Genomic DNA, 286,780 nt, shown 5'->3' with positions numbered 1-286,780 from the left:
CTTTTGTCTGTGTAGATGGCCTTAATAACAGGAAAAGAGCATCTTAAGAGTGTTGTTATCTTTCCAGAAATGAAGGAAGGAAACCCAAACCCAAACCCAACAAAGTTTCTAAAACTGTGGTCTTTAGAGAGGAACCTAACCCTGTGTGCAGTTTCTTCTTATTGGGAAACATGGGCATGCGGGTGTAAAGGCCACAGAGTCTCTTCTGCTTCTTGTGCAGTGCTGCTGAAACACTCAGTGACCGTGTTTTCCTCCTAGCCCAAGCAACATTCTGCACGTCACCAAGCCAGAGCCTGGTGAGGCGGAGAGCCTGCCAAAACCTCCCAGTGATTCCTGGCACTTTCTGGGATGGGCCTACCATTCATGCATTGACTTGAGTAGCCAAATGACTAGAGGGTGGCCATAGGGATGGAACCTCTCCTTCTTCTGACCTAGACAATTTTTCTTTTGCTGCAAAAATGGGAAGCTGAAATTTTCAGACTGCTGAGAGACAGAGCTGCAGGTGGCTCCTGTGTGCCCAAGCAGGCATTTTCATCCCAATACATTTGTGCAGGCATCTTAATGTGTCCTGTTGAAGCGGAGATTGTAAATGTTTGTTTCCCTACCTGGGTATTAACTGATGGATTTCCTTTCTTTTCTTCCAATTACCATTGTTTTCAAGAACAGCACAAAAAGCCAGATGAGTTTTGTTCTAGGGCACGTGCGCTTAAAGGACCAAAAAGCACTGCAGAGATGCCTTTCATGTACTAACCCTTGAAATTAGTTAGTATAGCAAAGTCCCTCTTCCAAAAAGCCTCTGAAGCTGGCATGAATCCTCAGAGATGCAAAAGTCCTTTTGCTGATGTAGTTCCCACTAACTAGGTCAGACAATGAAATCAGCTGCCAAGGCAAGATCTGAGGGATGGTGGAAAAGCTGTGGCTGCATCGGGGTTTGGGTTTTTTGGTTGGTAAAGGAAAGTCATCTCTGGGTCTGTGCCAGGGCAGAAACTGCAACCAAAGAACAGAGGTTAAACAAAGGGATCTGGGAGAGCCTTAGAGATGTGAAAGCAGGAGGTGGAGCCTGGTGTCTCCTTTTTCTCCAGGCTACACACCTGATAGCCACAGTAGGGACTCCACAGCTGCGGCAGCCCAAGCTCCTCTCAGCTTTGCTGCGTGACTTCCTGAGCTGCTGCCTGCAGACAGACGAGGAGCGGCGCTGGTCTGCCAAGGAGCTCCTGCAGGTAAAATGTGAAGGGGCTGCAGGTGAAACAGGCTCTGAGGGATGGGCTCCTCTTCCACTCAAGTCCAAGGCAGCAGATGAGCCCCCTTCCTCCTCACCTCCACTCTTGCTGCTCTTCAAATGAAAATGGTGAGGAATCCTAGACTGGGCTGTGCTGGCAGGGCCTTGTAAAGGTCCTGTGGTGCAAGTGTCCTGCAATGAGCAGGGACATCTTTAAAGAGATCAGGTTGCTCAGAGCCCTTTGCCACCGGAGCCAGAATGGTTGCGGGGATGGGGCTCCTACAAGCTCTTGGGGCAAGCTGTGCCAGGGTGGCACCATGCTCCAAGTAAACAAGTTCTCCCTTAGACCTACTCTGATTAGATGCCCTTTGTGTTTAAAAATATTTGTCCACATCCTATTGTAACTGGCCCTGTTAAAAAAGATGTCCCCCACTTTCTTCAAAGCCACTGTGACGTCTTGGAAAGTGGCAGTAAAGTCTCCCCGGGGCCTGTCCTTCACAAAACTGAATAACTCCAGCTCCCTCTGCATTTCCTGTGAGGAGAGGTGCTCTGTCCTCTGTCTGTTTCTGTTGCCCATTTTTGTGATTCGGTGGGGTGTTCAGTTTTATCTAAAGGCAAAAGAATTGAAGTAGAGCAATGCGGGGTACAGAGACATGAAATGGTGGTGGAGGAACCCAAGGAAGCCAGTCCCAGCCTAGGAGTCAGAGATTTGGCTGTGGGCAGGAGGGGCTGTGGGGGGCTCACTGTGAGCCTCTGAGGGGCCCTGGTTTGTGCCCCCTAGCCCACCCTTAGAGGTTTCTGCCACGCAAACAGGGACAGCTGGGAGGGACTTGTCCCAGCCCCATCTGCTGCCTGGCACACTCAAGCAGACGGGAACTGCGCCAGGGTTACTGCCAGGTTGTGTGGCAGAGAGGGAACTGCAGGGCCCAGTGCCACTGGGCTGGCCCTGCTGGGAAGGAAGGTGCCATCCAGCACACGAGGGGCAGGGCATGGAAAGGTAGACACTGCTTTCTGTCCCTGTGGGAATCAGCACAGTGCCTGTCTTTCAAAGGCAGGGGCCTATCTGAGTCACTGGAGTTTCCTGAAAGGAAGAAAACCCAGGGACAGAAAGCGCCATTTCTAGAGCACTGGCAGGGCCAAAATCCCAGCATGATGAAGACATCACAATAAACAGATGAGTGGGATTCTGGGCCAGGTTTGCCTGTGATGGCAAGGTCTTGCACATTGGGGATGACTGGGGAGCAGATGGTCCCATTGCTCCTCTTTCTGGGTCTTTCCAGGAACTTGATGTATCCTGATTGAGTCCCTGAAACAATGAGCTTGGAAAGTAATGGTTCACTGTTTTTTGTTGTATTTTTTTTTCCGGTGGACAGCATCCATTTGTAACTTCAGCCAAGCCAACATTTATCCTGGCACAACTCATCAACTCAGTGAAGAAGACGAATAATCCTAACCCTAAACCCTAACCCTAACCCCTAATCCTAACCTTAAATGCTAACCCAAACCCAAACCCTAACTCTATCCGTATCTCTAACCCTTACTCTAACCCCAACCCTAAGCCTAAGCCCAAACCTAAGCCTAAACCTAAGCCTAAGCCTAAACCTAAACCTAAACCCAAACCTAAGCCTAAACCTAAGCCTAAGCCTAAACCTAAGCCTAAGCCTAAGCCTAAGCCTAACTCTAACCCTAAGCCTGGGAGACTAGAACATAGCAATCATGTCAAGATGTTATCTCTGTTACCAATTTAGAGTAGGATTGTAGAGTAGGGTTGCTGAACAGATTTGTAGCATAGAATTATTGATTAGAGTTGTAATTAATAAAGTTTCTGAAACATCAACTCATTTGGAAGATTCTCCTCCTTCTGACCCCTTCAGAAAATTCAACATTTCCTTCTGAATTACCAATTGTTTTTTATTGGTGCTAAGTCACACATATGGCTTCTTTTGTATGGTTTCATAAGTGAGGAGGGCTCTTCTTCATTCATCTCTCCAGACCACACTGCCTTTGGAATATGAGCCACTGGCTGGTTATGGCACAGCTGTGGTATTTCTAGTTGAGGCAGAAAGGGCAATGGCATTTGAAGGAAAAACCAAAGGAAGAATGAGGCAGCCCAAACATCTTGTGCAGATGCAGGCCTTCAGCTGTGACTGCAGAGCATTGGGGTTCCTGCCACTTGGATTTGGATCCCTAAATGCAATAATCTCTTTGGCTGGAGGAAAGCCTTGCTCAAGTGAGAAAGCAGAAAGATCCGAGAGGGTGCTTGGGAAGGTCTCCTGTGGTGCAGAGCTGTCAGCACCTGTGAGGTGAGAGCGGGCCCGACCTTGCCCAGGCTGGAGCCCCAGCGGAGCCCCGGCAGAGGCCGGAGCAGCCTGAGCCCCAGCAGAGGCAGGCTGGAAGGAGGCCCTTGGAGCTGCAAGAGGCAGCAGCCGGGCCCTGGGTGCCTCTTGCTGGGAGCGGGCGAATCCTCCGCTCTCAGAGCCCAGGTGGCAGCTGGCTGCTGCTGAGGGGAAGCGCATCCGTGCTGGCCACAGCCTGGCCTGGAGGCATTGGCCATCTGGAGTGTGCCCAGGAGCAGGGAAAGGCCAAGGGCAGCCGCGGGCCGCTGGGTTGGCTGAGGATTCCTCCTCTTCTGCCGACTCCCCTGCAACTCCTGGCAAAGGCCAGCAGTGTGTGCAGCACTCTGGGCACCGTGGGAGGGAGCCGGGCTGCTCGGCAGGCTGGAGCACAGGGCAGCTCCTTCAGGCCCGGCACTTGTGCCAGGGGAAGCCAGGCCAGCGTGAGGCAGGGACAGCTTGGCAGGGCACATCTGCAGGAGCCAGTGCCTCACGCAGCTCTGGAAGGAAGCGCCTGCAATCCTGCAGTTCTGCACTGAGCCTGAGCAAAGGTGTGAGATGCAGCATGTTTGGCAGAAATATTCAGGCCCACCAGGCCAGCCTGCTTTGTGCTCTCTGGCGCGCAGCAAGCGCTGTGCAATGCAGCTCTGAGCTGCTGGGAGAGAGGCAGTCGGGGATGTGCCTGAGGTGAGTCAAGGGGTTAGCTGAAAATGTAATGAGGATAATTGAAAAGTGCAGATGAGTTGAGGGGCCAGCTGGGAATAGAATTGGGATAGTAGAAGATTGCATATTTTAGTTAAGATCTTCAAATGAGGTAAGAAGCTAAGTTAGTAATACAGCTAGCAGAAATCACGTACCTTAGTTAAAGAGTACCAAATATATTAGGAACATAAAGCTAGGAGTGACAGGGATAGAGGAAGCAATTGTGAAGAAGCAGAAACCATAGAAATAACTTGCCTTAAGAATAATTGAACAGTCAGGAGAGGCTTGGACCGTGAGCAGCAGTTCCAAAGGTCTTGCCAGCTGGCCATGGGAGAAGAGTTCACCATGAGGAAGACAGCTTTCTTCCTCCCATAAAACCACTCCCTCATTTCAAAATCCCACCGACCCAGTTAAGGGAGTACAATTGCACAGCTGTAGTAGATAGTCAGCTGATAAAAATGCGAAACAGGCAGGTAATAATTATGTATTTTGGGTCCTTAGAAACCTGTTGTAAAACCTTTTCTGTAGAAAGAGAGAGCAGGAGTCTGCAACTCCTTGCACATGTCTTTGGAAACTAGTTCACATGTGACCAGGGCTGCAATAAATACCCTCTTTTCTACTATAATTAGTTGAAGAGTCGTCTGTCTGTGCTTCAAGGGTTATGCTGGAGTAGTAAACTGATTTGGAAGGGAGCAGAAGAGTTTCAGCAGGCAATTTTTGGAAGAGATGGAAGCCTCTTGTGACTGAAGGGAAAGCCATTTGGAATGGAGTAATGATCCCAAAGTCCATATTGTCCCAAATTGGTCCCAAAGTCTAATTGTATCTTTGTGTCTGAATTTAAATCAGAATGATTATAGATAGCTTCATGCAATTTGTCTACAAATTTATCAAAGTCTTCATTCTTCTTTGACAAATCTGTGTAAAAGACATGGTGTGTAACTTATCTGGAAGTGCAAGGAATAGCATTATATGCTAGTTGTTGGCTCATCTGTAAGATTTGATCAATGCTCTTAGCCTGGGCAGTGACAGTAGCCCAGGGCCCCTTGCCAAGTAACTGTTGTGCTGTCAAACCATACAGAGGATCACCTTGCACTCTAGGTCTTGCTGCTTCTTGAGCACACTTTTCCTCCCAGCTTTTATGAAACATCTCCTGCTGATAGGGTGGTCTTATAAGTCTTTTTAGGGTACGCATATCAGCTGGAATTAATGTGTTAGATGGAAAAAAATACTGCAGAAGTGACTGTACAAGTTGGGATTTTCAACTAAATTGTGAAATTGCAGCTCTCAATTTTTCTAAAATCTTCCAATTGAAAGGTTCTCAAACTCTACTTGCAGCATTACTTACTACAGGAAAAGCTTCTACATCATTGGAGAGAAAAGTCCCTTCTACAATAGCTTCTGGAATAACTTTTTTCTACTGGAGTTTCTGAGCTGCTTCTATTTCAGGGTCACATTCCAACTCTAATTCCACATTCTTTACAGTGTGAGAGGGAGGATTTTGTTTAACCGGCTCAAATGCTGGCTCAGAGACAGAATGGAGGAGTTTTTGCTAGACAATGGCCATATTCAGCTAATGCACAATCCAGCCTGCTTGTACTAATGGACAATGAACACCTTCACAAAGAATTATTTATGGACATATTCAGAAATGAGCTTGGTGTATCCTTGAAAAAGATACAAGAAGAAGAGTCATCAGGACTCAGCAAGTTTGTCAGCAGGCTTGGGAAAGTGAGCCGTGGGTGGGCCAGACAACCCCAGCAAGATGCGTAAAAAATTAGATGATCCAATCAGCATTCTATTTTAGATGTGTGAACAGCTTGGATTAACCAATCATGTATTAGCTAGAGACACGTGGGCAGTAAAGATTTATTATAAATAGAGTCTTTTTAGGAATAATAAATTTAGCTTCACTGGATCATATTGGTTATGTTGTGATGTCCCTGAACCTCCGCACCACGCACTTAAGGGTGGGTTGGTGTTGCCCATGAAATGTACACATCTGGGGAAGTGCCCTTGGAAGAGAGGGGCTTGATTCCCAAGGAAACTGCTTCCCCAGGAGCCCCCAGTGAGACAGGTGCAAGTGTCTCCATTTGACTCCCTTTGTTTCCTTCAGTCCTTGAGGCCCCTTGCACTTTGCAGAGGGGCATGCAAAGGGAGAAGGCTGTGAAGAAATATGAATGATGTTCTCTTGATGCAGAGTGTGATTTTATACACTCTCTCCTATGGTGCAGATGCTCTTCATTTCTACTCTGTTGATTATTCTTATCAATACATATTTTAATTTGCTCTGGCATTCTTCCCATAGAAAAGTTTTCCTTATGTATTTGATTTATGTCTGCAAATGTTGATACGTAACTGAATTTAGCCCATTTCTCCTCCCACTTTAATTTCAGAAAATGTCAGAATTACAGATGTATGTACTAAAGTATCCAAGATTTCTGTGCAACAGAAAGATGAGTAAACAGTAGTAGAGCCCAATCTACATTACCTTTAGCAGTTACCAAAGCCAGTAGATATTTACAAAAGTGTGCCTTCTTTCAGCAATATTACAGATAGATGGTTATATACAAATTATAATATTATAATATTGGCTTTACACAAATATTAAAATGGGTTCTATATGTGTGATATTAATTAAACTTAGAGAGCTCCCAAGGCCTTGAACATACTTGAGACTGATTTTGCAATAAACTATCTTTTAAACTCTGTTTGGAAAGCAGAAGGTAGGAACATCAGTCATCTGTTGTGTTTGACTTTATTGTTACTTGAGATTGTAGTAAATACTGAGCATGAGCTGGGATGAGATTGTAATTGCTCATCTTTCCAAAGATAGATATGGATACTATTAACATGTGCCCTGTTTATTGTTCCTAACTGACTAATTTACTGCAGTAGTTTTATAGTGCATTTTTATTGTTGTAATATCTAAATGTAGTGGGAGAATATATATTTGACTCGGGGTAGTTTGGCTTTTGTTTTTCGAATAATAAAACCACTCTCTTCAGCCTGGTGAAGAAGAAATCTGCTTCTGTCCTTGTGTACAGCTATGGGTTTGTTCACACAGCTTCTCCTTCCCTTTTCTGCCTAGGCTTTCTCACCTGCAGTTTTCAGTAGAAAAGCAACAAACCTTTGAAAGGCTAAACCTCAACATAACTGTGACCCTCAATCAATACTTCCTTCTTCCAATTTCTTAAGATCTGTTTGTCCTGGGCACTCAGTATGGCCTTTTCCCTCAAAGTTCTTTGGCTGTCTTGAATGCTTACAGCGTAAAAGGTAATCCCTGATCTATTTTCAACTCCCTGCTCAGATGCAGACTGCTGGAAGGGAGCTAGGACTGGTACTGGAGACCTGGCAGCTTGCCCAGGAAGCAAAATTTTTGAAATAATGGTAATGTGGAGAAGCATGCAAGTCCAGGTGGTGAACTCAAATATGCAAGTACTTGCAGTTTCCTGACTGGACTTTACAGTTCAAGGGTATGGTCTCTTCTTATTTCTGTCCCTTAATGCTCAATCCTTGCCACATTTCTTCAACTTCTTTTGCATTGTCATCTTCCGTGTTTTCTTCCTCTCTTCTTCTCTCTGTGACTTTCTATGCAGGATGGATAACCTGTCATACACTGTCAGCTTGCTCAGTGACCGAGTAGTGATATGATGGTGTAGAAATTGTAGGCGCACAGTAGGCAAACGTGTCATGCTTCTGTGTGCCCTCTGCCGGCAGACCTGCTTCCCAAACCTTCAGTCAGACTTGGAAAAAAGGCTTGTCACCACTACTTTGTTGTGGTTTATGCATTTATGAAGAAACACTTCCATCTCAGCCCGCTTAAGCCACTGCAGAGCAGGAGTTGTTGCTTTGGTAGCAGATGTGCTGTCAGGGTCCTTACAGCTCCACAAGATGTGCCTCTCCTAGAACAGATTTTTGCATTTTTGTACAATAAAAACTATGTTTTAAATCCCACCAGTGCAAGTCATGCACTCCTGTAGATGTGTTTTCAGGCAGAGATATTTATATATATGCCTAGTGAATGGCCTCCTGGGCAGCAGGAACAAATGAGGAAGGAAACTGGGCTGATAAAACATGCTTCTGCTTCAACAAAAACCCCCCAGTCTTCCCTTTCCAGAGAAGGCTATAAACCTTTTCTTGATTGGTCTAAAGGGGATAAACAAGTCCCTCCATGTCCTGATCTTTTACTAGTCTCAAATTATTTAGAAAAGGTTTTTTTTGTTTTTTTTTTTGGTGAGGCGGTGGCGGTGTTCAGGTCTGCACTTCAGACCTGTTCTCCCAGCAGCCAGGGACCTACAGCTGCTGTGGGTGGGGCAGGTACTCAGGTAATTACCAACAGGTGCTTGGTAATTGCTAACAGCAGTTGAGCTGAGAAGTTGGCTTGTGCCTGGCTGAGAGCTTGAGGACTGAGGTGAGAGAAGGGATAGGGAGTGGAGTGGAAAATATTAGTTACACAAGCCAATCTGAGGTGTAGGTGGGATTTAACTGGATTAGGTACTGCATTTCATGGTCTTAAGCACAATTTATGAAGAATTGAACATTTAACTATGAGATAGGACTATGTAGTTGTTATTCTAGATGCTGCATTTACTAATATGTAATGTAGTTTCTTTGTATTTTGCTCAGAAGCTGTCTCAAAATCATTGAAGTCCAACTAAAGTCTTCATAAACACAAGTTAATAGCTTACTTTTTGTTAAAAACAGAAGCTGAAAGGGCCAATGGCTCTTGCATTCAGTAATTCACACATTTTAAAAGAAGTGGCTCTCTCCTCTTCCTGTGGCTAGCTTGTCTCTTCAGGCTAGAAAACATTTCTGGGAGCATTTCCTTGCTGCTCCTATATCTCTATGCCCTTGGAATCTGATGCTAATACTGTATTTTTCTAAAATTAGAAAATTTTAAATTTCTGTAGGCCCTTTCATTTTGTAATTTGCACCTGTCACTCGGGGCGGGGGGAGGGGGGAAAGTCTGATAAGTTTTTTTTCTTGTAGGCCTGTCAAATTGCAGCCCATTGCATTTAGCTGCAAAATCCTAGGTCATGCTAACAGGATGCCTGAAATGGACACTGGTAGAGGGTAAAAAAAATTGCCTGATACAGATGCTATCAACTATTTTTAGTTCCTGACAGTCCAGTATTTCCCTTACCTAAGGGATACCTGTTAATATTTCTTTCTCTTTTTCTTGAAGCTCTCAGTTCTGTGATGACAGAAACAAAAATACAAAGTAAGGGTGTGCAGAGTAGATGGACTTTATGAGAATTATGGGGCAATTTGACTATACACTGATCGGTATGATTGCCTCCTTCTGTGAGATTGTAGTGATGTTGTAATATATGTTGGGAAATAATTCATGCTATAAAAGCATGTATTTCATAAAGATTGCAAAATCCAAACAAGTGTCTGACCACAAGCAGCCTGAGAGGCAGGCGTCTATTCAAATTCTGAAATTCCTGAAGGTGGCCAGATAACGATCGGCACTTTAGCCCAAGAATAGACACACCCAGTGAGATGATCACCATTATCCCAAGAATTGTCATGTCATGTCAATCGGAAGACGCCTGAGAGTGATCATTGCCCTGTTGATAACATCGATCAAGATAGTCAAAGTCGCCAGAAAGATACGTGTGAATACATGACTTCCCTGAATCTGATCAGTGCTGGCTATCAACAAGGAAATGGTGATTGTCCAGCTCTGCACAGTGAAAGAACCAACTATGAATATGCAGAGTTACAAAAGAAACTGGGACTTCTTTGCTCAGGCATAATAAACTGTATAAAGCATCCCTGCAAGAAGCGGCTCTCGTGAATGGTGGAGGGTCCGATGCAATAGAGGGGGGATCCAGGTTTACCCCGCACCAACCCTGGGCTCGACACTGTCTCTTTGGCTGTGGTGGTTCTGAAGACTATGTTTTAATAGCAGAAAAAGATAAAGAAATCTTTTCAGATTTTTTATAATTTGGCTTTTGATTGATCATTCATAACAGTTCCATATAGATGATTCCACATTTGGTGTCTTGGTGCATAAATCAAGAGCACAATCAGTTCATGATAAGCACCAGTACAAGCTGGAATTCCCAGAGCAGCCAACTGAAAGAATCTGAAAAGAAGAAATGCAGGAAATGCCTTGATAAACCTTGCCTGGAAGATGGGTGATTTTTTTTCAGTAATCTATAATCCATTCCCTTGGCCTTTGGCTTTCTTAACAAGGCCACTTGCATCCCAGATTCCCCATGAAGTGCGAAGCCTGAGCTTTTGGAAGTGGCTGAAAGATTCCCTGTTTCTCTGCAGGGACATTCAACTGGAACAGGAGCCGGAGCGCTGTCTGGGGAAGCCTTCTCGGAGCTGGAATTTGTGCTGTGTTGGGAGAGGAGGAGGAGGGGGAGAGGGCTGGTGCTGTGTGGCAGGAGCAGGAGGTTTGGGCCGCAGGACATTCCGTCTGCGCCGCTGCCCTGCAATGGGCAGCCGTGCCTGGGCTCTGGGCCTGGCCCCACGTGTGCTGAGCTCCCTGGCCTGGGCTCAGGTTCCCGCTGGGCCTGGGCAGAGCCTGGGCTCAAACTGGGGGCAGCAGCAGTGCAATTCACCTCTGGGCATCTGCGTTTCCTGCTACTGGGAAGGAGCAATGAAGCGAGTTTAGAAGTTCTGGTTTCTGCTTCTCCTCGTTGATTTTTTAATTTAACTTTACACTGCGGAGGCGAATTCTGTGACAGCCTCTGTCAGCTTATTCTATTTCAACAGTGCCAGCAGCAGGGCTCTGTTGGAGCACTGTAAATGTGGCCTGTGAAGCTTTAATTCCCCTCATCTTAGTGTTCAGGGGCTGGTGAGCATTCCAGTATCTGCTGATCTTTATGTCTGTGACAAAAATACTGACTTCACTGTCATGAAAGCACCGTGGGTAGCACCAACTGAAAGAGGCACTTGCATTTTTATGGATAAAATTCAGGTTGCAAGCAGAAGAGGGCCAAGAGCAGCCATGATCTGCAATTCTCAAGGCAGAGGCACCAGCAGCCTCCTCCTGTCACCTCAGGGTGAGTCAAACAGAGCTGGAAACAGTGCTGGAACCCAATCCTTTCTTGCTCTGAGGTCTGGCTCAGGGCAGCACAGGCGGGCCCTGAGCAGTCAGGGCTGTGTGTGGGTGCTGGTTGCTGTGCTCCAGAATTGAGCTGGAACAAGCCCTTGGGAGCCGAGGCAGGAGCAGGCGGGAAGGGGCCGGCGCTGCTGCTGCTCCTGGCCGGGAGCCCCGGCTGGGCCGGGCCGGCGCCCCCTGCGCTGCGGCTGCTGCTGCTGCCAGAGCCGGGCAGGAATCGGGGACAGGGAACGGACACGGGGGGACAGCAAAGGCCTAGCGGCTGCAGGGATGGTGGTGCTGGGGCCAGCGCCAGCACAGAGCTTCAGCCCGCAATTAACCCCAAGGGAAACCCCATTTCAGCCTTTCTGCACTCATGGCTGTGAAAGGACTGAAATGAAAGGAGAACAATCAGGGCCCGACACCTTCTCCTTTGGGAGGAGCCCCGCGTCTGGGGGGGCCATGAGGGACTGTGAGGGGCTGTGAGGGGCCGTGAGGGGCCGCGAGGGGCCAAGGTGAACTGTGAGGGGTTGTGAGGGGCCATGAGGGGCTCTGAGGGGCCATGGGGAACTGTGAGGGGCTTTGAGGGGCTGTGAGGGGCCATGGGGAACTGTGAAGGGGTTGTGAGGGGCCATGAGGGGCTGTGAGGTGTCACTCTTGAGTCGAGAATGTCACAGGAACAGGTAGGAGGCAGTTGTGTAGAGAGAGTGAAAGAAGGTTTTTATAGAGAAACAGAAAGACGAAGTAGAACAACACCACCTGCAGATTGTTTATAGTTAACAAGTTATCACATCCCTACCATACCCTAAAAATTCTCACATGCTGCTGTGAGAAACACTTGCTGTTTCTCTCTCTCTCTTCCAGGGCATCCACAGTGAGAGGCTGTGAGGGATCTTGGGGAATTGTGAGGGGCCATGAGCTGTGGGAGGCTGTGAGGGGCCATGAGGGGCCATGGGGAGCTGTGAGGGAGCCATGAGGGGCTGTGAGGGGGCATGAGGGGCCATAAGGGTCTGTGAGGGGCTGTGGGAGGCCAGGCCCCTCATGGAACCAAGGATCCATTGAGACACTGCGGAACCAAGGAGATCATTGTTGACAGTACAGAGCCTCATGGAACCAAGGGGCCATTGTGGCCCAGCAAGACCTTGTGGAACCAAAGGCACCATGGTGACACTATGGAACCTCATGGTACCACAGATCCATTGTTACACAGCAGCCACAGCAGGGCCCCAGAACCAAGGAGATCATTGTGACACTGCACAACCTCATGGAATCAAGGCATCCATGTTACACTACTGAACCTCATGGAGCAAAGGGTCCATTGTGACACTGGGGAACCAAGGAGACTGTTCTTGGCAGTAGGAAAGCTCATGGAACCAAAAGTCCATTGTGACATTGTGGGGTGTCATCGAACCATGGAGACCATTAGGATACTTCAGGACCACTGGAACCGAGGGGCCATTGTGACACTGCAGGGCCTTGTATAACCAAGGGGTCCTTGTAGCATGGCAGGGCCTTATGGACTCAAGGGGATCAAAGTGACACTGTGGGGCTCCATAAGGGGCTTTGGAGCTCCATAAGGGGCTGTGGAGCTCCATAAGGGGCTGTGGGGGCTCCATGAGACCACGGGGCCATTCTGACCATGGAACCAAGGATACCATTGTTACACTACAGAACAAAGGAGGCCAGTGTGAACCAGCAGGGGAACCCACTGGGACTATTGTGACACTTCAAGGGCATTGTGGAACAGCAGGGCCTTGTGGAAGCGATGAGACCATTGTGACATCCCAGGGCCTCGTGGGAGCAGGGGGCCATTGGGACACTGTGGGACCCCATGGAAGCAAGGGGCCAGTGTAACACATCCAGGCCTGGTGGAACCAAGGGGCCACTGTGATCCTGGGGAACTCAATAGAACCAAGGGACCATTTGGAGACTCTGTGACCTCATGGAAGCAAGGGGCCATTGTGGCATTGTGCAGTCCCATGGCAAGAAGGAAACCATTTGGACACTGCAAGGCCACTTGGAAAGCAAGGGGCCATTGTGCCACTGCAGAGGCAAGGAGATCATTGTTATATCACTGGGCCTCATGGAAAGCAAGATCTGTGGTGATCCTACAGGGCCTCGTGGAACCAAGGGGCAATTCTGATGTTGCAGGACCCCAAGGATCCAAGAACATGGAACAGGTCTGGGTGGCTGGGCCTCCTGGGGGCTGCTTGACTGGTCCAGCTGGCCTTGGCATGTTGAGAGTTGCTTCTTATCAACCCCTGAAACCCTGGAATTCTGTGCATTCCTTTCTGTGGGAAAGAACTGTCCTTCTCCAGGGGTTCAACGCTGAAATTGGGATTCCACCTCCAAATTTGATTATATCCAAGGATTATTCCCATATGAAACCTGCCAGGACAGACTTCTCTGGCTGGCTTTGGCCGCTTGGGGGCCACTCCTCATCTGCCTTCAAAACACTGGAGGCCCGTTCTTTTCTTCCCATTGAAAAAAACACATTCAAGTCAAGCCATCCCTGGCCAAAATTGAGAATCCACCTCCAAAATTCCTTATACAGTTTTCCAATAGTACCTCCCAGACAAAAGCTGCCAGGGCTGTCTAGATTCTCTTGGCTGCCCTGGTGGCCCTGATGTTGCTGCAGGGCCTGAGTGCTCACGGGGCTGGGCGCAGCCCTGGGGGTGGCAGTGCCGGGGCTGCAGCAGGGACAGGCCATGGGCACTGCTGGGGCAGCGCTGACGCCTCAGGCCAGGGCCTGGGGGCTCCAGGCTCCTTGCCCAGGCTTTCTCAAGGACACGGCCAGGCCAATGCTCAGCACAGAAAACCCCGTGAGCAGCCCAAGGCTGGCCGTGGGCAGGCTGGGGGCAAACAGCATGGCTGGGGCTCTGCAGGGGCCCTGGGGGAGATGGGAAGGAGCAGCAGAGCAGGGGCTGATCCATCCCCAGTGTGCTGGACAGCCCAGGACAGCGTCCCAGAGCATCCTCATGGAGCTGCCAACAACATCCCCCCTCTGCAGCCCTGGCCTCTCCCCCAGCTCACACAGGTGCCCCATCCTTGCAGGCACAGACACGGCAGCACTGGCTCAGCAGCCCCTGTTTGCATTGCGCACAGCAGCGGGAGCACCCCCATGCTGTCGCTGTGGGGACATGAACCTGAGGGAGCACAAATGCCATCAGCCCCTGGGGCCAGCAAGGGCTGGGGGACACCAGGGAAACCACTCAGCTTTGTCCTGGCCTCTGCAGTCAGCCAGAAAGTTTGTTCCCATCAGCTGGGAGTTTCCTGTCCCACTGCAGACGCTGTTGCTCAGAGCCAGGGCTGCCTGGCAGCCACCCCCAAACTGCCCTGAGCATTTCCTTGGCTTCACCTTTGCTTTCTTTCCTCTTCCTGCTGCAAATTTCTTCCTATTGCCCACCCCTCTTCCCTCCCCTGCAAACAGCTCATCCCTGTTTGCCCTTTTCTCTCTGGCCCCACTCCCCATTGCAGTTCCTGACTTGGCCCCATGGGAACATCCCTTGGGGAGCAGAATCATCCTACAAGTGCTGCAGGAATTGTCTGCAGGCTCCTGCAGTGCCTGGTGCTGCTCCCTTGCCAGAGGCACCCCAGGCCAGAGAGGCACATCTGGGCTGCTGTGTCTGGCTCTGGGGCTCCCTGTTCTGGGCAGTGAGGAGGAGTGCAGAGGCTCTGCAGGACTGACAGGATGGGCTTTGGGGCTGGCAGGAGAAGCTGAGGGACCTGGGCTGCTGCAGCTTCTCAAGAGGGGGCCCAGGGCTCATCCTGCAACTGCTCCAAGGGTGGTTCCAGAGAATCCCAGAATCAGCAAGGGTGGAATAGGCCATGGAGAACATGAAAACCACCCTGTGCCCTGATACCGCCTTGTCTCCCCTGAGCCTCCTCTTCTCCAGGATTAACAACCTCAGCTTCCTCAGCAACTCCTCACAGCACTTGTGCTCCTGATCCCTCCCCAGCCTTGTTGCCCTTCTCTGGACACGCTCCAGCCCCTCCATGTCCTTCCTGAATTGGGGGCACCAGAACTGCAAACAGCACTTGAGGTGCTTCCCAAGCAGTGCTGAGCACAGGGGAAGAATCCCTGCCCTGCTCCTGCTGGCCACACCATTCCTGATCCAGGCCAGGAGCCATTGGCCTTCTTGGCCACCTGGGCACACTGTTGGCTCCTGTCCAGCCTGCTGTCCATCAGTCCCTGCAGGTCCCTTTATGCCTGGCTGCTATCCGGCCCCTCTCGCACCTTGTGGAGGAAGGGAAGGGAAGGGAAGGGAAGGGAAGGGAAGGGAAGGGAAGGGAAGGGAAGGGAAGGGAAGGGAAGGGAAGGGAAGGGTCCAGATCCAATCCTTCCTGAAATGTGGGGTTTGCTGGCACTGCCAGTGCCTTGACCTGAAAATTTCCCTATTCTGGCACAGCCCAAGTGCAGCAATTTGCTGGCACAGAAATCCAAAACCTGGCAACTTCCTGCTACTGGGTCTGGCACCTCCCATATCTTGTGTTTGCTGCCCCAGTACCCAGATTTGGAAATTTCCTGGTGCCCGCACAGCCCAAGTCCAGTGATTTGCTTGCACAGAAATCTAAAATTTGGAAATTTCAAGGTTCTGACTCCAGCACCATCGAGATCTAGTGTTTGCTGAGACCGCCAGTGCCCAGATTTGGAAATTTCCCGATGCCTTCACAACCCAGGTCTAGCAATTTGGTTTTAGCTAGCTTAGGAAGAGAAGTTCCTCGGACTGTGACTTTCCTTTTTCTTGGAACTGTTTAAACCTGCTCTGGACTGAAAACCCAGACAAACACCGGCAGCTCACACCTGTGGCCCCCTGAGCTCTGGGACGCTGCATTCCAGAACCAGAGGGACTTAGAAGAGACCGAGTGAGTCAACTACAACCCACAAAAAGGACTTTCTGAATTTTCCATCTCTTCAGCACTATCCGAGGTTTTATTTAATATTATTCATTTTTCATGCTTGTGAATACTTTACTTGTTTAATAAACTGGGGTTTTTTTCACTTTTCTCCAGGGAAGTCTTTTCCTGAACTAGTAGGGGTAGGGGCTGCTTGAACTTCCTTTCTAGATGGATTCCTTTTGGAGATTTCCTCCCAAAATTTGCCCTAAGCCAGCACAAACTGTCACAATGAAAATTGCACTAGTGGCATAATTTCCTGGTGGCAAATCTTGTGACAGAAGCTTGACGTTGTTCTCCAGGAGAGATTCTTGGGAAGAGCAGACAGGAGAAGATTCCTGGAAAACTGAAACAGCTTTCCAGAAGTGAAATGAAAATGGAAGAAACAATCCAAGATGTTTTCCTCTATTTATTTCTATGCTCCCCTTTTCCATGTTGCATCCCAGTAATTCCAGATGTACCTCACCTCTAAGATCAGTGACTTAGGGATTTTTAGGCGTTCTAAAATACCATGAGCCACACACAGTTTTCCTTCTCCTGTTTTTACTGGAAAGCAACACTGGACATGTAAGTGCAGTGCTTGGGTCAGGTAGGAATCCTACCCCAAGGGAAGGTGCCCCAACAGTGTTTGACCCTTAGCAAGGACAATGCACAGCAGCAGGCGAGGGGATCGCTGTGCCAGTGCGCAGGAGTCAGGGCTCTGCATCCGGGCTCAAGGCTGCAAAGTTGCCGTGTTTGGGCAGACGGAGGGGCTGTCCCCAGGGCGCGCGGGGCTCGAACGTGGGGCTCGTGGGGCGAGCGGGGAACGGACACGGGGACGAACGGCCCCGGTGCCTCAGTTGCAGCAGCGGCAGCAGCGGCAGCAGCAGCAGCAACAGCGTCGGCAGCAAAAAGAGCACAGACCCTAAACACTGCTTCTCATTCTCATTCTCATTCTCATTCTCATTCTCATTCTCATTCTCACTCTCATTCTCATTCTTCTCTCTCTCTCCCGCTGTCGGGCACCCTTGTCTCGGGGTCCCTTGCCCGGCGTCCCTCTCCTCTCCCCGCCTCCCTCTCCTCTGCCGGGCCGGGCCATGCCCCCAGCCCGCCCCCGGCCCCGGGCGGGGCTGCCCCGTGCCCGGCCCCGGCCGTCCCGCCGCGGTCTCGCCTGCTCCCGGCTCTGGCCGTACTGGCGGTGGCGCTGCTGGGCGGGCATCAGTGCCTGGTGCGGGGGCGGCATCGCCGCCCTTCAGCTCCGCCTGGCCCGAGCCCGGCCCCGGATCCGTGGCAGGCTCCAGTCCCGACCGCGGCCCCGGTCCCGGCTCCTCCCGGGGCCCGCGGAGGACACACGCAGGGCGGCCGCTCCCGCCGCCTCCGCTGCGGCTTCCCCGGCCCGAGCTCCGCCGCTCGGCAGCGCGGCCTCCGGCCCCAAGCCGCCGGGGCCCGGGGCGGGTGGGGATGCCGGGCCCGGGGCGGGTGAGGGGCGCTCGGGGGTCGTTGATGGCCCCGAGCCGAGCGCTGACAGCCGCGTCCCGCCCGCAGGGAAGGCGCAGGAGGCCCTGCAGGAGCGGTACCGGCTGGGATCGCTGCTGGGACGCGGCGGCTTTGGCAGCGTCTTCGCGGCCACGCGGCTCTCGGACGGCGCTCCGGTGAGCGGCGGGGCCGGCGGCGGGCGCGGGAGGAGGGGGCGGAGGAGGAGGAGAAGGTCGGGGCGCGGCGGGACGGGTGGCGAGCTCAGCCCACTGCTCTCCCTCGCTCGCAGGTGGCCATCAAATGCGTGCCGCGGGATCGCGTCCGGCACTGGGGCGAGCTGGTGAGTGAGCGGGACCAGCGGCAGAAGCCGGGCCGTGCCAGGCGGCGAGGAGCCGAGGCCCCGGCAGGGTGGGAGCCGCCGTGAGCCCTGCGGGGAGAGCGGGCGTGGGCTGAGCGGGGCGTGCAGAGCATCCCGGGCTGCCTGAGGGCTGCCAGAGCCCCGGCACGGCCTCAGCCCTACTGACGGCACCGCGCTCCTCACGCAGCCCGACGGCACCAGCGCCCCGCTGGAGATCGTGCTGCTGGCCAAGGTGTCCCGTGGCTGTGGCGGTGTCATTCAGCTCCTGGAGTGGCCTGAGCTCCCCGACAGCTTCCTGCTGGTGCTGGAGCGTCCGGAGCGGTGCCAGGAACTCTCGGGTTTCCTGGCGGAGCGGGGGTTCCTGCCCGAGGAGGAGGCGCGGGGGCTGTTCCGCCAGGTGCTGGAGGCCGTGCGGCACTGCACCAGCTGCGGGGTCCTGCACCGGGACATCAAGCCCGAGAACATTCTGCTCGACCTGGCCAGTGGGCAGCTGAAACTGATCGACTTTGGCTGTGGCGCCTTCCTCCAAGACACAGCCTACACCCAGTTTACAGGTGAGCCCTCGCAGGGGGTGCTCCTGGGCATCTCGTGGCCCAGCCTGGGTGCAGCACTGGGGCTTCCCCCTATTGCAGCCGTGATGGGATTGATGCTGGAGCCAAGTTGATTTGGGTGGGGTGCGAGGGGGGCCAGCTCCCAGCCCTGCTGACAGCCTTCAGCACCCACTGTGGCCTGGGCTGGGGCTGGAGCTGGGGCAGCCAGCCCGACACAAACCCCCATGGGGGTAGCAGAGAGGGGGGTCTGACCCCATGCCCTGGATGGTTTGGTATGCAGGCGAGGAAGGGCTTGGACAGCTCCACTCCCCTTGGTTGTCTTGGCTTATTAACATTTTTGGGGGCCATGCATGTGGGGAGGAGAGTGGGTTTTCTCCACTACTGGGTGGGTTTTTCCTTTGTGTGTCATGGTTGGGCCTTCCTAGGGTCTCTTCTGCCCTCTTCCAGGACCAGTGGCTTCTTTTCCAGCCCCGAGTTTGTGCACAAGTCCTAGGTGCTGGCGAGAGGGCAGCGCTCACCCCGTGTGCCTCTGGGGCAGCCCCCACATGCCCAGGGATGCTGGGGCCAGGCTCTGGGAGCAGCAGCATCCCCCTGCTGATCTCTTTCTGTGTTCCACAGGAACCCTGTCCTATAGCCCACCAGAGTGGATCCAGCACCAACGCTACCATGGCGAGGCAGCCACAATCTGGTCCCTGGGCCTCCTGCTGTGTCACCTGGTCGTGGGGAAACACCTGTTCAGGAGGGGCCAGGAGATCATCTGGGGGCGGATCTTGTTCCCACGATGGCTCTCTCAAGGTGGATCCTCATCTCTGGGCACGGGGGCAATACCAGTGCTGGGAGACAGGAGCAGGCTCATGGGCATCCCGCTCTGGCAGCTGCTGAGGAGGTGGCACATGTCCTGCTCTCCTGCTGTCCTCCAAACAGAGCATCCATGGGGAAGTTTAGGCCCAGCTCTGAGCACACCCAGCATGGTCTGGGCATGGGAACGGGAGGGCAACTTCTCCAACTGACTGGTGATTTCTGGTTTCTCTCTCCAGAGTTCCAGGATATCATTAAGAGGTGTTTGTCCATGCAGCCCTCGGAGAGGCCATCCTTAGAAGATCTTTTCTGTCATCCTTGGGTGAAGGGTGTTCCTCTGCCCTAGAAGATGGGAGAGATCCGTGTGCACAGTTGGATCCAGGGGCCTGGCAGGTACCAGCTCCATGCATCTCTTGGCAATCAGTGGCAAAGCAAACCAGGCTGGTTTTGTCCTGCCTGTAGCTTTGAGCAGGGGTCAGCAGAAGGGAATATGCAGCTCTTGGGCTGGAGCTCAGCTGCAGACCTGGTGTGGCAAGCACTGGTGGCCACCATCCCCCCTGGTTTTGTTTGTCCTGTTCATGGATGGCTGGGGCCCCGGGCAGAGCCCTGACAGCCTGGTCTGGCCTCAGGGAAGGAGAAGGAGCCCCTGGAGAAGCTGTTCCAGGTGGGGCTGCTGCTGGAGACACCAAGGACAACCTCAAGGATGACAATCTCTTCCTTGGCCTGGCCAGCTGAAGATGATGGACTTGGATTCTGGCACCTTCTTCAAAGCCAGGCTCCAGGCCCAATTTGCAGGTGAATCCACAGGCAGGGGGATGCTCCCTGATCTGGGCATGTCATGGCTGGGCACCAAAGGTTCCCCCTGTGCAGGGGCAAATGCAATGAATTCTTCAGTCAGCTGCCCAGCTGCTTTTTGGCTCTGGGCAGCTGCTGAGGGCTGGATGTGCCGTGGCTGGCTGCAGGCTGGGCACATGTGCTGCCCTCCTGCTCTGCTGCCAAAGGCAGCAGGGATGGGCAGCTCTGGGCACAGCTCTGGGCACAGCCAGCATGGCCTGGGCACCGCAGGCCTTGGCACAAGGGCACAGGAGCCCTCAGCTGACGGGCGGTTTCTGCTTTCTCTCCTTGCAGCCAGGCTCTGCGGATGCTTAGGCTGCTCTGGGCTCTGCCAGGGCTCTGCTGGGCTCAGCCCTGGGCCCAGCTGGGCTGGCTCTGCCCTGACATTGCTGTCACAGCTCTGCATCAGACGAGCCCGTTGCGAGCACAGTGCCTGAGCTTTCTGCTTTGGCAGGTGAGTGAGACTCTGCTGCAGGCCCAGAGATTGCAGCTGGGGACACACATCCAACTGGCAAGGACCCAAACTCTCCACAGTCCCAGCTGAACATCTGGATCTGTGCAGGGTGTTTTGTGTGTCCCGTTCTTCCTTCTTGATTGGCTGGAATTGTGCAATTGCATTTTCTTCCTCCTCTAGAAGTGCCACAAGTGGGCCAAAGCTGGCAAGTGGGCCGTGCTCCTGAGGCAGTGCAGTCTGGAGCTGGTGGATGGAGAATTGCGCTTCTGCACTGCAAAACCAGAGCAAAAAGCCCTAAGTGGGACTTTGTGTCTTTTAAGAAATCCCTGACAGTTTCAAAAGGAATGTGCAGCTCATTCGCAGGGTGAGAAGGAAGGTCATCTTGTAAAGGATTTGGGGTTTGACAGAGTTTCCATTCCCAGTCCTGCTTGGAGCTGGAGTGGCACAAAGCAATTTCTTCTTGCTTCGAGCACAATTTAAAATACTAATGTTGGAAACAAAGCCCAAAATCCTTTAAGAGGCTTTTGAGGTCAAAAAGATGGATCCATGCCATCAGCACATTTACAATGGAAATAACTGAGTTGTCTTTTTAAAAAGATCATTTACCTCTTAATGCAAAGAATGTAACTTTGCATTTATGTTTGGTTTTTTTCAGTAAATGTATGTAATGTTTTTTCACTAATACTTGGATTTTATTCTTATCTTTTACAAATTTTCAATTATTTTTCCTTTTTCCTTTTTTTTCCTTTAAATAGAAAACATGTCCTCTCAAAAGAATGTCCTATTCTCCTGGTTCCCATGTGGAGCAGCTCCCTCCCTGCTGGCTGAGCTGCTCAGGCAGAGCCCGGCAGCTCCTGACCCTGCAGGGCTGAGGCTTTTCCCCGTTGCTGGGCACAGACTGATGGAGCAGCACTGCTGAACACGGGCACACAGAGGGACCAGCAGCAGCTGCCTTTGGCCACCTGAGGCTCCAAGGTCCAAACTCTGAGCAGCCAGGGCTGGAAGAGACTGGCAGGATCTGATCCCTGACTCTGGGCTGGGGTTGCACAAATGACCCCACAGCAACAGCAGCAGCAGCAGCAGCAGCAGCAGCAGCAGCAGCAGCAGCAGATGGAGCTGACTTTGAGCACAGCCCCTGCCCCTCTTCCCTCCCATGTGCAGCAGTGTCACAGCAGCCTGAGGCACCTGGGAGCCCCCAGTGCCAGCAGGGACTGGAGATGGCAGCCCTGGGCTCCTGGAGGCTGTGCAGGGAACGGAGCTGGGCACTCCCTGTCCATGGGGAGCTTCCAGATGGAAAAGGCTGCTGTGCCCAGGCAGCTCCAAGGGCACAGAAAGGAGGCTCTGGAGCACTGGATCTGTGCCAGTGCCACAGTCCTGGGCAGCAGCCAGCGAGCCCTGGGGGAACAGAGGGCACAGCAAGAAGGACAGAACCAGGCAAGGGCAGAGACTGGAGTGAGCCAGGCCTGGGAGCACGAACAGCTGCTCCATTGCACTCTTGGAGAAAACTCTTGGCTGGTTCAAAGCGCTGAAAGGCGTGAAGGGCAGAGAGGAGGCCCCACCAAACAATGCTCCTGTTTGCACAGCCTCCCCTCTCCGTGTCCCAGAAAGAATTGCATGGACTGTGTTCTTCTCTCTGAGGCGTCTCGTTCAGCATGAGCAGCTCAGCACCAGGAGCTGAAGGAGCTGAAGCCTCAGGCCACAGGAGCTGGGCAAGAGAGAACTTTTGGAGGAAAGTAATGCTGCTAAAATAGCCCCAGCTGGATGCAGTGGATAGAATCATGGAATCACAGAATCCTTTCTGTTGGAAAAGCCCTCTGAGCTCACCCAGTGCAGCCGGGCACCCAGCAGTGCCAAGCCGAGCCCTAAACCACATCCCTGAAGTGCGAAGGCCTGGACACCAGCCCTGAGTGAGGCCTGGACAGCATGCCCTGAGCCAAAGGTGGCCTCTGGATGAACCTTCCAAGCAAAGGTTGTCTTTGTATCTGCTCCCTGATGAAATATGCATGGTCATTAGCCCTGTAATACATGCAGCCACTCCTTAGTGAGACATGTATTGACCTTTGTGTATTTAGAAGCCAGACAAGGCCATGAAATCTGACATCTGGCCTTGTTTGGGGCTGTATGGTCAAAGTCAGCTCCCTTGGTTCCTCCTTGAGCCCTGGTCAGGCTTTGGGAGGGACCCAAGAGGAGCATGAAAGCAGATGTTTCCACACTAGCAGTGCTGTCAGTTTGTTTGTTCAGCACTGTCAGAGCTGGGCCCTCTCCCAGCGGGGTTGGAGCCTCACCTGGGGCTGGAGGCACCTGCAGGCATTCCCAGTGCCCAGGAGTGGCTCTGCAGCCTTTGGCTGTGACAGCTTCCCCAGCTGCTGTGTGGGTCTGGGGGATGGTAAAGGCTGAGGGTAAATGCTGCTGGATCTTTCTTAATCACTGCTGCAATCTTTGGTGGGAATGGTTGGGTGCATTGCTGAGCTGCTCCTTTTGTGATTCTTTGCTGCTCTGAACTGCAGGAAATGACACTGCTTTTTTCAGTTGGAGTCTGTGTCTTTGGTGCTGACCCTGCCCACTGGTAAAACAAAACTGGCACAGTCTGGCCAGATCCCAACAAAATGTCACTTGTTCAATGTAAATGTGAGGAATCAGTCCCATCAGAAATCCCCAGATGGGAAGCCATTCCCTGGAGTTCCCTGGCTCTGGAGTGGGCTGAGGTTGGAGCCCTGTGTGAGCAGTGAGATCGTTGGGTAAAAGAAGCTGAACCCCTGATGGCTTCAAATGCATCCAGAAATTGCATATGGGAAAGGAAAAGAACTTGTGGGTTTGGGCAGACAAAGATGAATTTGTTGAGAGTACATAGGAAACAGCACCTTCAGAAGGAACAATGATTGTTGGAATGCTCCCACATGGAGCAACAGAAGAAGGTTTTAATCTTCAGCTGATATGCATTTGTACAAGTGAAATATTGATATAATAAATATCTAGATACATATTTATAGTATAATAAGACCTATATATAAATAAATTCATATATATTAATATATTCACATATATATATGTCTATATTTATGTTTCTATATCAATATGTACATATATAATAATAATAATGTGAAATAGTGCTGACAATGCTAATTTGGTAGCTTTGGCTACTCAGGGATATAACACTAAATACCCTACAGAACAGGACTGGCCATGACCCTAATGTCAGTGGTCAACTTCGTGAGATTGTATACAAGGAAAAAGGAAGGAAGGGAGGAAATTGGCTATTTTTACAGGGTGTGCTGATACTGTGATGCAGAGTGCTTTGTCTGTTCCTGTGAAAAATACTGTGATTTTGCCTGCAGGGTTTTTCATGTACCAGACTATGCACAAGCTGCAGGATTCCTTGAACGGGTGAAGGGGTTGTTAAAAGAGCAGTTGGAAAAATGAGGAGATGGGAACCTTTGTCCATGGAGGACCCATTTCCCAGATGTGCTCCAAGCCCTTCACAATGGCCCACTGGGGAAATGGAAACCCCCTGGCTGTGCCCGGCTGCCCCCAATTTGCAAATCCAGCCATGGGCAGTGAGACTTGGGCTGCCTGGGAAATTGTTCTGGCTGTGATGGCCCCTGGCAGGGCCAGCCCAGAGGCTGCAGGGCTGGGCCTTTATGCATTGCAATTCATTAGGATAAATTCAAAGCAAATGAGAGCTGTCAATACTGAAACAGGAATTCAGATTCCTCCAGGACACTTTGCTTTAGTAACTGCTCCCTTGGACCTTGGCCTTGCAAAGTGGTCATGTCATGGCAGGAGGTATTGATGCAGAATATCAAGGAGAAATTACAGTAATTCTGTAAACAATAATGAACAAGATTGGATTATTCAACCCCATGACAGGGTAGCACAATTATTGATCTTGCAATTTTAAGAACGATTGTGAAAAAAGGAGATCAAGCTCCAGTCACCACCGTTTTTGGAGATAAAGGGTTTGGATCCAGCAGCCCTAATAATGGAGCCAGAGTGTGGGTCCGGAGGCCAAGTGGCCTTCCCGAGGCAACTGAATGAGCAGCTCGTAGGAAAGACAACTCTGAGTCCTGAAACCTGGGCAGGAACAATGGGAATGTGTCCCTGCAGCCAAGGATTGTGTGTGAGAACAAGTAGATCTGCCAGGATATTGTTTTACACATCCTGCCAGACCAGACCTTCCTGTTTGCCCCAAGGGCCCCTTTGGGAAAATGCTCTGATCCACAGGGCTCCATGTGAAGGCTGCTGTGACACTGAGGGACTTGCACAGGAATTCCACCCAGGAACTTGGTTCCCCTCAGAGACTGGGACCCGGCCCCTTCCAGCCACAGGGGAAAGGGTCCCCCAAGCCCCAAGCCTTGTTAGCCACAGACAGCTGTGGTAAAGCTGAACAGCAAAGGGCCTGGGGGCATTATTCTGGAATTAAAAAGGTGCCAGCTCCATGGGCAACAGAATTCTTGTTCCTAACTCCTATGAGATTGAGAAAAAAGAATGAGGAACGGTGTCACTAAAGTACTACTGATGTCTGTAAGGTGTACCTTGATAGTCAGCCAGAATCTTTGTCTGACACAAACACCTCTGGTGTTTCACCAATGGATTGGTCATCAAAATGTAATGATGGCTTATGATGGATTGCTGAGCTTCTTTTGTAATTCTTTGCTAATGATGATGTGCTTTGCTGAGCTTATCCTTTTGTAATTCTTTGCAGCTGTGCATGATATAAATGACACAATTCCTTCAGTTGGTGTCTGTGTCTTTGGTAGTGAGCCTGCCCACTGGTGAAACAGGGCCCCCTCTTGCCTAGGTGTTCCCTGGGAAGGCAAAAGCCCTCCTTCCAAAATTCCCCCCTTCCTCCCTGTTCCCCTCTTCATACCCTGAGCATGATGTGCTCTGGTCTGGGGTATGCCCGGGTCAGTTGGGGTCCCCTGTCCTGGCTGTGTCCTCTGCCCAGCTTCCCCGCAGCCCCAGCCCCTCCCCAGCGTGGCTGGACGAGGGGCAGGACAGGCCTTGGCTGTGCTGCAGCTCAGCAAGAGCAAAACCATCTCTGCATGCTCAGCCCTGTGCTCAGCACCTGGACTAGCAGTGTCTCAGTGCCAGGGGCTGTGCCCTTAGTCCCTGCCAGGGGTTTCCATGGCAACTGCCAGGCCAGGTGACCCAGGTGTCCCCCCAGTGCCCATTGCCATGGAAACAGTGCCCAGCCCTGCCCCTTTCTGTCCGGCTGACCTGGCCTTTGGCCCTGGCCGTGCCGTTGGCTGCTGGTTCCTGGTGCCTGAGCGGCCAGCGCGGCACAGGGCATGTGGCCATGGCACAGCCCCCAGCAAGGGATCCCCTCTGGCTCTGGGCACTGACACCAGCCCTGAGCAAGGGGCCAGGACAGCTTTCCATGGCCACCAACCATCACAAGGGGGCTGGGCATTGGTTGCCATGGCACCAAACCAAGGAACGGGTCCCTGTGGCCATTGCCATGGCACCTGGTGGCACCAGTGAGTGTCACTGCAATTGTACCTGGAACAGCCCTGGCACCGCTTTGTCCCAGGGTTGCCATGGCAGCCGAGGGCAGCAACAGCTCTGCAGGCAAGTGGCCATGGAACCTGGCTGCAGAAATGGCTCCTTGGGCTGGTTTCCAAGGAAACCTGAACTGATGGGGGTTGCCATGGCACCCAAACCCAGCAGTGGGGTCCTTGCAGTGTCCATGGCAATAGTCCCTTGCAATGGCACCACTGCATGTTGGGATGATGATCCACCCTCACAGCTAGCCCAGGGCAGGTCTGGAGTGCTCCTGGTGGCAGCTTGGGCTTGGCACACACTTGAGGAGGATGTCTGTTTGCAGTGGGGAAACTCAGGAGTTTTAGATTGCTTCAAAAATCAAAGAAGGAAAATCCCTCTTTGGCTGTGTGCAGCCACTTCTTCAAGCAAAGCAGGTCCCAAGTGAGTGAGGAGAGACACGATGGGCTTGGGGAATGTGGAGCAAGGTTGTCTACACTGGCTCAGACCTCAAGGCACAGCTTCTCTGAGCAGGCCAGGGCTCCTTAGGAGAGTCCCTGGATCAATATCAGTCACTGAATGCTGCAATCACCTCTTGTGTAATAGGAACAGCAATAAAAGACACCCTTTAAAATAGGACTACATATTTCCTGGAAGGTCTTGGAACTATTTCTCCATAACTGTCAAAGGAAAACCTCCTAATGAACTACACTGGAGCAGAGGGAAATCAAGGCAGAGTCAGGGTTTGTCAGGACTTGCTTGATCCTCATGAGCCTCACTGTGCATTTGGAGCTGAGCCCTTGAACATCAGGACCTGGGAGGAGATTGCACAAACCTTGCCAGGAGTCAAAGGCAGAGGAAACACCCAGAGTGTCTCCAGGCATTCATGGCTCCCATGAGGTCCCTCTCCAACACAGGCTCCTCATGGACTCCTTGGAGGAGAGAATTGGTGGCCAGGATGACACAGAAACCTCTCAGACACTCAGAGTGGGAAGGAAAATCCAAAGTACCTTCAACACATTGAAGTGTCTCAAAGCATTAATTGAGGCCACTGGGATGTGGGCTAGGGGAGGATGCTGAGGGCAGGACAAGGGGCTGACAGTGCCCAGCCTGGCTGGGGCTGTGCCAGGAGGCCCCAGGGCCTCAGGACAAGGTGTCTACTCACAGCCCTTGGTGGCACAGACCCTGCTGCTGTGGCCCAGGGCAGCAAGACTTGGCTTCTCTTTTTCCCCAGCTGTTGTCACTTCCTCCAGTTCTCTGCTGTGCCTGGGGCCTGGGGACACTTTCTCAGTCGTGTCCCTGACAGGGATGTCTTCAAAGTACAAGAAACTTCAGTGTTTCAATGGAATTGAGTTCTTGAGGGTTCTTGAGGGTTCTGTGACATCACAGAGCTGGTGGTGACATCACAGAGCTGGCTGTGACATCACAGACCAGAGTGTGAGGCCATAGAGCAGAGTGTGCCATCATAGAGGGTGGCTCTGAGGCATCAGAGAGTGGGTTGTGACATCACCTGGTGGCTGTGTAACATCATAGAGGAGGCTATGACATCACAGAACAGATTGTGACATCACAGGGTGACTTTGTGACATCAGTCTTCTGTGATGTCACAGCATTGCTGTATGAAATCACAGGGTGACATAGAGTTGGCCCTGTGACATCACAGGGTCAGTGTGACATCACAGGAGCAGTGTGACATCACAGGGGCAGTGTGACGTCACAGAGATGGCTGTGTGATATCAAAGGGGCAGTGTGACATCACAGGGGCATTGTGACATCAAAGGGCAGTGTGACATCCCAAGGGCAGTGTGACATCACAGAGGCAGCTGTGTGACATCACAGGGGCTGTGTGACATCACAGGGGCTGTGTGAGGTCACAGGGGAGGTCACTCTGCCCCGGCCCCCCTCACAGTTCTCCCCAGAGCAGTCCAACCCTGCTTGTGCACAGCGGGGTCCCCTGTCCCCCCAGGTCCCCCTGCCCCTGGCCCCGCAGCATCCCCCAGAGGATGTTCCACGAGATCGACCCCAGAGCCTGACACGGGGATGGGGGGACAGGGCCCTGGGGGTGGCACAGGGGGACAGGGACCCCCCGGCAGCGTCCCCGTGTCCCCCAGGGCCAGAGCCTGGGACAGGGCTCCTTCACCCTGCTACCAACAAGGGCTTGAGAGCGCTGAAAGAATCCCCAGCAAGGGATCAACAAAAACCAGATTTAATATTACGGGACAGCAGCACAAAGTTCCTTGGCAAGAGTCACTCTGCTCCTGACTGGACACTTCAGGCACACCAGGGAAACAAAGCAACAACAAAACCAAACAGAATCCAGGAATCAAACCAGAAATTAACTGAGAAATGTCCCTGCGTGTGTGTGTGACACAAGTGAGGGTAAGGATAAAAGGAATATGGCCTAAAGGCTTAACAGGCCTCACACTTAACAGGACTTAAATTACACCTTAAATGTGACCAATACCTTAAACAACAAAGTTTAGCAAAACAACAGTACTTAACACTTTTTAACCTTACTTATAACTATGACTTCGCAATTTAACAGAGGAATAACACTTAACAATATTTAACTTAACCAATAACTTAAATAAAATGTGGCAATTTAGAAAAAGAACAACTCTTAGCAGCATTTAATTTAGCTTAGACCTTGTGACTTAACCTTACTTACTGATATCTGGATATCTGACTGACTCAGCTATCCAAGGCACTCAAACTCCTCAGAGAGCAGCATTTCTGCCACATTTCCCCAGCACAGGCACTCCTGTGTGCACACAGACACAAGGAGTCAGTGCAAGACACCTGTGAGCAATTCCCCTGAGGGCAGGCAATGCTCTCTGTGGATCCTTTGGCATCTCCCCAGCGGGTGAAGAGCTGAGCCTGGAGGAGTGGGGGGATTGGCCCAGGCTCCGTCGTGGTTGGGGATCCCCGAGTGCAGAGAACGGGAGAGTTCCCGGCTGGGAGAGGCCCCACTCAGAGGGAGTCATGGCCCAGGAGAGCTCCAAGGGCTCCTTTTGGAGCGCTGTTTGTAGGGCTCCAAGAGAGGGGCTTCAGTCCCAGCAATGGCTCATCCTGGCCGCACTTGGCACCAACAGCTTTCTTTGGCAGTGTGAGAACAGGGATGTTGTGCCACTGAGGGAACAAAAACAGTTCCCAGGGCTGCTGCTAAAGGAACCAGGAGCTGGTTGGGCAGCAGCAGTGCCTGGAGCAGACAGTGTTTGTGATGAGCTGCAGAGGAGCTGAGCCCAGGGGCTGTTGGCCAAGGCCGAGGCCCAAGGAGCATTTCTCAGCTGGCAGGGCAGCCTGAGAAGGGGAGGGGGGAATGCAGCAGCACAGGGCCATGGAATCAAGGGAGCATTGTCACACTGGGGCCCTGTGAGACCAAGGGACCACTGTGACACTGTAGGGCCTCATGGAATCATGGGGAGCACTGTGACATTGCTGGGCCTCATGGAACCAAGGGGACTGTACTGACACTGTGTGGCTCCATGGAGTGTAGAGATCATTGTGACACTGTGTGGCCCCATCAAACCAAGGGTCCATTGTGACACTGCGGGGCCTCATGGCACCATGGAGACCATTGTGACACTTTGGGGTGTCATGGGATCAAGGGGCCATTGTGACACTGCGAGACTCCATGGAGTCAAAGGTCCATTATGACATTGCAGGGCCTCATGAAACCATGGGGAGACCATTAAGACACTTTCACAGCCTCATGGAACCAGGGAGCCATTGTGACACTGAGGGGACTCATGGAATCATGGAGACCATTGTGATACTGCAGGGCCTTATGAAACCTAGGGACCATTGTTACACTGCTGGACCCCTTGGAAACAAGTCACCATTATGGCACTGTGGGGCCCCATAAAAGCAAGGGAACACAGAACAGCTCTGGCTGGTTTGGCCTCCCAGGGACCATCTGACTGGTCCAGCTGACCTTGGCATGTTGAGGGTCTCTTCTCTTCTGCTGCTGAAACACTGGGGCTCCATGTTTTCCTTCCTATGGAAATGATCTCTCCTCCTCCAAGCACCCATGACCAGAATTGGGATTTCACCTCCGAATTTCCTTATATCCAGTGATTGTTCCAATAGGAATATTGCCAGAAGTCTTGCAGTGGTTTCACAAGGGTCACTTCCCATCTCTCCTCAAACCACTGGGGAAGGCTCCATGCTTTCCTTCCCATGGAAAAGAACTGTCCTGCTTCTCCAGGTGCCTATGGCCAAGACTGGGCTTCCACCTCCAAAATTCCCATAATCCAAAGACTGCTCCCAGACAAAATCTGCCATTCCTGACAAGTCTGGCTGGCCTTGGCCTAGTCAGTCTCTCACCTGCTTTTCAAACATTAGGCTTTGTGCTTTCCTTCCTATGGAAAAGAACTGTCCTGCACCTCTAGGTACCCATGGCCAGAATTGGGATTTCACCTCCAACATTCCCTATTCTGATAGACTGGAGGAGACTGTTGGCTTGAAACATTTCATGTGTAGGGGAGGAAGGGGCAGGTCCAGCCTCGCCCTGCCCTGTGACCCCAGTACCCCCAGAGCCTCTATGCCAGCCCAGCAGTGTCTGCCAGTCCCTGGCACAGCACAGGCAATGCTCCACAGCCACCTCTGCAGCCCCAGCCCAGCTCCTGAGGGACCAAATGAGCCCAAGTCCCACCAGGGGGAAGGGCCCAGGAAGATCAAGGGGAATTTAAGGCTGACCACAAGTCAAGCACACATCTTGACCCTACCTCCTCTTGGAATTTCCATCTTACCAGTACTGGAATCCAGGAGCTGGTACCTGTGTATGTGCTTCTCTGGATCTTTTTTGCCTTTCTCTCTTTCTGTGTCTTCTTCTGTTTCTGTGCTCCTGCAAATGTTGAGTAACTTAAAATTGAACAGGCTTAGAGTTTGTGAAGTTGAATGGGCCAAGTCAATGCTTTCAGAAGTGTTTTTTGTTGACTGATTATCTGTCGTAGTTTGACAGGAGAAGAATTTTAAAAAGTAATACAAAACTTTTTGTGTAACTGACAATCTGTTAAACCACTAAGATACTGAACACGCCTCTGTTAAACACAAATGTAAAAGACAAAAAATCCCAGGAACCTCCTCTTTCTTTTCCAGTCAACAAAGAAGCAGCAAGCCCTGGCCCTGGCCCCCATCTCAACCAAACCAAACCAAACCAAACCAAACCAAACCAAACCAAACCAAGCAACCCTGCTGTGGGCTGAGCCCCTTCCCCCCTCCCCAGGCTGCCCCCCTCCATTGGCCCCATTCTGACCAAACCAAACCCCAGCAACTACCAAACAGGAAAACAAAAGAGGCTACAAAACCCTAACCAGAACAAAGCTAGTCACACAGCATTAAAATCTTACCATCAAGTCCCCTCCCCCCAACACAACTAACACCAAAACCATTACAACCTACAACCCATACAAAATAACCATACAACTAAAAACTTAAACACAAAAACCACAAAAAGCAGCCAGAAAACCAGTCCTAATACAATCCAACCACAACTTCCACTGCAAGTTACCAGCAGATCAGGTGTAAACCCTTTCAAAACTTCAATCCTCTCTCAAGTAAAAGAAAAAAACAAAATACAAACATTTAAAAGAAACCATTACACCATCAAAGTCAGCAAAGAACAAATTAAATACCCAATAAAAAAGAAGAAAAAATACCTTAATCTTAAAACTAAAATCCTCTTATAAACTATAATTTTAAAAACTCCTTTTCTTTGTAACACATAAAACTTAAAAAAATTATTCCAAATAATATCAAACAAAAACCTCCATATTAAAATGAACAAATGATAAGATAACTGTGATTTCATAAAAAGTTCGGGCTGAAAAAAAAAGTAATCCAGTACCCCCAAGAGAAGATCACTATTCCCAGAGATAAAAATAATTTAATAAGGAAATAATAAAAACTTTTACCTTTGAAGAACTCATCTTTAAAACAATACCCCATAAGTTTTCATGGCCCATCAACAAGCTGTAAAAAAGCTTGTAGCAATAAAAACAACTACACAATAACAAAGTTACCCAGACAACTGTTATCCATGACAAAAATAAGAACAACAAAAAAATCTTTTTTTTCCTCTTGTAAAAAATCTCCATAACCTTAACAAGCTGAAAAAAGACTATTCTGGAAATAGCAAGCTAACTAGAAATTTTAAGGTTTTTTTCTTTACATTGTCAGTAAAAAGAAAAAGTTGTAAAGAAAAAAAAAGGACTCTACAATGTTTATTTTAATACTTACCACTTTTTTTCTTTTAGTTACTTTTAATAAAATTTTCTTTATACCCTTTTAAAATTTTAGACCTACTTTACTGTTCTCCTAAATCTATCTCTCAACAAAATAAATTCATAAATTATTAACTAACACTAAAATCCACCCTCATAAATATATTAATTAAAAAATGTCAAAATTAGAAAAATCCTAAATTAAAAAACCAAAACCCCTACAATGTCATATTAAACATTTTGCCAAAGTTTCTCTGACTTTCTAAAGATGCCAAAAATGACTGTTTGATTGTTTTGAGCTCCTGAGAATCTCTTGGTGGTATTTCTCCAGTACATCCAAGTCAGAGTACACAAATAATTGTAATTCCTTTTAAATGTCTCCTTGAGAGAGTTGTTTGGGGAATGGGGATCAGGGCTGGTCTGTCCTGCTTGGCACAGCCCAGGCAGGGCTTTCCCAGCCACGTTCCACACTCCATTTCCCAGCTGGAGCCCCTGGTACCTCTGAGCTGTGCTGTCCCAGCCCCAGGGATGCTCTCCTTGTCTGCCCATTCCCCCACGGTCTCTGGGCAGAGATGGCCTCAGTGGGGGCTGCTGACATCCTCAGCACCTTGGAGGCTGCTGCTGAATTTTCCTGCTCCAGAGGCTTGTTCAGCCTTGAGCTCTTCAGTTCAGGAATTCAGTCTCCCAGGGCTCATTAACATTCAGAACGCCTTAACAAGCCAAGCCTCAGGGAATAATTTAGGTGTTCAAATAATTTGTGGTTAATCAGGCAGATTTCAAAGTGTATTCAAACTGATTAGATTCTATTTAAAAAGACAGTGAAAAAAGATATTTTAGGTCTTGTTTCATTTTTCTCCTGTTCATAAATAATTATGTGCAATTTCCAGTTGACACTGACTCCAGGTACCTCCTCATGCAGTTTGAATAGAGATGAAAATCAATACCCTTCATGGCTGACAATCAATCAGACTCTGTCCCTACCCCCACCCCACCATTTTCCCCATCCAAGCCCTGGCACTCAGAGCAGCCTTGTGCAAATCTGAGCTCCCTCCAGCCCAGGATGCACCTGCAGCTTTCAGCTCCTTGGCTCCAACTCCCACCTGCTTTCCTTGGAGAAGGAGCTGCCCGAGACACAGAGGGATGTTCATTTCTTGTCAGCCAACAAAGCCAGGGGAAGGCACAGCTCCATCAATGCAAGAGTCATTCTTCTGCTGGATGATAAATCCACTTTGCACAGCAGACAGTCTCAGAGCAATGGAAAACACCTTCTGTGCCCAGCACAGATCCAAAGGTCCCCCCAAACCCTCCCTGCCCCGATTCTGCCCAGATTTACTCTTTGCACACACGAGTCACACGCTGAAGTCAGGGGCCCTCTACATTCCCAGATGGAGGAAAAGAGAGAAAGGGGATGAAGAGCTCTCCTGTGCAGAGCCAAGGTCCTCTCAGTTGAAAGGCACTTGAATGACCAGAGAGCATCTAGAGGAAGAAACCTGGGAGCAGTGGGAAGGAGAAAGATCCAGCTGGTCTAGTAAAGATATATACTCAGATATGGCCATTTAAGCAGGAGAGCTGAAAACATCTGAAGGCAAAGGGAGATGATAAACAGAATATTGGTGATGCAAGTAGAAGGGAAGATCAGCATTTCTTTTCCTGCCATCAGTAAACTTCGAGGAAGTTGCTGTTCCTGGTGGGAAAACTTTGTCATGTCTTAAAAGTACTCAATGACGCAGATAATAAAAATGTGCTTCCATATTATAAAATAAATAGGGATTAACACCTGTGCCCCTTTTCAGGCAGGCATCAGTTGTGTGCCCATGAACAGGCAGTGCCACTTCTGCCCTGATGTTCCCAGCTGGGATTGGAACTCTCAGAGAGCACCTGAGGGAGAGCAGAGCACCTTGCAAGCTGCAGGTCCCTGACAGCCCCGCAGGGCTCCTGTCCCATCAACATCTGCTCTGCTCCAGTCTGAAACAGGGCCCAGCATGGTGCTGGGATCATCAGAGAGCTGAGGTGTGTGCTGGAATTCAATGCCCTCCCCATCCCTCAGCAGTCCTGCATTTCCCTGCTGCAGCCTTGGTCTCCAGCACAGCCATGGAAGCTCTTTGGGCTCTGGACTGTTGCTGCAGCCCCCAAGGGCAGCTGAGCTCTGCCTTTGGCACAGTCAGGTCTGGCCAGCGCAGGCCATGCTCAGCAATTGCTTGTGTGTGCCTGGCCTTGCTGTCAGCCCCAGCAGCGTCTGGGCCTGTGCTGGCCCAGCCATGGTGGCCCAGCCCCTGTGCAGGCCCAGGCCAGGCCAGGAGCATTGTGACTGGGAATGGTTCCTGTGCCGTGGTGCCCACAGCAGCCTTGGGGCTCTGTGCCCCATGGCCTCCCTGCTGGGCAGCCTCTGCCAGCTCCTGCAAAGCCCGTGGCACCTGTGGGGCTGCACAGACAGCCCTGCCCCGGGCTCTGCCAGCCTCTGGGCCAGCAGAGAGGCCGGCCAGGGCTGGCCATGGCCGGGAACAGGCCCTGACCCCACAGGAGGATGGAGCTGGGCCACAGCCAAAGTCAGCCCAGGCCAAAGCTGGGCTCAGCAGCCATGGCTGCCAAGGGCTGGGCACAGAGGCTGGCACTGACAAATGTCCTGGGCCCCCTCCCTGCTCTGTCCATGCCACCCAGGGCACAGAACAACCTCCTCTCTGGGCCACTTGCCTGTTTGCAATGCCTTGCACAGGCGCTGGCCCTGCCCCACAAGACCTGGCCTGAGTCCTGCCCCTGCACGCTCAGCCAGGCTGAGATGGACACTGATGGTTTCTGGGCCAGGCTCTCTGAGCCCATCCCAGCTCCCTGCAAGCTCTGCCAGCTGCCCTGAGCTCTGGGCAGCACCAAGGGCCTCTCCCCAGCCCAGCCCAGCCAGCTCTGGCCCCACAGCTCTGCTCAGGCAAATGATCCAGTGCTGAGGAACAGTGAGACCACGGCCAGGTGAGGGAGGCAGGTGGAAAAGACTTTGTGCCGTCCCTGCTCAGAGGGGATCCTCAGCACAGCCCTCAAGATCTACACGTAGGAGAAAACAATGAACACAAAACAACAAAATGCTAAACAAACACTAACAGCACGAAATCCCAGTTCCCTGAGGTAGGATTTGGAACAGGAGAGCTTGAGGATTGGGGGAATTTCACAGAAGAACTGGCCCAGGGCGTTGCCATGGCACAGGGGCAGGGAAAATGTATTGGCCGTGTGCAGCAGTGAATAGACAAAGCCACTGGCCCAGACAGCTGCTGCCATGTGGGCACAAGCTCTGCTGCCAAGGAGGGTCCCGTAGTGCAGCGGTTTGCAGATGGACACATAGCGGTCATAGCACATGATAGTCAGGAGGGAAAACTCTGCTCCAGTAAAGAACAGAAAGAAAAAGAGCTGAGCAGAACATCCTGTGTAGGAGATGTTCCTGGTGTCCCAGAGGGAATTGTGCATGGCTTTGGGGACAGTGGAGAAGATGGAGACCAGGTCAGCGAGGGCCAGGTTGAGCAGGAAGAAGAACATGGGTGTGTGCAGGTGGTGGCCGCAGGCTACGGCGCTGATGATGAGGCCGTTGCCCAGGAGGGCAGCCAGGGAGATGCCCAGCAAGAGGCAGAAGTGCAGGAGCTGCAGCTGCCGCGTGTCTTCCAATGCCAGCTGGAGGAAGTGCCTGATGGAGCTGCTGTTGGACATTCCTTAACTGTGGGCATAGTGAACTGTTGAAAGAAGACTTTGACAAGCTTGGAAGATTTCCTTGAGTCCATCCTATGCTCTTTGTTTAGGAATCCTCTCAAAATACTTATCTTGTTTTGAAGGAACTTTTCTTAATTTCTTTATTTTTGATTTTGGATTTCTGCTCTTTCTGAGTTACTGCTTTATCTTCAGCATTGCTCTCAGGCTGAACACTGGGGAGCCCAGAGGGAAAACAGGCTTGCTGTGCCCCAGTGCAGTCAGACCTGCTGGTCCCACAGAGGTGCCTTTTGTTCATTTAACCTCTCTCTATTTCAGCATGATCACACTTAAATCTTTCTTGAAAAATACAGTGGACTTTTGGAATTCTCCAGTTTAAAAATAATTTTTTCCAAACCCTTCTCTCTTTCCCTATGCAGCTTAACAGGATGGGATACCAAGGGTTGGTCTGGCTCTCTGCTGCCTGGAGTTGTGCCTACTGGGAGCTGTTTCTCTCTCTCCAAGCCATGTCCCTGCCTGTGCTGCCAGGGCCCAGCCCAGCCCTTGGGGCTCAGCTCTGCCCTGCAGACACCTCCCAGCACAGGGCACTGCCCAGGGGCATCTCCCTGGCAGCAGGGCCTTAAGGGCAGGCCAGACAAACAGAGATGCTGCAAGTCAAGGTGCTGCTGCTGCTGTCTGTAGGGAGAGGAGGCTGAGGAGGACCTGTCTGAGGGAGATCTGAGGCCCATCTGCTGATGCCCAGGGTGACAGTGCAGGAGTCTCAGTGACACAGCCAAAGCTGACAGCCCCTTTCCCTTCCCTTCAGGAGAAAGCTGAGAGGAGCCCTGGCCAGGCAGCACCATCTCCACAGCAGGAGGAATCTGCCCTGATGGGGGTGGCTCCTTCCACCTCCAATTTCTCCCCTGCAGCGTCCATGGGGAGCTGCCAGGCAGGCTGGGAGCTGCCCCTGGCAGGTGGCACATGCCCTGGGCTGGCCAAGAGCCATGAGGGCTGCAGGAGCTGCTCTGCAGGACAACCCTGGCTGCACATGCAGTGCATGTTCATGTCCCAGTCATGCTGTGCTATGGCTGCTTTTCAAGTCTGCTTTGAGCCAAATAAATAGGAGCGATAATATCAGGAAGGGGAAATCCTGAGCTGGCCCTGTTGTGCCTTCTCCTCCTGCTGCCTTTGCTGATCCAAGTCTTGGCCAGCCCCCTGGCCTGTTGGCTCAAGGTGCTGATCTCCTGGAAAACCTTTTTGTTCCAACGGGCTTCCAGCACAGCCAGAGCTCTGAGCCAGGTCCTGGCAGGGCCATGTGCAGGCAGGACCTGGGGGCTGCACTGTTTGTTCCATCCCTTACCTGCTTGACTACCTGAGCAGAGTTAAGGACAGTGCAAATCTGGAGAAGATCTGGGTATTTCTGAGAGCTGAAAAGTTCTGGATGTGTCCCAGGCATGTCTGGAATCACTCTGTGTCCAGTGGTTTCCTCCTGTGTTAAACACCTGTCTACAGACAAGGCCAAACTCCCTCTTCCCGACTGAGCTGTGCCAGGAGTTACTGACCTCCTGTGCCAGGCTCTGGAGCTGCTCTCATCATGCCCAGATTTCCCTCTGGGAATGTTTGCCTGGCTTGAAACCACTGGCCTGAGCCAGCCTGGCTGAAGAGACCTGGGAGGTGGCCACAGACCCATTTGGTGAGCAGCAGACCATTGCCTCTTCCCAGGCTCAGCATCCAGCAGAGGATCTGACACCAGCCCCAGGCACACACGCACAGAGCAGATCGTGTCCCTGCAGCCCAGCGAGCTGTGACACCTCTGGGAATTTACTGGAAAGCCCTACCACCTCTCTAAGGCTCTCAGGAACAACCATGAGGGAAGGAAATAAAAAATAAGCCCTCAGAAAAACAGAAAATGCTGTGTGAAGTACCTGAAATGCCCCCAACAGTTTAACTAGAGCATGGAGTAAGCTGAGAAAATGTATGAACAAATGAATCAAACAAGTGAGCACACAGCAGACAAGTTGGCATATAGGTGTCTACTGAGAAAGCTTAAGCACAGCAAGGGGAGAAAAAGCAAACTCAAACCAAGGCATAATATCCCTCACATTTTGGAGCAGAGCTCTCAGACCATGTATCATCCAAACCACTCCAAATTACCATCTGCCAGAATGTCCTTCAAAGAAAAAAGGTCCACAAGTTTGCAAAGCAGCAGTTTAATGTTGTCCTATCAGATGAGAGGCTCTCTCCAAAGAAGATTTTTGCACTTGAGTAAGAAACACTACACAAAAGTGTGACTCTCGTGGCCACTGCTACACTGTCAGGTACCATGAGACAATGAATTTTTGGAGTCCTGGCCATGTCATGGCAGGTACATCTGGAAAGAAGCTCTTTAGCAGCCCCTGTCATTTCATAAGTTACCTGCAAATGTTTCCAGATCCTCTGCATGATCTTCTCTGTATGCAGAAAGAGTCTACATAAAGAACCTGAGCAAACCACTCTGGTATTGTTTCAGAGACAAAGATACACCAGAATATGAAGAGCAGGTTTTGTTTCTCGTGTATCTTCCTGTCATCCCTAAATCAGGCTCTGTTTCAGACTAGAAGCTGGATCCTTCCCTGGTATAAACCTGGGTACCTGCTCCTGTCCACGAGGCCCATCACTCCACACACGCTGAGGGCCAACGGCATTGCATATGAGATTGCCAAGTAAATGCAGGTCTGTGCATGCACCATGTGTTAGACTAGGCCATAAATAATTTATGATGCTGGAGAAGGTGACTGTATTTTTAGGTGTAGAAATATGCAGATAAAACAGTCCTGACCTTCAATTTTCACTCTGCACTTCTGATCATGAATTTGAGTCCATCCAATGCATTTCTAAAGCCTCTGCACCTCTGAATGAGCAACACATCCCCTGCAAAGCCCCAAAACCCATAAATCAAAAAAGGGGCACCAGGAAAACCCATGGAGCCCACAGGATACCTCCTGCAGCCAGCACTACACAGGATGCCCCAGCATAAGGAAGAGCAGGCTCCTTCCCCTGAACCTCAAATATTCTGCAGGTCAGTCTCCTCTGGATTCTGGCTGCTGACCCTTATTCCTGACCCCACATCTAATCAACACGCCTTTGATGTCAGAGGCACGTGTTCATGGGGCCCAAATCTCTCTCTAAAGACCACAGGAGCTGCTCAAATCAGCCCCTTGCCATCCTGAGGCAGCCCAGGAGCAAGGATGAGGAAGGACAAAGGTGCTTACTGGGGTGCTTGTAACTGTACCCTCTGTTACATCTTCCCCCAGAGAGAGCTGTCAGTGGGACAGAAGGAGAATTATTCCTTCCTTGGACTTTGTAGAAACAGGGAGCCCAGGGAAACCAAGAAACAATCATAGATTTGACACCACATTACTTCTGGATGTGTCCAATGAGCAAGATAAGGACACACTGAGGAGAAGGGGAAACAGATGTTGCAAGGGCAAGGAAGCAGACAAGACAGTTTTGTGGTGTGTCACAACACAGCTTTTGGTCTCTGCTATCAGAAATAAACCAAGGGAGGTGGAGAGAGGCACAGAGCCCAGGTGAGGGCAGGTCTCACCTGGACAGGGCAGCTCCCAGGACAAAGGCAGTGTGTTCCTTCAGCGAGGCCTCGCTGCTGTTCAGCCCCTCGATCACCAGCCGGAGCCCACCCATGGACAGGAAATCCTTGGCATTGTCCACCTGGGAGAGAGCAGCTTCCATCAGCACAAAGCCCCAGCCCCTGGAGAACACCTCCCTTCACGCCCACAGCATCCCTTCCCTCCTGCTCTGACCAGCAGGGAGTTTTACAAGGGATTAAAAATTCTGAGGGAATGGCTGTGGCTGAGCATAGCACAGCCCTGCCCATGAGCAGAGATGTCACAGCTGCCCAGGCACAGTGTCCTTGTGTGAGGACATTGTCACACTCAGAAGGCATCACTGGAAACTCAAATACTTTGATTATAGCTATCAAAACTGCTCTTGACATGTATTTGGCAATTCAGGTGGTGTCAAAAACTCGATATATCTGCTGATGTCAAAAAACTCCAGCTCTTTGCTCTCCCCTGAGCAAGGCTTTACTAGGGATCCAGGGAATTGCATGTTTTGCAAATGAAGTTAATTAATTGATGCTGTAATTGTAGCACCAGGAGTCAGGGATGTTTAGGAGCCTGTCAGCACCAACAGGGTGCAAAGGGGGCATGGGAGCGAGTAGCATGGGCAGTTCTGGGAGTTCTCCATGAGTTCCATCAACAACTTCCCATGGACAAGGAAGGAAAAAGCCAGTCCCAGCTTGGAGGGGTCATCCAGGAGCTTCCCCAGGGAGCAGCCCCACAATGACTTTTCTAAGCAAACAATAATGGATTAACTGCCAGTAGGGAAAACTTTGCACATTAGTGGGAATTCATCAGCCTCTGGCTCTAAGTGGATCAGGGGCTAGCCAGGCACAGTCCCAGCGGGCATCTGCTCTTGGAGAGGAGATCAGAAAAGGCTCTGAGTGCTCACAGACAAAATTTAGAGAAACAGCACAAACTACTTCAAGTACAAAATTCAGTCCAAAGTCAAATCAATGCATTTTGGTATTCAATGAATTTTTTTTTCAGTTTAAAAGAGGATCTGATGAATGCTCAGAACTGCCTGCACAGAAAAATCAGTTTCTGCCTGCACAGAAAAATCAGGTTTAGAAATTCAACATATCTCTCTGAAAGACAGGGACACAACAGCAATCGTTGGCTGATGGAAACAGAATATAAAAATGAGTTATCAGCAGGGCAAGCCGACCCCCTGATGAGGTGGAACAGGACCACAAGCCATGCAGGGCATGTGGGACCCTCTTCTAGTCAATGACTTCATGCTCAGTGTTATATGTATCTCAACCATGTACCTTCATCAAAATTGGCCCTAAGTCAGATATTTCAGGTACCCAGGAGAAGAAGAAGCTTTGTGTCCTACAGGTCTGTTGTTACCAACCAAAGCAGGACCTGGGGAGCTCCAGCTCATCTCTGCTCCCCAGTGGGACAATACCCACCTGTCCCTCTGCAAGGCTGCTCTCTGCAGGTCTGCTGGGGCTGATTGAGGATTTGCAGCAGCTTTTGTATCCTTTCAGATGCTGTTCTTTTAACTGTCCCTATAAACCAGGCCTGCCAGAGCTCTCACTTTTCTGCAGACCCATCTTTATCTACAACGAAATCTATGCAGCAACCCAATTTCATCTGCCAGTGGGTCCTTTTATTACTCAGCCTCTGTAAAAACTGGTTTAGTGCTGGAATCAGACATTGACTTCTGCATGAGAGGGAATATATGGACAGGCAGGAATTTGCATCCAGCAGCTGGAGTGGTAAAACCATCCCCTGCTGTAACCTCAGCAGCACCAGAGTCCTTTGTGCTGCCCCAGCGTCAGTGAGACACCACAACAGCAGAATGTAAATTGTGCTGTTGTGCTTATTCTGAAGATGTGCTTATCTTTTTTAACCAGAGTCTGTTGTGAGAGCTCCAGTTCTAAAACTAACAAAATCCCCAGACTTAACAACTTGAAGGTATTAACCTCTCTGGGGAGCAGTGTATGCTGCAAGGCAGCAGCTTCTACCTCACTTCAGTCCACTGAAATCAGAACAGAAGAAAAACCAAAGATCAAAAGAGCTCTTGAGTAAAGTACACAGGCAAAGCAGGCGATGGGAGGGATGGGAGAAGAGCAAATATGACAGCAGTTATTCAGGGAGCAGGTTTGAATTGGAGGAGAAAGAAAATAGGGAGGGAAGGTGAGAGAGAAAATGTTAGAAAAGAAGAGCGAGGGAAAGCAGCATGTCAACTGCACACGATGGAGAGGAAATTAGCAGAGAGAGATGGTGTAGCATGTCAGAGCAGAGGAGAGGGGAAGATAAGCAGAGTAAATAATTGAGAGAAAGAGCCTGCAATGCCTGAGAACGGGCCTTGGCTCCACACACTGCTGTGCAAGCACCGTGAATGCTGTTTATGAGTTACGCTCTGCCCTCTTCACATTTGCATTTGGGTTTTATGCGTTACAGATAACCCAGCAAGCCAAACCTTCCTACTCCTTCTCCAAGACGGGCTCCCGAACATGCCAAGCTGAATCGTGGCTGAGGAGAAGCAAACTAGAGCTGGCAACCAAAAGCTGAGCAAAGTCAGAGCCCTTGGGCTGACTCTTCAAAGGCAGGAGAGAGCATCTCCCCGGGCTGGGCACCAGCCATGGCTCCCATGGCACGCTCCGAGGCACAAGCTGCCCCGCACCCACTGCTCCAGGGTGACCATGGCAAAAAGCAGGGAGCAGCCTTTGCTTGCACGCCCTCCAGGGCATGGCATTTTCCACTCCACAGGGCATCCCGTGTCCCGGAGACAGCAGCAGGATGGCCGGGAGCTGGACAGTTCTGAAAAGCCACGGCACGGCATGGTACTGCTCTGATGGAGGCTGGGGAAGGTGGGACTTGCAAAGTGGCCCTACACAAGTCCTTGGCCACCCACATCTGCAAGGATCCCCTGCTCCCACAGCAGGGCTGTGACTCACTGCAGAGGAGTCCTGGCAGTTCAGCCCTTCCAGGGTTATGCAGCATCAGCGTCCTTTGGCTGCTGTTCAGTAATTACATTAAGCCACTGCTGCTAAAGTCAGTCCCAAGCAGAGATAATGCTCTGGACGCATTCAACTGACTGGAAGAAGAAAGAGGAGGAAAAGCCATGCTGGCTTAGAGACAAGTCATATTTCTTCTCAGCTTCCTGCCTGACGAGAAGGTGCTGCCCAGCCATCTGCCCCGACAGCGCGGGCACAGAGCAGCGCTGTGATCGGCGCACAAAGGAGCCCCTGTGCTCCTGCCAGCCTCCTGCCATTCCCCCTCTCTGACCCCTTTGATGCTGCATGTGTTTCCCTTTGATGCTCCAGTCCCTGCTCCTCTGCCATTCTGAAATTGTTTGCCCCATCCTGTGCTGCAGGGATTTTCTGCTGGAATAGTCCAGATTGCTATGCTGGAATTCAAGGCATGCCAGGGCATTTGGGGGTTGCTTTTTAGCACAATGGCCTGATGCTCTGGCACCCTTAATCAGGCAAGATTAGCCCTGAGTACAAATATGAAGCTCTTTGGGTGCCCATTGTTCACAGTTATTCTCTGAGTCACACAGATGCTGTCAGTGACACAAAAGCAGGGAGAACAAACAGCAAGGAAGCCTCTGCATGCCCACAATGACAATTCAGAGTGGAAATTCAAGACAAAGAGCCCTGGAAATAACACTTGTATCAGCTGGCACATGGACTCTCTCTCTCACAGCAGCAACACTTCAGCTGCCTGCCTCCAAATACCACATTTGGTTCAACAAGTGCTGTTCCAGTGAAAGGGCTTGCACTGGCACCTCCCAAGAGTTGTCCTATTCACCCTCTGAAATGACAAAGTGCCATTGGAAACTCTCCCAGTGCACTCCAGACTCTCCCCAGTCACTGGGGAGGGAGAAGCCAAGTCCCTTCCCACACGGCAGAGCAGAGGCTGGATGCCCAGACACCCTCCCAGGGGTGGCACCAAGGCAGGCACCAAGCCCAGGGGAGCAGAGCTCTGTGCCTGCAGCTGCATCCAAGGGGAGGTAGGAATGTGTGAGCTGAAAGCAGAGCAAGAGAGATCAGAGAGAGGGGGGAAAAGTGTGAGCACAAACCCCAGGAAGCGAGATGCCAGGAAATATGTTCACCCTCACACAGAGCTAATTAGCACAGCGAGGCTCTGCTTGCCACTGCTTACTCACACCAAGACAAAATAGGGGGTTTGGGGTGGCTGTCACCTTTCCTGGTACAAAGACGTTCTCTGTGAACTGATATAAAGGCACCTACCATCAACCACGGCAGCTTTCCATGGAAGCAGAGAGAAAATAATTATTTTCTGAGCAACCACCACTCTACTTACCCAAAAATGGCAGCTAAAACCCCATTTTGTAACATTAAGGAGATAAAAAAGGAAAAAGAGAGGATAAGAAAACCAGCCTGAGAACAGACAACAAATCAGGCAACCACCAGGATACTGCTGGCTCCTGGCCCAAGCGATGATTAATTCCAACCTGGATATAAAATAAGCCTGCACTAGTCCTCTGCTGTCTGTTATTGTCCCAGGATTATGGTAATTAAGCAATTTGTATTACCTGATACTGATAAGAAAAATAAAGCCCCGTTTATGACACCGTATCCCCTGGATTTTACAAGGTAGTTACTGAGGCATTCTTGTTACCTGGTGAACATAATATTCGAGATCATAAAGCGCCGCGACTTTCTCATCCAGCGTGGAGGCAGAGCTGTTGAATTTGCTGATTAATTTAAGCATAATTTCATAATCTGTTTCTATCTTCATGTTCAGCTTTTCAAACTCCTCCTTCAGCTGCTCTATGGGCCGGAACTTCTTCCTCACCTCTTCCTCTCGGGCCTTGGAAACAAAAGGAGGAAAAACCAGATGTGAGATAACAAGATAGGAGATGAAGAGAGACAAGACAGACACAGAAAGGAATGCCAGCCCCAAAATTCACAAAGGGAACCTGGCTGTCTGTGCCAATGGATTTATTGCTCTACATCAGAAGTGCAGGGGCAGGTTCCTTCTGAGAAGCCCAGGAACCCAGTTAGCTGTGATATACCCACAATATGAGAGAACAGTAGAGCTCTGTGCACCACTTCTACATCTCTACAGCATTTGTGCACTATTTCTACATCCCATTTCCATCCAATTCAACATCAAGCCCACAGGCAGCAGTACTGCTGTTCTCTGCTTGCCTGCAAGTGGATCTTCTCAAAACCTGGCTGCAAAAAGCCCTGAGGCACCTCCCTGATCTTACAGCTGAACCTCTCTGGAACTGGACATGAGGCTGGAGAGCTCCAGAGGTCCCATCCAGCCCAAAGTGCCCAGTGACTCCAACGAGTTCTCAGACACAGACAAAGATGCTTTTGCCTTTCCAAGTGTTGAGCAAATTCCTGGAAGGGTCTATCTCCTAGGGAGAGGTGTGAGGACAGAAGCTGTCAGAAAGGGAGGCAGAAGGAGCAGTGATAAGCTGGGGGCAGCTGACGTGCTGTGCCATGGGGCTTGGCCAGCACACAGCCTGTCCTGAGCTCATCTCCCTCGCAGTAACAGCACCCCAAGGGCTGCCCTGAACAGACATGCTGGAGCTGGGCTGCCCCAAGGACAGGAGAAAGGCAGAAAGCCCCTTTTGGAAGGCATTTGTCACAAATGCCAAGATGTGTTTGTATGCGGAGTGAGCCTCAGCTGGAGGGTTTGCACTGTCCTGCTCCCCATGAGGGATCAGAGAGGGCTGGAGGAAAACCAAGTGAGCAATGGAGGTGAAAGCTGTGTCAATGGAATGGTAAATTACCAGAGGTACCACACCCAACCCATCCCTCCCCGAGCTGCCTCTGCCGGAGCACAGAGGGGCTCAGTGTAACTCCATTTCCTCTGACACTGAGCCTTCAGGGATGGATTTGCTCTCTGCAGGAGTGACTGCAAATGGAATACTTTAGGTTCATTAGGTGTAGCTGCTTTTAGCCTAGTTGCTGGGACAAAAGCTATTCTAACAGGGGGTTTTAAAAGATGGCTTATTTTCACCTAATAGAGTATCACTAATTTTTGCATTTCAATGATCCTCATTTCCAGCAGCCCTTTTCAGCAGCCCTGCAATCAATCAGCAATGCTACTATGGAAATAATCTCCAGCAAATGAAATCATGCCGTGCTGCCACATAAGGGAAGAAAAAGCCTTTCTGTGACACCAGAACTTTAGAGCCTTGACTCCTCTTTCAGTTTTTGTTTGAGTGAGCCAAGACCAAGGCAGCAGGAGGAGCGAGGGTTAAAGAAATACTGCTGAGGGGGAGAAGGGAAAGAGGCTCTGATGTACCTGATGAGTCACACATCTTCCCACCTATTTACTTCAGGTAGTGGGTTGTTTTGTAACTAAATGGACAACTTGGAGGTTGTGTAAGGAAATGTCAGCCCCTGCTTCCCCATGGCCACTTGGGTTTTGCTATCCAGAGCACAAGGTTGGAAATCCAAAGCAAGGAGAGTAAAGGGAAATACCCTCTGTAAATACCATCAGCTGCAATCCAGTTCCCTTTGGGGTCTGCAGACATTTTTGTGAATTGAGCTGCAGTGAAACAGATAAATTACATTGTTCAGAGCAGCTGTGGCTGCCCCTGGATCCCTGGAAATGTCGAAGGCCAGCTTGAATGGGGCTTGGAGCAACCTGAGATAGTGGAAGGTGTCCCTGCCCATGGCAGGGGTGGGACTGGATCACCTTTAAGGTCGTATCCAACCCAAACCACTCACAGAATCTTCGAGTCATACAGAAAAGTCAGGGAACAATATCACTAACAGGTTAATAAAGGTATTTTAGGTCCATATTCACTACAAAATTAGTTTGCATAGTGTTTTCCAAGCAATCATTTTAACCATTGTGTTTCAGCAGAGTGTAACAGGGTGTTTTCAGATCCCTGCAATGTGCATTGCTTTAGAAATGGGAAACTCACCTTCCTTTCTGCCTTCTCACTTTCCTTCATTTTAGCCAAGGCCTTTTTAAGCTCCTCAGATGTGAATGAATTTGCATTGAGATCAACCTTGCCCAGCCTTGCAGAAGAAACAAAACAAACAAGAACATGTAATGAGTGAAAAACAGCCTCAATTCTATTTTCACTGTGACATTCTAGCAATGGCTAAGGGCAGGAGGAAAGGAATGAAAAAACCTACCATACTCAAGAAAAGATTAGTCTGAGTGCTGGATTCTGTGTCAGGCTCACAGACACCACCCCCTGACAATAAAGGGCTCTGCTGACCCAAATTCTCAGATCCCACCACAATAAAAACAGCTGATGAATTGATAACTCAGAATTTCGTGTTGCCATTGAGGAACCACCCCAGCGCCACTATATAAATGCAGAGGGCCTACAAGCTTCAACTTGCAGATTTCAGCTTATGAACATTGTACAGAGAATCACAGGAGACCTCAGCACCTTTCCAGTGAGGGAAGGGACTACAGAGAAGTGGGAGAGGACACTTGGTCAGGAACTTTAGTGACAGGACAAGGAGGAATGGGATCAAACTGCAAGAGATGGAAGAGATTTGATGATGGGAAGAAGTTCTTTACTCTCAGGGTGATTGCCCCCGACACAGGGACCAGTGCAGAGAGGCTGTGGATGCCCCATCCGCAGCAACATCCAAGGCCAGGTGTGACAGGGGCTGCAGCAACCTGCTGTGCTAGGAGCTTGCTCAGCTTGGAACCAGATCATCTTTAGGGTCCCTTCCAAGCCAAACCATTCAAGGATTTGATCAATCTGACATCCCCATCTCCCACTGAGCAGCGCCCCTGAAACTTCAGTGACATCACAGCTCCCAGAGGGTTCCAGGTGGAACGTCCAGGACCTGGAAACGAGCACAGCTGACACTTCACCGGTTGCCAAGGGTCAGTTGCTGCCCGCCCTGCGCTCTGACCCTCAGCGCTGAGGTGCTGCTGCTGCCTGGGCTTTTCCTGCAGCCAGATCTGGAGCGCTAATCCCAGCAGGACATGCTCTGCTGTGCCCGTGGAGGTACAGTGCCATTCCAGGAAGGGGGCACCCGGCTTGGGCAGGCTGCAGCCATGTGGGAATGGATGGTGTGGGACAGAAAGCCCATTGGGAGATTGTGCTGCCCCTTGCAGAATGACAGAGACACTGTGAAGGAAATGGAAGTGGACCAGGGGCTGGATAAGGAAGAAATGATGGAGGTGGACTCCTCCTCTACTTCCATGTCCAACCTGGTTGAGGACATGGAAGTAGAGGAGGACGACAACATCAACAAGATGGAGGTGGATGAGGAGGATAACATCAAGGACATGGAAGTAGATGAGGAGGATGAAAACGAGCCCATGGTCCTTGGATGAAGATGCAGCCCCACAGGTAAGACAGGCAGATGCTTCCCACGCCCTGCCCACACACACACTGGGTCCCCTGATGCCAGGCTGGGGCTGGGCTGGATGGCCCCGCTCAGGGACACGGTGCCCGCAGGGGGCCTGGATTGTGCTGCCACAAGCACCAGCCCCGGCCTGCCCTGCGCTTGCCTGGGGCCACGCCAGCCCTGCCAGCCCCGGCCCAGCCCCTGGGGCCCAGCTCCCAGCCCTGCTGGGCCCTGTGCTGCCAGCTGAGTCCAGCTCTGCTGCTTCCTTTCTTCCAGGACTCATGCACATGATGGCACAGATCTGATGCCTTTGTAAATACGATCGAAGTTTAGAAGTTCCTTGTAAATATGTTTACTACGTTGGAAGTTTTTTGTGAATACATTTTGAAGATTGTTAGCCCATCAGATCCCATGTCAATATGTTCTGTATGTTTTTGTGGTTGTTGTTATAACAATTGTTATAATGACACATGTTCTGTAAATCCTAGGTTTGCCGATCTTCGGCAAATAAATACTGTTTCTTCTTAAAACCTGACTTCTCTTGGCCATTCCTTTGAGCACAGGCAGCCTTTGCACACTTGTAGGTTCCACTTGTTCCGCCTTCCCGGGGCTGGAGGTCCCTGGGGGTGTTGGAAAAGAAATGAAATTTAGCAAAATGTGTAATTATAGTTTAGTTATGAGTTGTGTGTGAATTGGTTTGTTAAAAGCAGTTTTGCAGTTTTGTAGCCGTTGATAGTGTGTGTGTTGGGTTTGTGCGTAACCTAGCAGGTAGTCTTAGGAATTTAAAAAATAATTAAACTAGTGCAGGAAATTAAGAATGCTAACCTGTCTGGAGGCAGCATACAATGCTCTTAGAATAAGATAAGCAGAAGATTTATGATCTTGCTTGTGAACTAAGGAATGTATTACAAGGGGACCGTGACTAGGCAAGGGGAACTGTTTCTTGGAGACTTTGTTATGAATCGCATGTATAAGAGGGAAGCACCCATACGTGAAATCGGGGGCTCGGGTTTTTTTTGGGACGTGAGTCCCCCCAGCTCCCCGGGCCCTTAATAAAGCACCCACAAAACTTATTCAAGTTTTGTGTCATTTATCAATCGGGCAACAGTTTTTATGGCAACCGCGGCAGGACTCCGAGGGCAGCCGGGGCGGTTCCGCGTCTCGATCCACTCCAAGCCGGCACCGAGCATTTCTCGGGGAGTCATCGGTCATGTCCGACCCCCGCGCCTGTTGGACAAACTGCATCAAGGTAAGCCCAAAGATGCTTTATATTGGAAAAAGGTGATAATTGGATTTGGATTTGGTGGTTGGTAAAAAAGCCTAGGCTCCGGCCATAAGACGTCTAAGGACGCAGGACCGGAACTCGCCTCCTGTTGTTTTTTTTTTTGGGGAAGGACGGCGAGAAGGTATATTGGTTTAAGGTGTATTGGTTTACTGGGACTAAAGGTGGAATTAAAGGTTGTAATATGATGTCTTGTAAAACTTTTAAAACCTTACTGCAAGCCAATGGTAAAATACCTGGAAATACGCCATTAGGTTGTATATTGAAACGGTGGAAAAGTGAGGGGTATTATCAAGAATTGGATAAAAGTAAAATGATAGATTATTGTAATCATTGGTGGCCTGAATATGAGATTGGGCAAGCAGGATGGCCGGTGACTGGTACACTGGAATTGGGGATAATGGAATCTTTGATGCAATTTTTAAGGAGAAATGAGAAATGGGATGAAATACCATATTTGGATTTGTTTTTCGTTTTGTACTGGAAAGATGAATGGCAAAAGGAGTGTGGTATTTTGGTTTTAGAAGTGAATGATGAGAGGGAGTGCGTGGGATGTAAAGAAAGAAAGGAGCGTAATTTGTATCCTTCAGTTGAGGAAGATTTGTCTTATTGTATAGCACGCCCGAGGGCTCTGGTTGCTCCTAATCTGCCCCCTGCTCCCCCTGCGGATATAACTATAAAAATGGGATCTAGTGAGAGTGATAGTGATGGTGATGATGGTGAAAAGAATGAGAGTGTTAAAAGAACTCCGTTAGCAGGGTGGACTCGCAAGGGGAGGAAGGGGCAGAAGGGGCCACAGTTAATTGCGCCGTTAAGGGAAGCTGTGGGACCACAGGGAGAAAGGATACTTATAAAGGTGCCTTTCTCCCCCGGGGATTTGGTAATATGGAAGCAATCAGCGGGGAGTTATCGGGAGGATCCTGAAAGGGTGGCAAGGGTGGTTAAAATGGTAATAAAGACTCAGAATCCGGACTGGAATGACTTACAGGTATTATTAGATACTATAATGGATTCCACGGAAAAGGAAATGGTTATTAGAGCCACTAGAGAAAAGGCTCGTGAGGAAATTCGGTTGAGACAACTAAATGAAACAGTTGATGAATTGGTACCTAGTGAGGAACCAAGGTGGGACCCAAACTCTACGGAAGGAATAAGGGCTGTAAAACGATATCAGGAATTGTTGGTGGAAGGAATTAGGACAGGAATACCTAAGACTATGAATTGGTCCAAGTTGTATTCGGTCAAGCAGGACAAGAATGAGTCTCCGTCTGCCTTTTTAGAACGATTAAAAGACATGGCTTGGAAGTTTACTAATTTACATGTAGAGGATCAATCAGGAAAACTTCAGTGGGCATTGTTGTTTATGGGGCAATCACAAGAGGATATTAGGAAAAAGTTACAAAAGCTGGAAGGAGAGGACACTTGGAGTTTGGATAAAATGTTGGAGGTAGCGTGGAAGGTGTACAACAACAGGGAAAAAGAAACTGCAAAAAGACAACAAGCTAGTATTCTGGCTGTAATGCAACAGACAGGGGCAGGAGGAAGACCCATTAGGGGTCGAGTTCGGGGAGGAGCTAGTCACGAACAGAGGGGGCTGGCAAGAGGTCAGGGAGGATTTGGGTTTGCACCTAACATGGGGAGGTTGGATCCAAACCAGTGTGTGTTTTGCCGACAATTGGGACACTGGAAAAATGAATGCCCGGTTAGAGGAGGTATGGGCATGGGAAACATAGGATTAAGGACAGGTCCAATGGGGAATGCTCCTGTGGGAGGATTCACGGGAGGACCAACAGAAGTCGCTCAAGCACTAGTTTTGGGAAACTATCAGAATCAAAGCTGACTAGAAAAGGATCTTAAGGTAGTTTTAGAGATAGATGGAAAGGATCAAGAATTTATGGTAGACACTGGAGCAACATATTCTGTACTTAATAGACGATTGGGACCTTTGAGTGACACAACAGTACAGGTGGTGGGGCAACAGGGAAGCTAGAGGAACAACCATTTTTAAAACCTTTAAATCTTAGGTTTGGGGGGAAAGAATTAGATCACCAATTTTTGTATATGCCAAATTGCCCCACACCCCTTCTTGGCAGAGACCTGTTGTCCCGACTTAATGTGAAAATAATATTTGAGGGAGGAAGGGTGAAATTGGAAATACCTGAGGAACAAATAGCAGGCATTTTTGTGATCAAGGAAGTGGATGCCTCTCCTATTCCAGAAGAAATTGAGCAGGCTGTAATACCCTGGGTATGGGAGTCAGGGGTCCCCGGAAAATCTAAAGCTGCACAGCCAGTAAAGGTGGAACTAAAGGAAGGGGCCCAACCAGTGAGGGTAAAGCAATACCCCTTGAAGCTTGAGGCAAGGAGGGGAGTAGCCCTGTTAATTAAACAATTTTTGGCTCAAGGAATATTACAGGAATGTGAATCGGAGTATAATACTCCAATTTTTCCAGTAAAGAAACCTAATGGTAAGTACCGTTTGGTACAGGACTTAAGGGCTATTAATGAAATAGTGAAAGACATACATCCAGTTGTTGCTAATCCTTATACCTTGTTAACATCTGTATCGGAGGAGTTTAAATGGTTCTCAGTGATTGACCTTCAAGATGCCTTCTTCTGCATCCCACTGGCAGTAGAGAGTAGGAAATAATTTGCCTTCGAGTGGGAGAGTCCTGATTTTGGGAGAAAGAAGCAGCTTACGTGGACGAGACTCCCACAGGGATTTAAATGCTACCCTACTATTTTTGGAAATCAACTGGCCAAGGAGCTGGAGGAATGGAAGATAACCCAGATAACAATATCCCCATCCTTGTATGTAGTCCTGCAGTAGGTGGACGACGTTTTTCTGGCTACTAAGGAAAGGGAAATGTGTGTGGAATTAACAATTAAATGACTCAACATGCTGGGCCAAGCAGGGTATCGGGTTTCTAAGGAAAAAGCTCAATTGGTCAAAAATAGCGTTAGTTATCTCGGTTGTGAGATCACACAAGGGCAGAGACGTTTGGGAGTAAACCGAATAGAGGCAATATGTGCTATTCCTTTGCCTTGTAACCATCAGGAATTGAGATCTTTTCTAGGAATGGTGGGATGGTGTCGACTGTGGATCATGAATTTCGGTCTCCTAGCCAAGCCACTGTATGAGGCCTTGAAGCAGCATCGACTGGAGTGGACGACACAGCAAAAGAAGGCCTTCCAGGAATTGAAGCAGGCACTAAAGGAGGCCCCAGCCCTAGGACTCCCTGACCTGACCAAGGAATTCCAGTTGTACGTGAATGAGAGGCAAAAACTGGCATTGAGGGTCCTCACCCAGAAGGTGGGATCCTGGAAGAGGCCAGTGGGATACTTCTCTAAACAACTGGATTCGGTAAGTTCCGGGTGGCCCTCAGGTTTACGAGCCGTGGCGGCAACAATAATTCTTATTCAAGAGGCCTGGAAATTGACTTTGGGGGCAAAAATGAAAGTGTTTGTTCCCCATATGGTCATGGCCGTTTTGGAGCCAAAGGGGGGTCACTGGCTATCATCCAGTCGAATGTTGCAATACCAGGCCATCCTGAGAGAACAGGATGATATTGAAATAAGGACTACTAATCATGTTAATCCAGCAGAATTTTTAGGCAGTGATCAGGAGGCTGGGGGACTGGTGCACGATTGCATAGAGGTAATTGAACAAGTATATGCCAGCAGACCCGACCTAAAGGATGAACCATTGGAAGACCCTGAATGGGAACTATACACTGATGGATCCAGTTTTGTCGAGAATGGGACTCGCTATGCCGGGTATGCAGTGGTAACATTGGATCAGGTAATAGAGGCAAAGGCTTTGTTACCTGGAACTTCAGCCCAGAAGGCAGAGGTGATTGGACTCACCAGAGCCCTGTATTTGAGCAAGGACAAAAGGGTTAATATCTGGACGGATTCTAAATATGCCTTTGGTGTGGTTCATGTACATGGGGCGTTATGGAAGGAAAGGGGGCTTTTGAATTCACAGGGAACTAACATCAAGCACCGGGAAGAAGTGCTACAGCTACTGGATGCAGTACATAGTCCCAAAGCAGTTGCAGTTATGCATGTTAGAGGACATCAGACTGCGGAAGGAGACGTTTACAGAGGAAACCGATTTGCTGATGCTACAGCACGGCAAGTGGCATGGGAAATATGGATTCAAATGGCATTGGTACCAGTAAGAACGAATCCGGCTACCCCATACCTGAATCAGGAGCCCAAATATTCAATAGAAGATGGAAAACTAATAAACTTGCTAGGGGCACAGAGGAATCAACTTGGGTGGTATGTTACACCAATGGGACAAATAGTGGTACCAACCCGCATAATGAAATTTATTTTGGAATCAGAACATAACAAATGTCATTGGGGGGCAGAAGTATTGGTAAAATTTTTGAAGAATGAGATAATCTCTAATCAGATGTTAACAATGGCAAAAAGAGTTAATGCAATGTGCCCGGTATGTTTGAAAAATAATCCAGTAGTTAGGAGACAAATACAAATGGGAAAGCTGCAAGTCGGGTCACAACCGGGAGATTACTGGCAGGTTGATTTTTCTGAATTGCCTAGGGCACAGGGATACAGATATTTGTTAGTGTACGTATGTACGTTCTCAGGGTGGCCGGAAGCTTTTCCATGTAGAACTAATCAGGCTAAGGAGGTGGTAAAAACCTTGTTAAAAGAAATAATACCAAGATTTGGAGTACCTTTAGGATTGTCATCAGATAGGGGTCCGCATTTTATAGCCAGGGTAGTGCAGGAATTAGCACGACTGTTAGATATAACCTGGAATTTGCATACCCCCTGGGGACCTCAGTCTAGCGGGCAGGTGGAAAGCATGAATCAAACCCTGAAAGGACAAATCAAAAAGATTTGCCAGGAAGCTAAACTGCACTGGCCTCAAGCTTTGCCTTTGGCCCTACTCAGGATTTGAATTAAGCCAAGGGAAAAGGTAGGCGTAAGTCCATATGAGATACTATATGGCAAACCATATCATGCAACTGTATTAAAAGGGGAGGTACATGTGAGTGGGGACCAGGCAATTGCAGAGTATGTTATGCCACTTAATAAGATCTTAAATTCTTTAAGAAATACCTTACAGCTGAATAGACTGCTCACGCTGGAGAATTCTGTCCACGACATCCAGCCTGGGGACCAGGTGTACGTCAAGAAGTGGATCACGGATCCGCTATGGGAATCATGGAGCGGACCCCACCAGGTGATGATGATGACCTACACGGCGGTGAAGGTCCAGGGGATGGATGCTTGGATCCATTACACCAGGGTAAAGAAGGCACCGTTCCAATGGGACACCCAGATGGTGTCTCCAACCCGGATGATCTTCCGCGCAAAGCCGCCTTCTTAATTATATTACTGCTAGTGATCATGAGACTATTACCTGTTCAAGGGTCTACTCTAGTACAGGTTGAAGAAACAAAGGTTACAGTCATGGAAGGGATGGATGTTCAATCAACTTGTGTTATATTTGACAGCCAGAGAGTTGAGGCCGATGAAGTTATTGCAATATGGCAACGGGGGGCTGAAAGAAGCCGAGGCAAGATGGGAGTCGGTTGGGATCAGGATAAACAACAAGGAAACACAGTACTGAATCTTACTAAGGTAACCACAAACGATACGGGAGAATATGCATGTTTGATCAAGATACGGGATAGTGTTGATTAAAAAAGAGTGAGTATGAGGGTTTTGCCAGGGACAGGGGATCGTGCTGAAAACATAAAGGTTGATCCAGTATCAATGAAAGCGAACATGTGGGATGGGCCACCCCTTAGAATAAATTGTTCCTTCCTAGTAAGATCAAGATATCAAAGGAACCTACGGGTCAAATGGTGGAAGCAAAATAGGGAACTGACCTGGGACAGAATAGAGGATGGGACCAGTTGGTGGGAGAAGGAAGGCAAAGGTTGTGGGTGGTTGAACGTCACTAATCCCAGAATAGGAAATGCATGGTGGAGGCATGACAGAATGATGTTATCCTTACAGAGACACGGTAGAAGGAGTAGACGGGAGGCTAATGATACAATAGAACGGAATACTGAGCAGGAAAACTTAGTGGTAGGATTAATTAGAGATTTTGGGATCATGCAGAACGTGACTAAAATAACAGCTTGCCTACCATTACCACAGGCTGCAGGTGAACCAATTCCCTGGGGAATAATACCGGTAACCAAAATGCCTGAAACATTCAAGAATGTTTCATGGTCCTGCCAGTCAGTTCCCAAACCAGTAGATGTATGGAGGGATTTGTGTATGACCTTTCGGGCTATGACTAGAGAGGAATGTGAAAAACCCAATCATTGTGGTTGGATTCAAAATACCAGGAGGTGTTTGATTGCAACCCCAATAGATGAGCCATGCAATACAGTACGAATAAGAACGAAATCCCACCGAAATGAGATGAGTTGTCAGAATGTCACACAGAATTTTGACACCTGGAATAGTTGGAAGACATTATGGGGACCTAGTGTTTTGGAACACTATAATTACCTTGGGGAAGTACAATGGTGCATCCAATGATCAGGAGTAAAGAATCAGTCACATTATAGGGCCCTTATCACATCTACATCTTCCCGAGAGTTCAGACGGCAGAAAGAGGATTGGAATTGTACTGAGGTTTTTACATGTGATACACCAGAAGACCGAATTGGATTGGTACCGGTGAAAATGGCATTAAAGTGGGGATGCGAGTGTAGGGGATATGATCATACGGTTAGCAGAGAGTCCATGGAGGGACCTATAGATTGCAGATATACTACTGTGCATAGCCTGGAAATCTAGTCTGGGTGTTGGGACATGGACAGTGGACCACACATTTACCTCTAGATGGAACAGTAACACAAATCACCTTAGGGGTTCCCACATTGTGTCCATACTGGAAACAGAATAGATTGATCCAAAGGAAAGGACTCAGAAAGAGGGAAGAATCCCTAGAGGAGCAGTGGCGTGAACCTGGCTCAGGAGTACACTTTGGATGGATACTAGAGTCATTATTCCCTCTGGTAGCAACATATTGAAATAGGGAGATGCTCAACAACTTGTTAGGACAGAAAGGTTGGCAGCAGCTACTAAGAAGGGTTTTAAAGATCTAAATTTGCAATTGCAAGCTACATCAAGAATGACCCTACAAAACAGAATGGCACTGGACTTGCTACTGTTAAAAGAACATGGAGTTTGTGGTTACCTGAGTAGGAGAATAGATCATTGCTGTGTACACATTCCAAATGTTACACTTGAAGTTGAGAAAGATATTTCTCAACTGGCAGAAGTGGAAACAAAAACCAAGGAAATTGAAAAGGAAGCACAGCATAACTGGATAGGAGCAGTATTTGATTCTTTGGGGCTTCACCTGTCTGGCTGGATTACGTCTGCTATACAGTATACACTAATGTTTCTAGTATTTTTAGTGACTGTATGGATTGTATATAGATGCCGCTTAGGTGTGATCAAAAAGGAAAAGAAACGATCTCTCCGGTTGCTGAAGGCGATGACCAGCGGGCGGCAGAATGAAGAACACTCCCCACCTCGTTATGAAGATGTTACTGTCAATACTGTTGATTGAGCATCCTTGCAGCAGGACTGAAGGATGCTCAAAAGGGGGGAAATGTTGGAAAAGAAATGAAATTTAGCAAAATGTGTAATTATAGTTTAGTTATGAGTTGTGTGTGAATTGGTTTGTTAAAAGCAGTTTTGCAGTTTTGTAGCCGTTGATGGTGTGTGTGTTGGGTTTGTGCGTAACCTAGCAGGTAGTCTTAGGAATTTAATAAATAATTAAACTAGTGCAGGAAAGTAAGAATGCTAACCTGTCTGGAGGCAGCATACAATGCTCTTAGAATAAGATAAGCAGAAGATTTATGATCTTGCTTGTGAACTAAGGAATGTATTACAAGGGGACCGTGACTAGGCAAGGGGAACTGTTTCTTGGAGACTTTGTTATGAATCGCATGTATAAGAGGGAAGCACCCATACGTGAAATCGGGGGTTCGGGTTTTTTTTGGGACGTGAGCCCCCCAGCTCCCCGGGCCCTTAATAAAGCACCCACAAAACTTATTCGAGTTTTGTGTCTTTTTTCAATCAGGTAACAGGGGTGCTGGCACGGCGACCCCGGCGCTGGGGGTCCCTGTGCACAGGGGCTCCCACTGACACCACTCCTGGCACTGGGCACTGCTGCTCTTCCTGGCCTGGGGCACAGGGCTGCCCCCAAGAGCTCAGCTCTCACCAGCTCTCACACAGGGGGCTCTCCCAGCACGGGCCCCTGCAGCCATGCCACCAAAGCAGGCAGCAAACCTTCAGCCACCCTTCCTGCTGATGCCACAGGCACTCCTGGGCCCAGAGCTGCCAGAAGGCCACAGCCATGCAAAATCCACCTGCACGCTCTCAAGACCACCACAGCCTTGGCAACTGGGCCACCTGCATCTGGGCTGCTGCAGGGACTGATCTTTAAGCCTTGCAGCCTCCAAAGGCTTTGGGCTCTGCTTATCAGCCTGCTCTGCACTGCCCTGAGCCCGCTTTGTTCCAGAGACAAAAACCAAGCCAGGGCATCCTCACCCTGCCCGCATTCCTGCTGCTCCCAGCGGCCACTGGCCCCTGGGCCCCACTCAGGTTACAGCTGCAGGGACAGGGCAGCCTGTGCTGGGCAGGGGGAATGGAGCTTTGGGCCCAGGGGCCGCTGCTGCTGCTGCTGCTGCTGGGGGCCATGGGCCAGACAGGGCCCCGAGCTCAGCCCCTGCCCGGGCTGCTGCCTCCAAAGCCCCACACTCCCCAAGCATCCCCATCACATCTGCCAGGGGGAAATCCCACGGGCTTCAGGAAAGAAATTCCCCCTAGTGACAAAACCAAGGGGTCCAAGGGGAAAGTCAGCACCAGCTGATGTTTACAGCACCTTGACAGTGGTGGCTGCAGGGTAGGTGAGATCTCCAGTTCCTTTGGCAGTGCCTGCTCTGCACGTGAGTCTGTGGGGCTGCTCCCACTGGGACACAGCACTGGGCTCAGGCCAGCCCTGAGCCCCTCACAGCTGATCCCAAGGAGCAGGCTCACAAAGCAGTTTCAGACCACTGCCTGCAGATATTTCAAAGGACTACATGTCATTCAAAAACCCAAACTGCCGATTTTTTTTTGGTGTCGTGGCATGAGAAGCCATGAAGGTGCGTCTAAATGTGCACTCAGGGCATTTCCACTGCCATCCCAAATGGATCACAAAGGACAGGCCTGTGCTTTCAGCACTGATGAGTTCCTCACCCAGCAAAGAAATCTCAGGAAGATGCAGGAACAAAGTTCACCAGAGAACCAGGCCCCTAATAATAGGCATGCATCCAGTTGCCGACCCAAACCAATGCCTTACGTTTTCCTACATTTTCCGTCTTCTTTCATCTCTCGTGTCACTTTCCCCATTTTCTCTGACTGGGAACTTGGTTTCCCTGTCCTGTCTGCAGGTCCAGCCACATGTCTGACCCTGCAGGAACAGCCTGACCCACAGGGAAGTGGAAGAGGACTCTTGGTCAGGAACTGTTGAGACAGGATAAGGGGGAATGGGATCAAACTGCAAGAGGCGGAAGAGATTTGATGATGGGAAGAAGTTCTTTACTCTCAGGGTGCTTGTCCCTGACACAGGGACCAGTGCAGAGAGGCTGTGGATGCCCCATCCGCAGCAACATCCAAGGCCAGGTGTGACAGGGGCTGCAGCAACCTGCTGTGCTAGGAGCTTGCTCAGCTTGGAACCAGATCATCTTGAGGGTCCCTTCCAAGCCAAACCATTCAAGGATTTGATCATTCTGCCATCCCCATCTCCCACTGCACAGCAGCCCTGAAAATTCAGTGACATCACAGCTCCCAGAGGGTTCCAGGAATGTCCAGGACCTGGAAACGAGCACAGCAGACACCTCACCGGCTGCCAAGGGTCAGTTGCCACTCGCTCTGCGCTCTGACCCTCAGCGCTGAGGTGCTGCTGCTGCCTGGGCTTTTCCTGCAGCCAGATCTGGAGCGCTAATCCCAGCAGGACATGCTCTGCTGTGCCCGTGGAGGTACAGTGCCAAGTCAGGCAGGGGGCACCCGGCTTGGGCAGGCTGCAGCCATGTGGGAATGGATGGTGTGGGACAAGAAGCCCACTGGGAGATTGTGTTGCCCCTTGCAGAATGACAGAGACACTGTGAAGGAAATGGAAGTGGACCAGGGGCTGGATAAGGAAGAAATGATGGAGGTGGACTCCTCCTCTACTTCCATGTCCAACCTGGTTGAGGACATGGAAGTAGAGGAGGATGACAACATCGACAAGATGGAGGTGGATGAGGAGGATAACATCAAGGACATGGAAGTAGATGAGGAGGATGAAAACGAGCCCATGGTCCTTGGATGAAGATGCAGCCCCACAGGTAAGACAGGCAGATGCTTCCCACATCCTGCCCACACACACACTGGGTCCCCTGACGGCAGGCTGGGGCTGGGCTGGATGGCCCCGCTCAGGGACACGGTGCCCGCAGGGGGCCTGGATTGTGCTGCCACAAGCACCAGCCCCGGCCTGCCCTGCGCTTGCCTGGGGCCACGCCAGCCCTGCCAGCCCCGGCCCAGCCCCTGGGGCCCAGCTCCCAGCCCTGCTGGGCCCAGTGCTGCCAGCTGAGTCCAGCTCTGCTGCTTCCTTTCTTCCAAGGCTCATGCACATGATGGCACAGATCCGATGCATATGTAAATACGTTTGAAAGTTTTAAAGTTCCTTGTAAATATGTTCACTACGTTCTGAGTTTCCTGTAAATATGTTCACTACGTTCGAAGTTTTCTGTAAATACGTTTTGAAGATTGTTAGTCCTTCGGATCCCATGTCAATATGTTCTGTACATTGTTGTTCTTGTTGTTATAACAATTGTTATAACGACGCATGTTCTGTAAATCCTAGATTTGCCAATCTTCGGCAAATAAATACTGTTTCTTTTTAAAACCTGACTTCTCTTGGCCATTCCTTTGAGCACAGGCAGCCTTTGCACAATTGTGGGTTCCACTTGTTCCACGTTCCTGCGGCTGGAGGTCCCTGGGGATGCTGGCATGGCCACCCCGGGGCTGGGGGTCCCTGTGCACAGGGGTTCCCACTGACACCACTCCTGGCACTGGGCACTGCTGCTCTTCCTGGCCTGGGGCACAGCGCTGTCCCCAAGAGCTCAGCTCTCACCAGCTCTCACACAGGGGGCTCTCACAGCATTGGCCTCTGCAGCCAGGCCACCAAAGCAGGCAGCAAACCTTCAGCCACCCTTCCTGCTGACGCCACAGGCACTCCTGGGCCCAGAGCCGCCAGCAGGCCACAGCCATGCAAAATCCACCTGCACGCTCTCAAGGCCCCCACAGCCTTGGCAACTGGGCCACCTGCATCTGGGCTGCTGCAGGGGCTGATCTTTAAGCCTTGCAGCCTCCAAAGGCCCTGGGCTCTGCTTATCAGCCTGCCCTGCACTGCCCTGAGCCCGCTTTGTTCCAGAACCAAAAGCCAAGGAAGGGCATCTTCACCCTGCCCGCATTACTGCTGCTTCCAGCGGCCACTGGCCCCAGGGCCCCACTTGGGTGACAGCTGCAGGGACAGGGCAGCCTGTGCTGGGCAGGGGCCACGGGGTTTTGGGCCCTGGGGCTGCTGCTGCTGCTGCTGCTGCTGGGGGCCATGGGCCAGACAGGGCCCCGAGCTCAGCCCCTGCCTGGGCAGCTGCCCCCAAAGCCCCACACTCCCCAAGCATCCCCATCACAGCTGCCAGGAGGAAATACCACAGGCTTCAGGAAAGAAATTCCCCATAGTGACTAAACCAAGGGGTCCAAGGGGAATGTCAGCACCATCTTAGGTTTACAGCTCCTTTACAATGGTGGCTGCAGGGCAGGTGAGATCTCCAGGGCCTCTGGCAGTGCCTGCTCTGCACATGAGTCTGGGGGGCTGCTCCCACTGGGACACAGCACCGGGCTCAGGCCAGCCCTGAGCCTCTCACTGATGATCCCAAGGAGCAGGCTCACAAAGCAGTTTCAGACCACTGCCTGCAGATATTTCAAAGGACTACATGTCATTCTAGGAAGCCACCTTGCACATTTAGTTTTGGTGTCGTGGCATGAGAAGCCCTGAAGGTGCCTCTGAATGTGCACTCAGGGCACTTCCACTGCCGTCCCAAAGGGATCACAAAGGACAGGCCTCAGCTTTCAGCACTGCTTAGCTCCTCATTAGCAATGATATCTCAGGAGGACGCAGGGTTTTGCAGGCCCAGGGGCCTCTTACTGGAACTATAATACCTCATGACAAAAATGATGAATTAAAGTCAGGCATCCCTTTGAATGCAATGTTTTATCAGTTTTATCAGGGCTTGCTGATTGCAGCGTCGGCACCCTATGGCAGCATGAGGGATGAGGGCTGGCTCAGCTGCTGAAGGCCAGGGGACATTTTTAACACCTGCATCCAGAGCAACCAGAGCAGTGAGCTGGGGGATGGCAGCCTGCACTTCAGGATCCTTGGTTAATTTTTTAGTCCTGTGAGTGGGCCACCCTTTACATCAGGGGAAGCTCTGCGTAACAAATTATCCAAAGTTGAGAGGGACATATATGTTCCAGTTAGGGAGGTTCTCCTTTCATGGGGCAAGAGTTTTATTAAGGGAACTTGGAAGTCATTTGTTCATTGGCTTTTAAAGGAGTTCCCAGATATTGCTGTTGATTCAATTCGTCATGTAGCTTTTTGGGACTAAGTTCGGGAAAGGCTCTTTCTTTTGAAAACTCAGGGAGGGATAAGAGTCGCAAAATTTTACCTAATTTTTCACATGATTTATACAGTTTTCTCAAGGGTTCAATGTTCTAATACTCAAATCATATTTTGAGTTCTGACCCTGGCATTCCTGAACCCACTGATACCAAGATAAGGGTGAGAGACAGGAACTGCTGTAAAGCACAGACAAGCCACCTGCTGTCTGACGTCTCCCCTCCTTCTCTACCCCCTGCCCAGGTCACACAGGCCTGGATTTTACCCTAACCCATTCTCAAGTACCTCTCCTCACTGGATCCCCCTCAGATAGCCCATAAAATGGAGTCCCTCCTCTGGAAGGGGTCGTCAATGTCAAACTCCCTCCCACCCCCAGCTCTCTCATCGTGTCATGCCCCTGTGTTGGGTCCCAGCTCTGTGTCAGGTACCACCCCTGCATTGGGATCCAGCGCTTCCTTGCCTACTCCCGCTGGCCTACCCCCTCCAACTCAGCCCCTTGTGGATCCCACACTGTTGGAGCTGGAAGTGTGAGGGGCCGTTACCGGAAGGCCGCCATCTTGGCTACCAAAGGCCCACAACACCGGGCCTGGCCAGTCACACCAAGGCCCCGCTCCTCTGCCAAAGAACAAGTTCCCTCTTCTGGAGAGGAGAGGGAAGGTTCATCTGACGTTCAGCATGAGCCTGAGGATTCTTGGCAGAGGATGCGGAAGCTGGCGGCTGAAGAGGGGGACTGGCAATTGGTAGCTAACATACAAGCAGCACCGGTGCAGTACCAGAGTGGGGCTAACCCCCAATGGGAAGCTGTCACACACGGGGAGATGAAACACCTTTGTAAAGAAGCGAAAGACCATGGGAGGGGGTCACTGTATTTTTATAATTTGTTAAATGCCACCTTCACTGCACATGTTATGGTGCCTCACGATTTGCTCCATTTTATGCACATCCTACTTTCTCCCACTGAAATTATTCTGTGGGAAGGAATGGGGAAAAAACTAACAGAACAACTATTAAAAGACTATGCTAGGGAAGACAGGTGGGCACACCTAACACTAGTCCATCTAGCCAGTGAGGAAGATTTCACTAAACCTCATTCAATAGACCTTCCCAGAGCTCTGTTAGAAGAGATATAAGTGCTGCAAACACAGCTCTCAAGCAGACAGCCAATGGAACAACACTTACTCTAGATTTCACAGACATTCTGCAGGGACCTGGGCAATCCTTTCTAAAATTTATTGACCACCTTCCACAAGCAATAGAGAAGCAAGGTGAACATCCAAAAGCCAGGAAGGTACTTCTTACTAAACTTGCTGAAACAAATGCTAATAACACCTGTAAAGACATTTTACCTTCTCTACCCCTTAACCCAAAGCCTACCACTGCACAAATGGTCGAGGCATGCACACTTAGGGCATCCTTACACTGTGATGCCAGCCTAGCTAAGGCTACCAGTCAGGCTATAGTTGAGGTGCTAGTACCCTCCCAAGTTATTCGCTGACATACACATGAAAAAGGACCTGGCTTTAAGTGTAGGGAGATGGGGCATTTTCAACAAAATTTATAAATAAAGGCTATTACCAGGGACCTTCTAGCTGTCACAGCTACTGTCCTCACTGCCCCCCTCGTCTACATGCTTTCAAACACCAGCAAAACCGGTGGCCTGCGGGAAACCCCACACAGACACAGAAAGGCCCTGTGCAATGACACCAAACGCGTGGCCGTTCCACCCCACTCTCCCCAACATCGTGGAGAACCAGCACAGCAACCTCCTCAGATCCAGCGGGACAGCTCGATCACTGCGGAAAACTCAGCAGAAGACAGCTCTGCCCTGGAACCCAAAGGCAGCTGGTAAGAGCCTTTTCAATTCCAATCCTCGATATTTATGCTCACCATATTCCAACAGGCATATACAGGCCTGAAGAACAGGCCAGAGACATTTTGATTTTAACCAACACCAGGGAAGAGATGGAGACACTCCCTCTACTACCTGAGGTATTTGCCTTGATGTCTTTGCAGGAGATAACTGTCCAGGCTCTATGCTTAGACCCTCCCCTTTTCATTCCAAAAGGAACAGTTACAGTCAGAGCCATCCTCCTACGGGACATGATCACCACACCAGCTGATCCAATTGTGATGTGGGCACAGACAACAGGCAGAAACAGACCCATTCTAAAGTGTGCTTTATCATGTAATGGGAGAAAGAGGTGTCTTTCAGGACTATTAGGTACAAGAGCTGATGTCACCGTAATTTCCTGCTCTGATAGGCTAAAACAATGGCTCCTGGTTCCAGCTGCTGGGGTAATTATTAGCTACCAGGGAGTCACTACCAGCTTCTGGAGTCACAGTAACATCTGCAGGGAAGGTCCTGAGGGCACAGTTTCTACAGTAAGATCTTTTGTCTCCCGGGCACCAATAACAATTTGAGAAAAAGAGACCTCTTGTCCCAAAGGGGGACAAGGCTAGAGATCCTATCAACACCTCAGGATTTCTAGACAGGGCCACTGAGCTGCGTGCCACCCTTCAGTCAACCTGGAAGACCAACGACCCCATATGGGTGGATAAGTGGCCCCTCCCAGGCAGAAAGTTAAAGGCCCTGCAGTCCCTCTTGCAGGAGCAGCTGTCTGTGGGCCACATTGTACCATCTACTAGCCCCTGCAATGCGCCTGTCATTATCATATGAAAGCCTGGCAAGGACAAGAGGCGGCTCCTGCAGGACCTCAGGAAAATCAATGAGGTCATCGAGGACAGTGGTTCCCTCCAGTCCAGCCTGCCCTCAGCCTCCATGTTACCTTGAGATTGCCGATGGTGCACCATGCTGTAGTTGTGGGTAGCAGTTTTTGTAGTCCTCCTATTTTTCGGATATCTTGTTCGACATTTAGGCTGTGATTGATGGAGCCTGAGCATAGGAAGAGCATTGCTTTGAAGATTGCATGGGTAAGATCTGAAGGAAGGCTAGTTCAGGGAGGTTTAATCCAATTGTACCTATGATTACACTGTTATTGGCAGATGGTTGATATAGATCTTAATGACTACTTTTTTGACACCCCCATGCAGCCCAATGACACCCTCGTGGGTTGCCTTTTCCATCACTAAATCGACAAGCACCTTTACAGACGTACCAATGGACTGTATTGCCTAAACAACTGAAGAGTAGACCAAATATTTGTCAATTGCTTGATGTCCAAATTCTCTCGCCCTAATGGTAATCGCTTTTCATTATATGGACCATTAAATGAACATCCTAATGCTATCATTTTTCATTACATGGACGACACAGTCGTTTGTGCAGGAGCTCAAATCATTTTGGATGTTGCAGTACAAGATGTCATCACTGCGGTACAGGAGAAAGGTTTTAAGATTGCAACAGGTAAAGTTTGAAGGACAGCCCCTTCGAAGTGTCTTGGCCTAAAAACTACAGAGAGAACCATCACACCACAAGCACTGCACATCAAGGACAACCCAAAGACTCTGCCAGAACCCCAAATGCTCTGTGGAAGCATCAGTTGGGTACATTCACTGCTGGGAATCACCACAGAAGACCTCACGCCGCTGCTCCTGCTCCTTAAAGGCAGTGAAGGACTCGATTCCAGTGATCACTGACACCGGAGGCTTAAGCAACTGTACATAAGGCGTCCTGGGTGATTCAAACTAAACAGGCACACAGATACCACCCTAATTTTCCTTTCTCCCTGGCAATCTTTGGTCTAAGTCCAAAATTCCATGCATTATTCTTTCAGGGGCACTCAACTATCTCAGATCCCCTCAAAGAAATTGAATGCGTTTTCAGAGAACACCAACCTAGTAAAATGATAACAACCAAACAGAAAGTTATTGCACAACTAATCAGGAAAGCTAGAGAGCATCTGTGCTCCCTTGCAGGTACAGACCTTGTGAATATATACTTACTTCTCACTCAAGAGCACCTCAATTGCCTACTTCAAACATCTGAACCACTGCAATACGCCTTAGATCATTTTTACACAGGCTAGGATCAGCCAAAAATTCTACCACCAAAATATTCCTGCCCTGCTCAGGATGTTCAAATACACCCAAGACCCGTCAAGATCCCTTGTAGCCACCTGCCCCAATTGTCAGGAACATGGCCTTGCTTCTGTCAGAGCTGGAGTCAATCCAAGAGGACTAGAGAGTCTCCACATCTGGCAATCACACATCACACACTAGGCCCCTTTTGGCAGACTAAAGTACATCCACGTCTCAATCGACACCTTTTACAGTGCGATTTTCATCTCTGCCCATGCTGGTGAAAAATCAGAAGATGCTACAAAACATTACTTTTTAGTTTTTTTCCACCTTCGCAGTTCTACAGGAAATTAAGTTTGATAGTGCTCTTGCTTATACCTTGCACTGATTCCAACAAGTTTCTGACCACTGGGGTATAAAACATATCACTGGCATACCACACTCTACCACTGGAAAGTCCACAGCGGAGAGGGCCCACTGATCAATCAAAAGGATCCTTGATCAACTGAGAGGGGTAATCCAGATATTATCTTCCATTGAGAGACTGGCCAAGGCCTTTTACGTATTCAACTTTTTGGACAACCCATTTATGGAGACAACTCCCCCAGTCATCAGGCAGTTTACTAATTCAACTGCAGCCCAATTCCAACATCAGCCACCTGTGTTGAGCAAAGAACCTGAATCTAAACAAATTATGGGCCCTTTTCCATTAATTACTTGGGAAAGAAAAGATGCCCTTGTCTCTACAGCAACATTCCTAAGATGGATCCCAGCAAAATACATAAAAACTCTTTCTGGGAACTGTGAGGCAAACACCAGAGCCACCATCAGAAGAACAGAATGAAAGCCTAAGAGAGACAGCAGCAGGCTGGAAAAGAAGAAGGAGAAGGACAGAAGATCTCCTAAGCAGCATTGACCACACACACCAAGACCAAGATAGCTCAGACACCACTTACCAGGATATATGTCTTAACATTTGTAAAAATTATATTTTAGCATTGCTCTATGATTGTTGTAATAAGCTGTGTTCACACCCTTGCCTTACAGAAGAGAAAGTTTACTGGGAACACAACTTACGTTTCACTTTCAACTCGCTTTATCTGTTTACTTTTAGGCCATCAAAGCCTCCAGATAACAAATTATCAAAGTCAGAGGATGCTGCCATTGGTTGCTGCTGCAGCAGGAATCTGGATGCTCTTCACTGAGCCGCATGCTTTCAGCTGGTTGCTTGCACAGACAAGCCACAATTTCTTGTCCATAACCATGCCTGTCAGGAATTTGAAGGCATGTGTTTTTTCTACCTGTTGTCACATAGGGAGTCAGTATACCAGGGCATCCAGCTGCTAAAAAATCAAGGAAACAAGATCCAGATGGAAGGCAACGATGACTGGTTAACTGGACTTTCCAAACACAGGGGTTTGCGAGGATGGCTTTCATCTTTAGTTAAGACCGTTTTGTGGGCTTTGTATTTTGTATTCATTGTGTTGGTTATTTTATCCTTTTTTGCTAAATATCTCCAAAAGTCTATGGCAGAAGCCTTCTTTATAGATAACAAAACGGGGGAGATGTGAGGGCCCAGGGGCCTTCCACTGGAACTGTAATACCTCAGGGCAAAGTGACCAACGTAAAAAAAGTCACCGCTCTGAATGCAATGTTGTCGCCCATGGGCATTTGAAGGCTCATGTTGATGCAGCACATTTTGATGGCATCACCCAGTTCAACTGCTGCACTTTTCTTATATGTACTGGCTCGGAATGTTCCAACTCTCTTGTATCAATTTGGTCCTGGCTTACTGTAATGATCCTGCGCTGTTCACCCCCATATTGTGTGCCCAGCCCCATTTTGTCTCCATTCCTGGACCCTCTTCAGCGCAATCCACACTTTTTGGATTTCCACACAACGATCCCTCTCTTGCCTCATCCATCAGCCATCCAAGCAAGCCAGCTCCCACCTCTGCTAGTGCAGGTCCCTCACAGAGGTTTCTGTGGGCAGGCTGCAACACAGGAACTGAGTGCACCAGGGAACGGCCCTCTAATAAAAGGCATGAATTCCACAGCCCATGCAACAAAAAGCCTTGCATGTCTTTTCTTTTTCCTTATTCTCTCAGTTCTCAAGTCACATTCCGCATTTTTCCTGTCTCAGAACTTGGCTTCTCTCTCTCCTGTCTGCAGGTCCAGCCACAGGTATGACCCTGCAGGAACAGCCTGACCCAAAGGGAAGTGGAGGAGCACAATTCGTCAGGAACTTTAGAGAAAGGATAAGGAAAAATGGGATCAAACTGCAAGAGGTGGAAGATATTTGATGATGGGAAGAAGTTCTTTACTCTCAGGGTGCTTGACTCTGACACAGGGACCAGTGCAGAGAGGCTGTGGATGCCCCATTCCCAGCCACATCCAAGGCCAGGTGGGACAGGGGCCACATCCACCTGGTGTGCTGGGAGGTTGATAAGCTTGGAACCACATCATCTTGAGGGTCCCTTCCAAGCCAAACCATTCAAGGATTTGATCATTCTGCCATCCCCATCTCCCACGGCGGAGTGGCCCTGAAACTTCAGTGACATCACAGCTCCCAGAGGGTTCCAGGTGGAACGTCCAGGACCTGGAAACGAGCACAGCAGACACTTCAGCGGCTGCCAAGGGTCAGTTGCTGCTCACCCTGCACTCTGACCCTCAGCACAGAGCTGCTGCTGCTGCCTGGGCTTTCCCTGCCGCCTGCTCTGGAGCGCCAATCCCAGCAGGATGTGCTCTGATGTGCCAATGAAGGTACAGTGCAATTCCAGGCAGGGGGCACCTGGCCTGGGCAGGCTGCAGCCATGTGGGAATGGATGGTGTGGGACAGGAAGCCCACTGGGAGATTGTGCTGCCCCTTACAGACTGACAGAGACACTGTGGAGGACATGGAAGTGGACCTGGGCCTGGATGAGGAAGAGATGATGGAGGTGGACTCCTCCTCTACTTCCATGTCCTCCACTGTTGAAGACATGGAAGTAGACGAGGAGGACAACATTGAAGAGATGGAGGTGGATGAGGAGGACAACATCGAGGATATGGAAGTTGATGAGAAAGACGAGGAGGAGCCCATGGTCCTTGGATGAAGATGCAGCCCCACAGGTAAGACAGGCAGATGCTTCCCACGCCCTGCCCACACACACACTGGGTCCCCTGACGCCAGGCTGGGGCTGGGCTGGATGGCCCCGCTCAGGGACACGGTGCCCGCAGGGGGCCTGGATTGTGCTGCCACAAGCACCAGCCCCGGCCTGCCCTGCACTTGCCTGGGGCCACGCCAGCCCTGCCAGCCCCGGCCCAGCCCCTGGGGCCCAGCTCCCAGCCCTGCTGGGCCCAGTGCTGCCAGCTGAGTCCAGCTCTGCTGCTTCCTTTCTTCCAGGACTCATGCACATGATGGCGCAGATCTGATACCTTTGTAAATACGTTTGAAAGTTGTGAAGTTCCTGTAAATATGTTGACTACATTAGAAGTTTCCTGTAAATACGTTTTGAAGATTGTTAGCCCCTCGGATCCCATGTAAATATGTTCTGTATATTGTTGTTGTTGTTGTTATAACAATTGTATAATGACACATGTTATGTAAATCCTAGATTTGCCAATCTTTGGCAAATAAATACTGTTTCATTTTAAAACCTGACTTCTCTTGGCCATTCCTTTGGGAACAGGCAGCCTTTGCACAATTGTGAGTTCCACTTGTTCCACGTTCCTGGGGCTGGAGGTCCCTGGGGGTGCTGGCACGGCCACCCTGGGGCTGGGGGTCCCTGTGCACAGGGGCTCCCACTGACACCACTCCTGGCACTGGGCACTGCTGCTCTTCCTGGCCTGGGGCACAGCACTGTCCCCAAGAGCTCAGCTCTCACCAGCTCTCACACAGGGGGCTCTCACAGCATTGGCCTCTGCAGCCAGGCCACCAAAGCAGGCAGCAAACCTTCAGCCACCCTTCCTGCTGACGCCACAGGCACTCCTGGGCCCAGAGCCGCCAGCAGGCCACAGCCATGCAAAATCCACCTGCACGCTCTCAAGGCCCCCACAGCCTTGGCAACTGGGCCAGCTACATCTGGGCTGCTGCAGGGGCTGATCTTTAAGCCTTGCAGCCTCCAAAGGCCCTGGGCTCTGCTTCCCAGCCTGCTCTGCACTGCCCTGTGCCTGCATTGTTCCAGAGACAAAAGCCAGGCTAGGGCATCCTCACCCTGCCCGCATTCCTGCTGCTGCCAGCAGCCAGTGGCCCCTGGGCCCCGCTCGGGTGACAGCTGCAGGGCAGCCTGTGCTGGGCAGGGGGCACGGGGCTTTGGGCCCTGGGGCTGCTGCTGCTGCTGCTGCTTCTGGGGGCCATGGGCCCAACAGGGCCCCGAGCTCAGCTCCTGCCCGGGCAGCATTCCCCCAAAGCCCCACACTCCCCAAGCATCCCCATCACAGCTGCCAGGGGCAAATCCCACGGGCTTCAGGAAAAAATACCCCATAGTGACTAAACCAAGGGGTCCAAGGGGAAAGTCAGCACCAGCTGATGCTTACAGCACCTTGACAATGGTGGATGCAGGGCAGATGAGATCTCCAGGGCCTCTGGCAATGCCTGCTCTGCACGTGAGGCTGTGGGGCTGCTCCCACTGGGACACAGCACCGGGCTCAGGCCAGCCCTCAGCCCCTCACTGATGATCCCAAGGAGCAAGCTCACAAAGCAGTTTCAGACCACTGCCTGCAGATATTTCAAAGGACTACATGCCATTCTAGGAAGTCACCTTGCACATTTAGTTTTGGTGTCATGGCATGAGAAGCCCTGAAGGTGCCTCTGAATGTGCACTCAGGGCACTTCCACTGCCATCCCAAAGGGATCACAAAGGACAGGCCTCAGCTTTCAGCACTGCTGAGCTCCTCACCCAGCAATGAAATCTCAGGAAGAGGCAGGAATTATGTGCTTGTCCTGGTTTAGGACAAATTAGGGGAAATCTCCAAAAGCGTGTCCCCCCAAAAAAATAAACCTCCAACCACCCCTCCCCCCAATACCGGGTTCGGGAAGGAATTTCTTGGAGGAGCAAAGTGGAAAACAAAACCTGTTTATTGACAAGTAACAAAAGAGCACTCCCCAACACAAGAAAAGGAGAGAAACCAGTCAGTGTTGTGGAGGGCGCCGAGCTTCTCTCGCAGACTCCGGGGATCCCGGACGTCCCAGGTCAGGTCCGGAGCCGGTCCAGTATCTTCAGGGTAGGTTAAGAAAGAGAGGATGAAAGAGAAGGAAAAAAAACAGCGCAGAAAGCAGAAAGCAGCAAAGGGAAAAAAGGCAGCTATCAGCTAGGGCTAAGGCAGTAGCAAGCAAGCAAAGCGGCAAGCCAAGCAAGCAGGCCAGCCAGCAAGCAAGCAGCAAGCAAAGCCAAACAGCCGAAAGCAAATGTGCCCCAGTCCCCCTCACTCCTCCCTCCCCGCCCCACCGCGGCAAGACGGCCGGGGGGTGGGGGGGAGAGAGAGAGAGAGAGAGAGAGAGAAAAAACACAGCTGCCAGACCAATACACGATACTGGGATAAAGGCTGTCACCCCATGACACTCCACCCCTTATCCCATATCGTGAACATACAATAAAAAACTTTCATTTTACTTACTCACACCTTTGACACTTACGCATTCCTCTCATCTTACTTGCTCAGACCTTTGACACTTACAGTTTCCTTCCGTCTCACATTCAACAAACAATGACATTCATATATGAGTCTCACCCCACAATCGGGTCTCCCTGAGGTACACACCATGTTGTTCCATCTTTCTGCATTATCCACCATGTATAACCTGGTCCTTGAGGAAAAACAATCCCACGGATGGCTTTGTCTGTACTCGAGGCAGGGTTGATCCATACTGTCTTTCCCAACAAACCTCTGACATGGGCCACTGGGGCTTTATCCCCATCTACTATATTAAGGAGCTCAGACTGAGCAGGACCCGCTCGGTTGGTGGAACCTCGAGTGTTAACTAACCAGGTAGCCTTTGCCAAATGCTGCTCCCAGTTTTTTAAAGACCCCCCACCCAATGCTTTTAAGGTGGTTTTTAACAATCCATTATACCTTTCCACTTTCCCTGCAGCAGGTGCATGATAGGGGATATGGTATACCCACTCGATGCCATGTTCCAGTATGTCCGGTACAGCCGCACTCAGTGGTGGAGTCACTTCATTCAAGGCACGATAGTCCACAGTCAATCTCCATTCTCCGTCAGATTTTCGCACGGGCCAGATAGGGCTGTTAAAGGGTGAGTGGGTTTTACTGACCACCCCTTGGCTCTCCAGCTCTCGGATCATCTTGTGGATGGGGATCACGACATCTCGATTCGTCCGGTATTGCCTGCGGTGCACTGTTGAGGTGGCAATTGGTACTCGCTGCTCCTCTACCTTCAAGAGTCCTACTGCAGATGGGTTCTCTGATAGTCCAGACAAGGTATTCAATTGTTTAATACCCTCTATCTCCACTGCAGCTATTCCAAAAGCCCACCTGAATCCCTTAGGATCTTTGTAATAGCCATTCCGGAGGAAGTCTATGCCCAAAATACACGGAGCCTCTGGACCAGTCACAATCGGATGTTCCTGCCACTCCTTCCCAGTCAAGCTCACCTCAGCTTCCAATAAAGTCAACTGTTGTGATCCCCCCGTCACTCCAGCAATGGAAACAGGTTCTGTCCCCACGTGTTCCGATGGCATTAAGGTACACTGTGATCCAGTGTCAACCAATGCTTCATAGTCTTGTGGCTCTGATGTGCCAGGCCATCTGATCCACACCTTCCAAAAAACCTGGTTTTCCCGTGCCTCTTCCTGGCTAGAGGCAGGGCCCCTCTAAGCCAGACTGTCCTTCTTTCCTTGGGCGTATGCCTTAGAAGTTCCTTCAAGGGGATCGGACATGTCATCGTCATACTCAACATCTCAGCTACGAGCAACCAGAGCTGCTCTCTTTTTGGTGATACTTCCTCTTTTCTTCAAATCACGCACCCGTTGTGCCAAAGCAGCGGTGGGTTTTCCATCCCATCTCCTCATGTCTTCTCCAGACTCACGCAGAAAGACCCATAACTCAGCCCATGGGGTGTACCTTCTCTCCCCATCAAAGGAGCGCCAGCGTTGGATACCAGGGCCTCTAATTTGCACAGCTGAGATTTGAATAAGGTCCTCCTTAATCTCTTCCCGGAGTTTCTTATGATTCTCCTCTATTTTGTCCTCTAGTTTCTGCAGTCGGGTTTCCACTGCTGCAATTCTGGCATGAGTTGGTCCATGCACAGCATCTGCATACACTCGAAGCTTCTTCGCCATATTGAGCACAATCTCATATGTATCATCCCGCTTCATTATTGCTAGGACAGAAGCGTATTCAGGTGGCCCAAGTCGCACAAGTTTCCTCCACATTACGGGTGTGCATGGTACCAGGTCCGGATTCCTAGTTGTTATATCATCTGAGAAAATGAGCTCTGCCACCGCCATCTCTCTCAGGCGTTGGATCCCCTGTTCTATGGTCTTCCACCGTGTCTGCTGTATATAGAGATCATCTGCACATAAGTATCTTTGTGCTACACTATCCAGGACCCGTTCCCAGAGGCTGTGAGGGCTAGCCCTGCTCATCATACCTTGATCGATGACAGGATCATGTGACAGGGATCCCAAATGCCTCGCTTCAATACCATCCAAAATCGTAACCTCCCCTGCAGCATCCCAAAGGCGGACTAACCAACTAATTATAGATTCGTCAGGTTGTCGTCTGTAATCCTTTCTTAGGCCTCTGAGGTCCTTCAGAGAAAAGGAGTCAATATTAGCTCCAGAATCTGTGCCCTTTGATGTGGCCTCTGATTTTGGTGAGGGTCCTTCTCCTGCATCATCATCATCATCTTCCACCTTTCGATCGGTCTTGCCTTTACACTTTCCACCTCTTGTATTAGCTGCGACAGCCATGGGTTGAGGCCTATTGTCTGATTCAGCTGCTAGCCTGGAGCCTGGGATGTTAGCTGCAGCCTGGGTCACTGGGATAGTAACTAACTTATCTCCCTGTTCCCTTTCTGCTATCTGCTGCTCCACAGTATCTAGCAGAGTACGGTAAACAAGCGCCAAGACCCAGCTCGCTGCAGTAATCCTTTCCTCCTTAGTATTACCATGGCACTTCTCCCTCAAATACTTTGCCACCTCGACTGGGTTCTGAATTTGATCAGATGGAAAGTCCCAGTCTATAGGATCAGAAAATTCCTTTAAAGTCTGGCCCATATCCTCCCATTTCCCACTCCAGTCAAGATTTTTCCTGCTTTGTTTTACTCCTGAATCAGGAGTCTCTCTAACCCCTCTAGAAATCTCGGCTTTCATTTTATATACACTCCAGACAGTATAGAAAAGGCTTAATAAATTAAATGCCAGAAAGATGGTTTCTTTTAAACTCAGGGGAAATTCAATATTTTCTAATAGAGATGTCAACAATTTGGAGGAGAAGAAGGAAGACAAAAGCTGAGAAGCCCCTTCCCCTTCTTCTCCCCAAACAAACTGAGTACACAGCCATGACAGCAATCCATACATTCCTGAAACAAAGTCTTTCATAAACCTCCGACAAATCAGCAAACATACGACCAGCCCAATGACTATTCTGGTTAGTGCCCCCCGCTTACAAAGGTTACTTATTAGGGACAACACCAGAGCTATTTCTGGGTAAGGAAATAACCCTAGGGACCACAAAGGTATTAAAGCTTCAAAAACCCCAAGGGACCAGAAATACCGGCAAGCTTTCACCCCAAATGACATTATGAATTACCAATATGCCCACAAAACAACCAAAACCAAAATATTATTTTTATAGGTTTTTTTCCACTGTCTTTGGCCTCTGTTTCCTGGCCAACGCACCAAAAAGATTGTCCTGGTTTAGGACAAATTAGGGGAAATCTCCAAAAGGGAGCCCCCCCAAAAGACAAACCTCCAACCACCCCTCCCCCAATACCGGGTTCGGGAAGGAATTTCTCGGAGGAGCAAAGTGGAAAAGAAAACCTCTTTATTGACAAGTAACAAAAGAACACTCCCCAACACAAGAAAAGAAAAGAAACCAGTCAGTGTTGTGGAGGGCTCTGAGCTTCTCTCGCTGACTCCGGAGATCCCGCCGGACGTCCCAGGTCAGGTCCGGAGCCGGTCCAGTATCTTCAGGGGCGGGTAAGAAAGAGAGGACGAAAGAAAAGAAAAAAAACAGCGCAGAAAGCAGCAAAGGGGAAAAAAACAAGGCAGCTATCAGCTAGGGCTAAGGCAGAAGCAAGCAAGCAAGCAGGCAAGCAAGCAGGCCAGCAAGCCAAAAGCGAAAGTGCCTCAGCCCCACTCACTCCTCCCTCCCCGCCCCGCCAGGCAAGACTGCTGGGGGGGGGGAGGGACGACCAGGCAGTGCCACTTGTGCCCTGAGGTGCCCAGCTAGGATTGGATCTCTCCGAAAGCACCTGAGGGAGAGCAGAGCACCTTGCAAGCTGCAGGTCCCTGACAGCCCCGCAGGGCTCCTGTCCCATCAACATCTGCTCTGCTCCAGTCTGAAACAGGGCCCAGCATGGTGCTGGGATCATCAGAGAGCTGAGGTGTGTGCTGGAATTCAATGCCCTCCCCATCCTGCAGCAGCCCTGCATTTCCCTCCTGCAGCCTTGGTCTCCAGCACAGCCATGGAGGCTCTTTGGGCTCTGGACTGTTGCTGCAGCCCCCAAGGGCAGCTGAGCTCTGCCTTTGGCACAGTCAGGTCTGGTCAGCACAGGCCATGCTCAGCAATGTCTTGTGTGAGCCTGGCCTTGCTGTCAGCCCCAGCAGCGGCTGGGCCTGTGCTGGCCCAGCCATGGCGGCCCAGCCCCTGTGCAGGCCCAGCCCAGGCCAGGAGCATTGCGGCTGGGAACGGCCCCTGTGCCGTGGTGCCCACAGCAGCCTTGGGGCTCTGTGCCCCATGGCCTCCCTGCTGGGCAGCCTCTGCCAGCTCCTGCAGAGCCCCTGGCACCTGTGGGACTGCACAGACAGCCCTGCGCTGGGCTCTGCCGGCCTCTGGGCCAGCAGAGAGGCAGCCAGGGCTGGCCATGACTGGGAACAGGCCCTGACCCTGCAGGAGGATGGAGCTGGGCCACAGCCAAACTCAGCCCAGGCAGAAGCTGGGCTCAGCAGCCAGGGCTGCAAAGGCCTGGGCACAGAGGCTGGTGCTGACAAATGTTCTGGACCCCCTCCCTCCTCCATCCCTGCCATCAAGGGCACAGAGCAGCCTCCTCTCTGGGCCACTTGCCTGTTTGCAATGCCTTGCACAGGCTCTGGCCCTACCTCACAAGGCCTGGCCTGAGTTCTGCCCCTGCACGCTCAGTCAGGCTGAGATGGACACTGATGGTTTCTAGGCCAGGCTGTCTGAGCCCAGCCCAGCTCCCTGCAAGCTCTGCCAGCTGCCCTGAGCTCTGGGCAGCACCAAGGGCCTCTCCCCAGCCCAGCCCAGCTGGCTCTGGCCCCACAGCTCTGCTCAAGCCAGGCTGCTCTGGGCACTGCCCCACGGCCTCAGCCCCTGGCAAGGGCACAGCAGCAGCCACAGGACTCGGCTCCAGCCATGAGGGAAGGTGCTTGGCCAAGGCCAAAGGAGGCTCCCTGGCTGCCCTGCTCCCCTCGGCCTGAGGTGCTGAGAGCTCTGCAGCCCCTGCTGCCATCCCATCTACCCAGGGCAGCACAAGAGCCCTGGCCTTGGGGACCTCAAGAGCTGCTCTTGCTCCAGGCCCAGGGCCCATGCCAAAGCTGGGGCAGCCACAAAGCTGTGCCCATTTCTGTTCATTGCTGCTCTGATGGAGATGGATCCTCAGCCACTTGGAGGGTGCTGATGAATTTTACTACTCCAGAGGCCTCTTCTTTCTTGAGCTACTCAGTTGAGGAATTCAGTGAAAAAGGCTATTAAACATTTGTTTAAAACATTTCAACAAGAAAACCCCGTGGGAAATATTGAAGTTTTCAATTGTTCTGTGGTTAATTAGTCAGATTTCAGAGGTGTATTTAAAGTGAATATGGTATATTGAAAACTAAACAGAGAGAACTGGTTTTGTCCAGTTTTCTTTTCTTGTTTATAGATTGGTATCTTGTTTATAGATTGGTATCCAGTTGATATGGATCCCCAGCACCTCTTGACTTCAGGAATTAAGTAAGAAAAGCTCATAATCATTTGTTCAAAACACCCAAAACAAGAAAATCCCATGGGAATAATCTAAGTTTTCAGATCTTCTGTGGTTAATTAGACAGATTTCAGAAGGCTATTCAAAGTGAATATACCATATTGAAAACAATGCAGAGAGAACTCTTTTGTCCTGTTTTATTTTCTTCTTTAAAGATTGATATCAGCAATCCCCAGTTGATATTGATCCCCAGCACCTCCTAATGCAGTTTGAGCAGATATGAAAATCAAGACCCTTCATGGCTGACAGTCAATCACACTTTGTTCCTACCCCAACACCACCATTTCTCTCATCCAACCCCTGGCAGTCAGAGCAGCTGAGGAATGGGGTCACATCCAGGGGTGTCCCCAGGGCTCAGGATTGGGGCCAGGTCAGCGAAATCTCTTTATTGCTGATCTGGATGAGGCCATTGAGGGTACCCTCAGTCAGTTCCCAGGTGAGCCCAAGCTGGGTGGGAGTGTGGCTGTGCTGGGGGGGCAGGAAGCTCTGCAGAGGGATCTGGACAGGCTGGAGCCATGGGCCCAGGACAATGGGATGAGGTTCACCAAGGCCAAGGTCTGAGTCCTGCCCTCGGCTCACAACAGCCTCCAAATCCCTGGCTGTGCCCTGCCCCTGATCCCCAGAGCCTGTCCTGTTTCCTTCATCCCTGCATTGCCAAGAACTTTCTGGGACAAGGGAGCTCTGCTCTGGCTATGGAGGGAAGTGCAAGTGCAGCCACTGGAGTGGGAAACACAACTCATCGGGTTTGTGTCCTTTGGGGGTCAGGAACTGGTGAGACTCAGAGGCACAGAAATTTTCCCTTCATGGCCAACAGACCACAGTTGAACAGGAAACAATTTATTAACAATTATGAAGGGCAGACTTTGGCTTATTTAGGATGCAGATTTGGGGAGTAATGAATCAGGCACTGATTTCTTTTTAAGGAAAATATCCCTTACAAACAAAGGGGTCCAGGAAGGATGGACACATTTCAAGAAAGTAATCTTAAGGGGGAAGGAGCAGCCTGTCCCAGTGTGGCAAAAGATGAGCTAGTGAGGAAAATGACTGGCCTGGCTGGCCGTGGAGATTTTGTGGGAACTCAAGGGTAACAAGAGGTGCATCAACTTTGGACAGAAGGTCAAGCAGCTTAGGAAATGTTTAAGGATGTTGTAAAGTCGTGCAGAAAAAAAGTCAAGAGGTGAAAACTCAATTAGAGTTTAACCTGACCACTTCTGTGAAAAAAAATAGACAATGTTTCCACAATTAAATTAATAGCAAAACATGGGATAAGGAGAACCTCTACTCTTTATTGGATGCAGTGGGGAATATAGTAACTAAAGATAAGGAGAAGGCAGAGCTACTTAACATCTTGTTTCTCTCAATTTTCAATATTAGGACAGGCTGTCCTCAGGACAAGTGCTCTCCTGAGCTGGTAGATGGGCACAGGGAGCAGAACAGCCCCCCTGGAATCCAGGAGGAAGCAGCTGGTGACCTGTTGAGCCACTCAGATGCTCACAGGTGAATGGGATTGGATGGGATCCATCTCAGGGGGATGAGGGAGCTGGTGGATGAGCTCCCCAAGCTGCTCTCCATCATTTACCATCAGTGCTGGCTCAGCAGGGAGGTCCCAGAGCACTAGAGGTGCCAGTGTGAGCCCATCCTCAAGAAGGGCTGGAAGGAGGAGCTGGGGAACTCCAGGCCGGTCAGCCTGACCTGGGTGCTCAGCAAAGTTATGGAACAGATCACCTTGAGTGCCATCCCAGGGCACCCACAGGATGGCTGAGGGGTCAGAGCCAGCCAGCGTGGATTTCAATGTCTGCATGGAATGGTCTGGATAACGGGATTGTCTCCAACATCAGCAAATCTGCAGATGACACCAAACTGGGTGTGAGTGTGGATCTGATGGAGGATGGAGGTAGGAAGGCTCTGCACAGGGCCCTGGACAGGCTGGATCCAGGACCCAAATCCAACAAGGTGAGGTTTAACAAGTCCAAGTGCCGGGTCCTGCACTTTGGCCACAACAACCCCTGCAGCAATACAGCCTGGGGACAGAGCGGCTGGAGAGCAGCCAGGCAGAAAGGGACCTGCAGGGACTGATGGACAGCAGGCTGGGCATGAGACAGCAGTGTGCCCAGGTGGGCAAGAAGGCCAATGGCTCCTGGCCTGGCTCAGGAATGGTGTGGCCAGCAGGAGCAGGGCAGGGATTCTTCCCCTGTGCTCAGCACTGCTTGGGCAGCACCTCGAGTGCTGTGTCCAGTTCTGGGTCCCCTGAAGAGGGCAATTAGAAGAAATTTGTATCAGGAAGAGTAAAGAAAGCAAAGGTGAAGCAGAGGAAATGCTGAGGGCAGTTTGGGGGTGGCTGCTAGGCAGCCCTGGCTCTGAGCAACAGCGTCTGCAGTGGGACAGGAAACTCCCAGCTGATGGGAACAAACTTTCTGGCTGACTGCAGAGGCCAGGACAAAGCTGAGTGGTTTCCCTGGTGTTCCCCAGCCCTTGCTGGCCCCAGGGGCTGATGGCATTTGTGCTCCCTCAGGTTCATGTGCCCACACCAACAGCATGGGGGTGCTCCCGCTGCTGTGTGCAATGCAAACAGGGGCTGCTGAGCCAGTGCTGCTGTGTCTGTGCCTGCAAGGATGGGGCACCTGTGTGAGCTGGGGAGAGGCCAGGGCTGCAGAGGGGGGATGTTGTTGGCAGCTCCATGTGGACGCTCTGGGACGCTGCCCTGAGCTGTGCAGCGCACTGGGGATGGATCAGCCCCTGCTCTGCTGCTCCTTCCCATCTCCCCCAGGGCCCTTGCAGAGCCCCAGCTGTTGCTGCCCTCTGCTGCCAAGGCAACCCTCAGGACAAAGCGGTGCCAGGGCTGTTCCAGGTACAATTGCAGTGACACTTGTTGGTGCCACCAGGTGCCATGGCAATGGCCATGGGGCCCGGTCCTTGGTTTGGTGCCATGGCAACCAATGCCCAGCCCCGTTGTGATGGTTAGTGGCCATAGAAAGCTGCCCTGGCCCCTTGCTCAGGGCTGGTGTCAGTGCCCAAAGCCAGAGGGGATCCCTTGCTGGGGGCTGTGCCATGGCCACATGCCCTGTGCCGCGCTGGCCGCTCAGGCACCAGGAACCAGCAGGCAACAGCACTGCCAGGGCCAAAGGCCAGGTCAGCCAGACAGAAAGGGGCAGGACTGGGCACTGTTTCCATGGCAATGGGCACTGGGGGCACACCTGGGTCACCTGGCCTGGCAGTTGCCATGGAAACCCCTGGCAGGGACTGAGGGCACAGCCCTGGCACTGAGACACTGCTGGGCCGGGTGCTGAGCACAGGGCTGAGCACGCAGAGATGGTTTTGTTCTTGCTGAGCTGCAGCACAGCCAAGGCCTGTCCTGCCCCTCGTCCAGCCACGCTGGGGAGGGGCTGCGGCTGTGGGGGAGCTGGGCAGGGGACACAGCCAGGACAGGGGACCCCAACTGACCCGGGCATAGCCCAGACCAGAGCACATCATGCTCAGTGTATGAAGGGGGGAACAGGGAGAAAGGGGGGAATTTTGGAGGGAGGGCTTTTGCCTTCCCAGAGAACACCTAGGCAAGAGGGCGCCCTGTTTCACCAGTGGGCAGGGTCACTACCAAAGACACAGACACCAACTGAAGGAATTGTGTCATTTATATCATGCACAGCTGCAAAGATTTACAAAAGGATAAGCTCAGCAAAGCACATCATCATTAGCAGAGAATTACAAAAGAAGTTCAGCAATCCATCAAAACCCATCATTACATTTTGATGACCAATCCCTTGGTGAAACACTAGAGGTGTTTGTGGCAGACAAAGATTCTGGCTGACTATCAAGGTACACCTTACAGACATCAGTAGTACTTTAGTGACACCGTTCTTCATTCTTTTTTCTCAATCATTCAAATTAGGAACAAGAATTCTGTTGCCCATGGAGCTGGCACCTTTTTAATTCCAGAATAATGCCCCAGGGCCCTTTGCTGTTCAGCTTTCCCATGCTGTCTGTGGCTAACAAGGCTTGGGGGGCCCTTTCCCCTCTGGCTGGAAGGGGCCGGGTCCCAGTCCCTGAGGGGCACCCAGGCTCCTGGATGGAATTCCTGTGCAAGTCCCTCAGTGTCATAGCAGCCTTCACATGGAGCCCCGTGGATCAGAGCATTTTCCACAGGGGCCCTTGGGGCAAACAGGGAGATCTGGTCTGGCAGGATGTGTAAAAAATATCCTGTCAGATCTACTTGTTCTCACACACAATCCTTGGCTGCAGGGACACATTCCCATTGTTCCTGCCCAGGTTTCAGGACTCAGAGTTGTCTTTCCTAGGAGCTGCTCCTTCAGCTGCCTCGGGAGGGCCATTTGGCCTCCGACCCACACTCTGGCTCCATTATTAGGGCTGCTGGATCCAAACCCTTTATCTCCACAAATGGTGGTGACTGGAGCTGGATCTCCTTTTTTATCAATTGCTCTTAGAGTTGCAATATCAATAATTGTGCTACCCTGTCACAGGGTTGAATAATCCAATCTTGTTCATTATTGTTTACAGAATTACTGTAATTTCTCCTGGATATTCTGCATCAATTCCTCCTGCCATGACAGGAACACTTTGCAAGGCCAAGCTCCAAGGGAGCAGTTACCAAAGCAAAGTGTCCTGGAGGAATCTGAATTCCTGTTTCAGTATTGACAGCTCTCATTTGCTTTGAATTTCTCCTAATGAACTCCAATGCATGAAGGCCCAGCCCTGCAGCCTCTGGGCCGGCCCTGCCAGGGGCCATCACAGCCAGAACAATTTCCCAGGCAGCCCAAGTCTCACTGCCCATGGCTGGATTTGCAAATTGGGGGCAGCCGTGCACAGCCAGGGGGTTTCCATTTCCCCCGTGGGCCATTGTGAAGGGCATGGAGCACATCTGGGAGATGGGTTCTCCATGGGCAAAGGTTCCCATCTCCTCATCTTTCCAACTGCTCTTTTAACAACCCCTTCACCCTTTCAACCAATCCTGCAGCTTGTGCATACTCTGGTACATGAAAAACCCTGCAGACAAAATCGCTGTATTTTTCACAGGAACAGACAAAGCACTCTGCATCACAGTATCAGCACACCCTGTAAAAATAGCCAATTTCCTCCCTTCCTCCTTTTTCCATTGTATACAATCTCACAAAGTTGACCACTGACATTAGGGTCCTGGCCAATCCTGTTCTGTAGGGTATTTCGTGTTACATCCCTGAGCAGCCAAATATACCAAATTAGTATTGTCAGCACTATTTCACATTATTATTATATGTACATATTTATATATAAATACAGATATAGACATGTAGATATAGACATATATACATTAAAAGCTATAAATATAAACATGAAGGTCTTATTATACTATAAATATGTATATAGTTATTTGTTATATTGATATTTCACTTGCACAAGGGCATCTGAGCTCAAGATGAAAACCTTCTTCTGTTGCTCCTTGTGGGAGCATTCCAACAATCATTGTTCCTTCTGAAGGTGCTGTTTCCTATGTACTCTCAACAAATTCATCTTTGTCTGCCCAAATCCACAAGGTCTTTTCCTTTTCCATATACAATTTTTGGATGCATTTGAAGCCATCCAGGGGTGCAGCTTCTTTTACCCGACTGCCCCACTGCTCCCACGGGGCTCCGACCTCAGCCCACTCCAGAGCCAGGGAACTCCAGGGAAGGGAGTTCCCAGCTGGGAATTTCTGATGGCACTGATTCCTCACATTTACACTGAACAAGTGACATTTTGTTGGGATCTGGCCAGACTGTGCCAGTTTTGTTTTACCAGTGGGCAGGGGCAGCACCAAAGGCACAGACTCCAACTGAAGGAATCAGTGTCATTTCCTGCAGTTCAGAGCAGCAAACAATCACAAAAGGAGCAGCTCAGCAATGCACCCAACCATCCCCAACAAAGATTGCCTGCAGAGATTAACAAAGATCCAGCAGCATTTACCCTCAGCCTTTACCATCCCCCAGACCCACACAGCAGCTGGGGAAGCTGTCACAGCCAAGGGCTGCAGAGCCACTCCTGGGCACTGGGAATTCCTGCAGGTGCCTCCAGCCCCAGGTGAGGCTCCAACCCCGCTGGGAGAGGGCCCAGCTCTGACAGTGCTGAAGGAACAAACTGACAGCACTGCTAGTGTGGCAACATCTGCTTTCATCCACCTCTTGGGTCCCTCCCAAAGCCTGGCCAGGGCTCAAGGAGGAACCAAGGGAGCTGACTTTGACCATACAGCCCCAAACAAGGCCAGATGTCAGATTTCATGGCCTTGTCTGGCTTCTAAATACACAAAGGTCAAGACATGTTTGTTGGAGAGTTTTTCAAGAATGACTTAAAGAAAAGGCCATGAGACATACAATTGAGAGAAAAGTATAGGGGAAAAGTAAAAGCAGTTTCTAACAGCTCTCAGCCTTCTGATTTGTATAAACAATTAGACTCTCTCAGGCATCATTCTATAAACAATGGAGTTCTCAGATTGTCTTCCCATAACAAGTAGAACACCGTCTCTGGGAAGGCCTGCCATCCTGAGAACAGATGTAAACGTTTTGGGAACACTGGTTTCTGTTTTAGTTTTTGGTTTCTGTTTTGGTTTCTGTTTTTAATAAACAATTGTAGGTATTCTAAAACAAAGGGAGTGGTTAGAAATTTCTCTGTTAGCCTATCATGACATTGGATTACAGAATATGCATGAAGTTCGTTAACTTTGTTATTTAAGGTGATTGATTGATCAATAAAATCGGAGTTCGATGCATTAAAGGATGGTCGTCTCCCCCTCATCTCCAACACGTTTCACTAACGAGTGACTGCATCTATCTCACTGCTAATGACCATGCATATTTCATCAGGGAGCAGATACAAAGATAACCTTTGCTTGGAAGGTTCATCCAGAGGCCACCTTTGGCTCAGGGCATGCTGTCCAGGCCTCACTCAGGGCTGGTGTCCAGGCCTTGGCACTGCAGGGACGTGGTTTAGTGCTGGGCTTCGCACTGCTGGGTGAGCGGCTGCACTGGCTGAGCTCAGAGGGATTTTCCAACAGAAAGGATTCTGTGATTCCATGATTATATCCACTGCATCCAGCTGGGGCTATTTTAGCAGCATTACTTTGCTCCAAAAGTTCCCTCTTGCCCAGCTCCTGTGGCCTGAGGCTTCAGCTCCTTCAGCTCCTGGTGCTGACCTGCTCATGCTGAACGAGACACCTCGGAGAGAAGAACACAGTCCATGCAATTCCTTCTGGGACACGGAGAGGGGAGGCTGTGCAAACAGGAGCATTGTTTGGTGGGGCCTCCTCTCTGCCCTTCACGCCTTTCAGCGCTTTGAACCAGCCAAGAGCTTTCTCCAAGAGTGCAATGGAGCAGCTGTTCCTGCTCCCGGGCCTGGCTCTCTCCAGTCTCTGCCCTTGCCTGGTTCTGTCCCTCGTGCTGTGCCCTCTGTTCCCCCAGGGCTCAGTGGCTGCTGCTCAGGACTGTGGCACTGGCACAGATCCAGTGCTCCAGAGCCTCCTTTCTGTGCCCTTGGAGCTGCCTGGGCACAGCAGCCTTTTCCATCTGGAAGCTCCTTATGGACAGGGAGTGCCCAGCTCCGTTCCCTGCAAAGCCTCCAGGAGTCCCGGGCTGCCATCTCCAGTCCCTGCTGGCACTGGGGGCTCCCAGGTGCCTCAGGCTGCTGTGACACCGCTGCACACGGGAGGGAAGAAGGGCAGGGGCTGTGCTCAAAATCAGGTCCATCTGCTGCTGCTGCTGCTGCTGCTGCTGCTGCTGCTGCTGCTGCTGCTGCTGCTGCTGCTGCTGCTGCTGCTGTGGGGTCATTTGTGCAGCCCTGGCCCAGAGTCAGGGATCAGATCCTGCCAGTCTCTTCCAGCCCTGGCTGCTCAGAGTTTGGGCCTTGGAGCCTCAGGTGGCCAAAGGCAGCTGCTGCTGGTCCCTCTGTGTGCCCGTGTTCAGCAGTGCTGCTCCATCAGTCTGTGCCCAGCAACGGGGAAAAGCCTCAGCCCTGCAGGGCCAGGAGCTGCCGGGCTCTGCCTGAGCAGCTCAGCCAGCAGGAAGGGAGCTGCTCCACACAGGAACCAGGAGCAAAGGATGTTCCTTTTGTAGGACATGTTTTCTATTGAAAGGAAAAAAAAGGACAAAGGGAAAAATAGGTAAATGGTAAAAGATAAGAGTAAAATCCAAGTGTTAGTGAAAAAAACATAATGTTAGTGAAAAAAAACAAAATATAAAGGCAAAGTTAAATTCTGTGCATTAAGAGGTAAATGATCTTTTTAAAAAGATAACTCAGTTATTTACATTGTAAATGTGCTGATGGCATGCATCCATCTTACTGACCTCAGCAGCCTTTTAAAAGATTTTGGGCTTTGTTTCCAACATTGGTATTTGAAATTGTGGTTGAAGCACAAGGAAATTGCTTTGTGCCCTTCCAGCTCCAAGCAGGACTGGGAGTGGAAACTCTGTCAAACCCCAAATCCTTTAGAAGATCACCTTCCTTCTCACCCTGCAAATGAGCTGCACATTCCTGTTGTAACTGCCAGGAGTTTCTTAGAGACAAGAAGTCCCACTGACAGCTTTTTGCTCTGGTTTGGCAGTGCAGAAGGGCAATTCTCCATCCACCAGCTCCAGACTCCACTGCCTCAGGAGCACGGCCCACTCGCCAGCTTTGGCCCACTTGTGGCACTTCTAGAGGAGGAAGAACGTGCAATTGCATAATTCCAGCCAATAAAGAAGGAAGAATGGGACAGACAAAAGAGATCCAGGCATTCAGCTGGGACTGTGGAGAGTTTGGGTCCTTGCCAGTTGGATGTGTGTCCCCAGCTGCAATCTCTGGGCCTGCAGCAGAGTCTCACTCACCTGCCAAAGCAGAAAGCTCAGGTGCTGTGCTCGCAACGGGCTCGTCTGATGCAGAGCTGCCAGAGCAATGTGAGGGCAGAACCAGCCCAGCTGGGCCCAGGGCTGAGCCCAGCAGAGCCCTGGCAGAGCCCAGAGCAGCCTCAGCACCCGCAGAGCCCGGCTGCAAGGAGAGAAAGCAAAAAGTGCCCGTCAGCTGAGAGCTCCTGTGCCCTTGTGCCAAGGCCTGCGGTGCCCAGGCCATGCTGGCTGTGCCCAGAGCTGTGCCCAGAGCTGCCCATTCCTGCTGCCTTTGGCAGCAGAGAAGGAGGGCAGCACATGTGCCCAGCCTGCAGCCAGCCACGGCACATGCAGCCCTCAGCAGCTGCCCAGAGCCAAAAAGCAGCTGGGCAGCTGACTGAAGAATTCATTACATCTGCCCCAGCAAAGGGGGAACCTTTGGTGCCCAGCCAGGCCATGCCATGCCCAGATCAGGGAGCATCCCCCTGCCTGTGGACTCACCTGCGAATTGGGCCTGGAGCCTGGCTTTGAAGAAGGTGCCAGAATCCAAGTCCATCATCTTCAGCTGGCCAGGCTGGGAAGAGATTGTCATCCTTGAGGTTGTCCTTGGTGTCTCCAGCAGCAGCCCCACCTGGAACAGCTTCTCCAGAGGCTCCTTCTCCTGCCCTGGGGCCAGACCAGGCTGTCAGGGCTCTGCCCAGGGCCCCAGCCATCCATGAACAGGACAAACAAAACCAGGGGGATGGTGGTCACCAGTGCTTGCCACACCAGGTCTGCAGCTCAGCTGCAGCCCAAGAGCTGCATATTCCCTTCTGCTGACCCCTGCTCAAAGCTACAGGCAGGACAAAACCAGCCTGGTTTGCTTTGCCACTGATTGCCAAGAGATGCGTGGAGCTGGTACCTGCCAGGCCCCTGGATCCAAATGTGCACGTGGATCTCTCCCATCTTCTAGGGCAGAGGAACACCCTTCACCCAAGGATGACAGAAAAGATCTTCTAAGGATGGCCTCTCTGAGGGCTGCATGGACAAACACCTCTTAATGATATCCTGGCAGTCTGGGGAGAGAAACCAGAAATCATCAGTCAATTGGAGAAGTTGCCCCCCTGTTCCGATGCCCAGGCCATGCTGGGTGTGCCCAGAGCTGGGCCTAAACTTCCCCATGGATGTTCTGTTTTGAGGACAGCAGGAGAGCAGGACATGTGCCACCTCCTCAGCAGCTGCCAGAGCGGGATGCCCATGAGCCTGCTCCTGTCTCCCAGCAATGGTACTGCCCCCGTGCCCAGAGATGAGGATCCACCTTGAGAGAGCCATTGTGGGAACAAGATCCACCCCCAGATGATCTCCTGGCCCCTCCTGAACGGGTGCTTCCCCATGACCAGGTGGCACAGCAGGAGGCCCAGGGACCAGATCGTGGCTGCCTCGCCGTGGTAGCGTTGGTGCTGGATCCACTCTGGTGGGCTATAGGACAGGGTTCCTGTGGAACACAGACAGAGATCAGCAGGGGGATGCTGCTGCTCCCAGAGCCTGGCCCCAGCATCCCTGGCCATGTGGGGGCTGCCCCAGAGGCACATGGAGTGAGCGCTGCCCTCTCACCAGCACCTGGGACTTGTGCACAAACTCGGGGCTGGAAAAGAAGCCACCGGTGCTGGAAGAGGGCAGCACAATCCCTGGGAAGGCCAAACCATGACACACAAAGAAGAAACCCACCCAGTAGTGGAGAAAACTCACTCTCCTCCCCACCTCCATGGCCCCCAAAAATGTTAATAAGCCAAGGCAAACAAGGAGAGCAGAGCAGTCCAGCCCTTCCTCACCTGCACACCAAACCATCCGGGGCACGCGGTCAGGCCTCCCTCTCTGCTACCCCCATGGGGGTTTGTGTTGGGCTGGCTGCCCCAGCTCCAGCCCCAGCCCAGGCCACAGTGGGTGCTGAAGGCTGTCAGCAGGGCTGGGAGCTGGCCGCCCTCACACCCCACCCAGAACAACTCGGCTCCAGCATCAATCCTATCCCGGCTGCAATAGGGGGAAGCCCCAGTGCTGCACCCAGGCTGGGCCACAAGATGCCCAGGAGCATCCCCTGCGAGGGCTCACCTGCAAACTGGGTGTAGGCTGTGTCTTGGAGGAAGGCGCCACAGCCAAAGTCGATCAGTTTCAGCTGCCCGCTGGCCAGGTCGAGCAGGACATTCTCGGGCTTGATGTCCCGGTGCAGGACCCCGCAGCTGGTGCAGTGCCGCACGGCCTCCAGCACCTGGCGGAACAGCCCCCGCGCCTCCTCCTCGGGCAGGAACCCCCGCTCCGCCAGGAAACCCGAGAGTTCCTGGCACCGCTCCGGACGCTCCAGCACCAGCAGGAAGCTGTCGGGGAGCTCAAGCCACTCCAGGAGCTGAATAACACCACCACAGCCACGGGACACCTTGGCCAGCAGCACGATCTCCAGCGGGGCGCTGGTGCCGTCGGGCTGCGGGAGGAGCGCGGTGCCGTCAGTGGGGCCGAGGCCGTGCCGGGGCTCTGGGAGCTCTCAGCCAGCCCGGGATGCTCTGCACGCCCCGCTCAGCCCACGCCCGCTCTCCCCGCAGGGCTCCCAGCGGCTCCCACCCTGCCGGGCCCCGGCTCCTCGCCGCCTGGCACGGCCCGGCTGCTGCCGCTGGCCCCGCTCACTCACCAGCTCGCCCAGTGCCGGATGCGATCCCGCGGCACGCGTTTGATGGCCACCTGCGAGCGAGGGAGAGCAGCGGGCTGAGCTCGCCGCCCGTCCCGCCGCGCCCCGACCTTCTCCTCCTCCTCCCTCCTCCTCCGCCCCCTCCTCCCGCGCCCGCCGCCGACCCCGCCGCTCACCGGGGCGCCGTCCGAGAGCCGCGTGGCCGCGAAGACGCTGCCGAAGCCGCCGCGCCCCAGCAGCGATCCCAGCCGGTACCGCTCCTGCAGGGCCTCCTGCGCCTCACCTGCGGGCGGGACGCGGCTGTCAGCGCTCGGCTCGGGGCCAGCAACGACCCCCGAGCGCCCCTCACCCGCCCCGGGCCCGGCATCCCCACCCGCCCCGGGCCGCGGCGGCTTGGGGCCGGAGGCCGCGCTGCCGAGCGGCGGAGCTCGGGCCGGGGAAGCCGCAGCGGAGGTGGCGGGAGCGGCCGCGCCGCGTGTGTCCTCCGTGGGCCCCGGGAGGAGCCGGGGCCGGGGCCGGGGCCGGGGCCGGGGCCGGGGCCGGGACGGGACCCTGCGTCGGGTCCGGAGCCGGGCTCGGGCCAGGCGGAGCCGAAGGGCGGCGATGCCGCCCCCGCACCAGGCACTGATGCCCGCCCAGCAGCGCCACCGCCAGTACGGCCAGAGCCAGGCGGAGGCGAGACCGCGGCGGGACGGCCGGGGCCGGGCTCGGGGCAGCCCCGCCCGGGGCCGGGGGCATGGCCCGGCCCGGCAGGGGAGAGGGAGGCGGGGAGAGGAGAGGGACGCCGGGCAAGGGACCCCGAGAGAAGGGTGCCCGACAGCGGGAAAGGGAGAGAAAGAGAAAGAAAAAGAGAAATGGAAAGAGTGTTGAAAACTATCTGTTTGCTGCTGCTGCTGTCGCCGCTGCTGCTGCCGCTGCTGCTGCCGCTGCTGCAACTGAGGCACCGGGGCCGTTTGTCCCCGTGTCCGTTCCCCGCTCGCCCCACGAGCCCCACGTTCGAGCCCCGCGCGCCCCGGGGACAGCCCCTCCGTCTGCCCAAACACGGGAACTTTGCAGCCTTGAGCCCGGATGCAGAGCCCTGACTCCTGCGCACTGGCACAGCGATCCCCTCGCCTGCTGCTGTGCATTGTCCTTGCTGAGGGTCAAACACTTTCGGGGCACCTTCCCTTGGGGTAGGATTCCTACCTGAGCCCAGCACTGCACTTACATGTCCAGTGTTGCTTTCCAGTAAAAACAGGAGAAGGAAAACTGTGTGTGGCTCATGGTATTTTAGAACGCCTAAAAAATCCCTAAGTCACTGATCTTAGATGTGAGGTACATCTGGAATTACTGGGATGCAGCATGGAAAAGGGGAGCATAGAAATAAATAGAGGAAAACATCTTGGATTGTTTCTTCCATTTTCATTTCCCTTCTGGAAAGCTGTTTCAGTTTTCCAGGAATCTTCTCCTGTCTGCTCTTCCCAAGAATTTCTCATGGAGAACAAGGTCAAGCTTCTGTCACAAGATTTGCCACCAGGAAATTATGCCACTGGTGAAGTTTTCATTGTGACTGTTTGTGCTGGCTTAGGGCAAATTTTGGGAGGAAACCTCCAAAAGGAATCCATCTAGAAAGGAAGTTCAAGCAGCCCCTCCCCCTACTAGTTCAGGAAAAGACTTCCCTGGAGAAAAGTGAAAAAAACCCCAGTTTATTAAACAAGTAAAGTATTCACAAGCATGAAAAATGAATAATATTAAATAAAACCTCGGACAGTGCTGAAGAGATGGAAAATTCAGAAAGTCCTTGTTGTGGGTTGTAGTTGGCTCACTCGGTCTCTTCTAAGTCCCTCTGGTTCTGGAATGCAGCGTCCCAGAGCTCAGGGGGCCACAGGTGTGAGCTGCCGCTGTTTGTCTGGGTTTTCAGTCCAGAGCAGGTTTAAACAGTTCCAAGAAAAAGGAAAGTCACAGTCCGAGGAACTTCTCTTCCTAAGCTAGCTAAAACCAAATTGCTGGACCTAGGCTGTGAAGGCATTGGGAAATTTCCAAATCTGGGCACTGGCGGTCTCAGCAAACACTAGATCTGGATGGTGCTGGAGTCAGAACCTTGAAATTTCCAAATTTTAGATTTCTGTGCCAGCAAATCACTGGACTTGGGCTGTGCGGGCACCAGGAAATTTCCAAATCTGGGTACTGGGGCAGCAAACACAAGACATGGGAGGTGCCAGACCCAGTAGCAGAAAGTTGCCGGGTTTTGGATTTCTGTGCCAGCAAATTGCTGCACTTGGGCTGTGCCAGAATAGGGAAATTTTCAGGTCAAGGCACTGGCAGTGCCAGCAAACCCCACATTTCAGGAAGGATTGGATCTGGACCCTTCCCTTCCCTTCCCTTCCCTTCCCTTCCCTTCCCTTCCCTTCCCTTCCCTTCCCTTCCCTTCCCTTCCCTTCCCTTCCACAAGGTGCCAGAGTGGCTGGAGAGCAGCCAGGCAGAAAGGGACCTGCAGGGACTGATGGACAGCAGGCTGGACATGAGCCAGCAGTGTGCCCAGGTGGCCAAGAAGGCCAATGGCTCCTGGCCTGGCTCAGGAATGGTGTGGCCAGCAGGAGCAGGGCAGGGATTGTTCCCCTGTGCTCAGCACTGCTTGGGCAGCACCTTGAGTGCTGTGTTCAGTTCTGGAGCCCCCAGTTAAGAAGGACATAGAGGGGCTGGAGCGTGTCCAGAGAAGGACAACAAGGCTGAGGATGGGTCTGGAGCACAAGAGCTTTGAGGAGTTGCTGAAGGAGCTGAGGTTGTTTATCCTGCAGAAGAGGAGGCTCAAGGGAGACAGGGCAGTGTCAGGGCACAGGGTGGACTTGATGATCTCCAAGGTCTTTTCCACCCTTGCTGATTCTGGGATTCTCTGGAACCACCCTTGGAGCAGTTGCAGGATGAGCCCTGGGCCTCCTCTTCAGAAGCTCCAGCAGCCCAGGCCCCTCAGCTTCTCCTGCCAGCCCCAAAGCCCATCCTGTCAGTCCTGCAGAGCCTCTGCAGCTCCTCCTCACTGCCCAGAACACGGAGTCCCAGAGCCAGACACAGCAGCCCAGATGTGCCCCCCTGGCCTGGGGTGCCTCTGGCAAGGGAGCAGCATGAGGCACTGCAGGAGCCTGCAGACAATTCCTGCAGCACTTGTAGGACGATCCTGCTGCCCAAGGGACGTTCCCATGGTGCCAAGTCAGGAACTGCAATGGAGAGTGGGGCCAGAGAGGAAAGGGCAAACAGGGATGGGCTGTTTGCAGGGGAGGGGACAGGGCTGGGCAATAGGAAGAAACTTGCGGCAGGAAGAGTGAAAAAAGCAAAGCTGAAGTCAAGGAAATGCTGAAGGCATTTTGGGGGTGGCTGCTAGGCAGCCCTGGCTCTGAGCAACAGCGTCTGCACTGGGACAGGGAACTCTCAGCAGATGGGAACAAACTCTCTGCCTGACTGCAGAAGCCAAGAAAAAACTGAGTGGTTTCCCCGGTGTCCCCCAGCCCTTGCTGGCCCATGGGGCTGATGGCATTTGTGCTCCCTCAGGTTCATGTCCCCACACCAACAGCATGGGGGTGCTCCCGCCTGCTGTGTGCAATGCAAACAGGGGCTGCTGAGCCAGTGCTGCCGTGTCTGTGCCTGCAAGGATGGGGCACCTGTGTGAGCTGAGGGAGAGGCCAGGGCTGCAGAGGGGGGATGTTGTTGGCAGCTCCATGAGGACGCTCTGGGACGCTGCCCTGAGCTGTGCAGCGCACTGGGGATGGATCAGCCCCTGCTCTGCTGCTCCTTCCCGTCTGCCCCAGGGCCCTTGCAGAGCCCCAGCCATGCTGTTTGCCCCCAGCCTGCCCACGGCCAGCCTGAGGCTGCTCACGGGGGTTTCTGTGCAGAGCATTGGCCTGGGCGTGTTCTTGAGAGAGCCTGGGCAAGGAGCCTGGAGCCCCCAGGCCCTGGGCTGAGGCGTCAGTGCCGCCCCAGCAGTGCCCATGGCCTGTCCCTGCTGCAGCCCCGGCACTGCCACCCCCAGGGCTGTGCCCGGCCCCAAGAGCACTCAGGCCCTACAGCAACACCAGGGCCACCAGGGCAGCGGGGCAGGGCCACGGCAGCAGCACTGGCAACACCAAGTGCGGCTGCTGCTGCTGGGCACAGCTGCTGGGCCAGCACTGATCTGCCCCCAGCTCTGCACACAGACATTGCTGCTGCACCTCCAGAGAAGGCAACAAAAGGGCATCTCTGCAGAAAACTTGGCTGGGAGATCCTTTAGTTCCTTTAAAGCCACCAAGACTGCAGCCCCTCCTTGACACAGTCTGTGGCCACAGGAACTCTTGAGATACACAAAATGTGAAATGGAATGAACTGTGGCTTTTCTTTTGGAAAATATGGAAAAACTACAATCAAGGGAAAAAAAACCACCAGCAAGAAAACCAACAAGAGCTATCTAAGATGACTTTTATTACAAGTGATTTGCAAAAACTGTCATCTAATTTAGTCTTTCTGAATGCATCCAGCCATCAGTCTCCACACGGCAGCCTTGAGCTCCTGGTTCCTCAGGCTGTAGATGAGGGGGTTCAGGGCTGGAGTCACTACCGAGTACAGAACTGACAGGGTCAGATTCAGGGATGGAGAGGACATGGAGGGGGGCTTTAGATAGGAAAATATACCAGTGCTGATAAACAGGGAGACCACAACCAGGTGAGGGAGACAGGTGGAAAAGGCTTTGTGCCGTCCCTGCTCAGAGGGGATCCTCAGCACAGCCCTCAAGATCTGCACATAGGAGAAAACAACGAACACAAAACAACCAAAAGCTAAGGAGGCAGTGAAAACAGAAACTCCAAGTTCCCTGATGTAGGGTTTTGAGCAGGAGAGCTTGAGGATCTGGGGGATTTCACAGAAGAACTGGCCCAGGGCATTGCCATGGCACAGGGGCAGGGAAAATGTATTGGCCGTGTGCATGAGAGCAGTTAGAAAGGCACTGGCCCAGGCAGCTGCTGCCATGTGGGCACAAGCTCTGCTGCCCAGGAGGGTCCCGTAGTGCAGAGGTTTGCAGATGGACATGTAGCGGTCATAGCACATGATGGTCAGGAGAGAAAACTCTGCTATGATAAAGAAGAGAAAGAAAAAGAGCTGAGCAGCACATCCTGTGTAGGAGATGTCCCTGGTGTCCCAGAGGGAATTGTGCATGGCTTTGGGGACAGTGGTGCAGATGAAGCCCAGGTCAGTGAGGGCCAGGTTGAGCAGGAAGAAGAACATGGGCGTGTGCAGGTGGTGGCTGCAGGCTACGGTGCTGATGATGAGGCCGTTGCCCAGGAGGGCAGCCAGGGAGATGCCCAGCAAGAGGCAGAAGTGCAGGAGCTGCAGCTGCCGCGTGTCTGCCAATGCCAGCAGGAGGAAGTGCCTGATGGAGCTGCTGTTGGACATTTGCTGATCCTTGGCATGTGGACCTGTTCATGGAGAAAAAGACAGTGTAGAGATAGAGGAGACACCCGTAAGCAAAATCAAAGCAATTTCCCATACGCTGTCCCCTGTAAGTGACACAGACCTCCTTTTGTGTTCAAGTGTTCTGCAGTTTTCTTTTTAAGCTCCCTCCATGTCTGTCTTGGTATTCTTGGATATCATAAGCCCTCAGCATTTTTGCTGCCCCCCGGGAGAATAGAGTGATTTCTCTGAGACAAAGTGATGAGTGGAGACTAAGGGGAGGTGTTCTTTCATTCTGATCTGTTCAGATTTTGTCAGGGGTTTAAACTTTAGCAGGTGGAGGGTGATCAACTTCCCATGTTTATTCCCAAAAATGCCTTAGGTACTGCTGAGAGCAGATGGATCCACCACAGCCCAGCTCCACATTTGTGGCCAAGGGCTCTCTTTGCTCATTTCACCAACCCACCAGCATTTTCAGTGTAACAACACCGCTGCCTTTCCCCACCAATCTTATATCTCAGAGATACTCCAGGACAGGTTTGCGCCCTGGATTGAAGCTCCCAGCTTGGACTGAAATCTCAGGGACACTTCCAAGTGTCCTTATGATGGTATTGGATGAAGGGAGATGCAGCTCCTTCCCTGGCTGCACTGACAGCATTGCCCAGAGCCGGGCACTGGGGACAGCGTCACCCTGAGCCAGCGGTGCCCCCTGCCAGAGCCCCCAGGGCCGGGCAGCTGCTCCCAGCCCTGTGCTCTGCGGAGGGAACTGGGCCCGGGGCTGCAGAGCTGCCCCACGGCTCTGCTGCAGTTCTGCCTGCACAGGAGGGGCTGCACACCTTGGAGCCCCGGCCCTGAGGGCAAAGGCTTGGCTGGGGCACAGGAGGGAGGGGGCTTGTTCAGAGGGAGGGGCTGCACTGGAGGGGATCCTGTGGGCATCTCTAAACTCTCCCTGCCACAGCATTGCTGGGTTTTGTTTTCTTTCATTCCCTGATCTTCTCTCTGCTTCCTGCAGATTTCCCTGCTGCAGGTGTTTCCCTGTGCCTGATCTCTCTGTGCCAGCACTCACAGACCCCAAAAAATCTCTGTGCACTCTCCTTGGTCCTACAGAACCCTGCCTGTTTGCAGGGCACTGGATGGGGCAGGTTCTGTTTGCAGCTTGGAGAAAGGACAGCTCAGACTGAGCCTGATGGGTCATGCAAAGGTGATGCTGGTGCTGTCCATGGGCAGAGGAGTGGCTGAAAGTACATTAGGAATCTCCTGTGAACCTATTGATCACTAAAAGTAACAGTTCAGATTTCTCAGGTACTTGTCAAAATTCATAATCATCCTTTAATATTTATACCCCCTCCCCGTCATCTTCCAATAGTAGGAAACTGAATACAGTCTTAGGAATTTTCCTCATTTTTATCAAAATCCTTGTCTTGGAAATATTCTGTGACTGATCAGAACCCCTCAGTACATCAGAGCTTCATGAGCATTTCACCTCCCCTGCACCAGAAATACCCAGAGTTGTACTCACAGAGTCTATAGGCATTGGAATGGTCCAGCAGCAGGAGATGGCTCCAGGAGCTGCAGCTGCATTGTCCTGCAGCCAGAGGTTCCTGTGCCAAGGGCTGGCAGTGATTCTGCCCCAGGCACTTCTCAGCACCTTCCCAGCCATGACTGATTGAAGCTCTCTGTGCCTCTGTGCTGTGCCTGGGCTGGCTGCAGGCAGTGCCCCAGCCCTGCTGGGCTGGCAGAAGAGCTGCTCATCAGGAGAAATGTGCTTTTGAAGCTCTTCTTGGTTACCAGGAGCTGCATCTGTACCAGGAGCCCAGCTCAGCTCAGCAGCACAGATACAGGACTAGGACTGTAATGAGCCTCTGGGGCTTTGTGCTCAGGCCCTGAACATCAGTCCCTGAGAAGGAGCTGAAGAAACCTCTCCAGAACTCCAAGTCAGAATCCAACTCCAAAGTTTCTTGGACTTGTAATGGGTCCCACTGAGGGACACGACTGAAAAAGTGTCCCCAGACCCCAGGCAGAGCAGAGAACTGGAGGCAGTGATGACAGGTGGGGACAAAGAGAAGCCAAGTCTTGGTGCCCTGGGGCACAGCAGGGTCTGTACCACCAAGGGCTGTGAGGAGACACCTTGTCCTGAGGCCCTGGGGCCTCCTGGCGCAGCCCCAGCCAGGCTGGGCACTGTCAGCCCCTTGTCCTGCCCTCAGCATCCTCCCCTAGCCCACATCCCAGTGGCCTCAAGGATCTGCTGGAAGGAGTCCCTGGGGAGCCTTGCTCAGGAATGGGGACTCCTGAATGCTCCCTGCAGGGATTGCAGGTTTTTCAAAGGACTTTGGGTTTGGCTTTTGCCTTGGAGTCTCTGAGAGCTTTGTGCAATGATGGCCTCCAATTATCTGCTGTAATTAGTCCCTGGAGAGGCTTTGTCAGTAACAACACTCAGTGGGGCTCATTAATGCTTCAAGGTACTTCAGTTCTTTTAAGGTACTTGGTGTTTCTGTTTTGATACAGACTCTGTGAGAGGTTTGTGCAATCATGACCCCAATTATCTACTTTAACAAGTCCCTTGGGAGCTTTGTACTGACACTCAGTGGGGCTCATTAATACTTTGAGATACTCAAGGTTTTTAAGGTACTTTGGAATTTCCTTTCCATGCTGAGTCTCTGAGAGGTTTTTGTGCCATTCTGGCCTTCAATTCTGTCCTCCAAGGAGTCCATGAGGAGCCTGTGTTGGGGATGGACCTCAGTGGGAGCCATGAATGCCTTGAGACACTTTGCGGTTTTCTTCTGACTTTGACTCCTGGAAAGGTTTGTGCAATCTCCTCTCAGGCCCTAAGGTTCAAGGGCTCAGCTCCAAATGCACAGTGAGGCGCATGAGGATCAAGCAAATCCTGACAAACCATGGCTCTGCCTTGATTTCCCTCTGCTCTCATGGAGCTCATCAGGAAGCTGTCTGTAGTGGGTTTTGTTCACTAATTTGAGATTTCTTGGAGAATACAGCAATGATTGTGATGGGTTCAGTGTTGGCTATATACCAGTACACTCACTAGATTATACGTACTTATTTCCTGCTGTGAGGTAGGATTAGGAGAAAGGCAAAGTAGCCTCAAAACTTTAAAAGGGTATAAAGAAAAGTTTATTACCAGTAACTAGAAGAAAGAGTAATATGAATGCAAAAAAACCTTTTGGAACACTTCTCCTCTCCCTGCAAGCTTTTCTTTCTTACTGACAATGAAAGAGACAAAACCTAAAATTTTCAGTCACTTTGCCACCTCTAGAATAGTTTTTCTTCAATTCACGTAGGGAAAGGAGTCTCTCTTCCACGCTATGGAAGCTTTACAAGAAAACATATTTCTCGTGGCTCTCAATTCCCATGAACATCAGCCTCCCAGAAAATCTGCAATCATGAAGTCCTTCCCATTTTTTCACATCTTTTGCCACATCTGTGTTTATGGGCATGTTAGTTTATGGGGTATTAGTTTAAAGATGAGCTGCTTAGGAACAAAGGTTCTCTTCATCTATTTCTGAAATCATCTTCATATCTACAAACAGAGGTCTTCTCTTCATGAGGCACAGGGTCTCATCACTAGTCTCTCTTTCTCTGTTCAAATTTCTCATGGGATCATAGCTACTTCAAGGTTTGCTTACTTTAGCATGGAGGTTTTTGCTGAACAAGTCATCTTCCCATGCTTTTCAATGCCTTATAGGGAAAAAGAGAGTCTGATGTATCAATTACATCCTTCTCCATTGCTTTACAAGAGGATTTCAGCTCCAAGATCAAGACATCTCCTCATCCCTCCTATCTGGGACTCAGCTTCCCCTTAACTGACCTCCATGTCTTTGTGCTGCTCATGTATGTATCTGCACTTTGTCCTTTTCTCTCCCTCGAGGGAGGATGGAAGCACTGAAAGAGTTCATATCTCACCCAGGGCCTGCAGATGGTTCTGTGACCCCAGCCAGGCTCGATGCTTGTGGCCGGAGCTGTTTTATGATGGAGGTTTCTGCAGCAGCTGCACTGGGGCTGTGTCAGGATGGGCCGCGCTGGGGCAGGGCCAGGATCTCAGCAGCCAGGCCAGAACTCAGCAGCAGCAGCATGGCCGGGGCTGATGGCTTCTCCTCCCCCTGCCTGGGGCTTGCGGCTGAACCCCAACGGTGGCAGAATCTTGGCCGAGCCGGCCCGGCCCGGGGCTGCTCCGGGGCCCGGTGGATCATGGCTCAGCCTGGGCTGGCGGCGGGGCAGGGCTCAGCAGAGCCCAGATGGTCACAACTGCAGCCATGGCCCGGCCGGGCCTCGGCCCCGCGGCCTCCCCTGCCCTGCCCGGCAGCCGATGGGGCCTGGCGGGGTCCCTGGGAATGGGCCCGGCCCCACGGCAGGAGCCGCCCAGCCCGGCCTGGCTGAGATGGGGGCCGGGTCGGCCTTGTTACCTCTTTGCCAGCCAGAAGGGAAAGAGACCCTCTGTCCTGGTTTGAAAAGCAAGTGAGTTTTTTGGGATGCTGTAGTTAAACCAATAGGTGCCCAGATTTGAATATTGGCACGTGGTGTGGCCACTGAGGACATGGATACGCCTCTGAGAATACAGGGGGTTAAAAGCAGAGAACTGCCAAGAAAACTTTCTTTTGGTTCTGGTGGGTGAAAGAAACCTATGTTGTTAGCTTTTTCTGCTATTTGAAATATTCCTGATTGTTGGATCCAAATTATTCCTAATTGCTGTAAGTTTCTTGTTCACTGCATGTATTATTTTGCTATGATGTTTCATCATACTTATAAAAAAAGACATGCATCTCATTCTTAAAAAACAAAAAAGAAGAGGAATGAACGCCTTATGAACATTCAAGTAATGCAATATGTACATGAGAAATTTGGACAACTAATCATTTTGAATAATGCAATATTTACATGAGAAATTTGGAAAAAAGATCATCACATCTAAATCCCAATAGGCTCTATCACAGTGAAGCCTAATTAATTCATTAACTTCAGGAGAAGATGTGCCTGTGTTTTATCATCAGCAGTTCAAAGCAGTCACCTGGTCATTCCATCAGATACTGATCAGTTCTGAAAAAATGAGGCCCAGTGAAAGGAGAAATAACCCCATCACCTTGCAGCCTTTGTGGCCAGAGCAGGAGCAGAAGGAGCACTGCCAAGACATGGCTGTGGCTGGAAACTGACAGAGGCAATTTGCCAACAAAAGCCTCATGGCATCCTCATGGTACAGTGCTCCTACGAACCTTCTGCAGTTATTCCCTGTTCCAGTGCCCAGGAGGACATTCAGTGATGTCAAAGATCAGCATTTCCAGCTCACAGACTTTCTCATCCTTCTCAACTCATTGGAAACAATGGTCATTTCTTTTCATTTCCCTAAGAGACATTGGACATTTTTCTTTTGTTTTCTCATGCTGCAAAACCCTGTGTCAATGACTTGATAGAATTTGGTAAGTTTTGTTGATTGTAATTGGTCATTTATCTATCTTATCCCATATCTAATAGATAACCAGGGACAACTGTGATGAGATAATACCCTCACAAGAGTGAGCTGTTTCAACATCAGAACATAGGAGCCTTTTTTAAATGAACGAAAAGGGGGAGATGTCATAGACCAGTAGAATAATGATAAAAGAAAGGCCTTTTGAAATCAGGCCTTCTTCTGCCATATTAATAGCTGGCCTGTCATCTCTTCTGAGTGCAGCTAAGCAGTTACAAGTTCCCATGTGAAGCTATTTGGAGAATGAGACTTTGTGAACAATCTATTCTGAGGGTGAAAAACTGCAAAAATGCACCTGCAACAACAAGGGATTAGTCCCATGAGACTCGGTGAAGAGAACAGGTAAACAATACAATAGAGAGATTTGATGCACAAGTAAAATCTAATTTATTAACCAATAACAGAAGAACTGCTAAGAAATCTATGAACTAACTAATGTTGCACACGAGGTCTGTCAAACTGTGTAAAACGAATTTTGTGAATAAAGAGTAAAGAGTTCTCCAGCTCAGCTGGGTCTTCTGGGATTGCAGCTCCCCCCTTCTTTAGGGCTTTGCTTTCGCACTTCTTAGGGCTTTGGTTTCGCTCTTCTCTGGAGCTTTGGGTTCCTTCTTCTTTAGGGCTTTGGTTTCCTTCTTTTCTGGCGCTCTGGTTTCCTTCTCTGGGATTTTGGTTTCCTTCCTCTCTGGGAATTTGGTTTCCTTCTTTTCTGGGATTTTGCTTTCCTTCTTCTCTGGGATTCTGCTTTCCTTCCTCTCTGATGCTTTCGCATGGGCTTCTTTCTTCTCCCGGGTCTTGGTTTTCCCCTTCGCTGGTTTTGGAGCTTGCTTCCCAACAGAGACACTCTTCTTTTCCTTCTTCTGCCTCTCTTCCTCCTTCCCCCTGTCTTCCTCCTCTAAGGCTTTTGCCTCCTCCTCGACCTTTTGAGCTGGCTCCTTCAGCTCCCTTCTGCAGACAAAACAGAAAACATGGCTGCGAGTCCCACCAGAAACTTGGGCTCCCTAGTCCTGGCTGGCCCTGCACTTCATTCCTTGACCCTGAGGCCATTTCCATGAATTCTCCTCAACCCACAGAGGTTGGGAACATCCCAAGTGAGGGCATGGGTGGAAGGGGACCTCCAGGACCAGCCAAACCTGAGATTTGCCATCATAAGGTGTTGACTGTGCCAGCTCCCTCTGAAGGCACAGCCAGACCCCTCCAGCCCCTGCCAAAGGCTGATCCAGCAGCTCTCTGCACTGGTGCCTGGAAACGCCCTTTGTCTCTTGGCATCCCAGGTTAAAGCAGAGCACAGATTGCTGACATCTGCTTAGCTCTCCTACAGTTCTTACTCAGCTCATTCAGCTCCCTTCTCCCTGGGCATAGCTGAAGCATGATTTTAAAGAGTTCAGATTTCAGCTGAGGGTTAGAAGCAATTCCCATTGATCAGGATGTAGGTTAGATAGGCAGACCATAGGTTAATGATTATGAGATGCTTAAGCTGGAGCTGATTGTGCTATTGTATACCATTAGGAGCTTCTTTCTAGAAGGAAGTGGAGGAAGTGAACTGTTATAAGAACATCTTGAAACCAGTAGAACAATGGTTAGCACCTGGGCTTGATGTCAATCAATCACTAAGTTGGGGACCTTGGATAGTGCCAGAGGGTCACAGAGATCTGATGAAGATATTCCTGACTTCATCCCTTAAGACCACTGACCCAATTCGAGACCATTGACCCAATTCAAGGGAAGAATTGCACAGGAGTGAAGGACCAATGACCTCATTTGAATACAGAGCAGGGATGGGAGGTGCTGGGGTTGTGCAGATGTATTGTATGTAAGATCTTGGGAAATAGGGAGAGGGCAAAGAACCTTGGACAGCGTGGTCATGCCTTTTAGGGACGGCTCTGGTGCCGCCCGCCGGTGTTATTAAACATCCCACAATCTAACTTTAATTAGTTAGAGTCTCTGTCCGTGATCTTCGGTTTTAACGACTCCTAGCCTGCTCCTTCATGAGAACAATCCTATCAGTCAGAAAGCAAAGGCTGCAGGAACTCCTCTCCTGCAAGACAGGCTCTTGTCAGGCAGATTTCCTGCTGGAACCCAGCTGGGACCAAGCAAACCAGTGCTGGCTGCCATGGAAACCATTGGAAGTAGCCTCATCCATCTCCTCCCCATGAAACCAACTTCAGTCTGGCCTGAAGAAGTCCTGATGCACAGGCTTGCTTTAAGCAGCCTCCACTCCCAGCTCCACACTTGTGCCTGTGTGTCCTGAGCTGGGCTGCCTTGCTGGAGCTGAGCTTCTCCTGTGCTTGCCTACGGCTGCAGCTGCAGGGGAGCCCAAAGGACAGGAGCTTTTCTGGCTGCTGTGCCACCATAAGGAGAACCCTGGCAAATCAGCAGTGCAAGGACTTCATCTGTGGCAGGAGCAGGACCTAAAGCAAGGTTTGCTCTATGCCCCATGCCTGCCCATACCACAATCCCACTGTTCTGGTGAAGAAGGCAGATGATGAAGAAGATGCCACTCAACACCATGGACTTCAAGACACCTCTAGAGGTGGTGCCAAGGCAAGCCCAGAGCCCAGCTCTCTGCAGACAGCAGCTAAGCCAGCAGGGCTCAGAACTCAAATAGAGAAGAAGATGTTCTGTCTCAACAGAAGAAGGTCCTTCCTCTCTTGGCAGCCAGGGAGCTCAGAGTGGCCATCCCTGTGTTGCTGCTGGCCTTTGCTCTGCAGCTCCTCTGAGCTCAGAGGCCTTGGAGCAGGGAAGCCCTGCAGGGACAATAACCCATGGCAGAGCAGGAACCCACGGAAGGCTGACTCACCTGTCCCTGAGAGGGGCCTGTGAGCCACAGTTGATCTCCTGGGGGCTCAGGGAGGAGCTGACACGTGAGGCCGCCCTGGGCACCAGCACCTCGGAGGTGGAGCCTCCCTCCATGTGGCACAGCTCCGGGACATTGCAGGTGATGTTTAGGTTGCCAGAGAAGGTGGAGGAGACCTGCTGGCTCTCTCCTGGCTGCAGCACACCTGGCAGTGGCAGGATACTGAAAGCCTGGACGGAAGACAGGAGAGATTGAGGTGTTGAGCATGGAAATGGAAGCAGAAGAGCATCTTGGAGCAAACTGCTGCTGTAGCCAGAGGGGCTTATTCCCCAAACACTGCCAGAATCACCCTCACCTCATCCTGCATCCATGCCACTGACCAGTGCAGGGACCATGGGGAAAATCTTCTCCCATACTCACAGCTCAATGCATTAATTAGTACATGACATGAAAGTGAACTGGGATGGCTCCTGGCAGTAGAAATTCTCTCTGATGCCCAACTTGCCTTTAAAAAGTTTCAAAACTTCCTGCTTTTAGAAAAGGAGGAGACTCAGAGTGAGAGCTCTTGGAGCTGAGGGAAGGAGTCCAGCCCAGCTCATCTGACTCCTGAGGCTCTTCCCCTCTCTCTCTGATTTAAATGCTTCTTTCTAAAGGTGCTACAGCAAAAGCTCCTGCAAAAATTTCCTATGGAGCACCTGAGGAGTTCCAGGGGGAGCAGTGCCCTCCACAGGTGCCGCACAGCGTCCTTGGACAGCCCTGCAACGTGTCCTGCACGGCCTCTCCAACAAGCAGCTGCTCCGGCAGCACTTTGTGATGGGCCTGCAGGGATGGGAGGCCCCTCTGTGGCCAATGCTGAGGGCCCCCAGTGGCACTGGCAGCTCCAGCCCTGCTTGCCACACTGACAATGGGCACGGGAGACAGATTCCCTCTTGCCTTCTCTGCTCCCAGGGCAGTGTGTGCCACGTCCAGGGAGCACCTGAATCCCTCCAAGCCTCGAGGCAGGTGAGGGTGCTCAGCAGTTGGTGCTGGCACCCAAAAAACAAGCCACTTTCTATGCTGGGAGGAAGAGACAGCCCCTCTGCAAAGTCTCCCTTTGTCAGACAGCTCCAGGGCCAGCAGTGCAATAGCAGCTCTGGGTGAAAGCAGAGCCCTGCAAACAGGGAGTCTGGCTGCCTTGGGAAGAGGCTCCATGGAGATCAGGATCACCCCAGCTTGCTCTGGGAGGGAAGCTGGAGGTGTTACCATGATGATGCAGAGAAAAGCCTCATCTTACATTGGGAAGGAAACAAGGCAAAAAATCCCACACTCAGCACAGGCCTGTAGGATCTGAGTCAGCTTCTGCAAGGAAAACTCTCCTATTTCTCCCTCCCCCTCAGCCCATGTCCAGCCACTGGCCCTGCTGCCCAGCCCACTGTCAGGGCACAGCACAGCAGGGCAGCAAAAAGGGAGCTCAGCATGAGCAGGACTTGGTGCTGGCAGGCTGGGGAGGCAAAGCAAGCAGTAGGTGCACAAGAAAATCTACCTCTGCTCCTGAAGATTGGCTAAAATCCTGCACTTCTTTCAGGGCTCTGGCTGCCTCCTCCTTTCCAGTCCTGAAGTGCCTCCATCGAGTTGCTGCACAATCCAGACTGGTTCTCCTCTCCTTCGGGGGCTGGGGTTTGAATTTAGGTGGATGGAGCTCATCTCTGGAAAATAAATAACTATGAACAGGGACCTGCAGTGGGAGGGAGGGAGGGACACCTGCACGAGCAGCTCCTGGCCAGGATGCAGCCCCTGGCTGAGTGCTGGCACGTTGAACTGAGAAATGGTTTGATCCAGCCCTTCCCAATCCAGGCTGGGGCAGGTCTGTTCTAAAGGCAGCCCAGGGATGGCACTGAGGTGCTGCAGCAGCTGTACCTGCTTGCATTGAGCAACTACAGAGGACAGGCATTAACACCTGGTGGGGATGCAAAAAGCACAGTGGGAGAGGAAAAGACAGAGAAGGCAGCAAAAAGGTGAGATTTGAGACACCGAGGGGCAGACCCAGCCAGTGCCCAGCCAGCACAGCCCCCCTAGTGCCCAAGGCCAGAAACTCTGCAGCTCCACCTGGGATTTATCAGGAATGTTCCCCTGACACCGCTGGGGGATTGGTTGACATTTTCCAACACTCCGAGGTGACTCAGGTCGCATTCCCCATCCATCCATCCTTCCATCCATACATACACAGGCTGTGGTGCTGGGATCCTGCCAAGCTCTGCCAGCCTTGGGCTTGGGGAGATTTCTGCCAGCCGTCCTGAGCTCCGTAATTGTGCTCTCTGTTCCAGGAAGCAAGCAAGAAAGATTTTAAAAAACCCAAAACAAACCACAACAGAGAAACCTAAAAAACCTTCAACAGCTCAACCCTGCTCAAGTTTTTTCTTTAGGGACAGCTACCACTCTCCAGCTGAAATGCTGGGCTTTTGGGGAAAAAGAAAATTACATGTTCACCTCCAAATCAAAAAGGATTAAGGTAAGAGAACCTTTCAAACAGAAAATTATTGGCCCAAAGCTTTAATCTTTGCAAAAAATCTCTAGGTAAGACCAGCCGGACAGTTAAACAACTGGTTCTTCTGGTGGGGAGAAACCCTCCTCTTTAAGAGAAGCAGCCTGATAGTTGAAAGCAACTGTTTGGTCAAACTTCAGGCTCCCTGGCACAGCCTGCATTGCCTTTCCTTCCTGTTCACTGATTTACAGGCAGTGCCACAATGGCCCAAGTTCAGATGTTTGGTGCCATCCAAGGAATTTGGCATTGCCATTTCCATATGTTTTAATCGAAGTTTCAATCCTTTCAACCAGTCTTCAAATGCCAGCTTTCCTTTCTTTTACAGAAAGCTCAAGGTTCCTAGAAGACTTTTGACATCCTCTTTTGTGCTCAGAGAGATGACATTTTCAAACAGATGTTTCCAAAGTTAACAGCATTTGAAAGAATAATGAACTCAAATGCCCCTGGATTCCAGCTTAGCCCAACTCCATTCTGTGTCAGACACTGAGATTCCCACCTCTAAGGCAGGAGCTGTTTGTGCCCCCATCCCTCCTGTCCTTCTCCCCAGCAGCCTGTGCCTGTTTTCCCCGGCACAATCCCTGTCCCTGTGCACCCTGCCAGGAGCAGCTGCACACAGGCTCACATCTCCCCTTGCCCTCACCAGGGGGTTTCTCTCCTCCCCGAACACGCCGATGAGAACGTTGGTGCGATGAGTGCCCAGGGCCTGCACTGCCACCACAACTGGGATCTCTGCTGTGCTCTGGGGCTGCACAATCCCACAGGGCTTGGGGCTGGAGTAGAGCACAGCAGAGTCCTCCTTGCGTTTCTGGAAGGGACACAATGAAACGCAGATTCAGAGGGACCTCTCAAGAAACTTTAGGCTCTTTAACATCCACCACAACAGACACTTACACACACCTTTAAAACTCCCCAGGACAAAGGTCAAAGGCACAAACAAGATGCAAGAATTGTAGGTTTACCGCTCCCAGGGCATCCTGCAAGGAGGCTGCCAGCACAGGCACTGGTGTCTGTGGGTGCAGCAGCTTTTCACAACCCTCTAAGATCTCCCACAGGAAAACGCCCTGAGGACTGGAACATCAACTGTTTCCTCAGGAGCTTAAACTGCCTCCTAAAGTTTACAGTATGGTAGGATCCTGTTCTCAGCAGATCTTTAGGACTGATTAGAAACCAGCAAGGTCTTATCCAAACCCTTTTTTCCCTTAATAATCTCCTCAGGATTATTTGACAGGAGGAGGTGGATGTGATGCCAAACCTGGGGAATAAGCCCGTAGCAGCCAGGAAGGTGGCTGGGATTCCTAATGAAGATCTTCCTCTCATAGGGCACCTTCAGGTGGCACTCATCAGACAGCAGCACTTGGGGGGACACTTGGAGCTCAGGAACGAGACATCTGGGCAAAGAGATGACCCCAGAACAATCAGAGATACTGAGAGAATGGAGAATGCCTACCCCCAAAGATTGTGAAATGGAGCAGAACACATTGGTCACTGTCAAATGCACATTGAAGAGCCCTACAGGGATAAATTGCCTTCTACCTCTTCCCACTCCAACATGTCTTGCCAAGGAGGGGCAAACCCTGAGAGGCAGCACCCAGAGGCTGCCAAGTGCCCCAGGCAGAGCACTTTGCCCCACAGCTGCCTCAGCCCCTCCTTTACCCAAGAAGGCTTGCAAGGACTCCTGGAAGAGTCCCAGTGACCCACGAGCTCTGGGGGAGCCTTCCCAACAAGGATCAGTGCTCCCTAAGGCTCAAGGAACACACAGCTCCAGGGTCTCAGTAAAAATGACTCCCTTCTCTGCCATGGTGCTGTTGCCCTGCCTGAGAACTCAGCTCTTTGCCCCAGCCCTGGAGGGCACGAGACAGCAGCTGCCCCACAGAGGGGCTGATCAGCCCCTGCCAGGCCCTGCAGCTCCCTGGCTCCTTCACTGCACAGCTCCAGGCACTGCCTGGCCCCAGCTCCACCTGCTGTACACAATGGCAGCCCAGGCACTGCCTGGATGGCTCTGCCTGGCACAGGGAACAGCACCAGGGAGCTGCATCCCTCTGGGCATCACACTGACACCCACAGCAGCACAGCAGCATGGAATTCTGCTGCAGCAACGACGACTTTTGCTCTCAACTCTGACAACATTAAAGCTCAAAATGGGAAGCAGAGGGAAGGACAAAAACTGGAGCTGACCTGCCACATCAAGGGCTGCTTTCCCCTTGTCAGACCTTGCCCTCCCCACTCTTGCTGGGAGCCACTTCCCCCCTGCCATGTGCCCTCATGGACAGAGCCAGAGCCTGACTCTCAGCAGCTGCTTGGTGTGGCCCAAACCAGTGCACGGTGCTCACAACCAGCACAACCCCACCTCTTGCAGCCTGAAGGAGAGGAGGCCCTTGGGAAATTTGTTCCACCTCAAGCACCAAAAACAAGGCCAATCAATGATATCATTCCTGGTGCCTTTAGAAGAGGGCCCAGGACCATGCTGAGCTGTGAGCAAACGTGCTTTTCACCATGGGCTGCGGCCCAAGCACTGCTGTTCTCGTGTCCAGCTGGCACAACATGAGGGCATTCAGCAGCACTTCTCCTTGGCAGCTGCAGCCAGCACAGCCTGGGCAAGGCAGTGCCTGCGGGAGGCCAGGCAAGGGCTGGTACCTGGCTGTGATGATCAGGGCTGCCACTCCCTTGCCAATACCCTCCAGGTCCACCAGCAATCTCCGGTAGAACTCCATCACCGTGTTGGAGCACAGGGTCACCTGGTGGAAGAGAAGAACAGTCAATTCTTCCTTCCAAAAGCTCATTACCCACGGGTGATATCCTCCAGTTCCTGAGGGAGGATTTGCCGTTCATTCTTCTGCTGCTCCATATGTAGAGCACAGTCTCAGAGTAACAAAAGCCTTCTGGCAATACCAGATTTGTTAAACACACCTTGCTATCAGGGCACAGGTCAGCTACATTAAAACATTAGACTACAGCTCCATGCACCACTGCATTCAAATTAAGGGGCCAATTGCTCATCTGACTACAAAGACATCCATGCAGAGGAAATCTGACTTGACCACAATGAGTTCAGCTTTACACCAGGAGGCTGAGGGCAAAGTGTGGCCCAGCAGGTGCTGGGCAGTTCATGGCTGCCCTGGGACCCCGAGCCCAGGCTGGCTCTAAGAACTCCAGCCCCAAGCCAGGAGTGGGGAACTGTGCTGGGGTGGGCATTGACCAGAGGCAGAATCCTCAGAACTGCCCCAGGGTGGGCATTCACCACAGGCAGAACCCTCAGAGCCTCTTGCTCAACACCGCAAGAGACAAGCCACCAACGGGACCAGGCAGAGAAGAAAGGAGAAGGATCTCTGTCTTGAAGTTCCACAAGGAAGGGTTTATTCCAAGCAAAAGGATCAGAGCCAAAAGAGCCCTGGACACTCCGGTGCAAGGAATTTTGTACAGACACAAAGCAGGGGGTGGATACAAACAGCAAACCAAAAGAGAATCCTCAGCAGAGCACTGAGGGGATTACATCAAGTGTCTGGGGCCACTTTGGATAGGAGGGTGGGGAGGATGGCTCACATGGGCCAATGGGGCCTCCAGGAATAGGGGAATTCCAAAGGGGTGTTGCAGACAGGGATTGGCTCCAGGTTAAATTGGCAAAGAAGGTTGGGGAACAAAAGGGGCTGGGTTTGACAGGCAGGGAAAGAGCTGGAACAAGGGGCAGGGAATGGCATGAGGGACAGCTTTGTGGGAGGGTAAAACCCAGGGGTAAACCAACTCAGGGAGAACACGGGGTACAACAGAACAAACCACTTAACAAGGAATCAATACAATAAATTTGAACCGCTACACATGGCTGCAGATTTTTTGTCTCCACTGGAGCTTCCTGCAGTGAACACAAATCATTCTGCTCCCCAGGAGGAGGGAAAAGAAACCAAGAAGAAAAGCTAACTGCTTTATACAATGACATCTCTCTAACAGCCACCTTCTGCCCTCATCCTTGCTCTGCCCCATTGCAATCAAATCAATCGCTCTCAAAAACACAAGAATGGCTTCAGGCCTTGGCCATAAGGTCTGTGAGCTCAGCATATGATTTTGGAAAGCAAACAGTGCTCCCTGAGGAACATCCCGAGTAAGCCAGCTAGCAGAGGCCCCCAGCAGTGCAGATCTCTCAGTGCAGGATGCTCCAAGCTGGCACCAGAGCTAAAGCCCTCCCACCCTGCAGTGCAGCTCCAGCCCTGGTGCTGCGGTGTCAGTGGCTGGGCTCTTGCCGTACCTCGATGTCCTGGTGTCCCTGGGGGAGGATGGTGCCTTGGCTGGGATTCATGGTGAACTCCCTGGGCTCCACATGGAAATGGATTCCCTTGCTCCAGGCCGGGTCGGTGTCCCTGCGGATCTGATCCACGCTGTCCACAGCCGGCTGCGTGCCATCGTCCGACATGCGGAGCTGGAACGCCAGGGGCACCGCGGAGCTGTTGGTGAGGCGGCAGCGCTGCGTGTAGGGAAAGCCTGGGCAAGGACACAAATATCCATTCAGGCACCCAGCAGGGCATGATCCTGGGGGCAAGATCCTGGCAGGATCAAAGTGGGATTGGAGCTGAGCTCTTTATTATCTGAACTACAGCTCACCTAGAAGCTGCATGAGGAATTAATCGTCACTTAGTTCCCTTTGACACAGATTCCAGACTGCAGCCTTGAAAATGCCCACTCCTAGCCCTGCTGAACACTGCAAGCTTCTCTCTTTGGGATGGGGACGAGCTCCCTCACCTGCCCCAAACCAGCACCAGTTCTCTCTCAGTGATGAGTGCGCACCCAGACCCAGCATTTACTCTGAGAATTCAAGCTGTCCAATTCCCTGCTCAGCCTGCCAACACTCCCACCTTTTTCAAGACATATAAAGAGTGAGTTGTCAGTGAGAAGAAGCTACAGCAAAAGAAAATGAGGATGGAATCAGGAACTAGAACGTGATGCAAAGCACCCTAATGCAGGTTCTCTCTGCAGGACCCTTAAGGCATCTCTTGCTTTGGGCCAAACAGCTGAGCACATGACAGCTCAGAGCCCACTCAACTGGGGACACAGCCAAGCCTTGCTTTGAGATTAGCAATTAGGAACCAGGTCCCACCTCAGCCCACAAACAGGGTCATCACAGCCATGCTGCTCACTGAGAGTGCTGCCTGCAAGAGTTTACCCCACCTTGGCTCTGAGATTTGCTTTCCATCCTGCAAAGCCAGAGATACAGCCACTCATAGTGGGGATGTCCTGCAGAGCGCGCAGAGCAGCCACAGCCTGCTCTGCACTGCACATCTGTCTGGGCAAGCCAGCTCAGTGGGGAGGAGACTTCTCCCCAGGCCTGCTCACCAAGAGTCACTGGGACAGAGATGGGGAGAAAAAACAACTGCAGCTGCAGCCCAGAGCTTCTCTGTGCCCATCCAAGTGACCACTGCCAGCTCCAGCAGGGACTCCAGCAGGGAGGCAAGAGAGGCACAAAAAGGACAAACCCAGATGTCAAAACCTCCAATGAGACTGAGGCCAGCACATGCAGACAACAGTCAACAGTTACAAAGAAGCAGAGATAAAACAGCTGCCTTCAGCCGGAGAGCCCTTAGGAATGAAATTGGATTCAGCAGGATCTGAATCTCCTGCTTCAGACCCATATTTCCATCTCTTGCCTTTCGTGTTTCATTCCTTCCAAAGGCAACTTGACAAGCGCCTCCGTGGTGATGCAGGCTGGGGAAGAAGCAGCTCAAAAAAGACAATGAGTTTCCTTCAGAAGTTCATGAACTTCATTGTTCTGGGTTTTGGCTTGGCCGTGAATGTTGCCCTTGGTCTGGGAAGGGGGATAGGGGTTCTGGGGGATTCTGGGGGGTTTTGGCCCTGGGCTGGGCTTTTCTCTTGGGGGTTGTTGGGAGTTGTGGCATGATGCCGTGGGCGGCTGTGCAGTGGGAGCTGAGGCTGGACAGGGAGCGGAGCTTCCCTTCCTCCCGCTCCGGGGTCGCAGCTCGGCCGCTGCTGCTGCGGGAGGTTTGTGCTTGGCCCGGGGCTGCCCTGGCTGCAGCTCAGCGCTGGCACCGACCCTGCCTGCCTGCTCCGCTGCTGCTGCTGCTGCTGGGCACTGCCCAAATCCCCCTGCCCTCTGGGGCTTTCCAAAAGGAGCATTTCCTCCTTCCCTTCCCTTCCCTTCCCGCACCGGCTGGGGGGGGATCACTGCCCTGCCAGAGCCCACAGCTCCTCCTGCTGTGACCACAACTCCACCAAAGGGGAAAAACAGGACTTGGCATCTGGGAGATGTCTGTTCTTGTCTTGTCTGTGCTCTCCTGAGATAGTCTAGCAAAGAACTGTTATTCCTTTTCCCACAGTTTTGCCTGGGAGCCCTGTCATTTCAAAGGGATAATCATTTGGGGGGAGGGGCTCATCTTTCCATTGCAGCAAGATTCCCACCTTCCTTGGCAGACATCTGTCTTTTAAAGCAGCACAGAGACACCAGAAAATACTGCCTTTCTATTCCTTGCTTCCATTGGATCTCACAATGGCAAAATGCCCCCTGAGGCAGCAGCAGCAGCAGCAGCCCTGCAGTTCACAGCCTGAAGAGGCTGCTGGGGCAGAGCTGGAGTGAGGGATGCTTTTCTGTTGGAAGGCACAGAGCCCTGAGGCTGTGTCCCAGCCCAGGGAACACTCACCAAAGGAGATGTCCCCGAAGTCGAGCTCAGCCAGGTCGAAGTGTAAACTCGGTGCAGTGACGCTGCCCCTGGAGGCCGAGGACAGAGCAGGCAATGGCCCAGTTAAAGGCACAAGACTCTGTGCTTTGATGCTCAGGGACAGCTCATGGGAAATGTGCTTCTGCCCAGCAGCTGCTGGGCTTTGTGCCCTTCTACAGCCCCAGTGAGGAAACAAAAGTTCCTGGCCCTGGTGCTTTGTTGCTGGTCAATCTGTCACTTCAAATGTGTTCTGGGGACTTTGTTGATGAATGCATCACACACAAAAACAAAGAGAACATCTGCCAAGCTGAACTTTGTTCATGTCAGTAGTAACAGCTGATGAACTCACTTCAGGTTCTGCTCATTAAGGACCTCTTGCTGTAATTATGGGCTGACCTGTTCCCATTGCCACTGGTGAGAACATCACTGCTGGCTGATGGAGAAGCCTTGGGCCAGCAATGTTCATGTGCTGGACGTGAGACTTTGGAGGGAGGGGAGGAAAGACAAGGCCCCAGCAGCCCCAGAGCCAGATCAGTGCTCGTGCTCCTGCATCTGCCCCGGGGCTGATGCCAGCACGGCTGCAGCTCTGCTGGGGCTGGGGGGATCAGGGCCTGCTGGGGGCAAGGCACAGCATTCTGTTCTTAGTCTTTGGCCAGAAATTTCACCACAATAGAGAAGCTGCAAGTTAGGGGAATCCCTGGCCACGCTTCAGCACTACCTTCCATTCCATTCCCTTCCCACTCCTGCCCCATGTTACATGCTCCTGCCTTCAGGTGGCAGGATGGGAATAACATTCCAGGGACAACTTCAGGGCATGCCTGAGAAAGAAGGTGTCTTCTTCTTTTCAAATTATCAGGAGAAGAGGATCCAGCCAAGTTCAGGACTCAGCTGTCAGCACTGAAAAACTGAGTGCAAATCAGCCCCCGCATCTCTTCAATCCCTGGGCAGTACCCACCAGACTCCTCCGTTCCTGCTGTAGCAGTCATCTCTCACACACACCTGGCTCCCTAAGACCCAAAGACACAAGCTCTACAAGTCTACAGCTAAACGTAACTCCTCTGAATTTCAGCCAACACCACTAAATTGTTCCCTGAGCCCACAGCTAGAAGAGCTGTGAAGGAGACATCCCTGACACTGTAAGAAGCAAAGGAAAATCACTGCCAAGTGATAGGCCTGGAAAGCTAAATTTTGGGCTTTTCTCTGTTAATTGTGAGCTGCTCCTTAAGACACTTCTCATCCTGTTAGATCCATCCTCTCAATGAATCACTGCTGCACCTGACAGGCAGAAAAGATAAGGTATGGAGGGGTTTTAAAAAGGTTGTTTTCTTCTGCTTTTATAACTAGGTCCATTGACATGTTTGTTTTCTTGTATGGCATCTAAAGACAGGTCCATGTCTCCCAATGGCACCTTGCAACCCCCAGACACTGCTCTTGCTTTGAGCAGTGTGTTTGCTCAGATGATTTCCAGAGGCCCCCTCCAGGACCACTGCAAAGCCACGTGCCTGTGGCCTCCCAGAGAATGGCTCTGTTTGGCTGACAGTGCTGAGGAAGCATTTCCGAAGCTGCTTGTGCTCAGCAGGGTGCAAGCCAGCTCCCAACATGTTCCAGCAGCCTCCAGGGAATCTGGGACAGAGAAAGCTCCAAGGCCACTGAAAGCAAGAGCAGATGCCATCCATCCTGCTCACTTCCAGCCAGGCTGCAGGGCAGCAGATTCGACGCTTGGCTCATTCTGTAGCTCTTTCCCAACTCCGCTCTCACCCAAAGGTGTTTGCACAGCGACAGATGAGCTGCCTCACCTCTGGGTGCTCAGCTGGTACCGAGCTGCCCGGGCACCAACATTGCGCACCAGCCGAGTCTGCTGGGCGCTGACCTTGACTGGACACTTGGAGAAGTCCAGCTGGGCAGGGAAGTCCAGCACAGCTCGGGCACCAATGGCCCGAATTGGCACAACGGTCCTTTCCCTTGCAGTGAGGCACACCAGCTCGTGGCAATAATCCTGCAGGAAAAGAAACTGGCTCAGCACAGGACATTTAGTGCCATCCCCACGGCAGAAGAAAAACCATTTCCTATACCCCTTCAAGGGCATCCATTTACCTATTGCACCCTCAAATGAACACGAAGTTCTACTACTATGTCACATTTTAAAGGCACCAGTGCACTTTGCAAAATCTGTCTCAGTGGCATTCAGCTCTTGTGTCACTTGGTTCATACAGATAACAGCCCTAGGCCACCATCATTTCTACTCTAAACTTTAATGATGTTAAAGAATTCCTAAGCCCCTTCTAAGCAACATGGAGCTGGGGAACACAGGACATTGCTCTTTAGGCTTCTATATTCCCACTGTCTGAGAATAGGACAAAGTGTTCAACTGACTCTAAGCAGCAAAAGGAAGAGGAGAAAACAGCTGCACCCAAAGACATCCTGCACCTCTGGCCTGGTGCAGAAACATCAGTTGGCTCACAACTCCCCTCTAACTTTGCCTGTCCAACCAAGTCAGGAGAAGAACAGTGCTAAGAGGTAGCAGGATGCTGTTGGAAAGGGCCTCTCTTTGTTTCCCTGCCAGGCTTCCTCCCTTCCATGCCATGCCCTCCACCATTCTGTATGAACAAGCCTCCAGATCAGAACATGAACCCTCCAGATCCCAGCACTGAGATCAGACTTGCCAGGGCCTCAGCACTGCCGTTCAAACCTCCCCACAAAAGCACCTTTGGCACAGAATGGGTGCCAGCTGACAGAGCAAGCACAGCGACAGGCATGAAGACAGAGCCCCAGCAGTGTCACTGCCACGGGCTCTGGGCTCACAGCTCTGCCTGCAGCTTGTACCTGCCCTACACCAGCTCCTTCAGGCAGGTGTTCAAGTCCCCTGCAGCTCAGCAATCTCCTGCTGACCAAGGGCACCCAGAGCCCAGTGTGCCTGTGCCAGGCCGGGCTCACAGGCACAGCACATCCTCTGCCCTGGCCCTGCAGCTGTGCCATGCTCACTTGTGCTCTGGGACAGCACAGCTGCAAGGCTGCACAACAGAGGGAGTGAAAAAGCACCGGCTTTGCTCCAGCCCAGGGGCAGGCAGGGAAGCTGTTGGCAGTCCAGGAAGGAGGAAAGCTCTCTGACCTCTTTGTTCCTCTGGTGTTTTCCATCAGAATGAAACCCCTTCCACTGCACCTAGAGATGGCCCAACCTCTATCACCAGCCCTCTGTCATTTTCATCCTGTTTCCTGTGCATCTTCCCTTGGCAATGCTCAGCAATGTGCACGGAGGGGAAGCAGAGCCTCTCAGGCCTGGCTGCAGTGCCTGCCAGCAGTGCCAAGGTGTGACTGGCTGCAGGCTGCCTGCCCACGCCTGGAGCCCAGCTCACAGCATGCAATGGGCTGGAGCCAGAGTGCAGGGAAAACAATGGCTGTGGAGATCATTGTGTGCTGTGGCTCCTCCAGCCTCACCTTGTTCTTGCTGGGGGTGAAGCGGATGCGCACAGGGGCAGAGGCGCCCGGCGGCACGGCACGGTACGCATCGCTGGAGCTCACCAGCTGGAAGTAAGGTGAGCTCTCCATGGAGACCTTCACCACGTGAAGAAACTGCAGCAAAGACATGAAATTTGATTTTGCCACTTGTGGAAACAGGACGAGAGGAGACCTGTCCATGCCCTGCTAACATCCCTCCCTTGCCCCTTTTCCAAAGCACTTTCAGCTGAGCAGGCACAGGCACATCATTCACAAGACTGAACTTGAATCCCTTCTCTCTGGCTCCCGCATTTTGGCCAGGGGCAGTAGGGCAGTGCCTGCTGGGAAGGAAGGGCCGAGCAGGTCAGCACCAGCAGGATGGAGACACAGCATCTGAACCAAGTCACCTGCGTATTCAACAAGGCCAAAAAACCTGCTGGCTTCTGCCTGCACACAGCCATGAAGTTGTCATGTTCCAGAGGGGGAATGTGCTACCTAAAAGCAAACCAGCACATTACTGTGGGGCAAGGAAGAAATTCCCTTCCAGCAGATCAGGTTTGGGTAGGGACCTTCTGGGGATACAGTCAGGCAGGCAGAGCAGCAAGACAGGAGACCAAACACTGGGGTCTTACTGGGAATAAAAGCAAACCTGAAAAGCAAAAGAAGGAATGAACACAGCAAGACAATCCCTAAAACAAGGAGATGGCAAAGAGAACTTAAATGGGCAGTAAAGCAGCAAGGAAGAATCATAAAACCATGAGAGCAACCAGCTTGCCAAAAGTAACAGAAACACAGACAGGCGGTGTCTATTGACCATGGGGCTTCAGAGGCATTTTCTGCCTGGAGAAACAGGACCAGCGCTGACTGACAGTGTGGTTCCAGTATGCAAAGCCAATCTTGGCTCTCCAGGGCTTCCTGCTGCCTGTGAAGGCAAGCTGGGCTGCTGGGCATTCCTGCCTGCAGCCAGGAGGCCAGGTTCTGCCCTCTGGGGTACCCATGCACAGCACACATGCATTTTCTAACACACTGATATCATAACCCCTGAGCACCAAAATGCTCTCCAAAAGTCTAAACCAGATGATTTGGACTCCCTCCTGTCTCCTCCCACCAGCCCACTCTTGGCACAAGCCTCACTTGAGAAAATGTTTCCCTGACTGAAATTCAAATGGTCTCAAGTTTTCCTCTTTACAGTGGAACACAACTGACAGTTTTCAACTTTTCCCCTCTCAGCTCTCTTGGGAAACTGCAAAACAATCCCAATTTCTTCAGCTGAAGGTGGAAACCTCCAGGAGCACATGGCTTTGGATGTGCTGTGCTTCTGCAAAGGGAAAGCAGAGCACCGTGTTGCTTTTGGAAAAGCTGAGCAGAGCTGGATGAAGCTGAGCAGGAGCCTCAAGTGGCACCTAAAGGCCTCTCACTGCTTCTGCTCCATCACTCTGATTGCAGGGCTCTTGCAGAACACGGTTCCTGCAGGGCCAATGCCATTAATGAGAAGTGATTCCAGCATAAAGTGCAGGAGGCTCAGCCCCTGAGCTTTGCCTGTGAGCTGCATAAAGGGAGCCAAACTGGTTGAGAGAGGCAGAGATTCCTACCAGGAGCCAAGATTAACCAAGGACACACAGGGTGTGCTATAGACACAAGGCCAAGCATGAGAGCAGGTAAGAACTGTACAGCCCTCAACATTCCTGTCAATCCAGAGCTTTCGAGAGAAGGAAACTCCTTTGGGATAGACACCATCAACGCCTGGCCAAAATCTGGGCACAATTCCCAGCACAGGAAGATTTCCACCATCTTGCAGAACAAGGTGCTGAGACATTTTCTTCTGCATGTGCTGCAGCAGATAACTTGCTTTGCTCTACACTGAGGGAATGACAGCACTCTCCTCTTCCAGCACAGTGTTAAAGCTTCACGTGCCAGCACTTACCTTGTCCTTATTCATGAGAGACAGCACCATTTCAGAGACCTCCCGAGCGACGAAGTTCTGAAATACCAGCTCTGGTGGGGAAACCCCAAACCAGCTCTGTTTTGGGGCAGCTGACGGCAGCTGGAGAGGAGAGAGAGCAGGGAGAGCTTCAGCTGCTGGGAGGAAGGTTCATGCAGGAGAATCTTCCACTGATCCCCAGTGAAGTACAGACTCTGGGGGAGCACGTCTGCCCAGCCCACACTGGGCAAACAGTGGCTCACCCACCTCTGCTCTGAGCTGATCCACAGCTGCTGGGCCACACAGAGCAGGCTCAAGCCAAGCTGCTCTTCTGGCATGGATTTCTCCAGGTTTCTTTCTCCAGAATGCCAGGCAGCACTTTCCTAAAACACAGCCCTGTGCCCATGTGGTCACAGAGCTCTGGGGCACTGACTGAGCACTCAAGGAGTAAGTAAAACCCATGAATTTACAGGAGACTCCATAGGAAAGAATTTGGGATGTCTTTTACTCTGAGACAGGGAAACCGAGGCCCACACAACTGCAAATATCTTTTTTGCTCTACAACTTAGACATCTGTAAGAAGAGCACAGGACCAGAGGTGGTGTGAGAGATGAGGTGACACTTGGCTGAAGCCAAAAGGTTATTAGGCAAAAGAATGGAATTTGTTGGTTCTGTGTGTTATTTGTGGTTTGCATTTGTTCAGGTTGGTTTGTTGAGTGTCACAGTGAGAGGGACAGGGTTGAAGACCTGACCAAAAAAAAGGAGGACGAGAAGGGAGGGCACAGAAAAGTTGGTGCTCAGTAGAGAATGGAAGCACCTGAGTAGCCATCCAATGGCAAAGGGCACAGGGACTGCCCCAGCCGGGTACAAAGGGGATACAAAGATTGCCATTTTCTCAGAGGGTGTGTGTGTGCGCTTGGCTCTCAGGGAGGGAGACATCCCCAGCTCAGCTGAATCGTTACTAAAAAACACTTTTCTTTTGCTGTGATGATTTTTTTCCTTTTCATTGTATTTAAAAGTTAGTGTGTTCCAAAGAGAGGAAAAGGCAAAAATAAAAAGACAAATGAGCTGAAAATAAAAAGACAAGTGAGGTGAATGCTGAATGAGGATAAGTTTCAGTTATTTTCTCAGCAACTTGGGTAAAAGTAGAGTTGGTATCTCCTTTTTCAGTGGCCTTTAAATGGGTGCTTTCTTGTCACTACTGCGATCCAATTTCATGCCATTCTAGAGGCACGTCTGGAATGACACAACAACAGCAAATGCTTCTGGAGCAGAGACATTGCTTGGAGAAAACTCTGCCCTGCTTTGTCTGCCTTCTCCAGCCACACTGCTGTCACTGCAGAGACACAAGCAGGTCTCCTCTGTGACTTCACAGCAGACACATTCCGCTGAAGGGAGTGGCTGCAGCACACTGTCCCTTAGCTGTGCCCCTCCCTGAGGTGTTCCCAAGGCTCCTCTCCAGGACAATCCTTTACCTGGATTGTGTCTCTTGCTGCCAATTTCCTGCTCAACAGCCCACCTCAGTCACCTACCCGTTTGGACTGTGCTTTATACCGAGCTAGTCCTGCCAGAAAGGCAGCTTTAAACACACCTCTGAGTAGGCACTGATCCAGATAAAGCACATCCATTCCCCTCTGCCCAGGGCCAGTCCCCTGTACATCTGGCAGCCTGCAAAATCTAACACCCCGTCAGGGTCCAACACATTGTTCCAGCCCAAAGCAGTAATGCAATTTGTTGTGTTCAATCTGAAGTAATTCCTGCACATCCTTGGCCTTCAAAGGCCAACGCTGCCACTCTGCAGGGAATCCTGTGACCCCGAGCATTTGATGGTGACCACACCAAAGCAAGAGGTGGCTCCTTCAGCAGGAGAATGGCAAAGGGCAATTTTTTGCCTTTGTGTCCCCAGCCTTCCTCCCATTGTTTTAGCAATGGCAGCTGCACTCCAGCACACCCCAGCAGCTTCAGCAGAGGGTATTTGTGTTGGCTTAGTGCAGATCAGGACTCCCAATCCACCACTCCCAGCACCTTGCAATGACAGCAGGACCTGGACACTGAGGTATTTTGCTGGAGGCAAGCCTGTCACAAACACACACCCTCTTCAAACTTCATGTGAAACAGAAAGGAAAAGAGCAGGAAAAGGCTACCTTTGGGCGAGTCTCACTCCTGTCTAGAAATGGGCCAATTCTGGGCAGAATACTCCCCCCAGTGCTGGCCTCCTTCTTCCTGCTGAGAAACTTCTCCCTCTGGAACTTAGAGGGAAGCAGCTGAAAGGCAAAAGTAAACCAGCTAGAGCCTCAGAGTTGTGCTTGTTCAGAAAGGCTTTTCGTGAACAAGTGGCACTGCTGAATAACTTGTGATCACAGCCACTAGGACAGCCCTGGGAGCCCTGGGAATTTCCTGCTCGAATACTTAGCATCAGTGAATTAATAATAAAGAGTGGAACACACATACTCCAGCCATATGGCTCTGTCCCATTGGCTTCTCCATGATTGCATGGGACATGGTTGGGGATTTCTGCTCTTTGGGCATTTGTTTCCTCTTATGTTTCGTTGGATTGAGGCAGTGACCTTTCCAGAGAATGGGGAGGAGCTCTCAGAACTGCCTGAACTCCATCCCTGCACAACGCTCAGAACTCACAGCAAGGAGATATCGCTGCTGGATGAGTCCAAGAGATGCAAGAAAGGAACACTGTACCAAGAGTGAGGTGCACAGGAATGTTTCTTGGTTTTAGTTCTCCCTGTTAATTGTTTTCTCTGTTTGGGCTGACAGAGCCCTCCACAGAAGAAAACAGAGTCATCTCCTTGACAGAGCCTCAGCAGTGGGGCATCTTCAGCCAAGTGAGCTTTGTGGCCCTGGCTCCAGCGCTGCCTGCAGGGCTGCATCTGTGCCCACACAGGAGCTGGGAGAGAACAGCTGCTTTGGAAGCTCTTCCAGCTGGGACCAGCCGTGGCTCTCAAGACTTTGGGCAGAGTTTGAGCTTCCCCCCTCTCCATGCCCAGGTGCCCAAGGGCAGGATGGTCAGAGCAGCACAGGTGAGTGCCCAGCCTGACAGAAGGAATTCCTGTGGCAAAGGGAAAGGGACAGAACACATGCTCAGGCCTTCAGCTGTACATTGGTTTCACTCGGCTCTGCTGGCACAGCCAGGCAAGACACAGCTGAAGCATCCCACAGTGTTCCCTATTGCACCAGGACAGCCCCAGCAACAGCAGCACAGCACAAAGGGCTGGGCAGGGGCTCTGCAGCTTCACAGCACTGCTGGACAACAGGGGCAGGGAGAGCAGGGACACCAGGGCAGTGCCAGCCTTAACACAGCCACAGTGGGTACTCACAGTATTAGGCTTCAGCCCTTCCCTGGACAAAAGACGAGGTGTTGGTGTCTTCTTTGGCAATCCAGACGCCATTTCCAAGGGACGATGTCGCAGGTCAGCGACAATGCCTCAACAAAACTGGAAGGAGCAACAATGGAACTCTGAAAATCCACAACCCAATTCATGGCAGATTCAAGGCATATTCTGCTGCTAAAAATGTTACATTACTTGAAAGTAGCTAAGTGCTTGTTTGGTGTAAGTAGCTAGTATAGTTAGGCCGTTAGTTGAACTTTATTTGAACTATATGGCTACCTTGTGCAATTCAAAGTTAGATCATACTGAAACCTGGTGCTAAAAATCTGAACATTATTAACAGTTTGAACAGACAAAGCTGTAGCTTAAATATTACTCAAAAATAGCTAGAGTGGGCCTCCTCTTCTTTAGGCTAAAGCACCCTTGCTCTATCAGCTGCTTCTCACACCTGAGACACTAATGAGAGACTGGAATGTTATGGCTAATGGCTTAAATATCATTATAAAGGACTTTCTGTCCATTGTGACAAAACTGTATAAAGAAGCTGCGACCACCCAAGCCCACCCTTCCCTGAAAATGCCTCCTGACTGGAACATGGCACTGTGAGTTAAGCTGCCTAAGGGAACTTGAGACAAGATCAAGGTGACACTATTGTCCCATTAGCTCAGGTCTGGGGAGAAGTAAACAAGGCTGAGGAGAAAAACCTATCCACAACAAAGCCAAACCCAGCAGCTGTCGTGAAAATCACCTCTTTCTGGGTTCAGGCTGGGGAAGTCATAGCCACAGACTCTTCTGCTGAGGCCAGGTTTGCACACAAACCTCCCAGCAAAGACCTCCACAGTGCCTCCAGACCCATTCCTGAGGCCTTGCACCAGACGACTGCAGGGCATGCAAAGCAACACAACAAATCTGAAAATCCAGAACCCAACTCATGGCAGACTCAAAGGATATACGGGTGCTAAAGATTTTGTATTTTATGAAAGTAGCAAGAGACAGAGTCCAACTTGCCCCCCCCTGGGAGGTACCTGGGCAAGGTATCATCTTGCCCAAATCTCCATTAATCCATTGGAGTCTTACATTTTGCCAGACCTCACCACAGAGAAGACCACAAGAGGATTTAATGGTAGGCCAATGGGATCCATGGAATGGTGATATTTTCTGCTAAATCTCTCTCTGTCACTCTCTTTCTCCTCCCCCCCTTCCCAACCTCCACCCCCCTCCCACTTTTCTTTCTCTCTCTTTCTCCCTCACATTTACTGTTCCATAAAATCCAGACCATTGACTTTGGCATATGGTCTCGTTTGCACCTCAACACAGAGGCATCTCCCTAAAAATTTTAAAACCCAGATGATAAAAACCCACTGAAACTTGAAGTGAACTCATTCACCTTTAAGCAGTTTAAGCAGTTACTATAGGACAAAAATGTATAGACTACTATCTTTGGAAAATGTTGCATTTCTTCAGTAAAAAAAGCACTATCAGTAGTCCATTTATTGGTCATCCTCTCAGGTGTACATGTCACTGAACTACTGCGCCAGAAGACTGGCATGATCACATCCTCTATTTCCCTTTGGCATTCTCTTTCAGAGTACAGATGAAACAAAACCAAAAAGTTCAACTTTAGTCGGTCTTTACCTTCAAATGAAATTCAGGACTCCCTAGCAGACACCAGTGTTCTGCACGCTGAGGAGCTTTTCGCAGAGGCCAATGCTCTGCACCTTTAGCAATTCTCTACGCCGATAGTCCCCCTAGCGAATGGCCCGGTGCAGCCGCCTGCAGGAGCCCAGGCTGCGCACACCCAGCCAGCGCCGCGCTCTCAGGCAACTGAGGCCGCGCCGCTGTCACAGACGCTGAGGGCCCGGGCGCGGTTACCGGGCAACCGCGGCACCGAGTGCGGGGCCGGGTGGGCCGGGCCGGGCCGCAGGGATTTGCAAAGGAGATTGGCACTGCAGCGACCGACTGCAGTTTGGGGCTTCCCAAGAGTCTTTCTGTAACTAATGAAAGGTTAAAATGTGGTGACAAAGGCACCTATGCCAGGTCTGTACAGTGCTCTTCGCAGCACTAGTATCCGACCCTGGCTGGAACAGCAGGAGGGGCTGAGGCAGCAGGGAAGGGGGCTCAGCATCGAGAAAAGGAGGCTCAGGGGGAACCTTCTGGCTCTGCACAACTCCCTGAAAGGAGGGGACAAGAGGCTGCTGCAAGTTCAGGCAGCGCCGGAGCCGCCTGGCTCCCCCTCTCTTCCCCCGCTCCGCCTCTTCCTCCCTCCTCCTCCTCCTCCTCCGCTCCCGCAGCCCTCGCAGCCCCCGGGAGGGGCGGGGATGGAGCCGGGACAGGTCGGAACGCAGAGAGGCCTGGGGGGATGCCAGGACTGGGAGTGACTGGGCTGTACTGGGATCATCCTGGGAGCAGCTCCTGGGTGACTGAGTTCTACTGGGATCATCCTGGGATCACACTGGCAGTGAGGAGGAGCAGCGCGATGGCTCCAGCACTGGGGCTGAGGGCGCTCCTGGGGGGCCAGGGGCGAGTGGGACCCCCAGCACTGGGACCCTGAACCGCCACTGCCAGCACCGGGACCCCCCTGCTCCCCTTAGCCTGCACAGGGGCCCCCTGAATTCCCCTGTTGTGGACATCAGGACCCTCTGCTCCCTTTTTCCCGGGCATCCCATGGCTCCCAGCCTCCAGACTTGGTGTGGGCTTGACTCTGGGACAACGTGGAACGCCTTGGTCTCCCATTCCTGCCTTTCCCAGGCACACCTTTCTGCAAAACCAGAGACCCCCTGAACTCCCCCTTTCCGAACATCCCGTGTGTCCCCACTCTGGTCCCCCCTTTTTGGGAAACCCTGGACTCCCCTTTCCTGGGCTCAAGGACCCCCTGGAACTCCATTCTACCTCTCCACGTCCCTGCCCTCCCCCCCTCATTTTCATGACCCTGAGATCCCCCTGGCACCCCCATTCCTGAGAACCCAGACCCCCCTGCATCTCTTCATCAAGCACTAACGCAACCTTTTCCCGGCCCCTCCCCGCCTCTCCCAGCCCCCAGCCCCACCCTTTTCTCTGGCCTGGGACCAGAAGTGCAACTGACTGGAAACAAATGTGACAGAAAGCAATAATTTTGCGCCTTTTATTTACTATTGAAATACAATTTCCTCCCTTTCTCACAAATCTCCTCCCAGTGTCATTCAGCAGGGTGGTCAGAAAGTCCTTAATTCTGGGTGGGTGTTCCAAGCTGCAGGCACAAGGAAACAGGGAATGGGGATTTTCCTGCTCCTGGGAAGTTTGACATCCTCAGCTGAGGAGAGGAGGCACCAGAAGGAAAGGGCAGCTGGGCTTCATCTTTCCACAGGGAAGAGGAGGGGAAAATCTCTCATCCTGTCTGCAGCTTCTCCCACAGGGATGTGAGGGCTGATCCCAGAGCCCTAAGGATCACAGTCAGGGCTGCCCTCAGGGAATGCTTGCCTGGTATGGTGGGGCAGTGTGCGAGCACCTGGATCTTGGGGCACCCAGCTGCCCCTCATGTTTGGAGGTGCCTGAGGAGGGCTGGGATGATGCCTGGGACATCCTGCAGTGACATCCCCTCTGTCCCGCTCTGGGTGAGCTCAGTCCCAAACCTGACCCTGATCCTGGTCTCAATCTCACTCCACGTTTAGACAAACTCACAGTTCTGTATTTAATCACATCCCAATTCCAAACTTGTCTAGCCCCAGACCACAACCCAACCCCAGCCCAAAGCCAATCCCATGTCTAGCCTTAACCCCAATCCCAGCTCTAATCCAAATCTCAGCCCCAACTCCAACTCAGCCCCAATTCCAGCCCCTTTCTAAATCCTCAACCCCAAATCAAACCCCAGTTCTGCCGTTCTGGGGGTTTGCGGGTGTCTCTGTCCCTCTGACCCCGATGATGTTTGGCTGGGGTCACACCAGGGCTGAGAGGGACAGAGACTGCCCCGACCTCCGCAGGTGTGAGAAGGTCGGAGAGCCCCCCCAGCCCCAAGCACCCTCATCCGTGAGCAGCACCCCTGCCGTGTCCTTTCTCTGGTGACAGCACAGACATTCCTTTATGCCCAGGTCTGTGCCAGCCCCGCACACAGCACTGCTCTGCGGCAATGGGGACACGGGAAACGGTGCCCGTCGTGTGTCCCCTTTGTGTTGCCGTGTGTCCCCCCATGTCTGGCTGTGTTCCCCCGGCCAGGGAGCTGCTATGGCCCGGGATGGCCGGGATGGCCGGGCCCAGCCGCCGGGCCTCGCCGGCAGCGGGAAGGAGCCGGCCCGGGGTGTGGGACACGGCGGGGCTGCCATGCTGGAAAGCAGCTCTGGCTCCCGCCAGGGAGCTGTGGGCAAGGGGCTGCCGGCTGTGCGGGAGAAAAGCCGCTGGGGCAGCCCCTAACGCTGCCCCACAGAAAGGAAAGGGAGGAGGGAGCTCAGAATGTGGCAGTGCAGAGATGAAGGGACAAGTGCCCTTGGGGGCCGCGGGTCGGGGCCAGCCCTCGGGCACGGCTCTGAGCGTCTCCTGAGCCGGCATGAGGGCTGTCTGTAAGGATTGCAGGCGGCAGCCGAGAGCAGCAGTGCCGGCAGTGCCAGCCGGGCCCCATGGCCATCTGCCCGTGCCTTCGCAGCCCGTGAGGGCCGCGGGCTCTGCAGCGCAGCTCCTGCCCCCACAGCCGGCCCGGAGCCTCAGGGCTGCCCCGCAGGCGCCGCGGGAGCAGCAGCGGCCTCAGGGCCTGGCCCGGGGCTCGAACTGCTCAGCCCGGGGGCAGAACCACAGCAGGGGGGAAGGAGCTGAAGGAGCACCAGGGAGCCTGGGGAGAGGCAGGCTGTGAGACAAGGCTCTGCCCATAATTTTAACAGTTTTTATTAACCTAATAACTATATACAACTAACTTAGTTATTATATACAAGTAAAAAGTCAAGTTCCTTATGACAGTTGTCACAGGTGTTTCTCGCTTCGGACAAGATGTCCCAGGTTGAGCATTGGGCACTGAGTCCTTTCCAGCTGGCCGGGGGCTGTTGATGTCTGGCGGGGCTGGAGAGGCTGCTCGAGCCCTGGGGCCCATGAGAGCTGTCGAGGAGCTGTGCCCGTCCGGTGCTGTCCTGAGGCGGCAGGGCCTGGGCGGTGAAGGACAAGGGTGAGCCGCCACAGGTGCTGGCCCCAGCGCACCAGGACTCAAGGTCTTGTCCCACACTGGGCATGGCCATTCTCCCACGTAACTCCAGCTCCAAGCTCAGTTGCCCCATGTGCCAGTCCTCCTGCTCCATTCTGCCCCTTCCTTCTTACCCCAGACGCAAAATACCCATGCCACATTACCCAGCTCTGTACACAGAGCCCTACTCATCCCCCAGCTAGCACCCTGCAGATAATCAGGCCCCTGTCGTCACTGACCCCCTCGCCCTGACAGGGCCATATATGACACATCCTGTGTCCTGATCGCCGTTTGATGCTGGTCATTACGGCCCCTCGAGATGTGTCCATCACCGTGCAGCAGGGTCACACTAGGCTGAGGAGGAGAGGGCAGCTGGCTGCAATGCAGGGCCCAATCCAGCACCCCCCAATAACCCTCCCAACCCAGGTCTCCCTGGGGACTGAAGGCACAGATTCCTCCTGGATAGTCAGCAATGCTTAAAGCCTCAGTCACCATCCTGTGTCTCTACCTTCATCACACCTACCTTGTTGTGGTGTACCAGGAGATGCTGCAGCTGTGCACTTGTATGTGGGGAAGCCTTGATGTTCTGCATCGTGAAACTGCTGCTTTGATGGTCCCCAGAGATCTGAGGCATACGGGGGACACTGGCACAGACCAGCGGCCTCCTGTGGGATGGGACAGAGGAGGCTAAGTGCCCAGCCCTGTGGCATGCAGGGCATCACCCTGCTGTGCCAGGGAGGGCACTAGCAGTGCTGCTTGCAGGGGCATGTCCCTGCCAGCTCCTGTCCACCTGCTGCAGGAGCCCCGAGCCTATCCCACCAGGCTTGATCTGCTGGCTCTGTCCCCACAGCAAGGTGTGCTGGCCATGGCCATGGCAGGTCCCTGTGCACAGGACACCAGCTGGCAGGGATTGGTTTTGGGAACTCCTTTCACAGGAGGCACACAATTCCCCACCAAGCCTGAGCTCAGACTGAAAACAGACACAGCTCATCAGATGTGCTTTCAGCAACCTTGGGACAGAGAAGTGGGCCAGACAGAGCAGTGCAAGGCAAGGAATGCAAAATGCAGCCCCCAGCCCTGGGGCAAGCACTGGCCCTCCACAGCTACCTTCTGCTCCCCTACCCTGCCCCGTCCCCCCAGGCTCCTCTGCCCCAGCCCAGGTGCAGAGCCCTCCTTGCTGTGTCAGGGCTACCCTGCACCACAGGCGCGGGGAACGTGTCCTCAGAGCCCTTACCTTCGGCTGGGCGGTGGCTCCTTGCTAGGGGGCATCGGCTGCAAATACAGGAGTTTTTTGGGGTACCTGGGGAGGGCAGGGGTCACAGGTGTGTGGCAGGGGACAACGAACCTCTTCCTGTTGGAGGCAGCACCCCCAAGGCCATGGGATTGTAGCCCATGGCATCTCGCTGCCTGTAGCCCTTGGGATGAGCCCCCACAGGCCCTGCTGATGGGCAGGGCTGCACAGGGGCTCCCCACATCAGCCCCTCCCAAGCAGACACTGTCACCCCTGTGCCCAGCACAGTGGGTCACTGCTGGCACCCATCTCCCCCCATGCCAGCCCTGCTGCCCTTGATGCACTGGTGCTACTCACTGGCCAGGAACCTGCACACTGAGCATGCGGTCACAGGACAGACATGTGAAAGGGACTGGCAGCTGCCTATGGAGGGTGAGGGAAGAGGGCCAGCTGAGCTCCTGGGGCCACAGGCCTGCAGCACACAGGCAGCAGCTCCCTGCAGCAGCCAGCTGCAGGGCAGGTCACTGCACAGGCTCACAGCCATTGCAGGGTGAACCGTGGCCTGTTGAGCCTGTTTCTCCCCATCCCCAAGGTGCTGGCTGATGCCAGGTGAAGGGCACAGGCACCCATGCCACCATCTCAAGCAGCCCCTGCAGCGCTTTCAGCCCCTCTCTGGCACCAAAGTCCCCCCGTGTGCATGGCCAGGAGGGCAGGACACGGCCCAGCTCAGGGGCATGGTGTGTGACAGCCCTGCCTGGGAGGAGCAGTTGCCATCTCTGTTCCCAAAGCCATCAGAATCTCCATTGCACTCACTTCTTAATCCCAGCGGCGTTTTCACGCAACAGCCTATCCTCGAGTTCCTCCATGTTCCTGTTCCAGGAGTCCTCCAGGTGTTTACAGAAAGTCTTCAGCTCCAGGCGATCCAGCTGTGAACAGGTGCACAGCCTCAGCCAGCTGCTCCAGGATGTGACATGGAGCTCTCCAGGGAAAAGCCTGGAGGGGGAATCCTCAGAGGGATGCCGCCGCAGGCTGTCAAGTCCCAAAGGTGCCAGTTCCTCATGGTGGGGACGAAATACCCCTCACCTTGTCTTCAATTGCATTGCTGAACTGCTGCTGCATGTTGTTCCAGTGCTGCTCCTGGCCTGAAATCTGGCTCTGCAACTCCTGAATCCTCCCATCCAGCTCCTCCATGTTCTCTTCAAACTGGCTGCAATCGACTTTGCTGTCCAAGGCAGCTTTGTCCGCCTTCTAGCAGAGGGGAACGGCAGGAGAGCGGCAGGGAAAGGGATGAGGAATGCCAGGCAGGGCCAGCGTGTGAGGGGCAGAGGGAGGAGTGCTTCCTCCAGGCCATCACGCCCCTTTCAGGGTGCTGTGGCCCCATTTGCCCCATCACCCTGGTGAGCTTGGTCCCACCATGTGAAGGGTGAGGGACCCCATGAGCTCAGGAAATTCCCCCTCCCAAGGGGACAATTTCTGCCACCCAGCCCCCAAGGGACAAGGGGCATTTGTCACCCTGCCCGGGAAGCCCTGGGCTGGCACAGAGGCCCCTTAGACTGTACCATGTCCATTGCAGCCATCATGTCCTGTGGATCTGCTTTCTCCTTCTGCAGCTTCTCCAGAGACTGGGACAGCATCTTTCAGCACAGAAAGGAACCCATGACACCACAGCAAGGTTGGGGCACACCCCAGAATGTAGGAGCACACTCCTCTCCCCCTGTCTGCACACACTCTGTCCTTGATTTGTCACAAGCCTTCTGCCCAGTTGGGTCTGTTAGAGACGAGCAAAATGGACGACAAACAGGGTGAACAAAAGGGTTGATAGAAGCAATGAGCAAAGCAATGATAAAAATGATGAGCAGCCAGCAGGCTCCTTCTCCTTCCGAATCCCTTGCAGGACTGAGGCCCTCCTCAACACAACTCCTGTTGCCAGGCAACGCACCCCACTCCACTCCTGGGAGCCAGTGGGTCCCATTAAGTCATAGATAATGGAGTCTTGGAATGGCATGGGCTGGAAGGGACCTAAAAGATCATCTCGTTTCACCCCCTGTCAGGGACAGGTAAAGGAACATTTTCCACTAGACCTGGTTGCAGCAAGATCCCATCTAAGCTGGTCTTGGATGCTTCCAGGAATGGGGCAGGCTCTGTTAAGGCATCACCATGCTCACAGGGAAGAATTTCTTCCCAATATCCCACCTATCTTTCCCCTCTGTCATTGTGACGCCATTTCCATGCCAAGCCCTTGTACAAAGTCCACCTCCAGCCCTTTTATAGTCTTTTTAATTCCTATAAAGTGCTCAAAGTTCTCCCAGGAGAGTACAGCCTCATTGTTTTTCTTTTGATCAGTTTAAGATGTGCATCACATCTGAGCCAGTTCCCCCACTGCTGCAAACCCTCAGCCTGGTTTGGAGCATCCATTGGGATCAGCCTTTGCCAGGGGGGCTGTGCATGAGCCCCTGGCTGAGCTATGGGGTTGTTGGGGCACAGAATCCTTTCTTCTTAGGAGTTCAGGGCAAAAAGTCTCTGTGGGTGAAGCCTTTGGACATTTTCCTCCAAGTCAGGTTTTATGTCAGCTTGACAGTCCATAAAGAAGACAATGACATAATTTCTCCTGCCAATGTCCCCAAGACTGTTGGGGAAGACAAATCAAGTTCTTCCCTTCAATACCTGCCATTTACTAGATGTTCTACTTTAGGTGTCCACAGAGCCCCATAATTACCTTGGGCCGCCTTGATTTGTTACCAAGTTCTCAAGGTAGCACTGACTGTTCCATTAACTGCCACTTTTGCAAAATTTGCTACAGTTTCAGTGAGGTTTTATTGTCCCCTGGGGAATGGCTTGGGGTGACAGGGACAGGGACAACCCTCCCAAGCCCCTCCCAAGCATCCCCCAGGGCGAGAGGCACAGAGACCCCTTGAGCATCTCCTGGGCACTGGACAAAATAAACTTGACAGAAATCAAACTGAACTCTGCATAAATCACTTTGAAGAATATTTGCTCTTCCCACAAGTAACTTGTGATGGAAATGCAAACAAATCCCAAATATGAATAAACCGACAATCCAAGCAATGATGTGGCAATTCCAAGTTTCATTGGTTCCTGCACAGCTCTAGCTCAGCTTCTGGCAGGTTCTGATAGAAGAAAAGAGAAAATTTGGCCCAATACAGATTATTAAAAGGAAGGGGAAACTCTGTGTAGCTGTCACAAAGGTGACAGGGATCAAGAGAAAAATGATTCTCACATTTGGCAAAGAACCCAAGCCTGGGAATTCAGGAGATATTCAGGAATTTAGGTACTTGAGCTGGGCTTCTTGTAGGACTTTCAGCAGCCTTATGTTCCTCACTGTGGGGTGAATGAACCTTGTCAGTCTCGCTGGTAACATTTGCTCCCTTTCCTCCAATGATTTTAACACACTTTTCAAGGAAGGACAACAAAATATTTTCTTTTCACTGGCCACCCACAACAGCCATTTTCCTCATCAGTTCTCCCGTAAGTTGCTCAGAGGAAGCTGTGTCCAAGTTTCCAAGAGTTCCTCCAGAGAGAACCACAACCTCCTCAGAGGACAGGAACCGTGCTGTTGTCAAAGGCACTTGGGGACAGACAACAGTGCCCTGAACTCACTGTGCCAAAATCATGTCGCAATCTGGTTAAGAAAATTGTCAGAGAGATGCCTCAGCCCCAATTAAGGCGCTAACAAGACCAAATCCAAAGTGGATTTTATTGAACAGTAAATGTGAGGTAGAGAGAGAGATGGAAAGAAAGAGAAAAGGGGGGGAGAGCAAGGGAGTGACAGGGACAGAGACCTCCCCTTGAGCAGGTGTAAGAGTCTGTCCGAATTTTCCCTCACCTGCCTCACGATCGTCATTTGAGGACCACTGAAGAGAAGATCCCCCCGTCTCCTCTGTAGGAGAAAGTCATATGCCACAAGGCCCTGAGACCTGAGAGCATTGCTAAGCTACTGTTTCCACAGGTGTTGTTTGCTGTATGCTACACTGAGCCCAATGAGAAGAAGAGGGCACCGTGCCCTTTTTGCAACAACAGCCTTGGAAGCTGCCCCACCTCTTGGTCTGGCTGGACTTCTCCTGAGTGGTGGAACCCTGCCGAAGACCCCTCTCACTCGTTTGCAACCACCGTGACACACAGACTGAGATGTAAGAAGCCTCTTCATCAAGAGACCAAGACATCAAACCCCCATGTGAGAAGGCCCCCTCTTATACTTTCCAAGGACTGGGACTGAGACCCCCAACCCGGGGGAGGTGTGTGGGGAGAGGCAAGCTGACCAAAGCAAGATGGATGTTGCAGGTGTGAGCATTGGACCACAAAAACAATGGCTCACGCTCACTGCCGAACATGGACTGTGTGTACCCTTTCAAAACACCATTCTTTCCCCAAAACTACCTTTGATTCAGTTGCAAAATTCATTCTCCCTTCCCCCATTGAAAAAGAGTATAATTGGGGTCCAGATGAACTGTGCCTCTGAGATCTCCCTGACGTAACAGGCGGATCCTCAACTGGACTGGACCAAAGGACTTCATCTTTACGTTTGGTAGCTATACCCCCCTCTCTCTCTCTCTTTTCTCTCTCTTTCTCTGTATTTTTCTCTCCCTTAATCCCTCTATCGCATTTTGCTGTGGTCATTCAATAAAGGTGCATTTGTTTTGATTATTACTGCAAATCCCCCTGTACTGTGTCGGCTTTTTGCACCCTGAGATCAATCCATGAACAATCACGAAACCCGTTCATAAGGATGGATTGTGACACTGGGGTTACTGGGAGCTACCAGGCCCATGCTGGGAGCTCTCTGTGCACACAGTGGGAGGAACTGGGAGCAACTGGGAATGACAGGATGCATGCTAGTGACAACTGGGATGTCCTGGCAGTGACTGGGATAAAACTGGGGGCAGCTGAACCATGCTGAGGTAACTGGGAGTGCCTGGCAATGACTACGAGAATGTTCAGGGCAGCTGGGATATACTGGGAGTGCCTGAGACCATGCAGGCAATGACTGGGACTGGACTAGGAGCGACTGGGAGCCACTGGGAGCGTGCTGCGGGGAACTGGGACCATGCTGGGGGCAACTGGGGGCAAGTGTGAATGACTGCGGCCCTGCTGGGAGAGACTGGCATCATACTGGGAGTTACTTGGGGCTACACTAGGGGCAACTGGGAGAACTGGGAACACACTGGATCAAAGAGGGAGCAACTGAGACCAACTGGAACTGTGCCAGGGGCAAATTGCATCATAATAAAGAATGACTGGGAGCAACTGGGATCATACTAGGAGCAGCTCCTGGGTGACTGAGTTCTACTGGGATCATCCTGGGAGTGAGGAGGAGCAGCGCGATGGCTCCAGCGCTGGGGCTGGGGGCGCTCCTTGGGCCCCAGGGGGGAGTGGGACCCCCGGCACCGGGACCCCCCTGCTCCTCTTATCCTGCACAGGGACCCCCTGAATCCCCCATTCTGGACATCAGGACCCCCTGCTCCCCTTTTCCTGGCCATCCCATGGCTCCCAACCTCCAGACTTGCCATGGGCGTCACCCTAGGATGCCCTGGAGCACCTTGGACCCCCATTCCTGCCTTTCCCAGCCCCCAGCCCCACCTTTCTGCAAAAACAGAGACCCTCTAAACTCCCCCTTCCCGAACATCCCGAGTGTTCCCACCCTGGTCCCCCCTTTTTGGGAAACCCTGGACTCCCATTTCCTGGGCTCAAGGACCCCCTGGAATTCCCTTCTACCTCTCCACGTCCCTGCCCCTGTCTCCTGTCCCTCAGCTGTCCCCTGTCCCTCGGCTCTGTGAGGCCAGGGACAGCAGCAGGACGCAGGGCAGCCCAGGGGGAGAACAACCCTCAGCCCCAGCTGGGCCAGTTCCCCCAGTTCCCCCCAGGTCACTCCCAGCATGGGCCCTGTGGCTCCCAGTCACTTCCAGTTACACTCAGTGTGATCCCAGTATCATCCCAGTCACTCCCAGCATGATCCCAGTATGATCCCAGCATGGTCCCAGCACAGTCCCAGCTGTTCCCATTCACCCCTACCATAGCTCCAGGCACTCCCAGTATGGTTCCAGTCCTTCCCAGTATGATTCCAATATGAACCCAGTCACTCTCAGTACAGTGCCATTTGCCCCCAGTATGATTCCAGTCACTCCCAGATACTCCCAGTATTATTCCAGTAACTTTAAGCTTCCTCTGTCATCCCAGTCACTCCTGGTCTCCCCCAGTATATCCCAGTTGTCCTTAATGTGTTTCCACTCACTCCCAGTTGCTCCCAGTAGTTTCTAGCATTATTCCAATTGCTCATAACCACTCCCAGTAACCTCCAACATGATTCCTGTCACTTCCTGTATATCCCAGTTGCCCCAGCATGGTCCCAGTTGCCCTCAGCCTGTTCCCAATCACTTCCAGTATGATTCCAGAAGGATCCCAGTCACCCTCAGTGTGGTGCCAGTTGCTCCCAGTATGATCCCATTGGTCCCCAGCATGTCCCCATTTCCTCCCAGTGTGATCCCAGTTGCCTCTAGCACAGACCCAGTCCCTCTCAATATGATCCTTCTCTGATGCCATGATGATCCCAGTTGCTCCTAGTATGGTCCTGGTTGCTCCCAGTTGCTCCCAGTCCGATCCCAGTTGCTCCCAGTGGCCCTGTGTTATGCTTTGGAGTGGGAGGAAATTTAGGGAAGTGATGCAAAGTTTTTTGTGTATCTGACAGTCTGTTGAGCTACTGAAAGCTAGACACGCTTTTGTGAAACACACATGGTAAAGATGAAAAAATTCAGAAACTTTTTTTCTTTGTTGGTCAGCAGGGAGCTGCTGGGTTTTGGCTTCTGCTCTGTGTCTGGGCTGGGCTGGGCAGTCTTGCTGCAGGCTGGGCTTCTTTTCTATTTTCTGGGCTGCTTGCTGGCTTCTCTCTCCATGGGCTCTGGTTTGGCCGCGCTGGGCCTCAGCAGCTGCTGGGCAAGGAGACAGGGGAGGCTGTGGAGCTTTAGCCAGAGCAGGGCTGGCTGTGGCTGTGAAGATCTCGCTGTCAGGCTGCTTCTTCTTCTTCTTAGCGTGGCTGAGACCAGAGACTTCTGTGGCTGGTGTAGAAAACTAAACACTAACTATAAAGCTGATCTGAACACAACTGAGCCACAGCTTTCTGTTAGTAGTAATTGGTGGGTTAGGTAGGCCTCATGCGTGATGTTAAGTTTTTCAGTACTTCAGTCTTCTTCTGAGTGAGAGAAAAGAACAAAATGCAAGTATATAAAAAACAACATGAAGACACTAAAGTCAATAAAGAAGAAGTTAAGTCTTAGATGAGAGGGCTGAGAAGATGCTTTGTTTTTAGAGCTGAAATCTTCTTGTAAGCTGTAAAGGAGAGGAATAGTGGATTTGTTTTTACTAACAATCTGTGGGTCTGCTCGTAGATAAAACCAGCTCTGGAAGATAAAAGAAACAATGGGAAGGATTCCACTGATTGATGATTGGAAAAAGATATTTGCTTTTACAAATACACTTTAGGTTTGCAGATAAACAAAATAAGCCATTGAGAAATGAAAGAAACAATGGGGAAGAAAAACCCCTAAACTCCGTAAGAATTAAAAACTAAAAGGGAGGGTTATACATTAGAGGGAAATCTTTGGGAAATCTTCGGTGTCAGGCGTATCAGGGCATCTGTACCTCTCAAGCACCTCAGCCAAGGGGAAAGAGAGAAGGGAAATGTGGCCAGGAAATTAGGATAAAAAGAAGGTTGCATCCTCCAAAATTTCAAGAGATCCCAGGGGAATGCCCCATGGCCTCTCCCTTTATTGGAATAAAGCCAGAAAGGACTCCTCTGTCTCCTTTGTGAACATAAACCTCTGGTGTTTCTGGATTAATTTTCCCAACAAGAAAATACTCCCCCCAGGAGCGCCCTCAGCCCCAGTGCTGGAGCCATCGCGCTGCTCCTCCTCACTGCCAGTGTGATCCCAGGATGATCCCAGTAGAACTCAGTCACTCAGGAGCTGCTCCCAGGATGATCCCAGTACAGCCCAGTCACTCCCAGTCCTGGCATCTCCCCAGGCCTCTCTGCGTTCCGACCTGTCCCGGCTCCATCCCCGCCCCTCCCGGGGGCTGCGAGGGCTGCGGGAGAGGAGGAGGAGGAGGAGGGAGGGAGGAAGAGGCGGAGCGGGGGAGGAGAGGGGGAGCCAGGCGGCTCCGGCGCTGCCTGAACTTGCAGCAGCCTCTTGTCCCCTCCTTTCAGGGAGTTGCGCAGAGCCAGAAGGTTCCCCCTGAGCCTCCTTTTCTCGATGCTGAGCCCCCTTCCCTGTTGCCTCAGCCCCTCCTGCTGTTCCAGCCAGAGTCGGATACTAGTGCTGCAAAGAGCAATGTACAGACCTGGCATAGGTGCCTTCGTCACCACATTTTAACCTTTCATTAGTTACAGAAAGACTCTTGGGAAGCCCCAAACTGCAGTCGGTCGCTGCAGTGCCAATCTCCTTTGCAAATCCCTGCGGCCCGGCCCGGCCCCACCCGGCCCCGCACTCGGTGCCGCGGTTGCCCGGTAACCGCGCCCGGGCCCTCAGCGTCTGTGACAGCGGCGCGGCCTCAGTTGCCTGAGAGCGCGGCCCTGGCTGGGTGTGCGCAGCCTGGGCTCCTGCAGGCGGCTGCACCGGGCCATTCGCCAGGGGAACTGTCGGCGTAGAGAATTGCTAAAGGTGCAGAGCATTGGCCTCTGCGAAAAGCTCCTCAGCGTGCAGAACACTGGTGTCTGCTAGGGAGTCCTGAATTTCATTTGAAGGTAAAGACCGACTAAAGTTGAACTTTTTGGTTTTGTTTCATCTGTGCTCTGAAAGAGAATGCCAAAGGGATACAGAGAATGTGATCATGCCAGTCTTCTGGCGCAGTAGTTCAGTGACATGTACACCTGAGAGGATGACCAATAAATGGACTACTGATTGTGCTTTTTTTACTGAAGAAGTGCAACATTTTCTAAAGATAGTAGTCTATACATTTTTTCCCTATAGTAACTGCTTAAACTGCTTAAAGGTGAATGAGTTCACTTCAAGTTTCAGTGGGTTTTTATCATCTGGGTTTTAAAATTTTTAGGGAGATGCCTCTGTATTGAGGTGCAGACGAGACCATATGCCAAAGCCAATGGTCTGGATTTTATGGAACAGTAAATGTGAGGGAGAAAGAGAGAGAAAGAAAAGAAAAAGTGGGAGTGGAATGGAGGTTGGGAAGGGGGGGAGGAGAAAGAGAGTGACAGAGAGAGATTTAGTAGAAAATATCACCATTCCATGGATCCCATTGGCCTACCATTAAATCCTCTTGTGGTCTTCTCTGTGGTGAGGTCTGGCAAAATGTAAGACTCCACTGGGTTAATGCAGATTTGGGCAAGGTGATACCTTGCCCAGGTACCTCCCAGGGGTGGGGCAAGTTGGAATCTGTCTCTTGCTACTTTCAAATAATATAAAATCTTTAGCACCCATATATCCTTTGAGTCTGCCATGAGTTGGGTTCTGGATTTTCAGATTTGTTGTGTTGCTTTGCATGCCCTGCAGTCGTCTGGTGCAAGGCCTCAGGAATGGGTCTGGAGGCACTGTGGAGGTCTTTGCTGGGAGGTTTGTGTGCAAACCTGGCCTCAGCAGAAGAGTCTGTGGCTATGACTTCCCCAGCCTGAACCCAGACAGAGCTGATTTTTAGGACAGCTGCTGGGTTTGGCTTTGTTGTGGATAGGTTTTTCTCCTCAGCCTTGTTTACTTCTCCCCAGACCTGAGCTAATGGGACAATAGTGTCACCTTGATCTTGTCTCAAGTTCCCTTAGGCAGCTTAACTCACAGTGCCAAGTTCCAGTCAGGAGGGGTGGGCTTGGGTGGTCGCAGCTTCTTTATACAGTTTTGTCACAATGGACAGAAAGTCCTTTATAATGATATTTAAGCCATTAGCCATAACATTCCAGTCTCTCATTAGTGTCTCAGGTGTGAGAAGCAGCTGATAGAGCAAGGGTGCTTTAGCCTAAAGAAGAGGAGGCCCACTCTAGCTATTTTTGAGTAATATTTAGGCTACAGTTTTGTCTCTTCGAACTGTTATTAATGTTCAGATTTTTAGCTCCAGGTTTCAGTATGATCTAACTTTGAATTGCACAAGGTAGCCATATAGTTCAAATGAAGTCCAACTAGTGGCCTAACTATACTAGCTACTTACACCAAACAAGCACTTAGCTACTTTCAAGTAATGTACCATTTTTAGCACCAGAATATGCCTTGAATCTGCCATGAATTGGGTTGTGGATTTTCAGAGTTCCATTGTTGCTCCTTCCAGTTTTGTTGAGGCATTGTCGCTGACCTGCGACATCGTCCCTTGGAAATGGCGTCTGGATTGCCAAAGAAGACACCAACACCTCGTCTTTTGTCCAGGGAAGGGCTGAAGCCTCATACTGTGAGTACCCACTGTGGCTGTGTTAAGGCTGGCACTGCCCTGGTGTCCCTGCTCTCCCTGCCCCTGTTGTCCAGCAGTGCTGTGAAGCTGCAGAGCCCCTGCCCAGCCCTTTGTGCTGTGCTGCTGTTGCTGGGGCTGTCCTGGTGCAATAGGGAACACTGTGGGATGCTTCAGCTGTGTCTTGCCTGGCTGTGCCAGCAGAGCCAAGTGAAACCAATGCACAGCTGAAGGCCTGAGCATGTGTTCTGTCCCTTTCCCTTTGCCACAGGAATTCCTTCTGTCAGGCTGGGCACTCACCTGTGCTGCTCTGACCATCCTGCCCTTGGGCACCTGGGCATGTGGCGGGGGGAAGCTCAAACTCTGCCCAAAGCCTTGAGAGCCATGGCTGGTCCCAGCTGGAAGAGCTTCCAAAGCAGCTGTTCTCTCCCAGCTCCTGTGTGGGCACAGATGCAGCCCTGCAGGCAGCGCTGGAGCCAGGGCCACAAAGCTCACTTGGCTGAAGATGCCCCACTGCTGAGGCTCTGTCAAGGAGATGCCTCTGTTTTCTTCTGTGGAGGGCTCTGTCAGCCCAGACAGAGAAAACAATTAACAGGGAGAACTAAAACCTGGACACATTCCTGTGCACCTCACTCTTGGTACAGTGTTCCCTTCTTGCATCTCTTGGACTCATCCAGCAGCGATATCTCCTTGCTGTGAGTTCTGAGCGTTGTGCAGGGATGGAGTTCAGGCAGTTCTGAGAGCTCCTCCCCATTCTCTGGAAAGGTCACTGCCTCAGTCCAATGAAACGTAAGAGGAAACAAATGCCCAAAGAGCAGAAATCCCCAACCATGTCCCATCCAATCATGGAGAAGGCAATGGGACAGAGCCATATGGCTGGAGTATGTGTGTTCCACTCTGTATTATTAATTCACTGATGCTAAGTATTTCAGCAGGAAACCCCCAGGGCTTCCAGGAATGTCCTAGTGGCTGTGATCACAAGTTATTCAGCAGTGCCACTTGTTCAAGAAAAGCCTTTCTGAACAAGCACAACTCTGAGGCTCTAGCTGGTTTACTTTTGCCTTTCAGCTGCTTCCCTCTAAGTTCCAGAGGGAGAAGTTTCTCAGCAGGAAGAAGGAGGCCAGCACTGGGGGGAGTATTCTGCCCAGAATTGGCCCATTTCTAGACAGGAGTGAGACTCGCCCAAAGGTAGCCTTTTCCTGCTCTTTTCCTTTCTGTTTCACATGAAGTTTGAAGAGGGTGTGTGTTTGTGACAGGCTTGCCTCCAGCAAAATACCTCAGTGTCCAGGTCCTGCTGTCATTGCAAAGTGCTGGGAGTGGTGGACTGGGAGTGCTGATCTGCACTAAGCCAACACAAATACCCTCTGCTGAAGCTGCTGGGGTGTGCTGGAGCACAGCTGCCATTGCTAAAACAATGGGAGGAAGGCTGGGGACACAGAGACCCAAAATTGCCCCTTGCCATTCTCCTGCTGAAGGAGCCACCTCTTGCTTTGGTGTGGTCACCATCAAATGCTCGGGGTCACAGGATTCGCTGCAGAGTGGCAGCGTTGGCCTTTGAAGGCCAAGGATCTGCAGGAATTACTTCAGATTGAACACAACAAATTGCATTTCTGCTTTGGGCTGGAACAATGTGTTGGACCCTGACGGGGTGTTAGATTTTGCAGGCTGCCAGATGTACAGGGGACTGGCCCTGGGCAGAGGGGAATGGATGTGCTTTGTCTGGATCAGTGCCTTCTCAGAGGTGTGTTTAAAGCTGCTTTTCTGGCAGGACTAGTTTGGTATAAAGCACAGTCCAAACGGGTAGGTGACTGAGGTGGGCTGTTGAGTAGGAAATTGGAAGCAAGAGACATGGAACACAATCCAGGTAAAGGATTGTCCTGGAGAGGAGCCTTGGGAACACCTCAGGGAAGGGCACAGCTAAGGGACAGTGTGCTGCAGCCACTCCCTTCAGCAGAATGTGTCTGCTGTGAAGTCACAGATGAGACCTGCTTGTGTCTCTGCAGTGACAGCAGTGTGGCTGGAGAAGGCAGACAAAGCAGGGCAGAGTTTTCTCCAAGCAATGTCTCTGCTCCAGAAGCATTTGCTGTTGTTGTGTCATTCCAGACGTGCCTCTGCAATGGCATGAAATAAGATCGCAGTAATGACAAGAAAGCACCCATTTAAAGGCCACTGAAAAAGGAGATACCAACTCTACTTTTACCCAAGTTGCTGAGAAAATAACTGAAACTTATCCTCATTCAGCATTCACCTCACTTGTCTTTTTATTTTCAGCTCATTTGTCTTTTTATTTTTGCCTTTTCCTCTCTTTGGAACACACTAACTTTTAAATACAATGAAAAGGAACAAAATCATCAAAGCAAAGGAAAAGTGTTTCTTAGTAAGGATTCAGCTGAGCTGGGGATGTCTCCCTCCCTGAGAGCCAAGCGCACACACACCCCCTCTGAGAAAATGGCCATCTTTGTATCCCCTTTGTACCCAGCTGGGGCGGTCCCTGTGCCCTTTGCCATTGGATGGGTACTCAGGAGCTTCCATTCTCTACTGAGCACCAACTTTTCTGTGCCCTCCCTTCTCGTCCTCCTTCCTTTTGGTCAGGTCTTCAACCCTGTCCCTCTCACTGTGACACTCAACAAACCAACCTGAACAAATGCAAACCAAAAATAACACACAGAACCAACAAATTCCATTCTTTTGCTTAATAACCTTTTGGCTTCAGCCAAGTGTCACCTCATCTCTCAAACCTTCTCTGGTCCTGTGCTCTTCTTACTGATGTCTAAGTTGTAGAGCAGAAAAGATATTTGCAGTTGTGTGGGCCTCGGTTTCCCTGTCTCAGAGTAAAAGACATCCCAAATCCTTTCCCATGGAGTCTCCTGTAAATTCATGGGTTTTACTTACTCCATGAGTGCTCAGTCAGTGCCCCAGAGCTCTGTGACGACGTGGGCACAGGGCTGTGTTTTAGGAAAGTGCTGCCTGGCATTCTGGAGAAAGAAACCTGGAGAAATCCATGCCAGAAGAGCAGCTTGGCTTGAGCCTGCTCTGTGTGGCCCAGCAGCTGTGGATCAGCTCAGAGCAGAGGTGGGGGGGCCGCTGTTTGCCCAGTGTGGGCTGGGCAGACGTGCTCCCCCAGAGTCTGTACTTCACTGGGGATCAGTGGAAGATTCTCCTGCATGAACCTTCCTCCCAGCAGCTGAAGCTCTCCCTGCTCTCTCTCCTCTCCAGCTGCCGTCAGCTGCTCCGAAACAGAGCTGGTTTGGGGTTTCCCCACCAGAGCTGGTATTTCAGAACTTCGTCACTCGGGAGGTCTCTGAAATGGTGCTGTCTCTCATGAATAAGGACAAGGTAAGTGCTGGCACGTGAAGCTTTAACACTGTGCTGGAAGAGGAGAGTGCTGTCATTCCCTCAGTGTACAGCAAAGCAAGTTATCTGCTGCAGCACATGCAGAAGAAAATGTCTCAGCACCTTGTTCTGCAAGATGGTGGAAATCTTCCTGTGCTGGGAATTGTCCCCAGATTTTGGCCAGGCGTTGATGGTGTCTATCCCAAAGGAGTTTCCTTCTCTCGAAAGCTCTGGATTGACAGGAATGTTGAGGGCTGTACAGTTCTTACCTGCTCTCATGCTTTGCCTTGGGTCTGTAGCACACCCTGTGTGTCCTTGGTTAATCTTGGCTCCTGGTAGGAATCTCTGCCTCTCTCAGCCAGTTTGGCTCCCTTTATGCAGCTCACAGGCAAAGCTCAGGGGCTGAGCCTCCTGCACTTTATGCTGGAATCACTTCTCATTAATGGCATTGGCCCTGCAGGAACCGTGTTCTGCAAGAGCCCTGCAATCAGAGTGATGGAGCAGAAGCAGTTAGAGACCTTTAGGTGCCACTTGAGGCTCCTGCTCAGCTTCATCCAGCTCTGCTCAGCTTTTCCAAAAGCAACACGGTGCTCTGCTTTCCCTTTGCAGAAGCACAGCACATCCACAGCCATGTGCTCCTGGAGGTTTCCACCTTCAGCTGAAGAAATTGGGATTGTTTTGCAGTTTCCCAAGAGAGCTGAGAGGGAAAAAGTTGAAAAATGTCAGTTGTGTTCCACTGTAAAGAGGAAAACTTGAGACCATTTGAATTTCAGTCAGGGAAACATTTTCTCAAGTGAGGCTTGTGCCAAAAGTGGGCTGGTGGGAGGAGACAGGAGGGAGTCCAAATCATCTGGTTTAGACTTTTGGAGAGCATTTTGGTGCTCAGGGGTTGATGATATCAGTGTGTTAGAAAATGCATGTGTGCTGTGCATGGGTACCCCAGAGGGCAGAACCTGGCCTCCTGGCTGCAGGCAGGAATGCCCAGCAGCCCAGCTTGCCTTCACAGGCAGCAGGAAGCCCTGGAGAGCCAAGATTGGCTTTGCATACTGGAACCACACTGTCAGTCAGTGCTGGTCCTGTTTCTCCAGGCAGAAAATGCCTCTGAAGCCCCATGGTCAATAGACACCGCCTGTCTGTGTTTCTGTTACTTTTGGCAAGCTGGTTGCTCTCATGGTTTTATGATTCTTCCTTGCTGCTTTACTGCCCATTTAAGTTCTCTTTGCCATCTCCTTGTTTTAGGGATTGTCTTGCTGTGTTCATTCCTTCTTTTGCTTTTCAGGTTTGCTTTTATTCCCAGTAAGACCCCAGTGTTTGGTCTCCTGTCTTGCTGCTCTGCCTGCCTGACTGTATCCCCAGAAGGTCCCTACCCAAACCTGATCTGCTGGAAGGGAATTTCTTCCTTGCCCCACAGTAATGTGCTGGTTTGCTTTTAGGTAGCACATTCCCCCTCTGGAACATGACAACTTCATGGCTGTGTGCAGGCAGAAGCCAGCAGGTTTTTTGGCCTTGTTGAATACGCAGGTGACTTGGTTCAGATGCTGTGTCTCCATCCTGCTGGTGCTGACCTGCTCGGCCCTTCCTTTCCAGCAGGCACTGCCCTACTGCCCCTGGCCAAAATGCTGGAGCCAGAGAGAAGGGATTCAAGTTCAGCCTTGTGAATGATGTGCCTGTGCCTGCTCAGCTGAAAGTGCTTTGGAAAAGGGGCAAGGGAGGGATGTTAGCAGGGCATGGACAGGTCTCCTCTCGTCCTGTTTCCACAAGTGGCAAAATCAAATTTCATGTCTTTGCTGCAGTTTCTTCACGTGGTGAAGGTCTCCACGGAGAGCTCACCTTACTTCCAGCTGGTGAGCTCCAGCGATGCGTACCGTGCCGTGCCGCCGGGCGCCTCTGCCCCTGTGCACATCCGCTTCACCCCCAGCAAGAACAAGGTGAGGCTGGAGGAGCCACAGCACACAATGATCTCCACAGCCATTGTTTTCCCTGCACTCTGGCTCCAGCCCATTGCATGCTGTGAGCTGGGCTCCAGGCGTGGGCAGGCAGCCTGCAGCCAGTCACACCTTGGCACTGCTGGCAGGCACTGCAGCCAGGCCTGAGAGGCTCTGCTTCCCCTCCGTGCACATTGCTGAGCATTGCCAAGGGAAGATGCACAGGAAACAGGATGAAAATGACAGAGGGCTGCTGATAGATGTTAGGCCATCTCTAGGTGCAGTGGAAGGGGTTTCATTCTGATGGAAAACACCAGAGGAACAAAGAGGTCAGAGAGCTTTCCTCCTTCCTGGACTGCCAACAGCTTCCCTGCCTGCCCCTTGGCTGGAGCAAAGCCGGTGCTTTTTCACTCCCTCTGTTGTGCAGCCTTGCAGCTGTGCTGTCCCAGAGCACAAATGAGCATGGCACAGCTGCAGGGCCAGGGCAGAGGATGTGCTGTGCCTGTGAGCCCGGCCTGGCACAGGCACACTGGGCTCTGGGTGCCCTTGGTCAGCAGGAGGTTGCTGAGCTGCAGGGGACTTGGACACCTGCCTGAAGGAGCTGGTGTAGGGCAGGTACAAGCTGCAGGCAGAGCTGTGGGGCCAGAGCCCGTGGCAGTGACACTGCTGGGGCTCTGTCTTCATGCCTGTCGCTGTGCTTGCTCTGTCAGCTGGCACCCATTCCGTGCCAAAGGTGCTTTTGTGGGGAGGTTTGAACAGCAGTGCTGAGGCCCTGGCAAGTCTGATCTCAGTGCTGGGATCTGGAGGGTTCATGTTCTGATCTGGAGGCTTGTTCATACAGAAGGGTTGAGGGCATGGCATGGAAGGGAGGAAGCCTGGCAGGGAAACAAAGAGAGGCCCTTTCCAACAGCATCCTGCTACCTCTTAGCACTGTTCTTCTCCTGACTTGGTTGGACAGGCAAAGTTAGAGGGGAGTTGTGAGCCAACTGATGTTTCTGCACCAGGCCAGAGGTGCAGGATGTCTTTGGGTGCAGCTGTTTTCTCCTCTTCCTTTTGCTGCTTAAAGTCAGTTGAACACTTTGTCCTATTCTCAGACAGTGGGAATATAGAAGCCTAAAGAGCAATGTCCTGTGTTCCCCAGCTCCATGTTGCTTAGAAGGGGCTTAGGAATTCTTTAACATCATTAAAGTTTAGAGTAGGAATGATGGTGGCCTAGGGCTGTTATCTCTATGAGCCAAGTGACACAAGAGCTGAATGCCACTGAGACAGATTTTGCAAAGTGCACTGGTGCCTTTAAAATGTGACATAGTAGTAGAACTTAGTGTTCATTTGAGGGTGCAATAGGTAAATGGATGCCCTTGAAGGGGTATAGGAAATGGTTTTTCTTCTGCCATGGGGATGGCACTAAATGTCCTGTGCTGAGCCAGTTTCTTTTCCTGCAGGATTATTGCCACGAGCTGGTGTGCCTCACTGCAAGGGAAAGGATCGTTGTGCCAATTCGGGCCATTGGTGCCCGAGCTGTGCTGGACTTCCCTGCCCAGCTGGACTTCTCCAAGTGTCCAGTCAAGGTCAGCACCCAGCAGACTCGGCTGGTGCACAATGTCGGTGCCCGGGCAGCTCGGTACCAGCTGAGCACCCAGAGGTGAGGCAGCTCATCTGTCGCTGTGCAAACACCTTTGGGTGAGAGCGGAGTTGGGAAAGAGCTACAGAAGGAACCAAGCATCGGATCTGCTGCCCTGCAGCCTGGCTGGAAGTGAGCAGGATGGATGGCATCTGCCCTTGCTTTCAGTGGCCTTGGAGCTTTCTGTGTCCCAGATTCCCTGGAGGCTGCTGGAACATGTTGGGAGCTGGCTTGCACCCTGCTGAGGACAAGCAGCTTCGGAAATGCTTCCTCAGCACTGTCAGCCAAACAGAGCCATTCTCTGGGAGGCCACAGGCACGTGGCTTTGCAGTGGTCCTGGAGGGGGCCTCTGGAAATCATCTGAGCAAACACACTGCTCAAAGCAAGAGCAGTGTCTGGGGGTTGCAAGGTGCCATTGGGAGACATGGACCTGTCTTTAGATGCCATACAAGAAAACAAACATGTCAATGGACCTAGTTATAAAAGCAGAAGAAAACAACCTTTTAAAACCCCTCCATACCTTATCTTTTCTGCCTGTCAGGTGCAGTAGTGATTCATTGAGAGGATGGATCTAACAGGATGAGAAGTGTCTTAAGGAGCAGCTCACAATTAACAGAGAAAAGCCCAAAATTTAGCTTTCCAGGCCTATCACTTGGCAGTGATTTTCCTTTGCTTCTTACAGTGTCAGGGATGTCTCCTTCACAGCTCTTCTAGCTGTGGGCTCAGGGAACAATTTAGTGGTGTTGGCTGAAATTCAGAGGAGTTACGTTTAGCTGTAGACTTGTAGAGCTTGTGTCTTCGGGTCTTGGGGAGCCAGGTGTGTGTGAGAGATGAGTGCTACAGCAGGAACAGAGGAGTCTGGTGGGTACCGCCCAGGGATTGAAGAGATGCGGGGGCTGATTTGCACTCAGTTTTTCAGTGCTGACGGCTGAGTCCTGGACTTGGCTGGATCCTCTTCTCCTGATAATTTGAAAAGAAGAAGACACCTTCTTTCTCAGGCAAGCCCTGAAGTCATCCCTGGAATGTTATTCCCATCCTGCCACCTGAAGGCAGGAGCATGTAACATGGGGCAGGAGTGGGAAGGGAATGGAATGGAAGGTAGTGCTGAAGCGTGGCCAGGGATTCCCCTAACTGGCAGCTTCTCTATTGTGGTGAAATTTCTGGCCAAAGACTAAGAACAGAATGCTGTGCCTTGCCCCTAGCAGGCCCTGATCCCCCCAGCCCCAGCAGAGCTGCAGCCGTGCTCGCATCAGCCCCAGGGCAGATGCAGGAGCACGAGCACTGATCTGGCTGTGGGGCTGCTGGGGCCTTGTCTTTCCTCCCCTCCCTCCAAAGTCTCACGTCCAGCACATGAACATTGCTGGCCCAAGGCTTCTCCATCAGCCAGCAGTGATGTTCTCACCAGTGGCAATGGGAACAGGTCAGCCCATAATTACAGCAAGAGGTCCTTAATGAGCAGAACCTGAAGTGAGTTCATCAGCTGTTACTACTGACATGAACAAAGTTCAGCTTGGCAGATGTTCTCTTTGTTTTTGTGTGTGATGCATTCATCAGCAAAGTCCCCAGAACACATTTGAAGTGACAGATTGACCAGCAACAAAGCACCAAGGCCAGGAACTTTTGTTTCCTCACTGGGGCTGTAGAAGGGCACAAAGCCCAGCAGCTGCTGGGCAGAAGCACATTTCCCATGAGCTGTCCCTGAGCATCAAAGCACAGAGTCTTGTGCCTTTAACCGAGCCATTGCCTGCTCTGTCCTCGGCCTCCAGGGGCAGCGTCACTGCACCGAGTTTACACTTCGACCTGGCTGAGCTCGACTTCGGGGACATCTCCTTTGGTGAGTGTTCCCTGGGCTGGGACACAGCCTCAGGGATGTGTGCCTTCCAACAGAAAAGCATCCCTCACTCCTGCTCTGCCCCAGCAGCCTCTTCAGGCTGTGAACTGCAGGGCTGCTGCTGCTGCTGCTGCCTCAGGGGGCATTTTGCCATTGTGAGATCCAATGGAAGCAAGGAATAGAAAGGCAGTATTTTCTGGTGTCTCTGTGCTGCTTTAAAAGACAGATGTCTGCCAAGGAAGGTGGGAATCTTGCTGCAATGGAAAGATGAGCCCCTCCCTCCAAATGATTATCCCTTTGAAATGACAGGGCTCCCAGGCAAAACTGTGGGAAAAGGAATAACAGTTCTTTGCTAGACTATCTCAGGAGAGCACAGACAAGACAAGAACAGACATCTCCCAGATGCCAAGTCCTGTTTTTCCCCTTTGGTGGAGTTGTGGTCACAGCAGGAGGAGCTGTGGGCTCTGGCAGGGCAGGGATCCCCCCCCAGCTGGTGCGGGAAGGGAAGGGAAGGAGGAAATGCTCCTTTTGCAAAGCCCCAGAGGGCAGGGGGATGTGGGCAGTGCCCAGCAGCAGCAGCAGCAGCGGGGCAGGCAGGCAGGGTCGGTGCCAGCGCTGAGCTGCAGCCAGGGCAGCCCCGGGCCAAGCACAAACCTCCCGCAGCAGCAGCGGCCGAGCTGCGACCCCGGAGCGGGAGGAAGGGAAGCTCCGCTCCCTGCCCAGCCTCAGCTCCCACTGCACAGCCACCCACGGCATCACGCCACAACTCCCAAAAAACCCCAAGGGAAAAGCCCAGCCCAGGGCCAAACCCCTCAGAACCTCCCAGAACCCCTATCCCCCTTCCCAGACCAAGGGCAACATTCACTGCCAAGCCTAAACCCAGAACAATGAAGTTCATGAACTTCTGAAGGAAACTCATTGCCTTTTTTGAGCTGCTTCTTTCCCAGCCTGCATCACCACGGAGGCGCTTGTCAAGTTGCCTTTGGAAGGAATGAAACACGAAAGGCAAGAGATGGAAATATGGGTCTGAAGCAGGAGATTCAGATCCTGCTGAATCCAATTTCATTCCTAAGGGCTCTCCGGCTGAAGGCAGCTGTTGTATCTTTGCTTCTTTGTAACTGTTGACTGTTGTCTGCATGTGCTGGCCTCAGTCTCATTGGAGGTTTTGACATCTGGGTTTGTCCTTTTTGTGCCTGTCTTGCCTCCCTGCTGGAGTCCCTGCTGGAGCTGGCAGTGGTCACTTGGATGGGCACAGAGAAGCTCTGGGCTGCAGCTGCAGTTGTTTTTTCTCCCCATCTGTGTCCCAGTGACTCTTGGTGAGCAGGCCTGGGGAGAAGTCTCCTCCCCACAGAGCTGGTCAGCCCAGCCAGATGTGCAGTGCAGAGCAGGCTGTGGCTGCTCTGCGCGCTCTGCAGGACATCCCCACTATGAGTGGCTGTATCTCTGGCTTTGCAGGATGGAAAGCAAATCTCAGAGCCAAAGTGGGGTGAAGCCTTGCAGACAGCACTCTCAGTGAGCCTCATGGCTGTGATGTCCCTGTTTGTGGGCTGAGGTGGGACCTGGTTCCTAATTGCTAATCTCAAAGCAAGGCTTGGCTGTGTCCCCAGTTGAGTGGGCTCTGAGCTGTCACGTGCTCAGTCTGTTTGGCCCAAAGCAAGAGATGCCTTAAGGGTCCTGCAGAGAGAAGCTGCATTAGGGTGCTTTGCATCACGTTCTAGTTCCTGATTCCATCCTCATTTTCTTTCGCTGTAGCTTCTTCTCGACTGACAACTCACTGTTTATATGTCTTGAAAAAGGTGGGAGTGTTGGCAGGCTGAGCAGGGAATTGGACAGCTTGAATTCTCAGAGTAAATGCTGGGTCTGGGTGCACACTCATCACTGGGAGAAACCTGGTGCTGGTTTGGGGCAGGTGAGGGAGCTCGTCCCCATCCCAAAGAGAGAAGCTTGCAGTGTTCAGCAGGGCTAGGAGTGGGCATTTTCAAGGCTGCAGTCTGGAATCTGTGTCGAAGGGAACTAAGTGACAATTAATTCCTCATGCAGCTTCTAGGTGAGCTGTAGTTCAGACCATAAAGAGCTCAACTCCAATCCCACTTTGATCCTGCCAGGATCTTGCCCCCAGGATCGTGCCCTGCTGGGTGCCTGAATGGATATTTGTGTCCTTGTCCAGGCTTTCCCTACACGCAGCGCTGCCGCCTCACCAACAGCTCCGCGGTGCCCCTGACGTTCCAGCTCCGCATGTCGGACGATGGCACGCAGCCGGCTGTGGACAGCGTGGATCAGATCCGCAGGGACACCGACCCGGCCTGGAGGAAGGGAATCCATTTCCATGTGGAGCCCAAGGAGTTCACCCTGAATCCCAGCCAAGGCACCATCCTCCCCCAGGGACACCAGGACATCGAGGTACGGCAAGAGCCCAGCCACAGCCGCTGCAGCACCAGGGCTGGAGCTGCACTGCAGGGTGGGAGGGCTTTAGCTCTGGTGCCAGCTTGGAGCGTCCTGGCACTGAGAGATCTGCACTGCTGGGAGGCCTCTGCTAGCTGGCTTACTCGGGATGTTCCTCAGGGAGCACTGTTTGCTTTCCAAAATCATATGCCTGAGTTCACAGACCTTATGGCCAAGGCCTGAAGCAATTCTTGTGTTTTTGAGAGCGATTGATTTGATTGCAACGGGGCAGAGCAAGGATGAGGGCAGAAGGTGGCTGTTAGAGAGATGTCATTGTATAAAGAAGTTAGCTTTTCTTCTGGGTTTCTTTTCCCTCCTCCTGGGGAGCAGAAAGATTTGTGTTCACTGCAGGAAGCTCCAGTGGAGACAAAAAAATCTGCAGCCATGTGTAGCGGTTCAAATTTATTGTATTGATTCCTTGTTAAGTGGTTTGTTCTGTTGTACCCCGTGTTCTCCCCGAGTTGGTTTACCCCTGGGTTTTACCCTCCCACAAAGCTGTCCCTCATGCCATTCCCTGCCCCTTGTTCCAGCTCTCTTCCTTCCTGTCAAACCCAGCCCCTTTTGTTCCCCAACCTTCTTTGCCAATTTAACCTGGAGCCAATCCCTGTCTGCAACACCCCTTTGGAATTCCCCTATTCCTGGAGGCCCCATTGGCCCATGTGAGCCATCCTCCCCACCCTCCTATCCAAAGTGGCCCCAGACACTTGATGTAATCCCCTCAGTGCTCTGCTGAGGATTCTCTTTTGGTTTGCTGTTTGTATCCACCCCCTGCTTTGTGTCTGTACAAAATTCCTTGCACCGGAGTGTCCAGGGCTCTTTTGGCTCTGATCCTTTTGCTTGGAATAAACCCTTTCTTGTGGAACTTCAAGACAGAGATCCTTCTCCTTTCTTCTCTGCCTGGTCCCGTTGGTGGCTTGTCTCTTGCGGTGTTGAGCAAGAGGCTCTGAGGGTTCTGCCTGTGGTCAATGCCCACCCTGGGGCAGGTCTGAGGATTCTGCCTCTGGTCAATGCCCACCCCAGCACAGTTCCCTACTCCTGGCTTGGGGCTGGAGTTCTCAGAGCCAGCCTGGGCTCGGGGTCCCAGGGCAGCCATGAACTGCCCAGCACCTGCTGGGCCACACTTTGCCCTCAGCCTCCTGCTGTAAAGCTGAACTCATTGTGGTCAAGTCAGATTTCCTCTGCATGGATGTCTTTGTAGTCAGATGAGCAATTGGCCCCTTAATTTGAATGCAGTGGTGCATGGAGCTGTAGTCTAATGTTTTAATGTAGCTGACCTGTGCCCTGATAGCAAGGTGTGTTTAACAAATCTGGTATTGCCAGAAGGCTTTTGTTACTCTGAGACTGTGCTCTACATATGGAGCAGCAGAAGAATGAAGGGCAAATCCTCCCTCAGGAACTGGAGGATATCACCCGTGGGTAATGAGCTTTTGGAAGGAAGAATTGACTGTTCTTCTCTTCCACCAGGTGACCCTGTGCTCCAACACAGTGATGGAGTTCTACCGGAGATTGCTGGTGGACCTGGAGGGTATTGGCAAGGGAGTGGCAGCCCTGATCATCACAGCCAGGTACCAGCCCTTGCCTGGCCTCCCGCAGGCACTGCCTTGCCCAGACTGTGCTGGCTGCAGCTGCCAAGGAGAAGTGCTGCTGAATGCCCTCATGTTGTGCCAGCTGGACACGAGAACAGCAGTGCTTGGGCCGCAGCCCGTGGTGAAAAGCACGTTTGCTCACAGCCCAGCATGGTCCTGGGCCCTCTTCTAAAGGCACCAGGAATGATATCATTGATTGGCCTTGTTTTTGGTGCTTGAGGTGGAACAAATTTCCCAAGGGCCTCCTCTCCTTCAGGCTGCAAGAGATGGGGTTGTGCTGGTTGTGAGCACCGTGCACTGGTTTGGGCCACACCAAGCAGCTGCTGAGAGTCAGGGTCTGGCTCTGTCTGTGGGGGCACATGGCAGAGGGGAAGTGGCTCCCAGCAAGAGTGGGGAGGGCAAGGTCTGACAAGGGGAAAGCAGCCCTTGATGTGGCAGGTCAGCTCCAGTTTTTGTCCTTCCCTCTGCTTCCCATTTTGAGCTTTAATGTTGTCAGAGTTGAGACCAAAAGTCATCGTTGCTGCGCAGAATTCCATGCTGCTGTGCTGCTGTGGGTGTCAGTGTGATGCCCAGAGGGATGCAGCTCCCTGGTGCTGTTCCCTGTGCCAGGCAGAGCCATCCAGGCAGTGCCTGGGCTGCCATTGTGTACAGCAGGTGGAGCTGGGGCCAGGCAGTGCCTGGAGCTGTGCAGTGAAGGAGCCAGGGAGCTGCAGGGCCTGGCAGGGGCTGGTCAGCCCCTCTGTGGGGCAGCTGCTGTCTCGTGCCCTCCAGGGCTGGGGCAAAGAGCTGAGTTCTCAGGCAGGGCAACAGCACCATGGCAGAGAAGGGAGTCATTTTTACTGAGATCCTGGAGCTGTGTGTTCCTTGAGCCTTAGGGAGCACTGATCCTTGTTGGGAAGGCTCCCCCAGAGCTCGTGGGTCACTGGGACTCTTACAAGCCTTCTTGGGTAAAGGAGGGGCTGAGGCAGCTGTGGGGCAAAGTGCTCTGCCTGGGGCACTTGGCAGCCTCTGGGTGCTGCCTCGCAGGGTTTGCCCCTCCTTGACAAGACATGTTGGAGTGGGAAGAGGTAGAAGGCAATTTATCCCTGTAGGGCTCTTCAATGTGCATTTGACAGTGACCAATGTGTTCTGCTCCATTTCACAATCTTTGGGGGTAGGCATTCTCCATTCTCTCAGTATCTCTGATTGTCCTGGGGTCATCTCTTTGCCCAGATGTCTCGTTCCTGAGCTCCAAGTGTCCCCCCAAGTGCTGCTGTGTGATGAGTGCCACCTGAAGGTGCCCTATGAGAGGAAGATCCTCATTAGGAATCCCAGCCACCTTCCTGGCTGCTACGGGCTTATTCCCCAGGTTTGGCATCACATCCACCTCCTCCTGTCAAATAATCCTGAGGAGATTATTAAGGGAAAAAAGGGTTTGGATAAGACCTTGCTGGTTTCTAATCAGTCCTAAAGATCTGCTGAGAACAGGATCCTACCCAGCTGTAAACTTTAGGAGGCAGTTTAAGCTCCTGAGGAAACAGTTGATGTTCCAGTCCTCAGGGCGTTTTCCTGTGGGAGATCTTAGAGGGTTGTGAAAAGCTGCTGCACCCACAGGCACCAGTGCCTGTGCTGGCAGCCTCCTTGCAGGATGCCCTGGGAGCGGTAAACCTACAATTCTTGCATCTTGTTTGTGCCTTTGACCTTTGTCCTGGGGAGTTTTAAAGGTGTGTGTAAGTGTCTGTTGTGGTGGATGTTAAGGAGCCTAAAGTTTCTTGAGAGGTCCCTCTGAATCTGCGTTTCATTGTGTCCCTTCCAGAAACGCAAGGAGGACTCTGCTGTGCTCTACTCCAGCCCCAAGCCCTGTGGGATTGTGCAGCCCCAGAGCACAGCAGAGATCCCAGTTGTGGTGGCAGTGCAGGCCCTGGGCACTCATCGCACCAACGTTCTCATCGGCGTGTTCGGGGATGAGAGAAACCCCCTGGTGAGGGCAAGGGGAGATGTGAGCCTGTGTGCAGCTGCTCCTGGCAGGGTGCACAGGGACAGGGATTCTGCCGGGGAAAACAGGCACAGGCTGCTGGGGAGAAGGACAGGAGGGATGGGGGCACAAACAGCTCCTGCCTTAGAGGTGGGAATCTCAGTGTCTGACACAGAATGGAGTTGGGCTAAGCTGGAATCCAGGGGCATTTGAGTTCATTATTCTTTCAAATGCTGTTAACTTTGGAAACATCTGTTTGAAAATGTCATCTCTCTGAGCACAAAAGAGGATGTCAAAAGTCTTCTAGGAACCTTGAGCTTTCTGTAAAAGAAAGGAAAGCTGGCATTTGAAGACTGGTTGAAAGGATTGAAACTTCGATTAAAACATATGGAAATGGCAATGCCAAATTCCTTGGATGGCACCAAACATCTGAACCTGGGCCATTGTGGCACTGCCTGTAAATCAGTGAACAGGAAGGAAAGGCAATGCAGGCTGTGCCAGGGAGCCTGAAGTTTGACCAAACAGTTGCTTTTAACTATCAGGCTGCTTCCCTTAAAGAGGAGGGTTTCTCCCCACCAGAAGAACTAGTTGTTTAACTGTCAGGCTGGTCTTACCTAGAGATTTTTTGCAAAGATTAAAGCTTTGGGCCAATAATTTTTAGTTGGAAAGGTTCTCTTACCTTAATCCTTTTTGATTTGGAGGTGAACATGTAATTTTCTTTTTCCCCAAAAGCTCAGCATTTCAGCTGGAGAGTGGTAGCTGTCCCTAAAGAAATAACTTGAGCAGGGTTGAGCTGTTGAAGGTTTTTTAGGTTTCTCTGTTGTGGTTTGTTTTGGGTTTTTTAAAATCTTTCTTGCTTGCTTCCTGGAACAGAGAGCACAATTACGGAGCTCAGGACGGCTGGCAGAAATCTCCCCAAGCCCAAGGCTGGCAGAGCTTGGCAGGATCCCAGCACCACAGCCTGTGTATGTATGGATGGAAGGATGGATGGATGGGGAATGCGACCTGAGTTACCTCGGAGTGTTGGAAAATGTCAACCAATCCCCCAGCGGTGTCAGGGGAACATTCCTGATAAATCCCAGGTGGAGCTGCAGAGTTTCTGGCCTTGGGCACTGGGTGGGCTGTGCTGGCTGGGCACTGGCTGGGTCTGCCCCTCGATGTCTCAAATCTCACCTTTTTGCTGCCTTCTCTGTCTTTTCCTCTCCCACTGTGCTTTTTGCATCCCCACCAGGTGTAAATGCCTGTCCTCTCTAGTTGCTCAATGCAAGCAGTTGCAGCTGCTGCAGCACCTCAGTGTCACCCCTGGGCTGCCTTTAGAACAGACCTGCCCCAGCCTGGATTGGGAAGGGCTGGATCAAACCATTTCTCAGTTCAACGTGCCAGCACTCAGCCAGGGGCTGCATCCTGGCCAGGAGCTGCTCGTGCAGGTGTCCCTCCCTCCCTCCCACTGCAGGTCCCTGTTCATAGTTATTTATTTTCCAGAGATGAGCTCCACCCACCTAAATTCAAACCCCAGCCACCGAAGGAGAGAAGAACCAGTCTGGATTGTGCAGCAACTCGATGGAGGCACTTCAGGACTGGACAGGAGGAGGCAGCCAGAGCCCTGAAAGAAGTGCAGGATTTTAGCCAATCTTCAGGAGCAGAGGTAGATTTTCTTGTGCACCTACTGCTTGCTTTGCCTCCCCAGCCTGCCAGCACCAAGTCCTGCTCATGCTGAGCTCCCTTTTTGCTGCCCTGCTGTGCTGTGCCCTTACAGTGGGCTGGGCAGCAGGGCCAGTGGCTGGACATGGGCTGAGGGGGAGGGAGAAATAGGAGAGTTTTCCTTGGAGAAGCTGACTCAGATCCTACAGGCCTGTGCTGAGTGTGGGATTTTTTGCCTTGTTTCCTTCCCAATGTAAGATGAGGCTTTTCTCTGCATCATCATGGTAACACCTCCAGCTTCCCTCCCAGAGCAAGCTGGGGTGATCCTGATCTCCATGGAGCCTCTTCCCAAGGCAGCCAGACTCCCTGTTTGCAGGGCTCTGCTTTCACCCAGAGCTGCTATTGCACTGCTGGCCCTGGAGCTGTCTGACAAAGGGAGACTTTGCAGAGGGGCTGTCTCTTCCTCCCAGCATAGAAAATGGCTTGTTTTTTGGGTGCCAGCACCAACTGCTGAGCACCCTTACCTCCCTCGAGGCTTGGAGGGATTCAGGTGCTCCCTGGACGTGGCGCACACTGCCCTGGGAGCAGAGAAGGCAAGAGGGAATCTGTCTCCCGTGCCCATTGTCAGTGTGGCAAGCAGGGCTGGAGCTGCCAGTGCCACTGGGGGCCCTCAGCATTGGCCACAGAGGGGCCTCCCATCCCTGCAGGCCCATCACAAAGTGCTGCCGGAGCAGCTGCTTGTTGGAGAGGCCGTGCAGGGATGTCCAAGGACGCTGTGCGGCACCTGTGGAGGGCACTGCTCCCCCTGGAACTCCTCAGGTGCTCCATAGGAAATTTTTGCAGGAGCTTTTGCTGTAGCACCTTGCGAAAGAAGCATTTAAATCAGAGAGAGGGGGGAAGAGCCTCAGGAGTCAGATGAGCTGGGCTGGACTCCTTCCCTCAGCTCCAAGAGCTCTCACTCTGAGTCTCCTCCTTTTCTAAAAGCAGGAAGTTTTGAAACTTTTTAAAGGCAAGTTGGGCATCAGAGAGAATTTCTACTGCCAGGAGCCATCCCAGTTCACTTGCATGTCATGTACTAATTAATGCATTGAGCTGTGAGTATGGGAGAAGATTTTCCCCATGGTCCCTGCACTGGTCAGTGGCATGGATGCAGGATGAGGTGAGGGTGATTCTGGCAGTGTTTGGGGAATAAGCCCCTCTGGCTACAGCAGCAGTTTGCTCCAAGATGCTCTTCTGCCTCCATTTCCATGCTCAACACCTCAATCTCTCCTTCTTCCGTCCAGGCTTTCAGTATCCTGCCACTGCCAGGTGTGCTGCAGCCAGGAGAGAGCCAGCAGGTCTCCTCCACCTTCTCTGGCAACCTCAACACCACCTGCAATGTCCCGGAGCTGTGCCACATGGAGGCAGGCTCCACCTCCGAGGTGCTGGTGCCCAGGGCGGCCTCACGTGTCAGCTCCTCCCTGAGCCCCCAGGAGATCAGCTGTGGCTCACAGGCCCCTCTCAGGGACAGGTGAGTCAGCCTTCCGTGGGTTCCTGCTCTGCCATGGGTTATTGTCCCTGCAGGGCTTCCCTGCTCCAAGGCCTCTGAGCTCAGAGGAGCTGAAGAGCAAAGGCCAGCAGCAACACAGGGATGGCCACTCTGAGCTCCCTGGCTGCCAAGAGAGGAAGGACCTTCTTCTGTTGAGACAGAACATCTTCTTCTGTATTTGAGTTCTGAGCCCTGCTGGCTTAGCTGCTGTCTGCAGAGAGCTGGGCTCTGGGCTTGCCTTGGCACCACCTCTAGAGGTGTCTTGAAGTCCATGGTGTTGAGTGGCATCTTCTTCATCATCTGCCTTCTTCACCAGAACAGTGGGATTGTGGTATGGGCAGGCGTGGGGCACAGAGCAAACCTTGCTTTGGGTCCTGCTCCTGCCACAGATGAAGTCCTTGCACTGCTGATTTGCCAGGGTTCTCCTTATGGTGGCACAGCAGCCAGAAAAGCTCCTGTCCTTTAGGCTCCCCTGCAGCTGCAGCCGTAGGCAAGCACAGGAGAAGCTCAGCTCCAGCAAGGCAGCCCAGCTCAGGACACACAGGCACAAGTGTGGAGCTGGGAGTGGAGGCTGCTTAAAGCAAGCCTGTGCAGCAGGACTTCTTCAGGCCAGGCTGAAGTTGGTTTCATGGGGAGGAGATGGATGAGGCTACTTCCAATGGTTTCCATGGCAGCCAGCACTGGTTTGCTTGGTCCCAGCTGGGTTCCAGCAGGAAATCTGCCTGACAAGAGCCTGTCTTGCAGGAGAGGGGTTCCTGCAGCCTTTGCTTTCTGACTGATAGGATTGTTCTCATGAAGGAGCAGGCTAGGAGTCATTAAAACCGAAGATCACGGACAGAGACTCTAACTAATTAAAGTTAGATTGTGGGATGTTTAATAACACCAGCGGGCGGCACCAGAGCTGTCCCTAAAAGGCATGACCACGCTGTCCAAGGTTCTTTGCCCTCTCCTTATTTCCCAAGATCTTACATACAATACATCTGCACAACCCCAGCACCTCCCATCCCTGCTCTGTATTCAAATGAGGTCATTGGTCCTTCACTCCTGTGCAATTCTTCCCTTGAATTGAGTCAATGGTCTCAAATTGGGTCAGTGGTCTTAAGGGATGAAGTCAGGAATATCTTCATCAGATCTCTGTGACCCTCTGGCACTATCCAAGGTCCCCAACTTAGTGATTGATTGACATCAAGCCCAGGTGCTAACCATTGTTCTCCTGGTTTCAAGATGTTCTTATAACAGTTCACTTCCTCCACTTCCTTCTAGAAAGAAGCTCCTAATGGTATACAATAGCACAATCAGCTCCAGCTTAAGCATCTCATAATCATTAACCTATGGTCTGCCTATCTAACCTACATCCTGATCAATGGGAATTGCTTCTAACCCTCAGCTGAAATCTGAACTCTTTAAAATCATGCTTCAGCTATGCCCAGGGAGAAGGGAGCTGAATGAGCTGAGTAAGAACTGTAGGAGAGCTAAGCAGATGTCAGCAATCTGTGCTCTGCTTTAAACTGGGAAGCCAAGAGACAAAGGGCGTTTCCAGGCCCCAGCGCAGAGAGCTGCTGGATCAGCCTTTGGCAGGGGCTGGAGGGGTCTGGCTGTGCCTTCAGAGGGAGCTTGCACAGCCAACACCTTATGATGGCAAAGCTCAGGTTTGGCTGGTCCTGGAGGTCCCCTTCCACCCATGCCCTCACTTGGGATGTTCCCAACCTCTGTGGGTTGAGGAGAATTCATAGAAATGGCCTCAGGGTCAAGGAATGAAGTGCAGGGCCAGCCAGGACTAGGGAGCCCAAGTTTCTGGTGGGACTCGCAGCCATGTTTTCTGTTTTGTCTGCAGAAGGGAGCTGAAGGAGCCAGCTCAAAAGGTCGAGGAGGAGGCAAAAGCCTTAGAGGAGGAAGACAGGGGGAAGGAGGAAGAGAGGCAGAAGAAGGAAAAGAAGAGTGTCTCTGTTGGGAAGCAAGCTCCAAAACCAGCGAAGGGGAAAACCAAGACCCGGGAGAAGAAAGAAGCCCATGCAAAAGCATCAGAGAGGAAGGAAAGCAGAATCCCAGAGAAGAAGGAAAGCAAAATCCCAGAAAAGAAGGAAACCAAATTCCCAGAGAGGAAGGAAACCAAAATCCCAGAGAAGGAAACCAGAGCGCCAGAAAAGAAGGAAACCAAAGCCCTAAAGAAGAAGGAACCCAAAGCTCCAGAGAAGAGCGAAGCCAAAGCCCTAAGAAGTGCGAAAGCAAAGCCCTAAAGAAGGGGGGAGCTGCAATCCCAGAAGACCCAGCTGAGCTGGAGAACTCTTTACTCTTTATTCACAAAATTCGTTTTACACAGTTTGACAGACCTCGTGTGCAACATTAGTTAGTTCATAGATTTCTTAGCAGTTCTTCTGTTACTGGTTAATAAATTAGATTTTACTTGTGCATCAAATCTCTCTATTGTATTGTTTACCTGTTCTCTTCACCGAGTCTCATGGGACTAATCCCTTGTTGTTGCAGGTGCATTTTTGCAGTTTTTCACCCTCAGAATAGATTGTTCACAAAGTCTCATTCTCCAAATAGCTTCACATGGGAACTTGTAACTGCTTAGCTGCACTCAGAAGAGATGACAGGCCAGCTATTAATATGGCAGAAGAAGGCCTGATTTCAAAAGGCCTTTCTTTTATCATTATTCTACTGGTCTATGACATCTCCCACTTTTCGTTCATTTAAAAAAGGCTCCTATGTTCTGATGTTGAAACAGCTCACTCTTGTGAGGGTATTATCTCATCACAGTTGTCACTGGTTATCTATTAGATATGGGATAAGATAGATAAATGACCAATTACAATCAACAAAACTTACCAAATTCTATCAAGTCATTGACACAGGGTTTTGCAGCATGAGAAAACAAAAGAAAAATGTCCAATGTCTCTTAGGGAAATGAAAAGAAATGACCATTGTTTCCAATTAGTTGAGAAGGATGAGAAAGTCTGTGAGCTGGAAATGCTGATCTTTGACATCACTGAATGTCCTCCTGGGCACTGGAACAGGGAATAACTGCAGAAGGTTCGTAGGAGCACTGTACCATGAGGATGCCATGAGGCTTTTGTTGGCAAATTGCCTCTGTCAGTTTCCAGCCACAGCCATGTCTTGGCAGTGCTCCTTCTGCTCCTGCTCTGGCCACAAAGGCTGCAAGGTGATGGGGTTATTTCTCCTTTCACTGGGCCTCATTTTTTCAGAACTGATCAGTATCTGATGGAATGACCAGGTGACTGCTTTGAACTGCTGATGATAAAACACAGGCACATCTTCTCCTGAAGTTAATGAATTAATTAGGCTTCACTGTGATAGAGCCTATTGGGATTTAGATGTGATGATCTTTTTTCCAAATTTCTCATGTAAATATTGCATTATTCAAAATGATTAGTTGTCCAAATTTCTCATGTACATATTGCATTACTTGAATGTTCATAAGGCGTTCATTCCTCTTCTTTTTTGTTTTTTAAGAATGAGATGCATGTCTTTTTTTATAAGTATGATGAAACATCATAGCAAAATAATACATGCAGTGAACAAGAAACTTACAGCAATTAGGAATAATTTGGATCCAACAATCAGGAATATTTCAAATAGCAGAAAAAGTTAACAACATAGGTTTCTTTCAGCCACCAGAACCAAAAGAAAGTTTTCTTGGCAGTTCTCTGCTTTTAACCCCCTGTGTTCTCAGAGGCGTATCCATGTCCTCAGTGGCCACACCACGTGCCAATATTCAAATCTGGGCACCTATTGGTTTAACTACAGCATCCCAAAAAACTCACTTGCTTTTCAAACCAGGACAGAGGGTCTCTTTCCCTTCTGGCTGGCAAAGAGGTAACAAGGCCGACCCGGCCCCCATCTCAGCCAGGCCGGGCCGGGCGGCTCCTGCCGTGGGGCCGGGCCCATTCCCAGGGACCCCGCCAGGCCCCATCGGCTGCTGGGCAGGGCAGGGGAGGCCGCGGGGCTGAGGCCTGGCCGGGCCATGGCTGCAGTTGTGACCATCTGGGCTCTGCTGAGCCCTGCCCCGCCGCCAGCCCAGGCTGAGCCATGATCCACCGGGCCCCAGGAGCAGCCCCGGGCCGGGCCGACTCGGCCAAGATTCTGCCACCGTTGGGGTTCAGCCGCAAGCCCCAGGCAGGGGGAGGAGAAGCCATCGGCCCCGGCCATGCTGCTGCTGCTGAGTTCTGGCCTGGCTGCTGAGATCCTGGCCCTGCCCCAGCGCGGCCCATCCTGACACAGTCCCAGCGCAGCTGCTGCAGAAACCTCCATCATAAAACAGCTCCGGCCACAAGCACCGAGCCCGGCTGGGGTCACAGAACCATCTGCAGGCCCCGGGTGAGATATGAACTCTTTCAGTGCTTCCATCCTCCCTCGAGGGAGAGAAAAGGACAAAGTGCAGATACATACATGAGCAGCACAAAGACATGGAGGTCAGTGAAGTGGAAGCTGAGTCCCAGATAGGAGGGATGAGGAGATGTCTTGATCTTGGAGCTGAAATCCTCTTGTAAAGCAATGGAGAAGGATGTAATTGATACATCAGACTCTCTTTTTCCCTATAAGGCATTGAAAAGCATGGGAAGATGACTTGTTCAGCAAAAACCTCCATGCTAAAGTAAGCAAACCTTGAAGTAGCTATGATCCCATGAGAAATTTGAACAGAGAAAGAGAGACTAGTGATGAGACCCTGTGCCTCATGAAGAGAAGAAGACCTCTGTTTGTAGATATGAAGATGATTTCAGAAATAGATGAAGAGAACCTTTGTTCCTACGCAGCTCATCTTTAAACTAATACCCCATAAACTAACATGCCCATAAACACAGATGTGGCAAAAGATGTGAAAAAATGGGAGGGACTTCATGATTGCAGATTTTCTGGGAGGCTGATGTTCATGGGAATTGAGAGCCACGAGAAATATGTTTTCTTGTAAAGCTTCCATAGCATGGAAGAGAGACTCCTTTCCCTACGTGAATTGAAGAAAAACTATTCTAGAGGTGGCAAAGTGACTGAAAATTTTAGGTTTTGTCTCTTTCATTGTCAGTAAGAAAGAAAAGCTTGCAGGGAGAGGAGAAGTGTTCCAAAAGTTTTTTTGCATTCATATTACTCTTTCTTCTAGTTACTGGTAATAAACTTTTCTTTATACCCTTTTAAAGTTTTGAGGCTACTTTGCCTTTCTCCTAATCCTACCTCACAGCAGGAAATAAGTACGTATAATCTAGTGAGTGTACTGGTATATAGCCAACACTGAACCCATCACAATCATTGCTGTATTCTCCAAGAAATCTCAAATTAGTGAACAAAAACCACTACAGACAGCTTCCTGATGAGCTCCATGAGAGCAGAGGGAAATCAAGGCAGAGCCATGGTTTGTCAGGATTTGCTTGATCCTCATGCGCCTCACTGTGCATTTGGAGCTGAGCCCTTGAACCTTAGGGCCTGAGAGGAGATTGCACAAACCTTGCCAGGAGTCAAAGTCAGAAGAAAACCGCAAAGTGTCTCAAGGCATTCATGGCTCCCACTGAGGTCCATCCCCAACACAGGCTCCTCATGGACTCCTTGGAGGACAGAATTGAAGGCCAGAATGGCACAAAAACCTCTCAGAGACTCAGCGTGGAAAGGAAATTCCAAAGTACCTTAAAAACCTTGAGTATCTCAAAGTATTAATGAGCCCCACTGAGTGTCAGTACAAAGCTCCCAAGGGACTTGTTAAAGTAGATAATTGGGGTCATGATTGCACAAACCTCTCACAGAGTCTGTATCAAAACAGAAACACCAAGTACCTTAAAAGAACTGAAGTACCTTGAAGCATTAATGAGCCCCACTGAGTGTTGTTACTGACAAAGCCTCTCCAGGGACTAATTACAGCAGATAATTGGAGGCCATCATTGCACAAAGCTCTCAGAGACTCCAAGGCAAAAGCCAAACCCAAAGTCCTTTGAAAAACCTGCAATCCCTGCAGGGAGCATTCAGGAGTCCCCATTCCTGAGCAAGGCTCCCCAGGGACTCCTTCCAGCAGATCCTTGAGGCCACTGGGATGTGGGCTAGGGGAGAATGCTGAGGGCAGGACAAGGGGCTGACAGTGCCCAGCCTGGCTGGGGCTGCGCCAGGAGGCCCCAGGGCCTCAGGACAAGGTGTCTCCTCCCAGGCCTTGGTGGTACAGACCCTGCTGTGCCCCAGGGCACCAAGACTTGGCTTCTCTTTGTCCCCACCTGTCATCACTGCCTCCAGTTCTCTGCTCTGCCTGGGGTCTGGGGACACTTTTCCAGTCGTGTCCCTCAGTGGGACCCATTACAAGTCCCAGAAACTTTGGAGTTGGATTCTGACTTGGAGTTCTGGAGAGGTTTCTTCAGCTCCTTCTCAGGGACTGATGTTCAGGGCCTGAGCACAAAGCCCCAGAGGCTCATTACAGTCCTAGTCCTGTATCTGTGCTGCTGAGCTGAGCTGGGCTCCTGGTACAGATGCAGCTCCTGGTAACCAAGAAGAGCTTCAAAAGCACATTTCTTCTGATGAGCAGCTCTTCTGCCAGCCCAGCAGGGCTGAGGCACTGCCTGCAGCCAGCCCAGGCACAGCACAGAGGCACAGAGAGCTTCAATCAGTCATGGCTGGGAAGGTGCTGAGAAGTGCCTGGGGCAGAATCACTGCCAGCCCTTGGCACAGGAACCTCTGGCTGCAGGACAATGCAGCTGCAGCTCCTGGAGCCATCTCCTGCTGCTGGACCATTCCAATGCCTATAGACTCTGTGAGTACAACTCTGGGTATTTCTGGTGCAGGGGAGGTGAAATGCTCATGAAGCTCTGATGTACTGAGGGGTTCTGATCAGTCACAGAATATTTCCAAGACAAGGATTTTGATAAAAATGAGGAAAATTCCTAAGACTGTATTCAGTTTCCTACTATTGGAGGATGACGGGGAGGGGGTATAAATATTAAAGGATGATTATGAATTTTGACAAGTACCTGAGAAATCTGAACTGTTACTTTTAGTGATCAATAGGTTCACAGGAGATTCCTAATGTACTTTCAGCCACTCCTCTGCCCATGGACAGCACCAGCATCACCTTTGCATGACCCATCAGGCTCAGTCTGAGCTGTCCTTTTTCCAAGCTGCAAACAGAACCTGCCCCATCCAGTGCCCTGCAAACAGGCAGGGTTCTGTAGGACCAAGGAGAGTGCACAGAGATTTTTTGGGGTCTGTGAGTGCTGGCACAGAGAGATCAGGCACAGGGAAACACCTGCAGCAGGGAAATCTGCAGGAAGCAGAGAGAAGATCAGGGAATGAAAGAAAACAAAACCCAGCAATGCTGTGGCAGGGAGAGTTTAGAGATGCCCACAGGATCCCCTCCAGTGCAGCCCCTCCCTCTGAACAAGCCCCCTCCCTCCTGTGCCCCAGCCAAGCCTTTGCCCTCAGGGCTGGGGCTCCAAGGCGTGCAGCCCCTCCTGTGCAGGCAGAGCTGCAGCAGAGCCGTGGGGCAGCTCTGCAGCCCCGGGCCCAGTTCCCTCTGCAGAGCACAGGGCTGGGAGCATCTGCCCGGCCCTGGGGGCTCTGGCAGGGGGGACCGCTGGCTCAGGGTGACGCTGTCCCCAGTGCCCGGCTCTGGGCAATGCTGTCAGTGCAGCCAGGGAAGGAGCTGCAGCTCCCTTCATCCAATACCATCATAAGGACACTTGGAAGTGTCCCTGAGATTTCAGTCCAAGCTGGGAGCTTCAATCCAGGGCGCAAACCTGTCCTGGAGTATCTCTGAGATATAAGATTGGTGGGGAAAGGCAGCGGTGTTGTTACACTGAAAATGCTGGTGGGTTGGTGAAATGAGCAAAGAGAGCCCTTGGCCACAAATGTGGAGCTGGGCTGTGGTGGATCCATCTGCTCTCAGCAGTACCTAAGGCATTTTTGGGAATAAACATGGGAAGTTGATCACCCTCCACCTGCTAAAGTTTAAACCCCTGACAAAATCTGAACAGATCAGAATGAAAGAACACCTCCCCTTAGTCTCCACTCATCACTTTGTCTCAGAGAAATCACTATTCTCCCGGGGGGCAGCAAAAATGCTGAGGGCTTATGATATCCAAGAATACCAAGACAGACATGGAGGGAGCTTAAAAAGAAAACTGCAGAACACTTGAACACAAAAGGAGGTCTGTGTCACTTACAGGGGACAGCGTATGGGAAATTGCTTTGATTTTGCTTACGGGTGTCTCCTCTATCTCTACACTGTCTTTTTCTCCATGAACAGGTCCACATGCCAAGGATCAGCAAATGTCCAACAGCAGCTCCATCAGGCACTTCCTCCTGCTGGCATTGGCAGACACGCGGCAGCTGCAGCTCCTGCACTTCTGCCTCTTGCTGGGCATCTCCCTGGCTGCCCTCCTGGGCAACGGCCTCATCATCAGCGCCGTAGCCTGCAGCCACCACCTGCACACGCCCATGTTCTTCTTCCTGCTCAACCTGGCCCTCACTGACCTGGGCTTCATCTGCACCACTGTCCCCAAAGCCATGCACAATTCCCTCTGGGACACCAGGGACATCTCCTACACAGGATGTGCTGCTCAGCTCTTTTTCTTTCTCTTCTTTATCATAGCAGAGTTTTCTCTCCTGACCATCATGTGCTACGACCGCTACATGTCCATCTGCAAACCTCTGCACTACGGGACCCTCCTGGGCAGCAGAGCTTGTGCCCACATGGCAGCAGCTGCCTGGGCCAGTGCCTTTCTAACTGCTCTCATGCACACGGCCAATACATTTTCCCTTCCCCTGTGCCATGGCAATGCCCTGGGCCAGTTCTTCTGTGAAATCCCACAGATCCTCAAGCTCTCCTGCTCCAAACCCTACATCAGGGAACTTGGAGTTTCTGTTTTCACTGCCTCCTTAGCTTTTGGTTGTTTTGTGTTCGTTGTTTTCTCCTATGTGCAGATCTTGAGGGCTGTGCTGAGGATCCCCTCTGAGCAGGGACGGCACAAAGCCTTTTCCACCTGTCTCCCTCACCTGGTTGTGGTCTCCCTGTTTATCAGCACTGGTATATTTTCCTATCTAAAGCCCCCCTCCATGTCCTCTCCATCCCTGGATCTGACCCTGTCAGTTCTGTACTCGGTAGTGACTCCAGCCCTGAACCCCCTCATCTACAGCCTGAGGAACCAGGAGCTCAAGGCTGCCGTGTGGAGACTGATGGCTGGATGCATTCAGAAAGACTAAATTAGATGACAGTTTTTGCAAATCACTTGTAATAAAAGTCATCTTAGATAGCTCTTGTTGGTTTTCTTGCTGGTGGGTTTTTTTCCCTTGATTGTAGTTTTTCCATATTTTCCAAAAGAAAAGCCACAGTTCATTCCATTTCACATTTTGTGTATCTCAAGAGTTCCTGTGGCCACAGACTGTGTCAAGGAGGGGCTGCAGTCTTGGTGGCTTTAAAGGAACTAAAGGATCTCCCAGCCAAGTTTTCTGCAGAGATGCCCTTTTGTTGCCTTCTCTGGAGGTGCAGCAGCAATGTCTGTGTGCAGAGCTGGGGGCAGATCAGTGCTGGCCCAGCAGCTGTGCCCAGCAGCAGCAGCCGCACTTGGTGTTGCCAATGCTGCTGCCGTGGCCCTGCCCCGCTGCCCTGGTGGCCCTGGTGTTGCTGTAGGGCCTGAGTGCTCTTGGGGCCGGGCACAGCCCTGGGGGTGGCAGTGCCGGGGCTGCAGCAGGGACAGGCCATGGGCACTGCTGGGGCAGCGCTGACGCCTCAGCCCAGGGCCTGGGGGCTCCAGGCTCCTTGCCCAGGCTCTCTCAAGAACACGCCCAGGCCAATGCTCAGCACAGAAAACCCCGTGAGCAGCCCAAGGCTGGCCGTGGGCAGGCTGGGGGCAAACAGCATGGCTGGGGCTCTGCAAGGGCCCTGGGGCAGACGGGAAGGAGCAGCAGAGCAGGGGCTGATCCATCCCCAGTGCGCTGCACAGCCCAGGGCAGCGTCCCAGAGCATGCTCATGGAGCTGCCAATGACATCCCCCCTCTGCAGCCCTGGCCTCTCCCCCAGTTCACACAGGTGCCCCATCCTTGCAGGCACAGACACGGCAGCACTGGCTCAGCAGCCCCTGTTTGCATTGCACAGAGCAGAGGGAGCACCCCCATGCTGTTGGTGTGGGGACATGAACCTGAGGGAGCACAAATGCCATCAGCCCCTGGGGCCAGCAAGGGCTGGGGGACACCGGGGAAACCACTCAGTTTTTTCTTGGCTTCTGCAGTCAGGCAGAGAGTTTGTTCCCATCCGCTGAGAGTTCTCTGTCCCACTGCAGACGCTGTTGCTCAGAGCCAGGGCTGCCTAGCAGCCACCCCCAAAATGCCTTCAGCATTTCCTTGACTTCACCTTTGCTTTTTTCACTCTTCCTGCCGCAAGTTTCTTCCTATTGCCCAGCCCTGTCCCCTCCCCTGCAAACAGCCCATCCCTGTTTGCCCTTTCCTCTCTGGCCCCACTCCCCATTGCAGTTCCTGACTTGGCCCCATGGGAACGTCCCTTGGGCAGCAGGATCATCCTACAAGTGCTGCAGGAATTGTCTGCAGGCTCCTGCAGTGCCTGGTGCTGCTCCCTTGCCAGAGGCACCCCAGGCCAGGGGGGCACATCTGGGCTGCTGTGTCTGGCTCTGGGGCTCCCTGTTCTGGGCAGTGAGGAGGAGCTGCAGAGGCTCTGCAGGACTGACAGGATGGGCTTTGGGGCTGGCAGGAGAAGCTGAGGGGCCTGGGCTGCTGGAGCTTCTGAAGAGGAGGCCCAGGGCTCCTCCTGCAACTGCTCCAAGGGTGGTTCCAGAGAATCCCAGAATCAGCAAGGGTGGAAAAGACCTTGGAGATCATCAAGTCCACCCTGTGTCCTGACACTGCCCTGTCTCCCTTGATCCTCCTCTTCTGCAGGATAAACAACCTCAGCTCCCTCAGCAACTCCTCAAAGCTCTTGTGCTCCAGACCCATCCTCAGCCTTGTTGTCCTTCTCTGGACACGCTCCAGCCCCTCTATGTCCTTCTTAATTGGGGGCTCCAGAACTGAACACAGCACTCAAGGTGCTGCCCAAGCATTGCTGAGCACAGGGGAAGAATCCCTGCCCTGCTCCTGCTGGCCACACCATTCCTGAGCCAGGCCAGGAGCCATTGGCCTTCTTGCCCACCTGGGCACACTGCTGGCTCATGTCCAGCCTGCTGTCCATCAGTCCCTGCAGGTCCCTTTCTGCCTGGCTGCTGTCCAGCCCCTCTGGCACGTTGTGGAAGGGAAGGGAAGGGAAGGGAAGGGAAGGGAAGGGAAGGGAAGGGAAGGGTCCAGATCCAATCCTTCCTGAAATGTGGGGTTTGCTGGAACTGCCAGTGCCTTGACCTGAAAATTTCCCTATTCTGGCACAGCCCAAGTGCAGCAATTTGCTGGCACAGAAATCCAAAACCCAGCAACTTTCTGCTACTGGGTCTGGCACCTCCCATGTCTTGTGTTTGCTGCCCCAGTACCCAGATTTGGAAATTTCCTGGTGCCCGCACAGCCCAAGTCCAGTGATTTGCTGGCACAGAAATCTAAAATTTGGAAATTTCAAGGTTCTGACTCCAGCACCATCCAGATCTAGTGTTTGCTGAGACCGCCAGTGCACAGATTTGGAAATTTCCCAATGCCTTCACAGCCCAGGTCCAGCAATTTGGTTTTAGCTAGCTTAGGAAGAGAAGTTCCTCGGACTGTGACTTTCCTTTTTCTTGGAACTGTTTAAACCTGCTCTGGACTGAAAACCCAGACAAACACCGGCAGCTCACACCTGTGGCCCCCTGAGCTCTGGGACGCTGCATTCCAGAACCAGAGGGACTTAGAAGAGACCGAGTGAGCCAACTACAACCCACAACAAGGACTTTCTGAATTTTCCATCTCTTCAGCACTATCCGAGGTTTTATTTAATATTATTCATTTTTCATGCTTGTGAATACTTTACTTGTTTAATAAACTGGGGTTTTTTTCACTTTTCTCCAGGGAAGTCTTTTCCTGAACTAGTAGGGGTAGGGGCTGCTTGAACTTCCTTTCTAGATGGATTCCTTTTGGAGGTTTCCTCCCAAAATTTGCCCTAAGCCAGCACAAACAGTCACAATGAAAACTTCACCAGTGGCATAATTTCCTGGTGGCAAATCTTGTGACAGAAGCTTGACCTTGTTCTCCATGAGAAATTCTTGGGAAGAGCAGACAGGAGAAGATTCCTGGAAAACTGAAACAGCTTTCCAGAAGTGAAATGAAAATGGAAGAAACAATCCAAGATGTTTTCCTCTATTTATTTCTATGCTCCCCTTTTCCATGTTGCATCCCAGTAATTCCAGATGTACCTCACCTCTAAGATCAGTGACTTAGGGATTTTTAGGCGTTCTAAAATACCATGAGCCACACACAGTTTTCCTTCTCCTGTTTTTACTGGAAAGCAACACTGGACATGTAAGTGCAGTGCTGGGCTCAGGTAGGAATCCTACCCCAAGGGAAGGTGCCCCGAAAGTGTTTGACCCTCAGCAAGGACAATGCACAGCAGCAGGCGAGGGGATCGCTGTGCCAGTGCGCAGGAGTCAGGGCTCTGCATCCGGGCTCAAGGCTGCAAAGTTCCGGTGTTTGGACAGACGGAGGGGCTGTCCCCGGGGCGCGCGGGGCTCGAACGTGGGGCTCATGGGGCGAGCGGGGAACGGACACGGGGACAAACGGCCCCGGTGCCTCAGTTGCAGCAGCGGCAGCAGCAGCGGCAGCAGCAGCGGCGACAGCAGCAGCAGCAAACAGATAGTTTTCAACACTCTTTCCATTTCTCTTTTTCTTTCTCTTTCTCTCCCTTTCCCGCGGTCGGGCACCCTTCTCTCGGGGTCCCTTGCCCGGCGTCCCTCTCCTCTCCCCGCCTCCCTCTCCCCTGCCGGGCCAGGCCATGCCCCCGGCCCGCCCCCGGCCCCGGGCGGGGCTGCCCCGAGCCCGGCCCCGGCCGTCCCGCCGCGGTCTCGCCTCCGCCTGGCTCTGGCCGTACTGGCGGTGGCGCTGCTGGGCGGGCATCAGTGCCTGGTGCGGGGGCGGCATCGCCGCCCTTCGGCTCCGCCTGGCCCGAGCCCGGCTCCGGACCCGACGCAGGGTCCAGTCCCGGCCCCGGCCCCGGCCCCGGCCCCGGCCCCGACCCCGGCCCCGGCCCCGGCTCCGGCTCCTCCCGGGGCCCGCGGAGGACACACGCGGCGCGGCCGCTCCCGCCACCTCCGCTGCGGCTTCCCCGGCCCGAGCTCCGCCGCTCGGCAGCGCGGCCGCCAGCCCCAAGCCGCCGCGGCCCGGGGCGGGTGGGGATGCCGGGCCCGGGGCGGGTGAGGGGCGCTCGGGGGTCGTTGCTGGCCCCGAGCCGAGCGCTGACAGCCGCGTCTCGCCCGCAGGTGAGGCGCACGAGGCCCTGCAGGAGCGGTACCGGCTGGGATCGCTGCTGGGGCGCGGCGGCTTCGGCAGCGTCTTCGCGGCCACGCGGCTCTCGGACGGCGCCCCGGTGAGCGGCGGGGCCGGCGGCGGGCGCGGGAGGAGGGGGCGGAGGAGGAGGGAGGAGGAGGAGAAGGTCGGGGCGCGGCGGGACGGGTGGCCAGCTCAGCCCGCTGCTCTCCCTCGCTCGCAGGTGGCCATCAAACGCGTGCCGCGGGATCGCATCCGGCACTGGGGCGAGCTGGTGAGTGAGCGGGGCCAGCGGCAGCAGCCGGGCCGTGCCAGGCGGCGAGGAGCCGGGGCCCGGCAGGGTGGGAGCCGCTGGGAGCCCTGCGGGGAGAGCGGGCGTGGGCTGAGCGGGGCGTGCAGAGCATCCCGGGCTGGCTGAGGGCTCGCAGAGCCCCGGCACGGCCTCGGCCCCACTGACGGCACCGCGCTCCTCCCGCAGCCCGACGGCACCAGCGCCCCGCTGGAGATCGTGCTGCTGGCCAAGGTGTCCCGTGGCTGTGGTGGTGTTGTTCAGCTCCTGGAGTGGCTTGAGCTCCCCGACAGCTTCCTGCTGGTGCTGGAGCGTCCGGAGTGGTGCCAGGAACTCTCGGGTTTCCTGGCGGAGCGGGGGTTCCTGCCAGAGGAGGAGGCGCGGGGGCTGTTCCGCCAGGTGCTGGAGGCCGTGCGGCACTGCACCAGCTGCGGGGTCCTGCACCGGGACATCAAGCCCGAGAATGTCCTGCTCGACCTGGCCAGCGGGCAGCTGAAACTGATCGACTTTGGCTGTGGCGCCTTCCTCCAAGACACAGCCTACACCCAGTTTGCAGGTGAGCCCTCGCAGGGGATGCTCCTGGGCATCTTGTGGCCCAGCCTGGGTGCAGCACTGGGGCTTCCCCCTATTGCAGCCGGGATAGGATTGATGCTGGAGCCGAGTTGTTCTGGGTGGGGTGTGAGGGCGGCCAGCTCCCAGCCCTGCTGACAGCCTTCAGCACCCACTGTGGCCTGGGCTGGGGCTGGAGCTGGGGCAGCCAGCCCAACACAAACCCCCATGGGGGTAGCAGAGAGGGAGGCCTGACCGCGTGCCCCGGATGGTTTGGTGTGCAGGTGAGGAAGGGCTGGACTGCTCTGCTCTCCTTGTTTGCCTTGGCTTATTAACATTTTTGGGGGCCATGGAGGTGGGGAGGAGAGTGAGTTTTCTCCACTACTGGGTGGGTTTCTTCTTTGTGTGTCATGGTTTGGCCTTCCCAGGGATTGTGCTGCCCTCTTCCAGCACCGGTGGCTTCTTTTCCAGCCCCGAGTTTGTGCACAAGTCCCAGGTGCTGGTGAGAGGGCAGCGCTCACTCCATGTGCCTCTGGGGCAACCCCCACATGGCCAGGGATGCTGGGGCCAGGCTCTGGGAGCAGCAACATCCCCCTGCTGATCTCTGTCTGTGTTCCACAGGAACCCTGTCCTATAGCCCACCAGAGTGGATCCAGCACCAACGCTACCACGGCGAGGCAGCCACGATCTGGTCCCTGGGCCTCCTGCTGTGCCACCTGGTCATGGGGAAGCACCCGTTCAGGAGGGGCCAGGAGATCATCCGGGGGCAGATCTTGTTCCCACAATGGCTCTCTCAAGGTGGATCCTCATCTCTGGGCATGGGGGCAGTACCATTGCTGGGAGACAGGAGCAGGCTCATGGGCATCCCGCTCTGGCAGCTGCTGAGGAGGTGGCACATGTCCTGCTCTCCTGCTGTCCTCCAAACAGAACATCCATGGGGAAGTTTAGGCCCAGCTCTGGGCACACCCAGCATGGCCTGGGCATGGGAACGGGAGGGCAACTTCTCCAACTGACTGATGATTTCTGGTTTCTCTCCCCAGACTGCCAGGATATCATTAAGAGGTGTTTGTCCATGCAACCCTCGGACAGGCCATCCTTAGAAGATCTTTTCTGTCATCCTTGGGTGAAGGGTGTTCCTCTGCCCTAGAAGATGGGAGAGATCCACGTGCACATTTGGATCCAGGAACCTGGCAGGTACCAGCTCCATGCATCTCTTGGCAATCAGTGGCAAAGCAAACCAGGCTGGTTTTGTCCTGCCTGTAGCTTTGAGCAGGGGTCAGCAGAAGGGAATATGCAGCTCTTGGGCTGGAGCTGAGCTGCAGACCTGGTGTGGCAAGCACTGGTGACCACCATCCCCCTGGTTTTGTTTGTCCTGTTCATGGATGGCTGGGGCCCCGGGCAGAGCCCTGACAGCCTGGTCTGGCCCCAGGGCAGGAGAAGGAGCCTCTGGAGAAGCTGTTCCAGGTGGGGCTGCTGCTGGAGACACCAAGGACAACCTCAAGGATGACAATCTCTTCCCAGCCTGGCCAGCTGAAGATGATGGACTTGGATTCTGGCACCTTCTTCAAAGCCAGGCTCCAGGCCCAATTCGCAGGTGAGTCCACAGGCAGGGGGATGCTCCCTGATCTGGGCATGGCACGGCCTGGCTGGGCACCAAAGGTTCCCCCTTTGCTGGGGCAGATGTAATGAATTCTTCAGTCAGCTGCCCAGCTGCTTTTTGGCTCTGGGCAGCTGCTGAGGGCTGCATGTGCCATGGCTGGCTGCAGGCTGGGCACATGTGCTGCCCTCCTTCTCTGTGCCAAAGGCAGCAGGAATGGGCAGCTCTGGGCACAGCTCTGGGCACAGCCAGCATGGCCTGGGTACCGCAGGCCTTGGCACAAGGGCACAGGAGCTCTCAGCTGACGGGCACTTTTTGCTTTCTCTCCTTGCAGCCGGGCTCTGCGGGTGCTGAGGCTGCTCTGGGCTCTGCCAGGGCTCTGCTGGGCTCAGCCCTGGGCCCAGCTGGGCTGGTTCTGCCCTCACATTGCTCTCACAGCTCTGCATCAGACGAGCCCGTTGCGAGCACAGCGCCTGAGCTTTCTGCTTTGGCAGGTGAGTGAGACTCTGCTGCAGGCCCAGAGATTGCAGCTGGGGACACACATCCAATTGGCAAGGACCCAAACTCTCCACAGTCCCAGCTGAATGCCTGGATCTCTTTTGTCTGTCCCATTCTTCCTTCTTTATTGGCTGGAATTATGCAATTGCACGTTCTTCCTCCTCTAGAAGTGCCACAAGTGGGCCAAAGCTGGTGAGTGGGCCGTGCTCCTGAGGCAGTGGAGTCTGGAGCTGGTGGATGGAGAATTGCCCTTCTGCACTGCCAAACCAGAGCAAAAAGCTGTCAGTGGGACTTCGTGTCTCTAAGAAACTCCTGGCAGTTACAACAGGAATGTGCAGCTCATTTCCAGGCTGAGAAGGAAGGTCATCTTCTAAAGGATTTGGGGTTTGACAGAGTTTCCACTCCCAGTCCTGCTTGGAGCTGGAAGGGCACAAAGCAATTTCCTTGTGCTTCAACCACAATTTCAAATACCAATGTTGGAAACAAAGCCCAAAATCTTTTAAAAGGCTGCTGAGGTCAGTAAGATGGATGCATGCCATCAGCACATTTACAATGTAAATAAATGAGTTCTCTTTTTAAAAAGATCATTTACCTCTTAATGCACAGAATTTAACTTTGCCTTTATATTTTGGTTTTTTTCACTAACATTATGTTTTTTTCACTAACACTTGGATTTTACTCTTATCTTTTACCATTTACCTATTTTTCCCTTTGTCCTTTTTTTTCCTTTCAATAGAAAACATGTCCTACAAAAGGAACATCCTTTGCTCCTGGTTCCTGTGTGGAGCAGCTCCCTTCCTGCTGGCTGAGCTGGTCAGGCAGAGCCCGGCTTTTCCCCATTGCTGGGCACAGACTGATGGAGCAGCACTGCTGAACACGGGCACACAGAGGGACCAGCAGCAGCTGCCTTTGGCCACCTGAGGCTCCAAGGCCCAAACTCTGAGCAGCCAGGGCTGGAAGAGACTGGCAGGATCTGATCCCTGACTCTAGGCCAGGGCTGCACAAATGACCCCGCAGCAGCAGCAGCAGCAGCAGCAGCAGCAGCAGCAGCAGCAGCAGCAGCAGCAGCAGATGGAGCTGACTTTGAGCACAGCCCCTGCCCCTCTTCTCTCCCGTGTGCAGCGGTGTCACAGCAGCCTGAGGCACCTGGGAGCCCCCAGTGCCAGCAGGGACTGGAGATGGCAGCCCGGGGCTCCTGGAGGCTTTGCAGGGAACAGAGCTGGGCACTCCCTGTCCATGGGGAGCTTCCAGATGGAAAAGGCTGCTGTGCCCAGGCAGCTCCAAGGGCAGAGAAAGGAGGCTCTGGAGCACTGGATCTGTGCCAGTGCCACAGTCCTGGGCAGCAGCCACTGAGCCCTGGGGGAACAGACGGCACAGCACGAGGGACAGAACCAGGCAAGGGCAGAGACTGGAGAGAGCCAGGCCTGGGAGCAGGAGCAGCTGCTCCATTGCACTCTTGGAGAAAGCTCTTGGCTGGTTCAAAGCGCTGAAAGGCGTGAAGGGCAGAGAGGAGGCCACACCAAACAATGCTCCTGTTTGCACAGCCTCCCCTCTCCGTGTCCCAGAAGGAATTGCATGGACTGTGTTCTTCTCTCCGAGGCGTCTCGTTCAGCATGAGCAGCTCAGCACCAGGAGCTGAAGGAGCTGAAGCCTCAGGCCACAGGAGCTGGGCTCGAGGGAACTTTTGGAGGCAAGTAATGCTGCTAAAATAGCCCCAGCTGGATGCAGTGGATATAATCATGGAATCACAGAATCCTTTCTGTTGGAAAATCCCTCTGAGCTCACCCAGTGCAGCCGCTCACCCAGCAGTGCGAAGCCCAGCACTAAACCACGTCCCTGCAGTGCCAAGGCCTGGACACCAGCCCTGAGTGAGGCCTGGACAGCATGCCCTGAGACAAAGGTGGCCTCTGGATGAACCTTCCAAGCAAAGGTTATCTTTGTATCTGCTCCCTGATGAAATATGCATGGTCATTAGCAGTGAGATAGATGCAGCCACTCGTTAGTGAAACATGTGTTGGAGATGAGGGGGAGACGACCATCCTTTAATGCATCGAACTCCGATTTTATTGATCAATCAATCACCTTAAATAACAAAGTTAACGAACTTCATGCATATTCTGTAATCCAATGTCATGATAGGCTAACAGAGAAATTTCTAACCACTCCCTTTGTTTTAGAATACCTACAATTGTTTATTAAAAACAGAAACCAAAACAGAAACCAAAAACTAAAACAGAAACCAGTGTTCCCAAAACGTTTACATCTGTTCTCAGGATGGCAGGCCTTCCCAGAGACGGTGTTCTACTTGTTATGGGAAGACAATCTGAGAACTCCATTGTTTATAGAATGATGCCTGAGAGAGTCTAATTGTTTATACAAATCAGAAGGCTGAGAGCTGTTAGAAACTGCTTTTACTTTTCCCCTATACTTTTCTCTCAATTGTATGTCTCATGGCCTTTTCTTTAAGTCATTCTTGAAAAACTCTCCAACAAACATGTATTGACCTTTGTGTATTTAGAAGCCAGACAAGGCCATGAAATCTGACATCTGGCCTTGTTTGGGGCTGTATGGTCAAAGTCAGCTCCCTTGGTTCCTCCTTGAGCCCTGGCCAGGCTTTGGGAGGGACCCAAGAGGTGGATGAAAGCAGATGTTGCCACACTAGCAGTGCTGTCAGTTTGTTCCTTCAGCACTGTCAGAGCTGGGCCCTCTCCCAGCGGGGTTGGAGCCTCACCTGGGGCTGGAGGCACCTGCAGGAATTCCCAGTGCCCAGGAGTGGCTCTGCAGCCCTTGGCTGTGACAGCTTCCCCCGCTGCTGTGTGGGTCTGGGGGATGGTAAAGCCTGAGGGTAAATGCTGCTGGATCTTTGTTAATCTCTGCAGGCAATCTTTGGTGGGGATGGTTGGGTGCATTGCTGAGCTGCTCCTTTTGTGATTCTTTGCTGCTCTGAACTGCAGGAAATGACACTGCTTCCTTCAGTTGGAGTCTGTGTCTTTGGTGCTGACCCTGCCCACTGGTAAAACAAAACTGGCACAGTCTGGCCAGATCCCAACAAAATGTCACTTGTTCAGTGTAAATGTGAGGAATCAGTGCCATCAGAAATTCCCAGCTGGGAAGCCGTTCCCTGGAGTTCCCTGGCTCTGGAGTGGGCTGAGGTCGGAGCCCCGTGGGAGCAGTGGGGCAGTCGGGTAAAAGAAGCTGCACCCCTGGATGTCTTCAAATGCATCCAAAAATTGTATATGGAAAAGGAAAAGACCTTGTGGATTTGGGCAGACAAAGATGAATTTGTTGAGAGTACATAGGAAACAGCACCTTCAGAAGGAACAATGATTGTTGGAATGCTCCCACAAGGAGCAACAGAAGAAGGTTTTCATCTTGAGCTCAGATGCCCTTGTGCAAGTGAAATATCAATATAACAAATAACTATATACATATTTATAGTATAATAAGACCTTCATGTTTATATTTATAGCTTTTAATGTATATATGTCTATATCTACATGTCTATATCTGTATTTATATATAAATATGTACATATAATAATAATGTGAAATAGTGCTGACAATACTAATTTGGTATCTTTGGCTGCTCAGGGATGTAACACTAAATACCCTACAGAACAGGATTGGCCAGGACCCTAATGTCAGTGGTCAACTTTGTGAGATTGTATACAATGGAAAAAGGAGGAAGGGAGGAAATTGGCTGTTTTTACAGGGTGTGCTGATACTGTGATGCAGAGTGCTTTGTCTGTTCCTGTGAAAAATACAGCGATTTTGTCTGCAGGGTTTTTCATGTACCAGAGTATGCACAAGCTGCAGGATTGGTTGAAAGGGTGAAGGGGTTGTTAAAAGAGCAGTTGGAAAGATGAGGAGAAGGGAACCTTTGCCCATGGAGAACCCATCTCCCAGATGTGCTCCATGCCCTTAACAATGGCCCACGGGGGAAATGGAAACCCCCTGGCTGTGCACGGCTGCCCCCAATTTGCAAATCCAGCCATGGGCAGTGAGACTTGGGCTGCCTGGGAAATTGTTCTGGCCGTGATGGCCCCTGGCAGGGCCGGCCCAGAGGCTGCAGGGCTGGGCCTTCATGCATTGGAGTTCATTAGGAGAAATTCAAAGCAAATGAGAGCTGTCAATACTGAAACAGGAATTCAGATTCCTCCAGGACACTTTGCTTTGGTAACTGCTCCCTTGGAGCTTGGCCTTGCAAAGTGTTCCTGTCATGGCAGGAGGAATTGATGCAGAATATCCAGGAGAAATTACAGTAATTCTGTAAACAATAATGAACAAGATTGGATTATTCAACCCTGTGACAGGGTAGCACAATTATTGATATTGCAACTCTAAGAGCAATTGATAAAAAAGGAGATCCAGCTCCAGTTACCACCATTTGTGGAGATAAAGGGTTTGGATCCAGCAACCCTAATAATGGAGCCATAGTGTGGGTCGGAGGCCAAATGGCCCTCCCGAGGCAGCTGAAGGAGCAGCTCCTAGGAAAGACAACTCTGAGTCCTGAAACCTGGGCAGGAACAATGGGAATGTGTCCCTGCAGCCAAGGATTCTGTGTGAGAACAAGTAAATCTGACAGGATATTGTTTTACACATCCTGCCAGACCAGATCTCCCTGTTTGCCCCAAGGGCCCCTGTGGAAAATGCTCTGATCCACGGGGCTCCCTGTGAAGGCTGCTGTGACACTGAGGGACTTGCACAGGAATTCCATCCAGGAGACTGGGTGCCCCTCAGGGACTGGGACCCGGCCCCTTCCAGCCAGAGGGGAAAGGGCCCCCCAAGACTTGTTAGCCACAGACAGCATGGGAAAGCTGAACAGCAAAGGGCCCTGGGGTATTATTCTGGAATTAAAAAGGTGCCAGCTCCATGGGCAACAGAATTCTTGTTCCTAATTCGAATGATTGAGAAAAAAGAATGAAGAACGGTGTCACTAAAGTACTACTGATGTCTGTAAGGTGTACCTTGATAGTCAGCCAGAATCTTTGTCTGCCACAAACACCTCTGGTGTTTCACCAAGGGATTGGTCATCAAAATGTAATGATGGGTTTTGATGGATTGCTGAGCTTCTTTTGTAATTCTCTGCTAATGATGATGTGCTTTGCTGAGCTTATCCTTTTGTAAATCTTTCAGCTGTGCATGATATAAATGACACAATTCCTTCAGTTGGTGTCTGTGTCTTTGGTAGTGACCCTGCCCACTGGTGAAAGAGGGCGCCCTCTTGCCTAGGTGTTCCCTGGGAAGGCAAAAGCCCTCTCTCCAAAATTCCCCCCTTCCTCCCTGTTCCCCCCTTCATACCCTGAGCATGATGTGCTCTGGTCTGGGCTATGCCCGGGTCAGTTGGGGTCCCCTGTCCTGGCTGTGTCCCCTGCCCAGCTCCCCCACAGCCGCAGCCCCTCCCCAGCGTGGCTGGACGAGGGGCAGGACAGGCCTTGGCTGTGCTGCAGCTCAGCAAGAACAAAACCATCTCTGTGTGCTCAGCCCTGTGCTCAGCACCTGGCCCAGCAGTGTCTCAGTGCCAGGGGCTGTGCCCTCAGTGCCTGCCAGGGGTTTCCATGGCAACTGCCAGGACGGGTGACCCAGGTGTGCCCCCAGTGCCCATTGCCATGGAAACAGTGCCCAGTCCTGCCCCTTTCTGTCTGGCTGACCTGGCCTTTGGCCCTGGCAGTGCCGGTGGCTGCCGGTTTCTGGTGCCTGAGCGGCCAGCGTGGCACAGGGCAGGTGGCCATGGCACAGCCCCCAGCAAGGGATCCCCTCTGGCTCTGGGCACTGACACCAGCCCTGAGCAAGGGGCCAGGGCAGCTTTCTATGGCCACTAACCATCACAACGGGGCTGGGCATTGGTTGCCATGGCACCAAACCAAGGACCGGGCCCCATGGCCATTGCCATGGCACCTGGTGGCACCAACAAGTGTCACTGCAATTGTACCTGGAACAGCCCTGGCACCGCTTTGTCCTGAGGGTTGCAATGGCAGCTGAGGGCAGCAACAGCTGGGGCTCTGCAAGGGCCCTGGGGGAGATGGGAAGGAGCAGCAGAGCAGGGGCTGATCCATCCCCAGTGCGCTGCACAGCCCAGGGCAGCGTCCCAGAGCGTCCACATGGAGCTGCCAACAACATCCCCCCTCTGCAGCCCTGGCCTCTCCCCAGCTCACACAGGTGCCCCATCCTTGCAGGCACAGACACGGCAGCACTGGCTCAGGAGCCCCTGTTTGCATTGCACACAGCAGCGGGAGCACCCCCATGCTGTTGGTGTGGGGACATGAACCTGAGGGAGCACAAATGCCATCAGCCCCTGGGGCCAGCAAGGGCTGGGGAACACCAGGGAAACCACTCAGCTTTGTCCTGGCCTCTGCAGTCAGCCAGAAAGTTTGTTCCCATCAGCTGGGAGTTTCCTGTCCCACTGCAGACGCTGTTGCTCAGAGCCAGGGCTGCCTAGCAGCCACCCCCAAACTGCCCTGAGCATTTCCTCTGCTTCACCTTTGCTTTCTTTACTCTTCCTGATACAAATTTCTTCTAATTGCCCTCCTCAGGGGACCCAGAACTGGACACAGCACTCGAGGTGCTGCCCAAGCAGTGCTGAACACAGGGGAACAATCCCTGCCCTGCTCCTGCTGGCCACACCATTCCTGAGCCAGGCCAGGAGCCATTGGCCTTCTTGGCCACCTGGGCACACTGCTGCCTCATGCCCAGCCTGCTGTCCATCAGTCCCTGCAGGTCCCTTTCTGCCTGGCTGCTGTGCAGCCGCTCTGTCCCCAGGCTGTATTGCTGCAGGGGTTGTTGTGGCCAAAGTGCAGGACCCGGCACTTGGACTTGTTAAACCTCGCCTTGTTGGATTTGGTACCTGGATCCAGCCTGTCCAGGGCCCTGTGCAGAGCCTTCCTACCTCCATCCTCCATCAGATCCACACTCACACCCAGTTTGGTGTCATCTGCAGATTTGCTGATGTTGGAGACAATCCCCTCATCCAGACCATTCCATGCAGACATTGAAATCCACGCTGGCTGGCTCTGACCCCTCAGCCATCCTGTGGGTGCCCTGGGATGGCACTCAAGGTGATCTGTTCCATAACTTTGCTGAGCACCCAGGTCAGGCTGACTGGCCTGGAGTTCCCCAGCTCCTCCTTCCAGCCCTTCTTGGGGATGGGCTCACACTGGCACCTCTAGTGCTCTGGGACCTCCCTGCTGAGCCAGCACTGATGGTAAATGATGGAGAGCAGCTTGGGGAGCTCATCCACCAGCTCCCTCATCCCCCTGAGATGGATCCCATCCAATCCCATTCACCTGTGAGCATCTGAGTGGCTCAACAGGTCACCAGCTGCTTCCTCCTGGATTCCAGGGGGGCTGTTCTGCTCCCTGTGCCCATCTACCAGCTCAGGAGAGCACTTGTCCTGAGGACAGCCTGTCCTAATATTGAAAATTGAGAGAAACAAGATGTTAAGTAGCTCTGCCTTCTCCTTATCTTTAGTTACTATATTCCCCACTGCATCCAATAAAGAGTAGAGGTTCTCCTTATCCCATGTTTTGCTATTAATTTAATTGTGGAAACATTGTCTATTTTTTTTCACAGAAGTGGTCAGGTTAAACTCTAATTGAGTTTTCACCTCTTGACTTTTTTTCTGCACGACTTTACAACATCCTTAAACATTTCCTAAGCTGCTTGACCTTCTGTCCAAAGTTGATGCACCTCTTGTTACCCTTGAGTTCCCACAAAATCTCCACGGCCAGCCAGGCCAGTCATTTTCCTCACTAGCTCATCTTTTGCCACACTGGGACAGGCTGCTCCTTCCCCCTTAAGATTACTTTCTTGAAATGTGTCCATCCTTCCTGGACCCCTTTGTTTGTAAGGGATATTTTCCTTAAAAAGAAATCAGTGCCTGATTCATTACTCCCCAAATCTGCATCCTAAATAAGCCAAAGTCTGCCCTTCATAATTGTTAATAAATTGTTTCCTGTTCAACTGTGGTCTGTTGGCCATGAAGGGAAAATTTCTGTGCCTCTGAGTCTCACCAGTTCCTGACCCCCAAAGGACACAAACCCGATGAGTTGTGTTTCCCACTCCAGTGGCTGCACTTGCACTTCCCTCCATAGCCAGAGCAGAGCTCCCTTGTCCCAGAAAGTTCTTGGCAATGCAGGGATGAAGGAAACAGGACAGGCTCTGGGGATCAGGGGCAGGGCACAGCCAGGGATTTGGAGGCTGTTGTGAGCCGAGGGCAGGACTCAGACCTTGGCCTTGGTGAACCTCATCCAATTGTCCTGGGCCCATGGCTCCAGCCTGGCCAGATCCCTCTGCAGAGCTTCCTGCCCCCCCAGCACAGCCACACTCCCACCCAGCTTGGGCTCACCTGGGAACTGACTGAGGGTACCCTCAATGGCCTCATCCAGATCAGCAATAAAGAGATTTCGCTGACCTGGCCCCAATCCTGAGCCCTGGGGACACCCCTGGATGTGACCCCATTCCTCAGCTGCTCTGACTGCCAGGGGTTGGATGAGAGAAATGGTGGTGTTGGGGTAGGAACAAAGTGTGATTGACTGTCAGCCATGAAGGGTCTTGATTTTCATATCTGCTCAAACTGCATTAGGAGGTGCTGGGGATCAATATCAACTGGGGATTGCTGATATCAATCTATAAAGAAGAAAATAAAACAGGACAAAAGAGTTCTCTCTGCATTGTTTTCAATATGGTATATTCACTTTGAATAGCCTTCTGAAATCTGTCTAATTAACCACAGAAGATCTGAAAACTTAGATTATTCCCATGGGATTTTCTTGTTTTGGGTGTTTTGAACAAATGTTTATGAGCTTTTCTTACTTAATTCCTGAAGTCAAGAGGTGCTGGGGACCCATATCAACTGGATACCAATCTATAAACAAGATACCAATCTATAAACAAGAAAAGAAAACTGGACAAAACCAGTTCTCTCTGTTTAGTTTTCAATATACCATATTCACTTTAAATACACCTCTGAAATCTGACTAATTAACCACAGAACAATTGAAAACTTCAATATTTCCCACGGCGTTTTCTTGTTGAAATGTTTTAAACAAATGTTTAATAGCCTTTTTCACTGAATTCCTCAACTGAGTAGCTCAAGAAAGAAGAGGCCTCTGGAGTAGTAAAATTCATCAGCACCTTCCAAGTGGCTGAGGATCCATCTCCATCAGAGCAGCAATGAACAGAAATGGGCACAGCTTTGTGGCTGCCCCAGCTTTGGCATGGGCCCTGGGCCTGGAGCAAGAGCAGCTCTTGAGGTCCCCAAGGCCGGGGCTCTTGTGCTGCCCTGGGTAGATGGGATGGCAGCAGGGGCTGCAGAGCTCTCAGCACCTCAGGCCGAGGGGAGCAGGGCAGCCAGGGAGCCTCCTTTGGCCTTGGCCAAGCACCTTCCCTCATGGCTGGACCCGAGTCCTGTGGCTGCTGCTGTGCCCTTGCCAGGGGCTGAGGCCATGGGGCAGTGCCCAGAGCAGCCTGGCTTGAGCAGAGCTGTGGGGCCAGAGCCAGCTGGGCTGGGCTGGGGAGAGGCCTTGGTGCTGCCCAGAGCTCAGGGCAGCTGGCAGAGCTTGCAGGGAGCTGGGATGGGCTCAGAGAGCCTGGCCTAGAAAACATCAGTGTCCATCTCAGCCTGACTGAGCGTGCAGGGGCAGAACTCAGGCCAGGCCTTGTGAGGTAGGGCCAGAGCCTGTGCAAGGCATTGCAAACAGGCAAGTGGCCCAGAGAGGAGGTTGCTCTGTGCCCTTGATGGCAGGGATGGAGGAGGGAGGGGGTCCAGAACATTTGTCAGCACCAGCCTCTGTGCCCAGGCCTTGGCAGCCCTGGCTGCTGAGCCCAGCTTCTGCCTAGGCTGAGTTTGGCTGTGGCCCAGCTCCATCCTCCTGCAGGGTCAGGGCCTGTTCCCAGTCATGGCCAGCCCTGGCTGCCTCTCTGCTGGCCCAGAGGCCAGCAGAGCCCAGCGCAGGGCTGTCTGTGCAGTCCCACAGGTGCCAGGGGCTCTGCAGGAGCTGGCAGAGGCTGCCCAGCAGGGAGGCCATGGGGCACAGCGCCCCAAGGCTGCTGTGGGCACCACGGCACAGGGGCCGTTCCCAGCCGCAATGCTCCTGGCCTGGGCTGGGCCTGCACAGGGGCTGGGCCACCATGGCTGGGCCAGCACAGGCCCAGCCGCTGCTGGGGCTGACAGCAAGGCCAGGCTCACACAAGACATTGCTGAGCATGGCCTGTGCTGACCAGACCTGACTGTGCCAAAGGCAGAGCTCAGCTGCCCTTGGGGGCTGCAGCAACAGTGCAGAGCCCAAAGAGCCTCCATGGCTGTGCTGGAGACCAAGGCTGCAGGAGGGAAATGCAGGGCTGCTGCAGGATGGGGAGGGCATTGAATTCCAGCACACACCTCAGCTCTCTGATGATCCCAGCACCATGCTGGGCCCTGTTTCAGACTGGAGCAGAGCAGATGTTGATGGGACAGGAGCCCTGCGGGGCTGTCAGGGACCTGCAGCTTGCAAGGTGCTCTGCTCTCCCTCAGGTGCTTTCGGAGAGATCCAATCCTAGCTGGGCACCTCAGGGCACAAGTGGCACTGCCTGGTCCCGTCCCCGCCCCCCCCCGGCAGTCTTGCCTGGCGGGGCGGGGAGGGAGGAGTGAGTGGGGCTGGGGCACTTTCGCTTTTGGCTTGCTGGCCTGCTTGCTTGCCTGCTTGCTTGCTTGCTTCTGCCTTAGCCCTAGCTGATAGCTGCCTTTTTTTTTTCCCCTTTGCTGCTTTCTGCGCTGTTTTTTTTTCTTTTCTTTCGTCCTCTCTTTCTTACCCGCCCCTGAAGATACTGGACCGGCTCCGGACCTGACCTGGGACGTCCGGCGGGATCTCCGGAGTCAGCGAGAGAAGCTCAGAGCCCTCCACAACACTGCCTGGTTTCTTTTCTTTTCTTGTGTTGGGGAGTGTTCTTTTGTTACTTGTCAATAAAGAGGTTTTCTTTTCCACTTTGCTCCTCCGAGAAATTCCTTCCCGAACCCGGTATTGGGGGAGGGGTGGTCGGAGGTTTGTCTTTTGGGGGGGCTCCCTTTTGGAGATTTCCCCTAATTTGTCCTAACCAGGACAATCTTTTTGGTGCGTTGGCCAGGAAACAGAGGCCAAAGCCAGTGGAAAAAAACCTATAACAATAATATTTTGGTTTTGGTTGTTTTGTGGGCATATTGGTAATTCATAATGTCATTTGGGGTGAAAGCTTGCCGGTATTTCTGGTCCCTTGGGGTTTTTGAAGCTTTAATACCTTTGTGGTCCCTAGGGTTATTTCCTTACCCAGAAATAGCTCTGGTGTTGTCCCTAATAAGTAACCTTTGTAAGCGGGGGGCACTAACCAGAATAGTCATTGGGCTGGTCGTATGTTTGCTGATTTGTCGGAGGTTTATGAAAGACTTTGTTTCAGGAATGTATGGATTGCTGTCATGGCTGTGTACTCAGTTTGTTTGGGGAGAAGAAGGGGAAGGGGCTTCTCAGCTTTTGTCTTCCTTCTTCTCCTCCAAATTGTTGACATCTCTATTAGAAAATATTGAATTTCCCCTGAGTTTAAAAGAAACCATCTTTCTGGCATTTAATTTATTAAGCCTTTTCTATACTGTCTGGAGTGTATATAAAATGAAAGCCGAGATTTCTAGAGGGGTTAGAGAGACTCCTGATTCAGGAGTAAAACAAAGCAGGAAAAATCTTGACTGGAGTGGGAAATGGGAGGATATGGGCCAGACTTTAAAGGAATTTTCTGATCCTATAGACTGGGACTTTCCATCTGATCAAATTCAGAACCCAGTCGAGGTGGCAAAGTATTTGAGGGAGAAGTGCCATGGTAATACTAAGGAGGAAAGGATTACTGCAGCGAGCTGGGTCTTGGCGCTTGTTTACCGTACTCTGCTAGATACTGTGGAGCAGCAGATAGCAGAAAGGGAACAGGGAGATAAGTTAGTTACTATCCCAGTGACCCAGGCTGCAGCTAACATCCCAGGCTCCAGGCTAGCAGCTGAATCAGACAATAGGCCTCAACCCATGGCTGTCGCAGCTAATACAAGAGGTGGAAAGTGTAAAGGCAAGACCGATCGAAAGGTGGAAGATGATGATGATGATGCAGGAGAAGGACCCTCACCAAAATCAGAGGCCACATCAAAGGGCACAGATTCTGGAGCTAATATTGACTCCTTTTCTCTGAAGGACCTCAGAGGCCTAAGAAAGGATTACAGACGACAACCTGACGAATCTATAATTAGTTGGTTAGTCCGCCTTTGGGATGCTGCAGGGGAGGTTACGATTTTGGATGGTATTGAAGCGAGGCATTTGGGATCCCTGTCACATGATCCTGTCATCGATCAAGGTATGATGAGCAGGGCTAGCCCTCACAGCCTCTGGGAACGGGTCCTGGATAGTGTAGCACAAAGATACTTATGTGCAGATGATCTCTATATACAGCAGACACGGTGGAAGACCATAGAACAGGGGATCCAATGCCTGAGAGAGATGGCGGTGGCAGAGCTCATTTTCTCAGATGATATAACAACTAGGAATCCGGACCTGGTACCATGCACACCCGTAATGTGGAGGAAACTTGTGCGACTTGGGCCACCTGAATACGCTTCTGCCCTTGCAATAATGAAGCGGGATGATACATATGAGACTGTGCTCGATATGGCGAAGAAGCTTCGAGTGTATGCAGATGCTGTGCATGGACCAACTCATGCCAGAATTGCAGCAGTGGAAACCCGACTGCAGAAACTAGAGGACAAAATAGAGGAGAATCATAAGAAACTCCAGGAAGAGATTAAGGAGGACCTTATTCAAATCTCGGCTGTACAAATTAGAGGCCCTGGTATCCAATGCTGGCGCTCCTTTGATGGGGAGAGAAGGTACACCCCACGGGCTGAGTTATGGGTCTTTCTGCGTGAGTCTGGAGAAGACATGAGGAGATGGGATGGAAAACCCACCGCTGCTTTGGCACAACGGGTGCGTGATTTGAAGAAAAGAGGAAGTATCACCAAAAAGAGAGCAGCTCCGGTTGCTCGTAGCTGAGATGTTGAGTATGACGATGACATGTCTGATCCCCTTGAAGGAACTTCTAAGGCATACGCCCAAGGAAAGAAGGACAATCTGGCTTAGAGGGGCCCTGCCTCTAGCCAGGAAGAGGCACGGGAAAACCGGATTTTTTGGAAGGTGTGGATCAGATGGCCTGGCACATCAGAGCCACAAGACTATGAAGCATTGGTTGACACTGGATCACAGTGTACCTTAATGCCATCGGAACACGTGGGGACAGAACCTGTTTCCATTGCTGGAGTGACGGGGGGATCACAACAGTTGACTTTATTGGAAGCTGAGGTGAGCTTCCAATTGTGACTGGTCCAGAGGCTCCGTGTATTTTGGGCATAGACTTCCTCCGGAATGGCTATTACAAAGATCCTAAGGGATTCAGGTGGGCTTTTGGAATAGCTGCAGTGGAGATAGAGGGTATTAAACAATTGAATACCTTGTCTGGACTATCAGAGAACCCATCTGCAGTAGGACTCTTGAAGGTAGAGGAGCAACGAGTACCAATTGTCACCTCAACAGTGCACCGCAGGCAATACCGGACGAATCGAGATGCCGTGATCCCCATCCACAAGATGATCCGAGAGCTGGAGAGCCAAGGGGTGGTCAGTAAAACCCACTCACCCTTTAACAGCCCTATCTGGCCCATGCGAAAATCTGACGGAGAACGGAGATTGACTGTGGACTATCGTGCCTTGAATGAAGTAACTCCACCACTGAGTGCGGCTGTACCGGACATACTGGAACATGGCATCGAGTGGGTATACCATATCCCCTATCATGCACCAGCTGCAGGGAAAGTGGAAAGGTATAATGGATTGTTAAAAACCACCTTAAAAGCATTGGGTGGGGGGTCTTTAAAAAACTGGGAGCAGCATTTGGCAAAGGCTACCTGGTTAGTTAACACTCGAGGTTCCACCAACCGAGCGGGTCCTGCTCAGTCTGAGCTCCTTAATATAGTAGATGGGGATAAAGCCTCAGTGGCCCATGTCAGAGGTTTGTTGGGAAAGACAGTATGGATCAACCATGCCTCGAGTACAGACAAACCCATCCGTGGGATTGTTTTTCCTCAAGGACCAGGTTATACATGGTGGATAATGCAGAAAGATGGAACAACACGGTGTGTACCTCAGGGAGACCTGATTGTGGGATGAGACTCATATATGAATGTCATTGTTTGTTGAATGTGAGACAGAAGGAAACTGTAAGTGTCAAAGGTCTGAGCAAGTAAGATGAGAGGAATGCGTGTCAAAGGTGTGAGTAAGTGAAATGAAAGTTTTTTATTGTATGTTCACGATATGGGATAAGGGGTGGAGTGTCATGGGGTGACAGCCTTTATCCCAGTATTGTGTGTTGAGTCTGGCAGCTGTGTTTTTTCTCTCTCTCTCTCTCTCTCCCCCCCCCACCCCCCGGCCGTCTTGCCGCGGTGGGGCGGGGAGGGAGGAGTGAGGGGGACTGGGGCACTTTCACTTTCGGCTGTTTGGCTTTGCTTGCTGCTTGCTTGCTGGCTGGCCTGCTTGCTTGGCTTGCCGCTTTGCTTGCTTGCTACTGCCTTAGCCCTAGCTGATAGCTGCCTTTTTTCCCTTTGCTGCTTTCTGCTTTCTGTGCTGTTTTTTTTCCCTTTTCTTTCGTCCTCTCTTTCTTACCCTCCCCTGAAGATACTGGACCGGCTCCGGACCTGACCTGGGACGTCCAGGATCCCTGGAGTATGCGAGAGAAGCTCGGCGCCCTCCACAACACTGACTGGTTTCTCTTCTTTTCTTGTGTTGGGGAGTGTTCTTTTGTTATTTGTCAATAAAGAGGTTTTGTTTTCCACTTTGCTCCTCCAAGAAATTCCTTCCCGAACCCGGTATTGGGGGGAGGGGTGGTTGGAGGTTTGTTTTTTTGGGTGGACTCCCTTTTGGAGATTTCCCCTAATTTGTCCTAAACCAGGACAAGCACATAATTCCTGCCTCTTCCTGAGATTTCATTGCTGGGTGAGGAGCTCAGCAGTGCTGAAAGTTGAGGCCTGTCCTTTGTGATCCCTTTGGGATGGCAGTGGAAGTGCCCTGAGTGCACATTCAGAGGCACCTTCATGGCTTCTCATGCCATGACACCAAAACTAAATGTGCAAGGTGACTTCCTAGAATGACATGTAGTCCTTTGAAATATCTGCAGGCAGTGGTCTGAAACTGCTTTCTGAGCCTGCTCCTTGGGATCAGCTGTGAGGGGCTGAGGGCTGGCCTGAGCCCGGTGCTGTGTCCCAGTGGGAGCAGCCCCACAGCCTCACGTGCAGAGCAGGCACTGCCAGAGGCCCTGGAGATCTCACCTGCCCTGCATCCACCATTGTCAAGGTGCTGTAAGCATCAGCTGGTGCTGACTTTCCTCTTGGACCCCTTGGTTTAGTCACTATGGGGAATTTCTTTCCTGAATCCCGTGGTATTTCCCCCTGGCAGCTGCGATGGGGATGCTCAGGGAGTGTGCGGCTTTGGGGGAATGCTTCCCGGGAAGGGGCTGAGCACGGGGCCCTGTTGGGCCCATGACCCCCAGAAGCAGCAGCAGCAGCAGCAGCCCCATGGCCCAAAGCCCCGTGCCCCCTGCCCAGCACAGGCTGCCCTGTCCCTGCAGCTGTCACCGGAGCGGGGCTCAGGGGCAAGTCGCTGCTGGCAGCAGCAGGAATGCGGGCAGGGTGAGGATGCCCTGGCTTGGCTTTTGTCTCTGGAACAATGCAGGCACAGGGCAGTGCAGAGCAGGCTGGGAAGCAGAGCCCAGGGCCTATGGAGGCATCAATGCTTAAAGATCAGTCCCTGCAGCAGCCCAGATGCAGGTGGCCCAGTTGCCAAGGCTGTGGTGGCCTTGAGAGTGTGCAGGTGGATTTTGCATGGCTGTGGCCTGCTGGTGGCTCTGGGCCCAGGAGTGCCTGTGGCTGCAGCAGGAAGGGTGGCTGAAGGTTTGCTGCCTGCTTTGGTGGCATGGCTGCAGAGGCCAGCGCTGTGAGAGCCCCCTGTGTGAGAGCTGGTGAGAGCTGAGCTCTTGGGGACAGCGCTGTGGTGCAGGCCAGGAAGAGCAGCAGTGCCCAGTGCCAGGAGTGGTGTCAGTGGGAGCCCCTGTGCACAGGGACCCCCAGCCCCAGGGTGGCCGTGCCAGCATCCCCAGGGACCTCCAGCCCCGGGAACGTGGAACAAGTGGAACTCACAATTGTGCAAAGGCTGCCTGTGCCCAAAGGAATGGCCAAGAAAAGTCAGGTTTTAAAGAGAAACAGTATTTATTTGCCAAAGATAGGCAAATCTAGGATTTACAGAACATGTGTCATTATACAATTGTTATAACAACAACAACAACAATGTACAGAACATATTTACATGGGATCCAGTGGGCTAACAATCTTCAAAACGTATTTACCGGAAACTTCTAACGTAGTCAACATATTTACAGGAACTTCACAACTTTCAAAAGTATTTACAAAGGTATGAGATCTGTGCCATCATGTGCATGAGTCCTGGAAGAAAGGAAGCAGCAGAGCTGGACTCAGCTGGCAGCACTGGGCCCAGAAGGACTGGGAGCTGGGCCCCAGGGGCTGGGCCGGGGCTGGCAGGGCTGGCGTGGCCCCAGGCAAGCGCAGGGCAGGCCGGGGCTGGTGCTTGTGGCAGCACAATCCAGGCCCCCTGCGGGCACTGTGTTCCTGAGCGGGGCCATCCAGCCCAGCCCCAGCCTGGCATCAGGGCACCCAGTGTGTGTGTGGGCAGGGCGTGGGAAGCATCTGCCTGTCTTACCTGTGGGGCTGCATCTTCATCCAAAGACCATGGGCTCCTCCTCATCTTTCTCATCAACTTCCATATCCTCAATGTTGTCCTCCTCATCCACCTCCATCTCTTCGATGTTGTCCTCCTCATCTACTTCCATGTCCTCAAAAGGGGAGGACATGGAAGTAGAGGAGGAGTCCACCTCCATCATCTCTTCCTCCTCCATGCCCAGGTCCACTTCCATGTCCTCCACAGTGTCTCTGTCAGTCTGCAAGGGGTAGCACAATCTCCCAGTGGGCTTCCTGTCCCACACCATCCATTCCCACATGGCTGCAGCCTGCCCAGGCTGGGTGCCCCCTGCCTAGCATGGCACTGTACCTCCATTGGCACAGCAGAGCACATTGTGCTGGGATTGGCGCTCCAGAGCAGGCGGCAGGAAAAGCCCAGGCAACAGCAGCAGCTCTGTGCTGAGGGTCAGAGCGCAGTGTGAGCAGCAACTGACCCTTGGCAGCCGCTGAAGTGTCTGCTGTGCTCGTTTCCAGGTCCTGGACGTTCCACCTGGAACCCTCTGGGTGCTGTGATGTCACTGAAGTTTCAGGGCCACTGCGCAGTGGGAGATGGGGATGGCAGAATGATCAAATCCTTGAATGGTTTGGCTTGGAGGGGACACTAAAGATGATCTGGTTCCAAGCTGAACAACCTCCCAGCACACCAGGTGGATGTGGCCCCTGTCCCACCTGGCCTTGGATGTTGCTGGGGATGGGGCATCCACAGCCTCTCTTCACTGGTCCCTGTGTCAGGGACAAGCACCCTGAGAGTAAAGAACTTCTTCCCATCATCAAATATCTTCCACCTCTTGCAGTTTGATCCCATTTTTCCTTATCCTGTCTCTAAAGTTCCTGACAAATTGTGCTCCTCCACTTCCCTTTGGGTCAGGCTGTTCCTGCAGGGTCATACCTGTGGCTGGACCTGCAGACAGGAGAGAGAGAAGCCAATTTCCGAGTCAGGAAAAATGCGGAGTGTGGCTTGAGAACTGAGAGAATAAGGAAAAAGAAAAGACATGCAAGGCTTTTTGTTGCATGGGCTGTGGAATTCATGCCTTTTATTAGAGGGCCGTTCCCTGGTGCACTCAGTTCCTGTGTTGCAGCCTGCCCACAGCAACCTCTGTGAGGGACCTGCACTTGCAGAGCTGGGAGCCGGCTTGCTTGGATGGCTGATGGATGAGGCAAGAGAGGGATCATTGTGTGGAAATCCAAATAGTGTGGATTGGGCTGAAGAAGGTCCAGGAATGGAGACAAAATGGGGCTGGGCACACAATATGGGGGTGAACAGCGCAGGATCATTGCAGTAAGCCAGGACCAAACTGATACTAGAGAGTTGGAACATTCCGAGCGAGTACATATAACAAAAATGCAGCAGTTGAACTGGGTGATGCCATCAAAATGTGCTGCATCACCATGAGCCTTCAAATGCCCATGGGCGACACCATTGCATTCAGAGCAGTGACTTTTTTTACCTTGGTCACTTTGCCCTGAGGTATTACAGTTCCAGTGGTAGGCCCCTGGGAACTCACATCTCCCCCTTTTTGTTATCTATAAAGAAGGCTTCTGCCATAGACTTTTGGAGATATTTAGCAAAAAAGGATAAAATAACCAACACAATGAATCCAAAAAGAAAGCCCTCAAAAATGTCTTAACTAAAGATGAAAGCCAGCCTCGCAAACCCCTGTGTTTGGAAAGTCCAGTGAACTAGTCATTGTTGCCTTCCATCTGGATCTTGTTTCCTTGATCGTTTAGCAGGTGGTTGCCCTGGTATACTGACTCCCTATGTGACAGCAGGTTGAAAAAACACATGCCTTCAAATGCCTGACAGGCATGGTCACGGACAAGAAATTGTGGCTTGTCTGTGGAAGCACTAAGCTGAAAGCATGCAGCTCAGTGAGGAGCATCCAGATTCCTGCTGCAGCAGCAACCAATGGCAGCATCCTCTGACTTTGATAATTTGTTATCTGGAGGCTTGGGTGTCCTTAAAGTAAACAGATAAAGCGAGTAAAAAGTGAAACGTAAGTTGTGTTCCCACTAAACTTTCTCTTCTGTAAGGCAAGGGTGTGAACACAGCTTATTAGAATATTGAAGTGAAGGGGCGAATGACCATCCTGGTAATGCATCGAAGTCCAACTTTATTGATCAATCAATCACCTTAAATAACAGTGCTAACGAACACCATGAATATTCTGTAATCCAATGTCATGATAGGCTAACAGAGAAACTTCTAACCACTCCCTTTGTTTTAGAATACCTACAATTGTTTATTAAAGACAGAAACCAAAACAGAAACCAGAAACTAAAACAGAAACCAGTGTTCCCAAAACCTCTACATCTGTTCTCAGGATAACAGGCCTTCCCAAGGACGGTGTTCTGCTTGCCATGGGAAGACAAGCTGAGAACTTTATTGTTTATAGAATGATGCCTGAGAGAGTCTAATTGTTTATACAAGTCAGAAGGCTGAGAACTGTTAGAAACGGCCTTACTTTTCCCTTATACTTTTCTCTCAATTTTATGTCTCATGGCCTTTTCTTTAAGTCATTCTCCGACATTTCCCCCGTTTTTTCTTTTTAAGAAAGGAGGTTAGTTTGCAGGTTTTTTCTATTATCTTACTATTTTTTGAATGCAACAAGGTAAGATAATGGTGAAGTTTTTCCTCATAGAAACTCTTGTGGAGGAGGCATTACCAGATGTCGAGAGAAGTGCAGACCCCGCTCTGCCAGGGCTCAGCTGCACCAAAGGCCTGAGGTTAAACAGGACACTTAGTGTCAGAAATGTGATCCTATGGAGAAGGATCAGAACCAGTGCTCAGAGGTGGAATAATGATAACTTGCTTAAATAACAAGATTTACCCTGCGCTTGGGCTGGTATTCCATTCCAGGCTCTATCTCCACAAATTAAAAATATCTTAGGTGTCATAATAGTAGAGCCTTTACACTGGTTATAAAGCTGTTTGGACACTATTTCCAGGTTTAGAGATGAATCCAGAGTAGCCCATGTCTGTTTATGCTGACTCATCCTTTGGAAATTAGAGTAATCAAAGCTGAACTGCAATTATCTAATGCTTGATTGGGATCTCTTCTTATAGGGCCTACAAGAGAATGTTGTGTTAAAGGCACCAGTTTTCTACACTTTATTGAGGCTATATATGAAGCACTTTGAGCTTTAACCCCTTTTCAAAATACACTGTACCTCCCACTGATAATAAGCTAAGATTTTTGCTCATGAGATTTATAAAGGTCTGAAGCTGAAGCAGTGTTTAGCCTTGTCTAATTCCGTAGTGCCTGCTCCCAATTATGTTCCCAGATGTGCCTATAATTACAGGTGTGGCACCATAAATGAAAAAGTAACAACTGATCACAACCCCCACAACACAGTGCAACCCAAGCAGCACAATTTGGGCTGTGACATTCAAGACAGTCCTCTTTTGCCAGTCCTCGTATATGTAAAGATGATAATGATTCAATAATGTCAATCAGTTCTCTGGTCGTCCGGCAACGGCGTGTTAAGGCCTTATCAGGCATTGCACAACAGGTGGTAATTGGACTAAGAAAAGAATGCTGTTAACTGTTTTCATTCATGCAACCTGGAGAGACGTAAACAAGCCTGAAAATGATTCTTTCTGTCCTTGAAGTTATCACATCCACCTTTTTTCATGAGCTTCCCAGAAATGTTCAAAGTCAGTTTTCAGTTTGTAATCCTTTAGTCATTTGGCTCAAATGGCATCAACTGGGAGATTCTCAGTCCTTTGTTAATTTGGAGTGGTGGAAAGTAGTATGTATTTAAGGCACTTAAAATATTTAACTTAACAGACTTATTTGCAAATCATGTAAAATCACTTAAATCTAATTCAAACTTAACAGAATCTAACTTAACTTACTTAATAATACTTAACAAAAATTAAATTTTCTTCAAATCCCACACAACTCAAACCTATATATAATTTAAACTTAGAAAACCTCGAACCCAACCGAAAACAAGCTTAACAAATTTAACCTTAACATTTAATGGCACTTAATTGATAACTTAACTTAAACTACTTAATAACAGATAAAACTTACTATAGGAATAATATATAGCATTTACTATAACTTACTTACAGGCCTGATTCTAAAATATTAAGCTAAAATAACTTTCTTCACGTGTTTGCTATAGCATTTTTATACTTAAATACACTTAAACACAATTCATTTAAGGTGCACCTGTGAAAAAATTCTTTTGAATTCAGTGTTTGCTTTTACATCTATCACATCTAAACAAAGCTTAAAGAATACAAAAAACACACTCATTACATCTCACTCATACAATCATTCCAACACATCTTAACATTTTTAAATTTTTCAAAACACAACTTTAAAGTCTAATGTTCCACCGGCCCAGCCATCCGGGCTTCTGATGTTCAAAGTCTCTGGCAATACAGGTGTTTCCAAGACAGCATGACCAATGCCGAGCCAAATCGGCCGAAATTTTGACTCCTGCATTCATTTACGCTGATCTGCTTTACAGTCTGTGCTGGGGAGAACAAAAGATCCTTACTAACTTAGGTGAAAAACAGCCTGACAGCAACAGTCCTTGGTGTCGCTTGTTTAGTTTCACTAGTCTTTTAATTGCAATAGGAATCTTTTCTTTTGTTGACAAGAGTCACGGTTATTACGGCTGTTAGATCTCAAACTGTAGCTCCTGCCGGCTACGGGGCGGAGGGAGAAGCGCTCCCGCTTGAAAAAGCACTCTGAAGTCGGAATCCGCTAAGGAGTGTGTGACAACTCACTTGCCGAATCAACTAGCCCTGAAAATGGATGGCGCTGGACGCTCATCAGAGCCCAGAAAAGATGTTGGTCGATCTAAACAGCAGGACGAAAACTATCAATGCACAGCATGATTGCTCCTCCATCACCTGCTCTCTGATGTCCAGTCACTGTTCCCAAGCAGCAACTGGCCGCCCGTGGACATCTGGCCCCCAGTTCACACATGAGGGCGATGCGGCTCCGGTCGCTCCCCCCGCGATGCTCTTTGATCACTTCCGGCGCGGCGCGGCTTGGTTTCTGCGGCGGCGGCTCCGTTCTCGGGGCGGCGCGGCCGCTTCCGCACGGCGGCTCCTGCGGCGGCGGCTTTTGATTTTCCCGCCGCTGCCTCCGGCGCGCCCGTGCCGAGTTCGGAGTAGCACAGCACTGCAATTCTACCATAAATCACCGGATTCACACATTTCCGTTAATCCGTAAACCATATGGAAAATCCCTTTACCGTAACTATAAGTCCAAAGTCCTGTCAAGTCCTTCTACTAATTCATCTCTGCTTTGCGCTGCGGGTCACTCCCTTCGCGGCGGTTCAGCTTCGCCCGCGGTGGCTCCCTGTGGTGTCGGGTTAGGGGCAGGAAAGAGCACCGATGATGCAGCGATGGCTTCTGTTGGTGCTTGGCATTCCCGGCGCAAGCGGCCCTTGCCTTCGCATGGACAGCATTTCGTGCGGCCCTCTTTATTTGATGCTGCAAACGCAGCTGACACTTGAAGAGGTGCAAAAGCGGCTAACACCTGACTTTGAGAGGACCTTGCCTGTTCTTGAAAACCTATTCCTATCTGTTTAAGTGCATCTACCACAAAAGCCTGCTGCCTGGTAAGAATAAGAGCTATCCTCTCTAATGCTTCCTCTACAGTCCAATTTGCACCTAGAGTGTTAAGTATGTTTCGAGTAGCAGAATTACAATTTTGAAGGACACACTGCCTGAGTAGGACCCTGCGCAAATATTCTGGCACACCAGCTCTTTCAATTGCAGCAGCAGCTTTACCAACAAAGGCATCAAATGTCTCATCTTTGCCTTGCTTAATTCCCATATACACTGGTATCCCTCCTGGTTCCTTTACCATATCTATCGCGAGTCTGACTAACCGCATTGCCTTCCGGCACTTTTCTTGACCTATTAAAGCTTGTGCATCAGTACGAAGAAAAGGTCCCAGCCCCATAAGCTCATTAATAGTGATACCATGCAAGGGATCCCCCGGCTGTCTTTGAACTGCCACACACTCATTAGCTAAAGCTTGCCAGTGGGCGTTAAACAGCAATTGTTGATGTTGAGTAAAAATTAATTTAACTATCCCACGACAATCATTAACAAGAAGGATACTGGTGTCAAAAATATAATCGAGCATTTGCTTAGCTGGTTCACTTTTAAAGCCAAACTGACTAACAGTAGCTCGCAACTGAGATAACAGCTTCCAGTCAAGAGCGTTAATTGTGGCTTGAAAACCTCCTCCAGGCTGGGGGTTAAAGACAACCGAACAAGCCAGTTCTCGAGCCGAACTTATCAGCTCTTGATCTCCCCTGTCAATTGCATCTTTGGCCAGGGCAGCCCACGCGTCCCGTCTTTCCCTCGCAATCGCCGCCGCCAAGCCGATTTCCGACCCAGGGACCGGCTGATTGCTTATCGGGAACGGAGTACACGTATCTGGCCCCAGCTGCTGAGACGCAGCAGGTACGGGAGAGTCAGAGGTGCTCTGTGTAGCCTGCGGCAAAGCAGACAACAAGGCACCCCGCGGAGCTTGGCTCGTTAGGGGGGGCTGCGAAGCGGGTACTAAAGCAGTCTGCGTAGCCTGGTTTGTAGGCTGGCTCGTAGCCGGGCTTGTAGCCTGGCCTGTTAAGGGGGGCTGCGCGGCGGGCAGCGAGGCGGTCTGCGCCTGGCTCATAGTGTGACTCATAGCCTGGCTTTCCGAGGGAGGCGGTGAAGCAGGTAATAAAACTGTCCGCGTCGTGGGGCCAAGAGGAATTCCCGCGTTCTTATCAAATTCCCTATCTTGATCGTAGTGTTTGTTACGATCGTGGGCAGCAGTGGCTTGATAAGCAGCCCTTTTTTCAGCTTGAATTTGCAAAAGCTCAGTGTTAACGACCCGCCATAATTTACCCCACTTCTTAGCAGTTTTATCATCATCTAACGTAGCCTGCCACAATAAATCTCCAAATCTACGCCACTCCAACAATTCGTGAACTGTGTGAGGATTTATAAAGATCCCCCTTTCTAGGCCATAAACTAAAAGACCCGGTAAATCTTTCTGTAAATCTAGTCCCTTAATTTGCCGTTTTTGCAAAAGGGTAATAAAAAATTCATATGCGGCTTGCCTTTCCATACCTATGTGCGCACGTTGCAGCTCATCAAATCAAGGTCGCGGCCGCATGTATCGGACGAGCCTATCTGTATAGTCACTCGCAGCGCGGCGCGGGCCGGCGGGTTACCCTCCGCTTTGTCTTCCGCGCTTCTTCGCCGTTCCGGCTGCAGTTTCGATCTTACGGAACCCGAACCTGTCTTCATTTCGCGTGGCGTTCGCTTCCCCGTGGTGTTCGCTATCACGTCGGGGTCACCATATATTGAAGTGAAGGGGAGAACGACCATCCTGGTAATGCATCGAACTCCAACTTTATTGATCAATCAATCACCTTAAATAACAGTGCTAACGAACGCCATGAATATTCTGTAACCCAGATTCGTGATAGGCTAACAAAGAAACTTCTAACCACTCCCTTTGTTTTAGAATACCTACAATTGTTTGTTAAAAAACAGAAACCAAAACAGAAACCAGAAACTAAAACAGAAACCAGTGTTCCCAAAACTTCTACATCTGTTCTCAGGATGGCAGGCCTTCCCAGAGACGGTGTTCTGCTTATTATGGGAAGACAATCTGAGAACTCCATTGTTTATAGAATGATGCCTGAGAGAGTCTAATTGTTTATACAAATCAGAAGGCTGAGAACTGTTAGAAACTGCTTTTACTTTTCCCCTATACTTTTCTCTCAATTGTATGTCTCATGGCCTTTTCTTTAAGTCATTCTTGAAAAACTCTCCAACAAAAATTAACACCTCTCACCTCTTCACGAAGTTTATTTTCATTTACTTTTCTTGTTTCTATGTCTTTTTGATAGATGTCAACTTCTTCCTTATGTTGCTTGTTCATATTTTCCATCTCTAACTGCAATTTATTCACCTTTGGAGAAAGCAGAATTGCTGCTGTTATTTGTTTAGGAATTACTATGTTGATTATTTTTTCTTACCTCTTATTTTTGAGCACAAACACTGTTACTTTTCAGGTATATGATTCAAGTGGTTCCTATTTAAAAGTTCAGGGTTTTTTTTAATAAAGAGTTGAACTTTGGCCTGAAGTGAGTTAGAAAATACTCAAAGGAAAAATGGCAACAGCACAATGGGGAAGACTGCCCTAAGCAGTCACCCTAAATGCTGTGAATGCCTTGGAAAAAAAACAAATAGAGATGGAGATTTTATTCCCTCTCTTGTAAATCTGTATCAGATTTTCACAGGTTTTATGGTACATTTTCTCCCAGCTGTGCATTTTGACTACAGTTTTTCCTTTTAAGTTTTTCATATGAATATCCTCAAAAAAGTCCACTTTTCTTCAAGTGCATTACCCAAACCTGGACACAATATTCCCATCAGAGGGATTGCCACTGAAGAACACATTTAAAGAACAGCCTAAAAAGAGTAATATATTTATATATATATTTCTTTTAAATACTTTTCTGTTACAATGAGGTTGCTGAACCCTGTTCAGTCCACTATCAACAAAAGAAAAAAAAAGGGAACAGATTGGAAACATCATTAATTGCAATGTGAATCCATCTCTTAAATGTCCAATAGTCAGTGCCCAATGATTAAAAATGGAAGCATCTTCTAAAAACTATGAGCTCATTCCTGCAAAGTCTGGATCCTAGATCCATAAACCAGCTCAGAACGTATAACAAGTATTATCATTACCTACACTGGAAGTTAAAAACACTCACCTCATCTTCTACACGATGTTATTTAAACCTACCTTCCCTTCATAAGTATTGCTTTTCTTGCTTTCTGCAGTAATTTTCTTTTTCAGCACCTTATTCTGTTGAAATAAAACAAAACAAGCACTGTACCTCAATAAGTTAATAGAATTATGTCATGGTTTAACTGCATCAAGATATTCCAGCTTTCATCAGGCAAATAACTCTTTGTTGTGCAGCTCAGGCTCCAGAACAATTCTTCAAACAAATGAATGTTCAGCTAATTTCTGTGATAATTACTGTTTCTTCACGACCTTAAGAAAGGCTCCTCCTGAGCAGCAGCAAGGAATAACAAATGAGGTGCAGAATGGAAATTAAAACTAAGATGCTGCTGACAGAAGGTGTCAAGATGTCATGACCAAAAATACAAGTTATTTATTTTTACAGTGAAGTTACTACAGTTTGTGCCAGTGCAGAATTCTTTTCTACAAGTGGTAACTGAGATATTCATACACGTACATAAATAACACTATGCACTAAATGAAAAAGAGTAGAAGTTTATTAAAGATATTATTTTTGTAATTGCTCTTTTCAAATTAAGGCTCATTTAACAAATCAAGTGATCCCTAAGATGACTCTCTAATTTGCTCAGGGTTAGGATAAGAAAGGAAAATGTTTAAGTTACATAGGTGTATCTAAAGACATCACAGCAGACAAAAACCTGCTGAAAAGGCAACCCAAAGTATAATGTGTTTATGTATTTGTGACATTTAAAATCTCTACACACCTCCTGCTGCAACTCTTCAATGCATTTGGTTTTATTTTCCATCTGTTTCTTTAAATTATTCATCTGAAAGAGATATTTCAGACATGAGTAAGTAAGTTCTACAAATGACTCCCTATGTGAGCAATTCCTGTAGATGTTCTCAAACCTGCCCTTGCACCAGTCTGGTTTGTTCCAATGGACTGAAACACCAGCTGCCATGTCAGAATAATCGGAGTTTTAGCCATAAAGTACCACAAGATGTTGATTAATAGCAGTGAACCAGTTCCTTAGTGGTTATGGAGTTAAGAAAGAAGAAGAAAAAAACCCCAAGATCTTCACAATTTAAAAAGTGCACTTGTATGAAGTTCCCTACATCCATGAAAAAATGAATTTTCCCAATTATTTTCTAGAATCTTCAATGGCTTTTCCTTTCTTGAAATTTCATTTTCAGTTCTCTTAACCTGAAAATAAATTGTAAATCATTGACTTTTACAATGAAATTTTGAAATTTGCTAAAAACCCCAGGTTGCTTTGAACCAATAGAAAGAAAAGTAAAAGTGTTTGAATCTATTTCAGCTCAAACTCACACTACATATAAAAAGCTAATCCAGAGCCCATCCATCACTGAGTGGGTATATGAAAAAACAGAAAAGCAGGTTCTCTGTTTGCCTGAAAACAAATAAATCTTTAATATTAAACTTCCAGCACAGAGTGAACATCCCAGTGACTGTGCTTGTCTTTTGAAATACCAGGGCTCACATGGGGACATGCAAGGGCACAGCTGGCAGCAGCTGGGAAAGAAGAAACCTCTGACAGAGATCACATCCCCCAGGCAGAGCTTTGCACAAAAAATCCCAACAAAGATTTTACATTGAATGCTGTCCTGCAGGTTCTGTAAGATTTTTTCATGACACAGGACATACATTTTCTTCTCTTTCATCCAGTGTACTTTTCATCTCTTCACCTGTCTTTGCCATTTTCTCCTTCAAAGACTCCAGTTCATTTCTAAGTGCCAAATTAACAAGCATTAGTAAATATTTCCTTATTGCCTTTAACTTATTTTCAGTACTTCTAACAAACCCATATTTTATTTTCTGAAAAGAGCTGCTAATGTTGATGGGAACTTCACATAAGCTGCTCAATGAAAATGTTCTTAAAATGCAGCAACAGGCCCAGTAAGTCAATATGTGAACTGTCCATACTTCTTGTAAGTAGGAAAAGATGTTCCAGGAACCCAAGGAAAATACATCCTGACCTGGACTATTGCAATGCAGCTGTGAAACATGGGAGCTGCCTGTCTGTTGAACTGGGGATACAGAGAGTAACTCTGATCCAGTTTTGCCTTGTCACATTTCATCCATAACCTTCAGCTTCCATTTGAATTTCCTTCACACCTGAGATGTCTAATGCAAAACAAGACAGCTCCTACTATGGAATACAAAATGATGGCAAACATTGTTCCTGCAGCAATTGGTATTTCTATCTGAGAAAATTTCTACTTGGCCAACAGCAATTCTGAATAGTTTCTGTTTAGCTGTGTAATCTAAAAAAACATTAATCAAAAAATCCCAGAAAGCAACATTTGAACACAACTAACTATTTGAGTCTACTTCCTTTAACAATATCAGTTATTAATATTTGGTTTTACTTGCCTTAGCTGGCTATTTGCCTCTTCTAGATTTTCAACTAACTGCTTTGTATTGTCTTCTTTTTTCTTACTATCCTAAATAAAGACCCTTGTGTCAGCAAAGAAATAAAATTCAAAGTGACTTCTTAAAAAATTCAAAGCCATCCAAAGCACACAGACCTGCCTTGTTCACAAGTGTAAATACACTTCCTTTCCAATTCAAACACAAAAAAATTTGCTCAGGTACTCTACAGATCCAAGTCATGTTGCAGCTCATCATCTAATTTGTAAAACTGAGTCATTTGCCAAATTGAGTATTGTCCTTTCAAGAAAGCTGGAAGTTTACAACTTGCCTCTTGTTGTTCTTGCAGCTTCTGGAGTTCTGCAGCCACAGCATTTTTCTCTTGTGCTGTTTGTTCTTTCTCTAGTGAAAGCTTACTGAGATACACTGTTAGCTGTTCATTCTTTAACCTAATTTAAAACAAATGGCCAAGAGGAATAAGAAGATGCATTTTGAAATCTCCTTTTAAATTAAAAATACCCATTATCAAGTGTTATTCCATGCTGAAAGAAGTCCAGGCCTTTATCTACAAATATAAGCTTTGCAGCAGAGTCAGAGAGATGTACGAAGGTGCCAGAAGAAGGAAAGAAAATCAGAGCCAACTTTTATATATATATAATGGTTAGTGAAGATTATGTATTTTAAAGCAAGATTAACAATGAATTCAGAAACTTTCTCTTCTTGTTAAATAAGTGAAAGAACAACTACATATGCCATAGAATACACATAAATAGATAAGTGGAATTTAGAAATGTAAGTATATAATTAATGGCATATATGTGGTTCAAAATTTCCATTAGAAAACAATCATAGTTCATTTCACTGTGGATTAAAGCAACTTCTATATTACACCAAAACTAATGAAATATCCCATTTTCAAAACGGTCATACACCTCTTGTTCAAGATCTGTTTTCAGAGTCACAAGCTGCTTTAAATAATCTTGTTCCTTCTTAGCTGTTCTTGTCAGCTGTGCTTTCAAACCGTGGAATTCTTTCTGCAAAATGAAAAGGAAGAGTTTTGAGTTCCCATGTGCAAACTCCAACTGCTGGAGGTCATCAGACATGAACTCAGAGCACAAGGCTTTCAGAAGAACCCAACAACATCCATGCCATGGATTATCCAGATTGGATCTTTCCAGTCTCTGCTGGGATCTGGAAGTGGTGTGAGATAGTGAACTGTGACACCAGTGCTGTTCATGTCTGTCCTCTGCTGTGAGTTTCATTACCTGGGCTGCAAAATTCGGGTGGGACCCTGCTCTGGGTGCTGTTTCTTATGTATAAACTTGTATCCAAGTCATGATGTGCAACTTCACTATTTCTAAAAACATGTAACTGTTGCCTTTCTTCAGACCTCTCTCATTTGGAGAGCATTTTCATTTCTCTCTCCACATTTTTCTCTCTCTGCAAATTTTGTACAGTAGCCTCAAGATTCTTCTTCAGTAAAAGTGCTCCAATTTGCCCATTTTAGAAAATGAGTGAAACTCAGTTCAGAACACTCAATGCACAGATTGTAACAACAAGCAGACACAGCAAAATGCACACCTGATTTCAGACTATCTTAACTTCAGCTGATATGGATTCTTGTTAGGCTTGTAAATATAAAATCATAATGAAAATAAACCTCTGTTAAGAGTGTATTTCATATCGCTTAGACTTCTGTGACAGAAAATGGGCCTGTGTCACAGCACAGCAGGGTTCACAGAGGCCAGAGCTAATTACCTTCCTGGAAGGAAGGAAAAATGGGAAAACTTTATATCCAGAGGGAGTGGCATTTGAATGGGCATGAACAAAGAAGGAAATAACCAAAAACCTTGAGAAGGAAAACCAAAAACATGGGAGACAAGAAAAACCAAAAGCACAGGAGACAAGGAAAACAGAGGCAATAAAGAATTCTTCAAAGAAAACACTGAAATTGTGTGTGAGAAAGTTTAGTAGAAATGTTAAGGTAGACTGGATGGAGTTTACTTATGACATTTAAGATACTTACAAAGCAAGAGGAATTTCATATGAAGAGCAAATGCCATGGGATTAATAAAATGAACATTTACCAGAGTTTCTGACAGCTCTTCAAGTTGCACTTCTTTGTCACATTTTACTTTTGTCATCTCTTCTACAGCACATGAAATGTAAAATGAGTGGAACATAAATGATTTTTCATATTTAGCAGGCAGTATAAAACATTTCCCCTTTTGCAATACCCAGTTCTCAAAACTTGTTGGATTAAGTTAAGAAACTGAAAAGCTAATTTATGACTTAATCTAAATGTAGACTTGAGAAAATGATTCAGACATTAGCAAATCTATATCTGAAGAGAAACTAAATATTTATCTTAAATAAAATTTAGAGCCTATTATGTTTTCCACAAATATAGCTTCAAGTAAACCATGGACTGTAAGACTAGAGTATTCTCCAAGTATTGATGCACCTGCATTGTTCCAGAAAAAAAAATCTGAACTGCTGAAGGTATCACATAGATATGCTGGGAAAGGAAACCAGTTGTTACTAACTTCCAAATGGTTTCTATGTGCACATCCACAATTCTGGGATTTTTTGCAAGTTCTCAACAGCAAGGCAGAGCTCTTACTCTGGGGACTAAGGAGCACATCCCTAGAAACCACAGGATATCAAATTGATGATATTTAAAAACAACCCCTGCCAGCATCATTGCACTTCCAGCATGGGGAGTGACACAGAAACCTCCATGGGAGGTTTTGTCTCTGCTGCACAAGTCACTCCTGGCACCTGCAGTGCTGCTGCTCTGAGCTGCAAACCAAAATTACCTCCAGAGGAATTCATGCATGAATGGTCTGACTATTGGAGCTGTGCACAGCACTGCCCTTTGGCTGCTGCCAGCACCAATGACCCCCAAAGAAAAGGGATCAGCTGAGTAAAAATAAATCCAGGCATTCCTGACAGGTACAGGCACTGTAAAATCATTTCTCCAGCTACTAGAGACAGTCCATTTCCAGAAAAGAGCAGAAAACATTTTTATTACTGCCCTGCTCATTTTCTGCCTTTCTACAAGCCTTACCCAGTTCAGCAGATTTATTCTGGAGCTCCAAGATAAGCAGCTTTGAATCATCTTCGGATTTCTTTAATCTAAGGAAATGGTAAATGAAAAATCCCAAATGTAGGGTACAAAGCACTGCATTTGAAACTTACAGGACAATAAGACAAAGTCTTAGCACAAGCACTTTAAGAACATTTATCTTTCAACAGGCAGGTGATAGATCTGCCTGCAACACACATCAAATTTCACTTTTAAAACCTCAGAACAGTAGACATAAAAGTAAACAAATATATACCTACAGAAATCTGTATTTCTTAAAGACAGAATTATGAAAGTTGGAGGGGGCAAAAGATTACTTTTTATACAGTATCAACTATCACAAACAAAAAAAATACATTAAATTCTCTGCATTTAGACCACTGTGTGAAAAAAATTTCAGCTTCATTTCCAATTGTTATTGATTTCGTCATAGACTGCAACCTGTAAGATCACTCTTGGAATTTAAACTCATTAATTTACCTCTTTTGTTCTTCTTGCAGCAAGCTTTTCAAATTGGCAACAGAAGTCTCAAACTCCTCCGTCAGGGCTGCAAGCAAAGCCTTCATTTTTTTACATTCTTCCTCCTGCTCTTCCTTTTCTCCAGTGACCTGAATTAATGTTTTCACTGTAGTCTGGAATTCAGTTTCCAAGTTCTTCTGAGTAACCTTCAAGACATGATATCATTTCTAAACATGTTTTGCAACAAAGAGCTACAGCTGTTTCATGTCTAAAGTATCCATAATTACTTATGCAAATACTCATCTAGTCAATTTCTACTGTAAAACTATAAGCAAGGGATACCTCTGCCTTTTGCAATGAAATTTTAGCCTCTTCCAGCTCTGCCCTCAAATGTTCTTTACTGCCCTGGGATTCCTTTAACATTTCTTCATTATGTACTAAGCAAAAAAAGATGTTTATATTTTAAAAATAGGATTATTTACTAAAAAATGCTGCTAAAAATGGAAAATTACATACATTTAAAGAATGTAACAAAGACTAATGGTACTGACATCATATACTATAAAATAATAGATGAAATTAAAATATAGATGGCTTAAAAATATTGAAAATCAAGTTCTGAAAAGTAAGTTTCCTCAGTGACATGTGCCTGACGGTACATTTGCAAAACTGAAGCAACATATTTTCCCCTTGCAATTTTCAAGAGCTCTCAATGCTTGACTCCCCCTAAAAACTGCCCTGCCAGTCCTGCTCCCACATGAGCAGCTCCTGTTCCAAACAAAAATAAGGCCTTCAAGGCCCCAAAATTCTGCTGCCAACCAGCAACAGAATAAGACTATCATGGCCCTGTTTCCTATGCTTCTATAAACAATTACATATAATAAATAAAGATTCATAAACAATTACATTTCAATTCTAGAAACAATTACATTTAAACACAGCAGGCAGAACTCTTACATTTTGCTTCCATTAAGTCAGCAATCTTATTTTGTGACGTCTGCAGCTGAGCCTTGATGTCTTTTATGACATCATCTTTTTCATCTCTCTGTATGGTAAGAGCTGAAATCTAGAAAAATGCAAGAAATATCATCATGAAGTCTGGAGAAGGGAAAGATATTAATTTTCATTTGTACCCAGGTATGATAAGCAGACATTTTGCTGTCATTCAAGATAGATAGATAGATAGATAGATAGATAGATAGACAGATAGATAGATAATATTTGTCTAGATATAATCTTAGCCAAATATTGATCAAGTCACATTACTCTAAACAAAAAAGTTCTCCAATTCAAAATCAAACCATAAATTCCAGTAGACTAAAGGGACTGAAACACCACTAAACTTAGAAGAATTTGACTTAAATGCAGCTTCAGATGTTATTTTGTCTTTTTTACTAATACCCAGAAACACTTCTTGGCTCTTGCATTGCCCCATTAGTTCCAAATAAAGCTCTACATCTTAGATGGTAAAATGAGCAAACCTGCTTTTCCTTTTGACTGACTTCCAGTCTGCATTCTTTCTCAAACTTTTCCACTTTTTCTGCTTCTTCTTTTACTTTGGAGATACAGTAACATCCATAGTTAACATCCTAGCTTAAATAAACTCCAAGCTCAATACAACTTCCAGTTTAAGGTTGCCTGGAATTGTACAGCTGTACCATTTGTTTCCCAAGAGTAATTGCTGAGGCAATGTTTGATTTTATAATGAAAATACAAACAGAAAAGAGCATGTGAGAATGAAACAGGAACATAGCAGGCTATACATACAGAGAGAGAGCATTTAGCTAAAGTTTCTGTAGCTATACACTCGTGCATTATCATTTAAATAAACAAACTATGGGAAGTAAGTATTGATCTCCAGACTGTACTTCACAGACAAAACTTCAATTTTGAGTGACTGTTTGAGAAATAAAGTTCCAGCTTTGGCCCAGTGGAACAGCAACAGAAGGGGCCAGGCAGTGACCAAAGGCAGCAGGAATAAAAGAAGGGTCCCAGTGTCTCAGTGTGAACTGCTCACCATTCCAGCACTTCACATCTGGCTGCCCTGACACTTCATGTGTAACACAAGCTATGAAGTACAAAAATGAGCCAGCTGCATAAACTCAACAAACAGAATTCTTACATTTAAAACTCATTTCCAATCTGTCGTTCTCTGCTTGCACACGAAGCTCTTCAAATGCCACCGTCATTCTCTAAAAACAAAATTTAATATTTGAAGTTCAATACTGGAAACCCTGGAACTTCTCCAGGGGCTGCAGCCCACCTCAGCCATTCTGAGGAACCAGCAGGGAGGTGAAACAGAGCCCAGAAAGAAGCCAGAAGCTGTGGCAGTGACCCAGCACTAAGCCTACATCACCCAGATCACAGGGATCTACATCCCACACACTGCTGCACCTTCTCCATTGAATGTGCTTTATAGAACGCAAAAATCACTCTTGAAAAGGGACTGAAAACCCAACTTCATGTATCACACATGACATGATACCCACACATGATGGACACAAACAGTATCCCACCATAAACATGGAACTCAGCTCAGCTCACATAACTCACATTCCTTTCATCAAGCTTGCTCACTTACTTCTACGTTGCTGTGAAGTTCCTCATACAATTGTATTGTTGCTTCCTTTTCCTGTTCATCTATCAAAGCAAGAACATATAAGAAAGTTTTTCTTTTGAACAAGAATGCCAGCTGCCCAAGTCATAATTTTTAATCAGCATAATGAATTAACAAAGGAATTATCAGCTCCATTCTTACTAAATAAGTCATTATGAAACATGGTGCCAAAAGTTACAGAATCTAGGGAAAATGTGTATTTCATTGAAACATTAAGCAAGCTCAGCTTTTAAATTTCCTTCCCAAGATATTTTTTTCTGTGAAAAGTGTAATTCTGGATCAGTTTATGCGACCATATTAATTATTATAGTATTAATGCTGTTGAATAATAATGTATCAAAACTGTTAGTATTTATAAACTGTAATCTAGGGTTTAGCACTTAATTTCTTCCTATCAGCAGATGCTGATAGAGCATCTGAACTGTCATTATAAAATTGCAACACTCCATGTCCATATTTTCCTTCTTTCCTTTCACTTTTGTAATTGATACTATTTTTTCCTAAGAAAACAATTAAAAAGAGAACAGTAAAAGAAACAGCTATCAAAAAAGAACAGTACAACTATATACAAGTGTTTCTAGAATTAAGGCTAAAAAGAGATAGACACTTCTTAAGTATTCAGGATCAAGTTAGTAAAATTATAATGATTATAATAACAATTCTAAATTGCATATAAAGTAAAATTCCCAATCAATAACATATTTTAAAACCTCAAGAATTTAAACTTCATTAAGTTATCCAACTGTCTTGGCTTGTTCAGTTTCATGAGAAGAATTCCAGTTACTCATTATACCTTGGGGTTCAGACCTTTTTTCCCCACAAATGTGTGATGGCTGAAAACAGGAAAGGTCAGCTCTGGAAATTTGTTACAGAGTGCTGGGAATTCAGAGTAGATTCTACTGCCTAAAACCAGGCATGAAGTGTCACTTCTCATGTCTGAATACATTCCCAGAGTGTGGCTGGGACTGCAAAGCTTCAATGGGCTGAGCAGCCTTGGGGAGCCCTGCCCTGCTCTGCAGTGGCTCCAGTGCCAGTCGGGGCTGTGGGCACTGCCTCAAACCTGGAGCACTGTTTGGGCACCCAAGGAGCTCCCAGGCTGGCAACTTGCAGCAAACAATCTCACTGCCTTCAAAAGCCCTCTGCATTCAGCATTACAAACCACAAATCTGTTAGACCTGGGGCTTCACTTCCAATTTTGTGAGCCACTTAAAATTCACTTCTCATTCTGAGAGCCACATCCAGTCGATCTCAACTGTAGAACTTTTCTGAACAGCACGAGAAATTTCTTCTTCTTGCTTCTGTTTGTGAATTCAGATCAAGCTAGAAGTACATTTATCTGATAAATAAAAACTAAAAAAGCATTTACATTTGCTGGTCTTCTCTGTGAAGCGAGTGCAGGTTTCCTTGAGCAGATTACACAGATGCCTCGAAGCAGCAGCTCTAAAGGAGGGAAAAATATCATGTTTGCACAGGAGTGCACAGTGCTTTGTGCACCTAAGGAGTAACAATGGAAATGACCTTCAAAATTTAACAGCTACATAAAACTGCCCACATGGAAACTGATTATTTCCACCACAAAAATATATCCTTGGTTCTATTACTTACTCTTTCAAGAGATCTTTATTTTCACATATCTCATCTTCCAGTTTCAAATGGAGTTTCTCATTTTCAAACCGATTTCATGGGGAACAGATGCAAAAAGACACTGTTATTGAAAAATATATTAGAAATGCACTTGAACTTCTCAAATCCCTCATGAAAAAGTCACTTGGGGCATCAGTAGACAGAAGTCTGTTTTATCTGGTATTACATGCTGAGTCATCTTTTGCATAAAAGATACAATAATTAATGAACAATAATTTACCAGCAAATGAGACACTTACAGGTATATTCTTCATACCCACCCTCACACAGGACAGGTGCCTGCAACTTCTCAAAATAATCATTTTCTCAAGGCACAAACCAAACTGCAACAGTCTTTAATATTTAATTGTATCAATAATAGTGTCATACTGAATCAGGAAGCACTGAACTTCATCTGTTCAATGTACATTATACAATACTGGCCTGCAGTTCTTGAATGGCTTTATTCTGTGCTTCAATAATCTTTCTATTCTCTTGGAGTTTTCTTTCTTTCTGGTTTAGTTCAGTTTCTACAGTCAGTTTCCACTGCTTGATCTTCTCAGCCTCTTTGTAGAGTTTTGAGAACAATTCATTCGTTGTTTCTGGATTAGAACAGGTTCCACAAGTTAATCTCAAATACTATCTAATTAATAGTATATAATATCTAATTAATACTGTTGTAGATAATGTATTTATCTCTTAGAAACATCACAAGAGTAATATTTTTTCCACAGATGGTGATATAAGCTTATATATGATCAGGAGCCCAAGTTTAAATCTTTGTGCATCCTCTGTGTATGTATCAAAAGGCATTACAGGGCACATAGGAGATACAAATACAATGAAATATCCCAAACCCCCTTCAGACATCACCAAATAGAAGGGCTTAAAGACACGGATAACTGCAATCCACCAAAATCAACAAAAATTTTGCCAGAATTATCAGTGAAGCCAAATTTCCTTCTAGCAGGTTCTTCACCCCATTTCTGTCCTCTCCTTCTGACAGACACTGCTGAGTTAAGTAAAAGCAGCTTCAGAGACTTTGCCCAGGAGTACCTGTGATATTGCCATGGACACACACAGAATCACAGAATCACAGAATCACAGAATAATGAGGCTGGAAGAGACCTCTCAGATCATCGAGACCAACCTATGCCCTGACACCTCAACTGCAGCACCAGGTGCCATGTCCAGTCTTTTCTTAAACACATCCAGAGATGGTGATTCTACCACCTCCCTGGGAAGAGCATTCCAGTGCTTCATTATTCCTTTGGTGAAATTTTTTTCCCTAATATCCAACCTATCCCTTCCCTGCTGTAGCTGGAGACTGTGTCCTCTGGTTCTGTCAGTGCTGCCCGGTGGAAGAGACCAACCCCACCTGGCTCCAACTTCCCTGCAGGAAGCTGTAGAGAGCAATAAGGTCACTCCTGAGCCTCCTCTTCTCCCGGCTAAACAGCCCCAGCTCCTTCAAACGTTCCTCACAGGGCTTGTGTTCCAAACCCCTCACCAGCCTTGTTGCCCTCCTCTGGATGTGCTCCAGCATCTCAACGTCCTTCCTAAACTGAGGGGCCAGAACTGGACACAGCACTCAAGGTGCAGCCTAGCAGTGCCCAGTACAGGGGCAGAATGAGCTCCCTGCTCCTGCTGGCCACACCATTCCTGATCCAGGCCAGGAGCCATTGGCCTTCTTGGCCACCAGGGCACACTGCTGGCTCATGTTCAACCGGCTGTCACCAGCACCCCCAGGGCCCTTTCTGCCTGAGCACTGTCCAGCCACACTGTCCCCAGCTTGGAACGCTGTAGGAGATTTTTGTGGCCAAAATGTGGAACTCAGCACTTGGACTGATTAAACTTCATGCTGCTGGACTCTGCCCATCCATCCAACTGATCTAAGTCTCTCTGCAGAGCCCTCCTTCCTCCCAATAGATCAACACAAGCTCCCAGCTTAGTGTCCTCTGCAAATTTACTGATGAAGGACTCGATGCCCTCACCCATGTCGTCTATAAAAACATTAAACAGAACTGGTCCCAGTACAGAGCCCTGAGGGACGGCACTGGTGCCTGGCTGCCAGCTGGATGCAGCACCATTCACCACCACTCTCTGGGCCCATCCAGCCAGTTCTGAGCCCAGCACAGAGTGCTCCTGTCCCAGCCATGGCTGCAGCTTCTCCAGGAGTGTGCTGTGGGAGACAGTGCCAAAGGCCTTGCTGGAGCCCAGACACACAACACCCACAGCCTTTCCTGCATGCACCAGGCAGTCACCTGCTCACAGAAGGAGCCCAGCTTGGTCAGACATGACCCACCCTTGGTAAAGCCCTGCTGGCTGGGTCTGATAGCCTGGTCATGCTGGGAGTGCTGTGTGATAGCACTCAGTGTGAACTGCTCCATTATCTCACCTGCCACTGGGGCCCGGCTGACTGGCCTGGAATTACCAGGATCCTCCTTCCTATTTTTTTTGTACATGGGTGTCACACTGGCCAGTGTCCAATCCTCTGGAACCTCACAGTGAGCCACAACTCCTGATAAATGATGGAGAGAGGCTTGGCAAGCTCATCTGCCAGCTCCCTCATCACCCTGGCATGGATCCCATCTGGAACCAGGGATTTATAAATATCCAAGTGTCCCAGCAGTTCTCTGCTCACACACAGAGCAGGAAGGAAAACCACCACCCTTGTGCCCTTACAGCACCTTGAAAGTGCCCTACAAGCAGTGCTGGGCCAGTGGTTGAGGCAGGGAGAGCAACACACGAGTCCCAAGGGCCCTTTGGTTCACTTACAACAGCCCCAAACACCACCCTTGTTTTGGCTGCATCACAGTTTTGTTACAGTCCTGATGGTACTTTAATAGTTTAGGATTAAAAAAGTCTAAAAAGTTGTCAGGGATATGAAAAACAGCAGAGAGAGCACAAGAAATGTGTTTTATTTTGTGGTAGCAAACAGTGTTTTGTAGCTGCAAAGTACAGAAGCTATTGCAAAAAAATGAGCTGTACTGAGTTGTGCTAAAGCAGAGATCTGCTGGTAAAGACACTGTGAAAGGAATCCAGTGCTTGAGGAAACCACTGAATTCATTGTTTTACAGATAAATTAAAGCCAGACAATGCAATTGGGATCATCTACTTCAGTTTTCCAAAGAATACTCTGACTTCAACCCTTCTGCCCCTCAACAGAATATTCAGCAGCAGTTCGACAAGGATACTTAAGTGTTTAAATCTTACTCTAATTAAAGCTCATGGACTTTGCAGACACTTCAAACAAAGAAAAAAACAACAACAATATTGCAATCACCTTAATTTTTAAAGATTAATTTCCAGGTGTGTTCACTAAATCACAAGTATCTCCTCTAAGTGTGATTCAGCTTTAAACAGGAGACAGAAAACATTATTCCCTTTTGACTACTTCCTTTAGGCCTGAAATATCTACTGAATAATGCTTTAGGCACTGTTTGGGAACAAATTCAAAAGACCCCAAGGAATTAGATGTGCAGAGTTGATACTTAGCTGACCTCTTCACCTACTTCAGAGCAAAGTTTCACTTGCTGTGAAATTGTATCTGAAACATGAAGAGATTTTGATCAATGTATTTCTAAAAAAAGTAACAGTGAAACTGTATTTAACAGTTACAGACATGAAACTGTGAGACTACTCATGAAAATTAAAACTTGACAATATATAAAAATCTAAAGAAGGTGCATGGCAAATATTCCAATCGTACCTGAATCAGTGATTTCTCCATGGCTCAACACATCGAATGGCAGCTTAAAGTCATCATCTGAGCGTCTGTGAATACCCTGCACAAATTTAAAAATTAGTTCCTTAAGAGTAGATTTGCAAAGAAGAATTATAAAAGCCAGAAAAAATCCCTACAGATGATGTGAAAATAGAATGTGTCATTAATTAAACAGCTGCCTACAATTTTCAAAGCCCAAGGTATTGGTAATGGCTTTGGAACTCACTTCTTACTTCCCAGTGGTTGATCAAACTGTTGGTGTTCTGCAGTTTGATTTATAGACTGTGGCCAAAGGGGAGCTTTCAATGCAGGGAACTCAGCAGCTCCTGCCTGTCTGGGCACTGCTGCATGGCAAAGGGCTCAAGGAGACAAATTACTTTTCTGAAGACTTTTCAGTAGTTGATATTTCTTTTTTGCTTTACTTCCAAGGGCACTTCTAAACGATATCTGATTATGTTTCAGTATGAAAATACCCTTTTACAAGTTTTTTAAGTCACAGAAGTTCATCCTGTAAACAGCAAACTCATCTGCTGTCAGAATATCCTGTTTGAATCTCAACATATTTCATAAGGAGCTTTGACATGAAAAAATAACTTGTTGAATTCTCATAACTCAGCGTGGGGACAGAACATTTTCACTGCACACCTGACCTGGTGAGACCAAGACGCCAATGCCAGTGCGAGCATCTGAGTGGGGCCTGTGGGAATCCATAAAATCAGAGGGGTTTGGGAAAGCTGCAAAAGGCAGGCCTCAGAGACAGCAGAACTGTGATTAGTGCCAAGCAGTAGCCATGACATAGGTCAGCAGAAAAATTATGCAAAAAGTAGAAAAGTAATGACAAATAGAACAATGGTCTGTGTATTAATGCTTGGCTAGAATAACTCCCTAAGCTACAGAAAAGTTTATCTAGCAAGATATTAGAAAGTTCTAAGCTTAATAATGGAGCTCTGTGCATTGTGTTTCAAGGCTTACAAGCAGGTATTGTATTCAAAAAAGGCAAGCATTGTTTTAACCAATGGAACATGTGCTTATAGTGGTTGGATAGAACTGCTGTCAATATGCTTTTGCTTTGTGTGATTGGTCAAAAAACTTTTAAAGTAAGTTGTCACATTAAGTTCTTTGTCTGCTGCCTGGGATGTGAGCTGCTGGCATCTTCCCATTGTCATAACCACGTAATGAGACTGATGCTGGAAAATAAAACAGCTCAAGGCAGTTCCTCAGCAGTCCCGTCCCGTTGGTGATTTGTACACAGAGCCCGGCCGGCGATAGAGCCCTGCTCGCTCTCTGGGCTGAATTACCCACAGCAAACGCGGACTTACAGCACAGAGCGGATGCTCCAGAAGATGATTCCCTTCAGTTTTGAGAGAACGCAACAACAAAAGTCTTTGAAATTCAAACTGAAGATGTCTGTGCATGTGCCACTCGAGGCATACGCACAGAAATGAGTCCAGTGCAGGAGCCGTCCCGGCCTATGCAGGGGCAGGTGGGTGTGTGCTCCAGTCCGGGACAAGGGGCAGGTGTGTGTGTGCTCCAGCTCGGGGCTCTGCCGGGGCACTCCCCGGGCCCAGCACTGTCCCCGTGTCCCCGGGAAGGGCCCCTGCGCTTTCCCCCCGTCCCCTCCTCAGCCGCGGCCTCCAGAGCAGCACAGCCCGAGGAGGCGGCCGGGGTCGGGGGCGGGTGTGGTATGGGCCGCCCTCAGCGGCCCCGCGGCCGAGCGCTCACCTGGGATCTGCCCGCAGACACCTGCCCAGCGCTCAGACGCAGCGGCATGAACAATTTAAAGCGGTTTTCCTTCTCCATGGCTCCGATAAAAGGGCGGCCGGGGCGGCCCCAGTTCCCAGCGGCCGCTGAGGGCGGGCGCGAAGGGCGGGAAGCGGCAGCGGCCCCTCAGCGCGGGAGAGCTCTGAGGGGAAGGGGGGGTCCCGCCGGTACAGGGAATAACTGGGGGGGGGCCAGTCCTCCCGTGGGAAAAATGCGTGTTTTATGATTGCCTTTTCGCAAATATGAAAATGAATATTATATGTGTTGTGTCAGAAAGTTATGCTGTATTAATTTTCTTAAGTAGTGTGTTAAATCTAGTTTTAGAGTATAACATAATGTTAAAATAAAAACTATGCTATGTAAAATACTTTTTTTAAAGAAAGGACTCGCAACGAGATAGCGGCCACAGGACACCTAAATCTTTCAGAGAAAGAGAATTTATTGCTCTCTTATCAGAAGAAACGAACTTCTTCCTGCCTGCTCAGCTATGAAGACGCCGTCAGGATTCAGAGGAAGAAAACAGAATCCTGTGTTTGAATAGAATTTATGCGTCATGTATGAGGGGTATGAATATGCAACAGGCTATTGTTTTTAAGGGTTAACCCTCTGTTAATGTGTGTCCTTTTTCTGGCTTATGCTGCCCAGAAGAAGTTACCCAGACATCTGTAATTCTTTGTTTCTATTATCTCATATTGTCCTAATTCAAATTGTCCAAATTATTAATACTCTAATTATAAAAGTATCTTACATAGCATAGTTTCTATTTCAACATTATGGTATAACCTAAAACTAGATGTAACACACTACTTAAGGAAATTAGTACAACATAACTTTCTAACACAACACATATAATATTCATTTTAATATTTGTGAAAAGCCAGTCATACAATATGCATTTTTCACACAGGTAATGCAGGCCCTGGAGGCATCTCCTGAAGCTGGCACAGCCCCAGCAGATGGCATCGGTGAGGAGGGGGCTGCTGGGGGGCAGTTTGGAATAACTGTGCTGTCCTAGGGTGACATTAGGACGCTTGTATCCCCAGCTGTCTGTTCTGTTTATGCTGGATATTATGTTCTTTGCCTTCAAGACTCGCTCTGAAGAGTGAAGTTTTGTTTTGGTTTTGTTATCAGCCGCTCCCCCATGGCTGGCAGGACACAGAGACGGGGCAGTACATGGTGCTGCTTTTGCTTTTTGCTTGGCTTTTTGCTTTGCTCTTGCTTTTGTTTCTGCTCATTAGTTAGTTTAGCTAAGCAGTCTGAATTTTTGCCTGGACTGTTTTCCTTTCCCATTTTTTGGAACCACTCAAACCTGCTCCAGACTGGGACCTGGGAAACACCGAGAGTTTGCACCTTGTGGCTGCAGCAGCTGCCCCAGCACCAGAGGGACTGATAACAGAGCGACCACCCCCAGGAGAGACTTTGTGAATTTGTCATCTTTTTCAGAGTGGTGAAAGAGTGTTGTCACCTGGTATTGTTCATTTTGTGTGCTTGGGGTGCTTTGCCTGTAAAATGAACAGGTTCTTTCCACTTCTTTCCAAGGAATCCTTCCCGACCCGTTTGGCAGGAGGAGCTGTGTGGGTTTGCTTTCTGGAGGGGCCCCTTTGGAGGTTTTCTCCCAAATTTGCCCTAAACCAGGACAAAATTTGGTGCCCAATGCATGGGGCTTGAGAGAGAGTGGAAAAAACCCTGTTCTGACTGCATTTTGGTTGCCATTACTCTGTGTTGGTATCGAGCAGTTAATGGCCATGTTTTTTGGATTCATAATGTCTCTTGGGGTGGAGCCTTGCATGCATTTCTGGTCCCTAGGTGCAGAGGATCATTAACGGGACATCACAGCATGATCAATATGATCAAGTGAAGCCAATTTATTACAAAAAGCAAGCAATCTTTATACTGTTCTCTATTGTTCACACCTCAAGCTAATACGTGATTGGTTAAGTCCTTTTTACGCACGCATTTTGACATTTCAGTTAATTTTAGTTAATCTTTCTTCTTCAGGCGTCTTGCTGCAGGTTTTCTTGTGTGCCTTTGCATCCCGAACCGTCTGCTGCTGAGCATGTTCTTCTCCTTTTGTGTCCTTCAAGGGCATAGAGACCTTACTCAGTTTCTATGAAGGCTGGATTGTGCATATGTTGCATATGTCCATTGTCCTGCAAAAAACCCTCAACACTCCTCCCAATGCTTTCTGGTCCTTCAAGTGCCCTTCAGCTGACTTGTTTCATGCTTTGAGCTTCAGGGAATTGCCTAATATTTCTGAAGCTCAAAAAAATAGCATATTAGTCAACATCTTAATTGTGTTTATATCTCACAGAATTACCTTTTCTTTTGTCTTTGTCTGAAACTGTTACTGTACGGAAATCTCTGGGGGATGGTGGACATGTCAGATGGTTCTGGGACATCCCAGAGCACGTGGACCTTGGCTCTGCACAGGAGAGCTCTTCATCCCCTTTCTCTCTTTTCCTCCCTCTGGGCATGGAGGGAGCTCCTGACTTCAGCGTGTGACTCGTGTGTGCAAAGAGCAAATCTGGGCAGAACTGGGGCAGGGAGGGTTTGGGGAGACCTTGGATCTGTGCTGGGCACAGAAGGTGTTTTCCATTGCTCTGAGGCTGCCTGCTGTGGAAAGTGGACTTAATATCCAGCACAAGGATGACTTTTGCATTTGATGGAGCTGTGTCTTCCCTTGGCTTTGTTGGCTGACAAGAAATGAACATCCCTCTGTGTCTTGGGCAGCTCCTTCTCCAAGGAAAGCAGGTGGGAGTTGGAGCCACGGAGCTGAAAGCTGCAGGTGCAGCCTGGGCTGAAGGGAGCTCAGATTTGCACAAGGCTGCTCTGAGTGCCAGGGCTTGGATGGGGGAAATGGTGGGGTGGGGGTAGGGACAGATCTGATTGATTGTCAGCCATGAAGGATCTTGATTTTCATATCTATTCAAACAGCATGAGGATGTACTTGGATTCAGTGTCAATTGAAGATTGCACATATCAATTTATTAACAGGGAAAAAAACCTAAACGGGACCTAAGAAATCTTTTCTCACTGTTTTTTAAAATAGAATATATTCAGTTTGAATGCACTTCTGAAATCTGCCTAATTAACCACACAAGATTTGAAAACTGAAATCAAATTATCCCCAGAGGCTTGGCTTGTTAAAGTGTTCTGAATGTTACTGAGCCCTGGGACACTGAATTCCTGCACTGAAGAGCTGAAGGCTGAACAAGCCTCTGGAGCAGGAAAATTCAGCAGCAGCCTCCAAGTTGCTGAGGATGTCAGCAGCCCCCACTGAGGCCATCCCTGCCCAGAGACCGTGGGGGAATGGGCAGACAAGGAGAGCGTCCCTGGGGCTAGGGCAGCACAACTCAGAGGCACCAGAGGCTCCAGCTGGGCAATGGAGTGTGGAATGTGGCTGGGAGCTCAAAAGAACAAAACAGCCTTTACTGTGAACTTTAGAAAAATCAGAGAAACTTTGGCAAAAGGTTTAGTATGACGTTCAATCAACAAAAACCAATTCTCAAAGCACTGACTTGGCCCATTCACCTTCACGAACTCTTAGCTTCATCAATTTTAAGTTACTCAAATTCTACAAGAAGCGTGAATTAAAAAGAGAGAAAGACAAAAAAGATACAGAGGTGCACACACACAGCTACCAACTCCTGGATTCCTGCAGTGTTCAGATAGAAATTCCAAGAGGAGGTAGGGTCCAGATGTGTGCTTGCCTTGTGGTCAGCCTTAAATACCCCTTGGTCTCCCTGGGCCCTTCCCCCAGGTGGGCCTTGGGCTCATTTGGTCCCTCAGGAGCTGGGCTGGGGGCTGCAGAGGTGACTGTGGAGCATTGCCTGTGCTGTGCCAGGGACTGGCAGACACTGCTGGGCTGGGATAGAGGCTCTGGGGGGATTGGGATTCCAGGGCAGGGCAGGGCTGGGGTTCCAGGGCAGGGCAAGGCTGGACCTGCCCCTTCCTCCCCCACACACAAAATGTTTCGAGCCAACAATCTCCTCCAGTCTGTCACTACAGGGAATGCTGGAAGTGAAATCCCATTTGTGGCCATGGGCACCTGGTTCAGAAGGACAGTTCTTTTCCATAGGAAGGAAAGCACAGAGGTCCAAGGTTTGAAAGGCAGGTGAGAACCTCAGTAGGCCTAGGCCAGCCAGACGTGTCAGGAATGGCAGATTTTTTTTGGGAGCAGTCTTTGAATTTAGGGAATTTTGGAGGTGGAAACCCAATCTCGGCCATGGGCACCTGGAGAGGCAGGACAGTTCTTTCCCATGGGAAGGAGAGCATGGAGCCTCCCTCAGTGTTTTGGGGACAGATGAGAAGTGACTATTGTGAAACCACTGTCAGCCAGATTTGTCCTGGCAATATTCCTATGGGAACAATCCCTGGATATAAGGAAATTTGGAGGTGAAATCCCAATTCTGGCCATGGGTGCCTGGAGCAGAAGGACAGTTCTTTTCCATTGGGAAGGAAAGCACAGAGCCCCAGTGTTTCAGCAGCAGATGAGAAGTGACCCTCAACATGCACAGGTCAGCTGGACCAGTCAGGCAGTCCATGGGAGGCCAAACCAGCCAGAGCTGTTCTGTGCTCCCTTGGTTTTATGGGGCCCCACAGTGTCACAGTGGTCCCTTGGTCTCACAGGGCCCCACAGTGTCACAATGGTCCCTTGGTTCCATGGGCCCTGTGCTGCTGCATTCCCCCCTCCCCTTCTCAGGCTGCCCTGCCAGCTGAGAAATGCTCCTTGGGCCTTGGCCTTGGCCAACAGCCCCTGGGCTCAGCCCCTCTGCAGCTCATCACAAACACTGTCTGCTCCAGCCACTGCTGCTGCCCAACCAGCTCCTGGTTTCTGTAGGAGCAGCCTGGGAACTGTTTTTGTTCCCTCAGCGGCACAAGATCCCTGTTCTCACACTGCCAAAGAAAGCTGTTGATGCCAAGTGCGGCCAGGATGAACCATTGCTGGGACTGAAGCCCCTCTCTTGGGGCCCTACAAACAGCGCTCCAAAAGGAGCCCTTGGAGCTCTCCTGGGCCAGCGACTCCCTCTGAGTGGGGCCTCTCCCAGCTGGGAACTCTCCCGTTTGCTGCACTCAGGGATCCTGAACAACGACGGAGCCTGGGCCGATTCCCCCACTCCTCCAGGCTCAATCCTTTGCCCTTTGCTGGGGAGATGCCAAAGGATCCACAGGGAGCATTCCCTGCCCTCAGGGGCACTGTTCACAGGTGCTTTGCACTGACTCTTTATGTCTGTGTGCACACAGGAGTGCCTGTTTTGGGGAAATGTGGCAGAAATGCTGCTCTCTGAGGGTTTTGAGAGCCTTGGATAGCTGAGTCCGTCAGGCCTGTAAATGAGGTTAAGTCATGAGGCCTAAGCAAAGTTAAATGCTTCTAAGAGTTGCTCCTTTGCTAAGCTGTTATGTTTAATAAAAGGTATTGGCTAAGTTAAGTACTGGTAAGTGTTATACCACTGTTAAATCATTAAGTCATAGGTTTTAAGTTAGATTAAATACCATTAAGTGTTGTTATTTGCTAAATTGTGAAGTTGAAGGTATCAGTTAAGGTTAAGGTCTGAGTTCAGTTTTGTTAAGTTTGGGCTCTGTTAAGTGTCCTTGTGTCTCACACACACACACACACACACACACACACACAGGGACAGTTCTTGATTCATTTCTGGTTTGATTGCCTGGATTTTGTTTGGTTTTGTTGTTGCTTTGTTTCCTTCGTGTGCCTCAAGTGTCCAGTCAGGAGCAGAGTGACTCTTGCCAAGGAACTTTGTGCTGCTGTCCCTTAATATTAAATCTGGTTTTTGCTGCTCCCTTGCTGGGGATTTTTTCAGCGCTCTCAAGCCCTTGTTCATAACAGGGAGAAGGAGCCCTGGCCCAGGCTCTGGCCCTGGGGGACACGGGGATGCTGCCGGGAGTCCCTGTCCCCCTGTCCCACCCCCAGGGCCCTGGCCCCCCATCCCTGTGTCAGGATCTGGAGTCGATCTCATGGAACATCCTCTGGGGGAGGCTGCGGGGCCGGGGGGACCCGGGGGGACAGGGGACCCCGCTGTGCACGAGCAGGTTTGGACTGCTCTGGGGGGAACTGTGATGGGCACCAGGGCAGAGTGACCTCCCCAGTGACCTCACACAGCCCCTGTGATGTCACACAGCCTCCTGTGATGTCACACAGTCACCTGTGATGTCACACAGCCCCCATGTGATGTCACACAGTCCCCTGTGATGTCACATTGCCTCCTATTATGTCACACAGTCCCCTGTGACATCACACAGTCCCCTGTGGTGTTACACAGCTGCTCTGTGATGTCACAGAAGGTGCTGTGATATCAAAGAGTCACACTGTTATGTCACAGTTTGTTCTGTGGTGTCACAGGCTGCTCTATGATGTTACACAGCCACCCAGTGATGTCACAACCCATTCTCTCATGTCACAGAGCCACCCTCTATGATGGCAAGGCTCTATGGCCTCACACTGTCGAAGGAAGGAGACCAGGACACCAGATGGTCATCAACAGGTCTAATTTATTGATTGATTCAGCAACCTAAATACAGTACATAATGAGCCCCATACATATTGCAAAAGCTGAGCTCAGGATTGGCTATTCAGCTACATGTCAACCCGCCTTTTTTAGCCTTTATCTACATTCCTGTGGTTAGCAAGAATAGCCACTTCTGCATTCCACACCCCGTCCTTGTATAACTTCAGCATCTTCTTTGTGAACAAGGACACCCTGCCTGCGAAAGGGCCTCTGCCCTAGTTAGGACATCTTTACCAAATTGATTCGGCTGTGTCCCCTCTCCTCAAGCCGCTCTTTGACAAAACTCTCCACATCACACTACGATGTCACAAACAGCTGTGTGATGCCACAATCCCCTCAGTGATGTAACAAAACCCTCTCTGTGATGCCATACCGCCACTCTCTAATGTCACAGCACACATTTTGATGTCACATCTTGCTCTATGATGTCATACAGCCATGCCTTGATGTCACAACCTGCTCTGTGATGTCACACAGTCCCCTCTATAATGCTGTATCTGCTCAGTGACCTCACTCAACAAACTCTGTGATGTCACCACCCAACCTGTGGCCTCACACAGACCACTATATGCTGTCACACAGCCCCTTGCTGACATCACAGCTGTTCTGTGCCTCCATGACACAGCCACAGAGGTGCTGCTGTGACACAACCCCCTGGGCCATCCCACAGCCCCTGCCAGTGCTGAGCCCCTGTGAGCTCTGTCTGTGCCCTGCTGGTGTCCCTGAGGGGCCCTGGCAGTGCCCCAGCCCTGCTGGGCTGTGCACAGGAGCTGCTCCTCGCCAGAGCTGTCTCTCTGCAGCGCTGCCATTGCCAGGACCTGCCTCTGGGCCAGGAGCCCGGCCCAGCTCAGCAGCACAGACACAGCACAGGGACTTTAATGAGCCTCTGGGGCTTTGGTGCTCTTTGCATCAGACCCAGTCCCTCACCTCTGAGTGTGCTTAAAGAACTTCTCAGGGACTCAAAAAGAGGGTGAAACACTGAAATTGCTCATACTTTAAATACATCTTTCTGAGGGACAGGACTGAGAAAATGTCCCCAGGTTCCATGTAGAGGAGAACACTGGTGGCAGTCATGACAGGTGGGGACAAGCAAGGGAAAGGTGTCTCTGGTGCTGAGCAAACCTGCGCCTCTCTCCCTGCAGGTTGTCGGCATCCCCTGGCTGCCCCACCTGGCTGGGCCCTTCCTTTGCTGACAGCTCTGCCTCTGCCTGCCCACACAAAGCCTTGGGCTGCTCCAGGCTCCTGCTGGGGGATGTGCTGCACCACAGCCCTGCCCCTCCAGGGAAATTCCTTTCTCCTGGTGTTTAGTCTGGACCTTTCTAACTGCACTTGGTGCTATTATGTCTTCTTCAGGATCATTCCTACTATGAAGAAAAGCTCCAGTAACTCTAAAACCACCCTTCCATCCCTCCATGGCTACTCCTGTTCTGTCCTCAGTCTCCACACCACTGACCCCAGAGCCATCAGCCTCTACCTTCTGGTTTTGCGATGAGGCCTCCAAATCCCATCTTGGGAGACTTTTGTATCTTCTCCAAGGTCTGTGAAAATGGAAAAATAGTGGTCAAAGGTATTTTCTCCCAAATGTTTCCTTGACAGAACAAGGGTCAATATCTCTAAACTAAACAAGGGTGGATTTACATTTGTTAGAAGGAGGAAATATTTTACAGCTATGAGAGTGGCACAAAGCTGTAGCTCTTTTTCCAGATAAGTGGATTCCCCATCACAGGAATTGTCCAATATCAGGACAATTTGTGCAGCCTGACCCAGTGAAACCGTCTCATCCCTAAGGACGGAATTCCTAAGGACGGAGTTCTCTGTGTTCTCTGATGTGCTGGGTGCCCTCACAATGCTTCTGGCCAGAATGTCTGCTGAGGGCAGCCAGGCTGCTGCAGGGGCAGTGACCTCACAGCCATCACCATGGCAGCCCTGTCCCCTGGGCCTGACTCTGCCCTTTCCTCTGCCCCTGCCTTGGCTCTGCTGGCATGAAGAGTTTTGTCATTAATATCTTGTCCCCGAGGTGCTGGGGCCAATGGCTTCCCAGTCAGGCTCCTGGAGCAGAAGTGGCTTTTCAGGGCCCAGCCAGGAATGAGCCCTGAGGCAGCAGCTCTGCAGTGGTGGCCACCAGGCCGGGCTGCCAAGGGAGGCTTCTGGCCATGGCCTGCAAGCAGCTGCTGCTGCCAAGGTGCCTTTGGTGCCTCAAGCTCTCCCTGGCACAGCTCCCAGCACGGCACTCTGCCCTTGTGCCCGAGGCCTTCCCTGTGCTGGGGCTGGCCTGGGGCTTTTCCTGCAGCGGGACCTGCCCTGCTCATGGCACAGGCAAGGCAGTTCCTGCTGGAGCAGGAGGCTCTGCCTGCCATGGGCTCCAACAACTCCAGTGAGGTCCTGCTGACTTCAAAATTGCTGCCTAGAGCACTATATTGTAATAATTGTTATAGCTCCTGAACTGTGGAGTAAATAACTGTGCTAGTGATCTTTCCGTGTGATCATGATCAGAATAAGCCAGAGACATATTTATATAAATGTATCTGGTATTCTGTCATTAATCCTGCAGGACAAATTGTGTTAAAGTTGAATTCCACCTGTTCAATCTTTTACACCTTTGACAAAGTCTGGGGCTGAGATTGGATCCAGCCGCTCCCAGTCTCCTCTCTTAGAAGGAATTTTAGAAGTCGAGGGGCCCTGCAGAGGTTTCAGGATCCATGGTGGCTGTTGAGTGTCGTTTCTCCACCTCATGTCTCAGCAGGTGTTTCTCCAATAAAGAAAAAAAAGCTTTTGCCTGAAGCTCCCACTGTGCCCATGACAGGAACCCCTGGGAGTGTCTGGGGCATCCCAGGTCTTTGGCAGCCTGGGGGCTCCTGGGATGTCACTGTGGAGCCCCCGTGAGTGCCTGTGACAGATCGGTGCCTTTGCAGCCCAAGGTCCCCTGGGATGTCACCATGGAATGGCTGTGACAGCTCCTGACCACACGGCTCTTTACCATCCCCAGAAAGCCCTGGGAGGTCTCCATGTAGCCCCTGTCTGTGCCTGTGACATTCCAGCTCTGAAACAGCCTGGAGACTCCTGGAAAGTCCCCATGGAACCCCTCTGAGGGCCTCTAACAAATCTGATCCTGTCGTGGTTTGACCGGAAATGGGACATCTGGGATATGTTGTTTTGCTGTGGTTACCAATGGGTGGTCGGAATTTAAGATGAGCGCCTGGTTTGACCAGTGCGGCATTTGGATCCGCCTCTTGAGACTACGAACCCAAGGGGTTAAAAGCAGGGCTCTTGTCCTTCAGAGCCCTCTTGGGATTTCCGGCGTGAAGAAGTCTCTCCCCCGGCCCAGTTGCTGGCTGGGCTGGGGGAGGGGAAAGCCACGTGGGCCATCTACGGTAGGCCCGGGTTCGGAGGAAGGGTGGCGGACCCTTGAGCGACCTGTTTATTCCCCCTTTCCCCCTCCCCCCCCCCCCCCCCCCCTTTGGAGATGGAGAGAATGCAGTCCGTGCTACCTTGAAACTTGATATCATGTGCCGGCAGGCAGCACGGCTGGGAGGAGAAAGGGGGGGGCAGCGGGCAGTCCGGCCGCCTGGGAGAGCTTTTAACCCTTGTGGAGAATGAAGGCTTCGCAGAACATTGCCTTTCCTGGGAAAGGGATAGGAGTGGAAGATGAAGGAAGAAACCAGGCCAGTAAGGGGGGTCTGGCAAAGGGAGAAGAGAGATGTTGAAGGAATGGAGGAAGATGGAGTGGCAGTTTTTGCTGGACTCTTTTTTGTTGTATATCCATGGACTCTCCTGGTGATGCAGAGGCTGTATTGCAGGGGGAAGCGGAGGCTCGGAGTCAAGAGAGTTTGGTTTTGAGACCCCTCGGCCCCAGGGGGTATAGAAGACATGGGGGGGACAAAGGTCCCAGGAATGTGACTGTGCTCTGCTTGGAACAAGACGAGGCATTCTTAAAAGGCCCTGAAGGCAGACCCCTGCTCCATCCGACGCCTGGTGGTGAGAGCACCTTGGCATGGAAAGGAGATGTCACAAGATAGCAAGACTCCGGGCGGATTGCTGATTGTGACAAGAAGTCCGTGGCACAAGGAAGGACTCCGTCTATCCCTTATGAGCTGAAGATTTGATTTTTTTTCTAAAGGGTTGTGCCAGACCAAGTGTGGATAATTTTTGGAAATGTAAATGTGCTTGGGAATTTGGTGGGAGGAGGATAAGGAAGTGTTTCTGTGTAGTTTTCATTCTCCTTGTGTTTTTTTTTCTTTGTGTGTGTAGTTTAGTAATTGTGTGTGTAGTTTAGTTAATAAACTTCTCTTTATGTTTAAGTTGGAGCCTGCTTTGCTTATTTCCTGGCCACATCTCACAGCAGATATCAGGTAAAAGGTATATTTATGGGGGCTCTGGCTTTGCCAGGCCTAAACCGTGACAGATCCTTAGCAGGCAACCATCACTGGGACCCTATTGCTATGGTCAGTTTCAATGGCAGCCATCACCAGCCCACTATTGTTATGCTCTGTCCCTCGGCAGCTCCATGGAGACCCCATGCCAGGGGTGGTTGCCATGGACACCAGCTGAGACCTGCAGCCAGAGCTGTTGCCATGGCAACCATTGGCAGCCCCATCCCCAGGCTCATGGGATCCCAGAACCACAGAATTGGCTGAGCTGGGAGGGACCCATACGGATCCTCCAGTCAAAATGCTGGCCCTGCACAGGACACACCAACAATGCCAGCCTGGGCCTGGCAGCGGTGTCCAAACGCTGCTGCAGCTCAGAGAGCCCTGGAGCTGGGACCCTTCCCTGGGGAGCCTGGGCAGGGCCCCAGCAGCCTCTGGGCAAAAACCTTTTCCTGACATCCAACCTGAGCCTGCCCCGACTCAGCTGCAGCCGTTCCCTCCACTCCTGTCCCTGGGCACCAGAGGGAAGAGGTTCCCACAGCCCCAGCCAGGGACCCGCTCCCAAGGCTGCTGCCATGGACACAAGGGCTGGGACCAGCTGGGATGCTCGGTTTCCACGGGCCGGGGTTCAGGAATGGGATTCCCCAATTTCCTGCTCCTGCTAAAACCACGCTGCCCTCGCTGCCCTCCCACCTCCCATGGAAAGCACAAAAGGCAAAGATCCTGGGCTGGGATAAGAACAATTTATTGGGAACAGCAATGAGATAAGGAACAAATGGAACAGAAAAACTATTGATCACAGAAGGGATAAATAAAACTGTTTACAGGGAAAACTAAAACACAACTCACTGGCTCTTCCCAGCAACATATTTCCCCCACCTGGAAAGGACACTCTTCTTCTCAGGGAGAGAGAGAGTCCCTTTCCTGCCCCTGGTAATAACCTGAGGTGAGAATGAATGTAATGACAGGACCATGGAAAGACCCTCATGTTCTTCAGTTCTACACCATGTCATTGACAGGGGAAGGTATTGGGGCAGTTGTCTTCCCAGCATGGATCATAGAGAACATGGATCACCCGCGCTCTTCCCAACGTTAGACCTCCATTGGGGATGAAGCTGGAGCAGTTCACAAAGCTCCTCCTGCAGCTGGGGCACTCGCAGGGCTTCCCTTAGTGGCACCTCCATTGGTGTTTTGTCATGTTAGACCTATGGGTGAAGCTCTTCCCACACTGGGGACACTCGTAGGGCCTCTCCCCAGTGTGGATGTGTTGGTGGGTGATGAGGTGGGAGTTTTGCTTGAAGCCCTTCCCGCACTCAGGGCAGCGGAAGGGCCTCTCATCCGTGTGAATCCGCTCATGCAGGAGGAGATTGGAGCTGCTCTGAAACCTCTTCCCACAGGTTGGGCACTTGTAGGGCCTCTCCCCAGTGTGGGTGCGCTGGTGCCTGATGAGGTTGGAGTTGTTCTTGAAGCCCTTCCCGCACTCAGGGCAGCGGAAGGGCCTCTCATCCGTGTGAATCCGCTCATGCAGGAGGAGATTGGAGCTGCTCTGAAACCTCTTCCCACAGGTTGGGCACTTGTAGGGCCTCTCCCCAGTGTGGGTGCGCTGGTGCCTGATGAGGTTGGAGTTGTTCTTGAAGCCCTTCCCACACTCAGGGCAGCGGAAGGGCCTCTCCTCTGTGTGAATCTGCTGGTGCTGGAGGAGACTGGAGCTGGTCTGAAACCTCTTCTGACACTGGGGACACTCGTAGGGCCTCTCCCCAGTGTGGATGCGTTGGTGCCTGATGAGTTCTGACCTGTAGCTGAAGCCCTTCCCACACTCCCCACACTCGCAGGGCCATTTCCCGGTGTGGATGCGTTGGTGGCTGATCAGGGTGCTGCTGTGCCTGAAGCTCTTCCCACACTCCAAGCACTTGTAGCCCTTCTCTCCATCATTAAGCTGCTCATGGACCACCAGCTCTGAGCCCTGGCTGAAGCTCTGTCCACCTTCCTGGCTCAGGGAGGGTCTTTCCTCCTCAGAGCACACTGGACTGGGTTTGCAGCCCCTCTTCCTATGGAATCTCTGGGGAGTTTCCTCCCCGTTGGATTCCTGTGCCCTGGAGTCACTCATCACGGCCTCTTCCTGCAGGTTCTGCTGTGGGGATTTGTCCTCCCTGGTCCCAATCCTCATCTTCCTCTCTGGGGACGGAAAGACAAGGAGAGGATGGGATTTGCCTCTGTGCCAGAGGGCAGGGGAAGGAGATTCCCCCAGTGCATCTCCAGTAGGATGGTGTTGGCAGCAGGGTTGTCCTGCAGCCAGGGGCCATGCTGGGCTGGGAGATGGGGCAGGAGAGAGGGGGAAAGGGGCACTGATTTCCTTCTCACCTGCCTGGGTGTCCTGGGGATCCTTCTTGTTCCTCACAGCCTCCTTTTCCATCTGGCAAAGGTTTGGGGATGGGAAATTCTGTTTTGGGAGGAAAACAAGGAATGAGTGCATTGAGTTTTGCACTGGGTTTAAGGCAAACCTGGGAAGGGTCTAAACCAGAATTACAATTTAAAAGAAAATGAAGATCAAGGCAATGATACAGAAACACTGTCTTAAACTGACAGAGTCAGGATATAACCTGACACCCTGTATGTAAGGGTGGTGGCAGCAGTCCCATTAAATGGTGGCTGCAGTCCTGTTGGAGAGGTGAACGTGATTCTGTCAAAGCAGTGATGCTGTAGAAGGGTCTGGCCTTCCTCTGGAGGTCCACTGGTGGTTCTGGAGCTCTTGTCCTCTGGGAATCCAGTAGGCAAGCTGCTCCTGGTTGCAGCAAGGCTCAGCTTATATCCAGGCAGGAATGCTTGGATCCTCCCCCTGGGCGGAGCATCCCACAAAGGGATAATGGAATTTTATCAGTCCTGCAGTGACACTCAATGGCCCATTAGCCCAAGATATCTCCCCTGGAGGGCGTTGTCAGGGCTGAGTCATGGAAGAGATAAAGAATACTGCCCCACCTGTTTCTAACAGTGGAGATGGTGATTGAAAACATGCATTTGGTTACATCTTGCATTGCAACCTGAAACAGTGGGGTAATCCCTGCTCAGGGGGGTGAACACCACCCCCCTTACCCAAACTGGCTCAGGTGTAAAACCCCCACACACAGGGGACAATATCACACTTGCCCTGCTCCAGGGGAGGTCTCTGTCCCTTGTCACTCATCTTTTCTCTTTCTTTCCATCTCTCTACCTCACATTTACTGTTCAATAAAAACCATTTTGGATTTGGTGTCGTTAGCACCTTATTTGGGGCAGAGGAATCTCTCTAACAATTTGCATAACCAGACTGTGACATTATTTTTGCACAGTGTGTTTAGGCGCTGTTCTCTGACTCCAAGTGCCTTTGACAACAGCATGGCTCCCTCCACTGACGAGGTTGTGGTTCTCTCTGGAAGAACTCTTGGAAACTTGGACACAGTCTCTCCTTCCTCCTGCGGAGCTTATGGAGCTTATAAAAGTTTTTTTTCTTTATGGGAGAAATGATGAGGAAAATGGCTTTTATGGCTGGCCAGTGTAAAGAAAATAATTTGCTGCCTTTCCTTATAAAGTTGTTAAAATCACTGGAGGAAACGGAGCAAATCTTACCAGTGAGACTGACAAGGTTCATTCACCCCATGGTGAGGAATGCAAGGCAGCTAAAAGTCCCAGAAGAAGCCCAGCTCAAGTAGATAAATTTCCGAATAAGTCCTGACTTCCCAGGCTTGGGGGCTTTACCAAATGTGACAATCATTTTTCTCTTTATCCCTGTCACCTTTGTTACTGCTACACACAGCTTTCCATTCCTTTTAATAATCTGTATTGGGCCAAATTTCCACTTTCCTTTTATTGAAACCTGCCAGCAGCTTAGCTGGAGCTGTGCAGGAAGCAATGAATATTGGAATTGCCACTTCACTGCTTGGATTGTCAGTTTATTCATGTTTGGGATTTGTTTGCACTTTCATCACAAGTTACTTGTGGGAAGACTATATATTCTTCACAGTGATTTTGCAGAGTCAAATTTGATCTCTGCCAAGTTTATTTTGTCCAGTGCCCAGAGGATGCTCAAGGGGTCTCTGTGCCTCTCGCACTGGGGGATGCTTGGGAGGGGTTTGGCGGGGGGGGGGTTTCCTCTCCCTGTCAGCCCAGACTCTTCCCCAGGGGGTTTCCCTGTCCCTGTCACCCCAGGCCATTCCCCAGGGGGTCTCCATAATTTTCACCCAGGAAATGCCTGGGGGGTTTCCCTCCCTCTCACCCCTGTGCCAGGGGGTGCTTGGGGCAGTCTCTGTCCCTCTCAGCCCAGGGGATGCTCAGGGGTCTCTGTCCCCTCATCCTGGGGGATGCTTGGGGAGTCTCCATCCCTCTGGCCTCAGGCAATGCCTGTGCAGGGCTGGGGACCAGGGGCTCTGTGTCCCTCTCACCGCTGAGGGTGCTCGGGGCTGGGGGGACTCTCCGACCTTCTCACACCTGGGGAGGCCGGGGGGGTCTCTGTCCCTCTCAGCCCTGGTGTGACCCCACCCAAACATCATCGGGGTCACAGGGACAGAGACACCCCCAAACCCCCAGAAGGGCTGAACCTGGGATTTGGTTTGGGGCTGAGGATTTTGGAAGGGGCTGGAATTGGGGCTGGGCTTGGAGTTGGGGCTGAGGTTTGGATTAGTGCTGGGATTGGGGTTAAGGCTAGACATGGGATTGGCTTTAGGGCTGGGGTAGGGATTGGGTCTGGGGATAGATGAGTTTGGGACTGGGATGAGAATAAATACAAAACTGTGAGTGTGTCTAAACATGGAGTGAGACTGAGACCACTATCAGGGTCAGGTTTGGGATTGAGCTCACCCAGAGCGGGACAGGGGGGATGTCACAGTGGGAAGGTTTGGGGAAAATCCTGGTTTGGGGAAAAACAAGGTGTGAATGCCTTGGGCTGCGGACTCCTCCAACCCATGTCCATTTCTAGAAGTCACCTGATGTCCAAAACTCAAGAGTGAATTAAAAAAAGCCACCAGGAGTTTCCCATTTCCAGTCTCATCCCTCTTGGGTTATGCTTGCTCCCCCATCTCAGGGCTGCTGGGGATTCCATCGGTCCTGGGGATCCCTCCTCTCCAGGGTCCTGCTTTTGGATTCTGGGAGGTTCTGGGGTCCCAAGGTCCCCCTCTCCAGCCTCCCCTCAGTCCAGCCACTTGGGGTTCCCCTTTCTTTCCACCACCCTGTCCTAGTTTAAGGCAAAATCGGTTGAAACCCTCCAAAAGGAGTTTCCTCTAGAATGCCGATTCAGCAGCCCCACCCTCAGCCAGTCCGGGAAAATATTTCCGGGGAGAAAAGTGGAAAAAAACTTTATTCTACAGGCAAAGCATTCACCAGCACAAAAAATTGAACAATATTAAGCAAGGAAAACTCCTGCTGCTCCAAAATAGATGACAAACTCTGAAAGTCCCTCCTTGAGTTGTAGCTCTGTGCACTCAGTGTCTTATCAGTGCCTTATCAGTCTCTATCAGTCTATTACCAGCCTCTTATCAGTCCATCCAGCGCTGGAAATGCCTCAGCCCAGGCCCGTCCCAGTGGGCTTCACGGAGGAGCTGCCGGTGGTGTTCTGGGTGTTCAATCCAGAGCAGATTTAAACAGCTCCAAAGAAAAAGAAAAACCACAGTCCAGGGAACTTCTCTGCCTCAGCGAGCTAAAAACTAACTAAAAGCAAAGGAGAGCTCTGTCCTGCTCTCTGTCCATCCAGCAGCTGGAATGTAGAGGAGTGAGTACAGTTTCTGAAAACAAACTGCGGCTTCTTCCTCCTCCCCTTCGCTCTCAGAACCAGCCTTAAAGGTGCAGAACTCATTTCTGGGCTAAACAGACCGATGGGGTACGAGCATCATGAAGTCACCCCAGGACACGCCCCTGTCAGGGTCAGGAGGTCCCGTCCCCGCCTCATCTCCGGGCTGCCGGGGGTGCCCCAGCTCCGGTATCGCCCCTTCCCCTCTCCCCGCTCCGGGGGTCCCCCGTTCCACAGCCCCGGCTCGCACGGGGATCCCCAAAACCAATGTCCCGCCCCGTCGGTACCGGGCCATCCTCACGTGGACCCCTCGGGACCCTCCCGAGGGGCGATCGCGGCTCCTCTCCCCACGAAAAAGCTCCTCTTAGGGAGCCCGGAGATACCCGGGGCTCGAGTCTGGGATCTGCCGGCTCCGAACACTCTCCAAAAAATCCTCCTGGAGACCCCTGCCTGGAGCCGGGTCGAGCTCGGCCTCCGCCCTCACCTGCGGCTCGGGGCTGGGGGCGATGCTCCCGGGGCAGGGGGTGCTGCAGGCTCGGCGTGCGGGCGCTGCGAGCGCCGCGATTCTCCCGCTCCCGCTCCCGCTTCTGCTCCTCCTCTCCCTCCTCTTCCTCCCGCATTTCCTCCGCTGCCAGCCCGGACCCCCCTTTCGCACCGCTCTGCCCCGCGGCCCCGCAGCACCGGCTGCTGGGTGGGGGAGCCCCCGATCGGCCCCAGGGCTGGGCAGGGGGCTCGGGGACCCCCCCGGGGCGGATCCGTCCCCCGGCCCGAGCCCCAAATTCCGCTCCGGGGCCGCCGGGCTCTGCGGGTCCGCCTGGCAACCGGTGAGTCATCGAAGAGAAAAGCTCTGGTTGGCTGGAAATTGTTTACCGCGTCCTCTGATTGGCTGGAATTGTAAAAGGCGCTACGCCCGGCGGGTGTCCCTGGGAGCTGCGGAGTCCAGGCGGGAACCTTTTCCCATTTCTTTCTGTTCTCTGAGACCTCTTCCGGATTTCTTTCTCTCCCTTTCTCCTCCCCATTTCTTGTTCCGTTCAGTCCACGTTCAATAATCGTCGGTTGCGTTCCCACGCTCTCATTCGCTCCTTCACTGGGGCAGAGGCGTCTGTCCCTCGCGGGGTCGTAATCCATGGACAGGGTCCCTTCCCACCCCAGTCCCTGGAAAATTTCCATCAAAGCCACCTTTGCTGTGTGCTCTGGGAGCCCACAGAGCTGCTGGACCTTCTCCCCTTGGGAGAGAAGCTCCTTGGGAGGCACGGCAGGAGCAGCACCCTGGGAGCCTCGGGAATGCCCCTCTGGGATCCACGGCACACACTGCCAGGGTCTGGAATTCCAGTTCTCCGCTATGAAAAGATGTTCCTGCCCTTGAGGGCAAAGCTGTCAAGAAGGAGCCAAAAGCCAAGTGGAGCAAGATCTTACAGTGGCATTTCACTGCGAGCCTTCAAAACTTCCCCCATGGTTGTTGTAGCTCCTGAATTGGGAATTAAATCCGGGCACGGTCTTTGGTGAGCTGCCCTGCGTCAAGGGAGACACTGAGAGAAACAGAGCAGACAAAGAGAGGCAGGAGAGAAAGGAGGGCACAAACACAATCAGCTGAGAAGGTGGCACTCTGAAAACAGACCAAAACTGACCTAAAAGTAATATAACAGAAAGAAATAATTTTGCACCTTTTATTTACTATCAAAATACAATTTCTTCCCCTTCTCACAAACCTCTTGCCAGTGTCATTCAGCAGGGCTGTCAGAAAGTCCTTCATTCTGGGTGGATGTTCCAGGCTGCAGCCACAAGGAAAGAGGGAATGGGGATTTTCCTGCTCCTGGGGAGTTTGACATCCTCAGCTGAGGAGAGGAGGAGGCACCAGAAGAAAAGGGCAGCTGGACTTCACCCTTCCACAGGAAAAACGGGGCGAGAGAATCTCTCATCCTGTCTGCTGCTGCTCCCACAGGGATGTGAGGGCTGATCCCAGAGCCCCAAGGGTCACAGTCAGGGCTGCCCTCAGGGAATGCTCGCCTGGTATTGAGGGGCAGTGTGGGAGCACCTGGATCTTGGGGCACCCAGCTGCTCCCCATGTTTGGAGGTGCCTGAGGAGGGCTGGAACAACGCCAGGGACATCCTGCAGTGACATCCCCCCTGTCCTGCCCTGGGTGAGCTCAGTCCCAAACCTGACCCTGATCCTGGTCTCAATCTCACTCCACGTATAGACACACTCACAGTTCTGTATTTAATCACATCCCAATTCCAAACTTGTCTAGCCCCAGACACAATCCCAACCCCAGCCCAAAGCCAATCCCATGTCCAGCCTTAACCCCAATCCCAGCTCTAATCCAAACCTCAGCCCCAACTCCAAGCCCAGCCCCAATTCCAGCCCCTTCCAAAATCCTCAGCCCCAAAACAAATCCCAGGTTCAGCCCTTCTGGGGGTTTGGGGGTGTCTCTGTCCCTCTGACCCCGATGATGTTTGGGTGGGGTCACAGCAGGGCTGAGAGGGACAGAGACCCCCCCGACCTCCGCAGGTGTGAGAAGGTCAGAGAGCCCCCCCAGCCCCGAGCACCCTCAGCGGTGAGAGGGACACAGAGCCCCTGGTCCCCAGCCCTGCACAGGCATTGCCTGAGGCCAGAGGGATGGAGACCCCCCAAGCATCCCCCAGGGTGAGGGGACAGAGACCCCCGAGCATCCCCTGCGCTGAAAGGGACAGAGACTGCCCCGAGCACCCCCTGGCACAGGGGTGAGAGGGAGGGAAACCCCCCAGGCATTCCCTGGGGTGAAAATGATGGAGACCCCCTACGCAATGGCCTGGGGTGACAGGGACAGGGACAGCCCCTGGGCAATGGCCTGGGGTGACAGGGACAGGGACAGCCCCTGGGCAATGGCCTGGGGTGACAGGGACAGGGACAACCCCCCCAAATCCCTGCCAAGCATCCCCCAGGGCGAGAGGCACAGAGACCCCTCGAGCATCCCCTGGGCACTGGACAAAATAATTTGGCAGAAATCAAACTTTACTCTGCATAAATCACTTTGATGAATATTTGATTTTCCCACAAGTCAGATGTGATGACAAACAAATCGCAAACATTAATAAATTGACAGTACAAGCAATTTTGTGGCAATTCCAAGTTCCACTGGTTCCTGCACAGCTCCAGCTCAGCTGCTAGCACATTCTGATAAAAGTGTAAATTCAGCCCAATACAGATGTCATTAAAAGGAAAGTAAACTCTTTGTAGCTGTCACAAAGGTGACAGGGATGAAGAGAAAAATGATTCTCACATTTCACAAAGCACTCAAGCCTGGGAATTCAGGAGTTATTTGGGAATTTAGCTACTTGAGCTGAGCTTCTTGTAGGACTATTAGCAGCCTTGTGTTCCTCACCATGGGGTGAATGAACCTTGTCAGTCTCGCTGGTATCATTTGCTCCCTTTCCTCCTGTGATTTTAAAAAACATTTCAAGGAAGGATGTCACAGACATTTTTCATAAAATCCTCTCTTTTAGGATTTGTCCTTTCTGGGAAGCTGGGGCCCCAGAAGAAAAATGCAAACAATAATTATCTGCTGATGTGGAATGTAACAGGAGCATCTGTGATTGGTCTTCTGTGAGTGTTTGGATTTGCTGACCACTCACGGGAGAGTTGGTCCTTGCTTTCTGCTGGACACAGAACTTGGTTATTCATTCTTTTCTTTCTATTCTTAGCTTAGCAAGCCTCTGCAACTTTTCTCTTTATTCCTTTTAGTATAGTTATAATGTATTATATATCATATATCAATAAATCCAGCCTTCTGATCATGAACCAAGATTCTCGTCCACTTCTCTTACCCTGAAGACCTTCATCAGGTCGCTGTAATAGAAGGACAACAAAATATTTTCTTTACACTCCGGGCCCACAAAGGCGATTTACCTCATCAGTTCTCCCATAAGTCACTCAGAGGAAGCTGCAGCCCAGTTTCAAAGAGTTCCTCCAGAGAGAACCACAACCTCCTCAGAGAAGGGAACCATGCTGTTGCCAAAGGCACTTGGGGTCAGAGAACAGTGCCTAAACTCACTGTGCCAAAAGAATTTCACAGTCTGGTGAGTCTGGTTAAGAAAAGTGTAAGAGAGATTCCTCTGCCCCAATTAAGGTGATAATGAGACCAAACCCAAAATGAATTTTATTGAACAGTAAATGGGATAGAAAAGGGGGGACAGGAAGGGAATGACAGGAAAAAGAGCCCTCCCCTGGGGCAGGGTAAGTGTGAAATTGTCCCCTGTGTGTGTTTGCCCTTCCCAGAGTGGGGGTTTTACAGCTGAGCCAGTTTGGGTAAGGGGGGTGGTGTTCACCACCTGAGCAGGGATTACCCCACTGTTTCAGGTTGCCATGCAAGATGTAACAAATGCATGTTTTCAATACCCACCTTCATCAACTGCTATAAACAGGTGGGGCAGTGTTCTTCATCTCTTCCATGACTCACCCCTGGTAACGCCCTCCAGGGGAGATATCTCCTGTGAATGGGCCATTGAGTGTCACTGCAGGACTGATAAAATCCCATCATGCCATTGTGGGATGCTCCGCCCAGGGGGAGGATCCAAGCATTCCTACCTGGATATAAGCTGAGCCTTGCCTACACCAGGAGCAGCTTGCCTACTGGATTCCCAGAGGACAAGAGCTCCATAACCACCACTGGACCTTCAGAGGAAGACCAGACCCTTCTACAGCATCACTTCTTGGACAGAATCACGGTGATCACTCCAACAGGACTGCAGCCACCATTTACTGGGACTGCTGCCACCACCCTGACCAACAGGGTGTCAGGTTATATCCTGACTCTGTCAGTTTAAGGCAGTGTTTCTGTATCATTGCCTTGATCTTAGTTTTCTTTTAAATTGTAATTCTGGTTTAGACCCTCCCTAGGTTTGCCTTCAAACCAGTACAAAAGACAATGTGCGCACTCTTTGTTTTCTTCCCAGAACAGGATTTCCCATTCCCAAACCTTGATTGGATGGAGAAGGAGGCTGTGAGGAAGAGGAAGGAGCCCCGGGACACCCAGATAGGTGAGGAGGAAGTCAGTTCCTATTTCCCCCTCTCTCCTGCTCCATCTTCCAGCCCAGCACAGCCCCTGGCTGCAGGACAACCCTGCTGCCAACCCCGTCCTGCTGGGGATGCACTGGGGGAATCTCCTTCCCCTTCCCTCTGGCATGGAGGCAAATCCCATCCTGTCCTTGTCCTTCCTTCCCCAGGGAAGGAACTGAGGATGGAGACCAGGGAGGAAAAATCTGCATGGCAGAACCTCGTGAAAGAGGTTGTTTTGAGTGATTCTAACACACAGGAATCCAACAGGGAAGAAAAACCTCAGACATCCCCCATGAGGAGGAGCTCCAAACCCAGCCCAGGGTGCTCTGAAGAAGAAAGAGCCACCCTGAGCCAGGAAGGTGGACAGAGCTTCAGCCAGAGTTCAGAGCTGGTGGTCCATGAGCAGCTTAATGATGGGGAGAAGCCCCACAAGTGCTTGCAGTGTGGGAAGAGCTTCAGGCAGAGCAACCACCTGATCAGCCACCAGATGATCCACACTGGGGAATGGGCCTATGAGTGTGGGGAATGTGGGAAGGGCTTCAGCTACAGATCCAACCTTGTGACACACCTATGAATCCACACTGGGGAGAGGCCCTACCAGTGCACCACATGTGGGAAGAGGTTTCAGACCAGCTCACATCTCCTCCGCCACCAGCGGATTCACACAGATGAGAGGCCCTTCCACTGCCCTGAGTGTGGGAAGGGCTTCAAGCACAACTTCACCCTCATCATCCACCGGCGCATCCACACAGGGGAGAGGCCCTATGAGTGTCCCCCGTGTGGGAAGAGCTTCATCACCAGCTCTAACTTGGCCAGACACCAATGGAGCCACCAGTAAGGGAAGCCCTGCAAATGCCATAAATGCAGGAACAGCTTTATGTACCACTCCAGCTTCATCCCCCATGGGAGAACCCACATTGGGAAGATCCCTGGTGATCCATGTTCCCCATGATCCATGCTGGGAAGACACCTGTCCCGTTTCCTGCCTCTACCAGTATCATGATGTGGCATTGAAAAACATGAGGGTCTTGCCATGGCTGTGTCATTACATTCACTCCCACCTCAGAACATTTCCAGGTGCAGAAAAGGGACTCTCTCTCCCCCTGAGAAGAAGGGTGTCCTTTCCAGACAGGGGAAATTGTGGCCAGGAAGACCCAGTGAGTTGTGTTTTAGTTTTCCCTGTAAACAGTTTCATTTATCCCTTCTGTTATCAATATTGCTTCTGTTCTCTTTGTTCCTTACCTCGTTTCTGTTCCCAAAAAATTGTTCTTATCCCAGCCTGGGACCTTTGCCTTTTGTGCTTTCCAGGGGAGGCGGGAGGGCAGCGAGGGCAGCGAGGTTTTAGCAGGAGCAGGAAATTGGGGAATCCCATTCCTGAACCCCGGCCCATGGAAACCGAGCATCCCAGCTGGTCCCAGCCCTGGTGGCCATGGCAACAGCCCTGGGAGCCATGGCTACAGCCCTGGGAGTGGGTCCCTGGCTGGGGCTGTGGGAACCTCTTCCCTCTGGTGCCCAGGGACAGGAGTGGAGGGAACGGCTGCAGCTGAGTCGGGGCAGGCTCAGGTTGGATGTCAGGAAAAGGTTTTTGCCCAGAGGCTGCTGGGGCCCTGCCCAGGCTCCCCAGGGAAGGGTCCCAGCTCCAGGGCTCTCTGAGCTGCAGCAGCGTTTGGACAGTGTGGCCAGGCCCAGGCTGGCATTGTTGGGGTGTCCTGTGCAGGGCCAGCAGTTGGACTGGAGGATCCTGATGGGTCCCTCCCAGCTCAGCCAATTCTGTGGTTCTGGGATCCCGTGAGCCTGGGGATGGGGGCTGCCAATGGTTGCCATGGCAACGGGCTGTGGCTGCAGGCCTGAGCTGGTGTCCATGGCAACCACCCCTGGCATGAGGTCTCCATGGAGCTGCCATAGAAACTGACCATAGCAACAGGGGGTTGGGGATTGTTACCATTGAAGCTGACCATAGCAACAGGGAGGTGGGGATGGTTGCCCTGGAAACTGACCATAGCAACAGGGCCCTGGTGATGGTGTCCATGCAATGGTGATGGTTGCCCGTGGCAGTGCTGCCATTCTCTGCTGGGGCACTCGGGGCTCTGGCTGAGCAGCAAAGGTCACCCTGAGCCAGGACCTTTCCTTGCCTGCAGCAAAGCCTCGGCACGCAAAGCCCTTCCTGGGGCTGAGCCCTGTGCCAGGAGGGATTGTGCCAGCGGAGCTCACCCAATATTCCTTCTCCCAGACAGCTTTAGGACACGCAACACGGAGAAGCCAGAGCCCACTCTCAGCTCTGCATAGTCCCCCAGCAGAATCCTGAGTTTGAAGCAGCCTGGGAACAGGGTTTAGTGTCAGGGGAGGGGAACTCAGAGCCCTTTTCTGCCCTGTGGGCTGGGGCTCTGCATTTCCAACGGCCCGGCAGATGCCAAAGGGGCCTTTTTGGCTCAGCTGAGAACAGTTCTGCTGAGAGCCTGTCCTAAACCTGCTTCTCCTGCAAATGTGCCCAATGAACCCCCATTTTTTGCAGCCTGTGGTCTTGTGTGGGTACAGGTGTGACAAGTGAAGGATGGAACAGCTCTGCTGGGGGGAGTTCTCTTGTTCTTGTTTTTTTTGGGTTTTTTTTGTTTGTTTGGATTGGTTTTTTGTTCTTTGTTTTGATTTGCTTGTTTGCTTTTTGGATTTTGGGATTTTTTCTCGGTTGCTTTTTTGTTCTTGGTATTTTTTTCTTGTTTAGGTGATGGTTTTGGTTTTTTTTTGGTATGGTTTAGTTTGGTTTTTCATTAGTTTTCTTTGTTTTTTTGCTTTCTTTTTTAATGAACTCCCCCTGTCAGCTTTGAGCAGAGTTCTGTGACTGTGTCTGACACTTGTCTGTGGCACTGTGCAGTGGCCATGGGGACCTTCCCCGAGGTGTGTGCAGAGGAATCCACATCAGCCCAGGCCGGGGTGGGCAGTGGCCACTCAGTTCCATGGACTGGACGCAGCTCTGGATGCTTCCCTTGGAGCGACTGCAGGGAGGGAACACTGGGGCTGTCACCACTGGGGTGTCACACACAGGAACGCTGGGGCTGTCACCGCTGGGGTGTTACACACAGGGCAACACTGGGGCTGTCACCGCTGGGGTGTTACACACAGGGCAACGCTGGGGCTGCCTCGCTCCTGCCCTGTCCCACCCAGCTCTGCCAGCGCCTCGAGGAGGCACAAAGGCTGAGCCAAAGGGTGAGAATTGCACAAGGGGCTGGGCAGGCAGGGGCCCATTGGGATCAGCCAGTCCAGCCCCCGGCCCTGCACAGACCCCCCAACAATTGCAGCCTGAGCACCCTGGGAGCGGTGTCCAAAGGCCTCTGGAGCTCTGGCAGCCTCGGGGCTGTGCCCATTCCCTGGGGAGCCTGGACAGTTCCCGAGCCCCCTCTGGGGGAAGAAGCTTTTGCTGATCCCCAGCCCAGCCCTGCCCTGGCCCAGCTCCAGCCGTTCCCTTGGGTCCTGTCCCTGCTCACCTGGGCAGAGATCAGAGAAGCTGCCCAGAGAAGCTGTGGCTGCCCCTGGATTCCTGGCAGTGTCCAAGGCCAGGTTGGACAGAGCTTGGAGCAGCTTGGGATAATGGAAGGTGTCCCTGCCCATGGAAGGGGGTGGAATGAGATGAACTTTAAGGTCTCTTTCAAGCCAAGCCATTCTGTGATTCTGTGATTTTGGGAGAGATGCTGAGGTTCTGGCTCAGCTTTATCTCACCAATTGTCTGGACCCAGCAGCAGCCATGGGTGGGATCATCTCCTCCTTCCTCTCCCTGTGGCTGGAACCCACCCAAGGGCAGCAACTGAACAATGTCCCTCATGGGCAGTGAGTGCCAGAAAGGGACATTGCTCCCTGGGGAAATACAATGTCCTTGGACTTCAGCAGAGCATTGAAATGGGCCCCCTCAAGCACCTCAGCACCACTGCAATCTCCTCTTTTTGCACTCAACCCAGGTCTCCCAGAGCAGCTGCAGAGGAGTCGCTGTCAGGACGAGGGATGTTTATCAAAGGTTGATGTAGATCAGAACAAGCTCTGGCACCATTCCACATTTTTGTTTGTCACTGGGAAATAAATGCAGATGTCCCCATGCCACAAACTCAGTCCCCCCATGGTTCCTGTGTTCGGTTTTGCCTCCTGATATGGAGACACAGGAGCTCTCCCAGCTGGACAGGGTGTCAGGAATCTCTTGCTGAGTTTGACACCCTTGGAGAGGGTGAACAAGGAGTTTCCTTGCTGCAGAACACTGTGTGGGTTTTGGAAACAGGCCAGACCTGGAGAAGGCTCCTTCTACAAGCCCTCAGCACCCGGCAATCCCACGTCTTTATTTGTGTGACTGTCTTGTCAGGGCAGAGAGAGGGGAGAGAGGAGCCTCCTTGGGGCAGGGAGAGGAGGCAGAGACACCAAAAGCAGGAGTCCCAAAGGAATCTGGGCACATCTGGATCCAATGGCTGCAGTAGGTGTGCTATTCCTAAATCCAGTTTGGGAGAGCCACGGCCGTGTTGCTGTGTAAGCTCTGAGGTATCTGATGGTGGGAGAGGCTCAGGTTTGTCCTGTTTGCATCCCCGGTTCTTGCAGAGGCGCTGTCAAACAGCGCCAGGGGATGCTCCTGGCACTGACCCTGGCACGGCTCAGGGCTCAGCTTTCCTCCATCAATCCCACTTCAGAGCTTCACTCTGGTGGGGAGGTGTCAGTGGGTGAGGAGCAGCACAATCCAGAGAATTGGAGGATGGTTTTGTGTTGGTAATTCTGGGAATGGGTTTCTCTGGCAGGATGCTGGATACCAGGGATTTCTGCCCTCCCTTCTCAGGAGAGTTTGGGTTTCTCCTGTCAGTGCTGTTCCACAGCTCCCACCATCCCTACTCCTTTCATTGACACTTCCCCAGCTTCCCAGTGGCCTTTCTGAGGATAAAGAAAGGAACGTCCGTGGTGGCACCCATTGGCTGCCTGGGACTCCAGCTGTTCCTGGAGCTGCAGCATGTCCAGCACAGCTGCTCTCAGTGGGGCTGGGCCTTGGTTCAGGTCCCACAGTCCCTGTCAGTGCCCACTCCCCACTGGGCTCACGCTCTGGCCGTGTGGGGCTGCTGAAGGCTCAGCGGCTCTAGCTGAGCACTCCCAGCTCTGCAGCTCCTGACTCATCCCAGGGATGGGGTCCCGCAGCCCCGGTCGGGGCCGTGTTGCCCACAGGGCCCTGGTTTGGGGTGGCCATGGGTACCTGCTGTTCCTCCTCCCTCAGCAGCCCCACAGCAGAAGGGTGCCCAGGCAAGGGATTCAGCTGTGCCATTCCCTTTGTCTCCGCAGCAGCTCTCCCAAAAGTCCTTTGGGCTCCCTGAAATCCTGTCTCCTGAGGTGATCCATGCCAGGGAGTCCCAGGGCCTCTGGGCCAGTCCCAGTGGGTGTTTTTGCCATTCCCAGTCGTGGTCACTTCAGCTGCTGATGTGCTCAGGCCTGAGTAGCAGCCCTCAGCCAGAGCTAGCTTACAGGACAAACCCTGGGCATTATGTGACTGACACCATCAGTTTTCGTTGGCTAAAAATAGATGACCCAGATGCTTCTGCCAGCAGTTTAACACCAAACCAGCTGCTTTGGAGACTTTCACATAATCTTGTGTAGTTACCTGCAAGAAAGGTATAATTTAAATAAATTTTCCCAACTGACATGAATAGAGGCTTGTAGGATATTTTAGGGGAAACCCTCCAAACTGAGGATTGGGCTCCGGCCAAGCCCTGGCCTGTTCTGCTCAGGAAAAATGCCACGAGACCCAGGAATTTACGTGTGTCCTAGGGTGACATTATGATGCTTGTATCCTCAGTCGTTGTTTGGTTTATGCTGGATATTATGTTCTGTTCATTCAAAACTGGCTCTGAAGAGCAAAGCTTTTGCAGGGCACGGAGGTTCAGGGACAACACACCATGACCAACATGATCCAGTGAAGCCAAATCTATTGTCCCTAAAAAGATTCTGTTTATAATAAATCTTTACTGTCTACGTGCCTCTAGCTAAGACATGGTTGGTTAATCCTGGCTGTTCACACGTCTTATATCAGAATGCTGATTGGATCACCTGATTTTTCACGCATTTTGCTGGGGTCGTCTGGCCCACCCATGACTTTCCCAAGCTTGCTGACAAACTTGCTGAGTCCTGATGATTCTTCTTCTTGTATCTCTTTCAAGGATATACCGACCCCATTTCTGAATATGTCCATAATTCATTCCTTGTGTACGTGACCATTGTCCATTAGTACAAGCAGGCTGGATTGGACATCGGATGAATATGTCTATTGTCTAACAAAACCTCCTCAATCTGCAAAAATCTCTCAACAGTCCCTGGTTTTGTTTTTGCACAAGCCAGACTGTTTTAAAAGCATGGTCAATTACTTTCTGCACACAGCATAGCAAGCAAGGCACAATAAGCAGAATTGAAAAAAGAATACAAAGCCAATAATACGTAGAATTATTTTTTAATTACAAGGCCAAGAATTCCTAATACCGAAGCATACTAAGTCCTTGAGCCAGTCTGTTATTCACCAGGATTTTAGCCACTCATCAAAAGAATTCTAAACAACTGTCAGCTTTTTCATATTTTCCTTAAGGAATGACAGTTTCTTGTGAATAGATTCAGAGTGGTCAGAGAGATTCAAGCAACACATCCCTTCAAAATCTTCACACCCATCTCCTTGTGCTAGCAACAATAAATCTATGGCAGCCCTATCCTGTAACACAGCATGGCATATGCTGCCTACATCAGTGGTGAGCTCATTCAGTATTGCAGATGTAATGTTAATTTGTTTTCCTGTCCAACAAGCCAATCGTTTGAATTATGTAAGGGCCTTTGATGAAGCTAAAACTGGTGTAAAAAGTGATGCCAATTAAACCGAAGGCCAATTCCACAATTCTACATTATCCTTGCAGTCTGAGCCTAAAAATGCACCTACATTTTGGACGTTGGAATTTGTGCCTGATGTCAAGCATCTGTTGAATGCCAGGGGCAAACAGTGTCAATTTCCCAAAATAGCACAGTCCTCCTAATGCTTTTTGATGAATTGCAGGCCAAGCTTTATCTCCACAAAAGAGAAACGAAAGTAGAATAAAGTTATTGCAGAAGTTATTGTAGAAGGGACTTTTCTCTCCAATGATGTAGAAGCTTTTCCTGTAGTAGCTAATGCTGCAAGTAGAGTTTGAAAACCTTTCGATTGGAAGATTTTCAAAAAGTTGAGAGCGGCAATTTCACAATTTAGTTGAAAATCCCAACTTGCACAGTCACTTCTGCAGTATATTTTTCCATCTAACACATTCATTCCAGCTGATGTGCATACCCTAATAAGATGAATAATGCCACCCCATCAGCAGGTGATGTTTCATAAAAGCTGGGAGGAAAAGTGTGCTCAAGAAGCAGCAAGACCTAGAGTGCAGGGTGATCCTCTGTTTGGTTTAACAGCACAACAGTAACTTGGCAAGGGGCCCTGGGCTACTGCCACTGCCCAGGCTAAGAGCATTGATCAAGTCTTACAGATGAGCCAACAACTAGCATATAATGCTCTTCTTGCACTTCCAGATGGGTTACACACTAAGTCTTTTACAGAAATTCGTCAAAGAAAGAATGGAGACTGATAAATTTGTAGACAAATTGCATGAAGCTATCTATAATAATTCTGATTTAAATTCAGACACAAAGATACAATTGTATGGACTTTGGAATCATTTCTCCATTCCAAATGGCTTTCCCTTCAGTAACAAGAGGCTTCCATCTCTTCCAAAAATTGCCTGCTAAAACTCTTCTGCTCCCTTGCAAATCAGTTCACTACTCCAACATAACCCTTGAAGCACGGACAGATGGCTCTTCAACTAATTACAGTAGAAAAGAAGGGTATTTATTGCACCCCTGGTCACATGTGAACTAGTTTCCAAAGATGCGTGCAAGGAGTTGCAGACTCCTGCTCTCTATTTCTACAGAAAAGGTTTTACATTAGGTTTCTAAGGACCCATAATACATAATTATTACCTGCCTGCTTCTCATTTTTATCAGCTGAATATCTATTACAGCTGTGCAATTGTACTCCCTTAACTGGTTCGGTGGGATTTTGAAATGAGGGAGTGGTTGTATGGGAGGAAGAAAGCCGTCTTCCTCATGGTGAACTCTTCTCCCATGGCCAGCTGGCAAGACCTTTGGACCTGCTGCTCATGGTCCAAGCGTCTCCTAACTGTTCAATTATTCTTAAGGCAAGGTATTTCTATGGTTTCTGCTTCTTCACAATTGCTTCCTCTATCCCTGTCACTCCTAGCTTTACGTTCCTAATATATTTGGTACTCTTTAACTAAGGTACATGATTTCTGTATTACTAACTTAGCTTCTTACCTCATTTGAAGATCTTAACTAAAACATGCAATCTTCTACTATCCCAATTCTATTCCCAGCTGGCCCCTCCACTCATCTGCACTTTTCAATTATCCTCATTACATTTTCAGCTAACCCCTTGACTCACCTCAGGCACATCCCCGACTGCCTCTCTCCCAGCAGCTCAGAGCTGCATTGCACAGCGTTTGCTGTGCACCAGAGAGGACAAAGCAGGCTGGCCTGGTGGGCCTGAATATTTCTGCCAAACATTCTGCATCTCACACCTTTGCTCAGGCTCAGTGCAGAACTGCAGGATTGCAGGCGCTTCCTCCCAGAGCTGTGTGAGGTGCTGGCTCCTGCAGATGTGCCCTGCCAAGCTGTCCCTGCCTCACGCTGGCCTTGCTTCCCCTGTCACAAGTGCCGAGCCTGAAGGAGGTGCCCTGTGCTCCAGCCTGCAGAGCAGCCCGGCTCCCTGCCCCGGTACCCAGAGTGCTGCATACACTGCTGGCCTTTGCCAGGAGTTGCAGGGCAGCCAGCAGAAGAGGAGGAATCCTCAGCCAGCCCAGCGGCCCGCAGCTGCCCTTGGCCTTTCCCTGCTCCTGGGCACACTCCAGATGGCCAATGCCTCCAGGCCGGGCTGTGCCCAGCTCGGCTGCGCTTCTCCTCAGCAGCAGCCAGCTGCCACCTGGGATCTGAGAGCGGAGGATTCGCCCGCTCCCAGCAAGAGGCACCCAGGGCCCGGCTGCTGCCTCTTGCAGCTCCAAGGGCCTTCTTCCAGCCTGCCTCTGCCGGGGCTCAGGCTGCTCCGGCCTCTGCCGGGGCTCTGCTGGGGCTCCAGCCCAGGCAAGGCCGGGCCCGCTCTCACCTCACAGGCGCTGACAGCTCTGCACCACAGGAGACCTTCCCGAGCACCCTCTCTGATCTTTCTGCTTTCTCACTTGAGCAAGGCTCTCCTCCAGCCAAAGAGATTATTGTATTTAGGGATACAGATCCAAGCGGCAGGAGCCCAAATCCTCTCCAGTCACAGCTGAAGGCCTGCATCTGCACAAGATGTTTGGGCTGCCTCATTCTTCCTTTGTTTTTGCCTTCAAATGCCATTGCCCTTTCTGCCTCAACTAGAAGTGTCACAGATGTACCAAAATGGGCCAATGTGCTGGCCAAAGACAGTGTGCTCTGGAGATGATGAACGAAGGGTCTTCCCGACTTTCAAAGCACACTGCGAAAAACAATAATCCCTTCTTTTTAAATTTTAACAGTTTAATAGCAATAAAATTGTTATTAAGACAGTAATAAAAGTTAGAGCAATAAGAATTTGGACAATCAGAGTTAGAACAGTAAAGGACAATATAAACAAAGACATACGGACAGTCCTGGTGCCTCCTGGGCAATTATGCCCCAAAAGCACACAGGCTAACAAAGGATTAGCCCTTAAAGGCAATAGTCTTTTGCATATTCATATATCTCATACATGATGCATAAACTCTTTTCAAACAAAGGGTGTTCTCGGGTTATTGTCAAGTTCTACTTGTTAATCCTGTTGGCTCCTCAGAGTCGGGAAGGAGGTGGAAGAAAGTTGGTCTTTTCCAATAAAGACACAAGAATTCTTCTCTTGTGGCTTTAGATGTCCTGTTGCTGTTATCTCTGGGCAAAGAATTTCTTGATTATCCCATCCCTTTCTTGAGCTAGTTAAAAAAGCATCCTACATGGCATAGTTTCTATTTTACATAACGTGATAACCTAAAACTACATTTACCACTGAAATAATTATCAATATAGCCGGACGGGACGTACGTGAGCTTGTCTGGCCTTTGCTGCTTGACCAAATAGTGGCAACTGTGGAATTTTACCCCAGAGACACTTTTGGCTAGCTGGATGCTGCAGCTGGGCGCTTGTAGGCAAGTCCAGGCATGCAGGAGCTCAGGTTTACCTTTGGTGGAGAAGCTTTACGGTGAGGTGAAGGAAAGGAGTCGGTTCTGATGGAGGGTTTTGATCCAGAGCTTTATTCCTGACCCACCGGCCTCTGGATCCAGCAACGGCTCCAGGAGAACTCCCAACCACATGGTTTGCTCGCCCTTTTACCCACGGCAGAGGGGCAGGGAAGGAACACGGGGGACCACCAACCAGGTACGGGCAGGGAAGTGTCAAGGGACAGAGGACACCTGGATGGCCCAATGTCCTTCCAGGAGGGGAGGGCATCTTTTGATTTCTGCCAATCACTTGACGCCCTTCTGGAATGCCAGGATTGACAGACAGCGCTCAGCAGGGGTCAGGGTGTGGAAAGGAGGAATGATTGACACACCTGGAAGGGAATTATCAGGGAGGAACCTGGAGTATCTGAGGCAAATCATGACATCACACCGCAACATACCACACTACTTAAAACAATACAGTACTACTAACTAAGACAACATAACACATATAGTATATTAATTTATATATATATACATATTCATTTTAATACCTGTGAAGTGCCTATCCTGTAATATGTACTTTTCACAACCCCAAAGAAGCCATTTGCACCTTTAAGAGACAGCTGACAAGGCAGAAGGAAATGCTCAGCTTCTTCACAGGGTGAGAAAGAAAGGATTCTTCCAGATGAGTTAGTTTCAGAAACTTTATTTATTTACAATCCTACTCTATAATCCTGTGGGGGGTATTTACAGAAAAATGGACAGGTACTAAATCAACCAGCCTAACCCTCTGGAGCTAACTAAACTAATTAAACTTCTAGGACTAGGTCAGGTTTTTAATAAAGCTGCATTCAATTTTGTGGATAAAAAGGTGATGTTGCGAGCAGAAAGAAGAAGCAGAAGAGTTGCTGACAGACAAAGGGGTAGCAACCCAAATAAAATGACCCTTACAGCATCTACCAATTAGATTAAGAAAAAGATGCATGCTTGCCTCAGGACAAAATAGAGCTACCAGTCAAGAGATGTGTGGACAAAGTGCAGCAACCAAACAAACAATGCATGACTATAGAAACCTGTAGGATAGGAAGTAATTATAAACTGTGTTTAGAAGCACAATAAATGGCTTCTCCTTGATTCACATGGGATTGTGCAGAGTCTTTTGTCTTTTCTCCACATAATCCTACTCTAAATCCCACTCTACAATCCTACTCTACAATCCTACTCTAAGATGGCTATGGAGAAAATGGTCCTGATATGATTATAGCACTGTTTGCTTCTCCATCTTCCTCTTCACTGAGATGATGAGTGGTGCCAGGGTGGATGCAGCCTCGGCTGATGTTACAAATGGATGCTGTTCACAAAAAAACCCAAAAAACAAACAAAAAAAAATACAAAAACAAACAAAAAAAGAAAACAAACAAAACCCAAAAAACCAAAAACAGTACAAAACCAAACAAAATAAATAAACAAAAAAAAAACAAAACAAAAAGACAAAGAACAGTGAACCATTACTTTCCAACCTCAGTGCTTCACAGGCTCAATTGGGATTGCTCTGGGTCCTAAAAAGACCCAGAAAGAGAAGCAATGGGACCATCTGCTACCCAGCAGTCATGTGCAGGACCCGGCCATCACAGGCAAACCTGGCCCACAATCCCACTCATCCATTTATACAGGTTTCTTTATCTTGTTGGGATTTTTGCCCTGCCAGTGCTCTAGAAATGGTGCTTTCTGTCCCTGGGTTTTCTTCCTTTCAGGAAACTCCAAAGCCTCTCATTGGTCCCTCTCTTTGAAAGACAGGCACTGTGCTGATTGCCACAGACACAGAAAGCAGTGTCTACCGTTCCATGCCCTGCCCCTCGTGTGCTGGATGGCACCTTCCTTCCCAGCAGGGCCAGCCCAGTGGCACTGGGCCCTGCAGTTCCCTCTCTGCCACACAGCCTGGCAGTAACCCTGGCGCAGTTCCCGTCTGCTTGAGCGTGCCAGGCAGCAGATGGGGCTGGGACAAGTCCCTCCCAGCTGTCCCTGTTTGCATGGCAGAAACTTCTAAGGGTGGGCTGGGGGGCACAAACCAGGGCCCCTCAGAGGCTCACAGTGAGCCCCCCACGGCCCATCCTGCCCACAGCCAAATCTCTGACCCCTAGGCTGGGACTGGCTTCCTTGGGCTCCTCCACCACCATTTCATGTCTCTGTACCCTGCATTGCTCTACTTCAATTCTTTTGCCATTAGATAAAACTGAACACTCCACCAAATCACAAAAGAGGGCAAAGAAACAGTCAGAGGACAGAGCACCTCTCCTCACAGGAAATGCAGAGGGAGCTGGAGTTATTCAGTTTTGTGAAGGACAGGCCCCGGGGAGACTTTATTGCCACTTTCCAAGACTTCAGAGTGACTCTGAAGAAAGTGGGGGACATCTTTTTTAACAGGGCCAGTTACAATAGGATGTGGGTGAATATTTTTTAACACAAATAGGATCTAATCAGAACTTGTTTACTCGGAGCATGGTGCCACCCTGGCACAGGTTGCCCCAAGAGCTTGTAGGTGGCCCATCCCTGCAACCATTCCGGCTCCAGTGGGAAAGGGCTCTGAGCAACCTGATCTCTTTAAAGATGTCCCTTCTCATTGCAGGACACTTGCACCACAGGACCTTTACAGGGCCCTGCCAGCCCAGCCCATTCTAGCATTCCTCAGTCTTTTCATTTGAAGAGCACCAAGAGTGGAGGTGAGGAGGAAGGGGGCTCATCTGCTGCCTTGGACTTGAGTGGAGGAGGAGCCCATCCCTCAGAGCCTGTTTCACCTGCAGCCCCTTCACATTTTACCTGCAGGAGCTCCTTGGCAGACCAGCGCCGCGCCTCGTCTCTCTGCAGGCAGCAGCTCAGGAAGTCACGCAGGCAAGATGAAAATAGGTTGGGCTGCTGCAGCTTTTGTCTTCCTCCTGTGGCTATCAGGAGTTGAGGCTGGGGAAAAAGGACACACCAGGCTCCACCTGCTTCTTTCCCATCTGTCACTGCTCTCCCAGATCCCATTGATTAAGCTCCACTCTGCAGTGGCAGTTTCTGCCCTGGCAGAGACCCAGAGATGACTTTCCTTTATCAACCAAAAACCCAAACCCCGATGCAGCCACAGCCTCTCCAACATCCCACAGATCTTGCCTCGGCAGCTGATTTCACTGACTGACCTAGTTAGTGGGAACTACATCAGCACAAGCACATTTCCTTCCCTGACAATTCATATCAGCTTGAGAGGCTTTTTGGAAGAAGGACTTTGCTATACTAACTCTACTGTATCCAAGGGTTAGTACATGGAAAGTATTTCTGCAGTGGTTCTTGTCCCTTCAGCACTGCTGCCATAAAACAAAACTAATCAGCTTTTTGCTTTGTTCTTGAAAACAATGGGAATTGGAGGGAAAGAAAGGAAATCCACCAGGTATTCTTCAGGTAAGGAAACAAATATTTGGAATCTCATCTTCAACACAGACACATTAAGATGCCTGCACAAATGTACTGGGATGAAAATGCCTGCTTGGACACACAGGAGCCACCTGCAGCTCTGTCTCTCAGCAGTCTGAAAATTGCAGCTTTCCTTACATGGAAAAGAAAAACTTTTCATGGTCAAATCAGAAGGAGAGGTTCCATCCCTACAGTCACCCTCTACTCATTTGGCTACTCAAGTCAATGCATGAATGGTAGGCCCATCCCAGAAAGTGCCAGGAAACAAATGGGAGGTTTTGGCAGGCTCTCCACATCACCAGGCTCTGGCTTGGTGATGTGCAGAATGTGGCTTGGGCCAGGAGAGAAACACGGTCACTGAGTGTTTCAGCAGCACTGCACAAGAAGCAGAAGAGACTCTGTGGCCTTTACACCCTCATGCCCAGGTTTCAGGCATGTTTCCCAGTGAGAAGAAACTGCACAGGGGTTAAGTTCCTCTCTAAAAACCAGTGCCTTAGCAACTTTCTTGTGTTTGGCCTTCTTTTCTTCATTTCTGCAAATGTAACACCAGTTCTGAGAGGCTTGCCTTGTGGTTTTAGGCGCATCTTCACAGACAGACAAGTGGGAACAATTTGAAACCCGAAGCAAATGTTGCCTGGGAAGAGCTGGGGAGTGTTTGCCTGTGGTGAGGCTTGAGCTGTCTGGCAATCCCTTTCCATGATGTGCAGAAACATCCAGCTGCTCCCCAGAACTCAGTCCCTCTGGGCACGCAGGCCTCTGGAAACACCTGATGATTCCAGCCTTTCTCCTGCTCAAGAACATCTAACCTAAGCTGAGCTCCAGTTTCTTCAGCAAGGCCAAGGATGCTCACTTCCATGCAGCTGACAGTGTCCGTGGAGCTCAGCAGGTCTTTCTGATACTCCTCAGGCCAAGGAATTACAGTGTAGATTGGCAAGACATCAGCTGATCATTATCCAGTGTGGTTCATGTGGAACCAAGCTCTCACACGCTGACAAGTCAGAGGGAGAGAGCTCATTCTGTTTTTGCAAGATGGTATTTAGAAACATAAGACACTGACTTGGAACTATTCACACCTCAACTTGCAGAATCCATCTCAAATAGACAAAAAGAACAATGGCAAGAGGCCTTGGAGTCTCCATAAAAATGCCCACCACTGTCATGATAACTCTGTACTCATGGCATTGAAATAGATGGTGACCAAAGAGACTTTGTTATTAGCCTCTCTAACCCAAAGGAGAATTTCAAAGCCAGAAATGGCAATGCACTCCCCTTGTGTACAAATAATTTATGCGGCTTTCTGTCCTTTCCCCACATCACCAGAGGTGACAAAGAGGGTTTTATCCTGACTCTCAGCTGAGCTCAGCCACTGGCCATGGTGGGGAGCTGGAGCCCTCCCTGTCATTAGAACTGTGCAGGCCAGGGATGGCCCTGCTCCTGTGGTAAAGAAACACAGCCCCGGTGTCAACTGCCCACGCTGGATCCCAGCCCAGGCACCTGCCTGCAAGCTCATCAACTTGTTAAAGTGCCCAGAAACAGCCAAGGGTTTGGCAAACAATTTTAACTGCAGTCAGAGAAAAATACATCCTCAACTTATCCAGGCCACCCACCCAGGTGACTGAACAATGTACAGATGACTTGAAAGCCTGAAAGTTTTGAAGACCCACAGGATTTGGAAAAGATGCTACAGAATGGAAGACAAGAGCTGTGTTTAAAATATGAAAAAGCAAGCAGAGCTGCTTGCGCATTGCTTTGATAGTAGGGTTTTTTCTCTTTTTCTTTTTTGTTTACTTTTCTTTTTCCTTTTTTTCTTACGTTTTCTATAAAATTGAAACTGGGAAGGTCTAACCTCTATTTCTCAGGATGTTTATCACATGTCTGCCCTCTCCACTGAAAAATTATTGTCCTTCAGAAACAGAATTCCAACATTGTTCAAAAAACAAGTGAGAATTGTCAGGCATGGCTGGAGGCCAAAATGGTAGGTTTCTGAACTGGTTAGGTTTCTGAACTGCCACTTCCCTTTCTGATACAACCAAAGCTACAGCAGATGCTGATGTGTTGCAGGGGCATTTTTAGAAGGAGACCTTGGTGGAAGTGGTGCCAGCAGATGGCAATGGGATTTTGTCCAATGGCACACAGAACATGGGACAGGTGAGAAAGACAGTGGGATCAGTGAGTATTTACACCTTACCAAGACAGGAGTTGCATTCCAGGAAGGAACTTCTCGTTCCACCATTTCGATGCCCACGATTCCCAGAGACCATATGTCCACTTTGGGGCCACATGGTTGACCTGTCACCACTTCAGGCGCCAGCCACCCAGCAGCGCCGGCCACGGAGCTCCGTCTGCCCTGCTCAGGGCTGAGCTGAGCAAAGAGGCCAAGGTCAGCTGTGGAGAAAACAACAAACCATGAAAGCCAGCTCTAATTAGGAAACCAAGCAAAAGAATTCCCCACTTTCAGGCTCAGAATGTGCTGTTGAATCTCCTGGAGAACTGTCCACGCTCGATTTCCTTGGGGCTTCAGCCAAGGGAGTATGGAATTGGCCACTTCCAAAAAATCCCAGGTTTCTTAACGCTGCTCAGAGCAGTAGACTTTATTCCCCTGAAGCTTTAGATTGTAGCTCCCTCTGTCTGGAAGGAGTACACACAGAGCAAGGCCACTCTTGACTGCTTGTGGTTCCTTATACCTCTGTGCACGTTCCAACTGTGCCCTCAACTCGCAGCAGGGGTCCCTGCACTGCCACCAGCACCATTTTTGGGGAGCTGGCAGTCACTCCAAGCAGCCCCACACCCACATCCCTGGAATGCTGCACCTGACCAAGAATATACTGACCCAGTTTGACAGAGCCGTCGGTTCTGAGAAGGATGTTTCTGCTCTTCACATCTTGGTGGATAACATGGTTTGAATGAAGAAAATCCAGTCCTTGTAGGCACTGAGTGAGAAAACAGAAACAGGAGGGCAAAAATGAGTGATGTGATTTCATCACACAAGAAAGGAAGCAAAGAATCGAAAAGATTCCCTCTCCAGGGGAATGGGGAGTAATGGCAGAACAGTAATGGCCACTGAGAGGAAGAGCTTGCTGCTCCAACACCTGCAGAGCAGGACCTTCCTAGGAAAGGCACGTCAGCTTTTGAAAGAGCAACAGCACCTGCTGTTGTACGCTGTCCCCTGCCAACCAGCCAGGATGACTCCTGCTGCAGTGGACATGCATTTGCCATGCAGAGGACAAAGGAGGGGTTTGGAAAGGAGCAATCCCTCCCTTTATTGTGAAGTGGATCACTTTTGGGTGGGAGGCTGCATGACAAAGATTTTCTTGCTGGCCTCAGCACAGGCTTGGAAGTATCACACCAGTCACTTTCCGGAAGCAAAGAGCATTTTGGCTGCACTATTATCCTTTTCAGCTGAGGACTGTGAGAAATGAGTCTTTTTACTTTGCTGATCATTTCAAATCCTGCCACCAGCACCTTTGCTTTTACAGGCAAGGAATGCAGTGAAGACAGACTCCAGGCAAACATTTAGAGAGGCAAGGTGGAGAACAGCAAATACAAATACAAGAGACAGAGCGAGAATACAACAGCAGGAGATAAGAGTACTGGCACTGAGTACAGGGAGTGCAGGGGCACTGGCAGGCCTTTCACTTGAGATGCTTTTACTTGCCCATAGCATACCAGCAACACAGAAACAAAGTTCAGCACAGGAAATCACTCCAGCTCTGAGGCCCTGTTTCCCAGACAATGCTGCCCAAGCCCTTGGAAACACAGCTGGGATTGCTGACCTCCCGACTGATGGCTGCCATCTCATCCTCCGACAGGTAGGTCTGCCTGATGACATTGCTCAGAGTGCCTCCATCCATGTACTCCATAACCAGGGACAGTTCCTCACCCACAAGGTAGCTGAAAGGAGGAAACAAGGGTGTGGAGATGAATGTACATGGCTAGGTTGCTGTTTGGAAAAGACAGGTTGGTTCTTCTTTTCAGGTCCCTTTGAGACAAAGACAAAATAAAGGAATAGACATTCCCTCTTGGCTGTGCATTGTTTGCCATCTGTCCAGTCTCAAGGAGAAAGAAAGACACAGCTGCAAAAAAGGAGATGTCTTAGATGGGCAGCAAGCAAAATGTGCAGTTTAGTAACAGAGCAGATAAAAAACCTGTCACGCATGGCGTTTCTGGAAAAAAGCACCTAGTCTTCCTGGCATGCATAGCAATGGAAAACAGTGGCAACAATCCAAGGGAAATCCTTGTTAGTTTACCTGGACATAGGAAGACACTAGAAAAAAATCAAGCTCCAAAACAAAGTGGTGGCTGTGAATATAGAGATCATTGATTTAGTAAGACACGACTCATCCGGGTTCTTGAACAATTTTCAAATACCATGTGCCAGCGAAGACTCATGCAGACAAAATGCCATCTCTTCCCATCCACTGAGATGAAAAGAGCAATAATAATTAGACAATAATTTCAGCTCTATTTTCTGCCAGTGACCAAAGTGGGATTTTACCTTGCATGTTTGCAATATGTGAACAAACATTCATGGGACAAAAGCACAACTCACCTGTCTAAACAGTTGACCAGGTTGGCATTCCTGTTCACCTTCATGACCATGAGTTCACTGACTTTTAGTTCATTCTTCCTCAGTCCTTGAAGGCGTATTTTCTTGATGGCCACCTAAAATGACATTGAAAATCAGTAACTTGAGAGGTTGGTGGCACGAGACCACAAGGCACGTGGAGTGAGTGATTTTGCAATGACACAGCTGAGCTGTGCCAAACTGCCTTGTGATTAGGCACTGCAGTAATTAGGAACTGACATTCCAACAGCCCATTTCTCTGCTCCCTTGGGAGCCAGTTACAGGACACGTGGGGCCACTGACATTTTGCCTTGACCACTTGGTAACAGCAGTGTCTCAGTTATCACCCACAAACCTCTGACCGCACTCTCTGCTGCTTTGTTTGGCACTCAGAAGAAGTAATCCATGCCTTAATACTCTGTGGGTACATCTTGGGATATGGGCAGGGCTTTGGGCTTTCAGGGACGCCCTGCAGATCTCTCCCTACGTGCAGTTTCCAAGTGCAGCACTGCAGGTGGCCAAGGAACTACCAGTAACTTTCAGATGGATTTGTCGGCAGCCAGAAATGAGAATTCAGGACTCTGAAGCTGTAGCCCCAAAGAGCAGTGAGGAGCTCAAAGGCACGGCCTTTGTTTTAGCAAGGGAGAGCGAGTAAGCGCGTCCTTCTCTGAAAGGAACCGCTGCCCTCCGTGCCTTCCTTCCGGCAGCTGAGGAGGACAAAGTCCCAGATGTGTTCTGTGGGCTGGCACCAGTCTGTGCTTCTTGTGCCTTTTCAGCACAGCTCTGCCCAAAGCTCCAGCCACAGCTCACACCAGAGGGGAAAGCCCTCGAGTGCAGCAGAGTCTGCAGAGGCTGTTGACATTTACCTCTCCTCCAGTGGCAGTGTTGAGTGCTTTACAAACATCTCCAAAAGTCCTAGAAACAAAACAGAAGCAGAGAAAGGAGAAGCCATTTAGATCTTTCAGTGAAAGTCAGCCCACACAGGAGATCTGTGCTGTCAATGCCTAAGACCTGCAGGACACTGGAAGCATGGAGATGTCTTTGACAATGCCTTCTGAGCACACTTAGAAATTCTGATCAGCACTGACAATCTAAGCCCAGTGCCTGAACACATTTGCAGCTTGTCTGACTTTACATTTGATACCTATTGCACCAGCAAAACACCTGATGCATAGTTTTGTACAATTAACATTGCTTGGACTCACCCACTGCCAAGATTTTCCAGTTCAATGTATTTTACAATAGGATTTTCCATCTTCACCATTCTCCCTGAGGGAAACAAAATGCAAGATGTTCACTTTAAAGCAGAGATCCCACCTTCTAGGAGATACAAAAGGCAGCCCCACTGTCTGGAGCTCTGAGCCCTCCCTTGGTGGACAGCTGGCTAACAACAACAGGAACAGCAACTGGAACAACAAGAAAAGAACAGCATGCCCACAGCACAAGTGGCTGGCACAGAGACTGATTTCCAGCATCCTTTGAAGTGAGAGACCTCTAGACAGCAGGCACACAGGGAAGCACAGGGAGATACATTCAGAGGAGACTGAGATCAGAAGAGAATACCTACTAAGGCAAGTAAGTTTGTCATCTAGAAACATTAAGGAGAGCTGCAACTAACAGTGCCTTTGTTTTCTTGGGAATAAACACTGTGCGATTTATAAAAGGTTTCCTACTGGCTAAGATTAAATGCACCTGGACATCTAGAATCAATTCCTCTGAACAGATGTGAAGTTCAGAACAGGAGGAATATTGCCAAGTGTTCCCATCTTTTCCACCTTGCAGCAGTTTGCCAGAAGAACGCCGTTGTGTTTGTAAACCAGAGCAGCTCATGCTAGAACCAATCCCCACGGGGCTTTCAGCATCAGGATCCTCACCCTTTATGAGCAGGCTGAGCTCAAAGACGCCCTTGCCCATGCCCCGTGTGAAGAACCGCGCCGCTTCTCTTCACCCTGACAGCGCGGATCAGTCGCTCCCATTGCACTCGCCCTCTGGGCACCGCACACGTCCCCATCTTCCCAATTCGGCACGGCGGGCACAGGCACAGAGGACAGCAGTGCTCCTCAGGCACCCCTGTGACACAGAGAGCTGCCCAGAGCAGATGCTGACCCTCTTGTGAGTCCAGGCCGTGCGAGGCAGAAGCCGGCCCAGAGAAGGGGCTGTGGCCTCAGGCAGCTCCGCGCTGCAGCAGCCGGGCAGCAGCGGGACCCTCCCAGCTAAGGAAGGCTCCAGCATCTGCATTCCCACAGCCCTCAGGGGCAGGGCAGCCACCACAACAAGGCTGGCAAAGCCCAAGCATGAGCACTGACAGGCACTGATGGGAAGAAGCCAGAGTGAGCCTGAGCCCCAGACAAGCTGTTGCCCCCATTCAGGACACACCAGGATGGGCTTTGAGATCAGCCACGCCAAGGCGCAGATCAGTGCCCTTTTTGTCCCAACAGGTGATGGTAGACACGGAATCCACTGGGCTCTCTTCTCAACCCTACCAGATCTTATCTGAGAGCACAGCACTGGCAGCTGTTATGGGCAAGAAGCAGATTCATTGGGTTGTGCTGCAGAATCACAAAGGGCTTGATGTGTTCTCCTAGAGACTGATCTCAGCAGGGCTTCTGCCAGTGGCTAGGACTCAAGCAGTCACAGCCTTCTGCTGATCCAGGAACAATCCCTGCTTCTGCCTTTGGCAGAGAGGGAAGCCCAGGCAAACTCCAGCCAGTCTAAGCTGCCCTCAGAGGCAGCAGGAACACCCAGAGCTCTCTCTTGCTGTCTCGGAGCAATGCCAGCACTTCTGTGACACTAAACTGATCAGAATCCTTTGGTACAGCTATGCTGACACGTGCACACAACACACTGTCCCTCAGATAAGAAAGATACCAGACGTACTCTGTTCCTCCAGGGAGTCACCCGCCATCTCCTGTTGCTGAGCAGCAGCTGGGTCAGAACGGGAGGTGAACCAAGGGCTCAGGCTCCACTTCTTCAGCTGGAGAGCAAAGGCTCCTTGGAACGGCACTGCTGCTTCTGCAGCAGGTTCAGTGTCAGAGTCGGTGTAGATCTGAGACAAGAAATGAGTTGATGTCAGGAAGGTGTGGCAGAGATTGCCCTGAAATGCAAGAGAGATTGCCATTTGAAATGCAAGCCCTTAGGAAGCTGCTGTCAGCCACATGCAGAGCTCTTCAACTGGATTGCTTTGGATGTCCACTTGTGAAACCAAATGGTCAAAACCAAAGGCTGGTTTTACTCGAGTTCATAGCCAGTTTCTTGTTCTAAAGGACGACTGCAGCAACGATCGCTCCACTTCTCTCAAAGACTCCTTTCCCCCTCCTAGGTCTGCAGATACATTTGCAGCTCCTCATTCTAATGTTCTACCTCCTGCCATGAAATTCTCTTTTTCTGCACCTTCCTCGGGATGTGCTTATCCTGCAGCATCTCTGGATGGGTCAGTTCCTGGGCCTCATGCCAGCCTCAGGGCTCTTGGTTGCCCGTCATTTGCTGGAACTCTCTGCAGGCTGCCAGGTAGGATGGCGACACTTCCACCTCAAGTCAAACAGAACAAAGCAGTCAGAGACTACAGCTTGTCCCCGTCAGCCAGGAGTCATCGACTGGGAAGAAAGTAAAGAAAAGGACAGGAGCATTCACAAGAGATACAGACAGCTTGTAGCTCATATTCCAAATCTATGTGAGTGACCATGTTCACCTGCAAAAACACCTCAAGAAACAAGGTCACCTGGAAGAAGCCAGCAGGAGTTCATTCGGATGACTGCTGGCTAAATGGCCAAAGGAGTAATGCCACTGTCTAGAGCATCAGCTGAGATCCAGCAGAGCAGGAAATGTCCTTGAGAGCAGCTCTGACAGAGGCCTCATCAGGATGGCACTCAGAGGCATCACCCACCCCCTGCTGCTCTGCACTGGAAAGGCAAGGAGGGCAGAAACCACCCCTTGGGTGACTGCACTGCCTATTGCTATTTCACTCACTTGCTTTTCTAGATCCTTTTGCTCCTGAAGGAGGCGATTAATTTTCTCTTTGATAATTTTAATTTTTTCGTCTAGCCTCTTTTTCCTTGCCTTGATCCTAGCCTCAATTTCCTGCAGCTCTGTCTGCATCTGTTCATCAATTTTCTGTAAAGAACAATGGAAAGGACTCACTCTCATTTGTAGAGTGGCTGCCATTCCTTCATTCACCTGTTTTTGTTGATTGCCCCTCTGCATAGGGAGATTCTTCTCCTCTTGGATGTCTTCATTCCTCCTCTTCGCTGCCATGATGGCACTCTGAGCTTCAGGCAGCTCTGCTTGTGGCTCTGCCTTGTTCTGTACACAGAAAAGCAGAGCAAGTGACTGAGAGCTGCCATCAGGCTCAGCTTTTCCCTCTTTTAGCTTCAAAATCACATTTATTCAGCCCCTTTTTCTGCTTCCCTACCCAGCTCTGCTTCCACTGTAACCATCCTGTCCTGGTGCTGATCTCTGCAGATTGCAAGGCTCTGTGCTTCCAGTGCCTGTGGGACTCCTGGCCTCCTCAGTCCCAGGAGCTCTGGTTTATGCCCCTCTTCCTGCCTTTCCTTCTGTCCCCTGGCCAGTCAGGCTCACCTGGCCATTCTCCTGTGGCGCTTCCACCTGCTGCCTGAGCTGCTCTTCCTGCCCTTGGGCAGGGAACAGCTCTCCCTGAGTCTGGCATGGCATCTCAGATAAGGCAGTGTGCTCCTGCTCTTTCTCTAGAAGCACCTGCACAGAAAGCAAGACAAGATGGGTTTCAACTTCCCATACGCCCTTTGTGGGCCAAGACTCAAAGGCTGCTGGGCTCACACGTTCCCAAAGCACTGTGCTGCTGCTCTCCCGGGTCGTTCTCTGCCCGAGGGGAGGCACAGATTCCAAAGTGCCCCTGGCCCTACAATCAGAGGCAATCTGTGACTGAAGCTCCAACAGCCTCTCAGGCAGCTGGCAGGGAAGGGGTGGCATTTCTCAAGGGTCTGGTGAGGGCCTCCCTCTGCTTCTGCCATGTCCTATTTGTCTTTCAGTAGTGGCTGACACCCCGCCCTGTCCCACAGCTCCATCCTGGCTCTGCAGGGGCTTCCTGGGTGAGCTCACTCCTTGTGAGAGACACTTCTGGAGTTCACCTTCTCTTCAGGCCTGCACCAGCTTTGTGACTTCCTGACATCCACATTCTTGTTAGAAAACTGGGTCATTCAGGAGATGAGGATGCGTGCAAAGATCGCTGATGGAAGTCAGAGAACCTCTATGGCCATCTCAGTATATGGAGGAGGACCAAGGTGTTTCTTCTCCCTCTTTTGTCAACTGAGAATTCTGAGCAGCAGCAACAGAGTTTCTCATAAGGCCCCATTAACGAATGCACTTACACAGCCCTGGGGATGCCAGTGAAGGAAACCATGTGTCATGTATGGCATGTATGAGCAAAGTCACCAGAGCCCAGCTACAGCATGGGATAGTTCCACTCCCTTAGGACATGCAAAAATTTAAAGGATAAAAAGAAGGCTTCAGGGCACAAGAGGCTGGAGTAGAAAAACAGGAGGGGAAAAAACAACCATCTCTGGAGGGGGAAACATCTCTGCCTGCTCAGGATCAGACAATGGAACTTGTCTCTACTCCTCTCCTGAAGGGATGCCTTTAGGTGAGCTTTGCATCTTCCACTGCTTTGGAGCAGAACCAGGAAGATTCAAATAGATAGATAGATATCACTTTTATAATCTCTCTTTACTGTGCTGTGGTATTTATATTCTTTGAACACAGAGAGATATAATTCCCTCTCCTAGGTTTTTTTAAGGGAAGGTAGTGAGAAACTCAGAGAAGAAGAGAAAACAATTATTATCTCTACTGGCTGTTCTTGTTGTTTAGTACATGTAGAATGTGTTATAGTGATTGTTTACTGAAAGTGATTTGTTAATTGGATTTTAGTGATAGTTGTTTAGCTTGACTAGCTAATTAGATAAAAGCTGTGTCATGACTTTCTGGAGACAGTCACGAGTTTTTCTTTAGTAGCTTTATAGTATAATATCTCTTTAGTATAGTTTTAATACAGTACTAGTGTAATATAACATAGCTTAAAAAAGCATTTGTTTAACATTTTAAATCATAGAGTCAAAGCACATTATTCACCACGTGGGGGTCACCCTGAATCAACACTGTCCTTTCTGTCACTACACACATCAACACTCGGTATCAGTGCCCCGATCAGCAGCCATCCTGAACTTGCTCTCCTGTTGCTTCAGTAACCCACACACTTGGGGAATCTGGAGCATATGGGTCCTTATGAAATGCAATCAGACCCAGAGCACTGCACTGGGAACTGCACTCTTCGTGCATCTGTGCTCGGGCAAGTTCTTCTCTTGCCCTTGGCCACAGTGATGGTGCTGAAGTGGCTGGAATCAGAAATACAGCCCAGCCCATCCCAGCTCCTCTAATCTCTGAGCACCAGTTGGAATGCAAGGGCATTGATTTCCTGCTCAATTCCCAAACACAACACACACTGATTCCCTCGGCTGCCAAAAGACACGGGAGCCGTTACCGTGAAAGTGATGTGTTTCTGCCAGTGCTGGAAAAGGGCAGGAAAGATGGAGAAAAAGCTCCCTGGAGAAGGAGAAATTACAGGCTAGAAGGCTTCTCCTTCTAGCAAACAAACAAACAAATAAACAAACAAAATATGAAAGTGTTACCAACTCCAGTGTCTAAAGCACTTGGATACAGTGAAGGGATGTTTGGCAGGGAAGCAGCCCTTGTGCTGAGCATTGGCTCTATGGATCTAAGGCAGGGATCTATGGAAGTCTGCCTGAATGTCCCTCAGGAGCTCCCATTGTCCAGGCTAAAGCTCCCTCAGCACCTCCTCACTGGCCCTGTGCTGCCCCCCCTTGCCCAGCTCCCCTGTCCTTCTGTGCACTCGCTGAAGCCCCTCCATGACTTTCTGCTTCCCAGGGCCCACAGCTGCACACAGCACTCCAGCTGTGGCCGCAGCGCTGCCCAGCACAGGCCACGCTCCCTGCCCTGCTCCTGCTGCCCCACTGCTGCTGGCACAGCCACCGTGCCCTTGGCCTTCTTGGCCCCCTGGCCACACGCTGCCTCATCTTCAGCTGCTCATGGCTGCCAGCCCTGCGTCCTTTTGGCCCACGCAGCTCCCCAGCCACAAAGGTGCCCATTGCACTTCAGATACAGCAGGCACCATTGCAAGATGGCCTTCCTTTTCTACCACCTCATTTTCCAAGTAGATATCATAAAATTTGATAGGAATAGGATTCTAAGTAACTCTGTTTAAATTAAAATTATCTAATTCAACTGTACAGCAAAACGGTCTTAATTAAATTTTTCCTATCTGCTGTCTGCAAGTATTGTTCTCTTTTCAAAACTAGGTTTTAGTTCTTCAAACTCTGAGAAGGAAATTTAAAAATATCTATAGCTGCCTTTGTTACTTTTGTTTCAGGCATGGAAATGGATTTCTTTCAGCCTTCCTAGCTGGCCCTCTACACTCTACTGCTACTGGCCAAGCTCCCAGCTTGCTCTACAATTCCTAAACACCAGGAACATGAAATGTTCCTTTCTCACTCACCTCAGGATCTTTAGCACTGCCGAATACATGCTTCAGGTGACCTGTAGTGGGAAGGGAAAATGAACCAGATGCTGTCAGAAAACTGCCTGGCCCTCTGAATCCAACAGAACAAGTCAACCCAAACAGGTACGATTTCCCGTTTCACAACATCCCTCCAGGAGACACATTTCATTCACACAGCCAGCAAGGGATCAGGACAATATTCTTGGCTGTTCCTACACTTCAGCCTGTTTAGCCAGTAAATGAATACAAAGATGATCAAGAAAATGCAAATTGTTCTTTAACACTCAATGCTCCTGTTCTACCAAACACATAAAACAGCTTCTGAAATCCTCTCCCTCAGGTACTCTTTTTTTTTTCCAATCAGATACATGCAGTAATTCTCATTAACTTGCAGGAAACAGTTGCCCAGAAAAGCTTCCCAAAATTCCCCTGAGCTGTGGCAATTCTGTTGTGGAAGAGCACAGCAGCACCTCTAGGGTTCAGGAGCAGACACTCACTGCTTTAGAGTTTGCACTTCCTTTCAAAGGGAATAACTATTTTTGCACTCAGTGAAAGGTTATTAAGTTAGACAGTCAAATCCTTTAATGACAAAATTTAAAAAGAAATAAGCTTTCTCTGAATTCTGGGAAAAACTGCAGAGTTTTTGGAAGGCTTTAAAGAAGGTCTGCCAGTCTACATTTTCAAAGGTGTCTTGCTTGTCCCAGCAACCTGAGGAAATGACAGACTCTACTGCCACAGACTCCCCTGCGGAGGGAACGGAAGCCCTGCAGGTTCCCCTGTAAATGCTGCTCCTGTGGCTACAGACACCCCCTTTTTAGCTGAACCTCTTGACAGGAGCTTTACCAAACCACTGGCACTCTAATGCTCTTTCTGTTTCAAAATCAGAAACTCAGCCACCAAGAAAGAGCAGGAAGACATACAAAAGCCAGGTTAGGATACACCCTTACCGAAGTAGAATGGAAAACTCTACTTACGAACAAAGTGTGCAACGTAATATGCGGAAAAACAAACACCATAGGCAGCAAAAGCTGCTGTGGCCAGATGGTGGATCATTGTCCCAGTGCTGTGCAAGTTTTCTCCAACACTAGAAAAACAAGTGTCCTGTCAGAGTGCAGCTGCCCACGGAGCAATGCTCAAACCAGGAGGGTTCTCCTGATGCGAGCAAGGCCTAGGGCTGCTCTGACACTCAGGCCTTCCGTGCACCAAGACAACCTTCTGATGCCACTATGACGATGTGGCAACCATGCCCTGACATCACAAAGCAAACGCTCCATGTTGGTCTGTGAATTTATGCCAAGCAATAACCAACCTTTCCTACAGCAAACACAAAAGAGCCTGGGAAGTTCTTCTCTGTCACAAAGCAGCAAAAAATCCCCTCATGGGCCAAGCCCTGTTATTCAGGGATCCAAGAGGAACTCCAAGAGTGCCCCAAGCACCTACAGCCTGTACCCCAGCTGAGCACTCAGATGGGCCTCAAGCAAAGGAAACCAGGCCAAGAAAATGGTCCACAGCATTGCACATGTGAGAAATGACTCTCACTTTTAAAGGTTTAGTAAACCTTAACAAAGGACTGACTAAGGAAAAATTGCAGCATTGGGAGTCTCTGTGACTAGCAGCCATGTGCTCATCTACAAAAAGGATGCTCTGCCTTTTATACCCTTAGCCCCTCCAAAAGTTTTGTCAGTCAACTCTTTCTCTGCTGTCCATTGGTGGAGATTACTTTCTTGCATCCTGACTGGAGGTCAGGTGTTGTTACACCCTGCCTGCTGGTCACAAGCCAGCCCTCCCCAAATGCCCTGACTGCCAAGGCTATTACAAGGGAGACAAGAAAGAGGACTATGGGAGGATATATTACAATACCATCACTACACATTTGAACATCCACATAACATCTACTTCTTAATTGTCAGAGCCAACCATTGCATTACTCATCCAGAACACACAGAACCAGGAGAGAAGCCACTGTTGGCATCACAGCTGAAATCCTTCCTAACAAATCTCCCCACATATTTGCACCTTTATTGGACATGCCCAGGGCTCCGGTGCGGGTACATCTCTGCCTTTCTTCCCCTTTGGCAGCAGTCGAACTGGTAGCATCTGCCCGCCAGCATCAGCTGCTCCAAGCTGGGAACGCCACTGGCGGTGCTGATTTCCAGAGGCTTCTGTGTGCCAGGGGAAGCCAAGGCAGGAGAGGGTTGAACGGTGCTGGCGCTGCGGCTGCTCTGTGCCAGAGAGCCCCGGCTGGGCAGGGCACGGTGCCCACTGCGCTGCGGGCTCCTTCTCCTGCCACAGCTGGGCACACCTGGCCACAAGGCATGACAACTTGTGGGCAAGTCAAGGCGTTTCTGGGGCGGCACTGCTCTGCACACACCCAGCACACCTGCAGCACAGAATTTTAACCCTCAAACAGGTAAACCAAAGGGAAACAGCTGGAAAAGATTTCATTTTGACCATTCTTACCTGCTAAACAGAAGTCTTCAAAATGAACGTTACCAAGCAGGGCCCAATCCCTGCTGCCAGATCAGGGTTAGAAAAGAGGCAATCCTTGATCTCAGCACTGGGTGTGTGGGGAGTCACTTCCCCAACACGTGCACACCCAGCAATCTCAGTTACTAGTTTGTATCCATGGATCTAAGACACATTCAATACTTTGCTGAAACTCACAGGCTAAATATTCCCCCAAATTATTTGATTTACTGATTGATACTTATTGACTTATTGATACTTAAATCACTTCACCGAATTTACTGACATGAGAAGAGGAGTGTCCTTTAGTCCCTGCCAGTCTTTGACACAGGTTCAGGAGGAGACCCATGCACAAAACAACCCAGGACAAAACTGGGATTGCAAAGCAAATTCATTCTATTTGTTGCAGTAGCAAATCATACATACCAAGGCCTGGATTCCTAAATGTCTGCTGAGCAGGAGAAGGAGGTGGAGCGTGGTGCTCGGCAGCAGGGGCAGGTAGGCAGTGCACTTTGAGGACATCCCCGGGATCAAAACGCTGTGCATCTCATCCTTCTCACCCTTCCAGCTCAGAACCAGGCCTTGCATCTCCTGCTCAGGAGTGGAATTTCCCAGTTACAGCATCAGCTCACACATGGCTGGTGTGTGAGATGAGGCCAATGAATCCAGGATTTAAAAGAACTGGAAGAGTTAAAATTTTAGCAAGATTTAGTTAGGCAGAAAGAGTATAGCAAGAAGAGTAGCAATAATAAGGGATAGTTAATTTCTAGCAGATAAGGTAGTTAAGGCTAGGGTAATATATCACTTGCCTGTCTTTACAATGTTTAAAGAAGCGGGATGGGATGCGGATTTCTTTGTGACAAAGAAGAGGACCGTAGCCTGCACCTGGGCCCCGAAACTTCAACTACAGCCAAGGGGTGCGAAAGCCTGCCAACAGGTCATAAGGAAAGAGGTCAAATTGAGGAAGACGTCTTGGCTTCATCAGAAGGAGACCATTCCCTGCTTTAAAACCCACCAACCCATGTGATGTGAAAGAATCCGCAAATGTGAAGGAACTTTGGACTCAGTTATAATACATTTTAATACAAAGGGGTTAGGTGGGGTTACCTAATTAATATGTATTAGTCATTTTGGGAATTATATGAATATGTAGGACTTTTTTAGATAAGTAGAGCGGCAGTGATTCTTCACACATGTCTTTAAGAGACAACTCCTCGTGTGTCTGGCGCTGTAATAAACATACCACCTTCTACCTTTAACTGTGGGGAGTTCTATTCCACACCTCATTTGGTGACCGCGGCAGGAACGCTTCTCTGCTCCAGCGAGAACAACCGGGCTCTGGACGTCTCTGGGCACTGCCAGGACATTCCTTTCCTGGAGGCACCTCCGCTCTCAGCTGTTCCTCGAGGGGGACAGACAAGACTGCGGGGACTGTGGAGAAAGGGAACGTTTAACTCTGTATAAAGTAACCCGTAAGGTGTATGCAGGGGAAGGGCTGTTCACAAGTCACACAGAGACGTCCTGTGCACAATGTACGCCTGTGCAGTTTGGGTTTGGGTCTGGCTGCTGGCAGAAAGGATTTGCTGTGTCAATAAGGACCTGCTAGCAATTGTGGGGATGGATTGAGCAAATCCTGTTTTATTGCTGCCATTTTTCCTGTGTGTTGTAATTGTGCTTCCGTTTTCAGTGTGTGAATGCTTGAGGAAGATGATGTGTGTGGATGCTGATGTGGTGGATGGTGTGTGTTGTGTTGAGAAAAGTGAGCACTCTGTCCCCTCATAAAGAGATGCTCCTTTCCCGGTGAGCCTGTGTGTGTGGACTTTCTAATTGCAGGGCTTGCTACTCCCTGTGACACCTGGTGCTTGGGTATACAGGGGGGTTGAGTGGTTTTTCTCCCACATTGTGGTCATTTGGGACTGCACGGTTGTGTTTGGGGAGATTTTAGGATTTTGTTTTCAACAAGTGCAGCAATTTATGCAGAAAACTTCAGTGTGGTGATTTATTATGTTAAACTAAGGTAGTTCCTTTCTACCGCCCCCCTCCCCGAGGGTTTAAAGTCTCCTGCCATGAGGTGGAGGCTCTCTATCCTCCTCTGGACATCTTCTTTCCTCTCCTGGACACTCCCTTTCTCTCCTGGAGTTGTTCTCCATTAAAGCTGTGGGACTTTGGTCCCGGGAAGAGAGAGTGCCTCTCGTCTTTTGCTTTTGTCCTTGTCAGTGTCACTGGGCCCAGAGCTCGCCAAACTGATCTCCCACGAGATGAAAACTGACAAATGGCGCCACATACACAGCTCAAAAATTGGTCACATTTTTGATGGACTGGGGTGTTTGCCACACTTTTGAAATTCCCTATTCCCACACAGGTCAGGCAATTGTTGAAAGGATGCACCACACTCTAAACTCATTCTAGATCAACAAAAGGGGGGGTGGCTCAAGCAACATCCCAGATGAGGTTGAGCAAAGCTTTAGATGTCTTTATGTTTTGAATAGCTCATTTGCAGGACCTAATCCTCCAATTTTTAGGCACTTTTCAAACAGCACACAGGCAAAATTGAAAGAAAATCCTTCTGTTTTGATCAGAAACCTTGAGTAAGGACAAATTGAAGGACCATTTTCACTAATCACTTGGGGCAAAGGGTATGCTTGTATTTGCAAAGGTGTCGGACCTATGTGGGTCCCCGCGAAGGGCGTGAAACCGTCTCATACACAAGAGCGCAGTGACAATTCCACCAGCAGGGAAATGAGCATGCAGACGTGAGCCGCATGGAGAAGCCACGGTTCATGCCAGACGATCCTGTTCAACCTGTGAAAGCTACAAATCTTGAGTTTGATGTTGATTTTTGGGCTGTGAAAATGGTTTGCATCATAGAGCTCTTTCAGCAAAAGCGTGGTGTCCATTGTGTTCAAAAGAATTCTACGATATCCAAATTTGTAAAAATTGAAGGTTAGAGGGACAGTTTAGTGCCCTATAGTTGGCCAGTCCCTGAACAAATGCTAAAAGATTTGCTTGAGAACTGAAATAGATGGGCAAGCTTCATCCTAAAAACAGCTGAACAGGAACATGGAGTTTGATCAAATGACAGACTGGCACTTGTTGGTTTTGCTTGCTTGCTTTTGCTGTGCATATATGCCTGTAGATCAACCAAAAATGAATGTTTGCCTTGCTTTAGCCAAGTCAGCAGGCTCAGACACCATGTGTTTGACCAACTCGAATCCAGACTTTGTGAACCGTTTGGTCGGTGTGCCTGTGCCAGCCAAGGAGTAGCCAATACCCAATCGTGACAAATATTGGTGTGAGGCTGCCAACGAGACCAATCCCATAACCAGCTGACATCACTGGGCCCCTGATCTTCTTAAAGCACCTTGTGAACCTCAAGAATTGGAATTCTTGGTTCATTGGTGATGGAATTTTGTGCTGAGTTTCAGTACCAGGGAGATCCACAGTTAAATGTTACTCCCCATCATCCTGAGGACAGATACTCAAGTTTGTGGTGCAATTGTACTACCCCAGTGCCGCCTGAGGGTGAAACTGCTGAAGAGTAGATGACCTAGATGAGTCCCCATGACAATTAGCAATAGAATATTGGCTCACATGTGAAGATAGAGACTGGCAGGACATTCCCTCAAAAATTAAATGTGGCCCATGTAGCATCAGACAACTCACTGTGAGAGCACCTAGTGTTAAAAAAGCCATCAAGAGAAAACACAGAGAAAAAAGATTTGCCCATCATTATAAAGAAAACTGTAATAGCAATTTCAGACCCTAGGGCCCTGCAAAATGAGGTACATCAAATTTATTTCTACATGAACTTGCCTCGGGCGAGGCATTGAAACCATTACACCGACTGGGTTGTTGGCTGAAGAAAGAAGACAGTGCTACTTCCATTGCAATTAGTGACATGATGACTGATGTTAGTGCTGTCAGACATGCAACCTTACAGAACAGAGCAGCAATTGATTTCTTTAGCAGGCATTCCATGTGTTCAGTGTCACCCCCATGTTCAACACTGTCACTGTCAGCTTTGACAGCTTTTGGACTGTGTTTGAGAAGTCAAATTTTTCTGACTGTTGAAGGGCTTTGGGGCCCAGAGTTCTTGTTAGGAACAAGGGATTAAGTGTGTGAGCCATGGAGTTGTTGGACCAGGTGTTTTGTGTAAGTGGCGAGAAGGGTTTCTTCCTTTCTGTTTCTCTTTCAAGGGGAATATTAATGTTGCCCCTGAATCCTCAGGAGGGGAGCCTGTGGACTGAGCTGCAGCAGGGGGAGCTTTGCATGGCACCGAGAGCTGTGGGAACAATTCCCAGGAGCCCGAGGAGCTTGGTAAGGACAGAGCCCCACTGGTTTAGAGAGGGGTGAGATGGCTGCTCTGAGCCTGCCTCTGGCAGTGAGAGATCAGAAGGGTTGAGTTCCTGTCTGCAGGCTTGGTGCTTCCTGGTGCCTTTAGTTCAAATGCTGCACTGGCACAACCTGCCTGAGCCCTGCCCTCCACGCTTCTCCAGAGGCTCTGGCACTGAGTCCTCTGTGGGAATCCACAAAATTAGAGGGTTTTGGGAAAGCTGCAAAAAGCAGGTCTCAGATTTAGTAGAACTGTGATTACAGCTAAGCAGCAGCCATGAGATAGGTCAGCAGAAAAATTATTTAACCTGTAGAAAAGCAAGGAAAAATAGAACAATGGTCTGTGTATTAATGCTGGTCTAGAAAACCTCTCTAAGCTACAGAAAAGTTTATCTAGCAAGATATTGGGAAGGTTGAAGCTTAATAATGGAGCTCAGTGCATTGTGTTTTAAGGCTTCCAAGTAGGTATTGTATTTGAAATAAGCGAGCATTGTTTTAACCAAAGGTACCTGTGCTTAAAGTGATTGGATAGAACTACTGTCAATAAACTTTTGCGTTGTGTGATTGGTCAAAAAACTTATAAAGTAAGTTGTAACATTAATTTCTTTGTCTGCTGCCTGGGATGTGAGCTGCTGGCATCTTCCCATTGTCATAACCATGTAATGAGACTGATGCTGGAAAACAAACAGCTCGAGGCGCGTTCCTCAGCAGTCCCGGCCCGTTCGTGATTTCTACACAGCCCCCTGCCAGCGTCAAATGGCCATGGCTTGATTTGCAGGGCAGACAGTCTTAAACATCTGCAATATCCTACCAGAATCCTAGTTTGGCTTCATTCAAAGAAAGAGGAGAGTGCACCTAACACTGACCACTTGTTAGGCAATATCTTCCACCTTGCCCTTGTACCCCTACAGAGAGGCTGTCTGCAAAATGCCCAGAACACCATCCAAATCTGCAGCAAGTACAGGAAAATCAGGCAGAGAATCTTTCTGTTTTCAAGGTCCCCCTTCCTAGGCAACTTGACCCTTTCTACCCGATTTTCACTTGAGATCTACCCATGACAGAGCACTGCAGGAAAACACTTTAAAGGGTCATTAACCAAGACCTGCTTGGAAAGCAAGGGCAGAAACTCTTTCCCTCCCTGATGGGACACGGGCCGACAACTGCTGCTCTGAAGATGTGCAGCTGCTCCTCTCTGGAGAGGCCATGGAAGGGCTGTGATGGTCTACGGGAACCAGAGGAATGATGAGCTCAGGTTGGCATTTAAGCTTCATGGGAACAAGCAGAATGAAGAGCTCACAGTGGAGACGAAATTTGCCTGTGCCTGGCTCCTCCGATGAAACCCCAAGAAGTCCAGATGAAGCAAACACCTTCTCCCAAGCAGCTAGGAACCCTCAGAGTCCTGAACACCTGCACTTAGCCTGGAAGGGCCTGGAGGCAGCTCTAAATCCTCAGGTGAGGCAGCACTGAGGTCCTGGTATGAGAGCGCTGTGTAGCAGTGAGGGAAGGAAAAGGGAAGCAAAGGGAAGGCTGGGTCACTATTGGTCTTTGGGTGTGTTTCCCTTGGCAGCAACTGTACTGTCAGGGAAAACAAAAGCTCCCTGAATTGTTCAAACTGAAAATCAGGGACAAAGACTCTCTAACTAGTCAAAGTTACAAAGTGGTGTGTTCATTACGCCGGCGGGCGGCACAGGGGAGGGTCATTCCCGAAATGCAGACCGCTGACCGGGCTCAGCTTGGCACTGCACAGCACAGCAGGATCCAGCATGACAGGGAAGGGCAAGGCAGGCAGGGAAGGGCAAGGCAGGGCACTGGGAGTAGTGACAGGCTCTGTCCCCATGCTGCATCCCATGCCTGGGTAACCATCGGGGACAGAGAGGAAGGACATTGCTCTGTCTTGGCTGCGGAAAGGATGAAAAGGGGGAGTTAGAAAACATTCATTTGGACTCCTTTTCAGCAGACTAGCTGGTTTTATCTCACCATGTCTGCCTGTCTTTGGCAGAGTTGGCACATTGCTCATGAATTGGAGTCAGGTACAGCAGAAGGAATGGGAAGCAATTTTGTCAGCATTGATATCAAAGCCAAAGTGCTGCCCCATGGATGGATGGTGCTTTCTTCAGGGGATTTCAGACCTAGAGTTGTAGCAAACTCACACTGGTGTCTTCCCAAGCAGCGTTGCCTTTTTCTTTCCTCAGGAATCACCTCTTCTTTTTCTTCCCCCCAATCTGGGGAGAGTTCCCATGCAAATGTCCCCTGCAGCCAACTCCTGTCACTGTAGACTGACAAAGGAGATCTTGCAGTGGGGAGAGACTCCCTAGAGCTGCTGTGGAGAGCTGAAGGGGGAAGCTTTGTCCCTTAGTCTTGAAGTCTTGTTGGGGAGCTGCTTGTGCTCTGGGGGGCGGACACCAGTGGTGTTTATCCAAGCCTTGCAGGTTCATTCCTGAGCTTGCTGACACACCACAGAGACTTTGGGGTTGTCGTATTGGCAAACAAATTTCAGTCTGGGCACTTCTTGAAATGCTTCAATTATTCTTTTTTTGCTTTTCTGCAGAAATATTGTCATCATCTATTCCTTCAAGAGAATCTTTTCCTACTTTTTATGGAATTCCTTTTGCTGCCCTCCCAGACCAGGCCAATTCCCAGGGCTCCTTCCGAAAGTGAGGTGCAGCCCATGCCTCCACTCTCCAGCTGGAACAGAAGGAAGCACAGAGTTTGTGGTTGTGGGAAAGGAGCTTCTCATTCCTGCCTGCTTTCCCTTTGGGACAGGTTGGTGTGTGCTCATTTGATAAAGGCAGGTTTAAACTCTGAAGCAGTTGTGTTTCAAACTGCTCCCTTCTCCAGCTCTTCTGTGGGTATCCTTGGACAAAAGTCCTTTTGGTGGGAGCTCCCAATGGCAGGTTAAGGAAGGAGGTTGATATTTCAGGGTTGTGACTGCTGAAAGCAGCTGGTTTCTGGAGGTGTCTAGAGCTGGGAGTGGCTCCTTTTCTCACCTGCCTGCAGCAAAGGAAGTTGCAAAGTGGGAATTTCATTTGTGGAGATGGCCACCAGGGGTGTTTGCCAAGAGATGGGCTGGCAGAGAGGCAGGTCTTGTGCTAAACTGGCTGTGTGTTTGTTTTGATGGTGGGGAGGGTCAGAGATGCAGACACACCAGCTGAAGGAACAGTGTGATTTACTGTAATGCCAAAGTGTAAAAAAGAGTCAGGAAAGGATAAGCTAAGCAATGCACCTCAGCATTATTACAAAAGGGTGCCTCTGGTGATTAAGGAAGATCCATCACCAGGTAGCCCAATGGTTTCCCCTTTATCCAGAGCTGCACATCAGCTGGGGGAAGCTGTCCCAGCCCAGCCCTGCAGAGCCACGGCCGGGAACCGGGAAATCCTGCGGTGCCTCCACCTTTGGCGGCCACGAGGCTCCCAAGAGCGCTGTGAGAGTAGCCCGGCTCCGACAGTGCTGGACGAGCAATGTGCCAGAGCTTCTGCTGGGGGCACAGCTGGTGTCATTCTCCTCTTGGTTTTCTCCCCAGGCCTGCCCAGGGCTCAAGGAGTTACCAAGGCCAGGTGTGGCCTTGTCCATTTTCCTCATGCAGAAAGGTGAAGACATGTTTCACCAGTGAATGCATGCAACAATCCTTTTGATAATAACATTTGATTAAGGAGCAGATAGATTGAACATTGGGTTGGGAATGTCACCTATAGGGCAGCTTTGGCTCAGGTCCTGTTGTTGAGGCTTCAGTCAGGGTCTGTGGTTCAGGCCTTAGCCCTTCAGTATTTTGTGGTGCACATCACACCTGTGCAGAGCTGCAAACAACCAGGTCTATCTTTAGCACATTTGGGACAGGGAACAGGATTAGCCCGGCAAGGCCAGGCTAGGGCTAGGAGCAGAAGGCCAGCACCCTGCTTTTGCCCACAGGCAGCCCTGCAGAGCAAGCAGCCCCTCCTGCCCAGGGGCTGAGGTGCCCGAAGCTGCCTCTCCGCTGTGCAGTTCTGCAGAGCCCACGGGGCGCAGGGTCCTGGGCAGCCAGGGCAGCCCGGCTGCCTTGGGGCACAAGGAGTGCCCCAGAGAGAAGCTGCTGCCCTTTGCTTTGGAACTGTTCCTCAGAGTCTTGTCATTAATCCACAGTGTCTGATGTGTTTTCCTTTCCTCTCCCAAGTTTAACACAGCTTTTTGAGAAAATTGACTGATGTAGCTGCTGCTGGTGGTGATGCTTTTGTCTGAAGGTAAGGGCAGGTGATTTGGACCAAGGACGGAGTCCATTGTTAACACCCCAGCCTTTGCCAAGCCAAGAAAACCATTCACAATTGGGCTACCTGTGCTGAGCAGTTTTCCTAGGTTTTGGAAAGCTACCACCTTAAGAAACCCAACAGATTTTCCTCCAGGAGGATACCAGCAGTAGCATGATGCCAATGTTTTCCACCCCTTTTCTGTGTCTTTTAAGAGTTCCACAGTGCCCAGCAGGAATGAAATGTCCTGTGATAATGTGATTTGAGAGCTCTGTGTTGTTCGTTGCCACATGAGTGTTCATGACAAGCTGGACACCCCACTCGTGGCTCTGTTGAGTTAAATTCATCCCAATTCTGTGCAAACAGCAGCCCCGAGATGCTAAGAAGAGCAGGCACAGTGGGTGGGTGTGCATGCATGCACCCGGGGGCTGACAGCTCTGTGGGCAGATGGTTTTGCACTGTTGTAAATCTTCACTGTCCCAAGCTAAAAGACTATTTCAAATATATATCTTAAATGAAAATATATATCAAAAAATGAAATTGTCCAAAAATACATGTGCATTAAATTTCATGCATATTATATATTATATATTTTGATTAATATAATAATAACATAAAAAAATAACATAAAATAACATAAAATAACATAACGTAATGTAATATAACATAACATAACATAACATAACATAACATAACATAACATAACATAATATAATATATACATACATAACATAACATAGCATAATATAATATATACATGAGATCATTTTTGAAGCCATTGCTTGTGGGGGATATTAGATGATCTCCTAGTGTTTGTACATTTTTTGCTTTCTGCTACTGCTGATCCTAGCAGCAACTCCCTGTCAGTTCTTCCAGGTCACTTCACACAAAGGGATTCCATCATTTCAGTGCCTCTGAGAGTTTGGCACTGAAATGCCAAGTTGATTCCCAGCTCTCCAGCCTCCCTCTGGATTTTGGGGCATCTCAGCACTTGTGTCCATGGCCCTTCCTTCATCCCCAGCCTGCAGCAGTCACAGTCGCTGCTGCCTCCCCCTTGCTGCAGCTCATTTGCCAAAGTGCTGCCAAAGGCAGCAGAGCTGGCTCAGGATCCCTGCTGGCTTCTGCTCTCTGGGATGAGCTTCAGGGGCACACTTGGAGCACTTTCCTAAAGAGCTGCCCGTGGGATGAGGGATTTGTCCTCCCGGGTGGCTCCTGCTTGGATTCTGTGCTCATGGAGCCCCGGAGTTTTCTCAGCAGCCTCTGCAGCGAGTTCTGAGCCAACGTGGGGCTCTGCTGCCAGCCCAAATCTGCGCTTCCCCTGCCCAGCCTGAGTGCAGGTGGGGCATGTGCTGGGCATGGCCGGAGATTTGCATGGCCAGAATCCTCCAGCATTTACACCTGCCCATGGCTTTGGATAGCACAAATCTACACTTACTTCAGTTGAAACATTGCATTTATTGCAGATAGTTACACCCGCACTACTAATGTACAAATACACAAACATTAACTTATGTTTAAATATGAAATTTATTTTAAATTGCAACACCTGTGCTACCAATATAGAAACACAGAAATATCAATTTATGAATAAAATTTAATTTATTCTGAGAATTGTGCTATGTAAATATATACAGATATCAACTTCAGTGAAAAAAAATTGTTGCAACCCTCTGCAACAACTCACTGTACACAAATATTGAAGTTACTGAATTGAAGTTTAACAATTAAATTCATTACTTATTACTACAAATGTACAGCCCATATACAAATAGAGAAACAGCAATATCCCTCTGTAAAGGAACTCAGATCCAGAACTAAATAAAAAGAATTTTAGAACTATACAACTCCATACATAATAAATAGAAGTAAATACCTATATAGGCATAACAATATAGAGATGTAAACATGCATTACATATTTCATGACATATAACATGACAATATAATACAAACATAACAAACCTTTCTATAAATACACAAATATCAATGGACCAATAGAATATTCTATACATCCCCAGCAATAGAAATGCACAGCTACAGAGCTATACAAGTATGTAGACAGATGAATATACACGCATCAATATAACAATATACATACATAATATCCCTATACAAATATCAGTCAGTGTATGTAAATATCCCTATACTTGTAACAATCCAAATCTAGCTACACATCCACAAACAGCGCTAGATCAGGAGGGATTGCAGCCGCCAATGTTCCCAGGCTCTCGCTCCTTTTCCTCCTCCCGAGCAGAGCAGCTCTCCTGGACGGGGACAGCAGATGGGACATCTGACAAGCAAAGGGAACACTGAGTGAGTGTGGGGACGTTTCCCTTGGCAGCAGCTGCGCTTCCATCAGGGAAGAGGAAATGTCAGAGGCTCCCCAGGAGGGTCAGAAGGAAAAGCAGCCGGGCGGGCTGGGCTGTGGTGAGCTGTTCACTTCTTTCTGGCATCCCAGTTGCTCTGAGGGAACTCCCTCATGTCACGTTATTGAACCACCTCTGCACTTAGCAAGGTTGTGGCCCCCAAATCAATCAGCATTTATGTCTCCAGCTGCTTGCACCAATGACTGGGAATGTCCTCTAACGGTGCTGGGGCACAAAGTTACTTTGCACAGGTCATCTGACAGGGCCTTGCTCCTTCTCTGCTTCCTGTGTTTCTCCTTACCTTCCACTTGGAACTTTTACAGCATTTCTTTTTCTTTCCCCTTGATCAGTGCTGAAATGCGTGTTTCTCTTCCAAGTTACAGTTTGTTCAGTGATCCCATCAAGCCTTTTCTCAGAAGCTTTTATCATGGAATTGAGAGTTAATTTCAGCAATTTTGGTGATTTTCTGTGAGATTTATGCGAGTGTCCTGCTCATTGGGCACCATTTAGGAAGGTACAAAAGATGAAAAGGATGCTCTGTAGGTCAGTTCACTAGTGGAATATCCATTGATAGAGAGAGTGATTAGCTGAATTTTACATCTACTCCTAACCTGAAAGTGCAACAGGTCATTTGGGGAGAAATTAAAGCCTGATTTCTCCTTCTACCAGCCTGTATTCAAATGTAAAGTAAATAGAGCAGGGTGAGAATGTCAGTGTTCAGTTCCTGAAGTCCCTTATTAAGGTGTTCTTAAAGTAAGGGAGATAAAATCTGGGTGGGCATTCCTAATTTCCAGCCACTCATTGTCAATTTCATTGACTCTGAAAACAGCAGAGATGTGTACATCATACCTTATCAATCCATTTGGGGATGGTTTGGGTTCAGATTCTGTGAGGCTTTAGATTTTTAGATCTCTAGACAATGCTTCCAGGAATCTAAATAGCTTTCAGAAATTAAACTTTTTTCCTTTTTTCCTCAGTCTTTGCACTCATGTGCACCAGAGACCTTCAGTGAATGGATTCCACTCTAATCCATCTCCAAGCTGAATCTCCCAGCTGTGCTCACATTGGTGGTTCGTGTGTCTCTTCTGCACAGTGCAATTTTAAAATCTTTGTTCCTTATTATCTCTGCCCTTCCTTTTCTGTTTTAGCTTGCAAATGCATGCAGATGTATCAGAAATTATTCACCTAATTTCTGACGCATCAGTTCCTGTCTAGCACTTTCATTTTATCCTGTACTGATGTTATGCTAGCCTTCTATGTTTTATTCTAAGTGGACTCCTGTTTTCTTGCATGTGGAAGTTTTACAATGCAATGCTCTCATTCACCTGCTTTCATGAAACCCTTCATTAACATTAGCACAAGTAACTGTGTGATTCCCTTCTGCTTTGTAGACGATTTGGGAAACTCAAGTCCTGCTCAGCTACAGAAAAACATACATGGTGCTTGGTAATTCCCCTAAGAGCTTAAGTTAATGGTAAACAACTGCAGCTTATTGATTTCACAGAAATTGGGAGAAACGACATTGCAAATATTGAGGAATGTAGTGCAATATTAATGGGCATCCCTCAGTTATCCAGACAGACTGATGTCACTGGCAAAATTTTCCAAAGGTTTTCATTTGCTTTGGTTGTGCTTCGTATGGCTGCAGGTCACATTTCCCTTGATTTAAGGAAGTATCTTGGCAGGTGTTCTTGGTGATATATCTTGCTAATTCTGCCCTTGGAGGAATTACTCAGTTCTGCAGTCCTTATTACATGCCCTGTTCTAAAAGACTTTTATATTGTTTTCCCTCTCTCTGTGTTTTCACACTTGTTCAACAAGGTTTTCTTTCTAAGAATATTAATCTCAATATCCCAAAGGATTAAAAAATGCTTAGGTATTTTTCCCTAAGTATTTACTAAAGAAAAATAATAATAAAAAAACACTGTATGCATGCTGGATGTAAAATACAAACAGAAATCAACTTGAGAGTTCTCCCAAAAACCTTAAGAAAAAACCCCATGTATTCTATAGAACCCGGAGTATTCATCTACAGCATACAAAAATGGGCATGTTCTAGAAGAGAAAATTTGTGCAACGGTTCTGCACATAATTATATGCTTTCAAGCTTTTTGCCCTTCAGGGGCAATGCCATTCTCTGAACTGCAATGCTCTGAGCATGTTCTGCTCACCATGGCAGCTTTCTGCTCTGCCCTGGTACAGATCATCCTCCCAGCAAAGGGGGAGTGCAGCCACCACAACTCGCAGCACCTTCCCACACAGCAAGAACCTGAAGGAGACAGATGGCTTTCACCAGCTGCTGCGGGTTCTAGTCGTGCCACCTCTCAGCTGCCGAAACCCTGAATTTCTGTGTTGCAGTGTGTTAGTTTACTGAGTCAAATGTTCTGTTATGTAGTGGTATGTTCAAGTGTTCCCTGAGTTATTACAGTTAGTTTCTCCCCTGTGTTATGCCCTCCTACCCAAGTGTCTCTCAAGGAATTCCCTCCCTCCTCACCAGATTTTTCCCTGTCTGTCAAGTCAACCTGGCCCCTTTGCCCCACCCATCAACCCAAACCCTACACTTTGTTCCAGAAAGTTCCCTGTCCCTCACCCTAAGATCCAATCGCTATCTCAATGCTCTCTCTTCCCCTTGTTCTGATTTGTTGTAGCCCTCAAAACCACACCCCAAGAGTCGCTTATTGGTTACTGTATGGTGTCCACCCCCTGTTTTGAAAGATTTTAAAAACCAGTGCACAGGGGTGCTGGGGGTTCTATGATCATCTGTTCCTTTTGGGAATTTTCGCCTGCAGAACCTTAGTCCTACCTCTCCTGATGAATTTGCTGCACTTTACACCGCAGAAGAGCCTCCTCTGCTTCCTTCACTCGGTCCTCCAGAGGTCTCTACGTCTCGGCATTTGGCCTAGAGGTTCTGGCTCAGGCAAAACCCAAACCTAGCCAGATCCCCGCTCTTGCCATTGTCCCTGGAGCATCACAGAGGTAGCCAGGGCTGCAGAGGGCATTGACAGTGACCCATGGCCTGGCATGTCACAGCCCCCAGAGCCACACCTGCCAGACCACAAACCCCAGCCTTGTTCCCCCCTGCTGGCCTCAGCAGCTCCTGGGCATCCTCACCCTGAGTGCAAAGGCAGCCTCAGGAGCCCCCCAGGGCGCTCTGGATCCAGGCTGCAGACACCCTAAAGCCAGCACTGAAAGGGACATGGATGGGGACTGCAGCTGGATCTTGCAGTGCTCACCAGCCCTGACTACTCTCTAAGTGAACCCAAACCTCATTGGCAGCACCTTGAGCACATTAACCCTGCTCGCCCCTCCTGGAATGTGGTGTTCCCACTTCCTACACCAGCCCTTTGCAGGGAGTGACCAGCTCCCAGCTGCTCTGCTACCCTGGCCTTACTTTCTGTTTGCCGGCAATGAACTTTACAGATACACTCCTGAGAAACCTAGCCCAACCTTTGTTTCTCAGGAGCTCTGTGGCAAAAAGTCTCCACCAGTCATTTGTTTTGCACAGAGAAGGAGGTCCTGACAAAGCATAAGGCACAGGCAGGGCTCTGGCATATGAATTCCTGAGCCACAGGATTCCACCCATTGTTGTTCCTAGCTACCTTGCTGATATTTTAGAGCCAGTTCTGGACAAGGGCTGCTGCTGACAGGATAGAAAAATTTGGAGAAAAAAAGGTGCAGGAGAAAACAAAAAACAAACCAAGGGGGAAAACCCTTAGAAATACAGAGCACAACAGAAGTCCTTGGAGATGGTTCAATAGAAAATGCCGGCAGCAGTGAGCAGAGCCCGAGGTTGCTCACTGCCACCCCAGGGGCTCCTCAGTCCCCTGCTGGTTTGTGTCTGATGCAGCCCTGCCTGGAATGGGCTCCAGGCTCTGGTGTTCCCAGCTTGCTCCAGGCTACATTCTTAGCAGCACTGAAAGAAGAGGTGAAACAAAGAGCCATTTTCTGTGCTGCCTGCAAACTCTTCTCCTTCAGTGCCACTGCCAGAGATCATCCCTCTGTCAGCTTGGCACTGTGCCTGCTGCATCCTTGTCCCTGTCCCTTGCATCAGCTCCTGCACATGATCAGCACTCGCTGTCCCACATCATGAACAGAGAGAGCTGTGTCAGAAGAACAAGGAGTGCATTTTCTTGGCCTTTCTAACAGACACAAGAAGCATGAGTCCAAATAACTTTGTTGTTTGTTCCTGCCCTCCTTTTTGATAACTCTTTTCTGCTTTAATGCAAAAGCCTCTTTTCCTGCATGGATGGAATGATCTGGAATTGGCAGTTGCTTCAGGCTGTCAGGCACCATGGGAGTTTTCTCTTGTCTCTGATGAGGATTTGGTGAATTTTCCATTGGTCACTTGGTGGTGTCACCATGGGCTGAGCTCAGCGGCCAACTCTGCTGTCCCCAGGGGATGCATTGGGACGCCAAGCCCCTCAGGGCTGGAATTCGGGGGAGGGCGGGCTCGGAGCGCCCAGAGCCCGGGCCCGTGAGGAGCTGCTGCTGGCGCTGGCTGTGCTCAGCCCGCTGTCCTGAGCAGCCGCGGCCATGGAGACACAGGCGGGAGCTGTGGCTGAGGCCGGCAGGCGGCCCGGGCCGGCTCGCAGGTGCGAGGACGCCGGCAGCCTGTGCCCTGAGGCCGAGGCCGTGGCGGGCAGTTTGCGGGCAGGGCTTTTCCGAGCCTGCCGCAATGTGCTGCCTCCCGTGTGGGCCCGGTTGTGGCAGAGGCAGGCGGGAGCGCAGCGGGGCCAGCAGCGGCGGGCAGAGGCCGCAGAGAGCAGCAGCCCGGCTGGGCCCGCTGCGGAGCGGCACGGAGCTGCCGGGCAGCCCTCGGCCGTGTCTCTGCGCACAGGGCAGGAGCACAGGCCGGAGCAGAGGCAGGAGCAGAGGCAGGAGCCGGCAATAGCGGCAGCTCGCCGTGCCTGGGGCTGCAGCCGCAGCTCTCCCCTGCCAGCCACAGCAGCAGCCGCTTGCCTCCGAGGCTCTGGCGCTTCCCGAAGACGAAGGGCCCGGCCCCCAGCACGCCCTGGAGCCCCGCGGTCAGAGCAGCCGCCGGCACCGCAAAGGGCAGCGTAGAGGGTGCAGGTTGAGGAGGAGGACATTAAGCTCCCTCTGGGCCGGGCTGTGGCAGCTGTGCCCTGTCAGCCTTCGCCTTGAGCCCTTTGCTTCTTTTCCATGAGCCCTGATCCCCGTCCTTGGCCAAGGGCCCCCGCAGCCCTTTCCAGGGCTGCAGGAAAAGCTGCCTCAATCACAGAATCAGACAGACACTTTCAAGATGATCGAGTTCAATCTGTGGCCTAATACCTCAACTAAAGCAGGGCACCGAGTGCCACATCCAGTCTCCTTTCAAAGGCTTGCAGGGATGGCGAGTCCACCAGCTCCCTGCAGGGGTCTGTCCCAGGAAGAACCAAGATAACACTGGGGCCTTCTACCCCCCGGCGCTTGGAGCTCTGGAAGTTTGTCTTTCTGCTTAGGCAAAGGCCATGGAAAAGGACTGGGAAAAGTAGTCACAAATCGAATAGCCTACAGAGCTCTAAATTGATGTGCAAGGAATACAGAAAAGACAGAAAAGAAAAAAGGCAAAACCCAAATGGCATCAGCAAAGTCTTGGGCATGAAGACATAGCTGCAAAGGGTCTTCTCAGCCCTATTTCTTTGTATTTCTGGGAACCAGAGGAATCCTGCTTGAGCCTCTGGGGAGATGGGTTTGGGAGGTAAAAGTTCATGTCTTTTTTCTCCTTGGGGCAGCTCCTGTTCCTAGCGTCAGCTGAGCCTCTCTTCAGCCTGATGCTTGTTCTGATTGTTGCAGCAAAACAACTCAAGGCAGACAGAAGACACTGACACTTGCAGAGACGTGACTTTTTCCAGTGCCAGGTGGGAGTGGGAGTCAGAAGAAAAACTCCCGAAAGCACAACTCCATTGGAAGATTGCCTTCCTTTTCATTGCGTAAAGAAGCTCTAGATCCACTTGTGAATTGTCAGTTGTTTGTTAAGGATGGGAAGTTTTCTTTCCTGATTTTTTTCCTGTGGTTTGGAAGTGGATGAGGCTCTCGTTCATTCACAAACTCCAGACCAGAGTGCCTTTGGAAGATGGCCCACGTGGCAGTTTTTGCCCAGCCATGGTACTTGTGGATATAAGAAAGCAAGGGCAAAAGGTATTTGCAGCCAAAACCCAGCAAAGCTTGGCTCAGCCAAAACATCCTGGGGAGAGAGAGGCCTCCAGCTCTTCCTAGAAATCAGCAAGTTCCAGCCAAATGGTTGTGTTGGACTAAGTGCAATCTCTTTGCCTGGATCAGAGCCTTGCTCAGCCGAAGAAGCAGAAAGATCAGCAAGGAGCTCTCAAAGGCCCCTCACATCATTTTGATTTTGCTCATCTTGTGTAAGTTTGCAACTGAACGTGTGTTTGCAGTTGAGCTAATGAGAGAAAAAAAAAGTAAATAGAAGCTTTACAGTGGGGCCATGATATTCCACAAGAGGAATCACTGGTGTGCATTTAATTGGTGCTCTCTCAATCCTATAAAAGTATTGTAGCCCTGATTTAAAATAGGCCGATATAAACCAATTTGGAGAGACAGAGACTAAAATGGTTTATGGGGTTTTTTTTTAAGAGTGAGAAAAACTACCCAAAAGGTGTTGTTTTGTGGCATTTCAAAATATACTACCTCAAAATTACCAACTGCAATAAATCAAGAGTTTAAAATGCAGTGTTTAGGTATATGAATAATTAAAACCACAAAAATGTGAAGATATGAATGCAGTTTTTCAAAAAAATCATTAAATTATAGACCAAAAAATACATGCCCTGAACTACAATGCAAAGGCAGGTAGAACTGTACTTGAATGGTCTCTTTTTAGATTGCTGGAGTTTTTTCCTTGTGAGGAGGAGCTAGGGTATTGCTGAAGAAAAGTGGCACAAGCAGGACAGGGCAGCGTGCCGTGCTCCGTGCAGAGGCTGCCAGGGGCTGCCCGAAGAGCGCCCTGCTGCAGCCAGAGCCCTCCTGGCCTGGGGCCCAGGAGCAAAGGGCCAGGGCAGGCGCCTCCTCCTCGTCCTGACCCTGCCACCGCTCCCTGCTGCTGCTGCTGCTGAGGGAAAGAGAAGACTCTCCTAAGGCCCCATGAACGAATGCACTTACGCAGCCATGGGGATGCCAGTGAAGGAAACCATGTGTCACATAAAGCATGTGTGACCAGAGTCACCAACACCACCTAAACATAGAATTGTTGCACCTCTCTAGGACAGGCAGAAATTTAAAGAATTAACTGGGGACTTGAGGGCAGAAGAGGCTGGAGGAGGAAAACAACTCTGAGGGGAAAAAAACGACCATATCTGAAGGGGAAAACATCTCCGCCTTCTCAGAACTGGTCAAGGGAACATGTCTCTAATTCTCTCCAGGAACGGATACTTTAGGTGAGCTCTGCACCTCCAACTGCCTTGGACCAGAGCCAGAACCAGGAAGATTCAGTTATGTAAATGTTATGTAGATAGATGGATGGATGGATGGATAGATAGATAGATAGATAGATAGATTGATTGATTGATTGATAGACAGTAGATAGATAGACAGACAGATCTCATTACTGAAATCTCTCTTTACTGTCCTCTCTGTTGCTACACACATCAGAACTTGGTATCCAGTGCCCCGCTCAACTACAATCCCGAGATTGCTCTCCGGTTGCTTCAGTAACCCTCACTCTTGGGGAATCTGGAGCATGTACGTCATTATGAAATGCAATAGACACCGAGCATTGCTGGGAACTGCACTCTTTGTGCATCTGAGCTTGGGCAAGTTGGCAAGTTCTTCTCTTGGACTCGACCACACTGATGGTGCTAAAGTGGCTGGAATCAGAAATGCAGCCCAGCCCCTTCCAGCTCCTCTAATCTCTGAGCACCAGCTGGAATGCAATTGATTTCCTGCTCAATTCCCAAACACAACACACACTGATGCCCTGGGCTGCCAAAAGACATGGGAGCCGTTAACCTGAAAGTGATGTGTTTCTGCCAGTGCTGGAAAAGGGCAGGAAAGATGGAGAAAAAGCTCCCTGGCTCCCTGGAGAAGGAGAAATTACACAAGGCTTCTCCTTCTAGCAAACAAACAAACAAATAAACAAAAAAAAAAAAAAAAGAAAGTGTTACCCACTCCAGTGTCTAAAGCACTTGGATGCAGTGAAGGGATGTTTGGCAGGGAAACAGCCCTTGTGCTGAGCATTGGCTCTATGGATCTAAGGCAGGGATCTATGGCAGTCTGCCTGAAGGTCCCTCAAGAGCCCCCATTGTCCAGGCTAAAGCTCCCTCAGCACCTCCTCCCTGGCCTTGTGCTGCCCCGCCTTGCCCAGCTCCCCTGTCCTTCTGTGCACACGCTGCAGCCCCTCCATGACTTTCTGCTTCCCAGGGCCCACAGCTGCACACAGCACTCCAGCTGTGGCCGCAGCGCTGCCCAGCACAGGCCACGCTCGCTGCCCTGCTCCTGCTGCCCCACTGCTGCCGGCACAGCCACCGTGCCCTTGGCCTTCTTGGCCCCCTGGCCCCACGCTGCCTCATCTTCAGCTGCTCACGGCCGCCAGCCCTGCGTCCTTTTGGCCCACGCAGCTCCCCAGCCACAAAGGTGCCCATTGCACTTCAGATACAGCAGGCACCATTGCAGGATGGCCTTCCTGTTCTATAACCACATCTTCTAAGTAGATATCATAAAGTTGGATAGGAATAGAATTCTAAGGGACTCTGACTAAATTATAATGGTCTTATTCAACTGTACAGGAAATTGCTCCTATGTAAATATTCCACCCTATCTGCCGTCAGCAAGCAAGGTTCTCTCTTCAAAACTAGGTTTGTAGTTCTTCAAAGCTCTGATATAGAAATTTAAAATATCCATTTCACACTTTGTTATTTTTTCTTCAGGCCTGAAAATGTTTTTTCTTTTGGCCTTCCTTTCTGGCCCTCTACACTCTACTGCTACTGGCCAAGCTCTCAGCTTCCTCTACAATTCTTAAACACCAGGAACATGAAATGTTCCTTTCTCACTCACCTCAGGATCTTCAGCACTGCTGAATACACGCTTCAGTTGTCCTGTAGTGGGAAGGGAAAATTAACCAGACGCTGTCAGAAAACTGCCTGGGCTGCTGAATCCCACAGAACAAGTCAACCCAAACAGAGATGATTTCCCGTTTCACAACATCCCTCCAGCAGACACATTTCATTCACACAGCCAGCAAGGGATCAGGACAATATTCTTGTCTGTGCCTACACTTCGGCCTGTGTAGCCAGTAAATGGATACAAATGTGATCAAGAAAATGCAAATTGTTCTTTAATACTCAATGCTCCTGTTCGACCAAAGACATAAAACAGCTTCTGAAATCCTCTCCTTCAGGTACTTTTTTTTTTTTTCAATCAGATACATGCACTAATTCTCATTAACTTGCAGTAAACAGTTGCCCAGAAAAGCTTCCCAACATTCCCCTGAGCAGCGGCAGTTCGATTTTGGAAGAGAACAGCAGCACCTCTAGGGTTCAGGAGTAGACACTCACTGGTTTAGAGTTTGCACTTCCTTTCAAAGGGAATAACTATTTTAGCACTCAGTAAAAGGTTATTAAGTTAGACAGTCAAATCCTTTCATGACAAAATTTAAAAAGAAAGAAGCTTTCTCTGAATTCTGGGAACAACTGCAGAGTTTTTGGAAGGCCTTAAAGAAGGTCTTCCAGTCTACATTTTCAAAGCTGTATTGCTTGTCCCAGAAACTGAGGAAATGACAGACTCTGCTGCCACAGACTCTCCTGTGGAGGGAACAGAGCCCTGCAGGTTCCCTTGGAAATGCTGCCCCTGTGGCTACAGACACCCCCTTTTAGCTGAACCTCTTGACAGGAGCTTTACCAAACCACTGGCACTCTAATGCTCTTTCTGTTTCAAAATCAGAAACTCAGCCACCAGGAAAGAGCAGAAAGACATGCAAAAGCCAGGTTAGGATACACCCTAATCTAAGTAGAATGGAAAACTCTACTTACAAACAAAGTGTGTCACGTAATACGTGGAAAAACAAACATCATAAGCAGCAAAAGCTGCTGTGGCCAGATGGTGAAACATGGTAGCAGTGTTGTGGGAATTCACCACAACACTGGAAGACACAAGACTCTTGTCAGAGTGCAGCTGCCCACTGACAAATTCCCCAACCAGGAGGATTCTCCTGATGTGAGCCAGCACTAGGGCTGCTCTGACACTCAGGCCTTCCATGCACCAAGGCAACCTTCTGATGTCACTACGACAAGGTGGCAACCATGCACCGACATCACAAAGCAAACGCTCCATGTTGATCTGTGAATTTATGCAAAGCAATAACCAACCTTCCCTACAGCAAGCACAAAAGAGTCTGGGAAGTTCTCATCTGTCACAAAGCAGCACAAAATCCCCTCATGGGCCAAACCTTGTTGTTCAGGGGATCCAAGAGGAGCTCCAAGAGTGCCCCAAGAACCTACAGCCTGTACCCCAGCTGAGCACTCAGATGGGACACAAGCAAAGGAAACCAGACCATGAAAATGGCCCCACATCATTGCAGATGTGAGAAATGACTCTCACTTTTAAAATTTTAAAGGTTTAGTAAACCTCAACAAACGACTAAATAAGGAAAAATTGCAGCATTTGGAGTCTCTGTGACTAGCAGCCATGTGCTCATCTACAGAAAGGATGCTCTGCCTTTTATACCCTTAGCCTCTCCAAAAGTTTTGTCAGTCAACTCTTTCTCTGCAGTCCATTGGTGGAGATTACTTTCCTGCATCCTGACTGTAGTCAGGTGTTGTTACACCCTGCCTGCTGGTCACAAGCCAGCCCTCCCCAAATGCCCTGACTGCCAAGGCTATTACAAGGGGGACTGGAAAGAAGACTATGGGAGGATATATTACATTACCATCGCTACACATTTGAACATCCACATAACATCTGCTTCTTAATTGTCAGAGCCAACCATTGCATTACTTGTGTAGAACACACAGAACCAGGAGAGAAGCCACTGTTGGCATCACAGCTGAAATCCTTCCTAACAAAACTCCCCACATATATGCACCTTTATTGGACATGCCCAGGGCTCCGGTGCGGGTACATCATTGCCTTTCTTTCCCTTTGGCAGCAGTCGAACTGTCAGCATCTGCCCGCCAGCAGCAGCTGCTCCAAGCTGGGAACGCCACTGGTGGTGCTGATTTCCAGAGGCTTCTGTGTGCCAGGGGAAGCCAAGGCAGGAGCGGGTTGAACGGTGCTGGCGGTGCTGCTGCTCTGTGCCAGAGAGCCCCGGCTGGGCAGGGCACGGTGCCCACTGCGCTGCGGGCTCCTTCTCCTGCCACAGCTGGGCACACCTGGCAACAAGGCATGACAACTTGTGGGCAAGCCAAGGGGTTTCTGGGGCTGCACTGCTCTGCACACACCCAGCACACCTGCAGCACAGCATTTTAACCCTCAAAGAGGTAAACCAAAGGGAAACAGCTGGAAAAGATTTCATTTTGACCATTCTTACCTGCTAAACAGAAGTCTTCAAAATGAACATTACCAAGCAGGGCCCAATCCCTGCTGCCAGGTCAGGGTTAGAAAAGAGGCAATCCTTGATCTCAGCACTGGGTGTGTGGGGAATCACTTCCCCAACACGTGCACACCCAGCAATCTCAGTTACTAGTTTGTATCCATGAACCTAAGACATATTCAATACTTTGCTGAAACTCACAGGCTAAATATTCCCCCAAATTATTTGATTTACTGATTGATACCTTTTGACTTATTGATACTTAAATCACTTCTCCGAATTTACTGACATGAGAAGAGGAGTGTCCTTTAGTCCCTGCCAGTCTTTGACACAGGTTCAGGAGGAGACCCATGCACAAAATAACCCAGGACAAAACTGGGATTGCAAAGCAAATTCATTCTATTTGTTGCAGTAGCAAATCATACATACCAAGCCCTGGATTCCTAAAAATCTGCTGAGCAGGAGAAGGAGGTGGAGCGTGGTACTCGGCAGCAGGGGCAGGTAGGCAGTGCACTTTCAGGACATCCCCTGGATCAAAACGCTGTGCATCTCATCCTTCTCACCCTTCCAGCTCAGAACCAGGCCTTGTATCTCCTGCTCAGGAGTGGAATTTCCCAATTACGGCATTGGCTCACACATGGCTGGTGTGTGATTTGAGGCCAATGAATCCAGGATTTAAAAGAACTGGAAGAGTTAAAATTTTAACAAGATTTGGATAGGCAGAAAGAGTATAGCAAGAAGAGTAGAAATAATAAGGGATAGTTAATTTTTAGCAGATAAGGTAGTTAAGGCTAGGGTAATATATTACTTGCCTGTCTTTACTATGTTTAAAGAAGCGGGATGGGATGCGGATTTCTTTGTGACAAAGAAGAGGACCATAGCCTGCACCTGGGCCCCGAAATTTCAGCTTTAGCCAAGGGGTGCAAAAGCCTGCCAACAGGTCATAAGGAAAGAGGTCAAATTGAGGAAGACGTCTTGGCTTCATCAGAAGGAATACATGCCCCACTTTAAAACCCACCCACCCACGTGATGTGAAAAAATCAGCAAATGTGAAGGAACTTTGGACTCAGTTATAATACATTTTAATACAAAGGGGGTAGGTGGGGTTACCTAATTAACATGTATTAGTAGTTTTGGGAATTATATGAATATGTAGGACTTTTTTAGATAAGTAGAACGGCAGTGATTCTTCACACATGTTTGTAAGAGACAACTCCTCGTGTGCCTGGCTGTAATAAACATACCACCTTCTACCTTTAACTGTGGGGAGTTCTATTCCACACCTCATTTGGTGACTGCGGCAGGAACGCTTCTCTGCTCCAGCGAGAACAACCGGGCTCTGGACGTCTCTGGGCGCTGCCAGGACATTCCTTCCCTTGAGGCACCTCTGCTCTCGGCTGTTCCTCATGGGGGACAGACAAGACTGCTGAGACTGTGGAGAAAGGGAACGTTTAACTCTGTATAAAGTAACCCCTAAGGTGTATGCAGGGGAAGGGCTGTTCACAAGTCACACAGAGATGTCCTGTGCACAACGTACGCCTGTACAGTTTGGGTTTGGGTCTGGCTGCTGGCAGAAAGGATTTGCTGTGTCAATAAGGACCTGCTAGCAATTCTGGGGGTGAATTGAGCAAATCCTGTTTCATTGCTGCTATTTTTCCTGTGGGTTGTAATTGTGGTTGTGTTTTCAGTGTGTGAATGTTTGAGGAAGATGATGTGGGTAGATGCTGATGTGGTGGATGGTGTGTGTTGTGTTGAGAAAAGTGAGCACTCTGTCCCCTCATTAAGATATACTCCTTTCCCAGTGTGCCTGTGTGTGTGGACTTTCTAGTTGCATGGGTTGGTGCTCCCTGTGACACCTGGTGCTTGGGTATACAGGGGGGTTGAGTGGTTTTTCTCCCACATTGTGGTCATTTGGGACTGCACGGTTGTGTTTGGGGAGATTTTAGGATTTTGTTTGCAACAGGTGCAGCAATTTATGCAGAAAACTTCAGTGTGGTGATTTATTATGTTGAATTATGGTAGTTCCTTTCTACCCACCCTCCTCCCCCAGGGTTTCAAATCCCCTGCCATGAGGTGGACGCTCTCTATCCTCCTCTGGACATCTTCTTTCCTCTCCTGGACACTCCCTTTCTCTCCTGGAACTGTTCTCCATTAAAACTGTGGGACTTTGATCCTGGGAAGAGAGAGCGCCTCTCGTCTTTTGCTTTTGTCCTTGTCAGTGTCATTGGGCCCAGAGCTCACC

At 50.5% G+C, this 286,780-nt stretch overlaps 1 long non-coding RNA gene across 1 annotated transcript; it reads right to left on the bottom strand.

Moving 5' to 3' along the window:
* Window positions 1–202,604: 202,604 nt before the first annotated feature.
* LOC128949029 (uncharacterized) lies at window positions 202,605–203,537 on the bottom strand. Its single transcript, XR_008484179.1, has 3 exons — window positions 203,442–203,537; window positions 202,827–202,921; window positions 202,605–202,690 (listed from the first exon to the last, which is right to left on the bottom strand). It is a non-coding gene; the product is annotated as an uncharacterized LOC128949029 (long non-coding RNA).
* Window positions 203,538–286,780: the final 83,243 nt, after the last annotated feature.

The sequence above is a fragment of the Melozone crissalis genome, unplaced genomic scaffold (assembly GCF_028551555.1).
Source record: "Melozone crissalis strain CALT ecotype California unplaced genomic scaffold, PUWL_Pcris_2 ptg000192l_1, whole genome shotgun sequence".
Classification (NCBI taxonomy): domain Eukaryota; kingdom Metazoa; phylum Chordata; class Aves; order Passeriformes; family Passerellidae; genus Melozone; species Melozone crissalis.
This window is presented reverse-complemented; position numbering and strand designations above follow the sequence as displayed.